Genomic DNA, 288,358 nt, shown 5'->3' with positions numbered 1-288,358 from the left:
GCAGGTTTACATCAATATTACAGAAATTGCAGGTTTGACCGAGCTAGGTAGGGGAGGTAGAGAGTGGGGGAGGGAGGGACTGGTGAAGGAGGAAGGGGGCAGCGGTGGGGTAAGTGTCATGTGCGGTGAATGGGTTATTAAGGGTCGTGTTTGCTGAAAAGGTATGTTTTTAGTAGTTTTCTGAATGCTAGGTAAGTGGGGGCCTCGAGTATCATCTGAGCTAGCCATGGGTTCGACTTGGCTGCTTGGAAGGCAAAAGTTCTATCCAGGAAGCTTTTTAGAGGGCAGTGTTTAGGCGAAGGGAAGGCGAACAATTGAGTTCTCCGTGATGTCCTGTTGCTGCAGTAGAGGTTAAAGTGTGTGTTTATGTAACTTGGGGAGGAGCCGTTAACCGATTTGTAGCAGAAGCATGCAAATTTAAAAAGAATTCTAGATTCAAATGGTAGCCAGTGTAGTTGGTGATAGAAAGGGGTGACATGTTCCCATTTCTTTAGGCCAAAGATGAGGCGCACCGCGGTATTTTGGACTGTTTTTAGTCTCCTGGTAGTTTTCTTAGTGGCGTTAAGGTAGATGATATTGCAATAGTCAAGGATGCTGAGGATGGAGGATTGTACAAGTAGGCGGAATGCATTGTCATAGAAGTGTTTTTTTTATGGTGCGAAGTTTCCAAAGTACCGAGAAGCTTTTCCTAATTATGAGGTCGGTATGGTTATCTAGAGATAAGTTTTTGTCCAGCGTGACTCCCAGAATTTTTATGGTCGGATCAAGGGGGAAGGTCTTTCCTTTTAGTTGAATTGTGGTTTCCTTAATTTTATCTTTGGGGGAGGCTAGAAAAAATTTTGTTTTGTCTGGGTTTAATTTCAGTCTGAATGCAAGCATCCAGAGTTCTATCTGGTTGAGAGTGTTTGAGATGTGGTCGAGTAGTTCTTGTGAAAAGTTGGTTAATGGAATGGTTATTGTGATGTCGTCTGCATAAATGAAGAACTTGAGATTTAGGTTGTGTAGGAGTTTACCTAGTGAGGCAAGGTAAATGTTGAATAGGCGGTTTACAGTCAAGAGAGCTGGACATTCAGTGAGTTACAATATGCAGATAGTCAGAGGAAATACAGAGTACAGAAACTTTAAGAAAGCGAAAAATAAAATTAACAGTTTGTTAAGAAAATTCCCAAGAGGACCTGTTTGAGAGATATTGCGAATTACAAAGAATACAGCGAATGTTACAAAAATACAGCAAATTACAAAAAATACAGCGAATATTACAATATACAGTTTGTTAAGAAATTTCAGAGGGGACTTTTTAGTTGAAAGGTCCAGAAATTACAAAATATAGTTTGATTAGGATTTCAGAGGGAGCAAATTGGGAAGACGAGAAAGAAAAAAGAGTTCGGTGCAGCTTCTGTTTAGGTGATATATCTATTGAATAAGGCAGTTTTTATGAGTTTTCTAAAAGCGTTGTAGGTCAGTCTAGCTTTATTAATGTAGTTGTCTAGCCAATGTTGTTGTTTGTTTGCTTGGTACGCGAAGGTTCTATCCAGAAAGGTTTTGTATTTATGGTACTTCTGGGTCACATGGCCTTCACAGTACACGTGACTCCTTTTGCCAGACTTCACCTCAGAATCCCTCAGTGGACCCTGGCCTCTCAATGGACGCAGGTTTGCGATCTTCTTTCTCGTCACATTACAGTCACTCCTTCTTTGAAGCAGTCTCTCCGTTGGTGGATGCTTTCTTCCAATCTTTCCAGAGGCTTGCTTTTCAAATGCCTCCTCATCAGAAGATCCTCACGACAGACTCTTCGACCTACGCTTGGGGCACTCATCTCGATGGTCTCCGTACTCAAGGCCTCTGGACCAATGCAGATCGCCAGTGTCATATCAATCAGTTGGAAGTCAGAGCAATCCTCAGAGCTCTCCATGCTTTTCAACATCTACTTCATGACACAGTAGTCCTCGTCCGCAAGGACAACCAGGTCGCCATGTATTATGTCAACAAGCAGGGAGGGACAGGGTCACCTCCCTTTGTCAAGAAGTTCTGGAAATTTGGCACTGGGCAATCCGCCACAACACCTTTCTCAAAGCAGTCTACATTCAAGGGGCGAAGAATTGCTTGGCGGACAACTTGAGTCGTCTCCTGCAACCTCACAAATGGATTCTCCATTCCTCGCCTCTTCACCACATTTTTTCACAGTGGGGCACTCCACAGATAGACTTCTTTGCAGCTCCCCACAACCACAAACTGCCTCAATTCTGCTCTAGGATTTACTCTCCTCACCGCCTCGAAGCAGATGCTTTTCTTCTGGAATGGACGAATCTTTTCCTCTATGCATTTCCTCCATTGACTCTGGTCAAGTTGAAGAACTATCATGCCACCATGATTCTAATCGCTCCTTGGTGGCCGAGACAACCATGGTACTACCTTCTACCAGTTTTTCTTTCTCTGCTTACACAGAGTCAAGAATCTCTGCTTCATCCCAACATGCAGTCTCTACACCTGACAGCCTGGTACCTCTCAACATAACCCCTCTTCAGTTTTCTCAATCTGTACGGGATGTTTTAGAAGCTTCTAGAAAGCTTACAACTAGACAATGCTATCACCAGAAATGGACTAGATTTTCTACATGGTGTTTTTCTCATCATAAGGAGCCTCAACATTCCTCCTTATCTTCTGTTTTGGACTACCTGTTGCACTTATCCAATTCTGGCCTTAAGTCTACATCTATCTGAGTCCATCTCAGTGCAATTGCGGCTTTCCATCAGCCTATTGAAGGGAAACCCCTCTCTGCTCATCCGGTGGTTTCCAGATTCATGAAAGGACTTTTCAATGTCAAACCTCCTCCTGTGGTTTGGGACCTCAATGTTGTCCTTACTCAACTCATGAAGCCTCCATTTGAACCAATGGATAAGGCTCATCTGAAGTATCTCACTTGGAAAGTGGTATTTCTCATTGCTCTCACTTCTGCTCGACGAGTCAGTGAGCTGCAAGCTTTAGTTACTGACTCACCATTCACTGTGTTCCATCATGACAAGGTGGTTCTTCGTACTCATCTGAAATTTCTACCTAAAGTGGTCTCAGAATTTCATCTCAACCAACCAATCTATCGTACTTCTAGTGTTTTTTCCAAAGCCACATTCTCACCCTGGAGAATCATCTCTTCATACTCTGGACTGTAAACGTGCTTTGGCCTTCTACTTGGAACGCACCAAACCACACAGAACTGTTCCTCAACTTTTTGTTTCTTTCAACCCCAATAAGTTGGGACATCCAATTTCTAAGCGCACAATCTCCAACTGGATGACGGCTTGTATCTCATTCTGCTATGCCCAGGCTGGATTACCCCTTCACAGTAAAGTCACAGCCCATAAAGTCAGAGCAATGGCAGCTTCAGTAGCTTTCCTCAGATCTACACCTATTGAGGAAATTTGCAAGGCTGCTACTTGGTCCTCGGTTCATACCTTCACTTCTCACTATTGTCTGGCTACTTTCTCCAGACGGGATGGACAGTTTGGCCAAACAGTATTACAAAATTTATTTTCCTAAATTGCCAACACTCCCACCATCCCATTCTGGTTAGCTTGGAGGTCACCCATATGTGAGAATATCTGCCTGCTTGTCCTGGGATAAAGCAGTTACTTACCGTAACAGGTGTTATCCAGGGACAGCAGGCAGCTATTCTCAAAACCCACCCACCTTCTTTGCTAGCTATCTGAACTGATGAGACGCACCCTGTGCTGTGCGGGAAGGCACTAGCGCATACGTGGTGCGGGCGACTTAAAACTTCTAGTTTCTTCAAGCAAGTCTGCTTGTGAGGCGTCCGCATTGGGGCTCTGTCGGATGACATCATCCATATGTGAGAATAGCTGCCTGCTGTCCCTGGATAACACCTGTTACGGTAAATAACTGTGCTTTTTGTGCATTCTCCTCTAAAATTTCACACTCAGATTTGGACATCATGGTCCTGATTTTGTAAAGTGCATCTATATTTAGGTGTGGTTTGGGTGTTCTCGTAGAACTTTTCGGTTCTAGCGTCTTTGATTGTAGTACGCTTTGGAACCGCGGGATTTTTCCTACCGACAGACTCAGCAGTCTATGTCGGTTTTTCACCCACTTTACATATATTTTTTCCAAACTAATCTCTGCTCCTGACAAAGTGGCGAAACGGAGCTCTGTCGAGTGGTGATTCATAGAGTGGTGATATTCATTAGTGACTCTTAAAGTTATGATATGTTAGGATATTCTTGATTGGGCTCTATCTGAGCCGTTGTGTGTCTGTATATGTGTGAGTGTTTAGCATTTGAAGTTACGTATTTATTACTTATCACTTTTGCCTGGTGTGTGTGTGTGTGTGTTTGTGGTGCTTTTTAGCTCATGAACTCCAATTGCTATCATTTACATTACGTATGGTTAGTGAGGAATTGCACTTGCACTTTATATGACAAGATCCCAATAATGGATTGGTAGTGAGGACCTGTATTTGCACTTTATATTTATATTTATACTATCTTTTATGGTGCTACAGGTTGCACTCCCACTTTGAGTATGATATGGTATGGTACCTTAATTAGGTATTTGTAGTGAGATTTTTTGCATTTGCACTTTATGTCCCATTCTTGCCATATATTTTGTATTTCATGAAGCACCTTGTACTTTGTATTTCTTTTAGAATTATTTATCAGGTATTTATTTATTTTTCTTTTGTGCACTTTACACACAGACACTGTTATATCTTATATGTTTACCATAGGGTCTAGCATATTTATAGTATTTATTATATTTATTGTTGTATGCATTAGGAAAGTTTTTATTTACAAGGTGTGTTTTCAGGGAGAGTATGTATGTGTTATGCCCATTTAACCCCTTTTCCTTGGTGTAAAAAAGTCTATTTGGTTCTGGGAGTGTGTTGAATTTTGTATGTATATTTTTTTTGGCACTTATGGACTATATGATGTATGAGGTATTCTCATTTAGACTGCGGTCTGGTGCTGGTCACCTTTTGAGACATTGCCTGAGCCAGAGGTCCACGTTTATTCACTTATGAAGGGCTCATACTGATGTCCATTATTTACTAAATTACAGATTTGCCCCATCTCCTTAGACTTTTTCTCCTCAAGGACCAGATGTGTTAGCCAATTTTGTATTGTTCTTATTACTTTTAGGATATTATTGGCTATTATCCATTTAGGGTTCTTACTTATGCTGTATTGTTCTGTAAAACTTAGACATCCTTTAGAGAATTGCGCTCAATCATTTTTTAGGCTGGAGTTAGATGTCCAACCAATGTCCTTAGTGTTATAATGTTTGAGCTGCCTTCTGTGATACTGATTGATGCACACATATGCCAAAGGAAAGTTGAGGTATATGAATTGAAATGTGGTTTAATGCCTGAGGTGGGGGAATGAGTGCAGGCAGCCAAGCACATTTCAATTTTTCTTTCCTTTGGCTAAGTTCATTTCAATATGTTGCCATTACAAATGAAATGTTGAGAGATAATGAAACATATTGGTGGCACTAAACTTGCTTGAAGGACAGAGAGCGAAGTAAAAGTAAAAAAGTTGTGTGCTGAAGACGCCTGAGTTTGTAAGTTCAAATCGGAGGTTGGCTATGAATAGTTACAGCTCGAGGGAAAGAGGCCTGGCGATTAAATCTTCTGGCCAGTCTCTGCCAGGAGTCCCTATGTTGGAGATAACTCCTGGCATCACAAAATAGTGATGTTCATTTGGGAGGAAGAGCAGGGAAACAACCTGGAGTCAGCAGTTGTACAATTTGGCTGCCTCCTAGCTACCATTTTGCTAGAATGCTCTCCATGGAAAAATTGCCAATCTCATGACGTCACAATGCTAAAACGCGATAATATCATTGCACGCCTTGCGAGCGGAAGCCTAAAGCAAAGTGTTTAAAAATTATTTTGGCTCATTGTGTAGCACAGTGGTTAGAACTTTAACTTTAGCACATAAACCTTGTTGGTTCTAATCCCCCACTGCTCCATCTCACAGAATAGACATTAAAAAAAAATTACAAGCTAGATATCTATAAAATATAATACTGGTGCTAGCATAGTGCATATAATTTTATTGTCAAACAAAATAACATTGCCATACTACCAAAAAATAAGAATAAGTGAGGTTAGCAATTGATAGAAAGAGCACTACTTGATTCTGTGTCAATTAGACCATACTTGGGATTCAAACCCATGACCTTTCAACAATGAAAGCAGTGCTTTAAACCACTGAGCCACAGGTGCTTCCTTTGAGGAAGGTGTTCCTACCATGAGAGCTTAGGAGATCCTAGCCATGTGAAGGTCTCTAAATAAGTTTGCCTGTAAAGGGCAGAGTGCTGATGAAAATGGCAGTCTACCATCCATACTCTTTTATGAGAGCAAATAGGAAGCTGTAAAGGCATTGGAGAGGAAGTGGGAGGAAGGATTTGAACCCATGACTTTTAGACAATGAAAGCTAGAGCTGCTTTCTTGCAGGCAGTTGTGATATGATACCTGAGCAGATCATACCTTAGCGGGTCCCTAAGGTATCATATCACATGTGAGGAAGAAAGACCTGACTGGACGCTGCAGCGGCTCAATGGGTAAAAGCCCTATTCCCATCTTACAAAGGTCATAGGTTTGAATCCCAACTAGTTCCCCCAGCAGATATTCCTATTTTAATTGTGGCATTCTACCTTCCAGGTGCACCTTGATGATCTCACAATGTGGTCAGCATTGTGCAGTGGAGACGTCCATTTGCAATGAACTAGAAGCCATGCTGAGGAGGTCTGTATCTGTTTTGAACCTTTTCCAAATGAGATTATCTATGCAATATATATCTTCTTTTCAAGTGCTTTGCTTGCTTAATGCACCTGTTTGAAGAATGAGCTCATTGCAGCACTCTGTACTGAGAAAAAAGGGTTGTTTTTTTAGCAAGAAATATAAAGCTATGTTTTTAATGTGCTGTGCTTCAGTTAATGGATCTTTTCCTATAATGAGCAAATAACATTGCTGTTTGCCCACAAAAATAGAAGGTTTTGCATGCAATATCTTTTTATTCATGTGCCCTGTTTATGTGCTGCATTATTAAATGTATTTTGAGCTTAATAAAGCAAAAATAACAAGCAAGAAACTTATTTAGCAGATCGCATTGGGAACATCCAAAGTCCGCCTATGTCCCATTCACAGAACTCACATCTATCTGCTGCCCAAACTACGCTCAAAAGTAGACCTCCTTACAATGCTATGCAGTTTGATAACTTACTCTGTAGCACACTGGTTAGACCTACAGCCTTCTACCCTGACATTGCTGGTTCTCACAGAAGAAAAAGAAATAACAAGATTAAACATATTAAAAGAAAATATTGTGTTGCCAGCATTTTAGAGTTATAATGAAAAACAGCATAAAATCACCATTCTGATAACATCATAATTATAAAATATTATGTTAAGGACATTGGTTGAACGTCTAACTCCTGCCTAAAAAAGCGATTCTCTAAAGCAGTGGTTCCCAAACCTGTCTTGGGGGACCTCCAGCCAGTCAGGTTTTCAAGATATCCCTAAAGAATATGCATGAGAGAGATTTGCATACCTGTCACTTCCATTATATGCAAATCTCTCTCATGCATATTCATTAGGGATATCTTGAAAACCTGATTGGCTAGGGGTCCCCCAGGACAGGTTTGGGAACCACTGCTCTAAAGGATGCCTAATAATATGAACGTCTACCCGACGCTGAGGGCGATTCTTTAAAGGACGTTTAAATTTTGCTGGATTGCGCATACAAGAATGTTCAAACTACACCTAAATTTGGATGCACTTTACAAAATCAGGGCCCTAATGTACAGTGCTGTGTACATCTTGCAGCGCTATAGAAATGATGAGATCTGTGATCTGAGTTTCTTATGTTCAGGGCTGTAAAAAAAGAGTTCTCTTCTGTGTGTAATATAAGTGATTGCACTTTGAGTAAAACAGTTCTTTGCTTGGAAACTAAAACAATAAAAGGCCATGATCCAGCCAATATTCAAAGCAATTTAAGAGGCTTCTACCTGCTTAAATTGCCTTTTGCCACCTAACGGGCAGTGCTGCTGTGTATTGCCTCTGACTGCCACAAAAAAAGGGACGAGCCAGGGTGGTACAGAAGATGTCTTAAAGCCTGGCATCGAATAGCCGAGGGTACTCTAGCCGGTCACAGTCAGAGTTTAAAAAAACACTGACCATTGCCGGCTGAATATCAGCTGGGATGATTTTTACAATTTTAAATTTAATTCTAGGCATATACTGTACATTTCCATTGGAAAAATCAGATTTAAATAAACTATAATGGCAAAGGACATTATTATTTTGTTGGATAAATTACCACTTCATGAGTGGATTAAGTCAATGGAATTCAGTTTCTGACAAAGGATATGTCTAGAAATGGTTTTTCTAATGGCATTTTTCATTTCTTTGTTCCTCAAACTGTAGATAAGGGGGTTTAACACCGGAATCATCATAGTATAAAAAACAGAAACAACCCTGTCATGCTCAAGGGAGTAGCTTGAACTGGGTCTCATATACATAAAAATAATTGTTCCATAGAACAAAGTAACGCTGACAAAATGTGAGGCACAGGTGGAGAAGGCTTTGTGTCTTCCCTCTGCACTACGGATTCTCAGGATGCTGAAGAGGATGAAAGTGTAGGATGTCAGAATCACCAGAATTGAGAATACAGTTACAGAGGCAACGAAGATAGCAATCACGATCTCATGGACGTATGTGTCTGAGCAGGAGATCTTCATCAGTGGGGGGATGTCGCAGAAGAAATGGTTAATTTCATTGTACCTACAGAAGGATAATTGGAAGGTAGTGCCTGTCTGAATCAGGGAGTGCAAAGCGCTTGAAAAGTAGCAGAGGACCACTAGCTGACTGCACAGTCTTTTCGTCACAATAATGTGATACATGAATGGGTTACATATTGCCACATAACGATCATACGCCATTGCTGCCAGCAGAAAATTGTCTGTACAGGCAAATGCAATAAAAAAGTACAGCTGTGCTGCACACCCCAAGTATGAAATAACTTTATTGTCATAGAGAAGGCCGACCATGATTTTGGGGGCAACATCAGAGGAGCAGCAGAGATCCACAAACGCCAAATGACTGAGGAAGAAGTACATGGGTTTGTGAAGGTTGTTATCCAGGTGAATTAATACAATGATGCCAGCATTTAACAGAACTGTCATTAAATATATTACAAAAAAAAAGAGAAATAGCACAGTCTTCAGGTGTGAAACATTGGCAAATCCAAGGAGAACAAATTCTGTCACTGAAGTTTGATTTCCTTCTGCCATTTGCTCAGTCTGATATAAAAAGGAAGAAAACCCCATTAGTTTACCATAAATCATTACCAAAATGTAATCTCCTTTTCAGGGTTTGTTTGTTTTTTGTGATGGTCAGAACAATAAATGACCACTGACTAACTCTGTCATTTCACGATAGGCTGATCCAGGCCCTACAATTACCAGTTACAAGTGGGCATACAATTCTGACTTTCTTAGAGGGACAAAATGGAGGGATTTCTCGAATGGGATAAAACAGGACAAGAATAACCTAGCCTGAAAACCAATCAAAACTATTAGCCCCAAGGCTAATATTTAGTTGCAGTATATCCAGTCAAAATTAATTGGCTAATTTATCAGTTAAGTTTCAGACAAGTATTTTGGTAGCCCAGAACAATCAATTAAAATTTTGGCAAGGCTTTTTCTCTCCTATTGTTTTAGGGCTATATTTACTGACCTGCTGGGCTCCTTATACGAAGCTGCAGTAAAATGTGGCCTTATAATGCCTTTGTGCAGATTTTTCCTGTGTGCTAAGCTCACTTTAACTGGTCTATTTCTATTTCTTGTATTAACAGCCATACAGTAAAGTTGCCATTAGCATGCACAAAAGACAAAAAGGAGAACTGCATCTCATGGAAACCACAATCAAAGGAAGCAGAAAGTGGGAAGTGGTTTTTATATTGATTATGCTGCTGTGACCTGTGATTTTCTGAAGCCTACCTTATCGGTCACATTGCATTCAGTTTCTAGAGCCGCATATTAAACTAAAGGTTCAGTTCACTTCTGATGAAGGCAGATCAGCTGAAACACAGCTGAGTCGAGTCATATATGAACATCAAGTCTTGCAATGTATGTTTTCAGTGTTCAACTGTGAATAAGGTTTGTACTGTCTATTAGTCTCTTGAGCTGAGCATAGGTTGGGGTCAGATGAATGTTCGGTAGGCCAGAGGATCTGAAACCCAGTATGTCAATCTCCATACTTGGCCTTCACACTGTTTTCTGAGAAGAGAGGAGATGAGCAGAGGACATATTTCTCTCTGAGAGGAAAGGATAGGACATATCTTTCAGAGAGGAGAGGAGACAGGATATTTCTATGGGTAAGTATACATTATTTTGCTCTGAGCTTTGCTAATTTGGGGGATAAAAGCTAAACTGTAGGTTCCTTTATGAAGATAATTTTTGATCTTAAAAGAGTAAGCTTTACTTAGCTAGTTTCCATAGAGTAAAAGCCTCCTATAGTTGTTAAACTTGAACTTTCTGCTAGAGAAAGTCTCTGGCAGCCAAGGTCTGGCTTAATCTGCATTCCCTCCCACCCACCCTGTGCCCACTCAAACATCGCCCATTTCCTTTATGTATAGTCTTAATTTAAATAGTCAATTATCCTATGTAGGACAACAGATGAACTGTTTATTACATATTCGTATTACATTTCATTTCTTGCTAAGATTCAAACGCTAAATAAAGCATACCAATTATCTTAAGGCTCTCTATACCAGTCTAACATACCCAGTACTTTAATAGGATTTAATTAAGCAGCTCAATAATAAGATGCAGACAGTAGTCTAGCAGCAAGAGGGGAGCTATTCATTCTTTTGCACTGAGTGTCACATGTATGATTATTTCCTAGTTAGTGACAAATTATATATGTATGCTGCAAAGAGCTCCTGGTTCTCAAAGAATAAGTCCATTCCCTTGATGCTAGAGTTGCAGACTTGGAGAAGCTGAGGGAGATAGAGAGGATACCTACAGGGACATTGAAGCCCACCTCCAGTCTGGCAGCCCCTGTGTTGTCTTGGAGAAGGGAGGTCTCCTAAAAAGAGAACATCATCTGGTGATACAGGAAATGATCCTGTAGACAGGACCTGCCCACCAGGAGATGTGATATCCTCTTGTACCGAGGATCTATCTCCAGGAGCTTCATCCCAGAAGGGAGGAGTAAGGATGGCCATTGTAGTGGGAGATTCAATCATTAGGCATGTAGATAGCTGGGTGGCTGGTGTGTGTGATGATAACCTGGTCACTTGCCTGCCTGGTGAAAAGGTGGCGGACTTCACACATTACTTATATATTAGATAGTGCTGGGGAGGAGCCAGCTATCTTGGTACATCCAAGTTTCCAAGTTTATTAAATAGTTTGATTACCGGTAATCGCCTATTCAAAATTCTAGGCGATGTACAAATAGTTCAAAAATTTAGGTAACATATCATTCAGACATACAATAATTTGGGTAAAAAGAAAACTTATTTAAACAGATATCAATACATTTAGGTGACATATTTCTACGTATAATAATAAAACAAAAGGGAAGTTATTTAATGGTTACATTCATTATTAAATTCAATAATTCAAGGGAAGTACATTAGGAAGGGAGACAATGACGATTAACGAAGAAAATTAGATTGGCAATGCGGAAGATTTTAATCATTAAAAGCATCTGTAAATAGAAAACTTTTAAGTTTGGTCTTAAATTTGTCTAAGTTTTTTTCTTGTCTTAAATAGAGTGGGAGATCATTCCAGGACTGAGGGGCTGTTATTGAAAAGATTGTATTGCGCCTTGTGTTAATAACTTTTAATGAGGGGATAGCTAATAGATGTTGATCTTGTGATCTAAGAGATCTAGAGGTAGTATAAGGTATTAAGACTCTAAAAATAAAGGCAGGAGTTTTGAATTCTAAAGCTTTAAAGGTAAGTAAGCATTGTTTATATATAATGCGGTGTGCTACTGGAAGCCAGTGTGCATTCTTGAGTAATGGTACTAATGACATAGGAAAATATGGGAGGGAGATTCTGGACGCCAAATTTGGGCTCTTAGGTAAAAAGCTGAAATCAAGATCCTCCAGGGCAGTATTTTCAGAAATGCTCCCCATTCTATGTGCACGAACTCTGAAGTCTCAATGTGTGGTTGAGATGATGGTACAGGGTTGAAGGATTTAGATTTGTTAGGAACTGGGCTCCCTTCTTGGAAAGGGGGAGCCAATTATCGAAAGGGTAGACTCCACTTTAACCAGGATGGAACCAGGCTGCTGGTGCTAACGTTTAAAAAGGAAATAGAGCAGCTTTTAAACTAAGATTGGGGGGGTGGGGGGGCTACAGTTGCCCAGGAGCAGATGGTTCGCTGTGGGGTATCCTTGAAGGATACCGTTGAATCAGAATATTTAGGGAGTCCCAGTAAAGAGGTTTCAAAAATGGTGAAAGAAAGCCAAGTGTGCTTAAGAGGGAAGCAGAGTAAAGATGTGACGTTATCCCTGTCATCTTCTCAGCAGCCTGTAAATACATGGAAAAATAAAATTTGAAGTGTCTATATATAAATGCTAGAAGTCTAAAAAATAAAGTAAGAGAGTTAGAGTATAAAGCATTGAATGATGAGGTAGATATAATAGGCATCTCGAAGACCTGGTGGAAGGAGGACAATCAATGGGACAGTAATAGAGTAGATCAAATTGGAGGGGGGAGGTTGCGCTTTATGTTAAAGAGGGAATTGCCCATTATACAGATAGCATTGTGGAATCCATATGGAATTTCATGTGTGAAGGGAAGGAATATAAAGGTAGGGTTATACTGTACTACCATCCCCTGGGACAGAATGAGCAGACAGATGAAGAAATGTTTTCAAAGATTAGGAAAGCTGGAGAATTGGACAAATGTATAATAATGGGTGTGTTACATCCAGCGAAGTGAGAAGCACTTTTTGAAATTTCCCTTGACGCAGTGGTGGAAATCGCAATCTGACTGTTCAGCCATCAGTGGAAGAACTGAAGTTTATTGAGATAAGTGTGTTTTTTGAACTTGTTGAATTTTGTGTGGCTCTGTTTGATTGATGAAGAACCCTCTTCACCAGTTCACTGTTTACTCTGAAAGTGTTATGCATCCTGGGTGTTTAAAGTGGGTAATTGGTTAAATTTATATAATATATACTGATAAATGCAATAGTAGATTTATTGTAAATGTTGGATGCATGCAGTGGAGTTTTTTTAGTCAATGAATGAAGGTGAGGCCTGCTGTTTTATGTTCCTCAAAGGAGTTCTACAGTGCTGTGCTCTTTACATGTGAGGCTTTTTCTCCACTTTTTGATAGCCCGTGCTGGATGATTGGGTTCTAAATTTGATTGTGTGGATTATAGTGAGTTTGAAATTCAATCCTTGATAAATGTTACATCAGAGAGTGCTAGGGAGATAAAATTCCTAGCAGTCACAAATACTGCTTCTTGGAGCAACTGGTCCAGAAACCAAGATGGGGAGCTATTTTAGATTTGGTCCTTAGCGGAATGTAGGACATAGTACAGGAGGTAACTGTGTTGGGTCTGCTGGGAAACAATGATCATAATGAGAATAATGTACACCAGGGAGGGGCCTAAGACCCAGTGTCGTCGGTGAGAGAGGAGGAGCAAGAGGTGTTTTCAGTACCTCCTGCTCCCAACTTTTAAGGTACGGGGCATGGGGGCCTGGAGGGGGAGGTGGGCCTCCGGTGGCAGGAGGGAGTGGGCATCCCTCCTGCCATTTGTTTTAGTTTCGGGTGGGTCGCTGCGTTTGTCAGGGGGGTGGATTTTGTTTTCATTTTTCTATGGGACAGATATTTTGTGTATGTAATACACACAAAATATCTGTGCCATTGAAAAAAAAAAACCCCCAGGCAGACCAGTCGGTAAATAGACAAGCGATGTAAATGAATCAATCGCATGGCTATTTTGCATGGGGCTTTACTCATTTGCATGGATTGGATCGGATTGGAAAATGGGTGATCAAGGGGAAAAACACGCAGTGGGCCATCGTCAGGTTTAGTGACGATCGCTGACTTTAGTGAGTCTAGCCCTAATTTGACTTCTTTGAAGGTGTAAATACTTGAAGCCATAGGGATCGCAGGCAGGGTATACAACTGGTTCCAAGGATTCCTCAAATCTAGAACTTACAGAGTAAAGTCCAACAACCTCAACTCTGATCCATGGTCCAACCCCTGCGGAGTTCCACAAGGATCTCCACTATCACCTAGGCTCTTCAACCTCTTTATCTCCTCCCTCGGAACCACTTTAGACAACGTAAATGTTACATCCTTCAGCTACGCGGACGACATCACTATACTCCTCCCCTTCGACTCAGCAGACCCCACCTCAACAATAAAACTGGAAAAAACATTAGATGCAGTGGAAAAATGGATGGCAGACCACAAACTAAATCTAAACTCAGATAAAACAAAATTCCTTCTGCTCAAAAAGGCCAAAACCCCCACCATCACAGAATTGGAAATCAAGGCCACCAAATACCAATACAGCCCGAACTTAAACTCCTAGGAATAACGATAGACAGATGTTGCACAATGCAGGCCCAAATCAATAAGACAACCCAGAAAGCTTTCTTAATTATGAGAAATTTACATAAAATAAGAAAATTCTTTGACATAGAGCAATACAGGCTCATAGTCCAATTCCTAGTACTAGGTCTACTGGACTACTTCAACTCCCTCTATCTGCCATGCCCTGCCAACATGCTAAAACAGCTTCAGACTATACAAAACACCACTCTCAGACTGATCTACTCCCTGAGAAAATATGACCACATCACCTCTGCCTACCTAGACTCTCACTGGTTACCAATTCAAGCCCGAATTCAATTCAAACTTTACTGTCTACTATTCAAAACATTAAACGGCTCTGCCCCCTCCTACCTAAACAACCGCCTACATCAAATCCTCACCACTAGACAAAGAAGAACCCTGACCCCTTTTGCCTATCCTCCACTCAAAGGTACTCAGCGCAAGAAAATGTTTGACAACCTCCTTGCAACGCAAGCAGCGAAAATCGACCACTCCATCTCCAACCTGTTGACAACTACGAGCGACCTCAAAACATTTCGAAAAGAAATCAAAACACTGTTATTCAAAAAATTTATCCAGATACCTTAACTCTCCCCCCTCTTTCCTCTCCTCAATGGTAAAATTCCCCTCCCAAAGCCTCCACTCCTTTGGTAATCTTTTCATCCTCAAAATATCTACCAAGAATACAGTTCCCTAAAATGTAATGCTCCAAGAAATATACAGCTATCTTAACTGTTTGTAATTGCCTAGAAATGTCCAAAAATCTTACGATCTAATTCACAATTGCTACGGAAATAATCCAGCTACCCTATCTCATTTGTAACCAAAAATAATTGTAACTTCCCTGGAATTATCCAGCTTTTTTTACCCAATGTGTAACCAACAAAATTGTAACGTTCCTGGAAATGTCCAGTCAGCTCTTTTGTAATCCGCCTAGAACTGCAAGGTACAGGCGGAATAGAAGTCACTAATGTAATGTAAATAAACATGTGGATAAAGGTGCGCCAATTGATGTAGTTTAGACTTCCAGAAAGCTTTTGACAAAGTTTCTTATGAGAGACTTCTGAGAAAATCAGAGTCATGGGATATGAAACAATGTTCAATTGTGGATTAAGAATTGGTTATCGGACAGAAAACAAAGTTTAAGGTTAAATGACCATTTTTCTCAATGGAAGAGGGTAAATAGTGGTGTGCCGCAGGGATCTGTATTTAACTTATTTATAAATGGTATGGAAATTGGAACTATGAGTGAGGTGATTAACCCCCCTGTTACAAAACTGTGCTAACGTTTTTAGTGCTGGCCGTGGTGGTAACAGCTCCGATGCTCATAGAATTCCTATGAGCATCAGAGCTGTTACCGCCATGGCCAGCGCTATAAATGCTAGCGCAGTTTTGTAAAAGGGAGAGTAAATTTGCAGATGACACCAAACTGTTCAAAGTTGTTAAAACGCATGCGGACTGTGAAATTGCAGGAAGATTTTAGGAAATTGGAAGACTAGGGGGCTCATAATCAAAACTTCAAAACATCCCAAAACCAGCATGTCGGCACTTGGACATCCTAATAGCAGGGATGTCCAAATGCCGATAATTAAAACTAATTTTCTGGATGTTCATCAGCACTTCTAAGCTGCTGTGCATCAAGAGAGCAAAGGGGCATGTTTGGAGGTGTATTATGAGTGGGAATTGGGCACGCTTCAACCTGGACATACCCCAGCCAGATTCAAAGCTTTTCTAGAAGGAACTTAGATGCCGGCAGTTAGACCTATTTGAGTTGTGTCTAAGTTCTACAAAGGTGTCCAAACTGACAAGAAGACCACTGGAGGTTTTAAGGCATGACCCCCCCCCCTTACTTCTCCATTGGTCATGACTGGGGGAGAGGTCTGGGATATCAAGGAGATATTGGGAGAGGTCCAGGATGTCACGGGGATATTAGGGGATTTTGAGAGAGGTCTAAGATGTCATGGGGATTTCAGGGGGAGTGGTGTAGGGCTCTGTGGCTCAGCTGATCCTGGCAGGGGGAATCCCTATCAGCTGAGCCTCTAGGAATCCCCACTGATGGGGATTCCTCTGCAGCGATCATATAAGGTAGTTGGTGGGTACGTCTAGAAAACTTGCTTTTGTATGTTTTTTGTGTGGACATTTTTATTTTTCAAAATGGGCAAAAAAGGTAGACATCCTAAGAACCAAAACTTATACCTAGCTCATGTTCAGAAATAAAAGATAGAGGCAGCTTTGAAAATGGACATTTTTCCTGCTGGGATTGTGGAAGTCTTACACAAAACGTCCAACCTCAGAATTAGTCACATTTTTGATTATGCCCTTCCACACGTCCAAATAGCAGATGAAATTTAATGTGAACAAATGTAAAGTGATGCACATTGGGAAGAATAATCAAAATCATAGTTGCTAGATACATTGGGGGGCAGCACTCAAGAAAAAGATCTGGGTGTCATCATGGACAATACGCTGAAACCTTCCACCCAATGTGTGGCGACGGCCAAAAAAGCAAACAAGATGCTAGGAATTATTATAAAAGGAATGGTAAATAAGACTAAGAATGTTATAATGCCTCTGTATCACTCAATGGTGTGACCTCACCTGGCCTCCTTATCTCAAAAAAGTTATAGCGGCACTAGAAAAAGTTCAAAGAAGAGCGACCTAGATGATAAAGGGGATGGAACTCCTCTCGTATGAGGAAAGACTGAAGAGGTTAAGGCGAAGAGACGGCTGAAGGGATTGAAGTCTACAGAATCCTGAGTGGCGTAGAATGGGTTCAAGTGGATCAATTTTTCATTGCATCAGGACTTACAAAGAGTAGGGGACATTCGATGAAATTACAGAGTAACTTAGTAGATGACGGTCCATCCAGTCTGCTCAACCTGATTCACTTTAAATTTTTTAGTACTTTCAAAACCAATAGGAGGAAATAATTCTTCACTCGGAAAATAGTTAAGTTCTGGAACGCATTGCCAGAGGGTGTGGTAAGAGCAGTTAGTATAGCTGGTTTTAAAAAAGGTTTGTACAAGTTCCTGGAGGAAAAGTCCATTGTCTGCTATTGAGACAGACATGGGGAAAGCCACAGTTTGCCTTGGATCAGTGGCATGGAATGCTGCTACAGTTTGGGGTTTTGCCAGGTACTTTTGACTTGGGAGTGGCCTCCGTGAAGATGGACCCTTGGTTTGACCCAGTAAGGCTAGTCTTATGTTCTTAGCCAAGGAAGATGCAATTGATAACTGGAACTTTTACCTGAACTTGATATCAAAGGTGTGCATATTGAAACTGATCTTCACAACGTTTTAAGAAAAAGTCACTTCAGACCCACTTTTTTTATGTTTCCCAATCTCTGCAAACAATTCATTTATACTCATAGTTAGCTACTCTTGGGTCCCACCAAGCTGAAACAGACTCTGCCAGAAGTAGATCTGTTCATTCACAGTTTCCTGTTTTGAGATAGGTCTCCACACACTCTTTGTTCTGTGCTCTCCTTGGAAAAGTAAAACCCTGCATGTTCTCTTATAGTGGAACTCTCCTGAGAGATCAGGATAACCAAAAGCCTAGAACTTACTCCTCACTTCCCTTTTATACATTTCCCCCTCCCACTTGGACCTCTGACTCCTCCTACTGATCTCTGCTATTTAGAAGCACACGTACTCAGTGACCCTCCCCTGACAAATCCAGTGTCTCCTGCTCTGTAGCAGAGGCCTTTTTAAATTTTTTTAGGGGGGGTTATATTTGGGGTTTTGTTTGGTTTTTCATACAATATTTGCAATGTTTTCTCTTTCCCTTTCTTGACAAAGACTCAACACCTCATCTTGCAACTGCCTAGCCCTGCAGTACCTCCATACACTAACATTTTCTAATCACTATATGAAGAGGACCGAGCTCGGCTGTATTGAATGTGTCAGTGTGGGAGGTGGATAATTGATATTCTCGCAGCTGTTAGTGAAATATTTCCAAAAGACACCAAAGCTAGGAAATGGAATAGAAGCTGGAAATAACAAGTGTGTTAAGATCTATTTCTCTGATAATATAGAGAACTAAAGTAAGTTTCAAAGACATGAGTAAAACAGGGAACTGACTTCTACTGTAGACATCATATACAAAGTAAAGAAGTAAGAGCTCGCCAGGATTCATCAGACAAAATCCCAGGAGAAATAAAGGCCAAATGGTAATTCAGTACATGAATAAGAAGCCAGGCTTTCGATAGACAACAGAAAAAAATCATCCTTACCAAAGCATTATATGCGTCAGAACCATCTCACCAGCCCAAACCACCACCAGAAGTTCTCCAGACCAGATAACAAACTCCTGTTGGTGAATGTGAGGAATGGTTTTTTTGCTATGCTCTATTATTGAATGATTTAGGAGTGTTTATATTATACTGAACGCCCATTAGGTATAATAATGTCCCTGAAAACCTTTATGAAGTCTCCAGAGCATTTATGTTTACAGATCTCACAAATCACATTAAGCTGACTAATATAATTCCTCAGATAATATTTCCCTTTATGGAAAGATCTGATGCAAACATAAGAACATAGCACAACTTAAGAGTTGCTCTACTGGGTCAGACCAAGGGTTTATCTAGCTCGGGGCTAAATTTTTTTTTAAAAAACGACTGGCTGCTAATCGTACTCATTATAGTAGTGACTGTAAAAAAGTGAGTCATTTTCCAAAAAACGCTCATGCAAATGAGGTTGGCAGAGAATAGCGAAGACTCGCTAAATTTGCATGTGCCCATTGCCGGCTACAGGGATGAGCACATGCGCAGAATAAACAGAACCCCCCCACACACAATAGCGGGATGCTCAATGTCTCCTGCTGGCAAGCAACAGCCCCCCCCCCTGAATTCCTCTGTTCAGAGTTGTTAAAACGCATGTGGATTGTGAAAAATTGCAGGCGGACCTTAGGTAATTGGAAGACTGGGCATCCAAATGGCAGATGAAATTTAATATGGACAAATGCAAAGTAATGCATATTGGGAAGAATAACCTGAATCACAGTTACTGGATGCTAGGGTCCACCTTGGGGATTAGCGCCCAAGAAAAGGATCTGGGTATCATTATAGACAATACGACGAAACCTTCCGTCCAATGTGTGGCAGCGGCCAATAAATCAAACAGGATGCTAGGAATTATTAAAAAAGGGATGGTTAACAAGACTAAGAATGTTATTATGCCCCTGTATCGCTCCATGGTGCGACCTCATCTGGAGTATTGCATTCAATTCTAGTCTCCTTATCTCAAGAAAGATATAGTAGTGCTAGAAAAGGTTCAAAGAAGAGCGATAAAGATGGTAAAGGGGAAGGAACTCCTCTCGTATGAGGAAAGACAAATGGTTAGGGCTCTTCAGCTTGGAAAAGAGACAGCTGAGGGGAGATATGATTGAAGTCTACAAAATCCTGAGTGTACAAGTGGATCAATTTTTCACTCCATCCAAAATTACAAAGACTAGGGGACACTCGATTAAGTTACAGGGAAATACTTTTAAAACCAATTGGAGGAAATTTTTTTTCATTCAGAGAATAGTTAAGCTCTGGAACCCGTTGCCAGAGGTTGTGGTAAGAGCAGATAGCATAGATGGTTTTAAGAAAGGTTTGGACAAGTTCCTGGAGGAAAAGTCCATAGTCTGTTATTGAGAAAGACATGGGGGAAGCCACTGCTTGCCCTGGATCGGTAGCTTGGAATATTGCTACTCCTTGGGTGTTGGCCAGGTACTAGTGACCTGGATTGGCCACCATGAGAACAGGCTACTTGGCTTGATGAACCATTGGTCTAATCCAGTAAGGCTATTCTTATGTTCTTATGCATCCTGGAGATCAATGCATGGCTACGTGGATGGTGTTGTCTAGAGCATTGTGTCTACCTGGACCATGGGATTATTTTCCAAGGGCTGCTGAGCAGGGATGGTGCGCATCTGTCAAAGAAGGGAAAAAGCGTCTTCAGCAGCAGGCTTTAACTAGAGGGCTTTAAACTAGAAGACTTTAAACTAGAAGTGGTGGGGCAAGGTGATCAAAGCCCCCAGGTAAGTAAATCACTGAATACCTCTACACGGATGGGAAAAGGGGGCAATGTCTGGAAAGCAGTATATACTGATGCTCAAAGTATGGGAGACAAGATTCTGGATCTAGAAGCTGTGATTGAAGAAAATGAGTTGGATATAGTGGCAATCACGGAGAACCATGACTAAGAAGTAGTTATACTGGCCTATAATCTATTCAGGAAAGACAGGATAGGAAGAAAAAGAGGGGGAGTAGCGTTATATGTTAAAGATCATATTAAAGCCACACAATGGCAGGATCTGCAGGGCAAGGAAGTGGCATTGTGGACCAATTTGGAAAGAGGGAATGGTAATATATTTACATTTACAGATGAAAGAAGTGGACAGAGATTTAATAGTAGACATTCACAATATATCTAAAAAGGGGGAAGTTTTACTAATAGATGATTTTAACATGCCAGATATTGATTGGGGTATCCCTATTGCGGGGTCTTCTACAAGGAGAACTGTTCCAGCAGTTGGTAATGGAACCCACGTGGGATGGGGTCATACTGGACTTAGTGCTTACAAACGGGGACAGTGTTTCTGATGTTACAGTGGGTGATCATCTGGCATCCAGTGATCACTGCATGGTACGGTTTAATGCTAAGATGGGTATAGAGAGGGCTCATTCAAAAGCAAAGGTTCTAGACTTTAAAAAAACTAACTTTATTCAGAAGGGGGAGTACGTCAAGGAATTGTCTGGATGGGTACGTCTGGAAAAAGTGGAAATGTAGTGGGCAAAACTACTACTACTAATTATTATTTCTATAGCGCTACCAGATGCACGCAGCACTGCACAGAGTCACAAAGAAGAAGAAAACAGTCCCTGCTCGAAAGAGCTCACAATCTAAACAGACAAGACAGTGAAGGAACATAGGGAAGTTCTGTTGGCTCGCTGACTGACTTTTTAAATGAGTCTCTAGAGTCGGGAGTGGTACCGGAGGACTGGAGAAAGGTAGATATAGTCCCTCTCCACAAAAATGGAAGTAAGGAAGAAGTAGGGAATTACAGGCTGATATGTCTGAGTTCTATGGTAAGCAAATTAATGGAAACACTTTTAAAATGGAGAATGATGAAATTTCTGGAATCCTGTGGATTACAGGACCAGAGGCAACATGGATTCACGAGGTAGGTCTTGTCGGACAAATCTAATCAATTTCTTTGTCTGGGTGACCAAAGAATTGGATAGAGGGAGTGTGCTAGATATGGTGTATGTAGATTTTAGCAAAGCCTTTGACAGTGTTCCGCACAAACAGCTTATAAATAAACTGAGTGCCCTCGGGATGGGTCCCAAAGTAATGGGCTGGGTCAAGAACTAGTTGAGTGAAAGGCAACAGAGGGTAATAATCAATGGAGATCGCTCTGAGGAAAGGAATGTTACAAGTGATGTGCCTCAACGTTCTGTTCTTTTTAACATCTATCCAATACCGGCCTTAGTTCTTTAATTTACATCCTTCGTTTTCTAATTAGAGATCCTCTATTTTAATCCACATTTTTTAAAATTCCATCATCAGTTTCCTCTCCACCACTTTCCTAGGGAGGACATTCCAGGCATCTACCACCCTCTCCTATAAAAAGAATTTCTTAACATTGCTCCTAAGTCTTCCTTCTTGTAACCTCAAATTATGCCCTCTAGTTTTACCATTTTTTTCTTCTCTGGAAAAGATTTGGTTCTATATTAATACCTTTCAAGTATTTAAACGTCTATATCATATCTCCCCTGTCCCTCCTCTCCTCCGTATATATTTAGGTCTTCCAGTCTCTTCTCATACTTCTTTTGGTTCAGATCTCTTACCATTTTCATCGCCTTTCTCTGGACTGCTTCATCTTTTTATATCCTTCACCAGATGCGGCCTCCAAAACTGAACACAATACTCCAGGTACTCCAATACTCATTAATGATCCAACACCTCTTCTGCTGATGGGCCTTCCCCCTCCCAATGCATCTTGGGATGCAGTGGGAGGGGCCTAAGATGCATTGGGAGGGGGAAGGCCTGTCATTCTCGGCACACAGCCCTATAGGCATTCTCAGCACGCAGCATGTGGGCTTCCATCCTGCTGATTTTCCAGTGAAAGGTACAGTGGTATCAGTGATGTGAGGGGGTGTTCCATGAGGTCGGGTGGTGTTGGGTATTCCATGATGTTAGGTGATGTAGGAGGGTCCAGAAATGTTGGGGGATGTCAGAAGGATATTGAGGGGTATAGGGCTCTGCAGCTCAGGCTGATCCTGGCAGGGGGAATTCCCATCAGCTGAGCTGGCAGGAATCTCCAAAACCGGCTCAGCTGATGGGGATAAGAACATAAGAATTGCCGCTGCTGGGTCAGACCAGTGGTCCATCTTGCACAGGAGTCCGCTCATGCGGCGGCCCTTAGGTCAAAGACCAGTTCCCCAACTGAGACTAGCCTTACCTGCGTACGTTCCAGTTTAGCAGGAACTTGTCCAACTTTGTCTTGAATCCCTGGAGGGTGTTTTCCCCTATAACAGCCTCCGGAAGAGCTTTCCAGTTTTCTACCACTCTCTGGGTGAAGAAGAACTTCCTTACTTAAGAACATAAGAAATGCCTTCACCGGATCAGACCGAGGTCCATCTTGTCCGGCGATCCGCACACACGGTGGCCCATTTAAGTACACCTTTTAGGAGACCCGGATTTCTCGTATCCTTCAATATGATTTTCAAGAAGATGTGCGTCCAACTTGCGCTTGAAACTCGGAACAGTAGTCTCCGCCACAACCTCCTCCAGGAGAGCATTCCAAGCGCCAACCACTCTCTGTGTGAAACAGAACTTCCTAACATTTGTCCTAAACCTGCTGCCACTCAGTTTTAGGCTATGACCCCGTGTCCGTGTCACCTCTGAAAATGTTAGTAATGCTGTTTCCTGGTCTATTTTGTCAAATCCTTTTAATATTTTAAAAGTCTCTATCAAATCCCCTCGCAATCTTCTCTTCTCGAGGGTGAATAGTCCCAGTTTTCTTAGGCGTTCTTTGTAGCTCAATTTTTCCATACCTTTGACTAGTTTCGTGGCTCGCCTCTGCACCTTCTCCAGCAGAGCTATATCCTTCTTAAGGTATGGAGACCAGTGCTGGAAACAGTATTCCAAGTGAGGTCTGACCATTGCTCTGTAAAGTGGCATTATGACCTCTTCCGATCTACTCGTGATCCCCTTCTTAATCATGCCCAACATCCTGTTTGCTTTCTTAGCCGCCGCCGCGCATTGAGCCGAAGGCTTTAGGGTTCTGTCTATCAGTACCCCCAAATCCCTTTCTTGTTCGCATTTGGCTAATGTCACCCCCAACATCTTATACTCATGTTCTTTGTTGTTCTTTCCTAGATGCATCACCTTACATTTGTCCGTGTTAAAATTCATCTGCCACTTTCTCGCCCAAGCTTCCAGCTGGTTTAGATACTTCTGGAGATCCTCGCAGTCCCGTAAAGAGCCAACCACCCGACATAGTTTTGTATCATCCGCAAACTTTGTTATATTGCTTTCAACTTTAGTGGGTGCCCTCTCGTTCTCCCTACCTTGGAGAAGGTGAACAATCTGTCTATCTGCTAAGTCTATTCCCTTTATTATCTTGAATGTTTCGATCATGTCCCTTCTCAGTCTCCTCTTTTCAAGGGAGAAGAGGGCCAGTTTCTCTAATTTCTGACTGTACAGCAAGTCCTCCAGTCCCTTAACCATTTTTGTCGTCGCAATCAGACAAGATAGTTGGATATATCTACAAAACTTGCTTTTGTGTATTTTTCATGGGGACATTTTTATTTTTGAAAATGGCCAAAAAAGATAGATGTCCTAAAGACCAAAACTTAAACCTAGGTCATTTTCAAAAATAAAAGAGAGATATCTGGCAGCTTTGAAAATGGACATTTTTTTCTCCTGGATTTGTGAACGTCCTGCCCAAAACATCCAACCTATTCAAATCCAAGCTAAAAGCTGACCTTTCTGAGGCTGCTTTTAATTCATAACCCCTTATCTGCCTGTTATTTTAATCATTCCCCAAATAAATGTACTTCCTAATCCCTTATTTCTCCTATTTTTATGTCCTGAATAGATTGTAGCACTATAGAAATTATTAGAAATAACAATAGTAACTTAGATGCAAATGTAGGGTGATTCTGTTGAGGTTTTTGTGATCAAATTTCTTGTTGTAGTAATAACTATGGGCTCCTTTTACTAGCTGTGCTAGCGGTTTTAGCACATGCTAGACGCTAACGCCACCATTGAGCTTGCGTTAGTTATTTTTTCTTTTTAAATTCTTTATTCATTTTTAAGCTTTCATCAAGTGTACAAAATTCATATTAACAATATTAAATAGACCACTTGAACATCTTATCAGTATACTTTATAAACATAAAAGCAACCCTCCCCCCACCCTCCCTCTAAGCCCATTATTAATTGTAAGATCATAAACCCTCTAATAGAAACACTCCCCCCTCCCAACCCTTGCGTTAGTTCTTGGCGTGTGCTAAAAATGCTAGCGTACCTTAGTAAATGGAGCCCTATGTCTGCATTTGCGGAGGTCAAACATCGGACTGATACTGAAAAGGTCCACTCTTTCTTTTCCTTTTCTCCAAGTGATTAAATGGGCTTCAGTGCATTTGCTGTGGGGGAATCACTGCTGCGGCTTTGTAAAAAGAGCCCTAGGCATGAACATGCTAGCAACTATCTTCCCCTGCCCAGTTAAACCCTATTCCATAATTGATCCAGATAAATGCTCCTACATCAGTTACCTTCAACCTCATCCTCTGAGATGTTTTCTGCACCATTTATAAAATCTGATTCTATAAGAGGTGCCTACATTCCATTCCAATAGAGATTTCTATTCCGCCATTGCCTTGCAGGTCAAGGCAGATTACAAAAGAATTGCAACAAAGGTATTACATGAAGAAGATATCTGGTGGTTTCTAGAGGAGATATGGAGTAGATGAGGTTGCTTTAGGGAATCGGGAGGTATTGGGAAGTGGGAAGGAGCTAGTGGTATTAAGTTGTTTGCAGGAATTTCTTGAAGAGTAGAGTCTTCATTTCTTTTCTGAATGTTTTGTAGTCTGGGGTCATAATTAGTAGATTGGAGATTTGGTTGTTGAGTTTCGCTGCTTGTGTGGCTAGGAGACCATCGTATAGTTTTTTTCTGTTTGACTTCTTTGATTGGATGGTACGTGAACGGAGTGTGCCTAACTTAAATCTTCATCTAAGTTGTTTTTTAATCTGATTAAATGGTTGGTAATTGACCACACAATTAAAAAATGATTAAAAAAATAGCAATTAAGGCTGCACATGGAATGCCACGCAGCACCTAGCAACGACTAAGTTAAGCTGCTCTACGATGCCTACCTGAAAAGTAAATATGGTTAGGGGAGAAAAATAGGCATGGTTGACTTAGGCGCCGGTAGGCCTCTGAGGTAAGTGCCAGGAAATTAGGCCAGATAAAACCTGGCCTAATCTGCTGGCATCTAGGACACATAGCACTTAATTGACAACCATGAGGAGTACCATGTTTATAGAATCAGGCCCTAAGTACTCTGCACAGAGCGTCTTTTGCAGAACACTGTCAGCATGGATCATCTGGTGCCTAATTTGGCTGCCATTTATTGAATTCCTCCCAAAGTTTATAAATGCAAGGGGGCTTAGACAGGGACAGAATATGTACAAGAAATGGGTGGGGCTCTCACTTAAACAAGTAATTTATAAAACACTAGGGCCTATATTCTTTAAAAAATGATAAGCTGCTATTGCAGCTGTTCTGGTAGCGAATTAAATAAAGTGAATCATTCTCCCAAAAAATGCTTATGTAAATGAGGTTGGTGGAGAGTAGTGAAGACTTGCTAAATTTGCATCTGCTCATCGCTGGCAATAACGATGGGCATATGCACAGAAAAAATGCAGAAAGAAACCCCCCCAACAAAAACATAACAGTGGGAGAGATGGTCAATCTCTCCTGCTGCCAGCCAACACCCCCTCCCACAGCAGCAGGAGAGATGCCCATTCTTTCCACTGCCACACAACACCCTCCTCTGCAGTGGGAGAGATGCCCACTCTCTCCTGCTGCCAAGTGAAACTCCCCCCTCCCCCCACAGCAGCGGGAGAGATGCCCATTCTCTCCCACTGCCACCCAACACCCTCCCTGCCGTGGGAGAGATGTCCATTATCTCCCACTGCATCACACACACACCCTCCCACCCGCCTCCAACCCCTCTCCCCCGTCCATTTAATTAGATGAATGACCATAGGGATGCCTATTCACTCTGGCCACTGGGGAGGTGCCTGGAACTCTGGCCCCTCCCATAGGGGCCTTATACAACCTGGGCCAATCAGAGCCTCAGGCTCCTTCTCGGATGTACTGGGAAGGGTCTAAGGCTCTGATTGGCTCAGGCAGTCCATAGGAGGGGCTTTCGGTGTCCGGGTCAATCAGATCCTTGGGCCCCTTCCCGGTACAGCCAGGAGCTCTGATTGACCAAGGTCGTATAAGGCTCTTTCTATGGGAGGGGCATTAAACAACATGGGCCAATCAGAGCCCCAGGATGCTCCGGAGAGAGGAAGACAGATGATGGTGGATGGAAGTGGGGAAGAGAGAGAGAGAGGGGAAGACGATGGTCAGGAGGATGTGGGGGATGTCATCAGGAGGGGTATAGGGCTCTGTGGCTCAGATGATCCTGGCAGGGGGGAATCCCTATCAGCTGAGTCGCCAGGAATCCCCGAAATTAGCTCAGCTGACGGGGATTCCTTGTGCCGCGATCAGACAAGATAGTTGGTGGGTACATCTACAAAACTTGCTTTTGTATGTTTTTCGTGTGGACGTTTTTATTTTTGAAAATGGGCAAAAAAGGTAGACATCTTAAGGTCCAAAACTTATACCTAGCTCATTTTCAATAATAAAAGACAGACCTTTGGCAGCTTTGAAAATGGTCATTTTTCCTGCTGAGTATGTGGACATCGTGCACAAAACGTCCAACCTCAGACAGGCACAGTTTTGATTATGTCCCTCCTCGCATCTAAATAGTAACAACATTCCATGCTACCGACTGACCTAGGGCAAGCAGTCTGTCTCAATAGCTGATTATGGACTTTTCCTCCAGGAAATTGTCCAAACCTCTCTTAAAACCAGTTAAGTTAACTGCTCTTATCACAGTCTCTGAGAAAAAATATTTCCTCCTATTGGTGTTATAAGTATTTCCCTGTAATTTCATAGAGTATCCCCTAGTCGTTGTCATTTCTGATGAAGTCAAAAATCGATCCACTCAGAATTTTGTAGACTTCAGTCATATCTCCCTTCAGCTGAAGAATTACACTCTGCATAATATAATTCCCTGGAGAACTAAAAACTGAAAAAGCAATACAAAATAAAAAGACAAAACCGAGAGCTTTTTCAAAAAGAGCAACTCCCCAAATAATGCTCTAAGAATATAGAGAGAGAGTGAACTGCTGTAGTGATACGAATTTACAAATTAATTAATTTACTTACCCCCTCCTTTTACAAAGCCGCACTGGCACTTTTAGTGCCGGCCGCCATGGTAACGGCTCAGATGCTCATAGGAATTCTATGAGCATTGGAGCTGTTACCGCAGCAGCCGGCGCTAAAAACGCCAGCGTGGCTTTGTAAAGGAGGGGATTATTTTGTAGAGAAAAGCAGATATTAAAAGGATAGGGATAATGACAGGTTATCCAGCATGGATAGTCTTAATGCAAAGAAGTTTTGAAAATCTACTTCTAGAAATTATTTTCCTAACAGCATCTTTGACTTCCTGGCTTCTCAGGCTGTATATCAGAGGGTTTAACATGGGAATTACCACGGTGTAAAATATAGAAACAACCATATCCTGTTCCAAGGAATAACTTGAAGTTGGTCTTAAATACATGAAGAGAACTGTCCCATAGAACAATGTGACACTAGTCAAATGGGAGCCACAGGTTGCGAAGGCTTTGCGTCTTCCCTCTTTAGAGCGCATTCTCAGAATGGTGAAGAAGATGGAAGTATAGGATACAAGTATTATAAAAATTGAGGAAAATGTTACAGAGGCAACAAAGAAAGAAAGCACAATCTCATTTATGTGTGTATCGGTGCAAGAGAGTTTCATCAGTGGGGGAAAGACACAGAAAAAATGGTTAAGCTGATTGGAACTGCAGAAGAATAATTGGAAGGTTGTACCTGTCTGTATGAGGGAATACACAAAACTTGTAAAGTAACAAAAGACCACCAGCTGAATGCAGAGTCTTCTAGTCATAATGACTGAATAGAGCAACATATTGATCGTACGCCATCACTGCCAGGACGAAATTGTCTGCGCAGGCAAATGCAACAAAAAAATACAACTGTGCTGCACAACCCTGAAGTGATAATGCCACTGTACAGATCCATGGTGAGACCTCATTTGGAGTATTGTGTTCAATTCTGAAGACCACACTACTGGAAAGATGTGCGGCGAATTGAGTCGGTTCAGCGAATGGCCACCAGGATGGTCTCGGGGCTCAGGGATCTCACGTATGAAGAAAGGCTAAATAAATTGCAGCTGTACTCACTAGAGGAACGAAGAGAGAGGGGGGACATGATTGAGACGTTCAAATATGTTACGGGCCGTATCGAGGTGGAAGATGATATCTTCTGTCCTATAGGTCCTTCGACCACCAGAGGGCATCCGCTGAAAATCAGGGGAGGGAAATTTCGTGGTGATTCCAGGAAATACTTCTTCACAGAGAGGGTGGTCGATCATTGGAACAGTCTACCTCTGCAGGTGATTGAGGCCAGCAGCGTGTCAGATTTTAAGAGAAAATGGGACATTCACGTGGGATCTCTAAGGGAGTAAAGTCATGGGGGGTGGGTCATTAGAGTGGGCAGACTTGATGGGCTATAGCCCTTTTCTGCCGTCATATTCTATGTTTCTAACCCAAGTATGAAATGGTATTTTTCTCAGACAGAAAGTTGACGATTGTTTTTGGAATAATGGTAGAGGAGCAACCAAGGCCAACAAAGGCCAGGTGAGTGAGAAAAAAGTACACAGGGGTGTGAAAGTGAGGGTTCAGCTGGATCAGTAGGATGATGCCAAGGTTTTCAAAAAGGGTCACAAAATATGTCCACAAAAACAGCACAAACAGCACAGTCTTTAGGTATGAAACATTAGTGAATCCCAGGAGAAGAAATACAGTTATTGAGGTTTGATTTGGCTCCGCCATCTGCTTATCTCAATGTGAACTAAAAAGAAAGAAAGAATTGATAAAGAATCAGTTTAGGTATATGTTTACATTAGGGCTAGATATTATATACTCAAACGCAGTACCACATCAAAACATGCAGTCTCTAAGCCATTGAAGCTGTGCGAATTAAGTATTTTCCACAGGTTCCATATGCAACGGGGCCTAGTTACGCTGTTGTTTAGCTAGCCCTTAGTGATTACTTATATAGCAAATTAATTACATTTCTCTTCAAATATGTTCAGACCTTGAATATGTCTTCTCTGCTGTCCACTTCAGATGTCCCCAATTTGAAGGTCTTTTACAGAAAGACTAGTTTCTCTAGGAGCTCAGAAGATCCTCATTTCTGTCCTTCTTACTTTTCTCCATCAAAAGTGCCTAGGGCAGTAGAAACCTGTTCTATAAAGGAAGGAAGGTAGGTGTCTGTTTCTTTCATCGAATCCTAGCATAATTTGTGTGATTAGAAACATAGAATATATGGCAGAAAAGGGCCATCGGCCCAACAAGTCTGCCCACTCTAAGAACCCTCCCCCCTAAGCACTTCCTTGAAGTGAACCCACATGCTGATCCCATTTTTTTTCTTAAAATCGAGCACGTTGCTGGCCTCAATTACCTGAAGTGGAAGATTATTCCAATGATCAACCACCCTTTCGTTGAAGAAGTACTTCCTAGTGTCACCGTGAAATCTCCCACCCTTGATTTTTAACGGATGCCCCCTTGAGGTGCGAGTACTTATAGTAGCCATACAGTTGGAGTATTCCCACGCTCCTCCCCTTGTATACTCCCTTTGCAGCACATACGGGAGCTGAAAAAGATCAGCACTAAGGCCCTGATTCAAGTACTTAGATCAATCTAGGCACCTAATCTGAATTAGTGATGCTGATAATTGAAAAGCACCACTAAAAATTCATTGAAAAACAATTAATTAGCTGGTAGGTACCTATCACTTCAAGGTAGGCATCTACCCTGAGATGTAGACCAGAAAGTAAGCATAAGAATAGCTGGTTGAAAAAAAGGTTTAGACAAGTTCCTGGAGGAAAAGTCTGCTGTTGAGACAGACATAGGGGAAACCACTGCTTCTTCTGGACAGCTAGTATGGAATATTGCTACTCTTTGGTACTTGTGATTTGGATTGTCCACTATGGAAACAAAATACTAGGCTACATGGGCCACTGGTCTGACCCGGTAGGGCTGTTCCTCGCCTGTGGAATTTGTTCAGGACTGTCTTAAGTCAAATTGAGATCATTGGTTAAGGCGCATCTTTTGGGTTTAGCATTTCTATGAACATTATCCTATTTTCTGCAGAGAGCAGAGGAGGACAGGACGGGAGGAGAGACAGGAAGCTCAGAACGGGACTGAGCTTACCCCAGACTAGGCAGTGCAGCTTCCCAGCACTGATTGGGAAATGAGAGAGGAAGAGGCTGAAGAAAAGCCTACCTTCAGAATTCTTTCCCTCAGAGGCTCTGATAGTGGAAGACGAGAGTGCTGCAACTGAAGTTTGGCCAGAGCAAATGGAAGTGGCTTGAAACAAATGTGAGTCTATTGGATGTTTTCCATGGCTGTTTTCTCTCTGGTGAGCAGACTGTGTGGGCTACCAGAGAGGGTAATTTTGGACTGTAAAGTTTTCTGCATTTTTCTTCTGTGCTTTATCCTTCACTGTGCAAAACAGTGACTAAATTAAGCCAAACGCTGAGCATGAAACTCAGCCTGTTTGTTTCCCTGATTCACTGTGAACAGAACTCGGTGTGGGGAACACCAGCTGTTACTATAGCAGCCTGTTAATTGCATTTTAGCCTGCCTGCTTTTCAGAAACAGATTGAGAATCTCTGAGTGTAAAACTGCTATGTTTTCTCTAAATGATATAAAGCTGTCTGTGTGCCTGCTTCCCAGAAGTATAAATGATTCTGTCTCTTTTTCATGGCTGGCCTATTAATCACTGCCATAGTCTCCCATCCTGCAGCTGCTTATTCTAACTGTTGTAAAATAATGAAGCATTTAAGCAAAATAATTGTATTCTTTTTCCTGCATAAAGTATGCCTAGCCGTAAGACTCTGGTGAAGAGGACTGTGTATATTCTTCTTGCTAAAGTCCAGAGCTGGCAACAGAGTTAAGTTTGTTTTGTGGAACCTTTTCTTTTGGTTATATTTTCATGCTCACATTGAAACCTGTGATGGACTATGATTTTGAGGCCAGTGGCCAAATAAAGTTTATATTTCTTCATTAAGGCCATTCTGACTAAATGATATCCTTGAAAAGACCTTTGAATGAGCAATGCTAGGCTGTTGCCTGGTAATAACCAACCTGAAAGGCTCCCCTAGTTCCAGGGGGACCACACCAGAATCAAGCAACGTGTCACTACCTGACTGCTCAGTGCATTCTTTTGGGGCACAGGTGTGACAATGGGGGACTCCTCAGGTGCATCTCTTCATCTCCCCAATCAATGCACAGTGCACCCTCTTCTGCTCTCTGTGTCCAGCTCCACGAGCTTTAGCAAGGGATGCTTTTTCAATAACATGTAAACACACTCTGTGCTATGCATTTCCACCATTCCCTTTCATCTCCATCTTTCATCTTGGAAAATCATGTAGTGCTATCTTATGATACTGTGATATTTGGAATGTCCATGAGAAAAAAGAGTCAGATATCATCGTGTAACAATAAACTTTTATTGATCATGACAGGAGTTGCCATCCAACATATTACTAAAAACTGGAAAGACCACAGTAGACTTAGTTTCAATTTCTGGTGGAATTCGTTGTGTCACCTATATAGAATGGAAAGATCATTGGCAGTACAGAATGGAAAGTATAAAAATTTTATTAAAATATGGGAGCCATTAACATCTTTTTGTCATGATTAAATACCATTTTTCTATTAATTATACACCACTTAATGTTGGGTGGTGGGAGGGTTTCAAGTGTAGGATTTATGATCTTATAATGAATAATGGGCTTTGAGGGAGGGTGGGGGGAGGGTTACATTTATATTTATAGGATATAATGATAAGATGTTCAAGTGGTCTAATTAATAGTGTTTATTATGAATTTTGTACACTTGAAAGTTTAAAAATGAATAAAGAATTTAAAATAACGAAACAAAACAAAACAGGGTGCTTCAGAAAGTTTTGATAGAGAAAGCACATCTCATTCTCATTGCACCCAGATGGCTCAGGCAAATCCATTACTTCTGGATCTTCTAGATGTGCCCCCAATTCCCTTGGGCGACCATCCATCCCTTCTGTCTCAACACAACAGCCAGTTACTGCATCCCCATCTACGCAGTCTGAGTCTCATGGCATGGAAATTGAGAGCTCACTCCTAACTGATCTTCCGCTCTCACAATCTATCAAAAATGTTCTCCTAGCAGCAAAGCGTCCTGCTGCACAGAAGTCCTATCAAGCAAAATGGAAATGTTTTTCAGTATGGGCTCAGGTTCACGGTTTGCAACCCCTCCATTGCCCACTGGACCATATCTTCACATATCTCCTGCATTTGTCTGACGCAGGGCTTAAGACGAACTCTGTCAGATATCATATTTCTGCAATTTCAGCATACCACTCGGTCAACAATAAACCAATCTCCCAGCATCCTCTTATGGTACGTTTCCTGAGGGGTCTCAACAATCTTAGACCTCCATTGAAAACCCCTACGCCAGCTTGGGACCTCATTGTAGTACTGGATCAATTGATGAAAGAGCCTTTTGAACCACTGGGTTCTGCCTCTCTCACTTTCCTTTCCTGGAAGACTGTTTTTCTTGTAGTGCTCATATCAGTTAGAAGAGTAAGTGAGCTCCAAGGCTTGGTCACATATTATCCTTATTTATAATTTTTTCCAATCAAGGTACAGCTACGGACTCATCCTAAGTTCTTGCCTATGTGGTTTCAGATTTCCATCTTAATCAAACCATGACTTTGACTTCCTTTTTTCCACCGCCACATGACTCTGAGGCAGAGGAAAGATTTCATTCCTTGGATTGTAGAAGAGCACTGCTGTTTTACCTCAAAGCAATTTCCCATCTTTGGAAATCTTCTCAATTATTCATTTCCTACAATCCACCTACCTGTGGTCAACCAGCAACTAAAAGAGCCATTTCATCTTGGATTTTACGTTGCATACATTTTTGCTACACAAGAGCTCAGTTACAGCCCCCTGCTTCAATTGGGGCCCATAGGCTATGAGCTGCAGCAAGCTCAATTGCAAACTTGAGGTCCATTCCAATCCAGGACATTTGCAAAGCAGCTACCTGGTTGTCTGTACATACTTTTACCAAACACTACTGCTTAGACCAAAGTTTAGCTGAAGATGTTTGCTTTGCTCAGTTAGTTTTAAGTAACCTATTAGCATTATAGACTGTTTTCCAACTCCCATTGAGTTCTTCAGCTTGGGACTCACCATCAAGTGGGACTGCATATCCCCTGCCTGTCTCTGGAGAAAACAAGATTGCTTACCTGTAACAGGTGCTCTCCGTAGACAGCAGGGGAATGCAGTCACACATGCCCGCCCACCATCCCCTCGTCTCCTCTTTTATAGCTAGGAACGAAACTGACAGGAGGAGGGGAGGGGGCTCATGGAGTAGGGCAATCCTGCACATGCTCAGTAAGCTCAAAAGCTTACTATAGCTAGGGGAGAGTCCGACCTGATTGGCTCAGTCAGAGACTTCACCATCCAGTGAAACTGCATTACCCTGCTGTCTACAGGGAACACCTGTTACAGGTACGCAACCTTGCTTTTCTTTCACTGAAGGAAATTAAAGTTTGCATTTCTGAGAATTTCTTGAAACAGCAGACTGAAAATAATTCCATATTAAAGGGATTATGGGCAAAATTAAACCATGGATAATTTTAAATATAATACATGCATATTTAAATCAAATTCTGAGATAAATAGGGAGCCAGTGAAGATTTTGCAATAGTGGAAATACATGATAAAATTTCATTTTTCCAAAAATCAATTTGGCTGTCATATTCTGAATTAGTTGTAACCGAATAATAATTCCTTTACTCAAGCAAATGTAAATAGAATTGCAATAATCTAACTCAGCCAAAATAATGGCTTAGAAAATAACTGATCAAGTCTCCGTAGCATTCGAAGACTAAAGAAGCATTTTTTTGAACAATGATTCACCTGACCTTGGAAGGAAAGGGAAGAATCCAACAGGATACCCAATACCCTAGATGAAAAGTCTATCTTCAAAAGATCTCCAGAGCTCAATGTTATCAAAGAAGGTAAAAGGTCAGTTTTTGGGTCAAACCACAATAATTTTGTTTTTGCCATACTGAGCTTCATTTGAACAAATGTAGCCCAAAGCTTGTAATTTAGAAATGCAAGAGTTGATATTTGATTCAAATGTAGTCAGCATTGGGTCTACTTTTAACAGGATAAAGATGTCGTCAACATATGTGAATATTGTCTCAAAAGCAGTTGACTTATATTTCTTTAAGGTGGTCATATAGATGTTGAAAAGTAGAGGGGACAATGGAGAGCCCTGTGGAACTCCACAAACAGGCTTCCATTTTGCTGAGGTTTTACCTTCAGTATGAACACAAAGTCAGAAATCCCACAAACCAGCTCAATACTGTTTGATCTAAACCTATATCTGAAAGAAGCTGAATTAATGTTTCATGATGATCAACATCAAAAGCTGCAGAAAGATCAAATTGTAACAGAATAGCAAATCGGTTATAAGATAGTATGTTTTATTCAAATTTGATATGCTGCTGAATCTTACAGAGTTCTCAGTGGTTTACATATATTTTACAGGTTCTTCAAGCATTTTCCCTATCTGTCCCGGTGGGCTCACAATCTATCTAATGTACCTGGGGCAGTCACAGGGAGCCGTGCAGGGTTTTCAACCCACAATCTCAGGGTGCTGAGGCTTGTAGTTCTAACCACTGCACCACACTCTCCTCCGTAAGCTTTGAATCTTGGAAATTAGAGATAGTAACAAAGTTTCTGTACTAAAATCTGAAGCCATGTTGAAATGGCATAAGTATTGAGAATTTATCTAGATAACTAGAAAGTTGTCTAGAAATAATGGTCTCTATCATCTTTGTTAACGGAGGGATGTTAGCAATAGGCCTTTAATGAGATGGAGTAGCTGGATCCGAGTCTGTACTTTTCAACAATGGCGTTAGAGCAATATGTCCAACCAAAAAATTCAAAAAATGTCACTCACCAGCAGTGGGCTACCTCTCTAAGATCCAACATTAAAACATTAGAACAATATGTCCCATAGTACCTGAAAAATAACCATTTTCCAAGAAGTAATTTATCAAAGATGTTAACCAAACTATTGCTTGAGTGGGAATATTACAAAAAAATATAAGATGGAAATGGATCTAGCATACCTCTTTTTTTTTTTGTCCAAGCTTATCACATACAGTAGCTTCTTAACCTGATCATCATTTATGGTTTCAAAATTGCACCAGGTCTTATCAACTGGGATATCATTAAATTTTTAATTATCCAAGTCAAAATAGAGATCATTGTGTTGTACATTTCCAAAAGTAGCTCTTATAGTCAGAATTTTTTCATTTTTGATGGGTGAAGTAAGATGTATGATGCCAAAAAGGTGTGAAGTAAAAAAAGAAAAAAAGAGATTGTGGCAACCTAGAACGAGAGGGGAAAATGAAAAGAACTGATATGAATGAGAAAATTTTGACATGGGGTAAAGGAGGTATGGAGAGAATGTGATAAAAAATAAGAAATAATAATCAAGAGAAGATAGATATCACAATAGAATCAAACCATAGGGACAGAATGAGATTAAAAAAAAATACCATTAGACTACCATGAGGAAAATAGTTTTAAAATGTTAAATTATTTTGTTAAAAACGTAATACTTTAGAAATGAGCTTCAATAATTTCAGTCATTGCTCTCTTGACAGCCTTTTAAGCATTGCTAGAGATCCGACCTTCTTCTAGTTCTCTTGCAATTAACAGTCCAGTCTTTTTTCTCTTGTCATTCTGTCTATGTACCTGGATCAGGGGGGTCTCTCATTCTCTGTGTCCTCCTTCTAAAGCAGTGGTCTCAAACTCAAAGCCTTTGCAGGGCCATATTTTGGATTTGAAGGTACTTGGAGGGCCGCAGAAAAAATAGTTCATGTCGTATTAAAGAAATACTTTTGCATGAGGTAAAACTCTTTATAGTTTATAAATCTTCCCCCCCCCCCCGAAAGCCTGAATGTTCCCCCCTTCTTTGCAGCATCCTCCAGCTTCCCCCCTGGCCTCCCGGTCTTAGTTTCAGCTAATTACCGCAGCTTGCAGAGAGGATCGCTGGTGCTGTAGTGTTCCTTGCAGGCTGCCATTGGCCTCCGCAGCACATTCCCTCTGCCACGGTCCTGCCCCTCCTCTGACATCAGGGGCAGGATCACGGCAGAGGGAACATGCTGCTGAGGATGAATGCAGCCTACAAGGATCGCTACAGCACTGGCAATCCTCTGCAGGCTGCGGTAATTATTTGAAGGTAAGAATGGGAGGCCAGGGGGGAAGCCGGAGGATGTTGCAAAGAGTGGGCAGCACTAGTACAAACAGTACTAGTACAGGCTGCGGGCCACAAAATAGTACCTGGAGGGCCGCGAGTTTGAGACCACTGTTCTAAAGTTTGTGTGGGGTACACACTGGTCTCGCTCTTTCTCTCCAGCCTTTTTATTACAGCTAAACTGGGAAGGAGCCTTACTTCTCTGGGTAGGGAGGGAAACAAAATCATGCATATTCATGAGGGTTTGTTGCAGAGCAGGAGAGCAAAGACCATCAGAGGCATCTTCAAGCCTGATAAGTATGAATCAGTCCAGTCCACTTCCATCCTAGATACAGTCTTCCCACAACCAGCTAGTCAGGCTTTACAGGAGCTCCAGGAAGCAGCATTTAGCCGCTCCCGCAATCGGCACTAGTAGACTTTTTCCTTGGCTCTTTCACCCGCATTAAGCTCCTCCACTGTGGCTGTCGTCAGGTTCTCAGAAAGAGACTACCAGGGGAAAAATACACTCCGAGAAAAGAGAGAGGTTAAAAACCTAAAAGACTGTTTTACTAGGGTCATGTTGGGAGACATGAATGACCAAGATTGTTAATGTTTAACAGATTAATGATTCAGTTTAGGTTGCTTTAGAGCAAGGATGTTTAAAGTTACAGAACAGAATCAAAAATACTTGGCAGACTAGAAGAGAGAGTTATAAGGATTTTCACCTCTAGGCCAGGGATTCTCTACTCAGTGCTTGGGACACACAAGCCTGTCTGGTTTTCAAGGTAAGCAGACCAGCAAAAAAATATATAAATACACTGACAATTCTCAATTGCCCGACATGGCTGCGTCAGGGGCTGAGACAAAAAACAGGTCAGTGACAGTCTAATTGTAAACAGAGCTCACTGTTCAGATTGATAACAGCCCTAGTTGTGGACACAGCACTGTTTTTTGGACTCTGAATCCATAAACGGCCATTTGGCACAGTTTTCAATCAACTTCTAGGTGCTTTTTATCGGTGCCTAAGTGTCAGTAGGCATTAAAATCTTTAAGTGCACTTCATTTGGGCCATGTTTTTTGGGGGGGCTAAATGAGTGTGCCTAACTCAATCCATACCCTGTAGGCAGTGTAGATGCCTGCTTCGAAGTGGTAGGCACCTACCAGCAAACACATTTTTTAATGGCCTTTTCAATTATCAGCACCGATTAAGCCAGTTAATCAAAACTAAGGTGCCTAGATCAGTTGGGTGTGCCAATCCGCACTTTGCTCTTATGGGCTTTAAGGCTGCTTTGTCGGTGTCTTTTGTCACATGTGCCTGTCTGTCTCGCCTGTGAAACCTGAAAAGTAAAGCTATTGATTCTTCTCACCTTTTGGCTGAATCTGTTTATGTGACTGAAGTTTTATAGGACTTATTTAGGAGTGGGAATTCAATGAGGTGGTGGTCTGACCATGTGACAGGTGTGGTGGTGTAGATTGTTTGTTGGTGCTCTGCAGTTGGGCCTCTGAGGGTGAAGATTAAGTCTAAGATGTTGCCTGCTGAGTGTGTAGGGGTGGTTATAGCTTGATGAAATCCCAGGTCGGTGAGGGAGATAAACATGTAGATAAAGGTGAGCCAGTTGATGTAGTATATCTGGATTTTCAGAAAGCTTTTGATAAAGTTCCTCATGAAAGGCTCCTGAGAAAATTAAAGAGTCATGGAATCATAGACAAAGATTTAACTTTTCATGATCAGATTAGTTCTGTGGTAAAAATTTGCTTCTATAAACTCCGGCTTATTCGCTCTCTAACTTCTATCCTCGAAACCAAAGCTTGTTCATTCATTAGTTATCTCTCATCTTGATTACTGCAATTCTCTTTATAACAGAATTCCCCAAAAAGAATTACGACGTCTACAGCTCATCCAAAATATGGCAATAAAACTTATACATAAGATAGGGAAATGTGATCATGTTACTCCCCTTCTGAAAGAAGCCCACTGGCTACCTATCACACACCGCATTACCTATAAAACACTTATGTTAGTCTTCAAAATCAAACTCTCGTGTCTTCCACCCTTTCTGGAAAAACTCATCATCCCTCTCTGTCCCTCTCGGACTCTCAGATCAGCAGATCAGAACCTACTATCTGTCCCCTCCATCAAAGAATTCTATTACACCAGGAAAACCAACTTCTCCGTAGTCGCCCCAACTTTATGGAATGCCTTGCCATCCCAACTTCGCCATGAAAATCTTCTTGATAAATTCAAGACTAAACTAAAAACGTTCTTATTTCAAGATGCATTCCACAGCTTCTAAATTTCTCATTCCCAAAAGTCTGCCAACTGCTTTTAAGAAGCGACCCAATTCCTAATGTTACATCCCTTCTCCCTTCCTCTTCTTTTTAACTTATTTATATATATATATATATATATATTTATTTATTTTTTTTCTCTTTATTATTTTTAACAATGTAATTATTTACCCCCCTTTCTCCTTCTACCCCCACTTTCATGTTTGTTTTTGTAAAACGTCTTTAATGTTCACTCTTCCCCCTTCTATAAGTATTACTTTAATTCTTCATTTTATCTTAGCACTGTAAACCGGCTAGATACTTGTCGATATTAAAAATAATAAAACTTGAAACTTGCATAGGTGGCAAAGTTCAGTTGTGGATTAGGAATTGGTTATCGAATAGAAAACAGAGGGTAGGGTGAAATGGTCATTTTTCTCAACGGAGTGTACTGATTTTTCGTTGATTTTTTTCCTTTCCTCTTGTTTTTCCCTTGAATGTCTTAACTACTATCAAATAATTTGTATTTCCTTTCCCTACTTTTCCTTGTGTTGAATGGGTCTGTCATGTTAGTCCTTAGTCTTGCAAGACTTAGTTTTTGTCATTTGCTGTATTGTTCCGTAAATTTTGTAATTTTAGTGATATGTACATGGCTTAGAATTCTGATTAAGCGATTAATCAAATCTTTATTAAACTGAAACTAGTAAACAGTGGAGTGCTGCAGGGGTCTGTATTGGGACCGGTGCTGTTTAACTTATTTATAAATGATCTGGAAATTGGAGGTGATTAAATTTGCAGATGACACTAAACTGTTCAAAGTTGTTAAACGCATGCGGATTGTGAAAAATTGCAGGCAAACCTTAGGAAATTGGAAGACTGGGCGTCCAAGTGGCAGATGAAATTTAATGTGGACAAATGCAAAGTGATACACATTGGAAAGAATAACCTGAATCATAGTACCGGATGCTAGGGTCCACCTTGGGGGTTAGCGCCCAAGAAAAGGATCTGGGTGTCATCGTAGTCTGTTATTGAGAAAGACATGGGGTAAGCCACTGCTTGCCCTGGATCGGTAGCATGGAATGTTGCTACTCCTTGGGTTTTGGCCAGGTACTAGGGATCTGGATTGGCCACTGTGAGAACGGGCTACTGGACTTCAGGGATCATTTGTCTGACCCAGTAAGGCTATTTTTATGGTCAGAGATGGTAAGATTCAAGGTGCAGAATTCAGTGATAGAGCAGTTGGAGGAGAGAATGAGGTTGAGGTAGTGACCTTTCTGATGCATAGGGGTGGAGGAGCACTGCTGGAGATTGTATGAGGATGTCAAAGCAAGAAACCTGGACATATAGGAGTCAGAGGGGTCATCAGCATGGATGTTGAAGACACTGAGGATAAGGGAAGGATATGAGGGTTCAAGAAAGAAGGAGAGTCAGGAGTCAAAGTCAATGAAGAAGGAGGAGAAGTTCTTATCAGGGGGTTAGTAAATGACTGCTACTCTGAGAGATAGAGGAACGAATAGACGGATGGAGTGAATTTCAAAGGAAGGAGAACAGTGAGATTGATGCAAAAGAAAGGGTTAATATTTACAAGATGGTGAGAGTAAGAATCCAACTCCACCTCTATGACCATCTAAGTGAGGCATGTATGAGAAAAGGTACCCTTCATGACAGAGCGGCAGCTGAAGCAGAGTTTTCAGGGCAGATCCAAGTTTCAGTTAGTGCTAGCAGGTGGAGCTTTCTAGAGATAATGAGGTCATGGATGAAGGTAAGTTTGTTGAAGACGGAGCAGGCATTCCACACGGCGCATGAGAAGGGCAGGCAGGAATGGGGGAGGAGAGGAAAAGAAATAACTTTGGTTACATTGCAGTGTGATCCCCATGAGTAGGCTGAGGGATGTTTGGAAGGACTGGGATTAGGATTGATGTCCCCAGCAGAGAGTAAGAGAAGGAGTCAAAGTGTTGGAGAGGCTTGGGGGCTACCTTCTCCCTCCCCCCTCCTCATGTTTCATCCCTCTATATGTTTGCTTTTCCTGTAAATATTGTATTTCACTAAAACTTACCTGTTGTTTTTATTTTAAGTCCCTAATTTGTCCTGTCCATATGTCCTTGTAAGTCTCCCCTTTGTTTTTAATATTATAAAACTCTTAGAATTCATGATAGGCATTTCAACCAATTTTAATAAAACTTGGAATGAGAGGGAGAAAGTGTGGTAGCTGTAGGGCTGAGAAAAAAGTGGGGGACAAGAGGGAGGGTGAGGTGGTGAAGTTGAAAAGTGAGTGGTGTGGTGGTGGGTTGGTTAAGTGGCTTGAGACGGGGAGAGGAATTGGTAAATAGGGGTCATTGGGGAAGAGAGGGGGTGAGAAGTATCTGCCTCCTAATTGGACAGTGAGAATTGTCCTGGATATGATGGAGCAAGACAGATGAGTTGGGTATGTGAATAGTGGTGGTAAGTCTCATAAGATGAAAGGAGAGTCAATTTTTAAAGTAAACTCACCAGGGAGAGTCCATGCGCAAAGGCCATAGCCATACAAGTGCCACAGAAAAAGAAGGATAAGGAAGGGTAAAAAATTTGATATCCTCGTTGTCCTCAGAGATCATCTGTTACAGGTGATCAATACTGATTTCTCTGATAGGAAATCCTCACAGTTGTCTGACATGTCCTCCTACTTTGTGTTACTGCATGGGACCTGATTTTTAATTTCAGGTACTTTTTTTGAATGTGTTGTCTTCATGTCCTAAGTTTAGGTTTTTCAGATGTTTTAAAGTTTTGTTATTTGCACTTGTCTCTTACTTAAGTTTTGGAACCAACTGAGATACTGAGGAGATCTGTGGACCTTAAAACTTTACACTTTGAGCTCTGGGGAACCAATCCTGCTTGTCAGTGGAAAAACATGCATACAGGTAGCGTGGGGATATCTGAATGAGAGGGAGAAAGTATAGTAGCTGTAGGGCTGAGAAAAGAGTGGGGGACAATTGTAGTTAATTGAAAGTTACGGGCAAAACTTGGTAGGTCCAAAGTGGATGTGGTTAGAGGGGTGTTTTGTGTTATGCGGAAGTTTTTGACTTAAGCGGTAATGTGCACACAACTGAAGCACAGGAAAATCTTGGCATAAATGGGTGGGCATAAAAGTTATGATACATAGTGGCACTAAACATGATTCTATAAGTTGCACATAACTTTAATAGAATCACGCTTAGCATTGCTCTAGTCAGCGCCAATTTTTTTAGGTCCAAGCTGCCTAAAAAGTAAGATCTCAAAGCAATCATGAGTTGACTCATACTTTTTAAGAATGTATGGGCTTGTTGTGCAACTGGGGTTTGACACATTGGTCATTTCACTACTAGCAAGGCCTCCCAAGGCAGACAGGTTTCAGCGGAGATGCCAGACTAACAATGTACCACCCATCTAGGCAGCAGCAGATGGAGGTGGAGTGGTTTATATGGCCCGGCAATCTACTTCTGTATCTGCCACAAATACTTGTTGATGGTCATCAAGTCGCTAGGACTTGAACATGTCGATGGCACCTATCATGGGAGGGTATGGGAGCTGGCATGTCAAAATTATTGGGAGTGCTCAAACACCCACAGAGCTGACTTCTGTAGCAGGAGTTACACAATTGCTAATTACCTTACTGGTCAGACTGGATGAGCCATCTTGTTTGTGATCTGCCACCGTCTACTTTATTGAGAAGCTCTATACACTGTGTCCCCAGAGCCTCCTCCTTGCCTCTCTCTCTCTCGTCACTGAGCAACCTTATGTGTCAACACAGAGCCGAGTGGAGCCCTGGAGGAAGAAACTCAGCTCTGAGGGTCAGAGGAGAGGTAGGCAGCACCAGGAACGCATCACAGGTAACAAAAACACTTTCAAATTAACCCCCTTAACTGCAGTACCCAGAGGCATTCCTCAATTGGGCCAGAGGAGCTTAATTAGTTTAATTTATTTTCTTTTTTTTTTTAATAACATATCATGCCTCTTAAGGTTGTGGGAATGAGCTCAGAAAGCAGCAATGACAAGGCAGCTACCAAATGCACTTGTAGAAGTTGAGGGTTTACTAATGCAAAACAATGGCTCTGCCAACTACTTTGTGCTATGGGTAAAGGTTTCAATCTAGTAATCAAAAGATTTGCTACGCTCACCGCTCCTCCATCCCAAGCTACATTGGTAATCAGCCAGGAAAGGCAATATTAACCACAGGCAAGCCTCAGGCATAAGATACCATTTTTAAGCTTCCTGTTCTTCCCCGCCCCCATCAATGAGAACAATCATTGACAGCATTTTCCAATGTGCTCTAATACACGTATGTAATGCATTAGTGAACATACATGAAGCAGCTCATGCCACACCCAATCCCCTCTTTTCACACATTCAGTGTCAGTCATATTTCCGTTTGGGTTTAGTACAATGATGAGCTGCCTTTAGGCTTTCAGGGTAGGCTTAGAGAAAATTAAAACTCCAACACCATAATTATCCTATCAGGAAAATATGGATCGAGGGCATCAGCTCATTTCACGAAAGCCACTCGGGCATCTCTAATGACGGCTAGATCCAAACTAGGCCAGCTTACAACTAGTAACCTACAGGGGACACATTCATCACTGTGCCTGTCACCCGACTCCCATTACTGAAAAGTTATTAGCGCTTTTCTGAGCAGTGTTTAATGTATGATGTGAATATTACATGGCTAAAACGAGCAATGCGCCAGGGAAGGGCTTTCAGTTAGCTTTATTACCAGCATCTTGGGACTTAGTTAAAAAGTTCCTGGCAGCAGCAATTAGGTAACTTGCTAACGAGTTCAGAGCACTTGCAAATTAACTCCTCTGGGACGTCGTTAAAGTACAGTAAGATTTGCAGACATGGAAGGTTCTGTTTAATTACCTCTGTGCCATCAGAAATAGTTGTTCATAGTGCCATTCACTAAGTCCAGAGAGTTACAATGATATCACACACATGTGAAGAAACAGTTTTGGAAATGGAATAACCCACCCAGCGGGAGTGTCTTGTCCCTCACACACTCTCAGCATATACAGGAAACAGGAACGACATTTTGCTTGAAAAGAGGTACAGGTGTGTCCTGTGCCAGTTTCTGCAACTCCTGCCCATCCTGGGGATGATATTGGAAAGGTCTTGCTATCTTGCCAGGTCCCCTTTCCCTGCTCGTGACACAAGCGCTAGGCCTGTGCACCCATATTTCATCTTCTTACACTTTTTGTTCCATCTGTTTCATTTCTTTAAAAAACAAAAGAAAAAATGGCTGACCACTTTTCCCCCCCCCCAAGCTCCTGTAAAGTAATTTTAACAGGCCCCATCCTTACCCTCAGCCTACCTGTTACTACCATTTCTCTTATTATCTATTTAAAAAATTTCTATACCATTTTATATCAAAATGGTTACATACATAAAATGTTAAAACAAATCAAGTAGAAACAGAATTAATTCTTACAGCAATAAAAATCAATATTCAAAGAAACGCATCAACAAGTACCGGTAGTTGTGTTTTTAACAGTTTTCTGAATGAACTTATCACTGCATTCCCAAATTTGACCAACAATTTTACTCCTGCACATGAAAAGGTCATTGCATTGGTTTCAGCATATTTGCACTGGCCCTTGGGTCATCTGCTGCCAGCCTGACACCACAGCATGGCATGAATGATAGGGGATATTTCTACCCATAGAGGGCATCAGCTAGGACAAGAGGGAGGGTACAGGGCAGGACTGTTCTGAGCCAGAAACACATCTCATGCAACACAGCCCAACAGGAAAGGCAATAGACAGGACACTATTTTGGAGCCCACACTGCCCACACATAACTCACTATGGCCCTGGGACAGGGGGCTTAGGCGAGGCAGCCTATATTACAAATAAATATGGGTATTTGGAATGGGAATATGAACTCTTTGTGAACCCTGGGCCAGCAGGAGGGCTAACTAGGTCTTAGTACTTCTAGGTGCCGTATTAGTGCAAGATAGAAAGTGAAAATTGCAGGATGTAGGATAAAGAATTAGCGGTGTGCACCAGGCAATAATCTGGTCCCCAATGCCAGTCAATTCTTTTTCAACCCCATACCATCCCCAACCTCTATTTAAAAGATCTTGTAGACTCAAAACATAAAATTCACCCTATAACTTGTTCAAATTTAACACAAAACAGACATTACTTTGTTAGATATGATAGAAAAACATAATCTTATGGACTTCTGTTTTGATTGATGGTTTTGCTAATTGTTCTGTACACTGTTCTCCTTTTTAATAGTTGATTATGTAAACCAGGGCTGCCCAAGTCCAGTCCTCGAGATCTACTGGCAGGCTAGGTTTTCAGGATATCCACAATGAATATGCATGAGAGAGAGATTTGCATACTAAGAAGGCAGTGGAGGCCAATCTCTCTCATACATATTCATTGTGGATATCCTGAAAACCTGGCCTGCCAGTAGATCTCGAGGACTGGACTTGGGCAGCCCTGATGTAAACTGTTGTGATGCCACTGTGGCCATTCAGCGGTATATCTGGCTACCAATTTCACATAGAATTATCTATAAAATTGCACGACTAACCTTCAAAATTCAACAAACCAACACAGCAATATTTTGACATCGTTATTTGATACCATATTCCCCAGCCAGATCAGCATTTGCAGACCATCCCGTCTCTGAAAATAATAGGCACCAGAAGAGCAACAACTTTTTCCATCATAGCTCCCCAGCTATGGAACAAGTTACCAATTTATTTGCATGGTGAAACTTCTTTAGAAAAATTTAAAAGCACATTAAAAAGCCACCTATACAAAGATGCATTTGAGTCATAAACAGGATAACTCTTTGATCAACAATTTCAGGTTCAAATATTTATATCTAACCAGATCTATACATAGTTCACAACTTCTCCCTTTCATTTTTAGACCTTGTTTTATTTGTAAAACATTTTTAATTACCCTCCTGATGTTGTTTTTCCTTAAATGTTCTATTACTTTCATTAATAATTGTAGTTCAATCCTTTTTCCTTATGTATCACTTATTAATTGTGTACATTGATGGTATGTTTGCCTGTTTAAATTGTTTTACGTTGTCCTTCCCCCCCATTTTTTTAAATTGTTATACGCAATGAAAATATTTGATATTGCGTTTATGTCAAATTTTAATAAACTTGAAACTTGAAACTAATAACCAATGCAAATCTTTCAAAACTGGCGTAATGTGCTCAAACCGAGAAACATGTGCCACCACACATGCAGTGGCGTTGTGAGCTAGTAGTAGTTGAATGAGAGACATCTTGTGATATCAGGCCTTAATACCCTTCTGGATTCCATACGCTAGGGTCCCTCCCGTGGAGGTTGCTGGCTGGTGACCCCACAGTCACAGGTTTCTAGCGCAGGCTGCCTTTCCCGCTCCCAACTGCTTGAAAGAGGATCCGTGGGGGCGGAGGTTGGGGTCTGTCTCTGGCCGGCTGGCAGTCTGAAGATCTCCATTCCTGGGCATTTGGAGCTGTTCTGGGACAGAAAAGTCCTTGTTTCTCCTTTCAGCTGCTGAAAAATGCTGACAGGCAGAAGGCACCACAGAGTCTGTGAGTAACTCCATTGTTTCCTATAAGACCTTCAGGAGTGCTGTTTTCAGTTTCTGTGGGTAGGGTTCATGTCTCCCACTATCCCAGACCCCAAATCACTATTTTTTATTTTCAGATGTTTGTTATTTTTGCTGCTTTTGGCACAAATTTGTGACGGAGGCCATCTTGGATTATAAAATCAATCTTTTTTTTCTAACTTTAAATTCTGCCTCAAAAGCCCCTCGGTTTGACTCAAAATCAATTGGGATGAACTCCCCAGCCCCTAATCTATTGATTGCGTGGGATGGGTGCCAAATCAGTGAATTTGGATTTGGAGGTTCTGATCCTTCTTTGCATTTTCAGCGGGCTTCTGTCTGCCATTTTACAGCTAGTTTTCTGTAAGAGCTTCATTTGGGGTTTTCACTTTCCAGGCTTCAGTTCTGGTCCATTCTCCTGTGCCTTTTCCATTCTGTCCACGGATCCTGGGATAGGTTTCAGAACAATGTGATCCCGGACAGTGTTTGCTGATCTGCTACAGCTATGTCTCCACTTTATCGCCTGAATCCTGCTCTTTGGCAGGTCTGAACACCCTGAAGTAGATTCTTCCGTGGGACAGGTTTCTAGCACACAGCCCTCTCTAGGGCTGGGGAGTAAATATTTAGGTCTCTCAGGATGCAGGAGGCCTGTTCTGATACAAAATATTATTTTCTAGCATCCTCAGGTAGCCGAGTGGTGTTGCCACTTCATTTTTGCCACGTGCCTGTCATTCTGGCCTGTGCAATGCGTCATCTGTGATAGTGCATGCATGTTCTCCGCTGGTGCAGGTTGGTGTAGCTTTAGTTCCGGGCGTTCTTTATATCTCTTTCAAGTCTTAGTACACGTTCTGCTGGTGCAGAGTCTGAGCACCAGTCTCTTAGGCCCTGTCTTTGAATGCAGACGCAGCTTCGAGGTTCTCCTTCAGTGGCCGCAACATTGGTGGACCTTTTGTCTGGAGCTTCGGAAATTCATCTGGCACCACTTGTTCTCCAGTACCTTCAGAAAGACTGGATCTAGTGCCCTTTCTCTCTCTCTCTTTTTATCTCTAGGAGAAGATAGAGCGGCAGCATTCCACTAGTCGGAAGTGCTTCTTCAGCCTTTCTCGGCAGCCCATGGGACCGGAGTTGTCACTGTTTTGGCAGTCTTCCTTGGCCAACATTTCCTGGTTTTGGGAGCCTGGAATGCAGTTCTCATAAGTCTTTAGCGGGATGAGAGCCTCCAGTTCCCTTTTTATTAATATCTTCTCAGTCAGGGACTGGTGTCCTTGTAAACCCATGGCGTTTTTGTCTTATGGCATAGCTCTTAAGCGCTCAGCCTTTGGTGAGCGGTTATATGGAGGTAGTTATCTCGACTCTTGTACGCTCAAAGTATCCTCTACTTTGGCTTCTTCTGCCAAAGCCTGGTAGGCTTTTCTCACAGGAGGGTGCTAGGAGTTAGGTGGAATTCAAAAAGGAGGGCCCAAATTCTAGGTAGTCCTGGTTCTCCTTCAGGAGGATTTAGCCAGAAGTCTGGCAGTGGCCTCCCTGACAGTTCAGTTTGCAGGCTTTGCATAATTTTGGGAGTGCAGAGGAGCTAGTTCGCATACTACTCTTTCAGATCTGACCAGGTGTATGAGCGGGACACTTCATCCGCGTCCTCCCTTACATCATCTTTTCCCTTCGTGGACTCTTAATATCATTTTACAAGGCCTTGATGAGGCTTCCTTTGAACCACTCTAGGATGTAGTTCTTCTGGACCTGACGTTCGTGATGGTTTTTCTGGTCATGATGGTTCATGATGGTTTTTCTTAGCACGGTGTATTTTGGAGTTTCTGCTCTTTCATGCAGAGAACCTTTTTTCCATGTGATAGACAAGGGTGTTTTCCTCTGTACTGTACGTTCCTTCTTGTTGGCGGTGGTCTCAGCTTTCTGAGTCCATCAGGAGGTTAGATTGCCTGCGTTTCATATGACAGGTTCGGAGTGCAAAGATCGGATCTTCTGTAAATTAAATGTCCGGAGGATCTTGCTCCTTTATTTGGAAAGGATAGCTGAGTTCTGGGCTGTCTGATCACTTTTTTGTTCGCACTGCTGCGCCTCCCCATGGTAAACCTGCATCCAAGTGCTCAATTGCTTGATGGATCGCTGTGGCACGCAGTTCCCGATTTCACTTACAGCACACTTGATGGGAAGGGTGGCGGCATGGCAGGCAGTATCTTGCATGATTCATCCTGATGAAATTTGCAGGGTGGCTCTTGGTCCTCTCTTCATACTTTTACATGGTTTTACTGAATAGATGTGGCAGCGTGTTCTTCTGCTGTTTTTCGGGACCTCAGGTTTGTGGGCAGGCTCTTTTGTCCCTCCCTAGCTTCCATGGCTTTGGTATGTCACTTAGCGTATAGAATCCAGAAGGGACGTAACAGAATGAAAGATTAGGTTTCTACCTACGATAATCTTCTTTCTGTTCCTGGAGGATTCCATATGACTCGCCCTCTCTGTATACACTCAGTAGTTTTGAATAGCCTGCTTCTTTCTGCCTCGGTTATTCTCGTTGCAGGCTTGAAGATTTTCCATCCAGTTGTCGGATCCTGTGGGGAGTTTTCTGTGAGTATGCACAGTGCTGAAGGCTATTTCATGGGGTGCTCGTTGCACACAGCAGGTTAGTTCTGCATTGTTCGTCAATGGTTTTTTTTTTCTGAGTTGCCTTTGTGCCTGTTTATTACTTGTTGATATTTTGCAGAGCATACCAGTTGATGACTTACTTGTGTTGATGTGGATTCTCCCTTGTACCCACTTTGTCCTGGATTTATAGGTATGTGCTTGGCTTTGGGGCTGAACTGATTTTACCACTAGGGGGAGTGCACCATGTGTTCTGAAAAGATGTGAATTCCTGCAATACCCAGACTGCAGGTTGGGATTGAACACCTAGCGTATGGAATCCTCCAGGGGCTAAGAGAAAGAAGATTATCGTAGGTAGAAACCTAATCTTCCATTATGCCGATACATCAGCTTGTGCTTTTTCTGTAGCAGGGCCATTGCTATGGAATAAGCTTCCTGGGTACTTCAGATCTTGTTCAACATTGCAACAGTTCAAGAAGTTTTTTAAAACTTATTTGCTTCTGCAAGCTATCCCTTCTATGTAAATGATTTTTTGAAAAAGACAGGTGACATCTGTAATTTGTTGAGATTGGGAAAAGCGGACAGCATTAGCATCAAACTTTAAGGTATTTATTATGTTTAAAACATTTATAACCTGCATATCCAGCATCTATGTGGGTAACAACAATACATGCATAATTAAAACCAAACTACATTACATTAGTGACTTCTATTCTGCCCGTACCTTGCAGTTCTAGGCGGATTACAAAAGAAGCTAACTGGAACATATCCAGGAAAGTTACAATTATGGATTTAGGATTACAAAAAGATAAATGGACATTTCCAGGAGAATTACAATTTAGGGAGCTGTTTACATGGTTGAGAATTTGAAGAGAAAAATTGCAAGAGTAGAAGAGACTTTGAGGGGGAATTTACAAGGGGGGGAAGGACAAGGGGAAGCGTAAAGATATCTGGATAAATTTTTTGAATAGCAGGGTTTTGATTTCTTTTCGAAAAGATTTGAAGTCGCTCGTTGATGTCAGCAAGTTGGAGATGGAGTGGTCTAGTTTCGCTGCTTGCGTCGCTAGTAAGTGGTCAAACATCTTCTTGTGCTGAGTGCCTTTGAATGGGGGGTAGGTAAATGGGGTCTGAGTTCTCCTTTGTCTAGTTATATGGTTCCGATTTAGGCGGTTGTTTAGGTAAGTGGGGGCAGAGCCATTTATTGCTTTGAATAAAAGACAGTATAATTTGAATTGAATTCATGCTTGTATAGGTAACCAGTGTGAGTCTAGGTAGGCAGTGGTGATGTGGTCAAATTTACCCAGCGAGTAGATCAATCTGAGAGCTGTGTTTTGTACAGTCTGTAATTGTTTTATCATGTTTGCAGGGCATGGTAGGTAGAGGATGTCGCAATAGTCCACTAGACCCAAGACAAGAGATTGGACTATGAGCCTATATTGCTCTTTGTCGAAGAATTTTCTTATTTTTCGTAAGTTGCGCATGATTAAAAATGCTTTCTGGGTAGTCTTGTTGATTTGGATTTGCATTGTGCAGCATCTATCTATCATCACTCCTAGGAGTTTAAGAGCTGACTGTATAGGGTAATTGGTGGCATTTATTTCTAATTCTGTAATGGATGGGGTTTTTTCCTTTTCAAGTAATAGAAATTACTCAACAAAACACGCTAAAATGTAGCATACAACTTACAACCTGAAACCTGTGCCTTAAAAATAAGGCCAAATGACTGCCAAATTACTCATTACCCAGTCTTGAAAAGGCCAATCGGAAAAAATAAGCTTTCAAACTTTTCTGGAATACCAAGAAATCAAAAATTAGATGAATGCCTGGTTTGACAAGTTCCTGCTGAACAAGGATGTAGGGCGCTGGTCTTTGACCAAAGGGCCGCCACGTGAGCGGACTGCTGGGCATGATGGACTACTGGTCTGACCCAGTAGCGTCATTTCTTATGTATGTTTCTGACCTTGCAAGCAGGGTAAGTTTTAAAAATAAATAAATAAAATCAATTTATGTGGTGTCCCAGAAATTCAAGTCAATCTCTGTCCCTGGCAGTCTTCAAATCCAGACTCAAAGCCCACGTCTTTGAAGCTGCTTTCAATTCCAAATTCCAACCCACTTGCTAAGCACTTGACTTATCATTCCCTCTGTAATTCTCCCACCCGAGCACTGTGTATAGATGCACCAGTTTGTCTGCCTCAACTAGATTGTAAGCTCATTCAAGTAGGAACCGTCTCTTCCATGTTTTGATGTACAACGCTGTAGAAATGATAAGTAGTAGCTCAGTCAATTCAATGCTGGAGCCTAGATGTGGCCTGGCATTGAATTTCCAGGCACAATGTTGAGCACCGCTGACAGAATATTGACCCAGAATGTACAAAAATATGCAAGCTGGCAGAGCACTTTCACCCACTGTGTATGTATTCAGGTATACTGCGGGCTGTGAAGTTTGTCTCTGTTAGCTCAGGACTTGCAGCATATGCACCAATGCCTTGACATTTCTCATTTCATGTCAAATAGCAGCACATACCTAATAACCACAATAGATCAGTTAGTTAATCATAGCAAGAGTCAGCAGATAACCTCAGGACCACAATCCATTACTGTTATACAACAACTATGAGGACAAAAATGTGGCTTTACGGAGAAGACAGGAGGCAGAAGTTACAGAGCAGCCACACACAGAGCTCTCTTGCTCTTAGCATGACCTGTTATTAAGACATGGGCGAAGCCACGGCTTGCCCTATATTGGTCGCATGGAATGTTGCTACTCTTTGGGTTTTGGCCAGATACTAGGGGCCTGGATCGGTCACCGTGAGAACGGGCTACTGGGCTTGATGGACCATTGGTCTGACCCAGTAAGGCTATTCTTATGTTCTAACAGAATACTAGGAATCATAAAGAAAGGGGATCACGAAGAAATCGGAGAAGGATTTCATGCCTCTGTACCGGACCATGGTACGCCCCCACCTGGAATACTGCATCCAGCACTGGTCGTCGTACATGAAGAAGGACACGGTACTACTTGAAAGGGTCCAGAGAAGAGCGACTAAAATGATTAAAAGGCTGGAGGAGTTGCCGTACGGTGAGAGACTGAAGAAACTGGGCCTCTTCTTCCTTGAAAAGAGGAGACTGAGAGGGGACATGATCGAAACATTCAAGATACTGAAGGGAATAGACTTAGTAGATAAAGACAGATTGTTCACCTTCTCCAAGATAGGGAGAACGAGAGGGCACTCTCTAAAGTTGAAAGGGGATAGATTCTGTACAAATGTAAGGAAGTTCTTCTTCACCCAGAGAGTGGTACAAAACTGGAACGCTCTTCCAGAGTCTGTTATAGGGGAAAACACCCTCCAGGGATTCAATACAAAGTTGGACAAAACTGGAACGTATGCAGGTGAGGCTGGACTCATTTAGAGCACTGGTCTTTGACCTAAGGGCTGCCGAGTGAGTGGACTGCTGGGCAAGATGGACTACTGGTCTGACCCAGCAGCGGCAATTCTTATGTTCAATTTAGGCCTGGATTTACCTTGTGGGTAATCGTAGGCACAAGGGCAGGTTCCCTTATGAGGGGGAGATTCTTCCTTAGAAGATGTACTGTGATAAGAAGGTCACATCATCCCACATCCAGGTGGTCCTATGTGTAACTCTATCCTGTTGCATCTATCCTCTTAAAGACAGAGAGGCAGGCCACCAAAAGGTCAGTTTTATATGGGTTCAAATGCTGCCAGTACACTCCTGTGACGTAGGCCAAGCAGGCTGAGGAACAAAGGCCCCCATTCACCACAGCACCCTTAGGCAGCTGCCTGCTGTGACCTTAGGAAAACCCAGGCCTGAATCTATGTAAACCTGAAAACCGGCCTCTTTCTGATCGTCTATGATATGGACACATCTACATCTTTAGTTCTATGCACTCCTGTTTATGCTGTATTCAAATACATGGCCTTGAATACAGCATAAACAAGAGCAAGAAATAAGGCATCGTGAGGTGGCTGTGTACTGAAATTCCAACCGAGTCAGTTGAACAGACAATAAAATTGTTTTATTAGTAGTCTTAAACTTTCAGTCTCAGTCCATGTGTGCTAAAGTGCAATGGTGCTCCTCCCCTCTGGTGAGAGAATCTGACCTTAGACCAGATACCTCATCAAAGCAGTTCTATTCCGTTTTACTAAGGTTAGCTCTAGGCAGATTACAATTAGAAAAATTCTGAATAAGACAGTACTGTTCATTAACAAACTCTGAGCATCAGGTTTAGCCTGCTTGTTTAGTTAAAGAAAGTGCAAAAAGGTAGCCTTTAACTGCCTTCCTAAAAGCATGGTAACAATTGATATCCCTGATCTTCTTCCATAAATTGGAACCACTTCCTATTAATGACCTCTGACTAGTGGCAGTTTTATGGCAGGTTGTTACAGAAGGAATATTTAGTCTAATTTCTTGTAAAGACCTCAATTCACTAGGAGCTAGATATAAAATAATCATATTTTGACAATAGTCAGGTGCCTGATCTTAAACAATCTTAAAGACAAAAATTAGCTGAATTCTTGCCCTCACTGACAATCAGTAGAGAACTACCACCTAATAGAAGCTTTGCTGCTGTATTCTGAATTTGCTGGATTTGTAAATCCAACACCATAATATTTCTTAGAGATCAGACTCCACAGATGACCCTTAGGTTAATTCCCACCCACCTACCCCAAAGCGGAGGGTTTTTTTTTTGGCTTTTTCAGCCAACCAGGAACAGGGCATCGCTTTGATAGGATTTTTCTGTGCTTTCTTTTTTCTTCCAGATGTAAATACATCTACAACCACATTATGGCTGAGGTTACGGCTTCTGTCTCTGTGCAGACAAAAAATGTTACCCAGGCAGAGGGAGTGGTTCCATGTGCAAGCTGTCTTCAGCTTGAATCCTTCATTAAGGAAGTAAAGGAACTGAGAGAGGAGTGACAAGACTGAGAGGCATCCGTGAGAATGAGAGGTACATTGATGAAATGGTTCATGAGATGTCAAAGAGTTCTAGCAGTGGGGAAGAAGAGGCTGTGCTGAGGCAAGACAGCTGGACTCAGATTACGGAACACTGCAAGATTGGTACTGTGACTCCACTCGCCCTTGAACTGAAGAACCGGGATGCTGTCCTGAAAGGGGAGGAGATGAGTGCATCCCAAGGACAGGAAGGACCAAAGCTTGAAATCCCTAAAGTTACTGGATCCATGATCACTAGAAGGTGTAAAGTAGAGGTGGTTGGTGATTCCCTTCTGAGGAGTACAGAAGCGTCCATCTCCAGATGAGACATGATGTCCCGGGAGGTGTGCTGTCTACCTGGCTCTAAAATCCAAGATGTTACAGAGAAATTTCCAAGACTCATCAAGCCTGATGACTATTATCTGATGCTGCTTATCCACATTGGCACTAATGATACTGCCAGATACCCCTGCGAATGTATCCAAAGTGCAGTCAGGTACGCAGGTGGTATTCTCGTCCATCCTCCAGTCGAGGGTAAGGGCCAGGTCAGAGAAGCACACATCCTGGAGATGAATGTGTGGCTATGTGGATGGTGTCGTCAAGAGTATTTTGGCTTCCTGGACCTTGGGATGATTTTCCAAAGGGTGCTGAGCAGGGATGGTATGTATCTATCAAAGAAGGGAAGAAGTGTCTTCGGTGGAAGGCTGGCTAATCTACTGAAGAGGGCTTTAAACTAGAAGTGATGGGGAAGGATAATCAAAGCCACTGGGTGAGTATAAACTGTCAGGTAAGTAAATCACTGAATACCACATGGATGGAAAAAGGGGTTAGGGTTAGGGTTAGCAGCAGGGACAGCAGTATATACTGATGCTCAAAGTATGGGAAACAAGATTCTAGATCTAGAAGCTGTAATGGAAGAAGAGGAGTTGGATTTAATGGTGATCACAGAGATATCGTTCACAGAAAACCATGACTGGGATGTAGTTATACTGGGCTATAATCTGTTCAGGAAAGACAGGGTAGGAAGAATAGGAGGAGGAGAAGTGTTATATGTTAAAGATCATATTAAGGCCATACAATTGCAGAATCTGCAGGGCAAGGAAGAGGCACTGTTGATCAATTTGGACAGAGGGAATGGTGAATATATTTACATTGGTGTGATATACAAGTCTCCTTCACAGACGGAAGAAGTAGACAGAAATTTAATAGTAGACATTCAGAATATATCTTTAAAAAGGGGAAGTTTTACTAATAGGTGATTTTAGCATGCCAGATGTTGATTAGGGTATCTATTGCAGGTAGGGAGATCCTGGATTCTCTATAAGGAAAACTGTTCCAGCAGTTGGTAATGGAACCCACACGGGATGAGGTCATACTTGACTTAATGCTTACAAATGGGGGAAGTTTTCTGATGTTACAGTGGGTGATCATCTGGCATCCAGTGATCATTGCATGGTACGGTTTAATGTTATGACAGGTAGAGAGAGAGGGCACTTTCAAATTAAAGGTTCTAGACCAGGGGTGTCCACACGTTTTGGACTTAAGAACATAAGAAGCTGCCTCCGCTGAGGCAGACCAGAGGTCCATCTCGCCCAGCGGTCTGCTCCCGCGGCGGCCCATCAGGCCCATTGCCTGAGCAGTGGTCCCTGACTAGCTCTATAACCTATCTCAACTCCTATCCCTATATGTACCTCTTCTCCTATCCCTTTAGCCTACCTCTACACCTATCTATACCCCTCAATCCCTTTGTCTTCTAGGAACCCATCCAAACCTTCTTTGAAGCCCTGTAACGTGCTCCTGTCTACCACAGCCTCTGGAAGCGTGTTCCATGTATCCACCACCCTCTGGGTGAAAAAGAATTTCCTAGTGTTTGTTCTAAACCTGTCCCCTTTCAATTTCTCCGAGTGCCCCCTTGTACTTGTGGTTCCCCATAATTTGAAAAATCTGTCCCTGTCTACTTTTTCTATGCCCTTCAGGATCTTGAAGGTTTCTATCATGTCTCCTCTAAGTCTCCGCTTCTCCAGGGAGAAAAACCCTAGCTGTTTCAATCTGTCAGTATATGAGAGATTTTCCATACCCTTTATCAGCTTAGTTGCTCTTCTCTGGACTCCCTCAAGTACTGCGACCAGTACTGGACACAGTACTCCAGATGCAGCCGCACCATTGCATGATACAGTGGCAGGATGACTTCCTTCGTCCTGGTCGTGATACCCTTCTTAATGATACCCAACATTTTGTTTGCTTTCCTTGAGGCGGCGGCGCACTGCGCCGACGCCTTCAGTGTTGCGTCTACCATCACTCCCAGGTCTCTTTCAAGGTTACTGACCCCTAGTAGTGATCCCCCCATTTTATATTTTTTTTTAACTTTATTTTTATTGAATTTAACATACTTTACAAGTATAACTACTTGGTTTAGAAATACAGAATCATGTTCCAAAAGAAAAGCATCATTAAACATTACAATATTTAAAATAAATATATATATGAAACTTAACTCTTCCTTAGACCTCAAATCAGGAGGAGGAAAAGAAAACAAAGATATTATAGGGAGTAATATTACAATAATATAACAAAAAGTAAAGGCTTAAACGCTACAACCCAGCAATTCCTTTAAGCTACACTCCCTCCACTAGATAAACCTTTGAGATCTAAAAAGGAACGTAGATGATCTGGTGTAAAATACACATATTTCAGACCTTTAAACTTAATAACACATTTGCATGGATAAGCTAGCAAAAAAGTAGCACCTAGCTTCCTTGTTTCTTCTCTCATGCCCAAAAATATTTTCCGTCTTTCCTGGGATATTCTAGTTACATCATGATATAACCATAAACGTTGACCACAAAAAAGTGATCCAGACTTTTTAAAGAACAACCTCATGACTCCATTAAGATCTTGTTCAAAGATAAAGTTAACAATTAAAGTTCCTCTCTCTTTAACTTCCGTAGATGATTCCTCTAATATTGCCGTAAGGTTTTGCAAGTCTTTATCAGTGACCAAATTCTCACCTTTAGGTATATCTAAATTTCTTTTTGAAGTAGGTAAAAAGTATACTTTATTTAGAGGCGGAATCTGATCTTGCGGATAATTCAAACATTCTACCAGAAATTTTTTAAAGATCTCAATAGGTGATATTGCCAAAATCCTTGGGCAATTTAAAATTCTCAGGTTCAATCTTCTGTTAAAGTTCTCGATCATTTCTATTTTACGGGCAGTGGAATTTTGTTCTTTAACAATAGTGGTAATTGAATTTTTCAATGAAGCTGACTCAGTTTGTATTTTGTCCATGCACTCTTGCTTGACTTTCAGCAAACTTTCAGAAAAATTATCCATTTTCTTAACCATTACCTCAACATCTGAGGCAGTCTTCTCCACCTTCACATCCAGTCTCTTGATAGCCTCCAAAAGTATTTCCAGTGTCACTGCTGGGGTGCTTGTTGGTACTCCTTCTCCTTCAGCAGCCCTTCCTCCCAGCGTTCCAGCTAGGGCAGTAGCTCCTCCCATTGCCTGCTCCGGGGTCTCCAACTCCTCTCCCTCGGGGTCAAGCTCGACACTCTGCGCCTCTGCTGGACATGGGGGCGCAGAGAGATGCGGTGGAGACAACGATGTCATCAGATCCAGAGACCCGAGTGCTCCCTCACTCAGGTCCGACGCGGAACTCTCCCGCCGCGGGGATATCTGGGCGTCGGCTGGTCTCAGCGGCTGCAAAAATCGCTGAAATGTCTGCTGGGAAGGAGACGATGTGAGCAGCGGCAAGTGCCCCGCTCTCACACTCCCCTTCCTCTTCGTATGAGGCATTCCGTCAAAGTAAGTATCTATTTCCAGTTATTAAGATAAAGAAAAAACGCTAAGCCTGCCGAGCACAGCTACACAGCGTCCGCCATCTTGTATTCCTCCACCCCTTAAGCCTCCCCCCATTTTATAAGTGAACATCGTGTTCTTTTTCCCCACATGCAAGACCTTGCATTTCCCTATGTTGAAGCTCATTTGCCATTTTTTAGCCCACTCTTCCAGTGTCCTTAGATCCTTTTGGAGATCCTTGCAATCTTCCGTGGTTTTAACCCTGCTGTACAGTTTGGTGTCATCTGCAAATTTAATGACCTCACATTTTGTTCCCGCCTCTAGGTCGTTTATGTAGATATTGAACAGGAGTGGTCCCAGCACCGACCCCTGCGGAACTCCGCTTGTGACCCATTTCCAGTCTGAGTACACCAACCCTCTGCTTCCTGTTTGCCAGCCAGTTTTTGATCCATCGGTGGACCTCTCCTTGCACCCCGTGGTTCCATATCTTCTTAAGCAGTCTTTCGTGTGGTACTTTGTCGAAGGCTTTTTGGAAGTCAAGGTAAATGATGTCTATAGATTCTCCTTTATCCACCTGGCTGTTTACCCCCTCAAAGAAGTACAATAAGTTTGTGAGGCATGACCTACCCTTGCAGAAGCCATGTTGACTCGACTTTAGCTGTCCATTGTTTTCGATGTGTTCACAGATGCTGTCCTTGATTAGCGCTTCCATCATCTTTCCCGGGACTGAGGTCAAGCTCACCGGCCTGTAGTTTCCTGGGTCACCCCTTGAACCCTTCTTGAAGATGGGCATGACATTTGCTATTTTCCAGTCCTCCGGGATCTCTCCGGTTTTTAAGGATAGGTTGCATATTTGTCGAAGTGGTTCTGCTAATTCGTTCCTTAGTTCCTTGAGTACCCTTGGGTGAATGCCGTCCAGACCTGGTGGTTTGTCGCTCTTTAGTCTGTCTATCTGCCTGAGGACATCCTCTTGGCTTACCTCTAATTTGACCAGCTTTTCATCTTGGTCCCCAGTTACGATCTCCTTGGGTTCCGGAATGTTGGTTGTATCTTTCCTTGTGAAGACTGACGTGAAGAACTCATTTAACTTGTCAGCTATCTCTTTTTCTTCTTTTACCACTCCCTTTTTGTCTCCCTCATCCAAGGGTCCCACTTCCTCCCTTGCCAGTTGCTTCCCCTTAATGTACCTGAAGAACGATTTGAAGTTTGTTGCTTCCCCCGCCAGTCTCTCTTTGTATTCTCTTTTTGCTTCTCTAACCACTCGGTGACACTCCCTTTGGTGTTCTTTGTGCTCCTTTTGGTTTTCCTTTGTTTGGTCTTTTTTTCATTTTTTGAACAATGCTTTCTTGTCACTTATCGCCTTCTTCACTTGCGAGCTGCTTTTAAAATGAACAAGTCAAAATGATCTACTAACAATAAAATTTTTAAAAAACACAAAGCACACTGTATGCAGAGAAAATGTGAATTATCATTTATATTCCAGGGTTTTTTCAAAGAGGTCAAGGCAGATGACTCTAAGCAATGTCACCTCAGTAACAACTATACAAAAATGTTCTGGACTTTAAAAAAACTAATTCTGTTTGGATGGGGGATTACATCAAGGAATTGTCTGGATGGGAATGTCTGTAAGGAGAAGAAATGCAGTAGGCAAAACTGAAATGAGTTATTGTAAGAGCAACAAATCATTTTGTGAGGCAAATAAGTAAAAGTAAGAGGAAAAGAAGGCCACTTTGGTTCTCAAAAGTAGTAACTGAGAAGGTAAGGAATAAGAGGTTAGTTTTCATAAACTACAAAAGTTCACAGAAAGAGGAAGACATGCAAAAATATCTGGAAAAATTAAGAGAGGCTGATCGAGAAGTCAGGAAAGCAAAGATATAAATCAGGGGTGTCCAATCTTTTGTCTTCCCTGGGCCGCATTGGCCAAAAAAAATGTTTCTGGGACCACACAAACGTGCAAACGCTGCAGCAAGAAAGAGGAGGGAGCCGGCAAGACGGTAAATACCCAGGGGCAACAGAGGAAAACACTGCATCGCCCTCGACCGGTGCCATACAAAATACTTCACTGGGCCGCAGGTTGGACACCCCTGATATAAATAGAAGAAAAAATAGCTGACACATAAAAACAAAACATCCAACCATAATCTGCTAGCAATTCCATCATTAAGTTTTATCAATATTATGTGAAATATTTTCTCTGTCACCGCCCCCATGCTCTGGAATTCAGCGCCGGCTTATTTACGAGATTAATATGTTAGATAATTTTAAGTCTAGCTTAAAAACTATGCTTTTTAAAGATGCTTTTGCAGTATGACTGTCCTTTTAGGGACATTTTAATTGACTACTAGTCCAGTCCCCCTGGTTAGTCTATTCAGGATAAATACCTTGTCTTCCTTTCCTTTCATTTTTTCCCTTGATTGTTCTTTCCTTTCAAATTATTGTATTCCTTCCCCTTCCTCTCGTGCCAGTCTATTAGGTCTGTTATGTTAGTTCCAGTATTTTTGTCATTTGATGTCTCTTTATTATTAAGTTCTATGTGATTTGTATTTCCCTATTTATGCTTATTATTTATGTAAAGCCGCTTTGAAATTTGAAAAGGCAGGTTAACAAAATTTTAATAAACTTTGAAACTTGGATGGGAAGAAGTACAAAAGTGTGATTGTAAGACTCAAAAGTGAAGGGGAGGAATATGTAGAAGCTGATAAAGAAAAGGCTGAATTGCTTAACAAATATTTATTTTCTGTGTTCACAGCTGAAGATCTGGGAATGGGACCACAGAAGACAAATGCAAATAGGGATGGTAGAGTGGTAGACCCAATTGACTTTCAGATATATTAGTGAAAGGAAGAAGAAGAAAAAATGGAATTGCGAGACTAAAAAATGATATGTATCGATATGTGGAGAGTGATGAGGAAAAAGCAAACATGTTAAACAAATACTTCTGTGTTCACAGAGGAAGATCCTGGAGAAGGACCGAGATTATCTGGCAAAGTTACACATGAGAATGGAGTAGATACTGTGCCATTCACGAAGGAAGTGTTTATGAACAACTTGAAAAATTGAAGGTGGACAAAGTGATGGGACCAGACGGGATTCATCCCAGGATATTGAGGGAGCTCAGAGAGGTTCTGGTGGGTCCTATTAAAGATTTGTTTAAGAAATCCTTGTAGGTGAGAGTGATTCCTGGGGATTGGAGAAGAGCGGATGTGGTCTCTATTCACAAAAGTGGTCGCAGAAATGAAGCGGGAAACTACAGGCCGGTAAGCCTCACTTCAGATATTGGAAAAATAAGGGAAGCGTTGTTGAAAGAAAAGATAGTGAAATTCCTAGAATCAAATCGGTTACAGGATCCGAGGCAACATGATTTTACAAAAGGTAAATTGTGCCAGACCGATCTGATTTAATTCTTTGATTGGGTGATTGGAAAATTGAATCAAGGGCATATGCTAGACATAATTTACTTAGATTTCAGCAAAGCCTTTGACACGGTTCTTCATAGGAGGCTCTTGAACAAACTTGATGGGCTGAAGTTAGGACCCAAGTGGTGAACTGGATTAGAAACTAGTTGATGGACAGACACCAGAGGGTGGTGGTTAAAGGAATTCGCTCAAAGGAGGGAAAGGTGAGTAGTGGAGTCCCTCAGGGATTGGTGCTGGGGCTGATCCTGTTCCATATGTTTGTGAGCAACATTGCCGAAGGGTTAGAAGAAAAAGTTTGCCTTTTTGCGGATGATATCAAGATTTGCAACAGAGTAGACACCGAGGAAGGAGTTAAAACATGAAAAAGGATCTGCAAAAGTTAGAAGAACGGTGTAATATCTGGCAACTAAAATTCAATGCAAAGAAGTGCAAAGTAATGCATTTGGGGATTAGAAATCAGAATGAGCTGTATGTGTTGGGAGGTGAGAAGCTGATATGCACGAATGGGGAGAGGAACCTTGGGGGTGATAGTGTCTGTAGATCTAAAGGTGAAGAAACAGTGTGACAAGGCGGTGGCTGCTACCAGAAGGATGTTCGGCTGTATAAAGAAGGGCAAAACCAGTAGAAGAATGAAGGTGTTGATGCCCCTATACAGGTCGTTGGTGAGGCCCCACTTGGAGTATTGTGTTCAGTTTTGGAGACCGTATCTGGCGAAGGACACAAAAAGGCTTGAAGCGGTCCAGAGGAGGGTGACGAAAATGATAGAAGGTTTGCACCAAAAGACGTATGAGGAGAGACTGGAAGCCCTGAATATGTATACCCTAGAGCAGGGGTAGGGAACTCCAGTCCTCGAGAGCCGTATTCCAGTTGGGTTTTCAGGATTTCCCCAATGAATATGCATGGGTTTTCAGGATTTCCCATGAATATGCATGGGATCTATTTGCATGCACTGCTTTCAATGCATATTCATTGGGGAAATCCTGAAAACCCGACTGGAATACGGCTCTTGAGGAACGGAGTTCCCTACCCCTGCCCTAGAGGAAAGAAGGAACAGGGGAGATATGATTCAGATGTTCAGATACTTGAAACGTATTAACGTACAATAAAATCTTTTCCAGAGAAAGGAAAATGGTAAAACCAGAGGACATAATTTGAGGTTGAGGGGGGTGGTAGACTCAAGAGCAATGTTAGGAAATTCTACTTTACAGAGAGTGTGGTGGATGCCTGGAATGTGCTCCTGAAAGAGGTGGTGGAGAGGAAAACGGTGACAGAAAGAAGCGTGGGATGAACATAGAGGATCTAGAATCAGAAAATAATAATAAATATTGAAGCACTAAGGCCAGTACCGGGCAGATTTGCACGGTCTGTGTCTGTATATGGCTGTTTGGTTGAGGATGGGCTGGGGAGGGCTTCAATGGCTGGGAGGGTGTAGATGGGCTGGAGTGAGCTTTGATGGAAAATTCAGCAGTTGAAACCCAAGCACAGTACCGGATAGAGCTTTGGATTCTTGCCAAGAAGAAATCAAATTTTAAAAAATTTAAAGTGAATCAGGTTGGGCAGACTGGATGGACCATTCAGGTCTTTATCTGCCGTCATCTACTAAGTTACTATGTTACACTGATGTCATAGGAACAGGCAAATATATATTTTCAGTGGACTGGATCATAGAGATTACTAGCATTTATGGGTTAGCCTCAGCCCCACCACTCCACCGCTGTGCTATCTCGTGACCGCGGTGAGATTTATGTGGCGCTTCATCACTGGCTGTCCATGTTATAGTTTAATGTGCTATATTCCTTATTTTTTAATATTTTGGAAAATATATTCTGTAATTCTAATTTAACGCAAGTAATAGTATGTGGAACAGGCAGCACACCAGCTCCCCCCCCCCCCTGAACTCTTTGGGCCCAATGCACATGCCTTCTTGGCTACCCTTTAATCCAGCTCTGCTTGTAATGTTTAGAAGCAAATCTCCAGGCCTGCTGGTACATCACGGAAATTAATACCCTCAAGGAAGGAAGGGATTTATGGCTGGCACCTAACCAGAAACACTTTCCCACTAGAAATGTAAAACTGGTTAGAGAAATCCGCATTTTTACTAAGTGGTTTTAGAATAGTCCTGACATTACAGGTAACATGAAGTGACATCAAGGACAGATATTTTTTTTTTTAGCTTTATTTAAATTTTTATTACATTTTGCCTTTCTTCCCATTTCATTTTTCTTTCCTTTCACTGTTATTCTTCTTTCATTATATACAGTACATATAGTTATTTATTTATTTAAAAATGTATATACAGCATATAACTATGGGGTTTCCATATCACATACATAAAATCTTGTTTCTCTACGATTATCACATATAACATAGACATGTCTAAACAACATCATTAATCGTCCCTGTTATAAACAGGGATAGAGCGCAAATTCAATCAATTCATAAATACAGGCAAGCTTTAAATCATACATTGCTGTAAAAAAATTCTGAAAGGCAATTAACTGAAATATACCTTAGCATAAGAAGGCATTGGCCAATAATTGAGTTTTCTGCATCTTCTTAAAATTCATCCTCCTCATACAAAACCGCAGGATGCCAGGCAGTTGTACGCCAGCCACAGATATCATTGATGCTCCGATTCTAGTATACATAGTCGACATTCTCCCCTCCAAACTTAATTTCATCCCATTTACATCTCTAAGCTCTCTTCTCGGTTTATAGATCTCAAAGAATTCTTGTAAGATCTTTGGGGAAGCAGGATATAATGTCTGATGTATAATCACAACCATTTGCTCTTTAAGCTACTAAGCACAGATTGTGATCCTGTCTGGTACAGACAGGGACTATATATATGCCGAGGCAGATCAGCATTCTCAGGCTGCCATAAAGAAAACACAGTGCAATCAAGAATTTATTCTCTTGTGAAATAAGTAGACACATTCAAATAGCAGCTTCACCCCAGGAACACAAAACAACTGGGAATGAGGATCTTAATAACAGAGCAGCACTAGGGTCCAAAGCATTAGCCAGCTCATTCGATAATCTTTCTTTTCTCAGTTACACATCTGGAAGAGAAGATGGAAGGGAAAAGCAGGAAGCAGGTCAAGATCCAGCCCTTTGCTAAAGTCCCCCGTATCCAAGTCCCCCCATGCTTTCGGAACATGAGTTTATTAAAGGTGAGATGGGACAGAGCAGCTTGGAAGGAAGAGACAGAAGAGAGGAGAAAACAAAAAAAGTCAAAGAAGTGAAAAATTCAACAAACAGTCCACAATTTGAAAATAGAGTTTGAAAAACAAACTCAAGAGGACAAAGCAGTATGGTAAAAAGTCAGTTACTGGTACAGGCGTCATCTATCCAGTGCAGCCATGTTTCTGCTTGTGCCAGCTTCAGGGCATAGGATGTTACTTTAATGAGGAATTTCAAATATCCAGCAATGAGATCTAGTCATGGCTACCTACAACAAAAACCTTAGCCCAATCAATAGGATTTACTACCTTTCGACCCTTTAGACACAAGTGACATCCAAGAAATAAATACCAAACTTGACAAAACCAGTCACTGACTTCAGTCTAGCCGCTTATCTCTCAATATATACAATCCTGTAGTATTCTCTTTCCGGCTAAAAAGAATGAATCTTTAATAGGACCAATCTGCATAGATGCCAAACAAATCCAAATTGAACTCATTCTAGATAAAGATCTCACCCAAAATTGCTTCTATAAACTCCAATTAATTCACTCTATAAACTCTATTCTCGAACTGGCCTCCATCCAAACCCTAATTCACTCCTTGATTATTTCCCACATAGATTACTGCAATTATTTATACCATGGAATCACATAAAAAGAAACTGCCGATTGCAATTGATTCAAAATACTGCCATTAAACTTATCCACAATGCAAAAAAATTACGATCACATCACTCCGCTGCTACGTGAAGCACTTTGGCTTCCTGTTTTGCATCAAATTACTTATAAAATTCTCCTCTTGGTATTTAAGATTAAACTCGCCCACTCCCCATCATTTCTTGATAAATATCTCATTCCTTATGCCTCTCCTTGGGCCCTGAGATCCGCTGATCAAAATCTACTGACTGTTCCGTCTCTCAAAGATCTTTTCCATACTCGAAACACTTCTCCATCACAGCTCCTCTAATATATCTACACTTCTCCATCACAGCTCCTTCCCTCTGGAATGCAATGCCATCTCGCCTTCGATCGGAAAACTTGCTCGACAAATTCAAAACCAAACTAAAAACCTTTTTATTTCAAGATGCATAGCAAAATTCTGGATAAGATCCTTTATCTTCCAATTTTTAATTGTTAAAAACAACCGCTTTTAATAATAATAATAATTTTATTCTTACATACCACCAAAGCCATAATAGTTCAAGGCAGTTTACAATAAGAGCTGGACAATCAGTGATGATAGGCACAATGAAAAGTCATAGGATACATGTAAGCAGGATACAGAGATAAGAGGAGCTGGAACAATCAGCGCACGATCAGCGAAAATAGGGCACACTGTAAAGTTGTCAAATACATGTAAGCAGAGTACTGAGAAAGCTTGAGAGTTCTTGGTTACAAATCGGTTAGAGTATAAGGAGAAACGGCTTTATGAGATCTTAAGTTACAAGTTTGTTGTAGAAGTTTGTTTTTACTAGTTTTCTAAAACTTAGATAGGATGAGGAGTGCGTAATAATGTTACCCAGCCAATTGTTCAGATGACCTGCTTGGAAAGCGAGGGTTCTGTCCAAGTATCTTTTATATCGGCAGGCCTTTATTGATGCGACCACTTCCCTATTCGTTCTCTCCCTTCCCCTTCCTACTTTCCTTTTATTTTGACTTCAATGTAATTTTGAATCTTCCCCTCCCCCAGTGCCAATTGTATCAACTTTGTTCGTATCTTTGTCTGGTATTTGTTACCCTATTTTACTTTTATTTTTATTATTACTTTTTTTTTTTTTTTAACTCTAATTTTAACAATTGTAAACCATCCAGATATTTGTTTGATGGTCGGTATATCAAACTGTAAAGAAACTTGGAAACTCGGATGCCCATTTGCTCAACAGAACTTTTGAACTTCAGAAAGGAACTGACTATATTACTTTGCTGGATGTTTGAAATTTTCACTTTTTAAATCAGAGATTCCCCATTAAGATAACAAACTGCGTCCTTGAAGCTGGTACAAGCAGAAATATGGCTGCTTCAGACAGGTGACATTTCTACCAGTAAATGAACTATACATTATTAAAGACTTTTTACCATATAGCTTTGTCCTCTTGATTTTTTTGTCATCTCTATTGTCTGAGAGAGCAGGGGAGTAGTCAGAAATAAATGGGGGTGCAAGAGTTAAGATTGATTCAAGGTTTCAAGGTTTATTAAATATTTGATGGATCGCTATATCGTTATACAAAGCGATGTACATTAAAATACAATCAGATAAGATAATAAAAACATACAATTCATTAAAATAATGATAACATACAATAAAAAAACGATAGATTTTAGACAGGACCAACAACAATTGGGAGGAAAGGGAGGTTAAAGTTACATATCGTAAAAAAAGAAATACATTTAAGGAAAGAACATCAGGGAGGTATTAAAATACTTGAAACGAAAAATTAAAAAATGGGAGAATTTGTTTTTTATTATTTATGTATTAAAAAAAATTTTTTTAAAAAGATAAGTTTTAAGAGATTTCTTAAAAGAAGGAACATCTTTTTCGTTTTTTATATATTGGGGCAAAGAGTTCCACCATTGGGGGCCGACGACCGAAAACATTTCCAATCTACGGGTGCCTATAATTTTCAAAGATGGAATTACTAATAGGTTTTGGGAAGATGATCTGAGAGAGCGTGCAGAACAGTAGGGGATTAGCATCTTAGAAATGCATTGTGGTTCTTTGAAGGTCAAGTTTTTATAGATAAGTAGTAAAACTTTAAACTGTATGCGTTGGCAAATAGGAAGCCAATGTGCATCTTTAAAGAGTGGAGTGACGTGATCGAATTTCTTGGCATCATAAATTAGTTTTATGGCCGAGTTTTGAACTATTTGCATTTGTCGTTTTTGCTTTTGGGTAACATTGAGCAACAAAGAGTTGCAATAATCCAGTTTTGATATAACCAAAGAATGAATTAAGATATTGCGAGATTTGAGTTCGAGAAATTTAGAAAGAGATCGAATTAAGCGCAATTTGTAGAAGCAGGTTTTAACTAGATTATTAATGTGATCTTTAAATTCCAGACTATCGTCAATTATTACGCCTAATATTTTTGTTTTGGGGACGATTTCAATGGGTTTATTGTTAAGTAGGAAAGAAGAATTTAGTCCTATATCTCTTTTCCAGTTAAAAATCATTGCTTTTGTTTTATTTATATTTAATGATAATTTATTATTGTTAAGCCAATTATGAACTTGTTTGAGTTTTACATTTAAAGATTTGATGTCTTCGTAATTTTCAGGATTAAATGGGTGAATTAACTGTATATCATCTGCGTATGAAAAAGCAGTGAATCCTATAGACTGGCATAGATTCAGTAGTGGTGCAAGATAAATATTGAATAACAGGGGAGATAGGATTGAACCTTGAGGGATGCCAAAGGTTGTTGTATATTCTTCTGATTCTTCGTTGTTGAATTTGACATGAGATAAAGTTAGACAAGTTCCTGTTGAACCAGAACGTACGCAAGTAAAGCTGGTCTCAGTTAGGGCACTGGTCTTTGACCTAAGGGCTGCCGCGTGAGTGGACTGCTGGGCATGATGGACCACTGGTCTGACCCAGAAGCGGCAGTTCTTATGTTCTTATAATGACAAATGCTTGAGGGTGAAATATTTTTGCTACACTGTTCTCCCCAAATGTATGTATCTGAGAGAAAAGACGTTTTCCATTTGAAACAATTACTGTTGCTTTTTCTCCCTTTCCCTTCATGTGACAGGACCTGCAGCCTGGCCAGAGACGCTACCTGTACAGCATCATGTGCGTGTATGATAGAGCAGCTGGCAGGGATCTGCTGTACCAACAGTACCAATTCAAGCTGCAGTGGGAAGGCATGCTGGGTAAGAGGACCCAGCTCAAAGGGGACATCAGAACAATGATCTGGCTACACGTAACGGTTACTGCAGATGGGCAATTTGGCCTTTATCTGCCATCATGTTTCTATGCAAACAACTCTAGAAGTAAAAAAAAAAAAGTGTTATGATTTCTACATTCACATTTCACAGAGATAGCGCATAATCTTCTTTCCCTCTGTCTTGCTCTTTCTTTCACACACACACTGCACCATGCTGGATTAGGCACAGAACGAAGAGCACTGCACCTTCTCAAACACAATGCCACCCCAGATCAGGCACAATACAAGCAGCAGCAGTGCATACTTCTCTCTCAGACCCACTTCTTTCACCATCCACCAGAGTTCCCAACACGTGGTATGCAGCGCCGGCACTCCATGTCTCCCATCCAGGGCTGGTGTTAGGGGAGGGAAACAGGGCAGCTCCAGGGGACTCCGTGGTGCGGGCATCTCTTCCCCTTGTTGGTCCATCTCCCTCTCTTCCCCTTCACCTTAGTGGGTGCTTTTCAAAATCAGGGGCCAAGACGCAGCAGCCGTTCTCATGAGTGGCACGCGGCTGCCCCAAAGCATCTCCTTTGCCACAACTTCCTGTTTCCACCTGGGTGGATCACATCAGAGGAGAAGCTTCAGGGCAGCTGCATGCAACTTGTGAGAACAGCTGCTACGTCATGGCCCCTCTGAGAGAGAAAACTAATTTTGAAAAGCACCTGCTAAGGTGAGGGGAAGAGAGGGAGATGACCTGACAAGGGAAAGAGGTTGAGTAGCGCATCGGGTTTGTGTGCCGCTTCAGATTTATTGTGTGGAGAAAGAGGGGAGAAGACGCTGGAAGGAAGTTGGGAGAACAGATGCTGAATAGAAGTGGAGAGGGAGAGGGGATCAAATACTGGATGGAAGTGGGAAGGAGAATGTTGGACTCATGGAGAGAGGTGGAGATGTTGGATGGGGAGGGCAGAAAGGAGGGAAGGAGAAATGTCGCAGGGGAAGGGGGATAGGGCAGAGTGAAAAGCTGGACTCATGGAGAGAGAGAGAGATGTTAGTTGTGGGAGGGAATGAGGACCTGAGTGGAAGCATGCAGGAGATAGAGAAATAAATTGTTGGACTAGTGGAGGGAAAGGAGGGAGAAATGTTGGACTGGGAGTGGGCCAGAAAGGAGGAAGGGAGGGCAGATGTTGGACTGCAGGGGGCATAAAGGAGGAAGAGAGAGAGAGACATGTTATGCTGGGGGGGGGGGTGTGGAGAGATATCTCAAGGAAGGGAGAGATGCCAGACCAGGGAATGGAAAGGAAGGAGGGGTGAGAGATGGCAGACTGCAGGAAGGAAGAGAGAGATGCCAGCACACTGAAGAGGATGTCGGTACACTGAAAGGAAGGAGAGGAGAGAGGTGTCGGATCACTGGGGGGGAGAGAAGGAAAGTGAGGAGGATGTTGGCACACTGGGAGGAAGGAGAGGAGAGAAGTGTTAGATCACTGGGGGGGAGTGGGGGAGGGAAGGAGAGAGAAATGCCAGACCATGGGAGAGGAGAGAGGAAGGGAAGGGAAGAAATGGAAAAGTAGATTTTGAGAAAAAAGCAGAAATTGATAAAGTTGATTGTTAAAAGTTAATGCCAAAGATGGATGCAGATTTCAGTCAAAAAACAAAATTTAGGATGAAGAATAAAGATACCTCAAGAAGAAGACAGGCATTGAAAATCTTTGTATATAGTAATATCGGAACACTGCCCCAAAAATTACCTAAATAAAGCTTTACGTATGTTAAGATCAGCTCAGAGACATGGAGGGGCTTTTTCAGAAGGTAAAATCCCCCTATTTTGCCACCTCATCACCCAATCATTGCGGAATCTTTCATACTTAAAGCAATAAATAGTGCCAAATTTGTGCCAAATTCTTACCAAATAAATATTAGAAAACAAAAATTTTGCTTAACTTAAAGCTTGGTTTCTTGGTTTCAATGTGCACACGTTTCGTGCTCCTGCTTCAGGAAACCAAACAGCATTAGAATACAGCCACACTCAACTGAATGTACTGGGCGGCAGGGAATACTCTAAAACTAAATAAGAAATGAAAAACGTGTTACTACTGAAAAATATAAATGCAACTCTTACTTAATAAAACTTATATTGTAAATTATTTGAGTAAAAACGGCATTTCAACACGCTGGTTACCTTTAAAGCAGCTCCAATCTTCAATCAGACGCTCTTACAAGTCTCTTAACAGGAGAAACGCCGACAAACAGCTGATTTTAAAGAACTGAGCGTCAACACGTCAACCCTTCCTATTAACTCAAAGAACACACTTATTCAAAAACAGAAAGACTAAGGTAAGCTAAAAAATAAATAAATGAGAAAAAAACTGATATTAGAGTTCATAAAGAATTCATTACTTGGAAAAATAATCTCAAAAGATACAAAAGTTAGACGTCAATACTCTATTTTCTGCACATTACTGCCCTCTAGTGGCCAATAGCTGGAACACCGGCAACTAGAGCACATAGTAAAAAAACAAGAAACCAAGCTTTAAGTTAAGCAAACCGGTAGATAGTGCATTCCCTCCCTTAACTGCGGAGACAAGCCCATCCACTGCTCCACGGGGCGGTGGATGGCCTTGTCCCTGTCTCTGCAGTGAGCACTTTCTCCCCCCCATTGTTTCGACAGGTTACCTGCGGGTAACAGCCACTGTGTCATTCTCTAATTGGAACAATTAGTAAGGTGATTAAATTTGAAGATGACACTAAACTGTTCAAAGTTGTTAAAACTCATGCGGATAGTGAAAAATTACAGGCAGACCTTAAGAAATTGGAAGACTGGGCATCCAAGTGGCTGACGAAATTTAATGTGGACAAATGCAAAGTGATGCACACTGGGAAGAATAACCTGAATCACAGTTACCGGATGCTAGGGTCCACCTTGGGGTTTAGCGCCCAAGAAAAGGATCTGGGTGTCATCGAAGATAATACGATGAAACCTTCCATCTAAGGTGTGGCGGCGGCTAGAAAAGCAAACAGGACGCTATGAATTATTTTTAAAAAGGGATGGTTAACAAGACTAAGATTGTTATAATGCCCCTGTATCGCTCCATGGTGCAACCTCATCCGGAGTATTGTGTTCCTGTGAACGGAGTAAAGTTTAGACAGACTTAGTGCAGAAGAGCTGACCAGGTCAGTGCCCTAGAACAGATAGGCGATGACTATCTCTGGAAGAGCCAGTATGAGACAGGGATAGTTTTGCAGGAAAGCTTGCACTCTTGTATAAAGCCTTGAAATTCTGGCAGGAGACTTTTACTTGAAATGCTTACTGTTCCTTTAAGAAAAGAGCAGGGAAATCTGACCTTTAGAGATCTGATTGATACCTTTTTCCCCAGCCAGGCAGATGGGGTGTGGTGTTGAGCTCCCTAAATGGAAGCTGGTGAGGGAGTCAAGGGAGGAGGAGCTGGAAGGAGCCCAGCAGAAGGATCAGGAGATGGCTGGAGGAATGGAACATGTGAATAACATGGAAGTTATGGATTTGTAAGCAGCAGGGAATGAACCAGAACCGAGTGTGGAACTGAGGGAAAGCGAGTGTGTTGAACTGTGCCATTGCTATGAACTGTGTGTTGTTTTTGAGTATTTTTGACTGGAAGAAAGTAGTTTGTGCTGGCAGGAGCCTTCCTGCCTAGGAACTGTAACATTTCTGAGCTATTAGGGGTTTTGTCTTTTAAAAACTAGCTCAGAGAAACGTTTGGGTTTTTTTTCTGTTTTGTTCTGCTGAGGTTTTGGCACTGAGGTGTGTTTGAACATAAGCACATAAGCATGGCCTCTGCCGAGTCAGACCATAGGTCCATCATGCCCAGCAGTCCGCTCCCGCGGCGGCCCCCCAGGTCAATGACCTGTAGTGATCTATTACTCAAGAGCATTTTGTCTTGTATAGTAACCCTCTAATTGTTCCCCTGGATTCCCTTACTCCTCAGGAATTCGTCCAATCCCTTTTTGAAACCCAAAACCGTACTCTGCTCAACCACCCCCTCTGGAAGCGCATTCCAGGTGTCCACCACTCTCTGGGTAAAGAAGAACTTCCTAGCATTTGTTCTAAAACTATCTCCCTTCAATTTTTTTGAGTGTCCTCTAGTTCTTGTTGCCCCCGCCAGTCTGAAAAATCTGTCTCTCTCTACCTTCACTATACCCTTCATGATCTTATAAGTTTCTATCATATCCCCTCTAAGTCTCCTCTTTTCTAGGGAAAAGAGCCCCAACTTCTCCAGCCTCTCAGCATACGAGAGGTTTTCCATGCCCTTTATCATTTTTGTCGCTCTTCTCTGGACCCTCTCGAGTATCGCCATATCTTTCTTTAGGTACGGCGACCAGTACTGGACGCAGTACTCCAGATGCGGTCGCACCATTGCCCTGTACAGCGGGAGGATAACTTCCTTGGTTCTGGTAGTGATACCTTTTTTGATAATGCCCATCATTCTGTTCGCCTTTTTTGAGGCCGCTGCGCATTGTGCTGCCGGTTTCATTGTTTTATCCACCAAAACCCCCAAGTCCTTTTCTAGGTTGCCTTTTCCCAATGTCATCCCCCCCATCATGTAGTTGTACATCAGGTTCCCTTTCCCTATGTGCATAACTTTACATTTCTCCACATTAAAACTCATCTGCCATTTATCTGCCCACTCACTCAGTTTGTCCAGATCCCTTTGGAGTTTTTTACATTCCTCTACAGATCTAACCTTACCGGAGAGTTTTGTGTCATCCGCAAATTTTATAACTTCACACTTTGTCCCTGTTTCCAAGTCATTAATAAATATATTGAATAGCAGCGGTCCCAGCACTGACCCTTGTGGGACGCCACTTGTGACCCCTTTCCAGTCAGAATAGTGTCCCTTTACTCCTACCCTCTGTTTCCTGTTTGCCAACCATTTTTTGATCCATCTGTGTATGTCCCCTTCCACCCCGTGGTTCCACAGTTTCCTTAGAAGGCGCTCATGAGGTACCTTGTCGAAGGCTTTCTGGAAGTCTAGGTATACTATATCTATGGGGTCACCTTTGTCCAAATGTCCGCTTATCCCCTCGAAGAAGTGCAGTAGGTTTGTTTGGCAGGATCTTCCAGTACAGAAACCATGCTGGCTTGTTCTCATCAGCTTATTTTTTTCTATGTGCTCAGAGGCAGCTAATTAGGAGCTGTGTCTGGAAGCCGTTCTAAATGTTGAGCCAGCCTGTGTTTAAGAACTGTCCTTTTCAAGACTGCTAGTTTGTGGACTGTAAAGCTGATATTTGTACCTTTTTCTTCACTTATAACCAGAGAGTGTTATTTAAGAACTCTTTGGGCAAAAAGCTGCCTGAATGCAAAGAACCTGCTCAGCCTGTATAAAGAGGCAAAATACCTTCCTAAAATTAAGCATGGTCATTAGCTACTTTAAGAACCTGCCTGAAAGTATTGCTATACTACTGTACCTCCCTGGATCCGGGGTCTATACCTGGCATAAGATTGTTGGAAGTTTACCTAATTGCAACAGCTGAGGTGGCTGTTGGCCAGTTGCTGGAGGAAAAGCTGTATTTTTTGTTTACTGCTGAAATTCTGTGCTACTTTTGAAACAGTGGAATGGTTGTGTGAAACAGGGTGTTTTGAACCTAAACACAAAGTTTGGCCAGTGGCCAAGCATAATAAATCTTTCTAAGAACTTGAACCTTTGGTGGAAGTTTCCTTCTTTTTGCTGGAAAGGGAAATCCTTACCCAAAATACCGAGGTTTAACCACAGTATAACCATTGCCAGGCCTGAAGGGTACCCCAAGCTAAAGGGGACACGCCGGGCCAGTATTTTGTCGCAGTTCAGGTGGTCTGCTGCGCTCATCAGAGACTCGGGTTGTGACACAATTCTGGTCTCCTTATCTCAAGAAAGATATAGCAGCACTAGAAAAGGTTAAAAGAAGAGCGACTAAGATGATAAAGGGGATGGAACTCCTCTCGTATGAGGAAAGACTAAAACGGTTAGGGCTCTTCAGCTTAGAAAACAGACAACTGAGGGGAGATATGATTGAAGTCTACAAAATCCTGAGTGGAGTAGAATGGGTACAAGTGGATCGATTTTTCGCTCCATCTAAAATTACGAACACTAGGGGACACTCGATGAAGTTACAGGGAAATACTTTTAAAACCAAGAGGAGGAAATTTTTTTCACTCAGAGAATAGTTAAGCTCTGGAACACATTGCCAGAGGTTGTGGTAAGAGCGGATAGCATAGCTGGAGGAAAAGTCCATAGTCTGTTATTGAGAAAGATGTGGGTGAAGCCACTGCTTGCCCTGGATTGGTAGCATGGAATGTTGCTACTCTTTGTCCAGGTACTAGTGACCTGAATTGGCTACCATGTGAACGGGCCACTGGACTTGATGGACCATTGGTCTGACCCAGTAAGGCTATTCTTATGTTCTTAAGATGATTATAAAAATAAAATCACCAGACAACAAAGGTAGCGAAAATGATTTTATTTTTAATTTAGTGATTGAAATGTGTCAGTTTTAAGAATTTATATCTGCTGTGTATATTGTGTGTATATGAAAAATGAAAGGAAGAAATTGCATTACAATTAGTAATGGGGTGGGGTCTGGGGCGGAGCTTTGGCAATTAGTGTTCAGGGGAACTTGGCTGATATTTGTTACACTTAGGGGGTTCTTGGCTTGAAGAAGTTGAGAAACACTGACTTACACCAGAGGCGGCAGCAGCGCTGGGTTTACTCGCACACAGACACACTACCCCACCCCCGATCACATGCAGCAGCATTGCGGCTTCATTTTCAATTATGGTGGTTTATTTTTCACAGAAATCTCTTTTTAGAACAAAAAAACAAACCCCTGAAAAAAATGAGCTCACATTTTCAGGTAAATAGTTGGTGATGAAATGGCCAGCTATTTTTAATGGTATAGCTAAAGGGTCTATGTACTAAGCACTTTAACCAACTGCAGCCTAGAGGAACAGGCTTCAGCGGTAAATGAATGAGAAAACTGCAAACGTACCCAAATAGAGGACCAATGTTCTTTGTCGCATCCAGTAGATGACAGGACCCGAGGAAGCTAGGTTTACTAGAAGCAAGTCAAATCAGATACATTTCTTGACAGTTACTAAAAGTTGGATGGAGAGACATTAGCAAGGCTTGAGACAGTTTTGCATAACCAACTTGATATGAAACTGTCTAACCTGATCAAGAGGTGACAAGCTACCTCATCCCCCACTTTAAATTAGATCACAACAATAAGAACTCTCACAGAATTCATTTATTCGCCTTCCCCTCCCTAAAACTATGTCAACTCAAACGATTCGTCGACAAAACCTTCTCCTTCCAGGCGGCCAAACTAAACTCATGGCTTGCCCAAATTATACTTGATGCCCCCACTTACCTGGACTTCAGAAAAAAACTCAAAACTCACTTATTCCATGGACAGAATCCCTAACACTCCCACTCGCTCCTTCTACTCCCTTCAATACACATGAACCTCGACCTTCCCCCCCTAATGTACCCTCCAAACCAACCAACTTCACTGACCGGTATTTTTCCCTCCTATTGTACACGCTTGTATATTCCTATTGTACTCCATTGTATATTCTGTCAACTTCATTGACCTGTACACCCCAAAAAATGTTAATTCTTGTCAACTTAAATGACATGTTCATTCCAAAAAATGTTAATTCCCAATGTTATTTTCTTTTGTAATATTATTAATTGCTGTGAACCGCCTAGAACTCTCTGGGTATGGCGGTATACAAAATAAAGTTATTATTATTATTATTAAAGGGAGTTCACTCAGAGGATGGGGCTTTGGCAAATTTAGGGATTGAGAGCTAGAGGTAAGTCAAACCTTATTTGAATTGTGTGAGGCAACCAACGCTGGCTAAAGATTTTCCTTTCTCTAGGGGAGTGTGTGACGCATTAGTTAGAACTACAGCCTCAGCAGCCTGAGGTTATGGCTTCAACTCCCATGCTGCTCCTTGTGAGTGCTAGTCACTTACTCCCCCAATGCCCCATGTAGCCCACCAGGACAGATAGGGAAAAAACACTTAGACTTCAAGTGGTTATGCAATTGGGTGTTAGCTCTCTTGGTTACTGGTCTCTCCTGGAAAGCCACACCAGATTGTCTGTTACAGGGGCATTACTGGACTCTTCATACAATCTCCAGCTTCAGATCTTTTAAAAGGCAGCTTAAACCATTCTATTCTTCCATGCCTATGGGGGTCTCCCCAAGGGTATCCTCCTGCTAACCATCTTGGACTGATTCCTGCACTGTAAATTTCACTGACTGTCCATTGGCTCCGATTAATGCTGTGCTTGTCTATTGTAATCTGCCTATAACTTTGGATAGTGCAGAATAGAAATGTTAAAAAAAAAAAAAAATATATATATATATATATATATATTCTGCCAGAGGTGATCACTTTTTTTAAAATGCTGACTACTATGGGCAGAATTAGGTGTAAAGTTTGCTGCCAGGCCATGTTGAAACACCGACACTGAATATGAAGATCTGAGCGGACTGAAGATAGCTGCTGGAAATTATGCAGGTCCTGCCTGATATGCAGAATCTGTGCTAGGGCCAATATTTTTAAAAGGCAGCTACTGTAAGCAAGCAATAGAATTAAAGTAAAAATCAGTTCAAATCAAAACTCCCTATGGAGCAGACTGCCATTGTCCCCACTCTCACCCTGATATTGATGTTACTCTCTTTCTCCAGGCTACTTGACTACTGAGGAAGTCGCCCATTCCATGCTGCAGCTGAACCATTCCAGGAAGGACCCAAAGAGCAAGCGAGCAATGGACCTACATGCCAATGCCCCAGTGTCAGAGAAGTCAAGGAAGGCTGCCTCGCAACACCAGAAAAACACAAAGGTTCATCCCAAATAACTCTCAAAACTTGAATATTGATAAGACAGATTGATCAAAATTTCTGTTTGTAGAGAGGCACTTTAATTCATATTCTGCCCTTTTTACTATGGCTTGTACTTTTATACTTTACAAAATAAGATGATTGATCAGAGGATTGGCAACAGCACTTCATTAAGAAAATAAAAATATGCATGTAAGGTGCAGAAATGCAAAAGTCAAATACCTTTTTGGGAGGAGAAAACTAGCAGTCACCAAACAGGAAACAGATCTAGGAATTATTTATTACCTCTTAGGCCTTCAAGTTAGCCAGTCAGTGTGACAAACAGTTGGGTAAGGGACGCTTGGGTACATACTTGGTGTAGAAAACGGAGTGCCGTATGGGATATGGTTTTTCCTAGGTTTGATTCTTAATTTACTGCCCAATCAGTATGCTTTCTGAGCAGTTCACAATATGAATTAGAACAGAGGTTTTCAACCCAGTGCTTGGGTTTTAAGGATGTCCCTATCCTGAAGGAGCACTTTATCCATGGAAGTTCAGGTGAATCAGGTTATCAAATCCTTTTGGGTTCATTGAGCTTCTGGCTCAATCATTGTTACTGTCACAACTAGATTACTGTCTTATACTATAGGTGACTTGTTTTAAGAAGTTACTTAAAAATTGTAAACAATACAAAACACAATTTGGCTCAGGACATAATCCAGGGGAGTGGCCAAGATGGTGGCACTCACCAGGCGCTTGTGAGATCGCTTTCGTGGAATTGCTGGCGTTCTTTTTTTCTCTATGGAAATTCCGCACCATTAGAGCTTATTTTGATGCTACTGCCTTTACACTTATAGTTCAGATGCTGTTACCTAGTATTCTGGACTATTGTAATATTATATATCTGACAAGTACAAAGAAAAACTTGGTTCAAAATTTGGCAGTTAGAATGATTTATGGACGCCCCCTAGGGTTGCGGGGATCCTGCGGGGTTCGTTGCATCTCGTGCCGCGAGGCTCGTCTTCTTTTCTTACCTGCCCTGCCCCAGCACACATAGCCCACCGGAAGTAAACAAAAATGAACACTAATAGTTACCACAGAGGTGGGGAGACATTAGTCATTAAATTGTTGGGTACAATGTATTTGAGCACTTTTATATACATATGGAAAGGGTTCAGTTAAAGTCCTGGGCAATAGATGAGATGGGAAGGGACGGAAGGGGGAATTTGTTCAGAGATGTTTGGGGCTTGTATAGAACTAAAACTGTACACTGGAACTGTTATGGTAAACTTTGTTGTTTTGAATTTTATAATAAAAGAAAAAAAAGAAATACAAGTGGAAATAAAGTAGTAAATAAGAAAACAGGTAAATAAATGGGGGTGGGGGTGGGCGGAGCAGGGCTAGGGGACTCGGTATACTTGTGTGCCTAGGGGCTCTCAAAGAATTAATCCTGCCCTGGCTACAACCTCAGCACCCTGAGGTTGGGGGTTCAAACCCACGCTACTCCTTGTGACCCTGAGCAGGTCATTTAATCCCCCCATTGCCCCAGGTACAATAAACAGATTGTGAGCCCACCAGGACAGACAGGGAAAAATGCTTGAGTACCTGAATAAATTAATGTAAACTGTACCGAGTTCCCTTGGGAGAATGGTATCGAAAATTGAACAAATAAATATTGGTTGACACCCATCAAAACAAGAATAATGCACAGCCTATCATTAAAACAGTTGAAATGTCACCCATAGAATGACATGGTGCTGTGTTAAAAAGCCGAGCCAGGGAGAAGCTATTGGATATCTACCCTGCCCTCAGCAATCTGAGCCCTTCGATCAGGTCACACCTTAGGTGAACTTATGGTCCCTCACTGCTAATTGTGCTTTGGAAAAAAAGACAAAATGGAGCCTTATATCATTAGGAGATTGCTCATAAACACAAATATAATTACAGTGTTCCTCCCAAAAGACTAAGGGGATGTCCCTGCATACTCTGCATTGCTGTCTTTGCTGGATAGGACACTTCAGGGATTAAATCCAACCGGTGACAGAATGCAGAATATATAGTCAATGCTAGTAGCTATAGTCACTTTGCCATTGGAGTCAAAAGGAATTGCTTCTATGTGGCACAGGTGAGCATTAATAGCTGGCTTTAAAAGAGATGAAGTAAACTGTAAATGTAGCCTAGAAAGAACAGAACATTGTTGCCCTCTGTGATGTGTCTGTTCCATGGGGAGGGGGGAAGTATCTTTCAATACCCCAAAAGAGTAAACAGATTTCATGTTGTATATCCCAGAAATAACTAGTACATTTTCCCTAAGTATTACTAATAGTTTCTAGACTTCTCTTCCAGGAATTTTTAAAATTCTTACACGAAGCACTTTCTCTGGCACTGAATTCCAGAGCTTAATTATTCTCCCCCTTTTACAAAACCACGGAAGCATTTTTTAGCATCAGCCAGCCAGAGGCAGAGGGTGACAGTTTATTTCAGGCATACGGTGCAGCAAAGTAGAAGGGACGAAATAAGAGAGACTTGTCCGATGAGCAGAGTGCCCGGGATAAGCGTGGAGAGAGAGGAGAGATACTGAGGAGCTGCAGAGTGAATTGACTAGTATGGGAGCTAATGAAGTGACTTGAGGAGAGCGACACTGGTGGATTATGAGACATGCAGCAGAGTTCTGAACAGATTGAAGGTCAGTGAGAAGCAGGTTGCAGTAGTCTAGGAAAGAGATGAAGAGGGTGTGGATGAGGTTCTTAGCACTGCGCTCCAAATTTTTAGCAGTGTTGTAGTAGTTTTGGTGGTCTGTTGGATTTGTGAAGAGGAGAGAGATGAGTCAAAGATTACCCCAAGGTTGGGAGCCGACGAGACAGGGGGGATGAGGGTGTTCACAGAAATAGAGAATGGGGAGAAATAGAGGAGAGGTGGAAAGATAAGGAGCTCAGTCTTGGCCATTTTCATTTTAGATGGTGGCGAGATATCCACTGAGCAGAGGGTTTCAGTGAGACTTAGATCCTTTTCCTGGGAGGTGATTCCAAACATTGAACCCTCAAGCAGATCTACAGTATGTTGCTAGAGGTCTACGACTTTGTAAATCGTATCACTAAGAATCTTGATAGTCAAACTGTACATCCTGACCATTTATTTTATTATTTATATACCACTTATATCCTACATGGTTTACATTCAGGTACTTTATCATATTTCCCTATCTGTCCCGGTGGGCTCAAACTCTACCTACCTGGAGCAATGAGGGGATTAACTGATTTGCCCAGGGTAACAAGGAGTAGTGAGGGATTTGAACCCACAGCCTCAGGGTGCTGAGGGTGTAGCTCTAACCACAAACTCCCCACTCCCCACCATGAGAATTAATGTAGACTCAGAAGTTGGTAGCTCTTTGTGACTTATCTTTCGATAATATTATGCCATCTTAACCACCTCATATGAACATAAGAGCTGCCACACTGGGACAGACCAACATTCTATCAAGCCCAGTATCCTGTTTCCAACAGTGTCCAACCCAGGTCACAAGTACCTGGATAAATCACAAGGAATAAAACAGATTTTATGCTGCTTATCTTAGGAATAAGCACTGGATTTCCCCGAGTCATCTCAATAATGGCTTATGGACTTTTATTTTAGGAAATTAACCAAACCTTTTTAAAATCCTGCTATGCTAACAGATTTTACCACATTATCTGACAATGAATTCCAGAGTTTAATTATATGTTGAGTGAAGCAATATTTTCTCTGGCTTGCTTTAAATCTACTGCTTAGTAGCTTAATCGCATGTCCTTAGTCCTAGTATTTTGGAAAGAGTAAACAAGTGATTTACATCTACCATTTTCACTCCACTCAATATATAATAGACCTCTCTTGTCCAAGCTGAAGAGCCCTAGCTGCTTTTGTCTTCCGTCTCAAGGAAGTTGTCCTATTCCCTTTATCATTTTTGTCACCCTTCTCTGTACCTTTTCAAATTCAGCTGTATCTTTTTTGAGATGTGGTGACTCAAATTGCAACCAATATATGAGGTACGGTTACTGCTTGGACCACTATAGGAGCATTATGATATTCGTCATCAGTGATGAGACCGAGAGACTTTTCTGGGGTTATGACTCCTAACTTGGAACCATGAAATATGTACTTTGTAAATTGTGCCAGTAAGAATCTTGCTATTCAAGCTGTACATCCTGACCTTGACAATTATGAATGGAGACCCAGACGTTGGGTAGCTCCTAGGAGTACCCATATAACTCCGGTGATGAAGAAACGACACTGGCTATCTATGCCACAAAGAGTGTGGTTTAAGATTGTTGCGATTATACATCAGACATTGTATCCTGTTTCCCCAAAGATCTTACAAGAACTCCTCCAGATCTATAAACCGAGAAGAGAGCTTAGAGACGTAAATGAGATGAAATTAAGTTTGGAGGGGAGAATGTCAACTATGCATGCTAGAATCGGAGCATCAATGATATCTGTGGCTGGCATACAACTATGGAATGACTTACCTGGTATCCTGGGGTTTTGTATGCGGAGGGTGAATTTTAAGAAAATGCTGAAAACCCAATTATTTGCCAATGCCTTCTTATGCTAAGATGTATTTCAGTTGATAATCACCTTCTAGAATTTTTCTGACATCAATGGATGATTTAAAGCTTGTTTGTATTTCTGAATTGATTGAATTTGTGCTCTATCCCTATTATAATAGGGACAATTAATGATGTTGTCTTGACATGTTTATGTTATATGTGATAATCGGAGGGAAACAAGATTTTATGTATGTGATATGGAAACCGCATAATTGTATGTGGTATATAAATTTTTTAATAAAGAAATATTTACTTCCTTTTGTTATTTATGGCATAATCACCTCCTGTGACTTTTGCTGGGTTAGAATTTCCAGTTTCTTTTCAGTCTGCCATATCATTCCTGCTAAAATGTAGCCTCTTTCTTACACTTCTCTCTGTCCTTGACCTCTTGACCATCTGGGAACTTTAAACTAATCTTTGCTTTTTTCTTCTTATCTATCCTATTTATGACTCATCTTCTACCAACCTTGCTACGCTCATGTCACCCCTCTTCTTAAGTCACTTTACTGGCTCCCTATCTGCTATCAAATACAGTTCAAGATCTTATTGCTGACCATTCTGCTGCCCCTCAATATCTCTCCTTGCTTCTCTCTCCTTATATACTTCCCAGAGAACTCTGTTCCTCAGATACGTCACTCTTTTTTTTTTTCCAATTCTTTATTCATTTTTTCATCTTACATCAAGTGTACAAAATTACATCAATTAATTCATATGCATCACTTGAAAATTATTTCCTATTATTATTTCAATACATATTTTAATCCCCCCACACCCTCCCTTTGCACAAATATTGTGAATCAAACATATCATACATGTAATGTGTTCAAAATAATTATTAAACCAATAATGTATCAATATATCCCCCCTTCCCCATTATTATAAGTATACTTTTAGTGTAAAAAGGTGTCAACTCATTACAATATGTTATCAATGGTCCTCAAATTTTTTTGAAATGATTATAATTTCCTTTTTGTATGGCAATTGTCCTTTCCATTTTGTATATATGGCATAACAAATTCCACCAGAAGGTGTAATTAAGTCTGGTATAGTCTTTCCAATTTCTGGTAATATGCTGAATGGTAACTCCTGTCATTATTAATAAAAGTTTATTATTATTAGATGAAATTTGACTTTTTTTTCTCATGGACGTTCCAAATAAAATTGTATCGTATGGTAGAGTTACATGGTTTTCTAATAAGCAATTAATTTGGGACTTAATGTTACTATGCCTTACTGGATCTATAGAGAAAGGAACTTTTGAGAACCCAATAATAGATCAGGTAGACTCTTGTGCTTGAAAATCCATGCTCAATAAATTGGTTAGTCTATGCTGACCCCAGCCCCGCTGAAAGTTTTTCCATGATCATTTTACTCCAAGATTAGATCTGTTAGCACTTCAATTGATGGCTAATTTTGGTCTTACACCTTTTTATTTATTTATTTATTTTTTTACAGTGGGCGTTCAGCTGCTTTCAAGAGAAATGAAACTAAGTAACCAAACAGTGCATGAGTTCATCTTGGTCGGATTTACTGACCTCCATAATATGCAGAGTTTTCTCTTGACAGTTTTTTTGTCTGTGTATGTTCTTACCCTATTGGGAAATATCAGCATTGTCACAATAATTAAGCTTGCTCCCAAACTTCACACCCCTATGTATTTTTTGATTGGCAATTTATCACTAATAGATGTATGCTATTCCTCTACTATCACTCCAAAAACATTGGTCAACTTAGCACTGGAGAAAAAAGACATCTCTCTTATTGGATGCGTTACACAAATGTACGTTTTTGTGGCTTTGTTAATTGCGGAGTGCTTTCTTCTTGCGGTGATGGCGTATGATCGCTATGTGGCTATATGTAACCCATTACTTTATCTTGTTGTTATGAACAAGAGGGTTTGCATTCTACTGCTGACTATTGTATATACAATAAGCTTGGTACTTTCTGCAGTACATACAAGTAATGTCTTCTCTGTGTCATTTTGTGGTCCCAATAAGATTAGTAATTTCTATTGTGACCCCTCTCCACTTTTAAAGCTCTCCTGTTCTGATACATCCAACAAGGAGCTGGTGCTTTCTGCTATTTGTGCCACTGTTATCGCAATCAGTGTTACAGCGGTGTTGCTTTCATATATTTCTATTATCTCCACTATCCTGAGAATTCGCTCATCGGAAGGAAGACGCAAAGCTTTTTCCACCTGTGCCTCCCATTTCATCACAGTGACTTTATATTTTGGGAGTCTTATCTTTATGCATGTATTTCCTAGTTCTCATTTCTCACTAAACAAAAATAGAATTGTTTCTGTGATTTATACAATGATAATCCCCATGTTAAACCCTATGATCTACAGTCTGAGGAACAATGATGTCAAACAAGCAGTGAAAAAAGTCTTGAAGATAAAACAGTCTTCTTGATCAATCTAATTATATTAAAACAAAATTAATGCTGGCTTTAAAAAGCCACGGTAGAGGTTTCTCCTGTGGGCCGGTGAGGTAAATGCTTTGATGCTCATAGGAATTCTTTCAGCATCATAGCATTTACCTCACTGGCACGCTTTTCAAGCGGCCAAACTAAATTCATGGCTCGCCCAAATCATACTTGACTGCTCTTCATACCCCCCCTTCAGAAAAAAGCTCAAAACTCTACTTTTTAACGGACCAAATCCCTAACGCTCCCCTCTTCCGCCATAACGTTTCCCCTTCTCCACCTTAGAAAACAGATCAAACCCTTCTTTGCAACAGACCTATCCCTTAACGCCCCCTTCCCCCATCTCACCCCCCCTCTCCTCGTCCTCTTTTTTCCGCCCCCCCCTTTTTTCCCAGCTAATATGCTTGGTTCCCCCCCTCTCTTAAACTTAATTGTATCCTACTACAGCACACTCTGTATGTACCCCGCATTTGGCCCTTCCCTCACCTAAATTGTTATTGTAAACGAGTTTGACCCTACGATTGCTTTGTTATGTTTCCTCTTTTTCTAATCGCACTGTATGTAATTCATCTATCTGTTGTGAACCGCCTTGAACTCCCTGGGTATGGCGGTATACAAAATAAAATATTATTATTATTATTATTATTAGAAACCTTTACCGTGGCTTTGTTAAAGGAGCCCTAAGTATATTATAATGAGTAAGTATTTTGGGCCCCTTTTACAAAGCCATGGTAGTGATGCTGCCACAGTAAATGCACCGAAACCCATAGGAATAGAATGGGCTTCAGTGCATTTACTCCACAGCTTTATAAAATGGGCCCTTTATGCCCACAATTAGATAATTGATGCAGATCCTTTTTGTATAGATCTCAAACTTTTATAGCTATGGCACACTAAACAGAGCAAATGTTTTTTGTGGCACATTATAATTGAAATTATAAAATTGAACAACCAAAAATTGCCATATTCTTCGGACCATAAGATTCACTTTTCCACCGAATACACTGTGTACCACCCTTCCCCGGTACCTTGTTTAGTGGCGGTGGTCCGGTGTGGCTTCCTGGACAGCTGCCTGTGTCTTAGAAGAGCGATGCAGAAAGTAGGAGCGTGACCTTTGTGCATCCTGCCTGGTTGCGCAGTTCTGTGATTGGCTGCAGTCAGTTACTGACTGCAGCCAATCACAGAGTGGCACGGGACCAGGCAGGAAGGGCAAAGGCCGCATTCCTATGTTGTATGTCGCCGGGGGGGGGGGGGGGGAGGGAGGGTGCAGTGGAAAAACCAAGAAGAAAAAAAATTCTGAACCAAAATGTTTTTTTTCTTGGTTTTTTCTCCTCTACAGGTGGTTGCGTCTTATGGTCTAAAAAATACAGTAAATTTAAGAGTTATTTATTTAAAGTTCTTTAAGTTATGTATGGGTAATTGTAACAACAGTGAAACTAAAGTAGATAGAATAGAATTGCTAATCAATGTGATGGATGTGCTTGTTTTTGAGTGTAAATTTACTCAAAATGTGGCTCGATAGTTGACAAGCAAACATGGATTTCATCACCCATCATATGCAGTTGTTCTCTTTTTTTAATTTAATTTCTGTCAGAGCTGAAAATCCAAGTTTGCAAAGATAAGAAGATCCAAATAGTAACAAAGTCTTGATTGATTTGTTGCTCAAGTTAGGATAATGCATATTTAGTAAAATAAAACTAATACACAGATTCAATAGCACCAGAATCTTCATCAGTCTATTTTTATTTTATTTTTGTTATTTATTTTAGATTTTCATTTATCAATATTAATATTCAGATACTCATCTCTTTAAGAAGCATAGCAGGGTGCTTTTGAATCTGTGTATGAAAACTGACACACAGTTGCACCGCTGAGGTCTTTAAATGGGTTATAACCTTACTATCTAAGGTGGCTGCTTTTCGATACTGTCTGATAATAAAACCTTAGAAAAATATACTTTATTGTGTGCCTAATACACTTGTCCAGAAAAAGGGGACAGATTGAGACATCTGGGATTTTGACTTCCATTACTTTAAATGGAAGTAAAACTTGGATGTCTCAATCCATCCTCCTTTTTCTGGAGCCATAGGGTAACCCTAGACAGAAGACATATGTTATGAATGATTAATAGAGTAAACATGAGTAGGTCAATGTTGTGAAAACCAGGTTGTCAAACAGACCTGAGATGATCATTGTTCAGAGATATACAACTCTTTCCAAGATTACAGACAGCTGTGACTATCGTGACATCACATCATATGTGAAAGGTAATATGAGCAGACACCACTTTCTGTGACACAATACACACATGACATGAAGAATACCAGATTACAGGGTATGCAAGCAGATAGATCCCAGCTGAAGGGGGAGGGGATAGAGACATATGGGGGAGAGAACATAATGGAGGGTCAGGGAACACTTTAGACATGTATTTGGCCACCACAGCAATCTGTCAGGCACAGACCAAGAGGCAGGCCAGTGTCAGCTGGGAGTGTAGCAGCCCCCCTCCAGTTTGGTGTTGACAACCCCAGAATCTGGTGAGGGGACCCCTGCACTGGCACTGGAGAGCCAAGGACAACCCAACAGAGAGAAAACGTGAACAGGACCAAGGAGGCGTAAGGAAAGGAGTGCTGAAGGGTTCCAGGACATAGAAATGGGGAGCAAAGGACAAGTCAGGGTAGAGAGAGTAGGACCTGGACAGCAGCAGGGGGGAGTGTTGTTAGAAGGGAGTGGGAGACTCATAGGGGGAAGAATGTGCTGGTGGATGAGCTCAGGACAGAAAAAAGTGTAGGAAAGGGGGCAGGAGGGGCCAGGAGAGAGAGGAGGAGAAAGTGAGGCAAGCATGAAATGGCCAGGACATATAAAAACTAATGGAGGGAGGACAAATGCTCTGGAAAGGACCTGGATACGCAAATAGGGAGGGCCCACAAAACAGACTAGGATGGAGGAAGAGGACAGGCAAAATGTGTTTCACAGGAATCAGGTCTGCTCCTCTTTTCTGTAGTCAGTGGCTGTAGCATTTGCCATCCATTGGAGCACCTACAATACAAGGTTATAGGGGGAGCTGTCTGAGAAGGCATGATAGCTTACTTGAACACAGCAAGAGCAGAAGGGTCTGGTAGGCTCAAAGTCCCCTCAGCATTAGGTGGGTACCAAGTGAAGAACAGCTGTGCAGATGTGAAGGCATCCTAGCATGACTAACAAATGAAAATTAGAGCTTTTGAAGATGTACGCCGGCCACATGACTTTTAAACATAACACTAAACCTGTGATCAACAAACTCATTAGTCAAAAGAGCCAAAGATCAGCAGTACAATGATTAAGTATTCTTTTGAGAGCCATATTTCTTTTCAAGAACCATGGTTTAAGGAGTCAATTTAAACTAGCTACTAACATGAAATAAAACAATATATCATAGTAATAATAATTTTATTTGACAAAAAAATCTTTTTTCCACCTTTTGTCATTTCTGCTTTAATCATCTTGTCTTCACTTCACTCACTTCTCTCTGTCTTCCATGCAGCATCAGCCCCTTCCATGTCTGCCCTCTGTCTCTGCCCATGCCATCTCCCCGTTCCATATGGCATCTTCCTTCTTTCTATGCTCCTTCCATAAACTGTCTCTCTTGAGCCCCTTCTCTCTTTTGTACATGATTCATTTCAACTCTGCCACCTCTCCATTTTTCTCTGTCACCACCCCCTCCCCTACTCTCTACATAGTAACATAGTAGATGACGGCAGATAAAGACCCGAATGTAATGTAATGTAATGTAATTTATTTCTTATATACCGCTACATCCGTTAGGTTCTAAGCGGTTTGAAGAAAGTATACATTAAGATTATAAATGAGAAGTAAGAAGGTACTTAAAAAATTCCCTTACTGTCCCGAAGGCTCACAATCTAACTAAAGTACCTGGAAATTAATAAAGAAGAGAAAATAAAGATGGTTGAAAAAAAAAAATTCTATATGAACTTATAGGATGGAAATTAAACTGACAGTGAAGAACTGTATAAAAAATACATATGGAATGCAGTTAGAGAGGGTAGGTTACAATCTATTTATGGTATTTGTTTAATTGGAAGGTGTTAAGGTGGGTAATTTGGGGGAAGTTTATCTGAAGGTAGGTGAATCTTCTGGAGGTAAAAGAGGAGGGGTTAATAATAATAATAATAACTTTATTCTTATATACCGCCAACAATCTTGCGACTTCTAGGCGGTTTACAATAAAGAGAAACTGTACATACAGCGAATTACAGAGTATAGCAGTGTACATCTGATAATAGGAACATTAATGATAATAACAACAGTTCGTATGCTGCAGGGCCTTGATGTGCAATGCGTCTTACAAAGAATTAGAAAAATTCCATAAATTGAATGGGATATTCATAGTTTGTGATTGGGGGTTAGCAGTTTACAAATTCGGTTTTGGGAATGATATTACGAAGGGGGCTATTGCGAAGGGGGATGAATTTTTTGAAAAGCAGGGTTTTGATTTCTTTTCTGAATGTTTTGAAGTTGTCTGATATTGTCATAAGATTCGAGATGGAATGGTTGATTTTTGCTGCTTGTGTTGCCAGAAGGTTGTCAAACATTTTCTTGCGTTGTGTGCCTTTGAGTGGGGGGAAGGCGAAAGGGTTTGAGGTTCTTCTGTGTCTTGAGGTGGAGATTTGGTTTAAGCGGTTGTTTAGATAGGAGGGGGAAGAGCTGTGTAATGCTTTGAATATCAGGCAGTGGAATTTGAATTGGATTCGTGCTTGTATGGGTAGCCAGTGAGAGTCTAAGAAGGCAGTTGTTATGTGATCATATTTTTTGAGTGAGTAGATCAATCTGAGGGCGGTGTTTTGTATGGTCTGGAGTTGTTTTATCATAGTGGCTGAACAAGGAAGATATAGGGAGTTGCAATAATCCAGCAGACCTAAGACTAGGGATTGGACGATTAGTCTAAATTGTGCTTGGTCAAAGAATTTTCTGATTTTACGGAGATTTCTCATGGTTAGAAAAGCTTTCTGGGTTGTTTTGTTGATCTGGGGCTGTATTGTGCAACATTTGTCTATCGTAACTCCTAGGAGTTTTAGAATGGTCCATCCAGTCTGCTCAACCTGATTCAATTTAAATTATTTTTTTTTTTCTTCTTAGCTATTTCTGGGCAAGAATCCAAAGCTTTACCCGGTACTGTGCTTGGGTTCCAACTGCCGAAATCTCTGTTAAGACTTACTCCAGCCCATCTAAACCCTCCCAGCCATTGAAGCCCTCCCCAGCCCATCCTCCACCAAACGGCCATACACAGACACAGACCATGCAAGTCTGCCCAGTACTGGCCTAGTTCAATATTTAATATTATTTTCTGATTTTAAATCTTCTGTGTTCATCCCACGCTTCTTTGAACTCAGTCACAGTTTTACTCTCCATCACCTCTCTCGGGAGCGCATTCCAGGCATCCACTACCCTCTCCGTAAAGTAGAATTTCCTAACATTGCCCCTGAATCTACCACCCCTCAACCTCAAATTATGTCCTCTGGTTTTACCATTTTCCTTTCTCTGGAAAAGATTTTGTTCTACGTTAATACCCTTCAAGTATTTGAACGTCTGAATCATATCTCCCCTGTCTCTCCTTTCCTCTAGGGTATACATATTCAGGGCTTCCAGTCTCTCCTCATACGTCTTCTGGCGCAAGCCTCCTATCATTTTCGTCGCCCTCCTCTGGACCGCCTCAAGTCTTCTTACGTCTTTCGCCAGATACGGTCTCCAAAACTGAACACAATACTCCAAGTGGGGCTTCACCAATGACCTGTACAGGGGCATCAACACCTTCTTCCTTCTACTGACTACACCTCTCTTTATACAGCCCAGAATCCTTCTGGCAGCAGCCACTGCCTTGTCACACTGTTTTTTCGCCTTTAGATCTTCGGACACTATCACCCCAAGGTCCCTCTCCCCGTCCGTGCATATCAGCTTCTCTCCTCCCAGCATATACGGTTCCTTCCTATTATTAATCCCCAAATGCATTACTCTGCATTGAATTTTAGTTGCCAGGCATTAGACCATTTCTCTAACTTTTGCAGATCCTTTTTCATATTTTCTTCTCCCTCTTCGGTGTCTACTCTGTTACAAATCTTGGTATTATCTGCAAAAAGGCACACTTTTCCTTCTAACCCTTCAGCAACATATAGAACAGGATGGCCCCCTTCCTGCTTTCCGCGTCTGCCAATGACACAACTTCCTATTTCCGCCTGGGTGGATTGCAGCAGAGGCAGACACGGAAAGCGCGGAAGGGTTGCGGCGGGGGACGTAGCTGAATCACTGCCGAGGCCGGGAGTTTTTTCAGGCTTCGTCGAAGGTAAAGGGCCATCGGATAGGAGCGAAGGCTGGGAACATGCTGGGCCACGGGCACTGCCCAGAGCCTTGGCACCTGGCTGTGAGAAGGGAAGTTCCCAGACCATGACTCCCAGGCCAAGAACACCCCCCCCCCTCATGGCTTGCACCTGGGGGAGCATTACTAAAAGTATTTTTTTACATGGGGGGGGGGGTGGGTGTAGGTGTAAAAAAAACCTGTGCCCCGGATGTCACATATTAAAAAAGAATGTACTGTATATTCAAAGTGGTCAAAATGGCAAATCCCCCCTCCCCCCGCATTTGCAGTGTGAACACAGCAAGTGCTGGAAGACGCAGCGCACGTGCGTAGCCTCGGCTGACGCAGGCTCGCGAGTCACGCGCAAGGACTACTCGGCGGCTCCCGCCTCCTGACGTTCACCGTCATACGCACAGGTGGCGCATGACGGTAAACAGGAAGTGGCGCCAGAGGGGGCGGGACGCGGCCCAGGGAACGACGGTGGAAGCGCTAGTTGGAAGGTAAGACTCGGGGCCCGGGTTTGGGGGCGCAAAAGGAGCTTCTGGTAGCAGCCCCCGAAAATGCGAAGCCAGTTGATTAGAAGGAGAACATTTCCCGTCAGCTCTGGAACTGCTGCGCCTCTCCCTTTGCCTTCCCGCAGCCCCAGCCAGTGCCTGAAGCCTTCCCTCTGACACATCAGAAGGAAGGCCTCCAGGTCAGCTACTAGCAGCATGCATAACAGGACCATTGATTTTTTTTCCCTCAAAACGGACATCTATTCATTTTCAGTCCTGCCCCCAACCTCCAATCTGGTGTAGCCCCTGTGCTGCCTTGGAGGAGAGAGATCTAGAAGGAAAGCATCACCCTGGTGAAGTAGGAAATAATAATGTAAATGTTATAAGTTTATTTATGGCTTGATATAGTGACCATCACATGTATCTGGACCTTCCCACCAGGGGATGCAATATCCTCTCACACTGAGGGTGTGTGTCCAGGGGCTTCTGACCAGGAGGGAAAGGTTGGGACAGCTGTTGTAGTTGGTGATTCAATCATTAGGTATGTAGATAGCTGGGTGGTTGGTGGGCGTGACGATCGCCTGGTCATTTGCCTGCCTGGTGCGAAGGTGGCGGACATCACCAGCCACCACTACCGAGAGCCCTTTGCCCTGATCCAGCCAGACAAGTAAGCTCTTCCCCCAGCATTCCGTTGGAAAAATCAATATGCTTGCTTTTAAATATCATCAAAAGTAGGAGATCAACTGCTTTTACACCTAAGCAGCACCAAGACCAGCCGCCACTATCGAGAGCCTTTGTCCCAATCCAGCCAGATGTGTGTGCTCTTCACCATACAATTTGTTGGAGAGATCAATCTGCCTGCTTTTAAATATCAGCAGCATTGGGAAAACAACTGCTTTTACACCTAAGCAGCAGCGGGTACATCCGCAACCACCAAGAACCCACAGACCCAAACCTGCCAGGAATGTGAGATCCACCCCCCCTACAATCCGATAAGAAGATCTACTGTTTTTACACCTAAGCATCAATAGGACCAGCCACCACTACCGGGAACTCTTTGCCACGATCCAACCAGACATATAAGATCTTCCCCCAGCATTCCATTGGATAGATCAATCTACCTGCTTTTAAATATCAGCAGCAGTGGGAGAACAACTGCTTTTACACCTAAGCAGCATTGGGACCAACCGCAACTACCAAGAGCCCATAGACCAGATCATGACAGGAGTGTGAGCTCCACACCTCCTGCAGTCCGCTAGGAAGATCAACTGCTTTAACACCTAAGTAGCAGCATGACCAGCTGCCTATAATAGGAGCCCTTGCCCCGATCCAACCAGGCATGTGAGCTCCTCCCCCTATATCCCGTTTAAGAGATCAATCTACCTGCTTTAAATAGCAGCAGTAGAAAAACAACTGCTTTCACATACAAGCAGCAGCGACCACCAAGAGCCCACAGACCCGATCCTGCCAGGAGCGTGAACTCCTCCCCCTGCAGTCCATTGGAGAGATCAATCTGCCTGCTTTTAAATATCAGCAGCAGTGGAGATCAACTGCTTTTACACCTAAGCAGCAATGAGACCAGCCACAACCACCGAGAGCACTCAGACCCGATCCTACCAAGAGTGTGAACTCTTCCCCCTCTGCAATCCGCTATGAAGATCGACTGTCGGCTCCGGGCGGCTTTCCCGCAGAGGAGAGAATCCTGCATTCACCGTGGACCTCATCTGGGGCAGCCTCCTTGGAGCGGCTGGGGCACGGGCAGTGTGTCTGGGAGGGAATGCATGGATGGGAGAACATCGCAGGGGGGAGACATAGGCATCCTGGGACTGTCGGCCAAGTCTCTTCCCTGAAGAAGCCCTTTCTGGATACGTCAATCGCTCCTCCTAAACTTACTTGCTCCACTTCATCACTGACGCTGACCCATTCTGCTTCTATTCCTTTCTCTCCTCTCCTCTACCTTCCAAAGTATTTAGATCAATGCTGTCTTTTTAAAATGTTTATTTTATTTTTATTTTTCCTCTAACTCTACTTTTCACTTCTCTATTACCCTCCAGGTACTTTAGTTAGATTGTGAGCCTTCGGGACAGTAAGGGAATTTTCCAAGTACCTTTCTTATTTCTAATCTTAATGTATATTTTCTGTAAACCGCTTAGAACCTAACGGATGTAGCGGTATATAAGAAATGAATTACATTACATCATGCGTCCTTTAGAGGAGCCAGCTGTCTTGGTACCACTGCCATAGGAAAATATGGGAAGGAGGTTCTGGAAGCCAAGTTTAGGCTTTTAGGTAGAAAGATGAACTCCAGATCCTCCAGGATAGCATTTTCAGAAATGCTCCCCATTCCATGTGCAGGACCCAAGAGGCAGGCAGAATTTTGAAGTCTCAATGTGTGGTTGAGATGATGGTGCAGGGATGAGGGATTTACCGTATTTTTCAGTCCATAAAACACACTTTTTCTACCCCCAAAAAGGGGGTGGAAAAGTGGGTACGTCTTATGGAACGAAGATGATCCCCCCCCTCCCGGTACCCTTTAATAACACGGCCCACCAGCCGGCCCTTCCTTTTAAAACACCCCCGCCCCGCAGTACCTTTTTAAATACCTCCTGGTCCAGTGGTGTATGGACTGGCAGGAGCGCTCTGCTTCTTGGGCCCGCCCAGCTTTCTGAATGGCTGCGTCAGTTCTCACGGGACTTGCAAGAACTGACTGCAGTCATTCAGAAAGCTGGGCGGGCCCAGGCAGCAGCGCAGACAGCGTGCTCCTGCCGACCTATATACTGTGTATACCGGGAAATTAAAGGGCTTGTTTTATTGTGAATGTGTGATACCCAACCTTTCTGGAAGAGCGTGGCTGTTGGAAACAGAGCCCGGATGAGCATGTGGCATGGAGCGCACTGTGTGTTAAGTTGGCTGTGTGTGGGTGCTCGTGGTTGCTCCACTGTGCTGGAGGGGGCGGGTTCAGCATGAAGATGAAAGGTGAGGGCACAAAAACGGGGCTAGGCCAGTTCAGTGATGGGGCGAAGATGGTATAGTAAGGAGATAGGATGCATCTGTTGTGCAGAGGACGTAACAAGGAATAGGGTAGCACAAAGAGAGGGATTCAGGAAGGCAGTGGGGTGATGGAGTTGAAAGTACAGGTTGAAGATGGGATGAAAGAGAGGATTAGTGCAACTGCAAGGAGGAGATGGGGAGAGGGTACAGCGCAGGGCGCTGGGACAGGGTGCAAAGCCTGGCAGGGAGTGAGAGAGGCTGGGTGCACAATTTGGTTCAGAATGTTTTTTTTTCTTGTTTTGCTACTCTAAATCTAGGGTGCGTCTTATGGTTCGGTGTGTCTTATGGAGCGGAAAAATATGATAGATTTGTTAGTAACTGGGCAACCTTCTGGGAAAGGGGGAACTTGTTCTGAAAAGATGAACTCCACCTTAACCAGGATGGAACCAGGCTGCTGGCACCAATGTTTAAAAAGGAGATAGAGCAACTTTTAAACTGAGATGCAGGGGAAAGCTGACAGTCGCCCAGCAGCAGATGGTTTGGTGTGAGGTATCCTTGAAGGATACTATTGAAACAGGAAATTTAGGGAGTCCCAGAAGAGAGGTTTCAATAATGGTGAAAGAAAGCCAGAAGGGTTTAAGAGGAAGGCAGAGTAAATGACTCAGGTTTTCCCTGTCTTCTCAGCAGCCTGTAGTTGCAAGGAAAAACACAATTTGAAGTGTCTGTATACAAATGCTAGAAAGCCTAAAAATGAAATAGGAGAGTTAGAGTATATAGCACTGAATGATGAGGTAGATATAATAGGCATCTCGGAGACCTGGTGGAAGGAGGACAATCAATGGGACACTGTATTACCTGGGTACAAATTATATTGCAAGGATAAAATAGATCAAATTGGAGGGGGGGTTTGCGCTATATGTTAAAGAGGGAATTGAATCAAATAAATAAACATTCTGCATGACATGGATAGCAGTGTGAACATAAGAACATAAGAAGTTGCCTCCACTGGGTCAGACCAGAGGTCCATCGTGCCCAGTGGTCCGCTCCCGCGGCGGCCCATCAGGTCCATGACCTGCGACGTGGTTTCTGACTATTCCTATAAGCTACCTCTACTTCTATCTGTAGCCCTCAATCCCCTTATCTTTCAGGAACCTATCTAGACCCTCCTTGAACCCCTGTAGCGTGCTCTGGCCTATCACAGCCTCCGGGAGCGCGTTCCATGTGTCCACCACCCTCTAAGTGAAAAAGAACTTCCTAGCATTTGTTCTAAACCTATCCTTTTTCAATTTCTCCGAGTACCCCCTTGTACTTGTGGCTCCCCACAGCTTGAAGAATTTGTCCCTGTCTACCTTCTCTATGCCCTTCATGATTTTGAAGGTTTCTATCATGTCTCCTCTAAGTCTCCGCTTTTCCAGGGAGAATAGCCCCAGCATTTCCAATCTGTCAGCGTATGAGAAGTTTTCCATACCTTTTATCAGTTTTGTTGCTCTTCTCTGGACTCCCTCAAGTACCGCCATGTCCTTCTTGAGGTACGGTGACCAGTACTGGACACAGTACTCCAGATGCGGGCGCACCATTGCCCGATACAGCGGCAAAATGACTTCCTTCGTCCTGGTTGTGATACCTTTTTTGATGATACCCAACATTCTGTTCGCTTTCTTTGAGGCTGTTGCACACTGTGCTGATGCTTTCAATGTTGTGTCAACCATCACCCCCAGGTCTCTTTCAAGGTTGCTCACCCCCAGCAATGATCCCCCCATTTTATAGTCGAACATTGGGTTCTTTTTCCCTACATGCATGACTTTGCATTTCTCAGTGTTAAACTCATTTGCCATTTTCTTGCCCAGTCTTCCAACCTCGTTAAGTCCCTTTGCAGGCCTTCACAGTCTTCTTTGGTTCTAACCCTGCTATAGAGTTTGGTGTCGTCCGCAAATTTAATAACCTCACAGTTTGTCCCTGTCTCCAAGTCATTAATAAATATATTGAACAGGAGCGGTCCCAGCACCGACCCCTGTGGGACTCCACTCGTGACCCATTGCCATTCTGAGTAATGGCCCTTTACTCCAACCCTTTGTTTCCTGCCTGCCAGCCAGTGTTTGATCCATCGGTGGATATCCCCTTGCACCCCGTGGTTCCACAGCTTCTTAAGCAGCCGTTCATGGGGTACCTTGTCGAAGGCTTTTTGGAAGTCAAGGTAAATGATGTCTATGGATTCCCCTTTATCCATCTGGCTGTTTATTCCCTCAAAGAAGTACAGCAAGTTTGTGAGGCATTCATGTGTGGAATCCATATGAATAGAAAGTTCATATGTGAAGGGAAGGAATATAAAGGTAGGGTTATACATTACATTAGTGATTTCTATTCCGCCATTACCTTGCGGTTCAAGGCGGATTACATTATTACAGTTTACAGGTATTGGGTTGATTGGAGATACATAAGAAGTAGTCTGGAATTTTATTAAGATGGTAAGGATCAGGGAGTGTTACAGGTGGTGCTTGGGTCAAGTCTGGTTGTGTTAGTTTAGTTTAATATCAGGGCTGTGGAATCAGTAGATAAATCCTTCAACTCTGACTCCTCAGTTTTTGGTACCCACAACTCCGACTCCAGGTACTCAAAATTGTCTCCAACTCCACAGCCCTGGGTTATACGACTGTCTCCTGGGACAAAATGAGCAGACAGATGAAGAAATGCTTTCAAAGATTAGGAAAGCTGGAGAATTGGGCAACAATATTATAATGGGTGATTTCAATTACCCCCAACATTGACTGGTTTAATGTTGCATCAGGGAGTGCTAGGGAGGTAAAATTCCTAGACGTCATAAATGACTGCTTATTGGAGCAACTGGTCTGGGAACCGACGAGGGGGAGCTGTTTTAGATTTGGTCCTTAATGGAATGCAAGGATAGTACAGGAGTTAACTCTGTTGGGTCCATTGGGAAACAGTGAGCATAACGTGATCAAATTTGAGCTGATACCAGGATTGACGTCCCAAAAGAAATCTTCTGTGGAGGCATTTAATTTTTGAAACTGAGAATCTCAGAGATAGTGGGAGCCAGAAGACCTTGAGCATGCGCAGATGTTCAAGGCCCCTCAGCTGCCCAGCAGAGATCGGTTGCAGGCTCTTTCAGCACCGGCACGTCCTGGGGGTTGATGCTGCGTGCCGGTGTCCTGTCCGCTCGAGATAAGGCTTTGGGCCGCGGGCTGGAGGGCGAAGCCGGTTCTCGGGGGTGGGGTGGGGGGCTTGCATATCGAGTCAACACTCGGTTTGCGAGTAAAAGCTTGCAGGTGTGTTTTGCTCGTCTTGCAAAACACTCGCAAATCGCGTTACTCGCAAACCGAGGTTTGACTGTATTGCAGTTTTGAATGACATTAACATCACTCTGTGTATAAACTATGCGGAGATCTGACCATTCTTCTGCCAGACAATGATGAAAGCTTTGAAAATATCTCCCAGGAGTGTCTTTCAACTCCATGATGGGCGAGCAAAATTGGCTCAATTTCAGTAAGATTGATATCTTGCCTTTGCCAAGCCTTAGATAAGTTAGATATGTCTGAAAGCATCATCAGAGAGGAAACAAAATTGTACGTTTTAATACATTTGCTTAATGCTTCAGTGGCCTCTCTTTCCAGCGCAGCTATGACACTCTTCATACACTCAATTAGTATGAATTGGTTTTGTTGAAAAGAATATATTAAACTGGGAAAACAGGCAACAACAAGACCTTGAAAGGTTGGTCAGTGTAAAGACCCCCTCGTGATATTCCCAATTAGTTTATCTTGTTATATAAAGCTGTGCATAGCCGACCCTCAGAAATGCCACCAGCCACTCAAATACATTTCATAGTGGTTGGATTTAAACATTACATCCTCACCGGGTCAATTTAATTATGCTTTTCAGTGTTGTGAATGTAAAACTTTTTATAACTTAGCTTAGCTTAGGTGGTCCATTCTAAGGGATCCTGTCACCGACATGTTTCACCCACCACGGGTTTCATCAGGGTTGTAATCCCTCAGCTGGAATTGGTTTCTGGTGTGGTTGCGTCGTGGGAAACCAATTCCAACTGAGGGATTACAACCCTGATGAAACCCGTGGTGGATGAAACATGTCGGTGACAGGATCCCTTAGAATGGACCACCTAAGCTAAGCTAAGTATTAGCTTCATATTTATAAAAAGTTTTACATTCACAACACTGAAAAGCATAATTAAATTGACCCGGTGAGGATGTAATGTTTAAATCCAATCACTATGAAATGTATTTGAGTGGCTGATGGCATTTCTGAGGGTCGGCTATGCACAGCTTTATATAACAAGATAAACTAATTGGGAATATCACGAGGGGGTCTTTACACTGACCAACCTTTCAAGGTCTTGTTACTCTTCATACACTGTCATAGTGACTGTACTGCAGAGTCATGAGCCAGCCATCTAGTGTCACTGGCCATTTTCAGCTTAATCTTTTGGATTTCCGTTAAATCAGCCATCCTAACAAGAATTTTGGAAGAAATAGAACAGCTGCCTTAAGGTGTCATTCAGTTTTGTTAAATAAGGTACAGCAGCTGCTGCTTGGGCACTTGCAAGGGCCAATCGGTGGTTTACACAGTGGCACTTGACCAAGAGTCCAGATGTTTTGCCATACTTCTCTGTTTCCCAATCATAACAGCCTCTCCATCTGACCCTAATCCAACCAGATTAGTAGTTTTCAAGCCTAGTATGTCCATAGTCTCACTCAGTGTGCTGGTTCTAGTCTCACTATTAATTCTGACTTTTTTAGTGACCTGGCAAACATATTTAATGTAAATAATTAATTGTTTTACAACTGAGATGTCTGTGGTTTCATCAGAAAGAAGACTGAAAAATTTTTCAGCGTGCATATTTTTCAGTATGTTAGCGAAGACATCCAGACTTCAGCTGTAACTGCAGTGTTTTTCCCATCTGGCATGTTGCTGGGCCTGCATACAAGGGCTGCTGCACCTACTCCTCTGCTCTTGTGCGTAGTTGCCAGGCAGAGTTCCTTCCCCTTTCATAGTGGTACTCGTCACAACTACCGTGCATATAATTTGTACAATATTTGTGTTGACCATTACTCAGCAAGTGGAAATTGCTCCCAATCAGTCTTTTCCTCCAGGTTGCCAGAGCTCTGTGCGTCCTACCCTTGGTATTTCTAATTCACATGTAAGCTCTGTCTGTCAGCTTCGCTTCTTGACACATTCCTCTGCTTTCCTTTAGGGCTTTGAAGCCTCAGGATGTCTGGTATTGGAAGTAAACGGTCAGGGGGGGACCCTGGTACCTCTGCACCCCCAGAGAAGAAAGCTGCTGTGGAGGACTCGGGCACCAAGGTGGAAACTATCAAGCTTGGCAGCGTCTTGTCAATGGTAAGTACAACGTTTTGGTGCACTTCATTAGAAAACAAAGAATACTGCATTGTGTTTCTATTCTGTGAAATATCTTTGTTATAAAGAAAAGAAAACCAAAGGGATGACGGGAATGGTTTATTGTATTTTGGGAAATGTCTTAGAAATATGACGGCGGATGAAGGCCAAATGGCTCACCCAGTCTATTCATCTGCAGCATCCACTATCTCCTCCTCTCCCAAAGAGATCCCATGTGCCCGTCTCATGCTTTCTTGAATTAAGACACAATATATGTCTCTACCACCTTTACCGGGAGACTATTCCACACATCTACCACCCTTTCTGTAAAAATGTATTTCCTTAGATTACTCCTGAGTCTATCGCCTCTTAACTTCAACCCCTGCCCTCTCATTCCAGAGCTTCCTTTCAAATTAAATGCGCATTTATGCCACGTACTCGTAGATATTTAAACGTCTCTATCATATCCCCCTCTCCTGCCTTGAAATCTTTACATCTGTTCCCCTACGTTTTATGTTGTCAACCACCGACCATTTTAGTAGCCTTCCTCTGGACCGACTCCATCCTTTTTATATCTTTTTGAAGATGCGGCCTCCAGAATTGTACACAGTATTCTAAATGAGGTCTCACCAGAGTCTTATACAGAGGCATCAATACCTCCTTTTTCCTACTGGCCAAACCTCTCCCTATATAACCTAGCATCCTTCTAGCTTTCGCCATCACCTTTTCAACCTGTTTGGCCACCTTAAGATCATCACATACAATCACATCCAAGTCCTGCTCTTCCATCATGCGCATAAGTTCTTCACCCCCTAAACTGTACCGTTTCCTCTGGTTTTTGCAGCCCAAATGCATGACCTTGCATTTATTAGCATTAAATTTTAGCTGCCAAATTTCAGACCATTCTTCAAGCTTCGCCAGGTCTTTCTTCATGTTATTCACACCATCCAGCGTGTCTATTCTATTGCAGATTTTGTATCATCCGCAAAGAGGCAAATTTTACCTGACAGCCCTTTAGCAATATCGTTTATAAAAAGAACAGGCTCAAGAACAGAACCTTGAGGCACACCACTGGTAACATCCCTTTCCTTAGAGCAATCTCCATTGATCACTACCCTCTGTCGCCTTCCACTCAACCAATTCCTGACATAGCCTGTCACTTTGGGACCCATCCCAAGGGCACTCAGTTTTTTTTATTAGATGTCTGTGTGGAACACTTTTCAAAGGCTTTGCTAAAATCTAAATACACCACATCTAGCGCACATCCTCTATCCAATTCTCTGGTCACCCAGTCAAAGAAATTGATCAGATTTCTCTAACCAGACCTACCTCTAGTGAATCCATGTTGCCTCTGGTCCTGTGATCCACAGGATTCCAGAAACTTGACCATTCTCTGTTTTAAAAGCATTTCCATTAATTTTCTTACCACAGAAGTCAGACTTACCGGCCTGTAACTCCCTACTTCTTCCTTATTTCCACTTTTGTGAAGAGGGACCACATCTGCCCTTCTCCAGTCCTCTGGTACCACTCTAGAGACTCATTGAAAAGTTCATCCAACAGAGCCACCGGATCTTCGCTAAATTCCCTCAGTACTCTTGTATTTACACCATCCGGCCCCATCACTTTGTCCACCTCTAGTTTAGCTAACTTCTCACGAACACAGTCCTCTGAAAATTGATCAAGGTCTTCCACACCTTTAACTCTATTTGCATTTGTTTTCTGTGAACACAGAACAGAAATATTTGTTAACATAGTAACATCATAAATGATGGCATTTAAAGACTATATGGTCTATCCAGTCTGCACTGTAACTACATGCATTACAATTTCCTGATTAAATTGTCTTTTTTTCTTTGTTTCTTCTGGGCCACAAACCTTAGAACACCCGGTACTGTCCTTAGGTTCCAACTACTGGAGTTGCTGTTGAAGCTTACTCCAGCCTATCCAAACCATCTCCTTTGCGAGATTCAGACTGTGGAAGTTTGCCAATTCATATTCTAGTTAGAGATCCTCTGTGTTCATCCCAAGCTTTTTTGAATTGCGTCACTGTTTTCCTCTCGTCCACCTCTCTTGGGAAGGCATTCCAGACAAGAATTTCCTAACCTTATTCCTAAATTATGTCCTCTAGTGTTAGCAATTTCCTTTCACTGGCAAAGATTTGGTCTTATATTAATACCCTTGTCCTTCCTCTCCTCCAGAGTATACGTGTTGAGGTCCTCCAATCTCTTCTCATACTTCTTTTGCCACTGACCCCCTATCATTTTTGTTGCTTTCCTCTGAGCCGCTTCAAGTCTTCTTATATCCTTGCTCAGATATTTTTTTTAAATTTATAATTTTCATTCATTTATTAAATCTTGCAAGTTATACACTTGTTTAAGTAAAACAGAGTATATTCCAAACTGAAATGTTCCAAAATGAAAAGAAAATTAAACCGCAAGAAAGAAAAAACTTTGGAATATTTCTTATCCTTAGACCTCCATAAATAGGAGAGAAAACCAACAATTTAAGGAATTACAAATTTAAATCATAGGAGAAGCTTAGATGGACTATCTCAGCTAATTTAAAGTTTTTTCATCCAGTAGCACCAGTCAACTTCTTAAGGTCTATAAAAGACCTGAAATGTTCAGGAAGGAAAACCACATCTTTTAAAGTCAAATATCTGACTATGCATTTGCAGGGATACGCTAACAGGAAAGAGGGACGGAGGGGATTCCTCGCGGGGACGGTTGGGGATGGAGGGATTCCTCACGGGGACGGGTGGGATTCCTCACGGGGACGGGTGGGATTTCTGTCCCCGTGCAACTCTCTAAATTGGACTCTAGTGTATGTTTCCCATCGAGGCGATTGCCGGCTTCTAAAGGGCCTGCTTCGAAGCCAGTTGGGGATTTTTCCTATACCCCGTCTTCTCTGAGGCTTCCCCAGTGATTTCCTTGGACCCCGGGGTCTTCCCCGGTCCATCTGGCACAGGGCCGTTCCTCGATGCCCCCTACACGCCTTAGTCGAACCTCTTTGGTCTCCCGTTCATGGGACTCTGAGGCTCCGGCTTACTACTCCAGAGAAGTTTCTCCCTCTTTCTCAGCCGCACCCTGATCTCGATTGGAATCTCCCCCGGAGGATGATTCTTCTTCTTGGATCTCCTCCTTTTCTCGTTTCATCTCTGACATGGGCAGAGCTCTGCACTTGGATCTTCAGTCTGACTCCCGCTTTACCCAGGAATACCTGGCGGAAATGGGAGTTGACAAGGCGCCTCGTGAGGCGCTTCGCCTTCCGTTGCATCAGGTTTTCCGGCAGACATTTCTCTGGAACCTGGAGACACCTTATGTGGTCACGACTATTCCCTCCAAGTTGGAGTCCCGATACCGGACTATCCCGGTGAAAGGGTTTGAGAGTGCTCAGCTTTCCCACCAATCCTTGGTGGTTGAGTCTTCCTTGAAGAAGTCTAACTCCTCGAAGGTTTACATTGCTGACCCCCGGGCAGGGAGGGACGTACGATGGACAAATTTGGTGAACCGTGTCCTTGACTACAATTTCATCTTCACGTCCTACCTCCGGTTCTGTATAGATGCCCTCCGCTCGTTCCAGGAGGTCGTACCTGAGACTCGGCGTCAGGAGTTTCGTCTCCTCGAGGAGACCCTCTCCCAACTCCACCTGTATATGTTTCAGGCCTCTTACGACGCCTTTGAATTGTCCTCGAGAGTTACAGCCTTTGTGATCACTATGCGTTGCCTCGCTTGGCTCCGGATTGTGAATATGAATCCGAATCTACAGGATCGACTTGCCAATCTCCCGTGTATGGGTCAATGAGCTCTTTGATGATTCCATCGAGGCGGCCATGAAGCACCTCTTGGACCACGAGCGGTCCTTTGTGTCTCTTGTGAAACTTAAACCTAAGGCCCCTCCGGCTTGACTATATAAAATACCTCTCCGGAAGTATCCACAAAAATCCACTCCTGCTTTCTCTAGGCCTCCTTCGAAACGGCCACTGCAGTAGCAGCAACATCAACCTAAGACCCAGCCGCCGGCCCCGGCAAAGCCCGGGCCATCCTTTTGACAATTCCAGTCCGAGCCTTCGGGCTCCCTTCCCCCTTCCCTATCGGGGGTCGTCTCCATCATTGCTATACCCAGTGGGAAAGTCTTACCACTGACAGTTGGGTACTGTCTATCATCCAGGAGGGGTACTTCCTCCACTTCAGTCGCGTACCCCCGGACCTGCCTCCAAGAGAGTTTCCTTCTGCTCAGTCTCAGCTTCCTCTCCTTCTGCAGGAAGCTCGGGCCCTTCTTCGCCTTCGGGCGGTCGAGGAGGTTCCCACGGAACAGTGGAACTCCGGATTTTATTCCCAGTACTTTCTGGTACCCAAGAAGACGGGGGATCTGCGTCCAATCCTGGACCTCCGTGCTCTGAACAAGTTTCTGGTGCGGAAACAATTCAGAATGCTCACTCTTCCCACATTGTATCCCCTCTTGGACAAGGGGGACTGGCTGTGCTCACTGGACCTCAAGGAGGCGTACACGCACATTCCGATACACCTGGCCTCTTGCCGGTATTTGAGATTCCGGGTGGGGGATCTCCATCTCCAGTATCGTGTTCTTCCCTTCGGCAGCCTCTCCGAGGGTTTTCATGAAATTTCTGGTTGTGGTAGCTGTGGCCTTGCGCCTCTGCGCCCTGCAGGTGTTTCCCTACTTCGACGACTGGTTAATCAAAGCGTCCTCTCGCACCGAAGTCCTGCGAGCGACGAGACAGACCATCTTGCTCCTTCAGAATCTTGGCTTCGAGGTGAACTTTCCAAAGTCTCACCTCTGCCCGTCCCAGTCTCTCGAGTTCATCGGAGCGGTCCTGGACACGGTTCGTCTCCGCTCCTTCTTGCCTCGGCCTCGTCAGGAGGCCCTTATCCATTTGTGCCGAATGGTGACCCATCTGCACTTGGCGCCGGCTCGACTCATGAAGGTCCTCCTAGGTCACATAGCCTCTACTGTTCACGTGACTCCTTCTGCCAGACTTCACCTCTGTATTCCTCATTAATTAAATATTTTATTGAAATTTTAAACATAATAAAGAGTTACAACATATAAAAATCCACTTTTACAATGAATAATCATCTCCAATAGGAATAACAATAAATACTTATAGCCATAAATCAATTTCACTTCCGGCCCTCCCCCCCACCCCTAGTATGGATCTTGGTCTCTTCATTATTCTGGTTCTAAATCTTCAATAAGTTTAATTTCTTAATAATAACAGTCCAGGTTTGTAACAATTGTTGGTAATGTCCTTGTCGCTTAGCTACACAAGTTTCCATTTTTCCTATCATTTAAAATTTCACTCTCCATTCCTATTCATTTGGTATCAGGGGCTGTTTCCAATAAGCAGCTATGAGACATCTAATTGCTGCTAGCCCCATGCGTAATATACATGTTTGCCATTTATTCTCATATATAGTATACAGCCCTAATAAACAACATTGGGGAGTATTGGGGACCGCAGTTCCTAACAATTGGGACAAAAAATTCACTACCATATTCCAACAAGGTGATAATATAGGACATTCCCACCATATATGGAGAAAATTACCCTCAGCATTCTGACAATGCCAGCAACGATCTTTGAGGATACATCTTATGGAGTCATTCTGGGGTATAATACCAACGACTCAATATTTTATAAGCGTTTTCTTGAATTAATGCACATACAGATATTTTACCTACCTCAGTACAAATAGTATCCCATTCTTTAACAGTAAATACACATTGTAAATCCCTTTCCCAGCATTGTCGAAAATTCAATTTAGGAATTTCTCTTCCCTATAGATATTTATATATAACTGAAATAGTCCTCGGAACCTTTTGTAATGTTAACCATAAATTTTCTAAATACTCATTTTCAGAGGGCAATATTTTATTCCAACCCTGAGCCACCACATAATGTTTCACTTGTAAATATGTCAAATAATCCCCTGTTTTTATTCCTGGAGTACGTAATAGAGCTTCAAATGAGATCAAGGTCCCTGTACAAAAAAGATCTTGAAAGGTAATCAGGCCATGATGTTCCCATCTTTCAAATACTGGGTTAGTTTTACCCACTTCAAATTGGGGTTAGTCTCTCATCAAGGCCAGGGTAGAAGATATTACCCCTTGATTACATTCTTTTCTCTAATCTCTCCCATAATGTAAGTAGATGTATTAAATAGGGATTATCAGTTTCTGATTTCCATTGTCGAATTATCTGTAAGGACCAGAGTCCAACTGACAACTTATGCTGCGGAATTAAGGACTGTTCTATCAGAACTCCCCATTTATGTGTATTCAGTTCCCAATCTAATATCATCCATATTTGTGCTGCTTGGTAATACCATCTAAGGTTGGGGACCCCTTTTGCCCCTCGGGCTCTATCTACCCACATCACTCTCTGAGAGATTCTAGGTGTTTTATTTACCCAAATAAATTTTCTAAATTCTGCTTGTAAAACCTTAAACAACCGAGTAGGTAGGGGGATTGGGAGAGTCTGAAACAAAAATAGTAACCGAGGTAATACGTTCATCTGGAGCACGGCAATGCGTCCCCCCAGGAAAGCCATAACCCTTTCCAACGTTGTATATCTGCTCGGATTTTCCGGAGAATCGGTTCGTAGTTAGCTTCATATAAGATATTCAAGTCCATTGATAAATGAATACCTAGGTACTTTATACCACTAGTTGTCCATTTGAACGTAAATAGACGTTGAAGATCCAGTACTTCTATTGGTTCTAAAGTAAGATTCATAATTTCAGTTTTATCTAGATTGATCTTAAATCCAGACACTTTCCCAAATTCCTCGAAAATTTGCAGTAGGGGTCCCACTGTATGTTCTGGCTCTCCTATATATAAAAGAATGTCGTCAGCAAATAACGCTATTCGATGTTCATTACCGCCAATCTGTATCCCTTTTAGTTGGGGATGATTCCAGATTAGTATTGCTAATGGTTCTATGGACAGAGCAAAAAGCAGTGGAGAAAGTGGGCAACCCTGACATGTACCCCTTGTAATGGAAAAAAATTCAGTATAATTCTGGTTGATCCTGAGACACGCTCGGGGCTTCTGGTATAACGCTTGAACCCATGCACTAAAGGATCCTTGCATATTCATTTTTCCCATTACCGCCCATAAAAAGTCCAAAGATACCCGGTCGAAAGCTTTCTCGGCATCAATTGCCATCAACATTGCTCGTTCCTGATTTTCCTTAACATGCCACATCAGGTGTAGGGTGCGTCGAATATTATCACCCATTTGTCTTTGTTGTATAAAACCAGACTGATCTATATGAATCAAATTAGGGAGTAATTTACCTAATCATGAAGCCAAAACTTTTGCTATGATCTTAACATCTACATTCAACAAAGAGATAGACCTATATTACATTACATTACATTACATTGGTGTCTTCTATCCCGCCAATACCTTTCAGTTCTAGGCGGTCTACAACAAGAAATTATGAGCTACAATTTAATGGATCTCTCCCCGGTTTCAACAGGATCGCAATACTTGCTTCCCTCATGGATTCGGGTAATTGACCCCCTTCAGGGATCCCATTAACTATACGCAATAATAATGGTGCCACTTGTAATCCAAATTTCTTATAAAAGCAGCCCGTATAGCCATCTAATCCTGGAGATTTACCCACTTTTATCTTCCGAATAACCTCCATTATTTCCCCCAAAGTAACTGGTTCATTAAGTAGCTTTTGTTCATCCAACGATAGTGCTGGCAGATTCACCTTAGCTAAAAAAATCATGTATTTAAACTTTTCCTTCATTCTCATCGGGGTTATATAACTGTCTATAGTATTCCAGAAAATAATTACCCATATCTTTATCTGTGACCTGTATTTGTCCCCTAGTATCTATGTTTCTATCTTTATCTGTGACCTGTATTTGTCCCCTAGTATCTCGAACCGCTGAAATAGATGTCTTTGCTTGTTTAATTTTAATATAACGAGCTAGTTGGGCACTACATTTATTACTGTGTTCGTATCGATAAGATCGAAAACGCTCTCGCATATAATTAAACTCTTCCATTTGAAGTTGCAACAGTTCCCCCTTTACTTGTTGTATTTGTATCAGCATTTGTGGATCTAATGTTCTTTTATGTGACATGTCCAAGAAAAATAAACATTCCCTTAGTTGTAATTGGGCTTGAGTTCTTTGATGTTTCACTTGGTATCCCCATTTAATAAAAATACCCCTTAAAACTGATTTTAAAGCATCCCATAGAGTCTGATCTGTAACTTCCCCGTTATCATTAAATTCCAGATATTCATCTATATTACGGAGAATTTCCTTTTCCACTTCTGGAATATTAAGCAGAGAGTCATTAAGTCTCCAATTATAGTGCTTCTCCCAGATGTCAACCCAGTACATTCCAACCATACCGGAGCATGGTCGGAGATCTGAATACTCCCTATCTCAGCATTCTTGATCTTCCCCCATTGATTCCTATGTACCCATATTCCATCAATCCTAGTATAGGTTTGATAGACGTGAGAATAATGGATGTAATCTCGCTGTGTTCCATGTAAAAGGCGCCAACAATCTATCAAACCTAGAGAATACATAAAGGTTCGAAAAGCCTGGTTGTGTCCCCTAATTGAATCTCTACCTCCTTTAGAGTGATCTAATCGACCATTTGGAAACATGTTAAAATCTCCCCTTAAGATTGTCGCCCCCTGTAGAAATAATAATAAAGACCGATAAAACTCAATTTGAGATATATTGGGGCCATAAACATTCACTATTGTTACTTTTTGACCCTGTAAGTTTCCTTTCAAAGCTAGACATTTTCCCAGTGGGTCTCGATATACCTGTTCTACAACTAGGCCCACACCCTTCTTTACTAGTATTGCTATTCCTCCCTTTTTTTTTTTTTAACCCTTTCTTGCTCTTGATGTGTCCACATTTGTTCGAATAATGGATTCTCCAAAAGCCTCACATCTCTAGGTCTTAAATGAGTCTCTTGTAATAAACAAATATCCCACCTCATTCTCCTCAGTTCTCGAAAGACAATACTCCTTTTCCCAGGACTATTCATCCCATTTATATTCCAAGATCCAATCTTAAGCATTCCCATCTGCAATCCCTTCTTTTTATTCCCCTCCCCTCCAACCTTCCCCCCAATCCCCCCTCCCTTCCCACTCCCCATATATGCCGATCCGGACCCGGCCAGACCGGCTATCGAGGAATAATGAGGTCTCTCCCAAAAGACTACTATTCCCAACTACTTCCCATTCACAACTACAACCACCCTTTAAAACATGATAACAAATAACTTCTTGCTCCATTCTTAAATGAACAAATTAATTTCTCTCATATCTATAACTATTAATTACATCCACTCATATATTCCACTCTTTTCTTTCACACCCTCTCACAAATATCACTCATTTATCATTCTTCCAGTTGGTCACAAGTATTTCCCCCAAAGATATTCTTATTGTTCATTTCTCCAAGTTTAGCAATTTCTTAGTCGATCGTGTAACCTTGTTTGATGTCTCTAGTGGTCTCCCTGTTTTCTTGAGTGGCACTACTGTGGAAACATTAGGCAAGTCATCACAACCCAGTTCTTTCAAAGCAGACCAAGCGTCTTCCATTGTATCCACTCTATGTGATTTTCCATTGATAGTTAACCACATTCCAAAAGGGAACAGCCATCGATATCGGTGGCCTTTTGATCGCAATACTTGTGTCACCTCACGAATAGCTTTTCTCTTCTGTAAAGTTGTAGTGGCCAAATCTTGAAAGACTCCTACTTCAATTCCATTCCATATGAAATGTGGGGACTTTCGAGCAGAATGAAGTATTTTTTCTTTAAATAAGTAGTCTCCGAAGCATACAATAATATCTTTTGGGATGCCTGGTCTACTCATCCCTATGCTTCGGTGTGCTCTTAATATGATGATATTAGTTCTGTCTAAAGTCTCTTCAGGTCCCAGTAGCTGACTGCAGAAATCTTTCACCACTTCCATACAGTTTATATATTGGTCAGATTCAGGTATTCCTTTAAAACGCAGGTTATTTCTCCTGGATCTATTATCTAGATCTTCAGTATGTGTTTGTAAATCTATGATCTCTTTTGATTGTTGAGACATTATTTTTTTAATCTCCATTATTTCTCCTTCTAGCTGTAGAACCTGATTTTCGGAAGCCTCCACTCTATTCTTCAATTCACTCATCTCTGCTCTAATTTCAGTAAGAGCTATTTTAAGATCTTCTCTCACTCCTTTTATTTCCAACTTTAAGTCCTGAAATCCAGCTTCCAAAATCTTTTTCAAAGCTATAGCGTTATTTTCTGATTCAGTTATTACTGGTGATAGCTGAAGCTGACTTGGAGACATCATCTTAGAATCTACTACTGGAGACACCGATATTTTCGTCGTTTATTTACTACTTGTTGTATCATTAAATCGAAACTTGTCCAACTTATAACGGTTCGCCATATATTCCAATTATTCTTACTCTTTCATTCAGGAGTTCTAGTCCGCTTATATAGTATCTCACAATTTACTGGGGAGGTCTATTAATAGAGAGCCAATGTTCCAGAGACAATGAAATCTCTAAATATCATCTCTTTCTCCTCCAATTCCATTCCACCAGTTGCCACCGGTCACCTGGCAGTCATAAGCATTTATGAATACATTCACTGCCATAATTCATCTATTAAAGCAGGTTTAGATCTCTCTTCTAATGCTTTATTTCCAAAGCATTCCTCTGCTGGGCTGCTGGTGGTATGTATATTTTACATTGCTCCCCCCTATCTCAAAGCAGCTAGTTATTAACTAATAAATAGCGCCGGTACCTCATCTATTGTCTTCACTCTCTGCTCGATTACTGATACGGTCAACCGACTTTCATTCTGGCGCGCGGCCTCGGGTAATGCCGGTAGGGCTATATTTCATCTGTTGTCTCCGCCTCTGGTTGCGTAGTCATGCTCAACTCTCCGGGGGAAAACAACTCCAGAGCACAGCAAACCGCAGCTGCTTACAACCCACGGAAGCTCCCTACATCGGCTCCCCGAATGGGTACAGTTCCAAAACGCCGCAGCCAGTCTCAATCTGCAGATGTTCCCAGCCACAACTCTCTGAGGGGAGACAGCCCGATAGTGCGGCAGCACACAATCGATCTTCGCCCAAGGATGCCCCGATCCACTCACCGGTCTCCAGCCTCCTCCCAAATCACTGCGGCCAGTTTTTCAGTAGACGAAGTTTTCTCTTGTCAATGTTGGTATTGAGGGAGCAGTGTCAATATTTTGAGAAGCCGTTTAAGCTTAATTATTACAAGCCCCCATCGGAGCTTGAGGATCAAGCTGCCATTCGGGCGGGTGACATCACTTCCTCCACCTCCGTTTTCCTCAATGGACTCTGGCGTCCCAATGGACCCAGGATCGGGATTCTCTCTCTCGCCGCATTGTCGTGACTCCTTCGTTGAGGAGGTCTCTCCGTTGGTGGATGCTCTCTTCCAATCTCTCCAGAGGTTTTCTGTTCCATGCTCCTTCTCCTCAAAAGGTCATCATGACGGAGTCGTCGACCTATGCTTGGGGGGCTCATATGGATGGTCTGTGCACCCAGGGTCTTTGGTCCCGTGTCGACCTCCTTTGTCACATCAATCTTCTGGAGCTTCGAGCAATTTTCCTTGCTCTGAAAACCTTTTGTCACCTGCTTCGCGATCGGGTGGTGCTAGTTTGCACGGACAACCAGGTCGCCATGTATTATATCAACAAACAGTGGGGCACGGGGTCTATGTCCCTGTGCCAGGAGGCAATGCGGCTTTTGGATTGGGCCATCTGCCGCAACATATTCATTCGAGCTGCGAAACCAGCTGGCAAACAAGTTGAGTCATCTTTTGCAGTCTCACGAGTGGTCCCTCCTCTCCGTGACCCTGTGTCAGGTTTTTGCTCGTTGGAGGACTCCGGATGTTGATCTGTTCGCGTCCCCCCCTCAATCACAAGTTGCCCCGCTTCTGCTCCAGGGTTTACACCCCTCTCAGGATCAAGGCGGATGCCTTCCTTCTGGATTGGACGAACGAGTTCCTGTATGCGTTCCCTCCATTCCCTCTTGATTCTGAAGACTCTCGTCAAGCTCAGGTCTTCGCATGCCACCATGATTCTGATAGCTCCTCGGTGGCCCCGACAGCTGTGGTTCTCCCTTCTGCTGCAACTCAGTTACAGGGAGCCTCTTCCTCTGCCTGTCTTTCCTTCTCTGCTTACGCAGAGTCAGGGTTCTCTGCTCCAACCCAACCTCCAGTCTCTGCATTTAATGGCTTGATTCCTCAAGACTTAATGCCCTCGTTCCAGTTCTCCCAGCCTGTCCTGGAAGCATCTCTGAAGGAGTCCACTTGCCAATGTTACCATCAGAAGTGGACCCGCTTTTCTTCCTGGTGTGCTACTCGGCAGCAGGAGCCGCTGTCTGCTTCCTTATCGGCTGTCCAGGATTATCTGTTGCACTTGTCTGGCGCTGGGCTCAAGTCCTCTTCGGTTCAAGTCCACCTTAGTGCCATTGCTGCTTTTCATCAGCAAATAGACAGAAAGCCTATCTCTGTTCATCCTGTGGTTTCCCGCTTCATGAAAAGCCTTTTCCACGTTCATAATAATAACAATAATAATAACAACAACAGCTTATATACCGTAGGACTGTGAAGTTCTATGCAGTTTACAAAGATTAAAAGAAAGGTACAAATAGATTGAACTTAACAGGGTGGAAGTTAACGATTAACAGTTTAAGGGATCAGTTATTGAGGAGAAAGAGTTGTACGGGTCAACTGCCTAGATATTTCATCCGCCCCTTAAACCTCCTCTGGTGGTTTGGGATCTTAACGTGGTCCTTGCTCAATTGATGAAACCCCCGTTCGAGCTGCTAGCGCGGGCTCACTTGAAAGGTTGTGTTTCTTATTGCTCTCACTTCTGCCCGTCGGGTCAGTGAGCTTCAAGCCTTGGTGGCGGACCCACCTTTCACTGTCTTCCATCGTGATAAGCTGGTCCTCCGTACCCATCTTAAGTTCTTGCCTAAGATTGTTTCTGATTTTCACATCAACCAATCCATTGTTCTTCCTGTGTTTTTTTCCGAAGCCCCATTCTCACCCTGGAGAAGTGGCTCTACATTCTCTTGATTGTAAACGTGCGCTGGCCTTCTACTTGAAGTGCATCACTCCTCATCGTTCTGCTCCCCAGCTGTTTCTCTCTTTCGTTCCCAATGACTTGGGTCGCTCGGTTTCTAAGCGGACCATTTCTAACTGGTTGGCTGCTTGTATCTCTTTCTGTTACGCTCCGGCTGGTCTCTCCCAGCCGGGTCGAGTCATGGGCCACAAGGTCAGAGCGATGGCGGCGTCTGTTGCTTTTCTCTGCTCGACTCCCATCGAGGAAATCTAAAGCTGCCATATGGTTCATACATTCACCTCGCATTACTGTCTGGATGCTTTCTCCAGGTGTGATGGCCATTTTGGCCAGTCGGTGTTGCGAAATCTGTTCTCCTGAATTGCCAACTCTCCCTCCATCCCATTCTGTTTAGCTTGGAGGTCTCCCACATGTAGAGAATATGCTGCCTGCTTGTCCTGGGATAAAGCACAGTTACTTACCGTAACAGGTGTTATCCAGGGACAGCAGGCAGATATTCTTGCAACCTACCTGCCTCCCCATAGTTGGCTTCTTTGCTAGTTATCTGAACTGAGGACATGCTGAGGAGACGCATGCCCTAGGCAGGACAGAAGGGAACGTGCGCATGCGCGGGCCAATCACAAGCCTGAAGGTCTTCGAGCAAGTCTGTTGCGAAAACGTCCGCTAGGGGGCTCCATCGGTGACGTCACCCACATGTAGAGAATATCTGCCTGCTGTCCCTGGATAACACCTGTTACGGTAAGTAACTGTGCTTTTCGGGTGGGGAATCTGCATTATCAATACAGAGTGCTGCCCTTTGGCCTGGCTTCCTCTCTCAAAGTGTTCACCAAGTGCTTGGTTGTGGTAGCAGCAGCTCTAAGGCAGTGTTTTTCAACTAGTGTGCCGCGAGATGTTGCCTGGTGTGCCGTACGGTGCAGACACTGATTAGGCCTCAGGCCAGGTCCCGCACGCGCTCCCATGAGACTCCCCCGGTCCCCGCTGCTGTTCAGTTTCGATCTTCTGCTCTGACGCAACCGGAAACAGGAAGTTGCAGCAGAGCAGAAGATTGAACACTGAGCAGCCGCGCGTGCGCGGCTCTTTGGGAAAGCGTGCATGTCGCTGAAAAACAAAACCTACAAACTAAGGTGAGGCGAAGGGAGAGAGCTGGCTAAACAGTAGGATCGATTGGGCAGGCGAGTGGTGGCTGCGGGGACCGTGCGATCGCTCGTGTTCCCGGCTCAAATTGGAAGGAGGGAGTGAAAGGGAAAAGGATTCTGGGCCAATGGGATGAAGACGGAAAGAAAAACCCACAGCAGGAAAGAAAGGGAAGGACAGGCAGGTGAGCCAGATGCTAGAAGCAGGGGGGGGAAGAAAGAGGGAAAAAAGTTAGATGGGGTTGAAAAGAAGAGACACACTGGTATGGAAGAGGAAGATAGGGGAAATCTGGACACAGGAAGGTAACAGAAAGAGGGGAAATTATGTGCATGGGGCATAGGGACAGAGACATAAAGGGGATATGCCATGGGGATGGTATATGGACACGGGGGGGGGGGGCAATGACAGATACATAGGGGAGATATTAGAAATGGAGAAAATAGGAGCACAGAAGCGAGATGGTTTGTGGGGATGGGACAGGGACCGAGCTCGCAGGCTCCAGTGGCTTGCACAAATTACATTGTAACGTGCCATGAAAATAAGAGGGAGGAAGGTAGATAGATAAGCCACGTGAGAGAAGCTGAAGGGTAGTAGAAAGGAACAGATGGTAAAGGAGGGAGGGAAGGGTGGTGGTGGAAAGGAATAGGACAGACATTGAAGGAGGGTGGAGAGGAACAGACCCCGAAGGGAAATGTGGAAGACAGAGTGGGAAGAAGACAGATGCCAGACTATGGGGGAGCGGAGGGAAGAAGATGGGTGCTAGACCAATTGGGGGGGGGTGAAGGGAGAGGCACAGTAACAGCAAATGGAAGACGTAGAGAGAAGACACACAGTGGATGGAAGGAATTGAATGAGAAGATGTGGAAAGCAGAAACCAGACAACAAAGGTAGAAAAAAAAAATTATATTTATTTATTTATTTTTTGCTTTAGGATAAAATAGTATATTAGTTGTGTTGATAAAAATTTATAAACAAAGCCCTGCCAGCTGAACATCTCTTTCTCTAGTTCAGCAGCAGGAACTTTGATTGATAAGAAAGGAATAAGCTAAATATTACAGTACTAAGGCTTATATGGATGCAGCGGGGGCGGTGGATGGGATGGCAGTGGCGGTGAAAGGGATGGCGGTGACGGTGACGGGGCGGTGAAGGGAACGGCTGTTGACGAAGAGCTACGTGTGTGTCTTTCTTCGATTCCAGCCAGAATATCAGCTTTGTGTTCAGCTAAACAGGCCCAGGTTTCGCACTGAATAAAGTATTTTATAATTTTTCACTATTCTGTTTACTTAATATTTCATAATAAAGTAATTATAAAATACTTTCTTTGTGTTTATTTGATTCCTATTCAAGAGAATTACTTTATATATAGTCAATATAGGCACAGAGTTAAATTTTTTTACATTTTCTAATGGTGGTGTGCCTCGTGATTTTTTTCATGAAACAAGTGTGCCTTTGCCCAAAAAAGGTTGAAAAACACTGCTCTAAGGAACCATGGTCATCAGGTATTTCCTTACCTTGATGACTGGCTCATCAAAGATTCAACATCTCAGGGGGTTATTGTAGAGACCCAACGGACTACCTGGTTCCTACAAAGTTTGGGATTCGAAATCAACTTTCTCAAATCCCATCTCCAGCCCTCACAGAATCTACAATTCATCGGAGCTGTTCTGGATACTATAAAACTCAGAGCATTCCTTCCGCAACAACGTCTGGAAGCTCTTCTTCAACTCTGTCATATAGTGTCTTCCCGCTCTTCCATCTCAGCGAGACACATTTTAGTACTTCTGGGTCACATTGCCTCCACAGTACATGTGACTCCTTTTGCCAGACTTCACCTCAGAATTCCTCAGTGGACCCTGGCATCTCAATGGATGCAAGTTTGCGACCCTCTTTCTTGACACAACAGTCACTCCTTCATTGAAGCAGTTTCTCCGTTGGTGGATGTTCTCTTCTAATCTCTTCAGAGGCTTGCTTTTTCAAACGCTTCACCATCAGAAGGTCCTCACAACAGATTCTTCGACCTATGCTTGGGGCGCTCATCTCAATGGTCTCCGTACCCAAGGCCACTGGACCAGTACGGATCGTCAGTGTCATATCAATCTATTGGAACTCAGAGTGATCCTCAAGGCTCTCAACACTTTCCAACATCTTCTTCACGATCAGGTAGTCCTCATTCGGACTGACAACCAAGTCGCCATGTATTATATCAACAAACACGGAGGGACGGGATCTGCCTCCCTTTGTCAAGAAGCTCTGAAGGTTTGGGACTGGGCAATCCGCCACAACACCTTCCTCAAAGCTGTCTATATCCAGCGAAGAATTGCTTGGCGGACAACTTGAGTCGTCTTCTGCAACCTCACGAATGGACACTCCATTCCTCGCCTCTTCACATTTTTTCACAGTGGGGAACACCTCAGATAGACCTCTTTGCAGCTCCCCACAACTACAAACTGCCTCAGTTCTGCTCCAGGATATACTTTCCTCATCGTCTCGAGGCAGATGCTTTTCTTCTGGAATGGACGAATCTCTTCCTATATGCATTCTCTCCATTTCCTCTCATTCTCAAGACTCTTGTCAAGTTAAAGAACGACGATGCCACCATGATTCTGATTGCTCCTCGGTGGCCAAGGCAACCTTGGTACTCCTTTCTACTTCAACTCAGCAACAGGAAGCCCTACCTTCTACCAGTCTTTCCATCTCTGCTTACACAGAGTCAAGGATCTCTGCTTCATCCCAACCTGCAGTCTCAATACCTGACAGCTTGGTACCTCTCAACATGACTCCTCTGCAGTTTTCTCAACCTGTCAGAGACATTTTAGAGGCTTCTAGGAAACCTACCACTAGACAATGCTATCACCAAAAATGGACTAGATTTTCTACGTGGTGTTTTTCTCATAAGGAGCCCCAACATTCCTTCTTATCTTCTGTTTTGGATTACCTTTTGCACTTATCGACTTCTGGCCTCAAGTCTACATCGATCCGAGTCCATCTTAGTGCAATTGCTGCATTCCATCAGCCTATCGAAGGGAAACCTCTCTCTGCTCATCCGGTGGTTTCTAGATTCATGAAAGGACTTTTCAATGTCATACCTCCTCTCAAACCGCCTCCTGTGGTTTGGGACCTCAATATTGTCCTTGCTCAACTGATGAAGCCTCCATTTGAACCAATTGACAAGGCTCATTTGAAATATCTCACTTGGAAAGTGGTATTCCTCATTGCCCTCACTTGTGCTCGATGAATCAGTGAGCTTTAGTCGCTGATCCACCTTTCACGGTATTTTATCATGATAAGGTGGTCCTCCGTACTCATCCAAAATTCCTTCCTAAAGTGGTATCGGAATTTCATCTCAATCAATCTATTGTTCTTCCAGTGTTCGTTCCGAAACCTCATTCTCATCCTGGAGAAGTAGCTCTTCATACTCTGGACTGTAAACTTGCTTTGGCCTTCTATTTGGAATGCACCAAACCACCCAGAACTGCTCCTCAACTTTTTGTCTCCTTTGATCCAGACAAGTTGGGGCATCCTATCTTTAAGCATACCATCTCCAATTGGATGGCTGCTTGTATCTCATTCTGTTATGCCCAGGCTGGATTGCCCCTCCACAGTAGAGTCACAGCCCATAAAGTCAGAGCAATGGCAGCTTCCGTAGCTTTCCTCAGATCTACTCCCATTGAGAAAATTTGCAAAGCTGCTACTTGGTCCTCGGTTCATACTTTCACTTCTCACTATTGTCTGGATACTTTCTCCAAACAGGATGGACAGATTGGCCAAACAGTATTACAAAATTTATTCTCTTAAATAGCCAACACTCCCATCATCCCATTTTGGTTAGCTTGGAGGCCACCCATATGTGAGAAGAGGCTGCCTGCTTGTCCTGGGATAAAGCACAGTTACTTACCGTAACAGGTGTTATCCAGGGACAGCAGGGAGTTATTCTCACAACCCACCCACCTCCCCTGGTTGGCTTCTCTGCTAGCTATCTGAACTGAGGAGACTCACCCTGTGCTGTTCGGGAAGGCACTCATGCATGCGCTGTGCGGTCGACTCGAAACTTCTAGTTTCTACAAGCAAGTCTGCTTGCGAGGCTTCCGCATCCGGGCTCCGTCGATGACATCACCCATATGTGAGAATAGCTGCCTGCTGTCCCTGGATAACACCTATTACGGTAAGTAACTATGCTTTACATGCACCCCTGTTTTTATTGCACAAAGCCTAGAAATTACGATAGGCAATTAATCAAAATTTTAATAAACTTGAACATTCTGCCTGCTTGTTCTAGGATAAAGCACAGTTACTTACCGTAACAGGTGTTATCCGGAGACAGCAGGCAGATATTTTCACAACCCACTCACCTCCCCTGGTTGGCTTCTTAGCTTGTTTATGGAACTGAGGTACCATGAGCGAGCATCAGGTAGGAAGGCACTCTGCGTGTGTGTGGTGCGGGCAGTCACGAAGTTTCTTAAAACTTAGTGACAGTACATTTTTCATGCTGTCTGTACCAGGCTGTGTGGATGATGTTGCCCATATGTGAGAATATCTGCCAGCTGTCTCTGGATAACACCTATTACGGTAAGTAACTGTGTTTTTTCAGCTCTGATAAATTAAATTGAAAAAAGAGAACTTAGCAAGTAGAATGGTCCAATTTTGCCTTAATTATGAATGTGACTGTTGGGCAGAATGAATGGACCTCTCTGTCATTTGCTATGTTTATCTATCTATCTATCTATCCATCCACCTTTAATGGAGAGATTCCCCCAAGGCATTGTACATTAATACCTTGCTTACCTATTCCCTTGACAGGAGGAACTAGATATCAAAACTCTGCAGGCAAGAAACCGGAAGCTGGCAGAGATGCTGGATCAGCGGCAGGCCATTGAGGATGAGCTGCGGGAACATATTGAAAAGCTAGAGCGCCGGCAGGCCACAGATGATGCCTCATTACTCATCATCAACCGCTACTGGAGCCAGGTCTGACCAGTCTGTTTAACCCACCTTAATGCTTGTTACAGTGCAATAGGTGAGTTATTCTAGATATGCGGGTTCTCTCCCAATGGCCGCGAGCCATCTGCAGAAGGAATCCGTTCTGGATTTTTTCTCTGACTCTCCTCTACTTCACAGGGAGCTCTGCTGCCATCTGCAGTTTTTCCATTCAGCATGCAAACTGGAACATTTGTTTTTGTTCTGCTCTTTGTTTTCTTATTTTCTTCGGTGTTTTTCAGTTTCTCAGTACTTCAGTGCTCAGAGCTTTCCCATTTAGCTCTGTCTGCGGAGAGAAGTAGCAGACTATGGTCTGCAGCTGACAGGCCAGTCCCTGGTGGTACCTGTTAGCCAGCCTGCATAAGTAACTTTGGAGCTTGGGGCCCTTCCCACTTTTCCTTATCCACTGCCAAGCAGATGTTTGAGCGGAGAGTCAGCAGTGTCTCACAGGTGTTTGAGCGGAGGCTCAGCGGTGTCTCGCAGGATGCCAGCTACATTTTTTTGCCTTCCCCACCCCACTTCTGAGTGCACATCCATCGGTGGGGTGGGGGTATCTGACCAGTAGCCCGAAGATCGACATCGAAGAGGCTTTCCCAATTTGAGGCAGTAATTCTTCTCTATCCTACTACTGTTAAGAGCTGAGGCAGGCTGCATCATGTTTCCTGCACAGGTCACAGTGAGTAAGGCTGTTACAGCCTGTGAGGTGAATCGGGGGGGGGGGGGGGGGTGTTATGAAATTTGCAGATTTGAAGGTTCCTGCATGTTCCCCCACTTAAAAAATTCTAAAATTAAGTGGGTTTAAATCGTGATTTTTGGTCGAAAATCTTAGCAGGGACCATCTTGGATTTTAGCAATCTTTTTTCAAAAGTTCCCTGCTCTTCCTAAACTGCAATTTTTGCCTCAAATCTTGTTGGGATGGAGTCCTTGAGCTCTGATGCAACAAATTCATGTCAGGATTGTGCAAAATTTGCAACTCAAGAGTGTCCTTGCGCCACATGCTGCATGGCACAGTCAGGTGAGGCGGGAGCACTGAGCTTAGCCTCTCTCAAGAAAAGGTTGGATAAGTTCCTACTAGAACAGAACATACGCAGGCAGGTAAGGCTAGACTCAAATAGGACACTGGTCTTTAACCCAGCAGCGGCAAATCTTATGTTCTTATGTTCTCTCCTGACTAAGCAGGTGACAGAAAGGACAGCCTTTTCTATTTCCAGGGCCCGGTTGAAAAGGATTAAGTCCCAATTACTGCCCCATATTCTCTCTCTGTCATTTGCAAGACAGATGCATCTGGGGACATATCTTAGAATTTCTCCCAAACATGTCCAGTTTATTGTCAGCTTTACCACTCTTTTATATCATTTTATATGAGTCAATGTCGTCAGCATGTGACGTAAATACAAACCATATATGGACACAGGTCACATGAAACTTTAAAGAAATAACAAGCATCTTTCTATCTAAAGGCTGAAGTCCACAGGGAGATCTGCATCGCAGACACTTTTTGTTATCTAAAGCTGCTTGCAAATACAGCTTATGAAAACAATTGAAGTCACTTCACAACAAGATAAGAACACATCTTCTCAAACATAAAATGGCCTTGCACTATTTCAGAGAAGGAAAACCAAACAGGGTCTGGCTTGGATTTCAGCAAAGCCTTTGATACAGCCTCCTATGAGGAACTGTATCAAAGGCTTTGCTGAAATCCAAGTAAATTACATCTAGCATATGTCCTTGATCCAGCTCTTTTGATTGGGTGACCAGAGAGCTGGATCAAGGACATATGCTAGATGTAATTTACTTGGATTTCAGCAAAGCCTTTGATACAGTTCCTCATAGGAGGCTGTTGAACAAACTTGAAGGGCTGAAGTTAGGACCCAAAGTGGTGAACTGGGTCAGAAACTGGCTATCGGACAGACGCCAGAGGGTGGTGGTTAATGGAAGTCGCTCGAAGGAAGGAAAGGTGACTAGTGGAGTCCCTCAGGGTTCGGTGCTGGGGCCAATCCTGTTCAATATGTATGTAAGTGACATTGCTGAAGGGCTAGAAGGAAAAGTGTGCCTTTTTGCAGATGATACCAAGATTTGTAACAGAGTAGACACCGAAGAGGGAGTGGATAATATGAAAAAGGATCTGCAAAAGTTAGAGGAATGGTCTAATGCCTGGCAACTAAAATTCAATGCAAAGAAATGCAGAGTAATGCATTTGGGGATTAATAATAGGAAGGAACCGTATATGCTGGGAGGAGAGAAGCTGATATGCACGGACGGAGAGAGGGACCTTGGGGTGATAGTGTCCGAAGATCTAAAGGCGAAAAAACAGTGTGATAAGGCAGTGGCTGCTGCCAGAAGGATTCTGGGCTGTATAAAGAGAGGCGTAGTCAGTAGAAGGAAGAAGGTGTTGATGCCCCTGTACAGGTCATTGGTGAGGCCCCACTTGGAGTATTGTGTTCAGTTTTGGAGACCGTATCTGGCGAAAGACATAAGAAGACTTGAGGCGGTCCAGAGGAGGGCGACGAAAATGATAGGAGGCTTGCGCCAGAAGACGTATGAGGAGAGACTGGAAGACCTGAATATGTATACCCTAGAGGAAAGGAGAGACAGGGGAGATATGATTCAGACGTTCAAATACTTAAAGGGTATTAACGTAGAACAAAATCTTTTCCAGAGAAAGGAAAATGGTAAAACCAGAGGACATAATTTGAGGTTGAGGGGTGGTAGATTCAGGGGCAATGTTAGGAAATTCTACTTTACGGAGAGGGTGGTGGATGCCTGGAATGCGCTCCCGAGAGAGGTGGTGGAGAGTAAAACTGTGACTGAGTTCAAAGAAGCGTGGGATGAACACAGAAGATTTAGAATCAGAAAATAATATTAAATATTGAACTAGGCCAGTTACTGGGCAGACTTGCACGGTCTGTGTCTGTATATGGCCGTTTGGTGGAGGATGGGCTGGGGAGGGCTTCAATGGCTGGGAGGGTGTAGATGGGCTGGAGTAAGTCTTAACAGAGATTTTGGCAGTTGGAACTCAAGCACAGTACCGGGTAAAGCTTTGGATTCTCGCCCAGAAATAGCTAAGAAGAAAAAAAAAAAAAAATAAAAAAAAAATAAAAATTTAAATTGAATCAGGTTGGGCAGACTGGATGGACCATTCGGGTCTTTATCTGCCGTCATCTACTATGTTACTATGTTACTATGTATGTAGCTTCAAACATAGCCTAAGGAAAACTACCAAGGTAAAGTGATGCACCTAGGTAAAAAAAAATCCACACAGAACTTACACACTAAATGGTGAAACCTTGACCAGGACCATGGTGGAACGTGATCTAGGAGTGATCATCAGTGATGATATGAAGGCTGCCAATCAAGTGGAGAAGGCTTCGTCCAAGGCAAGACAAATGATGGACTGCATCCTTAGGGGTTTTGTCAGCAGAAAACCTGAAGTCATAATGCCGCTGTACAGATCCATGGTAAGACCTCATCTGGAGTATTGTGTTCAATTCTGGAGACCACACTACCGGAAAGATGTGCTGAGAATTGAGTCGGTTCAGCAAATGGCTACCAGGATGGTCTTGGGGCTCAGGGATCTCACATATGAAGAAAGGCTAAAAAAACTGCGGATGTACTCACTGGAGGAACGAAGAGAGAGGGGAGACATGATTGAGACCTTTAAGTATATTACGGGACGTATAGAGGTGAAAGATGATATCTTCTGTCTTACAGGGCCCTCGGTCACCAGAGGGCACTCGCTGAAAGTCAAGGGAGGGAAATTTCATGGTGATGCCAGGAAGTACTTCTTCACCGAAAGGGTGGTCGATCATTGGAACGAGCTACCTCAGCAAGTGATTGAGGCCAACAGCATGTCAGATTTTAAGAGAAAATGGGATATTCACGTGGGATCTCTAGGGGAGTAAAAGTCATGGAGTGGGTCATTGGTATGGGCAGACTTGATGGGCCATGGCCCTTTTCTGCCATCAATTTCTATGTTTCTATGTTTCTAACCTGCGCAACAGGATGTGGATGCCCCGCAGCCCAAGAAACACAAGGTTAAGTCATCTGGGGGTGAGACTATGCTCCATGGTCCGGAGGCTTTGTCAGACTTAATGAAATTTTTGTAGAATGCTTATTATTCAAGTTTCCAAGTTTATTATTTCTTTGATATACTGGCTTTCAAAAAAGTATCTAGATGGTTTACAATTAATAAAAAGCATTCGAACAAAAATACAGTATAAGCAATTAAAATTTACAAAAAAAGAGATGATTACAAGGGGGAAGAAGGAAGGAACAAGAGGTAGTAAAAAAATACATCGAGATAGAAAATAAAATAATGGAGAGGGCAAGGAGGAGACATTATAAGAGTTATGCTTTGCCTGTGCAGTCTAGCTGCGCTTCGGGCTCGTCTCCCAGTGGCTCTGTCTCACAGGGCATGTCGTCTTCACAGTCTGTCATTGTTCCTGATTTGGGAGACCCTGCTTATGCAGATACTGATGATGATAACCATTTTGCAGATCCCTTATATTTGGGGGATGTTCTTTCATGGCTGGGGACCTGGGTACATATGCTGAACCGAGGGATGATCCTTTGGTTCTTCGCTTCTTTAATTCTGCAGCCTCGCCAGATCTTGTTTCATAATCCCTGCATGAGTTGCATTTGGGCACGCAGCCAGCCCCTTCTACCTCCTCTTGTTTCATGTGTGGAGTGAGAGCTCAGTCTGTAGGGTTTCCCTGGCATCTGGATGTTAACATCCTCTTCTGAGAGCAGTGAGATGCTCCGGAGAGGGCTCTCAAAGTAGTGAGAGCCATGTCCCATTTGTATCCTATGGCACAAGAGTGTCAGCAACTTTTCAGTCAGCCTAGAGTGGATTCCCTGATGGCTCAAGTTACCAAGCGCACATCCCTTCCGAGTGAAGGCAGGACCTCCGACCAGATGTCATTCTCAAGAGGCTTTTTGAGGCAGCGGCTCTGGGAGTCAAGGCAGCCTCAGTGGCGCTCTTTGTCACTTGCTCTTGTTTATCTAGACTGTGCACTTTAAGGGGCAGTTGTTGTTTGGCAATGGCCTGGATGATCTTATGAATTCTGTGGTGGACAGGTACCCAAAGACCTTGCCTGACAGCAGATCCAGACCCTCTAGGGGCTTCAAAAGGTCTAATTTTCATGGCTCCAGGCATTATTGACAGTATTCCAGTTCCATGTTGCAGAGAACTGCCCAGGGCTACATGCAGAGATTCTCGGGACCCAGATGTAACCAGTTCTCCATTTCCTGAGCGGCTCCCCCAGCCAAAAAGTCAGAATGACAGCAGGTCGGGGGATGCCCCGCTGTATATAGGAGGAAGACTTGTCAGTGTTCCTGCAGGCTTAGATCCGAATGTCATCCAACTGGTGGGTCTTGGACATAATCCAGTTCGGCTACTGGCTGCATTTTTGCCCAACTTCTGATAAATCGGTTTGTGGACTCTCTGGCGGGATGCCCAGAAAAGGCTGTCGAGGTGCAAGCTGAGGTCCAGCGACTGTTAGAAATTCAGGCTATAGAGCCAGTCCTACTGGAAGACTCCATATACTTCATCATACCAAAGAGAGGCTCGGACGATTGGACCTTACATACATAAAGCGCTACATTCTGAGTGCCGTGCTTCCACATGGAGACGTTTCGGTCAGTCATAGCAGCAGTTGCCCCAGGGGAGTTCCTATCCTCTCTATATCTGACTTAGGTCTGACTTGCATGTTCCCATCTTCCCGGACCACAGAAAGTTGCTCAGATTTCATATGTTGGAAAATCATTATCAATTTTCAGTTCTTCTTTTTGACCTGGTGATTGCTCCTCGCACTTTCACCAAGATGATGGTGGTAGTGGCAGCTTACCTGTGCAAGATGGGTTTAAAGGTCCATCCCTACTTGGACGACTGCCTGATCAGAACTCCTTCATTTCCCGAGGGTCAGAAGACTGTGAATTAGGTTCTCCAAGTTCTGGAAGACCTGGGCTAGATTGTGAATTACCGGAAGAGCCATTTGATGCCGACCCAGTTCTTGGAGTATCTGGGTGTCTTTTTCTTTTTTTCCCCCCCATAAATGTTTGTTAAAGTTTTAAGCATAAAAGACAATGTAGAACACAAAGAAAACAGCAACAGTCAAATACGATCATTAGTCATGACACCTCTCATAGACACAGACCATCTAGCTATAAACATGAATCATCACGCAAATGAAGGAATCATGAACACTACTAATACCCTTCCCAGATTAAAACAACCCACCCCCCAAACTCCCTCCCCACTCAAAGCCCCAACCCCACCTCAAACCCTCTCCCCCTAACCCAAATCTAGCCTCATGTGGAGTGAGGAAGTCCGCCAAGTGACATAACCAGACCAGACTTTTCGATAGGGTTCCATGCGCATCCGGCGCATTGCAGTCAATTTACACATCAATTTAATAGTATCCAAACGATTAAGTAACTGACCCCACTCCGGTATTTTAGCAGAGCGCCAACAACCAGCTAAAGCTACCCTCGCTAGGGTCACCACAAAGATAGCCAAACGATGCTCCTGGGGGATAAACCCCGGGAAAGATAAACAAATCGCAGACAAACTAAATTCCTTCTTTGCGTCCGTCTTTACGAAGGAGGACACCTCAACAATACCTGAAGCGGAGAAAGTGTTTGCAGGAGAAATAGAAGACAGCCTCACCACATTTGAAGTGGACTTAGACCAGATATATTATCAGATCGACAAACTTAAAAGTGACAAATCCCCTGGACCAGATGGAATTCACCCGAGAGTCTTAAAGGAATTGAAGGTTGAAATCGGAGAGTTATTGCAAAAACTTGCAAACCTGACAATCAGAACTGGACAGATACCGGACGACTGGAGGATAGCGAACGTCACGCCAATTTTCAAAAAAGGATCGAGAGGGGAACCGGGCAACTATAGGCCTGTGAGTCTTACGTCTGTCCCCGGCAAGATGGTTGAAGCACTGATCAAGGATAGCATAGTCCGGCACTTGGACGCACATGACTTGATGAAACCCAGTCAACATGGATTCAGGAAAGGGAAATCATGTTTGACGAATTTACTCCAATTTTTTGAGACCGTGAACGAGCAAATTGATAGTGGGAAGCCGGTGGACATAATATACTTGGACTTCCAGAAAGCGTTCGACAAAGTTCCACACGAAAGACTTCTCAGGAAACTACAAAGCCATGGCATAGAGGGAGATATACAAAGATGGATAGGCAAATGGCTGGAAAACCGAAAGCAGAGAGTGGGCATAAATGGGAAGTTCTCCGACTGGGAGAAAGTGACTAGTGGTGTACCCCAGGGCTCGGTACTTGGGCCGATCCTTTTTAATATTTATATCAATGACCTGGAGGAAGGAACATCCAGTGAGATCATCAAGTTTGCAGACGATACAAAACTATGCCGGGCAATCAGATCGCAGGAGGATAGAGAGGAACTCCAGAGCGACTTGTGTCGGTTAGAAACATGGGCGGAGAAATGGCAGATGAAGTTCAATGTGGAGAAATGCAAGGTAATGCATTTAGGCAATAAGAATAAGGAATACGAGTATACAATGTCAGGTGCAACTCTGGGGAAGAGTGAACAAGAAAAGGACCTGGGTGTACTGATAGATAGGACCCTGAAGCCGTCGGCACAATGCGCGGCAGCGGCAAAGAAGGCAAATAGAATGTTGGGCATGATAAAGAAAGGAATCTCGAGTAGATCGGAGAAAGTTATAATGCCGCTTTATAGGGCAATGGTCAGACCACACTTGGAATACTGTGTCCAACATTGGTCTCCCTACCTAAAGAAGGATATAAAACTGCTGGAGAGGGTGCAGAGATGAGCAACAAAACTGGTGAAGGGTATGGAGAAACTGGAATACGAGGATAGACTTATAACACTAGGATTGTTCTCCTTTGAGAAAAGGAGACTGCGTGGGGATATGATCGAGACCTTCAAAATACTGAAAGGAATCGACAAAATAGAGCAGAGAAGATTATTTACATTGTCCAATTTGACACGGACTAGAGGACATGTAATGAAGCTAAGGGGGGACAGGTTCAGGACTAATGTCAGGAAGTTCTGCTTCACTCAGAGAGTGGTTGACACCTGGAATGCCCTCCCAGAGGAGATTATTGCGGAATTGACCATTCTAGGCTTCAAGAGCAAACTAGATGCATATCTCCTTAAGAGAGGCATATAAAGATATGGTGGACTATAAATTACGCCAGGTGTACACCTGGCAGGGCCTCCACGTGTGCGGATCGCCGGACTTGATGGACCGAAGGTCTGATCCGAAGATGGCAGTTCTTATGTTCTTATTATGTTCTTATGAAAGGCATACTAAGCAAACAGCATTCCATCAAGACTGGGACATGCTTCCCCACAATTTGGACCAGCAACTGCCCCACCATATTCCAATATTCCTTAACCTTGGGGCAGGTCCACTAAATATGTCGGAAGGAGCCCACCTGTCCACACCCCCTCCAACATTGATCAGAAAGAGCAACCCCAAAGGAAATCTGGGTGTCTTTTTCGACATGGCAGTTGGCCGTGTTTATCAACCAGAGGCACACAGATAGAAGTTAGAAACATAGAAATAGACGGCAGATAAGGGCCAAGGCACATCTAGTCTGCCCACCTTAATGTCCCTCCCCTACCTTCGCCCTATGAATAGATCCCATGTGACGATCCCATTTGGCCTTAAAATCAGGCACGCTGCTGGCCTCGATCACATGCATTGGAAGACTATTCCAGCGATCAACCACCCTTTCTGTGAAAAAGAATTTCCTGGTGTCAGCTCGTAGTTTCCCTCCCCTAATTTTCCACGGATGCCCTCTTGTTGTCGTGGGACCCTTGAAAAGGAAGATATCTTCCTCCGTCTCTATGCGGCCCGAGAGGTACTTGAACGTCTCGATCATTTCCCCCCTCTCTCTGCGCTCCTCGAGTGAGTATAGCTGCAATTTGTTTAGCCGTTCCTCGTATGGGAGATCCTTGAGTCCCGAGACCATCCGGGTGGCCATTCTCTGAACCGACTCCAGTCTCAGTACATCCTTGCGATAATGCGGCCTCCAGAATTGCACACAGTATTCCAGATGGGGCCTCACCATGGATCTATACAACGGCATAATGACTTCCGGCTTTCGGCTGACGAAACCCCTGCGTATGCAACCTATGACTTGTCTTGCTTTGGATGAAGCTTGCTCCACTTGATTGGCAGTCTTCATGTCCTCACTGACGATCACCCCTAGGTCACGTTCTGCTTCAGTTCTTGTTAGGATCTCTCCATTTAGGGTGTAAGTCTTGCATGGATTTTGGTTGCCCAGGTGCATAACTTTGCATTTTTTGGCATTGAAGTTGAGTTGCCAGGACCTAGACCAGCGCTCCAGTAGGAGTAGGTCGTGCATCATATTGTCGGGCATTGAAACATCATCTATTGTGCATTTGCCCACTACATTACTTAGTTTGGCGTCATCGGTGAATAATGTTATTTTACCCCGAAGCCCTTCTGCCAAGTCCCTTATAAAGATGTTGAATAGGATTGGGCCCAAGACCGAGCCCTGTGGCACTCCACTGATCACCTCCGTCATTTCAGAGGGTGTGCCGTTCACCACCACCCTTTGAAGCCTACCTCCAAGCCAGTTCCCAACCCATTTCGTCAATGTGTCACCTAATCCTATAGAACTCATCTTGCTCAGCAACCTGCGGTGTGGTACGCTATCGAATGCTTTGCTAAAGTCCAGGTACACGATGTCCAGGGACTCCGCAATATCTAGCTTCCCCGTCACCCAGTCAAAGAAGCTGATCAGGTTGGATTGGCACGATCTCCCTTTTGTAAATCCATGTTGACGGGGATCCCGTAGATTCTCCTCATCCAGGATCTTATCCAATTGGTGTTTTATTAGAGTTTCCATTAGTTTGCTCACTATCGATGTTAGACTCACCGGTCTGTAGTTTGCTGTCTCCATCTTGGAGCCTTTCTTGTGGAGTGGAATGACGTTAGCCGTCCTCCAGTCTGACGGGACGCTGCCTTTCCTAAGGGAGAGGTTGAAGAGCTTGGACAGTGGCTCCGCCAGGACATCACACAGCTCCCTTAGCACCCTGGGGTGTAGGTTGTCAGGCCCCATTGCCTTGTTAACCTTGAGCCTTGATAGCTCACTGTAGACACTGCTGGGCGTAAACTTGAAGTTACTAAACGGGTCAATTGAGTCAACTCTTGTCTGTAGCTGAGGGCCAAGTCCCGGCGCTTCTCGGGTGAAGACTGAGCTGAAGTATTCATTTAATAGTTGGGCTTTTTCCGAATTCTTTTCCACATAGTCTCCATCTGGTTTCCTAAGACGTACAATCCCGCCTGAGTTTTTACTTCTGTCACTGATATACCTAAAGAAGGATTTATCTCCCTTCTTGATGTTTTTTGCCAGAGACTCCTCCATGTGAAACTTAGCCTCCCTGACTGCCGTTTTGACGGCTTTTGATTTGGTCAAGTAGTCTGCTCTAGAGACCTGTTTCCCTGATTGTTTGTAAGAGATGAATGCTTTTTTCTTCTCCTTGATAAGGGCTGAGATCTCCGCAGTGAACCACTTCGGCTTATTGTTCCTTCGCTGTTTACTTACTAATTTAACATAGCGGTTTGTCGCTTCCTGTATGGTGGTTTTCAAAGTCGACCACATTTCTTCCACACTATCGGTTTCTGCTTGTCCTTGTAGCGCCTGGTGAACGAAGTCTCCCATTTCTTTGAAGTTTGTATCCTTGAATTGGAGGACCTTGGTCAGTGTGGTAGATTTAGTGAAACCTTTCCTAAGATTGAACCATACCATGTTGTGGTCACTGGAGGCCAATGTGTCGCCCACCGAGACCTCTGTGACACTTTCTCCATTGGTAAGTAGTAGGTCCAGTATTGCCTGATCCCTTGTTGGGTCCAACACCAGTTGCTTGAGACCAGCTCCTTTCATAGAGTTTAATAGCCTCCTGCTGCTGCCGGAAGCAGAGGTAAGTGTATCCCAATCCACATCAGGCATGTTGAAGTCACCTAACACTACTGTGTCCCCACGCAAGGTGATATTTTCTATATCACTAATTATTTCCATATCCAGGTCATCATGTTGTCTTGGGGGTCTGTAAATTACACCAAGATACAAGCATTTGTCCTTCCCTCTGGCCAAATTAACCCAAAGGGATTCCCCAGTGTACTGGACATCTGAGATTCTTGTGACCATAATGTCATCTTTAGTATATAATGCTACACCTCCCCCTATTCTGCCCTCCCTGTCCCGGCGAAGCAAGTTGTAACCCGGTAAGACCATGTCCCACCCGTGGGAGTCTGTGAGCCAGGTCTCAGATATTGCCACCACATCCAGGTCGGCATTCCTTATTTCCGTTTCTAATTCCAGGATCTTGTTTCCCAAACTGTGTGCGTTGACGTACATAGCCCTCCATGTTGTATTTTTGTTACGTCTCGGTGGGGATGTTCCTGCTTGAGCTACTTGAACATCTTTAGCATTGTTTGTATTCTCCCTAGACTCATAACTACAATGTGTACTTGTATTCTCCCTAGACTCATAACTACAATGTGTACTCCCCTTGGACCCAGAATTACAATGTGTGCTCCCTCTAGACTCAAAATTACAATGTGACCCATAATTGTCATATGAACATACCCCCGATTCGAAAGTTTTCGTACTCGCCCCTGACCCAGAATTACGGTGGCTACTTTCCTCAGCCCCAAAAAAGTATTGGCATTTTAGTTCGCAGGTATGTTGTATGTGCCTGTACCCTCCCCCGACTTACCTAGTTTAAAGCCCTGTGAAGAAGGCGGGCTAGACGGTGTCCAAGGACATTCTTTCCTCTTCTGGTCAGGTGTAGCCCGTCGTGTCCCTGTAGTCCTTGCAAAGCTTCTCCATGGTGCAGGAACCCGAAGTTCATCTCCTTGCACCATCCTCGCAGCCAGTCGTTCGCCTTCTCTATTTGATCCTCTCTGGCTCTGCCCTTGCCCCTCACTGGGAGAATCGAGGAGAAGACCACCTGCGCATCCATCCTCCTCAGCTTTTCCCCCAGGGCTTTGAAGTCTTCAGATATGCTGTCCGGGGTGCTCCTGGCGGTGTCGTTGGTCCCAACGTGGATTAGAATCATGGGGAAGTGGTCTCGGGGCTTGATGAGTCTGTCAAGGCAAGTGGTTACATCCCGGATCCTGGCCCCTGGCAAACAGCAGACCTCTCTTGATTGTAGGTCTGATCTGCAAATTGGTCCCTCGGTGCCCCTCAGCAGCGAATCTCCGATGACCACTACTCTGTGCTTCTTAGGGGTGTGCTCTCAGATTTTCCTGTTTCCTGGACAAGGCTGCTCCGTTGGCATGGGACTATCTCCAGGTCTTGAAGTCCATAACGGTTGCAATCAATGTAGTGCCTTGGGCAAGAGCTCACATGTGTCCCCTCCAACATGCGTTGCTCTTCTGCTGGTCTTGTGCTCCTGAAGTGCCTACCTTGGACTCTGGAGGTTCGAGCCAGTATGAGTTGGTGGCTGCAACCTCAGACCCTTTCCATGGGCATGCCTCTGTAGATTGCTTCCTGGGTGGTAGTCACATTCGATGTCATTCTATGAGGCTGGGGAGCCCATTGCAATTTGCGCCCAATTTGGGGGCGTTGGACACCCTCATAGAAGAAGTGGTCAATCAGCAGACTGGAGCTGCATTAGTTTGACTCTAGTGAAACTACATAAGAACATAAGAATTGCCACTGCTGGGTCAGACCAGTGGTTCATCTTGCCCAGTTCATCCGCTCATGCAGCGGCCCTTAGGTCAAAGACCAGTTCTCTAAATGAGCCTAGCCTCACCTGCATACGTTCAAGTTTAGTAGGAACTTGTCCAACTTTGTCTTGAATCCCTGGAGGGTGTTTTCCCCTATAACAGGCTCTGGAAGAGCGTTCCAGTTGTCTACCACTCTCTGGATGAAGAACTTTATTACGTGTGTATGGAATCTATCCCCTTTCAGCTTTAGGGAGTGCCCTCTCGTTCTCCCTACCTGGAAGGCCAGGCAGTCAGTCTTCTCCAACCAAGCAACAGCAGTGTCATATGTCAGTTGCCAGGGAGGTACCAAGAGTGCATCTCTGGCTCTGGAAGCTCGTATGCTCTTCCATTGGGTGGAGTATCATCTCCTGGCGCTCTTGGCAGTGCATCTAGTGTGAGTCGACAGTGATCAAGAAGACTTCCTTAGTAGACAGTCCTTGGATCTGGGCGAGTGGATACTGTCCTTGGAGGCATTTCAAGCCATAGTTAAGCATTGGAGTCATCTTTACTTTAACCTCATGGCAATGGCGAAGAACAAGAAAACCGACAGATTCTTCGTTCGAAGAGTAGAGCCCGGAAGCAAGGGTCTCGCTCTAGTCCAGCCATAGCCTCAGGGAGTTTTGTTGTACAGGGCAGGATTATTCTGGTGGCTCCAGACTGGCCTTGCAGGCCATGGTATGCAGATTTGATACTGGCAGAACCAGTCTAAGGGTTCTAAGAGTGATGACTGTAAGCAAAGGGCATGGCCTCCAGTTTCGGGCCTGCCTGGACTGTCTGTCCCAGGGATCAATCTGTCTAGAGGATCTTGATCACTATAGTCTTATGGCATGGCTATTGAGTGCGAAGCGCTAGAACGAAAAGGCTATTTGGATGTCATTGCTACTCTTCTCAAGTCTAAGAAATCATCTAAGGTCTCAGCTTAAGCTAAAGCATGGAGAACTTTCCAACATTGGTGTGACCATAAAAGTGTGGAGCCATATTCAGCTCTGGTGTCTGGTGCTAGCCTTCCTCCAGGAGAGTCTGGAAAAGGGCCTCACTATGGCTTCCTTTCAGGTTCAGGTACCTGGGCTCTTCTGTTTCAGAGCTTGGGATAATACACCTATATTAGCGTCTTATCCAAACATCACCAGATTTCTGAAGTGAGCTGTTGAGATTCGGCCACAGATTAAGCCACCTTTCCCTTTGTGGGACATGGTTCTGTTGGCTTTTCTAAAATTCCATTTGAGCCTCTCAAAGGCACTTCCCTCTTGGACTTGGTGCTTAAGGCGGTCTTCCTGGTCGCAATCACTTCAGCGAGACATGTCTCAGAACTTCAGGCCTTCTCTTGTAGATCTCGTCATCTGAAGATCTCGGAGTCTTGGATCTCCCTACACACTGTTCCTTCTTTTCTGCCAAAGTTGGTTTTGGCTTTTCATATTAATCAGGAAGTGCATTTGCCTGTATTTCAACCTGAGTCACATGACCACATTTTGAAGAAGTTGGACTTGCGCAAGGTGCTTCTTCGCTATTGGAGGTTACCAACAACTTTAGACTCTGACCATTTGTTTGTGATGACTCATTCCTCCAAGCGGTGCACTCCCGCTTCCAAGGCCACGATTTCTAGATAGATCCATAAAGCCATTTCATCAGCCTATATTAGTTTTGGGAAACAGTGTCCTGTTTCTGTCAAGGTGTATTCTACCAGGAGTGTGGCCTCTTCTTGGGCTGAAGCTAGGACAGTCTCCTCAGAGGAGATTTGTAGAGCGGTTACCTGGTCCAGTCTGCATACCTTTGCCAAATTTTACAGTGTGGATGTGGCAGCATGACAGGACTCTCTGCCTTTGGGTCCTCGGCTTTGAGGGCCAGCTCAGTCAGCCCGCCCTAGATTTCTGGGACTGCTTTAGTACGTCCCACGTGTCTAGAATGACTCGCCTACTGCACTGGAAAAAGAGATTATGTCCTTACCTTGATAATATCTTTTCCAGTAGATAGTAGAATCATTCTAGATGTCAACCTACGGTCTCATTCTGTTTATGTCTCTCTAAGTTGATTCTTGGATGCCAGTTAGCCCTTTGGGGTTTGAAGATACAGTGGAACCTTGGTTTACGAGCATAATTAGTTCCAGAAGCATGCTCGTAAACCAAATTGCTCGTATATCAAAGCAAGTTTCCCCATAGGAAGTAAGGGAAATTGCTTTGATTGGTTCCACCTCCTCCCCCCCCGAGGCTACCGGCGTTGCTCCATTCTCCCCCCCCTTGAGGAACCCGACGCTGTTCCAACCCCCCCCCCCCCGGCGATCCTACTTCCCCCCTCCCCAAGCAGTCAATGACATCCTTTACCCGACTTGGCACCAGTGCTGGTGCCCGAAGATCCTCCCTCTTCTGGCGCGGCTGGGCGGTGCGTCTGAGATCCTCCTTCTGGTCTGGGCTGGGCTGTACTGGCTTTGAGCATTTGCGCATGCTCAAAGCCTTCTGATCTCGCTCTCAATCTCGGAGAGAGTGAGACCAGAAGACTTTGAGCATGCGCAAATGCTCAAAGCCAGTCCAGCCCAGCCCAGACCAGAAGAAGGAGGATCTCCGACGCACCGCCCAGCCGCGCCAGAAGAGGGAGGATCTTCGGACACCGGCACTGGTGCCAAGTCGGGTAAAGGGTGTCATTGACTGCTCGGGGGTGGGGGGGAAGTAGGATTGCGGTGGAGGGGGGCAATGCGAGCGGGGAGGGGGGATGCCGGATCGCTGGGGGGAGGGCGCTCGTACAGCGAGGCAAGCTCGGTTTACGAGGCACCAAGTTTGCGAATGTTTTGCTCGTCTTGCAAAACACTCGCAAACTGGTGCACTCGTAAACCGAGGTACCACTGTTATCTGTATATGTGTGGGTGTTCTACTGCACCTGCTGTCGATGGAGCTCTTTATACTTAGGTACTAACTGCAGATGGCAGCAGAGCTCCCTGTGAAGTAGAAGAAAGTCAGAGAAAAAATCCAAAGTGGATTCCTTCTGCAGATGGCTCACGGGCATTGGAAAGAACCACTTACCTAGAATGACTCGCTTATCTACTGGAAAAGATATTATCAATGTAAGGACATAGAGGAAGATTCTCTAATGTTCACGGTAAAGTCTGACGTGCTGCTATTGTAATGATTTCAAAAAGGCAAATCATTCTTAAAAAACTGTGCATGCAAATGAGGGTCGCGGAGGGTCATTAAATTTGCATGCACCATTGCTGGTGATAGCAATCGGCACATGCACAGGATACATCCATAAATTAAAAAAGAAAAAAAAAGACCCCAAACTGAAAATCAGCAGGCGGGATGCCCACTCCCACCATTGTCGTCAAGCAACCCACCCGACACACATACTCTTGATAGCGGGAAGGATGCCTACTCCCTCCCACCGCCACAGTTATGCCCCCAACGATCCCCTTCCACGAACCACTGATGGCCCCTGCCCCTACTCTTTATTCATGAAGGCCAGCCGGAGGGATGCCTACTTCCTCCTGCCAACAGGCCCACCCCTTCAAAATGGCGGGCCTTCCCTTCCCTGGTGCATCCTGAGATAAGCTGGCGAGGGGCCCAAGGCTCTGATTGGCGCAGACACCTAAGGCCCCTTCCATAGGTTGTCGGGGGGGGGGGGAGGGGGTCAATGGGAGCACAACAGCGGTGACAGGATACCTTCCGCTGCTGGGTGGTGTGTGTTGGGTGGGTTGCTTGATGGTGGCAGTAGAAGGGAGTGGGCATGCCTCCCACTGCCAGGGGGCTGTGTATGTGTTGGGGGGGGGGGGGTTGCTTGACGGCGGAGGGAGGGAGTGGGCTTCCCTCATGCCGGGGGTAAGGGGCAAAATTTTCTGACAGGTCTGAGCTGTCAAACATTAGTTTCCTGTCAATGCCTGAGTCAATCAGTGCTCAGGCACTGAGCAGAAAGTAAGACTACGACAGCTCAGATCTGCCGGAAAATTTTGCCCGCAAATGTAGGAGAGCGAGGTTAGCGAATCGCTTGGAGTGCTTGTTTAAATATTAATGACCTTGTTGTAATATATTTGCATGACAGAGTTAGAGTCTGCCAGGAAGCTCGGAAAGGACCACGGTGAGCCCTTTTGAGAATTGGCCAGTAGAATATTTACATTACATTACATTACATAACATAAGTGATTTCTATTCCGCCTGTACCTTGCGGTTCTAAGCGAATTACATTAGAAGATAGCTGGACATTTCCAGGAGATTACATTACATTGAAGAAAGCTGGTTTCAGGTTACATATTGAGGTTTCAGACGTTTTGAGACATTGAGGAGACCTATTTAGTAGGTTACAATACTTTAAAAGAAAGCTGGATTCCGGTTATATATTGAGGATTCAGTTTAGAGACATTGAATAGATGTTACCAGAAGAGTGGTTTCCACACTAAACCGGCTTGAACCAGTTTAGCGATCATTGTTAAAGGCACAGTGGATTTTGAGAATCTTCCCCCAGAATCTCTCTCCATTATCTGTTCCCATCATAGTTGTACATTATTCTTTTTTGTCTTTTTCGTGATGACTTTAATACTTTGTAACTCCATTGGAGGAAGGTCAGTATATCTGATTCCTGTATCCCTAGTGCTGTTTGTTTGTTGCTTCCTGTTACATTGTTATGAAATCAGGTATGTTACTTCTGTCTCTCTTTCAGATGATTCCTGTCTCTTACTTTTTTTGAACCAGAATAAGTTATCCCTCAGTCTTTTCTATTAGGAATTTTTTAGCCTTTTAATTTCCTTTTTCAGTTTGATGAAAATGTCCGGATCATCCTGAAACGCTATGACCTGGAGCAAGGGCTGGGAGATCTGTTATCAGATCGCAAAGCTTTGCTAGTACCGGAACCAGAGCCAGACTCTGACAGCAATCAGGAGCGGAAAGATGAGAGGGAGCGAGGTAGGAAAGTCTGCTGGAAAGAGAGGCCTACTAGAGATTACCAGCCCTGGTGGTCACTTACCACCTGGAAATAGGATTGCAGTCTACAGTATTTATTTATTTATGTTAATTTTTCCCTTCTCTCTTTTTTTTTCTCTCTCTTGTATAACTTCTTTTCTAGTCATGGTACATGGGCTTGATGTGCCACTGGGACTTGTACACATCTAAGAAGCTGAAAGCTATGCCATTGGTAGTTTCACTTCCAGCAGGGCCTCCCAAGGTATCAGACTAACGATGTACCACCCATCTGGACACCAGCAGATGGACAGTGTTGGAAGCGGAGGATTGCATTTGATTTGACAACAGCAACAACATCAAATTTATACTGCGCAGAAGAACAGTCCTGCAATCTGCTTCTATATTCTGTCAAGAAAACTTGATAATGATGAGGCATAAAGAATCGACATATAGTACTGGTCAGAAAGCACTCATCATACTACTAGAGAAGAGCTGACCGTCTCCCAGAGCATGCCCAGTATTTATGAAGCTGACTGATCAAAGCCACCAGGACATCCTAATGCTAATGTTGCTGGACAGAAAACGGAGATCAGAAGCTGTAAAGATATTCGCAACATGGGGAAATTGTTATAGATCAAATGGAAAAACCCAAAATCGATTTGATAGGGATCAGTGAGCTCAAATGGACAGGACAAGGCCATTTTCAATCAAATGAGCATTGGATCTGCTACTCTAGTCATGAAACATACAGGAAAAATAACATGGTATTCATACTTAATAATAAGCTTTCAAAGATGGTACTAAAGTATAATGTTATCAGAGATACAGGTAGATTCATGTCAATCTGTCTGCAGGGAAAGGTGATCAATGTCACCTTGATCCAAGTATATACTCCAATGACAGATGCAGAAAATAAGGGTGTAGCATTGTTCTAAGAACAACTTCAAAATGCCGAAACAAGATGTACTGATCATTATGGGGGATTTCAATGCAGAAGTAGGAAGTACATCGGAAGATGCAGTGGGTGGAAAGCACAGCATAGGAGAAAGAAATGAAGCTGGTGATAACTTAGTACAGTTTTGCATATCAAACCAACTGTCAATCATGAATACGCATTTCCAAACTACAAACGTCGCCAGTACACGTAGACCTCTCCAAATGGCAAGTATCGAAATCAAATTGACTACATCAGAGTAGGACAATTAGTCCAGAATATTGCAGTGAGATTACTCCATCACTGTTCTAAGATCAGAACACATGCTTCCAGTGTCGTATCGCATCCCACCAGATTCTCTCGAGTGGTCTTCCCTCGTTTTTATATAGTCTTTTGGTCCCATATTTGCCTCAAAGAACCTTACGCTCCTCAAAACAGCAGTTATTAGTCATTCCCTCATTTAGACAACTTTTCCTGGATTTCCATAAGAATTCTTCATTTTGTGTTATGGCTCCTACTCTCTGGAATTCTTTGCCTTTTTACCTTCATTCAGAGAAATCATTTGTAACCTTCAACTTCCTCCTGATGGCTACTTTTTTTTTTTTTTTTTTCCTGTGTGGGCAGATTTAAATTCTTTGTTCCCTTCCTTATCACATTGTTCATCCCTTTCCCCAACCTTTTTATTTTTATTGTAATCCCTGATTCCCTCTTTCCCCATGTTCTCAATTGTTTTCCTTTACGTTTTGGCTCTTTCTCTTCTTACCCTATTTTATTTAATTTGGTTTTTTATATTTTTTAAAAAATTGTGAACTATTTAGATTTGCCTTCTGTATTTGCAGTATATTAAATAAATTGAACATGAACTAGAAAAGCAAATTTGGAAGAAGAGTGTCTGTTTCAAAGTTGGTGGCCAAAATATAAACAACCTGCATGTTTTGCTTTGTGGTGTTCTTTAGGGTATCTTGTCTGCCAGATAATACAACACACAATATAATACAGAAAACAAGCTTTAATTCCAGAACAGTTCATGCGCATATACTCAAATTAAACATAAAGTAAATATACTTCACCTTTGAAGCAGAATTACACATCATCTATGCCAGTGACTGAGTTGCAGCTTCGACGGGCCCTGGAGATCACTGGAGAAGGACATCATGTTTGGGAAGATCGAAGGAACCAGGTGAAGAGGGCGACCTGCAATAAGATGGCTGGACACATTGAAAACGCTGGGGGACCTTTCCAGACAAGCACAAAACATATTCTTTTTAGATCTGCAATTCATCAAGTCGCTAGGACTCGAGCATGAGTCGATGGCACCTAACAACAACAGAACTTCTTCCAGCCTCAGTTTTCACACATTGCCCCTACCCCTCCGTTTTGGGCACTCTGACTCTTTTTCTTACATTTTTGTTTTCTTTCCTCAGGGGATGGGTTGTTGGAGCCAGCCTTCTCTTTCTTGGCAACACTGGCAAGTAGTAGCAGTGAGGAGATTGAGTCACAGTTGCAAGAGCGAGTGGAATCCTCTCGCCGGACAGTGGGCCAGGTTGTGGCAGTATATGAACGACTTCAGCAGAAAGTGAAGCTGCTGGAACAGAAATTGAACTCTCCAGGTAAGAAATGAGACGTAATGGATCCAAAAATCTATTTTATTGAGTTTGGTTTCTTTTGTATTGTTTAAAGGTAAAAAGAGACTCTTAGGAACGGGGTTGGTTGCAGCAAGGTGTGTGAGAACACAAAAATGGAAATGTTTAGAAGAACCATCTCTTTGACACCATTTGAAGCAGAATTTGCTTAGTCTCCCAGGCTATTAATGCAGTTCTGCTGTGCAGGGGCTGTAGGCCGAGTCTGCAAAGTGGTATCTTCACCCTCACCTTTTTCACTCTATCCTATTGACTATTATAGTTCTTTTCAAAGATGTTTTATATTATATCTTAGTTTATTGTAAATTGCTCAGAAAGCATGTTTTGATGGAACTTAATGAATTGGGAAGTAAAATTAAGAAAATTTATTAATATGGAAAAGTTGACGGATATGAGAGGAATGTTTTGATAAAACAGTGGAATGGCAATATAAATTTATTTATGCACTTACCACAGCTCAAGGTAGGGAACAAATTAACATACACAATTGTTAAAATAAAGAAAAAAGCAGTATACCATTATCGCTGTCATTGTGATACATGGCATAGTAACATAGTAAATGATGGCAGATAAAGACCCGAGTCTGTCCAAACATACATGCTCCATAAATTATTTTAGTTTTTCTTAGATATTTCTGCTTCAGAAACCCAGAGCCCTGCCCAGAAGTGTGCTTAGGTTCCGTCTACTGGAGTCTCAATCAAAGCTCACTCCAGCTCATCTTAACCATCCCAGCCATCAAAACCCTCCCCAGCCTATCCTCAACTAAATGCCAAATATACGGGACACAGACTGTGCAAGCCTACCCAGTACTGGCCTTAGTTCCTTCAAGTTATACCCATTATTTTCTGATTAGAGATTCTCTGTTTTCATCCCACGCTTGTTTGAACTCTGTCACCGTTTTCTTCTCCACCACCTCCCCCGGGAGCGCATTCCAGGCATCAACCACCCTCTCTGTAAAGAAGGATTTCCTAACATTACTCTTGAATCTACCACCCCTCAACCTCAAATTATGCCTTCTGGTTTTACCATTTTCCTTTCTCTGGAATAGATTTTGTTCTATGTTAATACCTTTGAAGTATTTTTCCAATTCTTTATTCATTTTTCATCTTACTTCAAGTACACAATATTTGAAGTATTTTAACATCTAAATCATATCTTCCCTGTCCCTTCTTTCCTCTAGGGCAGTGGTCCCCAACCCTGTCCTGGAGGACCACTAGGCCAATCGAGTTTTTAGGATAGCCCTAATGAATATGCATGGAACAGATTTGCATATCTGTCACTTCCATTATATGCAAATCTCTCATGCATATTCATTAGGGCTAGCCTGAAAGCCTTGTGGTCCTCCAGGACAAGGTTGAGAACCACTGCTCTAGGGTATACATATTCAGAGCTTCCATTCTCTCCTTATACGTCTTCTGGCACAAACCTCCTACCATTTTTGTTGCCTTCCTCTGGACCGCTTCAAGTCTTTTTATGTCCTTTGCCAGATACGGTCTCCAAAATTGAACACAATATTCCAAGTAGGGCCTCACCATCGATCTGTACAGGGGCATCAACACCTTTCTTCTACTGGTCCCTCCTCTCTCTATACAGCCTAGCATCCTTCTGTCACACTGTTTCTTCACCTTTAGATCTTCAGACACTATCACCCCAAGGTCCCTCTCCCCGTCCGTGCATATCAGCTTCTCACCTCCCAGCACATACGGCTCATTCAGATTTCTAATCCCCAAATGCATTACTCTGCACTTCTTTGCATTGAATTTTAGTTGCCAGATATTAGACCATTCTTCTAACTTTTGCAGATCCTTTTTCATGTTTTCACTCCCTCCTCGGTGTCTACTCTGTTACAAATCTTGGTATCATCCTCAAAAAGGCAAACTTTTCCTTCTAACCCTTCAGCAATGTTTCTCATTGGTGTAGAGGAAGCAGTGGACTTTTGTGTTCGCCTTGAAGATTTTTTGTATTGTTTTGAGGATTTTAACTTTTACATTATTTTTGGAGCACATGGACTGAGAGCACATGGATATTAACTAACAGCAGAGTCTTTACAAAATAAAATTCTCTCACCCCATACTGGAATTTAATCACGGAACAAAATTCTCTCACCCCCACTGGAATTTAATCACGGAACATCTCTACCAAAGCTAAGTGTAACTTCTATTTAATATTTGGCCTCATGAGCTTGTTTAATAGGTTCACAAATATCTCAATGTTTAAGGCAGGCAGGTGTAGATGCTGGCATTGCCATCTGGAAGTTGGGACGTATATTTTGCTCTTTGGGAAAAAGCGAATATAAATGATAATTAACATTTTCTCTGCATACGGTGTGCTTTGTGTTTTTTAAAATTTTGTGGTTACCATTATGTATTAATAAGATTATAATTTTGTTTATCCCAGGACAAGCAGGCAGCCTATTCTCACATATGGGTGACATCATCGACGAAGCCTGGATGCGAAGCCTCGCAAGCAGACCTGCTTGTAGAAACTAGAAGTTTTGAGCCAACCACGCATGCGCGAGTACCTTCCCGCCCAGCGCAGAGCGCGTCTCCTCAGTTCTCAGTTTTCCACGGAGCCGAGAAGTCCGTCTTTGACTCTCTGCGTTTAACTTTGTTTCTTCGTGCCTTATCTCACCGCGGTTTGTATTTATTTTCTTCACGAATCGTTGTGTTCTTTTATTTCTTTTATTTTATTGTTTAAAAAAAAATAATAAATTTATTTCTTCCGTTCGACTGCCGGGGCAGGCCACTCAGCCGCAGCCCGTGGGCTTCGACTTTGCGGCGGCTATATTTCCTCCTATGTCCCGGCCAGCAAAGGGCTTCAAGAAGTGTAGCCAGTGCCACCGTGCGATTTCTCTCATGGACCCACACCGTTGGTGCCTCAAGTGCCTTGGGCCAGACCATCAACCGAAGTTGTGCGAGCGCTGTGCTACCTTTCATCCTTGAGCCCTTAAACGTCGTCGGATTTTAGTGGAGAAGCTTTTCGGGATGGATTCTTCAACCACTCCCTCTACTTCGAAAGCGACCTCGGGCTCACCTTCGATCGAAGATCCTCCTGTTTCCACAACTCTGACCTCGAGCCTCATCAGACCTTTCTCGTTTGCAATGTCTCTTGCTTTGAATACACCTGCTGTATCTTCCCCTGCATCCTCAGTTCAGATAGCTCAGCAGAAGGTCCCAGCGGTGGTAATCAAGGTTGGTAAGACTTCCAAGTCGAAGCACCTTTCCACAGCCACTTTGGAACCTCCAGCCAAAGCAGGTGGTCTGGTTTCAGACGCGGATCCATCCTTGCCGGCTTCTTTCCAGACCATGTTAGAAAAGCAGTTTATACAGTTCCTTACTAATATGAGACCAAAGCTTGCTACTCTAATCCAGCCTGGGCATTCTACAGACTCCCGCGAGGTTGAGCCTCTTCCTATACCTCCGGCTGAAGCTACACACTCGATGCAGGGAGCAGAGTCTCTGCGAGTGTCTGGCCTGGCATCTTATGCACTCGAAGCAAGGAGCAGATTCTTTGCAAGTGCCTCGACAGGAATCCTCACACTCCATACAAGGAGCAGAGTTTTTGGGAGTGCCTCGAGATTCCTCCATCAAGCCTCCTGAGCTTCGATCCACAGCTTCTAGCCCTATCCATTCCCTGGTAGCGATGTCTGCTTCCATCTCCGGGGCGAAGTCTCCTCGATCCTCGAGATCTGATTCCAGGCACCACTCTCACTGACGATCTAGGCCTTCCTCGAGGCATACCTCGAGGCATAGCTCCTCTTCCAAAGAGCGTCCTTCTTCCACTAAGCCTTGATCTACACCTTCCAGCTCTACGAGACCGCCGACTCCTCGATCGAGGTCCCCGTTTCCAGACCTCGAGGACTCAGCGGTTTCTGTTGCTTCGTCCAAGTCTCCTTATTTTTTGATGCCTATTTTCCTGCCGAAGCTTCATCTTCGACCCAGGCTGCCTCGACGTCCTCGAGTCCTTCTCGAGGCAAAGCATTAGCGGATCAGCTATCTTTGTCTTTTTTTCTTCGTCAGATGACTGCTGACCTGGACTTTCAATTGGATGCTGGTTCCAAATACTCTAAGGAGTATCTCGAAGTCATGCATCTTCCTCAACCTCCAGCAGAGTCACTTAAGCTTCCTCTTCACAAGCTTTTGTCTCAGACTTTTGCACGATGCCTGGAGACTCCTTATGCAATTCCTGCTGTTCCAGACAAGTTGAACTCTAGGTATAAAACTCTACATTGCAAAGGATTTGAGAATTTGCAGTTGTCTCATCAGTCCCTGCTTGTGGAGTCCTCCTTGAAAAGATCCCATCCTTCCAAGGTTTATGCTACTGTTCCTGCTTGAAGAGAAGGGAAAACCATGGACAAGTTTGGATGTCGCATCTACCAAAATGCCATGATGTCCTCCAAAGTCCTCAATTACAATTTTCATTTTGTCACTTATTTCAAGTTCCTCATTGATCTCTTTCCAAAATTTTTCAGCTATTTAGACACTCAAAAGCACTTCAAGTTTCAAGAAGTCATAGCTACTCTATCACAACTCAGATTATATCTACTTAAGTCTTCGTATGATGCCTTTGAGTTGTCTGCTAGAGCAACTGCTTGTTCTGTAGTGATGTGCCGCCTTGCATGGCTTCGCACTATTGACATGGACCCTTGGCTAATATTTCTTGTGCAGGAAATGACCTCTTCGATGAATTTTTCAAGGTAGCCACCAAGAAATTGTCTGAACATGAGAAATCTTTTGCTTCTATTGTCAGACCAAAACCTAAGCCAGCTCCTGCCAAGCCTGCACGCCCTCCTCCAATTTTCCAGAGGCGGTTTGCTCCGAGAGCGGCTCCTTACACTCGTCCTCCTCTTAACAGAAGTAACAGAAATCTCAACCTTCTGCTGCATCTAAGGCTACCCAGCCTTTTTGACTGTTTAAAACAGAGCATAACCTCCACCGTTCTGTCTCTGACCTCTCTTCCCCCATTGGAGGTTGTCTCATTTTTACCACCGATGGGAGATGATCACATCTGACCTCTGGGTGCTGTCAATCATCAGGGAAGGATACTCTCTTCATTTTACTCAGGTTCCACCAGAGCTTCCTCCAAGAGAGTATCCTTCCAGTCCATCCCAGACCGCCCTTCTTCTTCAGGAAGCTCAAGCTCTGCTTTGTCTCCATGCCATTGAACTATGCCGTTGGAAAAGCAGAACAGGGGGGGTTTACTCCCATTACTTCCTTGTTCCGAAGAAGATGGGTGATCTGCGACCCATTCTGGATCTTGGGGCTCTCAACAAATTTTTAGTCAAAGAAAAATTTCAAATGTTGTCCCTGGCATCCCTTTATTCTCTTCTCAATCAGAACAACTGGTTATGCTCTCTGGATTTCAAGGAGGCCTATTCTCATATCCCCATTCATCCGGCCTCCCATCAGTATCTCAGATTTTGGGTGGGGAATCTGCATTATCAATACAGAGTGCTACCCTTTGGCCTGGCTTCATCTCCCTGGACAACTGGCTCATCCAAGATTCAACATCTCAGGGGGTTTCTCGTACCAAGCTGGCAGATGGACAAACTGCCTGACCACCCTCATCTCATCTGCTTCATCTTACTCATCCTTCAGGAAATCTCTCAAATCTTTTCTCTATGATAAATTTCTCGAACCCCCCATCACCAAATAACCAAATTCTACCCCTCAATCAAATACTTCCATCTTGAACTTGATACTGGTTGCTTTTCTTGACATTCACCACCCTGCATCCTCGCCATATATGTATCTATCATTGCATAATAAACCGCTTCACCGCATTATTTTGTCCCTTGCATTGCATTTTAGCTCTATAAGTCTCTCGCATTGCTTTTTTTTTCCCCCCACTATATAAATATCTCTGCTGTATATGTACAGTCTCCTGCATGGCAAATCTGCATTGTTCTTCGTTGTATAAACACCTTTACTGAATATGTACAGTCCTCATAGTATCTTCGCTGTAAATGTACAGTCTCTTACACTGTAAACCCTGTATAAACACCTTTACTGAATATGTACAGTCCTCATTGTATCTTCGCTGTAAATGTACAGTCTCTTACACTGTAAACCGCTCTGAACTGTTTGTGGTACTGCGGTATACAAAATAAAGTTACTATTATTATTATTGTAGTGACCCAACGGACTACGTGGTTCCTACAAAGTTTGGGATTCAAAATCAACTTTCCAAAATCCCAACTTCAGCCCTTTCAGAATCTACAATTCATCGGAGCTGTTTTGGACACTATCCATCTCAGAGCATTCCTTCTGCAACAACGTCTGGAAGCACTCCTATAACTCTGTCATGCAGTGTCTTCCTGCTCTTCTATCTCAGCGAGACACATGTTGGTACTACTAGGTCACATGGCCTCCACAGTACACATGATTCCTTTTGCCAGACTTCACCTCAGAATTCCTCAGTGGACCCTGGCATCTCAGTGGATGTAGGCTTGCGACCCACTTTCTCGACACATTGCAGTCACTCCTTCTTTGAGACAGTCTCTCCACTGGTGGATACTCTCTTCCAATATCTCCAGAGGCTTATTGTTTCAAACGCCCCCTCGTCAGAAGGTCCTCACAACAGATTCCTCGACCTATGCTTGGGGCACATCTCGATGGTCTCCATACTCAAGGCTACTGGACCACTACGGATCGTCAGTGCCACATCAATCTGTTGGAACTCAGAGTGATCTTCAATGTTCTCAAAGCTTTTCAACATCTTCTTCACGACCGGGTAGTCCTCATTCAGACGGACAACCAAGTCGCCATGTACTATGTCAACAAACAGGGAGGGACGGGATCTTCCTCCCTTTGTCTAGAAACTCTGAAGGTTTGGAACTGGGCAATCCGTCACAACACCTTCCTCAAAGTTGCCTACATTCAAGGGGCGAACAATTGTTTGATGGACAACTTGAGTTGTCGTCTACAACCTCACGAATGGCCACTCCTTTCCTCATCCCTTCATCACATTTTTACGCAGTGAGGAACGCCTCAGATCTATTTGCAGCTCACTACAACCACAAACTGCCTCAGTTGTGCTCCAGAATATATTCTCCTCATCGCCTCGAGGCAGATGCTTTTCTACTGGAATGGTCGAATCTCTTCCTGTATGCATTTCCTACGTTCCCTCTTATTCTCAAGACTCTTGTCAAGTTGAAGAACACTCATGCCACCATGATCCTGATTGCTCCTCGGTGGCTGAGACAACCTTGGTGCTCCCTTCTACTTCAACTCAGCAGCAGGGAGCCATATTTTCTACCAGTTTTTCCATCTCTGCTTACACAGAGTCGGGGATCTCTGCTTCATCCCAACCTGAAGTCTCTACACCTGACAGCTTGGTACCTCTCAACGTAACTCATCTTCAGTTTTCTCAACCTGTAAGAGACATTTTAGAGGCTTCTAGGAAGCCTTCCACTAGACAATGCTACAACCAAAAATGGACTAGATTTTCTACGTGGTACATCTCTCATTATAAGGAGCCTCAAGATTCCTCCTTATCTGCTGTTCTAGATTATCTTTTGCACAGAGGGTTGGAGTAAAGGGACATTACTCAGACTGGCAATGGGTCACGAGCGGAGTTCCACAGGGGTCGGTGCTGGGACCGCTCCTATTCAATATATTCATTAACGACCTGGAGGCAGGAACAGAATGTGAGGTTATTAAATTTGTGGATGACACCAAACTATATCGCAAGGCCAATAACATGGAGGATTGTGAAGATCTCCAAAAAGATCTGACAACACTGGAAAAATGGGCCAAAAAGTGGCAAATGAGTTTCAACATAGGGAAATGCAACGTCATGCATATAGGGAAAAACCCCCCGATGTTCACTTACAAAATGGGGGGATCAGCGCTAGGGGTGAGTGACCTTGAAAGAGACCTGGGAGTGATGGTAGACACAACATTGAAGGCGTCGGCGCAGTGTGCCACGGCCTCAAGGAAAGCAAACAGAATGTTGGGTATCATTAAGAAGGGTATCATGACCAGGACAAAGGAAGTCATCCTGCCACTGTATCGTGCTATGGTGCGCCCGCACCTGGAATACTGTGTTCAGTTCTGGTCGCCGTACCTCAAGAAGGACATGGAGGTACTTGAGAGGGTCCAGAGAAGAGCAACTAAGCTAATAAAAGGCATGGAGGACCTCTCATATACTGACAGACTGAAAAAGCTAGGGCTTTTCTCCCTGGAAAAGCGGAGACTTAGAGGAGACATGATAGAAACCTTCAAGATCATGAAGGGCATAGAAAAAATAGACAGGGACAGATTTTTCAAATTAAGGGGATCAATAAGTACAAGGGGGCACTGAGAGAAATTGAAAGGGGATAGGTTTAGAACAAACGCCAGGAAGTTCTTTTTCACACAGAGGGTGGTGGATACATGGAACGCGCTACCAGAGGATGTGATAAACAGGAGCACGCTACAGGGGTTCAAAGAAGCTTTGGATAGGTACTTGGAAGACAAAGGGATTGAGGGGTACAGATAAGAGTAGAGGTAGATTATAGGGATGGGATTAGAGGTAAGTTACAAAATTAATCAGGGACCACTGTTCAGGCACTAGGGGCAACTTCTTATGTTCTTATGTTCTTATCTGGCCTCAAGTCTATATCGATCCAAGTCCATCTCAGTGCAATTGCTGCTTTCCATCAGCCTATTGAACGGAAACCCCTCTCTTCTCATCCGGTGATTTCCAGATTCATGAAAGGGCTTTTCAATGTCAAACCTCCTCTCAAACCGCCTCCAGTGGTTTGGGACCTCAATGTTGTTCTTACTCAATTGATGAAGCCTCCATTTGAACCAATGTCTATGGCTCATTTGAAGTATCACTTGGAAAGTAGTGTTTTTCATTGCCCTCACTTCTGCTTGACGAGTCAGTGAGCTACAAGCTTTAGTTGCTGATCCACCTTTCACTGTCTTCCATCATGGCAAGGTGGTCCTCCATACTCTTCCTAAATTCCTCCCGAAAGTGGTGTCAGAATTTCATCTCAACCAATCCATTGTTCTTCCTGTGTTCTTTCCAAAGCCTCATTCTCATCCTGGAGAATCAGCCCTTCATACTCTGGACTAAAAGTGCTTTGGCCTTCTACTTGGAACGCACCAAACCACACAGAACTGCTCCTCAACTTTTTGTCTCCTTTGATCCAAACAAGTTGGGACATCCTATCTCTAAGCGCACCATCTCCAACTGGATGGCTGCTTGTATCTCTTTCTGCTATGCCCAGGCTGGATTACAACTACAGAGTCGAGTCACAGCCCATAAAGTCAGAGCAATGGCAGCTTCAGTAGCTTTTCTCAGATCTACACCTATTGAAGATATTTGCAAAGCTGCTACCTGGTCCTCGGTTCATACTTTCACTTATTATTATTGTCTGGATCTTTTTTCCAGACGGGATGGCCATTACAAAATTTATTCTCCTAAATTGCCAACGCTCCCACCATCCCATTCTGGTTAGCTTGGAGGTCGCCCATATATGAGAATAAGCTGCCTGTTTGTCCTGAGATAAAGCACAGTTACTTACCTTAACAGGTGTTATCCAGGGACAGCAGGCAGCTATTCTCACAACCCATCCACCTCCCCTGGTTGGCTTCTCTGCTAGCTTTCTGAACTGAGGAGACGCGCCCTGCGCTGGGCATATGCGGTGCGGCTGACTCAAAACTTCTAGTTTCTACAATCAAGTCTGCTTACGAGGCTTCTGCATCGGGGCTCCGTTGATGATGTCACCCTTATGTGAGAATAGCTGCCTGCTGTCCCTGGATAACACCTCTTACGGTAAGTAACTGTGCTATATGAAAAATGAATGGAAGACATTGCATTACAATTAGTACTATTATTAAGGGGGTAAGGTCAAGGGCAGAGCTTGGGTGGGGGTACTCAGTTGATATTTGTTAGACTTAGGGAATAGTTGGCTTGAAGAAGTTGAAAAACACTGGAGTAGAGTACCACTGTTTAATGTTTAAACACTATATAGGAGTGAGCTGATCTAAAGCTCAGGTAATGGAATAATTCCAGCATGTGGGGGTTGTAAAATTAACTGTGCAGAAAAATAGACAGACCTAAAATCCTCTACAGCAGTGTATCTCAAACTGTGTTCCTCCTGAGATTCCAAGTGTGCCGTGACACACTGAGGAGGAAGAGAGGCGCTTGCCAGCTAACTTCCCTACGCAGTATAGCGCCAGCGCTGCCCGATTCGCCAAAGGCCTGCATGTTTCCCCCCTTCTCTCTAGCATCCTCTGGCTTCCCCCCTGGCCTCCCAGTCTTGACTTTAAAGCTAATGACAGCAGCCTGCAGAGGATCGCCAGTAGGTAAAATGATTTTATTTTCAATATAGTGATTGAAATGTGTCAGTTTTGAGAATTTATATCTGCTGTCTATATTGTGTGTATATGAAAAATAAATGGAAAAAATTGCATTACAATTAGTAAAGGGGATGGGATCTTGGACAGAGCTTGGATGGGCCTAGGGAAGTCTATGGTTGGGGTACTCAGTTGATATTTGTTAAACTTGTTAGCTTATAGTTGAGAAAAACACTGCTGTAGGCAATCAGCTGGCGCCAGTGCCTCTCCTCTCTGGCCCTCTTCCCTGCTGGCACCCCCTACTGGCGTCTCAGGGCCCATTTGGAGGGCCTCTGCACATGTGCGGATGTTGACGTGATGATGTCACGTATATGCGCGATGTCATCATCATGACGATATACGCGCAGTTCTGAGTGCCTCAAGCCGTGGCCACCACATTTAATGTGCCCCAGTTTGAGAAAGTTTGGGAGACACTGCTCTATATGAACATTTCCTCTAATATGGCAAAGGACAACTGAAGTCACATTGCGGGATAGCTGGAAGTGCTTGTTTGGCAGCACAGCAATTGTGATATGATGTGCGCGAAGGATGTTGGTGTTGCCCTGCAGGCAGCCTGTTCAATGGCAGCTTCATGGAAAAGGACAAAGTACTATCATTTCTAGTGCAAAGGGCATAGTAGTTTGGACAGTAAAGTTCCCATACTTGCAAGTAATTGGAGAAGGTATCTAAAGCTTTCTTCACTCTGCCTCCTTGTTCCTGAGCATAGCCCCTCCTCCTCAGTTTATCCTTCTCCAAGAAAGTTGAGGAGCTGTCTTTGTTCTGCTCTGCTTGTTTATTTTTTTATTTTTTTTTGGGGGGGGGGATATTTTTGTTCTAATTTTCAAGGCTTGCCCATGTAACAGAGGTTCACAATATTTTGGAGCAGCTCTGCCTGGGAGAAGTTGCAGATTCTGGTTTCAGAGGTCTGCAGCTGGGGGGCAACCCTTCATCTAAGGAATCTACCTAGTCCTCCTACACTAACATCATGGACAGCTGTGGGTCTGGTCCCCTGGGAGCTTAGTTTGCCCCTGATCGTTAGGCACTTGAGCGCAGACTGACTGGCTCCCGCATCTGTCCCTAGGGATTTGCAGGTGCCAGCTGCATCCCCCTTCCTGCCCCCCTCCTAAGACATGTGAGGAGCTAGTGGGGTCGAGGGTTTCAGTCTCTGTGAGCCTGACTAAAAGGCAGCCCGAAGAGACAAGTCCCTGACGCGGCAGGCTTGTAGAAGGCAGAGAAGCTTCTCCAAAACCTACTGCTATGTGTGTGAGCTGATGCAGACAGGCACCTTTCCAGTCTGTGAGTACACGCGATTCATTCCTTTGGGGAAAATCAGGGGGGTCTGAATGTGGAGGTTTCTTTAATTTTAGGGGTTTCCCTGAGGGCTTCCCACCTTCAAAAACCCCTTCTGGCAATTTTATGAATTTTATTTTTGCTCTCTCGGGCCGTTTTTGACTCCAGAATCGCTGCTGCGATGGCCATTTTGATTTCCTGCTTTTACTTTAAAAGCCTCTAACTCAAAATGCATCAATTTTACTTAAAATTGGTCAGGATGGACTCTTCAGCCTGTTTAATGACTGTATCATATCAAATTTGCTCTGGATGGACAACTGAAGAGTGCCCATGTGCCACTGGGCAGGAGGAATGGGCTTAGCCCTCTCAGGTCCCTCTAAGAGTTTAGAGTCACAGGAAGCTCAGCTGTTGGGGGTCCAAGTCCCTCCTACAACCTGCAAAAGCTGACATGGCGGCGTTGGTAAACGCAGACACTGCAGAACCATTGAGAGACCAGGACATGGACCTGCAGAGATCTTCTGAAGATCCAGTGCAGGGTTTTGATTCTGATTTTGTGAATTTACTGTTTGAAGCTTATGTGAAGCGTAAACAGACTGGCATGGCGCCAGGCCTTGCACAGGGGGGTTGTAAGCCTCAGGAGCTGGTTTCCCCACAGAAAGTGTCTTCTCCAGAGCCAGACATCCAGTCAGAGAAGGACAAGGAGAATTTAGGCTGTTTCTCCATGCCTTTGAGTCCTTCGGTTTGGAGGATTCAGGGTTCTTGACGTGTGCCACCAGTCAAGAGTCTGTGGTACCCCTAGACCAGGGAGAGGACTCGACGATGTGTAGGATTTTTAAGCCAACAGATTTTCTAGAGGTCATTATATGAGGGGGTGCGGAAAAGTTATCAGCCCAACCAAGAAGGGAATGACGTGTAGCCATGAAACTTACAAGTTATTCTACATTTTCATCCCTAAGTTCAATACACTTGCCACATCGTGTCTGAAGTTTCTGTAAACCTTCCAGAAAATATTCTGATGTCTGGTGAGGGACTGTTTCATGGAGCAGCTGGTCATGGAACCAACACGGGGAGATGCCACTCTTGACCTAATACTCAACGGGCTAGGGGGACCCACAAAGGACGTGGTAGTACTAGAGCCATTAGGAAACAGCGATCACAACATGATCCAGTGCAAGCTAGAAATGGGAGCATCAAAGGTGAAAAGAACTACAACAACAGCATTTAACTTTAGAAAAGGAAATTACGAGGCCATGAGGAAAATGGTGGGAAAGAAACTCAGCAACAGCTCAAGGAAGATGGAGACCATAGAGGATACCTGGGCCCTACTCAAGGACACGGTGCACGAAGCACAAAACCTGTATGTCCCCAGGTTCAGGAAAGGGTGCAAAAAAAATCGAACCAAAAACACGGCGTGGATAACAAATGCGGTGAGAAAGGCGATAAGAGACAAGAAAACATCATTTAGAAAATGGAAAAAGGACCAAACAAAGGACAACCAGAAGGAACACAAAAGGCACCAAAAGGACTGTCACCGAGAGGTTAGGAAAGCAAAAAGAGAATATGAGGAGAGGCTGGCGGGGGAAGCAAGAAACTTCAAACCATTCTTCAGGTATGTGAAGGGGAAACAACCAGCCAGGGAGGAAGTGGGACCGTTAGACGATGGAGACAGGAAGGGAGTGGTAAAGGAGGAAAAAGAGATAGCTGACAGGTTAAACAAGTTCTTCTCGTCAGTCTTCACGAGAGAGGACACATCTAAGATCCCAGAACCCGAGGAGCACATAAACGGAGACCCTGATGAGAAGCTAGTCCAACTAGAGGTAAACAAAGAGGATGTTCTCAGAATGATAGACAGACTGAAGAGCGACAAATCACCAGGTCCGGACGGCATCCACCCAAGGGTATTAAAAGAACTGAGAAACGAAATAGCGGATACACTAAGCCAAATATGCAACCTATCCTTAAAAACTGGGGAGATCCCAGAAGACTGGAAAATAGCCAATGTCACGCCCATCTTTAAGAAGGGATCAAGGGGTGACCCGGGAAACTACAGGCCGGTGAGCTTGACCTCGGTTCCGGAAAAGATGATGGAAGCACTAGTCAAAGACACAATCTGCGAATACATAGAAGGCAATGGACAACTGAAGGCAAGCCAGCACGGCTTCTGCAAGGGAAGGTCGTGCCTCACGAACTTACTGTATTTCTTTGAAGGAATAAAAAACCAGGTGGATAAAGGGGAATCCATAGACATCATTTACCTTGACTTCCAAAAAGCCTTCGATAAGGTACCTCACGAAAGACTACTTAAGAAGCTGTGGAGCCATGGGGTGCAGGGGGATATCCACCGATGGATCAAACACTGGCTGGCAGGCAGGAAGCAGAGGGTTGGAGTAAAGGGCCATTACTCAGACTGGCAATGGGTCACGAGTGGAGTTCCGCAGGGGTCGGTGCTGGGACCAATCCTGTTCAATATATTCATCAACGACCTGGAGACGGGGACGACATGTGAGGTTATCAAATTTGCTGATGACACCAAGCTTTGCAGTAGGGTTAGAAACGCGGAAGACTGTGAGGTCCTGCAAAGAGACCTAACAAGACTGGAAGAGTGGGCAAAAAAATGGCAAATGAGTTTTAATATAGAGAAGTGTAAGGTCATGCATGTAGGGAAAAAGAACCCGATGTTCAGCTACAAAATGGGGGGATCACTGCTAGGGGTAAGCAACCTTGAAAGAGACCTGGGGGTGATGGTGGACACAACATTGAAAGCATCAACTCAGTGCGCAACGGCCTCAAAGAAAGCGAACAGAATGTTGGGTATCATTAAAAAGGGTATCACGACCAGGACGAAGGAAGTCATCATGCCGCTGTATCGTGCAATGGTGCGCCCACATCTGGAGCACTGTGTCCAGTACTGGTCGCCGTACCTCAAGAAGGACATGGCAGTACTTGAGGGGGTCCAGAGGAGAGCAACTAAAATGATAAAAGGTATGGAAAACTTTTCGTATGCTGACAGGTTGAAGATGCTGGGGCTCTTCTCCCTGGAAAAGCGGAGACTTAGAGGAGACATGATAGAAACCTTCAAAATCCTGAGGGGCATAGAGAAAGTGGACAGGGACAGATTTTTCAGACTGTGGGGAACGACTAACACAAGGGGTCACTCGGAGAAATTGAGAGGGGACAGGTTTAGAACAAATGCTAGGAGGTTCTTTTTTACCCAGAGGGTGGTGGACACATGGAACGCGCTTCCGGAGGTTATGATAGCCCAGAGCACATTGCAGGGTTTCAAGGAAGGTTTAGACAATTTCCTAAAAGAAAAGGGGATTGAGGGTTACAGATAAAAAGAAGAGGTAGAAACATAGAAAGATGACGGCAGAAAAGGGCTATAGCCCATCAAGTCTGCCCACTCTACTGACCCACCCCATTAAGTCTGAGTACTAATGACCTAGTTCCTTAACTCGACCCTCGTAAGGATCCTACTAGGGCATCCCATTTATTCTTAAAGTCAATAACGCTGGTGGCCTTGATCACCTGCTCTGGAAGCTTGTTCCAGTGATCTACAACCCTTTCTGTGAAGAAATACTTCCTTATGTCACTATCGAATTTCCCTCCTCTGAGTTTGAATGGATGTCCCCTCGTGACCGAGGGTCCCCTGAGAAAGAAGATGTCTTCTTCCACCTCGACACGTCCCGTGATGTATTTAAATGTCTCAATCATGTCCCCCCTCTCCCTGCGCTCCTCTAGAGTGTAGAGCTGCAATTTGTTTAATCTTTCTTCGTACGAGAGACCCTTGAGCCCCGAGATCATCCTAGTGGCCATCCGCTGAACCGACTCAACTCTAAGCACGTCTTTACGGTAATGTGGCCTCCAGAATTGCACACAGTATTCCAGATGAGGTCTCACCATGGTTCTGTACAGTGGCATTATGACTTCAGATTTGCGGCTAACGAAGCTTCTATTGATACATCCCATAAGTTGCCTTGCTTTGGATGAGGCCTTCTCTACTTGTTTGGCGGCCTTCATGTCTGCACTGATGATTATTCCCAAGTCTCTTTCTTCTGAAGTCCTAGCTAGTGTTTCTCCATTTAAGGTGTAAGGTTTGCATGGATTTCTGCTACCGAGATGCATAACCTTACATTTCTTAGCGTTGAAGCCCAGCTGCCATGTCGAGGACCAGTTTTCCAACGTAAGGAGATCCTGCGTCATACTATCCTGCAGATTGCTTTCACTTACTATATTACATAGTTTGGCGTCATCAGCGAATAGAGTTACTTTACCCTGAAGCCCTTGGGTCAAGTCTCTTATGAATATGTTAAAAAGGAGTGGACCCAGGACTGAGCCCTGTGGCACTCCGCTGGTCACCTCCGATGTCTCAGAGAGGGTGCCGTTGACCATCACCCTCTGACGTCTTCCACTCAGCCAATCTTTGACCCATGCAATTAGTGTCTCGCCTAACCCCATTGATTTCATCTTGTTTAATAGTCTACGGTGTGGGACGCTGTCGAAAGCTTTACTGAAGTCTAAGTACACTATGTCCAGAGACTCTCCCGAGTCCAGCTTTCCTGTTACCCAATCAAAGAAGCTGATAAGATTGGATTGGCATGACCTACCCTTAGTGAATCCATGTTGACTAGGATCCCTTAGATTCCCCTCATCCAAAATCGTGTCTAATTTACATTTAAGTAGTGTTTCCATGAGTTTACACACTATTGATGTGAGACTCACTGGTCTGTAATTTGCAGCCTCCGCTCTGCAACCCTTTTTGTGCAGAGGAACGACGTTAGCTGTTTTCCAGTCCAGGGGGACTCTCCCTGTACTTAGGGAGAGATTGAAGAGCATGGTTAATGGTTCTGCCAGGACATCGCACAGCTCCCTGAGAACTCGTGGGTGCAATTTGTCTGGTCCCATGGCTTTGCTTACCTTGAGTCTTGACAGTTCGCTGTAAACGTCAGCTGGTGAGAACCCAAGATTCTGATATGGGTCTTCCTTGCTTGGTAGATTACAGAAATGGGCAGGAACCACATTACAGGTCATAGACCTGACGGGCCGCCGCGAGAGCGGACCGCTGGGCGCGATGGACCAGTGGTCTGACCCAGTGGTGGCAACTTCTTATGTTCTTATGGTCACTGAAATTCTGCTCCACTGCTGCAATCACCTCTGAATCACTCAAAAATTGTCACCCTTTCAAATTGTTTTTAAAGTTTGGAAACAGATAATAGAAGGTGCAAAATCTGGTGAGTAGGGTGAATGGTCTAAGCATTGAAACCCCAGCTGCGTCAAAACATCCATCATTTTACCAGCCTTGTGAGTAGATGCATTGTCTTTTAAAAAAAGAACTCTCCACAGCTTTCCTCTCCTTTTTTCTTTCAGTGCCTCCTTTAATCAACACAGCAAGTAGTATTCTGCATTTCAGCTCTCCCTCCAGATTTGCAATTTCCATATTTGCGAATTCGATTATTTGCAATTTTTTTTCGTTTAATTTTTCTTCTATTTTTAGACTGTCCGGACCTCCTCAGACCTTATCTTTGGTCTTGCGGTGATGCAGGGCAGGGGGCGATCTTCCTATGCTCCTGCCCCATGCAGAGTCATCGTCAAAATGGCTGCCGTGAGTTCCCGTTGTAGTCTTCCCGTTGTAGCTTATACCCCCCCCTCCCTCTCACACTCTACCACTGAGCATGCTCCTTTTATACCTTAAGTCTTAAATTCCTACAGGCCAGGCTATATAGGAGCTTATCTTTTTTGCTTCAGTAATTTCGGTAATTTTCGGTTGCAATTTCGCTCTCATGCTGTGGAGATTCCTTGTAGTGGAAGATTGCAAACTGTTGGAGAATGTCTACTTCTGGGGGGTTCCCTGCTCTGTAGTAATTTCCCTGGACAGCCTACACATCAGGTCGGGGCTCTGGAATCTTTCCCTTGAGAGCTAGCTCACCCCAGATCTGTCCGCTAGTGGGTGTAGCGCAGGCTGAGCGGTTCCGTAGAGGTGCAACCAGGATCGAAGCCAGACTGCATCCCTCTGCCAGGTATCTGTAAGGCGTGTCCAAGGGTGAATGAAGTCTCCGGCCGTGGTGATCAGGCCGGTGGGACAGTCAGAAGACTTGAAATCCAGATTTCCAGTTCCCTGAGGCTCAGGATCTCCCTGTATGCTGTGTTCAGCTTTGCCTGCAGTTTCTATCAGACAGCACATGAAACAGTGAGCAAGAGGCTGGCAGCCTGCATCAGCGATTTTGGGGAATCTTCAAAAGGGTTTTTTGGGTGGTTTTCCTGTATGCCCTCCCCTTCCCACCTCTAAAATCCTCAAATCGCCATTTTCTGAAGGTTCCTGTACTTTTCCTGGGGGATTTTTCTTCAAAATAAGCACCCACAATTTGAATTTAAGTATATTTTTAAGTATAAACTTCACAGATGGCCTCCCCAGGACAGGATGGGATGGATTCATGCCTTGTTTGCGGTGGATGGCTGTGTTCCACGAGCAATGCAGCCCGCATTGGGGGGGGGGGGGGCAGCGAGGTTTGCCCAAATGCAGTGCCTTCTACCTCCAGGGTGGTTCATCAAGTGCCTTCTGCCCCGACTCCCATGAAATTGGCATCTTGGGGTCCTGGGGAGTGCGATAGTGGTGTTTCGGTGAAATGCAAGCTCGGATCTGGCGAAAAAATTCACAAGTCTTCTAAGCATTCCAAATCTGAGCTGCAGAAGTCGGCTCCTGCCGCGGGGGACCTTTTTCCTCCGGATTTTGTTGTGATGAGCCGAGTGGTCATTTTCCCATCACATTGCCAGGACCTGCTCCGGGTCAGGTTTTCTAACAACCCTCTCTGTATTCACACACAAACAAGTGGATCAGGGTTTTTCTTCTGGACCAGGCAGGGTCTTTCCGCTGGACCAGGGTCTTTCCTCTTGTCTCCCTTCTGGGGCTCTGGAGAGTAATATGGCAGTGCCCACTGTTGCGGCGGACACTCTTTCGATTCCTCTGCTTTCGCCGGGCGGTACTGCGGCGTCTGTGGATGTTGCGAATATTGCGGATCTCCATGATTCAGGTCAGTGTGGGACCCATGATTTGGTGGACGACCCCCACAGTGCGCAGATTTTTCAAGCATGCACACCTTATGGCTTTAATTTCTGAATCTGCAGGAATTGAAGCTGCAGTCGGATCAGGCGGTCACTGTTGAATGTTTTCTAATGAGTGACCAGAAGCCACAATCTGCCTCTTTTCCTGATAACCCTGATGTGGTTCGTATCCTTTCAGATATCTGGGACAAATCACAAGGTCAACTGAAATGTGCTCAGACCATGGCGAGGTTTTATCCCATGACGGATGGTTTTAACAAGCGCTTTGTTTCTCTGAAGCGCACATCTCTTCCCACAGATGTAGGGGTAGCCCTGAAGGATGTTCAGGACAACACATGGATTTCATCCTTAAATGACAGTTTGATTCAGCAGCGGTGTCAAAGTGGCGATGGCCTAATCCTTCACTGCTCGGGCACGTCATTCCAAGCTGCGCCATGATCCTAACACTGTGGTGCTGCGTGATTTGGATTTTCTCATCTCTGGAGTAGATTACATGGCCGATGCATTGTATGATATTTTGAAAGTATTTGCCAAGCTGGGCGTCTATTCGGTTTTGGCTCGAAGGATGCTTTGGATCCATCAGTGGTCTGGGCTGGGTAATTTTTTGTTTTGATTATTTGCTTGTATGAATTTGATTTTTCACTGCACTAATTCTCACTGTTTTGGTTGGGCACACGTGAGATATCCAGTGATGGTGTGCAGGTAGGGGCTTGCTGTCTCTGCCTTGATGTGTTTAGTGCTGGAGGTTCTCCTCCCTTTGCTAATTCCTCACACTGAGGATATCCCATTTCAATATTATAATATATTTACTTACAGGATTATTATCCGGGCTCATTCTTTAGAGCCAGAATACCACTCTCAGAACTCGTTGACTACACTGCCTATCAGTTGGTCTCTTTTGTGGGGCTGGGTAAACAACTTCATGAAGAGTCACATCGAGACATGCTTATGTATCTTCAGATACTTGTCTTTGGGCTGCCAAATAAGAAATTGACTAGTAGATAGTTATGGTATGGCTGCGTGAAAATATAATGTTGCTCTTCAGTTGCGAGGACGCATATGAGAGTTGTACAGATATTAGTGCCAGTTCAGTTGCACTTAGGTAGGTGGATTATTACTTTCCATCTGGTTATTTATTTTGCCGTGTTCTCATTGTTAATTGTTCCACTTGCAGAGCAGAATGACTTTGATTTGGTCAGGGAGTTCCTCATACCCTCCTTGTTATTTCTTCTATTTAGGATTATCAACTGCTTTGGTACAAACTGAGGAGGAGGGGCTATGCCTAGGAACAAGGAGACAAAATGAAGAAAGCTTTGGATGGATACTCGTGAATGTGGTATATAAACTCTACTGTTCAGACTACTATGATTCAGGTAGTGGTTTAGTCTGCATAAGAATCACTCTCTTGTTTGCTTCTTTAAATGCCTTGATTTTTCATATTCAAATATATCCTGTATTTGTATATTAGATGGGTGGTAGAATACAGTTGCTCTTCGAATAAGCCTGAGCCAGCTGGCTCATTTTGTTTTGTTTTAATGGGAATGACAGGGTGAGCAGAGTACATCTTGTCTCTGAATGTTTCAATGGATTGTTCTCCCTCTGTTAATGGGGTCTTGGGTGGGTTGTTGTTAAAATCTCATCCTTGCATTTGTCCTGCAGACCCTGCTGTCATAGAGGAGGCAGTGAAAGAGCTGAATGCCCTGCTAGCTCATGAGGACAGTCGCCTGCAGGAGCTAACAGATCTGCTACAAGAGAAGCATGAGAGCATGTCACAGGAGGTACTGCGATCCAGTCAATCCCTTTCCACCATCATGCTATGTTCATTTATTTATTTATTTTGTTTTCTATATTCTAATTTAACTAGGATCTAATATTCATATACATAATATACAGTTTACTGTTACAATTTGCCATAGTTATCCTTATAGTGCAGGTTTTCTTGTACAAGTTTTATCCTAACTGACACACAGTTTACAGGTTGGATTTGCCATAGTTACAGTGCAAGATTTTACAATATAAGTTTCCTTTTGTGACGCATACCGGGTTCTGGTACCAATATTCATGTATGGAGGAAGCTTAGCCATCACATTGCCTGGCACCATGTCATGCAAGGATTTGAACGCTAGCATAAGGCCCTTGAAGACACAGCATTTGGCTACAGGAAGCCAGTAAGCCGATGCTAGAGACGTATGTTCTTTGCTGTGAATAGAGCATTGCAGTAATCTATATGGGAGAGTAGTTGGGTGAAGTCAGACTCTGAAAAGTAGTTCCTTTATTTTTCAGAGGTAATATCATGAGGAATATACCACCTGAGAGATATGGTTGGAAAGTGATAGGTTGCCTTCAAGGAGTATTCCTAAGCTGCGCGCTTGGTCTTTTGCAGTTATAGTACTCGGGAGAATCCCTCTGGGTGAACCTCGCCAGGGGCAATAACAAGTGCCTGTATCTTGGTGTTGTATACAGACCTCCAAGACAAAAAGAGGAGGCAGACGACGAACTAATAGAAAACATTGAGACCATCACGTTACGTGGAGACACAGTGCTGGTGGGAGACTTTAATATGCCCGATGGGACTGGAAGAAACCCTCCGCTACAACCAGCGGCAGCAAGAGACTACTAGCCTCCATGTATGGAGCATGCCTCAAGCAGATGGTACTGGAACCCACCAGGCAATCCTGGACCTGTTGCTCACCAACGGAGACAGTGTCACAGAAGTATCGGTGGGAGGCACCTTGGCATCCAGCGACCAGAACATGGTTTGGTTCCACCTCAAGAAAGGAACCACTAGGTCTAATACATTGACCAAGGTCCTAAATTTTAAAGGCACTAACTTTCAAGGCATGGGGGACCACGTCTACAAAATGCTGCAAAACCAAAGCATGACGGACAATGTAGAAGAACTATGGACGACTCTAAAGTCCACCCTCAATGAAGCGACCAACATATACATAAAAACAGTGAGCAAAAGATGCAGAAACTATAGGCCACAGTGGTTCTCCGCGGAGATCTCAGAACTAGTAAAAAAAAAAAAAAAAAAGGCCTTCGTTACCTACAAACAATCACAACGACCGGAAGCTAAAGAAACCTATATGGATAAATCCAGAAAAGTTAAAACGATAGTCAGAGAGGCCAAACTTCGGATGGAAGAAAACATAGCCAGGCAGGTAAAGAAAGGGGAGAAATCCTTTTTTAAATACATTAGCGACAGGAAGAAGAACACAAGCGGTATTGGGCACCTAAAGAAACCTGACGGCAACTTTACGGACTCGGACACTGACAAAGCAGAAATACTCAATAACTACTTCTGCTCAGTCTTCACCTGTGAAGCACAAGGATCCGGTCCTCAGATACAGACAAAGGGTAGTTCGGAGGACTCTTTCCGGGACATGGAATTTACTGCAAGCGAAGTCTACCAGGAGCTATCAAAATTAAAAGTAAACAAAGCTATGGGCCCGGACAATCTACACCCTAGAGTAAGAACATAAGAACATAAGAAGTTGCCTCCACTGGGTCAGATCAGAGGTCCATCGCGTCCAGCGGTCTGCTCCCGTGGCGGCCCATCAGGTCTATGACCTGTGAAGTGGTTCCTGACCATTTCTATAACCTACCTCTGCTTCTATCTGTACCCCTCAATCCCCTTATCCTTTAGGAACCTATCTAAACCTTCCTTGAACCCTTGTACTGTGCTCTGGCCTATCACAACCTCTGGAAGCGCATTCCATATGTCCACCACCCTCTGGGTAAAAAAGAACTTCCTAGTATTTGTTCTAAACCTATCCCCTTTCAATTTCTCCGAGTGACCCCTAGTACTTGTGGTTCCCTACAGTCTGAAGAATCTGTCCCTGTCCACCTTCTCTATGCCCTTCAGGATTTTGAAGGTTTCTATCAGGTCTCCTCTAAGTCTCCTCTTCTCTAGGGAGAACAGCCCCAGCTTTTTCAACCTGTTAGCGTATGAAAAGTTTTCCATACCTTTTATCAATTTAGTCGCTCTTCTCTGGACCCCCTCCAGTAGTGCCATGTCCTTCTTGAGGTATGGCGACCAGTACTGGACAAAGTACTCCAGGTGTGGGCGCACCATTGCACGATACAGCGGCATGATGACTTCCTTCGTCCTGGTTGTGATACCCTTTTTAATGATACCCAACATTCTGTTCGCTTTCTTTGAGGCTATCGCACACTGTGCCGATGCTTTCAATGTTGTGTCCACCATCACCCCCAGGTCTCTAACCCCTAGCAATGATCCCCCCATTTTGTAGCTGAACATTGGGTTCTTTTTCCCTACATGCATGACCTTGCATTTCTCTATGTTAAAACTCATTTGCCTCTTTTTTACCCACTCTTCCAGTCTCGTTAGGTCCCTTTGTAGGTCTTCGCAGTCTTCCATGGTTCTAACCCTGCCGCAGAGTTTGGTGTCATCAGCAAATTTAATAACCTCACATTTCGTCCCCGTTTCCAGGTTGTTAATAAATATATTGAACAGGAGCAGTCCCAGCACCTATCCTTGTGGAACTCTGCTCGTGACCCATTGCCAGTCTGCGTAATGGCCCTTTACTCCAACCCTCTGTTTCCTGTCTGCCAGCCAGTGTTTGATCCATCGGTGGACATCCCCTTGCACCCCGTGGTTCCACAGCTTCTTGAGTAGTTGTTCGTGAGGTACCTTGTCAAAGGCTTTTTGGAAGTCAAGGTAAATGATGTCTATAGATTCCCCTTTATCCATCTGGCTGTTTATTCCCTCAAATAAGTACAGTAGGTTCGTGAGGCACGACCTTCCCTTGCAGAAGCCGTGCTGGCTCGCCTTCAGTTGTCCATTGTTTTCTATGTGTTCGCAGATTGCGTCCTTAACCAGTGCTTCCATCATCTTTCCCGGTACTTTGTGAATTGAGTGACGTCTTAGCAGAACCATTAGCTGGGCTCTTCAATCTTTCCTTAAGCAAGGGAAGAGTTCCCTTTGACTGGAAAACTGCCAACGTTATCCAGCTCCACAAAAAGGGATGCAGGTCAGAGGCTGAAAACTATACACCGGTGAGTCTCACATCACTAGTGAGTAAAGTCATGGAAAAGTTGATTAAGAACAAATTGGACACGTTTCTGGATGATGAAAGATTAAGGGACCCCCACCAGCATGGCTTTACAAAGGGAAGGTCCTGTCAATCCAATCTGATAAGCTTCTTTGACTGGATAACAAAAAAACTGGATGGGGGTGAGTCCCTGGACATAGTATATTTAGACTTCAGTAAGGCTTTCGACAGCGTTCCACACCGCATGTTATTGAACAAGATGAACTCGCTAGGACTAGGAGACACACTAACAGCTTGGGTACAAGACTGGCTTAGCGACAGACTTCAAAGAGTAATGGTAAACGGTATTCCCTCAAAAACGTCGAAAGTAGCCAGTGGAGTGCCACAGGGCTTGGTCTTGGGTCCGATGCTATTTAATATCTTTATAGGGGACCTGACTCAGGGACTTCAAGGCAAAATCACATTATTTGCTGATGACGCTAAACTATGCAACATCATGGGCAGGGCAAAAGAATCCGACAGCTCAACCAGGCCAAGCGCTATGGAGCAGGACCTACTTCTATTGGAACAATGGTCCAGCACTTGGCAACTAAACTTTAATGCCAAAAAATGCAAAGTAATGCACCTCGGGAGCGGAAATCCATGCAGAACATACACCCTGAACGGTGAAAACTTAACAAGAACTACTGCAGAAAGGGACTTGGGAGTTCTCATCCGAGAAGACATGAAAGCTGCCAATCAGGTGGAGAGAGCTTCAGCATAGGCTAGACAAATGCTGGGTTGCATCAGAAGGAGCTTTATCAGCCGATTGCCTGAAGTCATACTATCATTATACAGATCCCTGGTGAGACCTCACCTGAAGTACTGTGTCCAGTTTGGAGGCCTCATTACCAAAAGGATGTGAAGAGAATGGAGTCGATCCAAAGAATGGCCACTAGGATGGTTTCAGGATTTAAAGACATCCCATACGAAGAACACCTAACCAAACTGCGCTTATATTCTCTCGAGGAGCGCAGAGAAAGGGGGGACATGATAGAAACATTCAAATACATCACGGGTTGCATTGAAGTGGAGGAAGAAATCTTTTTTCTAAAGGGTCCAACATCGACACGAGGACATCCGTTAAAACTTAAGGGGGGAAGATTCCATGGCGACACCAGGAAATACTTCTTCACCGAACGGGTGATTGATCGATGGAATAGTCTTCCTCGCCAGGTGATTGAGGCCAGTAGCGTGCTTGACTTCAAGCGTTGATGGGACTAACAGGTGGGGGTACCACAGAGTTTTGCTTAAAAGATGGATACTTCAGGTGGGGGGGTTTGTCTTGAGTAGACTTGTGGGAGGGTGAGTTATTGTGTGGGCAGACTTGTTGGGCTGCCGGCCCTTTTCTGCCATCAAACTCTATGTTTCTATAGTAATCGAGTCCCATCACAGGACGGGCGCGGTTGCAGCATTCTTTGTAGATCCAAAGGAGTTCGGTCTTGGAGGAGTTTAGTTGTAATTTGTTGACAGACATCCAGTTATTGATTTCCGAGAGGCAGTTTTGGAGTTGTTGTTCTTCACCCAGAGAGTGGTAGAAAACTGGAACGTTCTTCCGGAGGCTGTTATAGGGGAAAACACCCTTCAGGGATTCAAGACAAAGTTATACAAGTTCCTGCTGAACCAGAACGTATGCAGGTAAGGCTAGACTCAGTTATGGCATTGGTCTTTGACCTAAGGGCCACTGTGTGAGCGGACTGCTGGGCACGATGGACCACTGGTCTGACCCAACAGCGGCAATTCTTATGTTCTTATGAAACAGTGATCATAACATGATCAAATTTGAGCTAATATCTGGAGTGAAGTCAAAAAGGAAATATGCTGTAGCAGCATTTAATTTTTGAAAAGGCAACTATGATAAAATGAGGAAAATAGCTAAAAAGAAGCTAAGAGGATCAGCCAAAAAGGTTAGGACTTTAAACCAAGCATGGATGTTTAAAAATACCATCTTGGAAAACTAGATCAGATGTATTCCACGTATTAACAAAAGTGGAAAGAAGAGCAAACGACAGCCAATATATTTAAAAGGTGACGTGAAAGAGGCTATTAGATCTGCCGTCAAATTTCTATGTTTCTATAAGCACTGGTTCGTTAGATTCAAGTTTCAAGTTTATTAAAATGTGGATAAAAAAGCAAATCAAGACTTCTAAGCGTTTTACAATTTGTATTAAAAAGGGGGAAACAATGAACAAATAAGTACTGACTAGAAAATACTTCACAAGCATAAAACAATAGGAAAGTGGGGAGAACTACAATTTATTTATTTATTTTTCCCCAAATTCTTTATTCATTTTTCCATCTCACATCAAGAACACAATATTACATCATTTAAACCTTGTAAACATCACTTGTATTTCTTCTAACATCATCTTAAAAACATAAATTTATATCCTCCGCACCCACCCTTCCCACAAATATTTTAATCAAAAATATATAAATATTATATTCTTATCTATTGATCAAACCTTTAATATAACTTCATACCCTCCCCCTATGTATGAGAGTACTTTCAGTGGATAATGGTGTCTAATCATTGCAATAATTTGTCAATGGCCCCCAAATCTTTTTAAAATTGTTATAATTCCCTCTTTGTATGGCAATTGTTCTTTCCATTTTGTAAAAAATGAAGAGTAAACAACAGTAGGGAAGTTTCAAGTTTATTTTTAACTTAATGAATCGCTTATTAAATTTTACTAAGCGATGTACAAATTAAACAACCCTGGCTGTTTCCAAGTCTATTCAGCAGTCATATGCATCTCGGAAGAGGGAACACTTTAGATTTCTCTTAAATTTATCTAAATTTTTTCCGCCCTGATATGAGGTGGCAAGGAATTCCATACTGTAGGGGCCGTAAAGAAGGCTAAAATAGAAAATGAAGAGAAACTTGCCACAGAGACAAAAGCTCACAGTAACAACTTTTTCAGGTACATCAGAAGCAGAAAGGTTGTGAGGGGAATCCACGGGACCGTTGGATTGAGGAGAAAGGCCATGGTGGAGAGACTGAATGGATTCTTTGCGTTGGTTTCTACAGAAGAAGATGTAAGAGATTTACCTGAACTGGAAATGGTTTTCAAGGGGAATGATGCAGAGGAACTCAAAGACATTCTGGTGAACCTGGAAGACATATTAAACCAAATTGAAAAATTAAAGCATAGTAAGTCAGCTGGCATGCACCTTTGGGTACTGAAAGAAACACGAAATTGCTGTTAGTGATCGGATGTCAAAATTGTCCATATAGTACCTGAAGATTGGAGGGTAGCATGTGTAACCGATCTTGATTGAACTTAAAAAAAAAAAGGGGGTTTCAGGAAATTACAGACCAATAAGCCTGACTTTAGTAGAAACTATTAGAAGGAATAAAATTACGGAGCACATAGACAAACATGGTTTTATAGGACAGAGCATGGATTTAGCCAAAGGAGGTTTTACCTCACTAATTTGCTTCGAAAACAATAAACAAGTGAATAAAGGTAATGCAATGTATCTAGATTTTAAACATATAGAGAAACATAGAAATATAGAGTATGACGGCAGAAAAGTGCCATTGGCCCAACAAGTCTGCCCACTCGAATAACCCACCCCCCTAAGCACTTCCTCGAAGTGAACCCACATGTTTATCCCATTTATTCTTGTTGTTGGCCTCTACAACCTGAAGTGGAAAATCATTCCAAAGATCAAACACCCTTTCGGTGAAGAAATACTTCCTAATGTCACCATGAAATCTCCCATCCATGATTTATATATTTATTTATTTGATTTTTAGCCCGTCCTCCCAAAGGAGCTCAGAACGGGTTACAAAGTACATCCATAATAATCCAGACAGAGCAGAGATGACAGTTTACATAAATTACAATATAGACATGACAATAAAACATATGTACTAAGTAGCATCTGGTGAAATTAAGTGACATAGGTGCGTTGACTGGGTGGCATTTCAGGATGAATGACTTTAAGGCGCTGGGTTAGTAAAGAGGAAGGTTTTCACGGCCTTCCTGAAGTTCCAGAGTCCATCTAGTGGAGGGATTATGTGCCAAAGTTTGGGTATGAAATGTGAGTAGGAGCGTTTGCGGGCGGTTTCAGTTTTGAGGGAGCGTCCAGAAGGTATGGTCAGTCGTTTTTCTCCTTGGGACCTCAGTGGTCGTTTTGGGAAGTAGATTTGTAGTTTAGTTTTCATGTAGTACGGAATCGTTTCATGGAAGGTTTTGAAAGCGAGGACCAGGGCCTTGAAGGTGCAGCGTTTTTGAATGGGCAGCCAGTGCATGGAAGCTAATGCAGGGGTAACATGGTCGCTGATGCCTAGGCTTTTCAGAAGGCAGATTGCAGCGTTTTGCACCCTTTGGAGGCGGGAGAGAGTTTTGGTAGGCAGGCCCACTAGTAGAATGTTACAATAGTCTACGCGGGATAGAACAAAAGCGTAGAGTAGTTGGGCAAATTCAGATTCTGATATTTTTAGTGGATGCCCTCTTATCACCGTAGGTCCTGTAAGGAAAAAGATGTCTTCTTCCACCTCCATTCGGCCAGTAACATATTTGAACGTCTCTATCATGTCTCCCCTCTCTCTGCGTTCCTCGAGAGTATAGCTGCAACTTACCTAGACGTTCTTCATATGGGAGATCCTTGAGTCCTGAGACCATCCTAGTGGCCAATCTCTGAACCGACTCTATTCTCAGCACATCCTTTTGATAATGTGGCCTCCAAAATTGAACACGGTATTCCAGATGTGGTCTCACCATGGACTTGTAAAGCGGCATTACCACTTTGAGCTTTCGGCTGACGAAACTTCTCCGGATGCAACCCAGCATTTGTCTAGCCTTGGATGAAGCTTTATCCCAGGACAAGCAGGCAGCATATTCTCGACATGTGGGTGACGTCATCCATGGAACCCCGTCGTGGACAGCTTTTCAAGCAAACTTGATTGAAGATCTCAAGTTTGCTAGTGCTGCACCGCGCATGCGTGTGCCTTTCCGCTCAGCTAGAGGGCATGTCTCCTCAACGTGGTCCTCAGTTCTTAGTTTTCTGCGGAGCCAGAAAGCCCTGTCTCTCTTCTCTGCGATCCTACATGCCTTTCTTGCACCGGGGCTTCTTTCTTGTTTTCGAGTCGGAAGTCGCTGTGTTTTGCGTCTTTTTGTTTTATTGCCTTAAAAAAAAAAAATAATAATTTTTTGTTTGTTTTTCCCTTCTTCTGCGACCGGGGGATTCCAGTTCTTCTGTGGCCGCTCGGCCTCGAATGTGCCGCGGCCCTCATTCCATACCTTATGTCCCGGCCTCTCACCGGGTTTAAGAAGTGCACGCAGTGCGGTCGGGTTATTTCTGTCACAGACCTGCACCGTTGGTGTATCCTTTGCCTCGGGGTCGATCACCCTACGGACTCCTGTCCTCGTGCCACCCTTCAGCCTTGGGCTCTTCGGTGGCATCGGGCGAAGATCCTTGACCTCTTCGCCATGGAAGCTGGTACCTCCTCGACCCCAGTCTCGGCCTTGACCTTGATCCCGGCCTCGATCTCAGCGTCGGCCTCGAAGTCCTCGGGGGCTCCGGCTTCAAAGACCTTGGCTTCGGGTAAGTTTCCTCTTCCTCCTTCAGGTTCAGCTCAGCTACCGAAGAAGCCTTCCTTGGAGTCTCTGGCCGCCCAGGCAGTGAGTGTAGTCCTGCCGGCCTCGACGAGACCTCCTTCCAAGCATGCCTCCACTTTAAGGGAATACTCTACATCGAGGTCGCCCCTGTTGGAGTGCATTGGGGCACCAGTATGTCCGAATCCTTTGGTCTCGGTGCCGATGTTCGAGGATATGCTTAAGGCTATCTTAACTTCGCAGATCTCCTCGGCTATAGCCCAGCTTGCCTCGACCTCGCTTGTTGCGGACCAGCCTGAGTGTCGCGCCGAGGGCTCTTGAGGCAAGGCGCGTCGGTCTCTACGCTTGTCCTCGAGTGATTCCTCGCCTGTTCCCTCGAGGCAGACTTCTCCTGCCGCCCGGCTTCATGCGAAGCACCGGTCGAGACATGCCTCATCCTCGAGGCAGAGGTCTGCGAAGCGGCCAAGGGATTCTTCCCTGAAGCGGGGTAGGTCTCCGGGCCCTCGCACTACGGGGTCCATCAAGCCATCGGACCTGGTGCTGTCTAACCCTAGTCTTCTCCGTTCTCCTGTGCCGTTCTCCTGTGCGGACCGTGGGGCTCTGAGGTCGAAGACTCCTGCCTCCTTCCGGGATCGAAAGGTCTCTTCCCCCCGGGGCTCGCTGGAGAGGGCTTCTTGGATCTCCGTCCCTCGGACTCCAGGGTCCTCACCTTCCCTGGTTTCTAAACGCAAGCCGTCATTGACTCCCCCCTCGTTCTTTTAGTGGGGCCTCCTCAACGTCCATGCTAGTTGACACTTCGTAGGGCTTTAAACTAGGTAAGTTGGGGGAGGGTAACCACTCACATACTGGAGCAAGTAACCAACCTGGCGGGGTAAGTTGCCAATCCATTACTGAGTCTGAGGTGAGTACACACTGCATTTCCGAGGCAGAGGTAAGTACACAAATAGCAAACAGTACTATAGGAGTCCAATTAGCTCAAGCAGGAACATCAACACAAAAACACAGCAAACATAAGGTATGGAGGGCCATGTACGTTAATGCCCACAGTTTGGACAATAAGATTCTTCAAGAAATCCCTTAATAAAGCTTAACCCCCCTCTTACCATCCCCTCCCTAACCCCAGATCCTACTTTTCCCTCTCTTGGAAACCTTCTCTGATCTAACATTGTAACCCTTCTTCCATAACTCTTTTTGTAATCCGCTTTGAACCAAAAGGTAATGGCGGAATAGAAATCTGTAATGTAATGTAATTAGAGATGGAAATGAGGAATGCCGACTTAGATGTGGTGGCGATATCCGAGACTTGGTTCACGGACTCCCATGGGTGGGATATGGCTATATCAGGATACAACTTACTTCGTCGGGACAGAGTGGGCAAATTGGGAGGAGGGGTGGCACTATATACTAAAGAGAACATCAAAGTTACCAAAATCACTGATGTCAAGTTCACCGGGGAATCCCTCTGGGTAAATTTGGCTAGGGGGAAGGACAAATGCCTGTATCTTGGTGTACTATACAGACCTCCAAGACAACAGGAGGATATGGATATAGAACTGATCGGTTGGGCAGACTGGATGGACCATTCGGGTCTTTATCTGCCGTCATCTACTATGTTACTAGAAAATTTCATAACACTGAATATTCACTAATAGGTCTAACTACCAATATTCAATACCATTTAGATCACCACACATCTGTCATTTTGTTCTCTTTAGATATTTCAGCAGCGTTTGACACCATAGATCATGAGTTACTGTTACAAAGACTTGAATCAATAGGCATAACAGATAATGTCCTTACTTGGTTAACCTCATATCTTGCAGATCGCACTTCCTCTGTTAAATTCAAAAATGAAACATCAAAAGCTTATACTTCTACATTTGGTATCCCTCAAGGTTCTATCTTATCCCCCCTTTTGTTTAACATTTTTCTTTCTCCTTTGTTAAGCATTTGTCAATCCATAGGCTTTACCCCGTTTGCATACGCAGACGATGTTCAACTCATACACCCTTTAGATCCCAAATGCGACAACGAAATCAAATCCATCAATCAAAAATTAGAAATAATTCATTCTTGGTTAAATAAAAACAAATTATCCCTTAACATAAAGAAAACTAAAGCTGTATTATTTACTTGGAAAAATGACATAACATTGTCAAATCAATTTATTCTTAATAATTCCACACTCAATCTAGTTCCCTCAGTTAAAATTCTTGGTGTTCTAATTGACGATAAATTCACTTATCATGAACATATTTCTCTAACAGTTAGAAACTGCTTTTTTAAATTACGTCGTATTAGATCAATATCCAAATTTCTGACTCCAAAATCTGTTACAATACTGATCCATTCTTTAGTAATATCCAAACTTGATTATTGCAACGCTCTATTCCTTAATATTTCATCAAAAGAAAAAAGAAGATTACAACTGATTCAAAACACCGCAATAAAGTTAATATATAATGCAAAAAAGTACGATCATGTTTCTCCATTGTTGATAGATTCTCACTGGCTACCTATTAGCCATAGAATCACATTTAAAATAATGTTACTCATCTTCAAAACTTTAGCTTGCGAAGAACCCCAATTTATATCCAGGCTCTTGATACCCTATAATACTCAACGTTCACTTCGTTCCTCTAACCAAAACCTTCTCTCAGTTCCTTCCTTGAAGATTATTGGTACTAGAAGGGCAGATATTTTTTCAGTGACAGGTCCCCTATGGTGGAATGCCCTTCCCCAATATATTCGTGATGAAAAAGATATCTTAATATTTAAAAAATCCTTAAAATCTTATCTATTTAGAGATGCCTTCAATGTTTAAAGCAGATTATGTTTTTAATATTTTAATAGCTGAGATTTTTATGTACCCTTACCTATCGTTTTTTCCCCAATTTTCTATTTTTAACGAAATATGTAACTTTTAATCTTTCCATCCCAATTACCTGTTTGTTTTAGTCAAATGTTTATTGTTAAGTTGTGAAACTCTTTTACCTTGCTATATATTGTAATGTACATCGCTTAGTGATTTCAATAAGCGATAAATCAAATTCTGTTAATAAACTTGATAAACTTGATAAACTTGATCCCTTTATCCCTCAGGAATCCGTCCAATCCCTGTTTGAATCCCTGTACCGTACTCTGCCTGATCACTTCCTCCGGTAGCGCATTCCAAGTGTCCACGTCCCTTTGGGTGAAAAAAAACTTCCTTGCATTTGTTTTGAACTTATCTCCCTTCAGTTTCTCCGAATGCCCCCTCGTACTTGTTGTCCCCTTCAGTCTGAAGAATCTGTCCCTATCCACCCTCTCTATGCCCCTCATGATCTTGAAGGTCTCTATCATATCTCCCCTGAGCCTCCATTTTCTTAACTTGCCAACTCTCCCTCCATCCCATTATGTTTAGCTTGGAGGTCACCCACCTGTTGAGAATATGCTGCCTGCTTGTCCTGGGATAAAGCACAGTTACTTACCGTAACAGTTGTTATCCAGAGAAAGCAGTCAGATATTCTCACAACCCTTCCTCCTCCCCTGGTTGGCTTCTTAGCTAGCCATCTGAACTGAGGTACCTCACAGGAGACGTGCACCCTGACTCGGGCGGGAAGGCACTCGCACATGTGCAGTTTAGCACTCGTAAGCTCTTACAAAGATCTTCAAGCAAGTCTGCTTGAGAGGCTGTCCGCTGCATGGCTCCATTGGTGACGTCACCCACCTGGTGAGAATATCTGCCTGCTGTCCCTGGATAACAACTGTTACGGTAAGTAACTGTGCTTTATGAGCATGCTTCTGGAACAAATTATGCTCGTAAACCAAGGTTCCACTGTATTTCAAAGTGCTCTCTGTGAATGTTTCTTTTTAATGGCAAGGAGACAGATTTCCTCCCTTCCTCAGAGGGGTAGATTTTGGTACATAGTTAGAGAAATGGTTGTTTACTGATCCTTATGTTGACTGCAGTATTTTCTGTACAGTTTTCAAAACTCCAGGAGAAGGTGGAAATGGCAGAGTCCTGTGTATCTGTGCTGGAGACCAGGATGGAAGATCTACAGTGGGACATTGACAAAATTCGTAAGAGGGAACAGAGACTGAACAGACACCTCACCGAAGTGCTGGAGAGGGTAATATCACGCAATCCAGGGTAGGGTGAGGGGCAAAGCAATACAGCACTGGAACCCCCCCCTTTCTTTCTGGCACTTTCTTTAGTAATCTCATGAAGAAGGAAAAAGGCTAGAAGATAAAAGGGCCCTTTTACAAAGCTGCGCTACGATAAAAAGTGCAAAGCCCTTTCTAGTCGATATGCCCTCATAGCCAAAAAATAAAATTTATTCTTTTGTAGTGCCTGGATAGCACCTTAGCATAGGAGGCCTCAGCGTGGCCTGCAGTACACCATTTTAAGCTGCAGTAAGCACATGTTAGTGTTTATTGCAGCTTAGTAAAAGGGCCTCAAAGCAAGGAAAATCTCCAGGGAATATCACTTGGAACTGGGACAGAGCAGGAGAGTGCCTTGGCAACATATGTACAGGAACAAGAGAGTGAGAGATGCAGGCCTTTGGGTGGGGGGGCATGGTGTAGAAGTACACGGAGGGAGGGAAGGAGGGGTCCAAAGAGATGTGCATATGCTGGACTGAGGGTACAAGGAGGGGAAGAAATAATGGATCTAAAAACAGAGGAGAGGGAGAGAGATGGTGGACAATGGGATGGAGGGGGGGAAGGAACAGAAAGGGATCGAAGTTGGACACAAGGGAGGGGGGGATAGAGATACTGGATAGGAGGGTAGTTGGGAGGAGAAAAGGAGGTGGTGGGGAAGGAGGGAGAGATAATGGATGAAAGGGTAGTTGAGAAAAGGAGAGATGGTGGATCTGGAGATGGTGAGGTCCATTGATGCAGCTGCAGAGATGGAGACAAAAAAAGGAAAGATGTCAGATCTCCGGGGGAGTGAAGGGAAACAGAAAGGGAGGACAGAGAATGAAGATGGATGGTTAGCATGGAGAATGAAGAAAACAACAAATGGGCAGGAGACCCTGGCAAGCGAGTTATCAGAAGACAACCAGAGCCTGGGACCAATATGATATGAATAATGACCAGACAACAAAAGATAGAAAAAGTAATTTTATTTTCTGTTTTGTGATTACAATATAATAATAATAATAATTTATTTCTTATATACCGCTATACCGTGAAGTTTGAAGCGGTTTACAATAAAGATACGTTTAGTCAGTACATGGGATGCAAGTGGTTTACATTAAAGATTCATTTTGTCAGTACATGGGATACAAGTGGGTTACAGTAAAGGTATATTTTGTTAGTACATAGGATGCAAGTGGGTTACAATGCAAGTGGTTTACTATCAAGGTGCATTTTGTCAGTGTAAGGGATACAGGTGGGTTACCATAAAGATACATTTAGTCAGTACATGGGTTACAATAAAGATACGTTTTGTCAGTACATGAGATTCAAGGTGGAAAGTATAATTAGTTTCGTGCCTTGGAATTAGGGGGCGAGGTGGAAGGGTCATGGCGAGGAAGAGTTGGGTATGGGAATTTAGAATTTGTTAATTTGAAATGTGTATCCTGCCAGTGCTGGTGTAGGACCTAAAAGAGAGAGGAAAAGTATTTTTATTTATTATGTTTACATCACAGAGCCAGCGTGGTGTTGGGAGAGGTTGTAACCCTTTACTTCAACTAACACTAAGGGGTCCTTTTATTAAGGTGTGCATTTAGCGTACTGTGCTAATCTTTAGTGCGTGCTAAATGAGTACCTTAAATAAGGGAAGTACTTTAATAAAAGGATCGCTAACTATCTTAATAAAAAATTTGGCCTGTGACTTAACCTGTGTTTTAGATTTTGGATGCTTATCTGATTGAGTTTGACACCCTGACCTATATCCTTTTCCTTGGCAGTGACTCCTATCATGGAACCCTGCATCACATAACTATAGTTTGGGTTCCTCTTTCCCACATGCATCACTTTGCACTTGCTCACATTAAACGTCATCTGCAATTTTGATGCCCAGTGCCACAAGGTCCTCTTACAATTTTTCACAATCCTTTTGCAATTTGACAACTTTATTCAGTGTGACATATATACAATAATAGGAGAAATCAGGACAGAGTAAAATAATTTATCCTAGGACAAGCAGGCAGCATATTCTCACATGCGGGTGATGTCATCCACAGAGCCCGGTACAGACAGTTTTAAAAGTGAACTGTCACTTTAAGTTTTAAGAAACTTTGCAACTGTTCGCACTGCGCATGCGTGAGTGCCTTCCCGCCCGACGTAGGCGCACAGTACCTCAGTTCTTTGTTCTCTGCAGAGCGTAAAAGTTGATTTGGACTTCGTCTAGTTTGTGTGTCTCACCTTTCGGCCGTTCTTTTACACTTTATTTTGGTCTAATTGTCTTTTTGTTCTTTAAAAATTTTTTTTTCGTTCTCTCATGGAGGGTTTTTGTCCTTTTAGGGGGTTGTTTCTGCCATTGCGTGAAATATTTCTCAAGGCATCGATCCCATGCTAGTTTTAAGTGCACTTGATATACTGTCTACCAGAATTATGTAAACAGTTTACAGTAGGACTATTGATAAAAACATATAACCAAAAAGTTCTGTTAAAATATACAAGGGGCTCACTTACTAAGACAGACAAATGTGAAAACAAGTGGTGAGAGGGAATACATTATTACATCGAGATAAAATAAAAATAGAGATGAGGATGGAGAACACACTTAGAACTAAGAGACCTTCTCATCGTTCTTCTTCTTCCTTCTCATCAGAGAGGAACCGAAGGCATCGAGGAGCATCATCTCACTAATCTCACCATTCTCCTCCTCATACATCATTATTCAGAGAATTTTCTGAGGTTCGGGTGGTTGATTCTGACCTATCTCAGCACCCTACTGATTCTGAGTGTGAAGCCACCTTGTCTGCTCCAGAGTCCTATGGAATTCCATCAGATCCTTCTCCTCCAAGAAGAAGGTCTCCTCTAGAAGGTCTCTCTTTTACTAAGTTTGTGAGACAGTTGGGACAGGCTTTACCAGTCAAGCTAGAAGCAGACACTGCGCCCAGGGCAGAGTTATTAGATGTCTTAGACTATGATGAGCCACCTAAAGAACTTCTCAAGCCGCCTTTACATAGTCTCCTAAAAGAAGCTTTGTTTTGTAACTGGGAAACTTCTCTCAGGGTTATTGAAGCTCCAAGGAAAATTGACTCTATCTATAGAATAATCAAGTTTCAAGTTTATTTTTGATATACCGTCTATCAAAACAAGTGTCTAAATGGTGTGCAATATAAAAAGATTGTAGAAAACAATTAAAATCCTATATAATAAAAGCATACCGGCACATGCGCTGTTAAAACAGCGTGATCCCTGCCGCTGTGGTGTGTGATCTGTGGCCGTGTTTCATTTTAGAACCCGGTGGCAGGGAACATTCTGGCCACTCCCCTCCTCCCGCCCTCACTCACCAACTGGAAGCGCAGGCAAGCTCTCTCCCTGCCCGTGTCCTCGGCAGGGAACACACCTCCCGCCCTTGCTCACCGCAGCCGCCGTTAATCCGCCTCTTCAGAGCAGTCTGCGATCGTGGCCGGCTTTAAAGAACCTCACAGGCCATTCTCCAACCTTAGTAGCACGTTCCCTCTGACGCACAGGATCGCGTCAGAGGGAACGTGCTACCGAGTTGGAGAGCGGCCTGCGAGGTTCGCTAAAGCCGGCCACCATGATCGCAGGCTGCTTTGAAGAGGAGCAGGCCACAAGACGCCGGGATGGAGGGAGGGTAAGAATTGATCCCCTTGGTAGAGGGAAAGGGGGCTGCTTTGGGGGGAGGGTTGTGCTGGGAGTTGACAGAAGGGGCCATGAAGAAAGAGGGAAAGGGGGCTGCTTTGGGGGGATGGGTGTGCTTGGGGCAAACAGCTTTGCTCTGGGGGAAGACAGAAGGGGCCATGGAGAGACAGGGAGAGGGAAAGGGGCTGCTTTGGGGGGAGGGGTGTGCTGGGAGGAGACAGAAGGGGCCATGGAGAGATAGGGAGAGGGAAAGGGGGTTGCTTTGGGGGGGAGGTGTGCTGGGGACAGACAGCTTTGCTCTTGGGGTAAGACAGAAGGGGCCATGGAGAGACAGGGAGAGGGAAAGGGGGCTGCTTTGGGGGGAGGTGTGTGCTGGGGGCAGACAGCTTTGCTCGGGGGGGGGGGGGTGAAGACAGAAGGACACAGACAGCGGCCAAGGAGAGAGAGATAAAGAAACACAGACAGACATCTATTCTAGCACCCGTTAATGTAATGGGCTTAAAGACTAGTAGGGTAAATAAAAGCAACATTTTATCAAATATTAAAAATACTAGACAAATTCACATTGACGTACATGGAACAAAAGGGAAGTTGGGGAGGGAAAGGTTGTTTAAAATATGATGAGTATGGGATCAAAAGTTTATTTATGAATGCTGGTTGGTTAGAGTTTTTTGTTTTAAAGGTGAAGAGAAGTATTTTTATAGGTGAGGCGATGAGTGAGTAGCCAATGTGCTTTGCGGAAGAGAGGAGTGACATGGTCAAATTTTTTTGCATGATAGATTAATTTGACAGCAGTGTTTTGCAATAGTTGTAAACGGCGGATTTCTATCTGAGTTATACCTTGATAAAGGGCATTACAGTAGTCTATGGTTGAAATTACAAGAGAGTGAATCAGGATATTGATAGAGGGGGGATCAAGAAAAGAAGAGATAGAATAGATGAACCTAAGCTTATGAAAACATTTCTGCATAACTGCACTAATTTGTTGATGAAAGGTGAGGTCCTTGTCTAGAATGACTCTGAGAAGTTTGACTTTACTGTCCATTTGAATTGGGGAAGAATCGATACAAATGGGTAGACACAGATGTTCATCTGGAGAGAGCGAGAAAAGGACACTAGTAGTTTTAAGGATGTTCAGTGAAAATTTTTTATGCTGAAGCCAGAAGCTGATTTTATTGAGTTTTTGATTGATTTCTGTTATTTCATCAGGTGATGTAGGATTTAGGGGGTGGAGTAATTGGATATCATCTGCATATGTAAATACAGTGAACCCTATAGATTGGGCCAAAGTAAGTAATGGTGTCAAGAATATATTACAAAAGAAGGGGAGAAAGAATTGAGCCTTGGGGGACTCCATAGCTTTGGTAAATAGTGGAGGAAATAGAGTCATTGAAACTAATTTTATAGGTTCGATCCTGAAAGTAGGAAGAGAACCATTGCAGAACTGTACCAGAGATACTGATATATTCTAGTTGTGTAAGGAGTAGGGAATGATCAATTGTGTCAAAGGCAGATGTAAGGTCTAAGGAAATCAGAATGGAGGATTTACGATGGTCTTTAAAATAGTGAATTAAGGTTGTTAGACTGATGAGAGTTCAGTAGAATGATTTTTTTGAAAATCTGTTTGGTAGGGGTGCAGAGCGTTAGTTTTTTCAGCAAGATTGGACAGTTGATTGAAGACCAGTTTTTTGATTATTTTAACTAAAAAAGGTGAGTTAGCAATAGGACGGTAATTTGTGATTTGGTTTTCGGATATGTTTATTTGTTTGAGCTTTAGAAATACAAGATCAGATTTCCAAGAAGATGGTATGTAGCCAGTAGAGAGGGTTTGACAAGCCGCAGCATCAATTTACAAGACCGACTAGCCAATATTCCATGTTTGGAAGAGGAGCTTTTTGGTGAGAGGGTAGAGGCGGCTACCCAAAAGCTCACTCAACATGTGCAAAACTGGAATTCATTGAATAAATCCAAAACTAAATCCCAATCATCTAAATAAGCTCCAAAACCAGCTGCTTATGCTTATAAGAGGGGGGTTTCCTGCTGCATCCTCTTCCCCAAACCACCACCACCACAAAAGAGGCAAAAACAACAATGTCCTCAAAAATCAACACAGTTTTTTTTTAAGCGCTTTTAGAGAGTATAACCAACTTACCTCCTCCCCAGCCTATTGGAGATCGACTGCAAATTTACCATCCTCGTTGGGCTCTCATTACAACAGACGCTTGGGTCCTAAAAGTCATCACGGAGAGTTATTCTCTTCGAAACACTCCCTCCAAATCACCCTCCAAGTGAGTCCTCTTTCACATCAGAACAGACGTCCCTTCTTCAGGAAGTCAAAGCTTTGCTTCAACTAATGCCATAGAAGTAGTTCCTCCTTCACAGAAAAATCAGAGGTTCTACTCCAGGTATTTCCTTATTCCAAAGAAAATGGGAGGTCTTCGTCCAATTTTTGATCTCCGAAACTTAAACAAATATCTGGTTATGGAAAAGTTTTGCATGTTATCCCTTGGGACCCTTCACCCCCTTCTGGATCGAAATGAATGCTATCTGAAGTTCAGATATGCATACACACACATACCCATACACCCTGCTCACAGAAAATTCCTACGATTTCGTTTGGTCCATCGTCACTTTCAGTACAAGGTTCTTCCATTTGGCCTGGCATCCTCTCCAAGAGTGCCTTGTAGTAGTAGCAGCAGCTCTACGAGATCACGGGCTCCAAGTTTTCCCATATCTGGATGATTGGTTAATAAAAGCGGCATCACATGAAGCAGTGCTGTCTGCAACAAACCTGATAATAGCATTTTTTCAACATTTAGAGTTCAAAGTCAACTTCCCAAAATCTCAACTTCAACCCTCCCAGCAGCTTCAGTTCATAGGAGCACGTCTTGACACAGTGCATCAAAGGGCTTTCCTTCCGCAGCTCAGACAAGACACGCTAATTCATCTTTGTGAACAAGTCTCTTTTCTAGAAACTATTTCAGCCAAGCAAATGATACATCTCTTGGGTCACATGACTTCCACAGTTCATGTGACATCTTTTGCAAGACTTCATCTTTGCACGGCTCAGTGGACCCTCTTGACTCCTTCTCTCAAAAGATTACAGTCACCTCATCTCTTCAACAATCGCTTCAGTGGTGGATGGATCCAACCACTCTATCCAAAGGTCTACTATTCTACATTCCTCCACATCAGAAGGTGCTCACCAAAGACGTGTCCACATATGCTTGGGAACCCACTTGGACAGTCTTCGTACACAAGGCAGTTGGTCAGTTCAAGAAAAAACATTTCCCATCAACCTGTTGAGACTCAGAGCAATTCGATATGCTCTTCAAACCTTTTTAGAGCAGCCTTTCCAATCAAGTCTTTATTTGCACAGACAACCAAGTAGCAACATATTACATCAACAAACAAGGAGGAATGGATTCTCTCCTTCTATGTCAAGAAGTTCAGTACATTTGGAATCGGGTGATTGCTTGTAGCATATTCCTCAAAGCTATGTATGTACAAGGTTCTCAGAACATTCTAGCCAACAAACTCAGCAGATGTCTTTGATCACACAAGTGTACTCGCAATGGCAAGTACTTGCGCCACATTTTTTCACTATGGGGAACTCCTCAGATAGATCTGTTTGCTTCTCCCCACAATCACAAATTGTCTCAGTAATGTTCCAGGCAGTATTCTCAATGTCTGGAGGCAGATGCTTTTCTTCTGGATTGGTTAGACAAGTTCCTATATGCCTTTCCTCCAGTCCCTCTCATTCTCAAGATATTGGTCAAACTCAAGACAGAATCAGCCATCATGATACTCATAGCTCCTCGGTGGCCCAGGCAACCTTGGTACTCCCTTGTACTTCAGCTGAATGCCAAGGATCCAATCACATTGAAAATCTTTCCATCTCTGTTCACTCAGAATCAAGGGTCTCGTTTACATCCCAATCTGAAATCACTAAACCTCACAGCTTGGTACCTCTCGGCCTGACTTAAGCAGATCATAATCTCTCTAACGCAGTACAAGCCATTATTGCTGCTTCTAGAAAAATTTCTATTCAGCAATGCTATCAACAGAAGTGGACACGTTTCAACATGTGCTGTACTCTCCATTATCAAGATGCTCCATCTTCATCTCTTGTCATCAGTGCTGTATTATCTTCTTCATCTTTTCAATTCTGGACTAAAAACTACTTTGGCCAGAATTCACCTCAGTGCTATTAGTGCTTTCCACCTGCCTGTCAACAATAAATCTTTGGCCTCTCCCTTGTTTCCAGATGTATGAAAGGACTTTACAATTCCAAGCCTACACTCAATCCACCTCCAGTAGTCTAGAATCTTAATGCAGTGCTTACAGCTTTGATGAAACCACCATTTGAACTAATGACTTCTCAAGTTTCTCACTTGGAAAGTAGTCTTCTTAATCTCAATTACGTCTGCCCAGAGAGTGAGTGAACTTCAAGCCTTGATGGCAGATCCACCGTTTACAGGATTTCATCATAATAAGGTGGTCCTCTGTACTCATCCTAAATTCCTTCCAAAAGTGGTCACGGAACTTCATCTCATTCAATCTATTGTGCTGCCAGTATTCTTTCCAAAGCCTCATTCTCATCCTGGAGAAACAGCTCTTCACACATTGGACTGTAAATGTGCCTTGACTTACTCAGGACTGTGGAGTCTGAGTCGAGGAGTTGGAGACAATTTTGGGTACCTGGAGTCGGAGTCGTGGGTACCAGAAACTGAGGAGTCAATCAAAGGATTTATCTACCAACTCCACAGCCCTGGGCTTTCTACATTCAAAGGACTAAGCCACACAGGATATCACCTAAAAACTGTTCATCTTCTTTGATCCTAACAGATTGGGAAAGCCTGTAACCAAAAGGACTATTTCTACATGGCTGGTGGCCTGTATTTCTTTTTGCTGCGCTCAGGCTGGACTGCAGCTCGAGGGATGTGTAACAGCACACAAAGTCCGAGCTATGGCAGCATCAGTAGCTTTCTTACATTCCACTCCCATTGATGAAATTTGCAAAGCAGCTACTTGGTCTTCAATTCATACTTTCACATCTCACTACTGTCTAGAATCCTATTCCAAATGAAATGGCCATAACGGCCAAACAGTATTACAAAATTTATTTTCTTCTAAATACTCCATTCCATTTCAATAAGCTAGGGAGTCCCACATGTGAGAATATGCTGGCTGCTTGTCCTAGGATAAAGCACAGTTACTTACCGTAACAGGTATTATCCGGAGACAGCAGGCAAGTATTCTCACATCCCTCCCACCACCCTAGATTGGCTTCTTAGCTTGCTTACTGAACTGCTTACTGAACCGCCTACATCGGGCAGGAATGCATTTGTGCATGCACAGTGTGGGCAATCGTGGAGTCTCGTAAAAATTAAAGTGACAGTTCACTTTTAAAACTGTCCGTTCCGGGCTCCGTGGATGACATCACCCATATGTGAGAATATCTGCCTGCTGTCCCTGTTAACGCTAAGTAACTACTTTTCCACATCACTGTAAGTGTTGGATTACTCAGCAGAGCCTTTGTCCCTTTTTGCTCATTTTCTTAATTTTCTCTGCTCAGGTGAATTCAAAAGGTTACAAAGTGTACGGTGCTGGAAGCAGTCTGTATGGGGGCACTATTACTATCAATGCCCGTAAGGTAATACATTTGGAAGGCAGAATGTATCTAACATATCTTGTCACCATTCTGTGAGACTGGAAAGTTGTTTTACCTGCTGTTTAGTCAACAGTCATCTAATTGTATGTGAATTATGTAACCTCTCAATAACACTGGAGATGACAAAGGCATTTTACCCCCAAAGCCCGCATTTTCTCCAATAACCCCAAATCTATGGAGTCCGATACCAAGCAAAAATCCTGATTGTCATCCATTCCTCTTTTAATCTGCTCAACTGTTGATATCAATAATGTTTCCACTCCATGTGCAGACCTAAAGCCGTATTGAAAGTGATCTAACTCAGTCAACCAATCCACATACTCTTCCAGCTGAACCAATACTGCCCTCTCAGACACTTTACCAATAACTGGTAGTATCGAAATTGGCCAATAATTGCTCCTTATGACTGGATCAAGATGCCCACCTTTCAAAAGTGGCTTCACTTTTGCACATTTTGCTGAACTCGGAAAAATCCCCTTTGTCAAGGAGTTATTCACAATAAATGTTCTAGTGGTCCTGAATGCTAGGGTCTTGTATCTGAACTAGCAAGTTGCTTGCAGAAAACTGTCAATCATGTTTTCAACTCCACCTCCTTCCTAGGGAGCTGCTCTTGCACCCTCACTTTGTTTTTTGCAAGCTAGTTGCTCAGAAGTGTTTTTGATCTGATCTGCAGTTTTATTATTTTTGGGTATTTTGCTTAGTGTTCTTTGGGGTCTTGGTGCCCAAAAGTTCCCATTTGGTGGGACCTCTCCCTGGGAGAAGACACAGACTCACATGTGGAAAGTCTGCTGCTAGCAGGATTGGTCCCTCGGGGGACACCTAGCTAGCCAACCTCAGGGGCCATCCCCTGCATAGCTGCTCGCATCCCTAATTCAATCAGGAGCTTGCGTACAGGGTGTTGGGCTCCTTGCTGGTTCAGCTGGGATTAACAGTGGGAAGGCTGCATGGCCCTCCTCCCCCTTTTGCGGTGTGGTTTTCTGGGAGGTCCAACCTCTGTCTTACTAGAAGCCAGAAGACCAGGTTCGTCCAGCGAATCTATGAGGCAGATTTCTTCTTCCTTGATTTCAGCTGAAGTCCTATGCTGAAGAAGGAAGGCATCACATGGCACAGTGAAGCCTATTAGGGGGGTAGCTAATTAGGGGGGTAGCTAAAAGTTGAATTTGAAGGTTTCTGACCCCAGAGCCTAGGTCGTCCTCCTCTAAAATCCTTTTCCTGTGATTTTTTTTCCCTTTAGGGAGGTTTCCATGAGTTATTTTTGGTGTGATTTTAAGCTATCTTTTTTTCTTTTGCCTCCATCTGCCTCAGAACTCCTCAGTTTTGCTCAGAATTGACTGGGATGGACTCCTCAGTCCTTTTTACCCTATATCATGTGAGGTTTGTGCTGATGGCCGGCCAAGGAACATCCATATCCCTTGTGGTATGGATCATGCAGGAAGGGGTGGAAACCTCAGCCTCAGTCTCAGCCTCCTTTGAGTCCTCCAGGGCTGGGGATCCATAGGAGGCACTTTTTCAAGGGAAGATTCTCAGGACTCTCTGAATCTGTATTGGCCAAGCACAATTGCATGGGAGCCGCGGAGCCCAGGAGGGACCAGCAGGGGGAGAGACCCCCAATACTAGGCTTCAACCCAGATTTTGTAAGCCTTATGTGGAATGTTTATGTGTATTAAAAACTTTACCGCAAAACAGCCTAAAAAGGATCCAAGTGGTTTAAAATGTATAGTTCATATTCATTAAGAAAAGAACTCCATTTAAAAATAGGAAAGGAAAGAATAAAAGCAAAAGTTAATTTTTGTTTTTTTCATAAAATACTCTTAACAATCAACATCTCAATAATAACAATCTAATAATAAAACAATCAAATCTCAAACCATAACTAATACATACAACTAAAAATTTCCTTAACATAATGCTTGTTTGAACTGCCAAGGGTCCTCAGTATCTGTTAGCAGCACACCAATGGTGATGGTGCAGGGGTTCTTCCCTCAACAGGTGCCTCAACCAGATGAGGATTCAGACTTGGACCAGGAGGTTCAGTCTGTCACAGACTGGGAGGATAGCAAGTCCGATTATCCCAGGATGAAGTGTCCCTGGTAGAAAGAAACATGATGGTAGATAAAGGCCAAATGGCACATCTAGTCTGCCCATTTGCAGTAACCATTATCTCTTCCTCTCTCTTAAGAGATCCCATGTGCCTATTCCACTCCTTCTTGAATTCAAACTAAATCTCTGTCTCCACTACTTCCTCTAGGAAACTGTTCCATACATCTACCACCCTTTCTGTAAAAAAGCATTTCCTCAGATTACTCCTGAGCCTTAACTTCATCCTATGCCCTCTCATTCAAGAGCTTCCTTTCAATTGAAAGAGACTTGACTTGTGCACATTTATGCCACATAGGTATTTAAATGTCTCTATCATATTTCCCCTCTCCCGCCTTTCCTCCAAAGTATACATATTGAAATATTTAAGTCTGTCCCCATACACCTTATGACAAAGACTACATACCATTTTAGTAGCTGTTGGACCGACTCTATCCTTTTTATATCTTTTTGAAGATGCAGTCTCCAGAATTGTACACAATATTCTAATTGAGGTCTTGCCAAAATCTTATACAGGGCATCAATACCTCCTTTTTCCTACTGGCCATAACTCTCCCTATGCAATCTAGCATCCTTCTAGCTTTTTCCATCACCTTTTCAACTTGTTTAGCCACCTTAAGATCAGGGGAGTGTGTGGCGCAGTGGTTAAAGCTACAGCCTCAGTACCCTGGGGTTGTGGGTTCAAACCCACGCTGCTCCTTGTGACCCTGGGCAAGTCACTTAATCCCCCCATTGCCCCAGGTACATTAGGTAGATTGTGAGCCCGCAGGGACAGACAGGGAAAAATGCTCGAGTACCTGAATAAATTCATGTAAACCGTTCTGAACTCCCATGGGAGAACGGTATAGAAAAATTGAATAAATAAAAATTTAAAAAAATTAAAAAAAATCACATACAATCACACCCAAGTTCCGCTCTTCTGTTGTGTTCATAAGTTCTTCATCCCCTAAACTGTAACGTTCCTTCGACATGCATGACCTTGCATTTCTTAGCATTAAATTTTAGCTGCCAAATTTTATTCACCCTATCTGAGGTGTCTGCTCTATTGCAGATTTTGGTATCATCTGCAAAGAGGCTAATCTTACCTGACAGCCCAAGAACAGAACCTTGAGGCAAAGCACTGGTAACATCTATTTTCTCAGAGTGATCTCCATTAACTACTACCCTTTGTCATCTTCCACTCAACCAGTTCTTGACCCAGCCCAACCCAAAGGAACTCAGTTTATTTATTAGACATCTGCTGTCAAAGGCTTTGCTAAAATCTAAATACACCACATCTAGCGCACTCCCTCTATCCAATTTTCTGGTCACCCAGTCAAATAAATTGATCAGATTTGTTTGACCAGACCTACCTCTTGCCTCTAGACCTATAATCCATCAGATTCCAGAAACTTCACCATGCTCTGTTTTAAAAGCGTTTCTATTAATTTGCTTATCACAGAAGTCAGACTTACTGGCCTGTAATTCCCTACTTCTTCCTTACTTCCACCTTTGTGTAGAGGGACCACATCCACCCTTCTCCAGTCTTCCGGTACCACTCCTGACTCTAGAGACTCATTGACAAGGTATCAGTGGAACCACCAGAACTTCCCTAAGTTCCTTCACCACCCTCAGATGTACATCATCTGGCCCCATTGCTCTTCCTACCTTTAATTTAGCTAGCTCCTCATGAACACAACCCTCTGAAAATTGATCAGGATCTACCATTCCTCTATCCCTAGTCATGTTTGTCTTCTGCAGTCCCGCTTCTGGTGCTTCAGCCATGAACACAGAGCAGAAATATTTGTTAAACAATTCAGCCTTTTCCAATTCAGCCTGCATCTTCCTCCCCTTTACTTTTGAGTCTCACAATGCCACTTGTGCACTTCTTCCTATCACTGATATGTCTAAAAAATGTCTTCTCGTTTTACCATGTCTGCTATTTTTTTTTTCTTCCATTTGTATCTTTGCTTTCCTGACTACCGTATTTTCACGCATATAACGCGCACCCGTGTAAAACGCGCACACGGGTATAGCGCGCGGGGAACACAAATTTATGTTTAAAAAATTTAATATAGCGCGCACACGCGTATACCGCGCATGCTAAAACCTCCTCCCGCTTACTCCGAACCGGCATCCTCCCCCCCCCCGCTCGCTTACCCGCGTTTTACAACTTTTTTTTTCAATCCGATCCGGCATCCCCCCTGCGAACCGGCATCCTCCCCCCTCGCTCGCATCACCCCCCCCTCCCCCGCGATCCTACATCCCCCCAGCACCAAACATCTCTTACCCGATTGGGCACCGGCACCAGCACCAATGCACAGGACGTGCCAGTGCCCGAAGATCCTCCCTCGTTGGTTTGGGCTGGGCTGGGCGGTGCGATGCAGGAGAGATAATCCTTCTTCCTGCGCCGGGCTGGACTAGGCTTTGAGCATTTGCGCATGCTCAAAGCCTTCTGGTCTCGCTCTCTCCGAGATTCTCTCCGAGATTCTCGGAGAGAGCGAGACCAGAAGGCTTTGAGCATGCGCAAATGCTCAAAGCCTAGTCCAGCCCGGCGCAGGAAGAAGGATTATCTCTCCTGCATCGCACCGCCCAGCCCAGCCCAGCCCAGCCCAAACCAACGAGGGAGGATCTTCGGGCACTGGCACGTCCTGTGCATTGGTGCTGGTGCCGGTGCCCAATCGGGTAAGAGATGTTTGGTGCTGGGGGGATGTAGGATCGCGGGGGAGGGGGGGGTGACGCGAGCGGGGGGGGGGAGGATGCCGGTTCGCAGGGGGGATGCCGATCGGATTGAAAAAAAAAAGTTGTATAACGCGCAAGGTTATGCACAGTTTGTAAAATCGTGTATAACGCGCGCGTTATATGCGTGAAAATACGGTATTCGACCAGCCTCCCAAGTTTTCCAGATATTTTTGCCTGTCTTCCTCTTTCTGCGATCTTTTGTATTTTATGAAAGGTGTCCTCTTATTTCCATGCAGGAGGACAGCGGTTAAGAGGTGGTGGCAATCCTGGATCAGGGAGAAGACTCCACGGTACACCGGCTGTTCAGGGCCTCTGTGCTTTCAAGCGTTATTCAACAGTTAAAGCTGGAAGTCCCGCTAGCTTTTTCAGTTATGAGCAGTTCTGTGGCTCCGACCACATTTTTCCCATCACATCCAGACATCACCAAGCTAGTCACTAACCACTAGGAGTCACCAGAGGAATCTCTTTGAGTGGCTAAAACCATGGCCAAGCTATATCCAATGGCGCCAGATTTCCAGCAGCTGTTAGTCAACGTGTGGATGCAAGCAGTCAACGTGTGGATGCAGCGCTGGTGTGAGAAAGAAGGATTCCACTTCCTGCGCAACTGGACGACGTTCTGGGGGAAGAGCAAGCTATACAGGAAGGACGGACTCCACCTCAGCAGAGACAGAACGAGGCTACTTGCAAGCAACATCAAGAGAGAAGTTGAGAAGTTTTTAAACTAGGAAGAAGGGGAAAGCTGACAGTCGACCAAGAGAGAGAATCGATGGTTTGGGAACCAGTATACCCGAGGATACTGTGCAAGAAGATAGAGGGAAAGACTCACCTGATCACAGGCAAGACAGATCGAAAAGGACAAAAGAGGGAAGGAAATGCAAGAAAGGAACAGGCCGCAAACTCAAGTATATGTACACGAACGCAAGGAGCCTTAGAAATAAGATGGATGAATTAGAAGCTATGGTACAAAGAGATAACGTTGACATCATAAGCATCACAGTAACATGGAGGACTGAGGAAAACGTCTGGGACACTGTGCTACCGGGATACAAACTATACCGCAGAGAAAGAGTGGCTCAAAAAGGTGGGGGCATTGCCATATTCGTCAAAGAGGGAATTGAATCTACTGGAGATAACATGCCACAACTGATGGATAAGTTAGAGTCTCTATGGGTCAAAATTTCGGGAACAAATGGCCTGGAAACGAAGATCGGCATCTACTACCGACCCCAGGGCAGTCCGAAGAAATTGACAGAGAAATGACGGACGAGATTAAACGCAACTGCAAGGGAGGCAATGCAGTTATCCGGTGACTTCAACTATCCGGGAATAGACTGGAACCTAGGCACCTCCGGCTGCATTAGAGAGACCAAGTTCTTGGATGCTGTAGGTGATTGCTTCCTGGAACAACTTGTCAAGAAAAACACTAGAGGAAATGCAATTCTGGACTTAATTCTAAATGGTCTATGAGGACCGGCACAAGATGTAGAAGTAGAAGAGACGCTGGGAAGCAGTGATCACAATATGATCCGCTTTGATCTGGACGCAGGGGAGAAACATCAGTCCAAAACAACAGCCACGGCACTGAACTTCCGAAAAGGGAATTACGAAGGGATGAGACTCATGGTAGGGAAGAAGATTAAAAAGAGGTTAAGCACTGTAAAAACGCTAGAGCAAGCTTGGTCCCGTTTTAAGGACACAGTCACCGAGGCGCAAAATCTATATATACCACGTATCAACAATGTAATGTAATGTAATTTATTTCTTATATACCGCTACATCCGTTAGGTTCTAAGCGGTTTACAGAAAATATACATTAAGATTAGAAATAAGAAAGGTACTTGAAAAATTCCAACAAGGGATCAAAGAGGAAAAAGAACAAAGAATCAGCATGGCTCACTGTAAAGGTGAAGGAAGCAATAAGAGACAAGAAAACCTCATTTAAGGAATGGAAAAGGTCAAAAACGGACGAAAACTGGAACAAGCACAAACAGCATCAATGCATAGTAACATAGTAACATAGTAGATGACGGCAGATAAAGACCCGAATGGTCCATCCAGTCTGCCCAACCTGATTCAATTTAAACTTTTTTTTTTTTTAATTTTTTTTCTTCTTAGCTATTTCTGGGTAAGAATCCAAAGCTTTACCCGGTACTGTGCTTGGGTTCCAACTGCCGAAATCTCTGTTAAGACTTACTCCAGCCCATCTATACCCTCCCAGCCATTGAAGCCCTCCCCAGCCCATCCTCCACCAAACGGCCATACACAGACACAGACCGTGCAAGTCTGCCCAGTACTGGCCTAGTTCAATATTTAATATTATTTTCTGATTCTAAATCTTCTGTGTTCATCCCACGCTTCTTTGAACTCAGTCACAGTTTTACTCTCCACCACCTCTCTCGGGAGCGCATTCCAGGCATCCACCACCCTCTCCGTAAAGTAGAATTTCTTAACATTGCCCCTGAATCTACCACCCCTCAACCTCAAATTATGTCCTCTGGTTTTACCATTTTCCTTTCTCTGGAAAAGATTTTGTTCTACGTTAATACCCTTTAAGTATTTGAACGTCTGAATCATATCTCCCCTGTCTCTCCTTTCCTCTAGGGTATACATATTCATGGCTTCCAGTCTCTCCTCATATGTCTTCTGGCGCAAGCCTCCTAACATTTTCGTCGCCCTCCTCTGGACCGCCTCAAGTCTTCTTACGTCTTTCGCCAGATACGGAACGTCTGAATCATATCTCCCCTGTCTCTCCTTTCCTCTAGGGTATACATATTCATGGCTTCCAGTCTCTCCTCATATGTCTTCTGGCGCAAGCCTCCTAACATTTTCGTCGCCCTCCTCTGGACCGCCTCAAGTCTTCTTACGTCTTTCGCCAGATACGGTCTCCAAAACTGAACACAATACTCCAAGTGGGGCCTTACCAATGACCTGTACAGGGGCATCAACACCTTCTTCCTTCTACTGACTACACCTCTCATTATACAGTCCAGCATCCTTCTGGCAGCAGGCACTGCCTTGTCACACTGTTTTTTTGCCTTTGGATCTTCGGACACTATAACCCCAAGGTCCCTCTCCCCGTCCATGCATATCAGCTTCTCTCCTCCTAGCATATACGGTTCCTTCCTATTATTAATCCCCAAATGCATTACTCTGCATTTCTTTGCATTGAATTTTAGTTGCCAGGCATTAGACCATTCCTCTAACTTTTGCAGATCCTTTTTCATATTTTCTACTCCCTCTTCGGTGTCTACTCTGTTACAAATCTTGGTATCATCTGCAAAAAGGCACACTTTTCCTTCTAAGCCTTTAGCAATGTCACTCACAAACATATTGAACAGGATTGGCCCCAGCACCGAACCCTGAGGGACTCCACTAGTCACCTTCCTTCTTTCGAGCGACTTCCATTAACCACCATCCTCTGGCGTCTGTCCGACAGCCAGTTTCTGACCCAGTTCACCACTTTGGGTCCTAACTTCAGCCCTTCAAGTTTGTTCAACAGCCTCCTATGAGGAGCTGTATCAAAGGCTTTGCTGAAATCCAAGTAAATTACATCTAGCATATGTCCTCGATCCAGCTCTCTGGTCACCCAATCAAAAAATTCAATCAGGTTTGTTTGGCACGATTTACCTTTTGTAAAGCCATGTTGCCTCGGATCCTGTAACCCATTAGATTCAAGGAAGTACACTATCCTTTCTTTCAGCAACACTTCCATTATTTTTCCAACAACTGAAGTGAGGCTCACCAGCCTGTAGTTTCCTGCTTCATCCCTGTGACCACTTTTATGAATAGGGACCACATCCGCTCTCCTCCAATCCCCAGGAATCACTCCCGTCTCCAGAGATTTGTTGAACAAGTCTTTAATAGGACTCGCCAGAACCTCTTTGAGCTCCTTTAGTATCCTGGGATGGATCCCGTCTGGTCCCATCGCTTTGTCCACCTTCAGTTTTTCAAGTTGCTTATAAACACCCTCCTCTGTGAACGGCGCAGAATCTACTCCATTTTCTTGTGTAACTTTGCCAGACAATCTCGGTCCTTCTCCAGGATTTTCTTCTGTGAACACAGAACAGAAGTATTTGTTTAGCACATTTGCTTTCTCCTCATCACTCTCCACATATTGGTTCCCAGCATCTTTTAGCCTAGCAATTCCATTTTTTATCTTCCTCCTTTCACTAATATATCTGAAAAAATTTTTATCTCCCTTTTTTACATTTTTAGCCATTTGTTCTTCAGCCTGTGCCTTCGTCAAACGTATCTCTCTCTTGGCTTCTTTCGTTTCACCCTGTAGTCCTTTCTGCTCTCCTCTTCTTGGGTTTTTTTTATATTTCATGAACGCCAACTCTTTCGCCTTTATTTTCTCAGCCACTAGGTTGGAGAACCATATCGGCTTCCTTTTTCTCTTGTTTTTATTGATTTTCTTCACATAAAGGTCCGTAGCCATTTTTATCGCTCCTTTCAGCTTAGACCACTGTCTTTCCACTTCTCTTATGTCCTCCATTCTAACAACTCTTTCTTCAGGTACTTTCCCATTGCATTAAAGTCCGTACGTTTGAAATCTAGGACTTTAAGTATCGTGCGGCCGCTCTCCACTTTAGCCGTTATATCAAACCAAACTGTTTGATGATCGCTACTTCCCAGGTGAGCACCCACTCGAACATTAGAGATACTCTCTCCATTTGTGAGGACCAGATCCAATATCGCTTTTTCCCTTGTGGGTTCCGTCACCATTTGTCTGAGCAGAGCCTCTTGAAAGGCATCCACTATCTCCCTACTTCTTTCCGATTCCGCAGATGGAACATTCCAGTCCGCATCCAGCAGGTTGAAATCTCCCAACAGCAGAACCTCCTCTTGCCTTCCAAACTTTTGGATATCCACAATCAGATCCTTATCAATTTGCTGCGATTGAGTCGGAGGTCTGTAGACTACACCCACATAGATAGAAGTTCCATCTTCTCTTTTCAGAGCAATCCATATCGCTTCTTCCTCTCCCCAGATCCCTTGCATAAGGCGGTAAAAGGGGCCAAAAGAGACTACGAGTAAAAAATAGCCATGGAGGCGAAGAACTTCAAGCAGTTCTTTCGATATATTAAGGGGAAACGACCCGCGATAGAAGCGGTGGGACCGTTGGATGACCATGGAATAAAGGAAGCGCTAAAGGAGGACAAAGCAATCGCCGACAAACTGAACACATTTTTTGCGTCTGTATTTACCGAAAAAGATGTACACAGCATACCGGAACCCATCAAGCTATATGCTGGAAATGAAGACGAAAAGCTGACAGGATTGATGGTCAGTCTAGAGGAGGTGTGTAGGCAGATTGATAGGCTTAAGAGCGATAAGTCCCCGGGACCGCATGGCATCCATCTGAAGGTCATCAAGGAACTGAAAGGGACCATAGCTGAACTGCTTCAACTAATAACCAATCTGTCAATCAAATCGGGAAAGATTCCAGAAGACTGGAAGGTGGCGAATGTTACGCCGATCTTCAAGTAGGTTCGAGGGGAGATCCGGGAAACTACAGACCGGTGAGTCTGACCTTGGTACTGGGAGAGATGGTAGAGTCGCTGATAAAGGATCGCATCATCGATCACCTTGATGGACACGGGCTGATGAGGACCAGTCAGCACGGTTTTAGCAAAGGCAGATCATGTTTGGCGAACTTGCACTTCTTTGAGGGAGTAAACAGACAGATAGACAAGGGCAACCCGGTCGACATTGTAAATCTGGATTTTCAGAAGGCATTTGACAAGGTTCTGCATGAACGACTATTTCGGAAAATTGTTCACCCTCTCCAAGGTAGGGAGAACGAGAGGGCACTCTCTAAAATTGAAAGGGGATAGATTCCGTACGAATGTAAGAAAGTTCTTCTTCACTCAGAGAGTGGTAGAGAACTGGAACACTCTTCCGGAGTCTGTCGTAGGGGAAAACACTCTCCAGGGATTCAAGACAAAGTTAGACAAGTTCCTGCTGAACCAGAACGTAGGCAGGTAGGGCTAGTCTCAGTTAGGGCGCTGGTCTTTGACCAAGGGCCGCCGCGTGAGTGAACTGCTGAGCACGATGGACCACTGGTCTGATCCAATAGCGGCAATTCTTATGTTCTTATCTGAAAGTGGATTTGTTGGTGGTTCAAAGTGGACTTGCTCCTCAAGCAACAATTTGAAGCTTTGACCCTAGGGATTAAGGCGGCAGCCGTGTCTTCCTTTGTGGCATGTGCTTGTCACTTTCACCTGTCTTGGGCCTTAGACTCAATAGATGGGGAAGATCCTTAAAAGCTCCTCTCTGGGGTGAATTATATTGTGGATGCTCTGTATGATTTTATCAGAGTTATGAGCAAAGTCTCAGCCTACGCTGTCTCTGCCTGATGGATGCTCTGGATCAGACAGCGGGCAGGAGATGCTACCTCCAAAGCAGTGTCTCACAAACTTTTTTAGCTCCGGCACACTAAATAGAAGAATTGAAATTATCTCTCTCTAAATGTTCACTGGCACGTCTTCCACCTACTGCTCATGCCACCTTCGGCTCCCTTCTGTCACATCCTGATCCTGTGACAGGAAGTGACATCACAAGGCTGGCATGAGCAGCTGATGGAAGATGCTGCTTGTGCTGGTGAATATTAAGAACATAAGAAGTTGCCTCCGCTGAGGCAGACCAGAGGTCCATCTCGCCCAGCGGTCCGCTCCCGCGGCGGCCCATCAGGCCCATTGCCTGAGCAATGGTCCCAGACTATCCCTATAACCTACCGCTACTCCTATCTGTACCCCTCAATTCCTTTATCCTCTAGGAACCTATCCAAACATTCTTTGAAGCCTTGTAACGTGCTCCGGCCTATCACAGCCTCCGGAAGCGCGTTCCATGTATCAACCACCCTCTGGGTGAAAAAGAACTTTCTGGCATTTGTTCTAAACCTGTCCCCTTTTAATTTCTCCGAGTGCCCCCTTGTACTTGTGGTTCCCCATAATCTGAAAAATCTGTCCCTGTCTACCTTTTCTATACCCTTCAGGATCTTGAAGGTTTCTATCATGTCTCCTCTAAGTCTCCGCTTTTCCAGGGAGAACAGCCCCAGCTTTTTCAGTCTGTCAGTATATGAGAGGTTTTCCATACCCCTTATCAGTTTAGTTGCTCTTCTCTGGACTCCCTCAAGTACCGCCATGTCCTTCTTGAGGTACGGCGACCAGTACTGGACACAGTACTCCAGATGCGGTCGCACCATTGCACGATACAGTGGCAGGATGACCTCCTTTGTCCTGGTCGTGATACCCTTCTTAATGATACCCAACATTTTGTTTGCTTTTCTTGAGGCTTGGCCGCACTGTGCCGACGCCTTCAAAGATGTGTCTACCATCACTCCTAGGTTTCTTTCAAGGTTACTTACCCCTAGCAGTGATCCTCCCATTTTGTAGCTGAACATCGGGTTCTTTTTCCCTACATGCATGACCTTGCATTTCCCTACGTTAAAGTTCATTTGCCATTTTTTGGCCCATTCTTCTAGTGTCGTTAGGTCCCTTTGCAGATCTTCGCAGTCTTCCATGGTTTCAACCCTGCGGTAGAGTTTGGTGTCATCCGCAAATTTAATAACTTCGCAATTTGTTCCCGCCTCCAGGTCATTAATAAATATATTGAACAGGAGCGGTCCCAGCACCGACCCCTGCGGAACTCCGCTTGTGACCCAATGCCAGTCTGAGTAATGGCCCTTTACTCCAATCCTCTGTTTCCTGTCTGCCAGCCAGTTTTTGATCCATCGGTGGACCTCCCCTTGCACCCCGTGTTTCCACAGCTTTTTTAGGATGGAGACTGTGGGAAGCGCCTGGACCCTATTCAGGGACACCCTGCAGGAAGCACAGAGAATGTACATCCCCAGTTTCAGGAAAGGCTGCAAGAACAAGCGATCAAAGGACCCGGTTTGGATGTCAACAGAAGTAAAGAGGGCGATAAAGGACAAAAAGGTATCCTTCCGGAGATGGAAAAAGGACCCAACGGAGGAAAATCACCAGGCGCACAGGAAATGCCAAAAGGAATGCCACCGGGAGGTTAGAAAAACAAAAGGGGAATACGAAGAGGGGCTGGCCAGAGAGGCGAAAAACTTCAAGGCATTCTTCAGTTACGTTAAGGGGAAGCGACCAGCGAGAGAGGAGGTGGGGCCGTTGGACGATGGGGATAGGAAGGGAGTGATTAAGGAGGATAAAGAGGTAGCTGAGAGGTTGAACACGTTCTTCTCGTCGGTTTTCACGAGCGAAGACACATCTAATATACCGGACTCAGAGGAGCTCATGAGTGGGGAACAGGCTGAAAAATTGGATCACATAGAGGTAAGTAAGGAGGATGTCCTCAAACAGATAGACAGGCTAAAATGCGGCAAATCACCAGGCCCGGACGGGATCCACCCAAGGGTTCTGAAGGAACTAAGACAAGAAATATCGGGCACAATCCAGCATGTTTGCAACCTATCCTTGAAAACTGGTGAGGTACCAGAGGACTGGAAATTGGCGAATGTCACACCTATCTTCAAGAAGGGATCGAGGGGTGACCCCGGGAACTACAGGCTGGTGAGCCTGACTTCAATTATAGGGAAGATGGTGGAAGCTATGATCAAGGACGGCATTTGCGAGCACATCGAGAAGAATGACCTATTGAGAACAAGCCAGCACAGATTCTGTAAGGGAAGGTCGTGCCTAACGAACCTTCTGTACTTCTTTGAGGGAATAAGCAGTCGGGTGGACAATGGGGAACCCATAGACATCATTTACCTCGATTTTCAAAAGGCTTTCGACAAGGTGCCACATGAAAGGCTGCTTAAGAAGCTGTGGAACCACGGGGTGGGAGGGGATGTGCACAGATGGATCAAGCACTGGTTGTCGGGCAGACTGCAGAGGGTCGGAGTAAAGGGCCAATATTCTGACTGGCGGGGAGTCACAAGCGGTGTGCCACAGGGGTCGGTGCTGGGGCCGTTACTCTTTAACATATTTATCAATGACCTGGAAAAGGAGGCAAAGTGCGAGGTTATAAAATTTGCAGACGATACCAAACTGTGCGGCAGAGTTAGGACCAGGGAGGAGTGTGAGGACCTACAAAGAGACCTGGACAAGCTGGAAGACTGGGCAAACAAATGGCAAATGCGCTTTAACGTGGACAAATGCAAGGTCATGCATATAGGGAAAAAGAACCCGTTGTTCAACTACAAATTGGGGGGGTATTGTTGGGAGACAGCAGACTTGAGAGAGACTTGGGTGTGCTGGTGGATGCATCACTGAAGCCATCTGCACAGTGCGCAGCAGCCTCGAAAAAAGCCAACAGGATGCTTGGCATCATAAAGAAGGGCATAACAACCAGAACACGGGAAGTCATCATGCCATTGTATCGAGCGATGGTGCGTCCACATCTGGAATACTGCGTTCAGTATTGGTCGCCGCACCTCAAGAAGGACATGGCGGTACTTGAGAGAGTCCAAAGGAGAGCAACGAAAATGGTAAAAGGGCTGGAACACTGCCCATACGACGAGAGGTTGGATAGGCTGGGGCTCTTCTCTCTGGAGAAAAGGAGGCTCAGGGGAGATATGATAGAGACCTTCAAGATCATGAGGGGCATAGAGAGGGTGGATAGGGACAGATTCTTCAGACTGAAGGGGACAGCAAATACGAGGGGGCATTCGGAGAAACTGAAGGGGGATAGGTTCAAAACAAACGCAAGGAAGTTTTTTTTCACCCAAAGGGTCGTGGACACTTGGAATGCGCTTTCGGAGGAAGTGATCAGGCAGAGTACGGTACAGGGATTCAAACAGGGATTGGACGGATTCCTGAAGGATAAAGGGATCATGGGATACTGAGGGAGGAGCTGGGATGTAACACAAGTATAGAAAGCTATCCAGGTAATGAGTATAGAAACCAAACCAGGTCGTGCATGTGCAAGACAGGAGGGTTAGGACTTCGATAGGAAGACAGGACTTAAATGAGAAACCAAGGTGGCAAGGGAGCCCCTTCTGGTGATACAGACAGGTCGTGACCTGTTTGGGCCGCCGCGGGAGCGGACTGCTGGGCAGGATGGACCTATGGTCTGACCCGGCGGAGGCACTGCTTATGTTCTTATGTTCTTAAGCAGTCTTTCGTGCGGTACCTTGTCGAAGGCTTTTTGAAAGTCAAGGTAAATGATGTCAATGGATTCCCCTTTATCCACCTGGCTGTTTACCCCCTCAAAGAAGTACAATAAATTTGTGAGGCATGACCTACCCTTGCAGAAGCCGTGCTGGCTCAACTTTAGCTGCCATTGTTTTCTATGTGTTCACAGATACTGTCCTTAATCAGTGCTTCCATCATCTTTCCCGGGACCGAGGTCAAGCTCACCGGCCTGTAGTTTCCCGGGTCCCCCCTTGAACCCTTCTTGAAGATGGGCGTGACATTTGCTATTTTCTAATCCTCCGGGATCTCTCCAGTTTTTAAGGATAGGTTACATATTTGGTGAAGTGGCTCTGCTATTTCGTTCCTTAGTTCCTTGAGTACCCTTGGGTGAATGCCGTCCGGACCTGGCGATTTGTCGCTCTTTAGTCTGTCTATCTGCCTGAGGACATCCTCTTGGCTTACCTCTAGTTGGACCAGCTTTTCATCCCGATCCCCATTTACGATGTCCTCCGGTTCCGGAATATTGACAAAGATACACCGGGGGGACAGAGAGGAGGAAAGGCACCGGCACCAGCAGTGACAGACTCTTGCCTACATGACATAAGAATTGCCGCTACTGGGTCAGACCAGTGGTCCATCGTGTCCAGCAGTCCGCTCACACGTCATCTAGTGTATATTTATTTCATGAATTATTTCTTATGAAGGGAATTTAAAAAAATAATTCTGGAATCTTTGTGACACATTGCGAGACACTGCTCTAAAGTATTAGTAATCTTTTTAATTACTGAATTTATTTGGTCATCTTTTTAATTCCTTAGTATGTAAGCAATTGTTATTCAGGTGCTTTAGTTAGATTGTGAGCCTATTGGATAGCTAGGGATGTTTTTACCAAGCATTTTATATTAGTTTGTCATTGTTTCTGAACTGCTGTGAACTTTGAATGAGGTATTGGTGGTATATAAATAAAAATTGTATTGTATTGTACTGTATGCGTCTCTTTGAGGGGCAGATGCTCTTTGGTGAGGGACTAGATGATCTGATGGCCAGTGTGACGGACCATCACCTCAAGTCCTTATCAGACAGCAGACCCTGGAGTTCGGGTTAGGGCAATTTTTGAGGCTCCCGAAGATTTTTGTATGTATTCAGGAGGCCAAACAATGCAAAGACCCTTTCAGGGATTGCACCAGTTATTGGGATTCAGCAGGGGCAGGAGACAGCAAGCCTCGGGCTCTCGCCCCTCACCAGCCACTAAGCACAATGACACCAGGCCAGGGGCCGAGCTTCCCCAGATAGGGGGCAGACTTGGCGCAGACTGTTTGGTTCTAGAAGTAATCAGGGAGGGGTACAAAATCTAGTTCTGTGCCCCCCCCCCCTGCCAGACCACTTTGTAACATCTCTGGCCAGCCAGCCGGAAAGAGCCCTCAAAGTTCAGGGTACGGTGAAAAGGCTACTGGCTCTTCAGGCCATAGAGCTGGTACTGGTACAGAATTGGGCTTGGGCAGATACTCCATGTACTTTATCGTGTCAAAAAAGGCTCAAACAACTGCAGACTGATTCTAGACCTCAAGTCGGTCAGTGTGACTCTGAAGATACCACACTTCCACATGGAGATCATTTGATTAATCTTAGAGGCAGTAGCACGGTGGGAATTTTTTGCCTTCCTCGATCTGATGGAGGCTTATCTTCACATTCCCATTTTCCCAGCCCAGAAGGAAGTACTTGAGATTTCATGTGCTGAAGCAGCATTTTCAGTTCTCTGTTCTCCCCTTCGGCCTGGCCACAGTAGGATTAGTCTGGATTTGAAGAATTTTCTGTTTCTCAGGAGCTGAGAGGAAAAGAAAGAAAGGTAAATCTTCATGACCATTCAGTTTGTTTTAATTCTCTACTTAATAGCAGGTCATGTGAGTAGCTACAAGCTCTGGTGACAAACCTAGGGCCAAGTCAAGGTTTGCCCCGAGGAAAGACAGGGTTTTGCCTAAGCCCCGTTGTAAGAGGGCAGATCAAGTGAGTGCTGGGTCTCCAGGTAATACTGACTGGCCCTGGGAGAGCATGGACCTGGCTTAGATGAGCCAGAGTCTGCCTGGTAGGAGTCCTGTCCCTTTAAGGCAAAGGGCTGTTAGAAGCAAGGGAAAAAACCTACCAGGGAAATGCTTGAGTCTGGGCGTGGCTTAGAGCTCCTGAAAAGCCAGCTCAGAGGACGGAGAGAGGAGAGACAGGATCAGGGGAAGCAGAGTTACCAGAGCCTCACAGACCAGGAAGAAAGCTGGAGTCAGGGCAAGGAGAACTGGTCAGGAGCCCAGCTAAGGTCCAACATGAGTGCCCTACCAGTGATTTTCCTGCTGACTGGGATATGCAAGAGGCAAGTGCATTTCCTCTCTGTCCTGAGACAGAGTCTCTCCTATAGCCTGAAGCTATGGAGATTAGTTCAGGCATATCAGAGTGGCAGGAACCAGATGGAGCTATGCAAGTTTGTTTCAACCTTCCTGCTATATGACTGTGAGTCTGCTGTGTGTGTTTCTGAACTGTGGCAACATTTTGAATCTTGTGTCAGTCTCCTGTTGCTCTGATTGGTGTGCTGCGTGCAGCTGAGCCTAGCTCAGTGCAGTTCACAGGACTGAGTTCCCAGTCTGCGTTATGGGTGGAAAAACCTGTCCACTATTTCCTGAGGAACTGCTTAACTCTGTTTGTCTCCAATATAAATCTGCAAAGTTAAGAGAAACAAAATTAACTTGTCAGTATAGGAAGCAGAACCAACTGTGTTAGTGAAATCTTGATTTTGAGTTCTTTTTTGTTTCTGCAGAAATCCCTGAGCCAAGGATTGCATGTATTTTCAGTTTCCCTGCTTATGAAATATATAAGACTTATAATCAAAGGGTTGAAACTTATGTGGCCGGTGACCTGAATAAAACCTTAATTTTTGTTTCAAGCCATTCTGACTGAATGTTTGTTTTGAAGAGACTGTACCTGCACTACTAGGCAGTTGCCTAGTGTGGCTGAAAGTCCTGAAGGAAACCCTCAAGCTACAGAGGGCATGCTGGGGAGTATATTGTCACAGGCCAAACCGGTTAGGTGCCTAGGGATGACACAAGTTTGGATGTTGTTTGCTATGTTTGTTACAGTTTGGGGGATTTTTCCCATTTTCCTCCTTCCTGTTATGTTATTTATTATACTGCTTCTTGATTGCTTTTGTACAAACTGAGGGGGCAGGAGCAGCTTCCTGGGAAGAAGATGGAGTTGGAAAGCGTGATTGACAGTTTTCAACAAGCTACTTGCTAGTTCAGATAGAAGACCCCAGCATTCAGGACCACTAGACACATTTACAAGAAAGATTACCAAGGTAAGAACCTAATCTCTCTTTAAGATGTTTACTTATAATCTAAGTACCACTGATAAACATGGATCAAATAGAGAGATCTCATGGGTGTCAACCCCCTTAGAATCTTATCCAGTCTTGGTATTTTCTAGTTGCTAATTTGGTAATTTTTAAAACGGAGGAAAAATTCCGTGGTTCTGTCCATACTGCGGAAGAAAATAAACTGGGGAAGCATGTACAGTGATGGGAAATTCTGCACATGCTCGAAAGTCTATTCTAGATACTTCTCTGCTTTGGAATCTCTCCCATAGGTTCTGTCACACAGTGATGAACCCACTCATGTGGCTGAAATGTCCCCTATCCATGGAGAATATTAACATACCAGTATCATTTCACATTTTTAGTGAATTTAAGAGAGAAATGCTATTAACAGAGGCCAGAAAAGCTTAAATATGACATCTAGTGGTCAGATGATTGTAGGATGTCAGAAAGCTTCTGTCCAGGGTGGTGAGGTGATATAAAATAGGGGGTGGGGGTAATCTCCAGAGGCTAATGATGCCAGATTCTAGCCCTGTTTCTGATTTAAGCTGGAAGTGCAAAGAAGCAGGAGATTCTGAGTTTAAAAAAAAAATGTACTGGTGCTGCAGTTTGCTTTCCTTCTTTCAGTTTGAAGAGATGAACTCTGAGCTGGAGGAGAACAAAGAGCTGGCAGAGAACCGGCATGCGGAGCTGGAGAAGCTGCGGCAGGACCTGCAAGAGGTGACATCACTGAATGAGGAGCTGAAGGTGAGGAATCCAGCAGATGTGTGAGAGGCAGGGCAATGTTACAGCTGAAAGCTATCATAAGACCCACAGGCATTGTTCTGTGATGAAAATGTTGGCTGTTCGAATGAGAGGATAAATTTTGTTTTCTATCGCTTGATAGACCGGTATAGTTCCTTTACGGATGGGTATTATACTTCACTGCTACCAGCAGGTGGAGACTGAGATCAAACTTGTACAGTATGTCAGTATAGCTTCCCCTCTACTAATCCAGTCTTCCTCAGTCTCCGGTAGCAGGTGGAAGGCTAATTTCGGCTCCCCTTTTAGCACTGTTGGAACTTTGTTTTTGGACTCCTGGTTCCCCTTTTGTGCCGGATAGAGCTTGGGCGGGTCCTGTTTGAGGATCCATCCGACCTCAGGGGTGTTAAACCTGGCGGGTCTCGTGCTGGATCCCTCCACTTCCCTATATTTTTGTAGAGGTGCCTCGGCGGGCAATTTGGCCCCCTGGTTGGTCAGCCCTCCAGCTTTGAGAGCTGTGGAGTCTGTTCTGTAAGTTAAAAATAAATCCTGAGGTGTGCCGGTCTAAAGTGCTAACTTCCCTTTAAAACTGCCTTTTTACTGTATTTTCTCATCTAACTGGCACTTTCCTTGCAGCTAGGGTGCTTTCAGCACAATGAGCACTTTTAAAGGGAAAAAGTGCTCATTGTGCTCCAGACGCGAGGTACTCGCGGCCAGCCTGTGCAAGCGTTGTGCAGGATGGAACAGTGGGGAAGCCTCGTCGGCAGCGGATGCCAGCGGCCAGGGCACCCCGCCGCATGACCCTCGCAGGTCGGATTCGGATTGTGGGAAAGCCTGAGCTTCCCCCGATGCCCACATGGAGGGATCTCCAGCTGCTGAAGGTCAGGGAGAAAAGGATTCCCTTTTCACTTTGGTCAGTTCCTTAGCCTCAGCGTCAGGAAAGTCCCAGGCTTTTCAGACGCGGCAAGCCGCATGAGCTCCGATTTTGGCAGTTTCAGGTCCAATTTCGGCGGGAACCTCCTCTGTTATCTCAGTTACCTCAGGTGACTTTCCCCCTGTTCTGGAAATACAGGGGCAAGGTGTGGCAAGAAGTCCCTTGGGGCCGTCCGGGGTCTTTCCCCCTGAATTTTTGATAGCACTTTGTAAAGCTTATGTGCTGGTGGCAGGAGGTTCCGTATCCACTCCGGGGGTCTCGGGGGGGGGGGTGTTTCTCCACCCCCTTGATGTCTTCCCTGGTGCGGCTCCACACTGCGGTGGTTTCCCCCCCTCTACTCCTCATTTAATCAAACGCCCAAGGGTCTCTTGGGATGAGAGGAGCAGGATGTAATTGATGAGGACCTGGACCTTTGGGGAGAATTTCAGGATCCTCTTGGGAGGTTGGATTCCGCCAGCGAGGGGTTTGAGCACTCCCCAGCTGGCTAAGATGCGTCTGTGGTGCGCATTTTTCAGCAGGAAGAGCTTCCTGAGTTAATTGTGCAGGTCTCCTCGGTTTTGCACTTTGAGGACCCTGTGTTGGAGCCCCCGTGTACGGTGGACCCCTTGCTTAAGGGGATCCGCTCTGCTTCCCGCTCTTTTCCTGTACATCAGGATATTCGGGATGTTATGCTCGCACAGTGGCAGGTGCCAGAAGCCCCTTTTCGTTTTGCGCGCTCCATGGCATGCCTGAATCCCATTCCTGAAGTGGATAAGGACACTTTGAAGTCACCCGTTGTGGACGTGGTGGTCTCAGCCATTTCTAAGAGGCATACCATGCCTGTTGAGGGTGGTGTGGCCTTCAAGGACCCAGAGGAACGCAAGTTGGAGTCCCTCCTTAAACAGAGTTTCTTTAGCACTCTCCACACCGGTAAAGGTTAATCTTTACAAGTGGGTTATATATCTCATCTTGACCAGCAGGTGGAGACTGAAAACAAAACTGTGGCATAGTACATAAGAGATACCTTCCCTTATTCCTATCAGTCTTCTTTCAGTCTCTAGCAGGTGTTGAGTGAGCTGTACCCATCTCCCTTGGTAGGGCTGTTGGAATTTGTTTAGTGGTTTCTAGTCCCTCTTTTTGGTCAGATTGAGCTTGGGTGGGCCCTGTTTAAGGGTCCGTCTGACCTCGGGGGTGTCAAACCCGGCGGGTGTCGTGCTGGGTCCCCTTCCCCCCATTTCCTCCACCTCCCCACATTTTTTTAGAGGAGCCTAAGCAGTAAGCCTTGCTCCCTAAATCAAGCAAGGTATACTGCTTTGAGAGCCTGTGGAGTCTGTTCTGTTAAAAAAAAATCCTGAGGTAGTGCTGGTCTGAAGGGTAGCTTCCCTTTAAATTTATTGTATTTTACTGTATTTTTTTAATAACCGGCGCTTTGATTTTAGCATACGCGAGTATGGAGCAATGAGCACTTTGAAGGGGAAAAAGTGTTCATTGTGCTCCAGACGCGAGGCACTCACGGCTGGCCTGTGAAAGTGGTGTATAGGCTGGTGCAGTGGTGGAGCTCTGTCAACTGTGGCTGCAGGCACCCAGAGCTCCCCGCCAATAGTGCGAGTCGGCAGGGAGCAGTGGGGAGGCCTGGTCTTCTTTCACCGCCCACGGAGGGATTCCCTTGACTGCCGATGGTAAGGGTACAAAGGATTCCCTCTCAGCTGATTTTTTTTAACAGCTGATGCTGGCTTGCCTGTTTAGCAGCTGGGACTGTTCTGGCTTCCCAGCCGCTACAGGCCCAGGAGGGGTTGTTTTTGGTGGGAACTTCGCCATTTTTTCAGTCTGGCCCCTCCATTTTGTCTGCAACCTCAGGTGACCATCCCCCCTGTATTGGAAAAATGGGCAAGTTTCTGCTGCCGTTGCTGTGGGACAGCAGAGCAGATGTCACTTATGGCTGCAGCATTTCATCTTTGGTTTCTGTCTGGGTGTAGGTGGAGCTGCGCAGCACAGTGGAAGAAGTTGTAAAGGAGTCTCCTGAATATCGTTGTATGCAGTCCCAGTTCTCGGTACTGTATAATGAGAGCCTGCAGCTGAAGGCACAGCTGGATGAGGCTCGCACACTGCTGCATGGGACCCGTGGTATCCACCAACGACAGGTTGATCTCATTGAGGTAACGTTCTACACCCCACATTTATGTCTCGGACTGCTTCTTGACCCATCTCTTTTGTAGGGATTTGAATTCATTTGCAGGCCAAATAAAACTTTCTAAAAAGAAAAAAGGTTGTTCATTTTAGTTTGTTTTTAAATGTAAATTAAAGTGGTAATGAAAGGTATTTGATTAATTTTTGTCATTAACATCTGTGGGCAAAAAACACTTTTTTTTTTAGCCCAAACAAACTGGAACCAGTGGGGGTTGAGGAAAGTAGAGAGTTGCGCGGGGATAGAAATTAAGCCTTTCTTCACTGGAATCGAATCTATCCTTGCACATCCCCGTTTGAATCGAATCCGCCCCCCGCAAGTAATCTCTTCCATCCCCACAAACTTTAGAAGTAGTTATTTAATTATGCTACTGAATTAAAGGCTCTGGTAAAGACCCATTTACAAATAAGCAAAGACACTTTATTAATTTGGAAATATTAATTAAGTCTCTGTCATTGCCTCCAATATAAATACTCCAGCTGATGAGGACCCCAAGCTATGTCAGCTGAGAACGTACTCTGAAGGTGACCTGCTTAGCAGACAGCAGCAGCATCCCTGAGTCACAGATGTTGGCATCTCAGTGGCTCAGGGATGCTGCCAGCAACTGCTATGCTTGGTGGAGGGAAATTCTGTCTGTCTTGGGAATCCCCATCAGCCACAACAAGGGTCAGCAAGTACTTCAGCACTGGAGAAATAAAACCAGTAATGCATTTCCTTTTCTGCTGAACACAATACAAAGATATCTGCAATATACATTTCCCAAAACTATCATATTTCATTCAGTAAATTTCTTTTTTTTAACCTTTGTTGTCTGGAGATTTATTTTTTCATCAGGTTGGTTCTAGTTTCTCTTTTTTTGTGCTGTCCTGTCTTCTGGAAATACTTCTTCAAGCAGTTGCTGTCTTCTTTTTCCTCCTACCATTGACCAGCATTTCTCTCTTCCCTCACTCCCTTCTATCCTGGATCATTCTCCCTCTTTTTCCTCTCCCCACTCCTGCACAGCATTTCTTCCTCTTTTCTCCACCCCCATGTGCAACCAGGGCTGGATTAAAGGGAAGGCCCAGTAGGCACATGCCTAGGGCCTGAAAATGTCAGGGGCCCCACCGGTGCGGTGCTTTAAGATTTGATCAAAATTTGTGTTATAAACAGAAAAATAGAATATGTTAGCCCTTAATATTGATAAGACCCAGACTATTCTTTTCCCCTGGAAAGAAGATCAGATACTACAGGTCACAAGCATTAAAATTCTTGAGGTCATCTTAGATTATAAACTAACATATCAAGATCACATAAGTCAAATAGTAAAAAACTGCTTCTACAAATTGTGCATGATCAGGTCATTAGCAAAAGTACTAGATATGCCGGCACTCAACATACTTATTCACTCTCTTATTATTTCAAGACTTTATTATTGTAATTCTCTGTTAAAAGGCATTACTCAAAGCCAAATAAGGAGACTTCAACTTATCCAAAATACTGCAATAAAAATCATAACAAAATCAAAAAAGTATGACCATGTAACACAGAGGTGTCAAAGTCCCTCCTCGAGGGCTGCAATCCAGTCGGGTTTTCAGGATTTCCCCAATGAATATTGTGACAAACCCAGCACCAGCACTAGTCCGGTCCCTGATAGGATCGGATGCAGAAGAGCGGACCAGATTGATTCTGGCACTCATCTTGAGGCTGACCTCCCTTGTCCCCATAACCAAAGAGATAGTGAACTGGAACAGAGACAGGCAGATTGGCAACAGCAGCCTCCTGGCTTTAGAGCAGCTAGAGAAGCCACGAGGAAGGTAGCTGCAGTAGAAAAACCTAGGCAGAGAAAAACTGCTGTAGAGCCAAAATCCATCCCCCGCTACAGGCTGAAGGGGATTGGCTCTGATCTGTTTAAAAGCAGGCTGAGTCAAGCAGGAGGAGGAGGAGGAGCGAGTGACCAGGGCGAGTCACTCCCACAGCTCAAGGCAGGTGAAGAGCTGTGGAACAGAGCAGGAGAGGAAAACGTGCTGGATTATCCCATGCAGGAGTTAGAGGAAATCCTGCCTACTTCAAACTACCAGGTTCTAGATCGTGTGGAAGGCATGGAGATAGAACTGGCTGGCCCTATGTTAGAAAGCCAGACGGAAGGTATGGAATTAAAATGAAAGAATGCAGCAACTGAGAAACCATTAGTGGTTTGTGTTTTTCTTTCTTTTGCTGATGTTTTGTTTGTTTCTGCTGTGCAAACTATGCCTGAAGAAGTTGAGTTATGTTTGAACTTTATAAGTATTTTGAGTGTAAGAATAATACTTGCCTGAAGCCCAAACTAAGGAATGGATTTAAAGCAAGTTTGTGAACCAGAAGCTCGAGCTGAAATATTTAAGTTGGGGGCTTTTTGGAACCTTAGAAATCCTGCTGTGACTCCCGTTCTTGAAGCTAATTAGATTATCTGCCTCAGCTGTGTGATTTTGCCTGCATGTGGGAGCTGAGAGAAAAGCTGAACTGTTACCAGAGTTTGCTGTGGCTATTTTTGCCTAAGGAGTTTTGATTTAGTTTGAATTTGCAGTAAAGCTTTATTTTTGCAAATTTACTATTTTTGTTGAATGACCTGCAAAAGTGATGTTTGTTTTCTGTGGCATACTTTTGGCCTGTGGGTCAGAATAAACAACTTATTCTTTCCTAAAGAACTTGTTTTGGCTGGTGATATGGTGAAACCTTTTACTTACCTTGCATCTCTTAGGCCCAGGCAGTTGCCTAGGGCCACCTGAAAAAGTCCTGAAGGTACCCCTGGTTGGAGGGGACACGCCAGAATCCCTGTGTTTGTCACCTGGCAGCCCTACACTACGGAGGGTTGGTGACAATATGTATGAGATCTATTTGCATGCACTGTTTTCATTGTATGCTAATAGATCTCATGCATATTCATTGGGATAATCCTGAAAACCCGATTGGATTGTGGCCCTCAAGGAAGGACTTTGACACCCCTGATGTAACTCAACTTCTAAAAATGCACACTAGTTGCCAATACCCCATCGTATCTCCTATAAAATTGCACTACTGTCATTTAAGATCCGTCAAGCCAATCTTCCTACTTTCCTAGATAGGTTATTGATTCCATACACTCCGTCCAGAACTCTGAGGTCATCTGACCAAAATCTTTTTTCTGTACCATCTTTGAAAGTTATTGGCATGAGATGAACAGAAATTTTTTCAGTAGCTGTGCCACAGTTATGGAATTAATTGCCCGGATATATCAGAGGAGAAGCTGTACTTGACAAGTTTAAAAGTTTTTCGAAAATGTTTCTTTTTAAAGATGCTTTCGAAAATTAGAGTTCCTTAGCCGATAGCATTTCTGAAGCCTTTCTGTTTTAAAACTTTTGCTCCTGCTTTCCATCCCCTTCCTATTATGTGAACCCTTAATGTTGCGTTTTTCTAAAATCTTTTGTAGTTCCAACCTCTTTCCTACTGTAGTCTGTAAGTCTGTCCATTTTTCTCCAATATGTACAACTAAATGATTTGTCACCCCATTTTTTACATTTGTAATTCGCGTTCTAACTATGTTATAAGCATTTGCATCAAATTTTAATAAATATGAGAGATAGTTTGATCCTGGGAAGTGGGAGTTGAATCTTTAACCTGTCTGTGTGGATGCCTCTTTTTTTCTCAGTCTGTGACTCCGCTTCTGATTTCTATCAGGCAGAGATGGAAGGCAAATAATTGTAGGTGCTGCTTGAGATGTGAGCAGGAGTTTAACTGTTTACTCCCCCCCAACCCCCTCAATTTGCAGCGGGATGAGGTGAGCCTGCAGAAGAAGCTGCGGACAGAGGTGATCCAGCTGGAAGATACACTGGCGCAGGTGCGCAAGGAGTATGAGATGTTACGCATAGAGTTTGAACAGACTCTGGCTGCTAATGAACAAGCAGGTAGAGAAACATATCTCCTTTCATATTTATCATCCCTGTGTTCATCTATTCTCTTGCATGCTCTTTCACCCCTCTAGCTCACTGCTTCTTGTTTTTCGGGTGTTTGTTTGTTTTTTTTGTATCTCTGGAGCTTTGGTCACTACACTGATTTAGGATTTGGTCCCACTGTAATATAGCATTCTTTGTCAACCTCTCCAGACCGGTACAGACTTCACTGATGGGTAATAGCTCATCATGACCAGCAGGTGGAGACTGAGATCAAACTTTTGGTTATAGTACTTAATAGCTGTTCCTCCCTCTATCTAACAGTCTTCTCTCAGTCTCCAAGCAGGTGGTTTCAGTGAGCTGTGCCCATCTCCCATTAGTACATAAGAGTTGCCATCCCCGGATCAGACCCTGGGTCCATCAAGTCCGGTGATCCGCACACGCGGAGGCCCCGCCAGGTGTGTCCTGGCATAGATTAAGTCCCCATGTCACTGCTTCCCAAGGGAGATGTGCACCTAATATACCCTTACCCGTGTCACTCTATGCCACTCCTAAGGAGATGTGCATCTAGTTTACCCTTAAATCCTAGATCGGTGGATTCTGCAATTACTTCCTCTGGGAGAGCATTCCAGGCGTCCACCACTCGCTGTGTGAAACAGAACTTCCTGATATTCGTCCTGGACCTGTCCCCCCTCAGCTTCAGTCTATGTCCTCTTGTCTGTGTCACATTGGACATTGTAAATAACTGCTTTCCCTGCTCCATTTTGTCGAATCCTTTCAGTATTTTGAAAGTCTCGATCAGATCTCCTCGCCGTCTCCTCTTCTCGAGGGAGAACAATCCCAGTCTCCTAAGTTGTTCCTCGTAGTCCAGGTTCTCCATACCTTTCACTAGCTTCGTTGCTCATCTTTGCACCCTCTCTAGCAGTTTTATATCCTTCTTTAGGTATGGGGACCAATGCTGGACGCAGTATTCCAGGTGTGGACTGACCATGGCTCTGTAGAGCGGTACTATAACTTTCTCTGATCTACTCATGATACCCTTCTTTATCACGCCTAGCATTCTATTTTCTTTCTTCACTGCCGCTGCACATTGCGCCAACAGCTTCAGGGTCCTATCTATCAATACGCCCAGGTCCATTTCCTGTTCGGTCTTTTCCAGGGTTACACCTAACATACTATACTTGTGATCTTTATTTTTTCTGCCCAGATGCATCACTTTGCATTTTTCTTTTTTTTTAATTTCTTTATTCATTTTTTCATATTACAACAAGTGTATCAGAAAAATACATATAATCTTATAAACACACACTTGATTTTCCTTCATGAATACTTTAAGTACAATATATCATATCATATTCATATTTTTATAATGTTTTAGATAATATGTAAATCATTTAATATGTATGACAAATATAAATAAAATAACCCCCCCCAAGCCCTCCCTTCCTATTTCAGAAAATCTAACCTAATACTTCAAAATGCATTAATTAATTCATACATATTATGAGGTAAATGCAATAATACCCACCTATGAAGCTGCAGGAGTACACTTTGCATTTTTCCACATTAAACTTCATCTGTCATTTGTCTGCCCACTTCTCCAATTGATTTAAGTCGCTCTGGAGTTCTTTGCTGTCTTTCTGTGATTTGATTGCCCAGCATAGCTTTGTGTCGTGTGCGAACTTGATGATTTCACTGGATATTCCTTCTAGGTCATTTATGAAAATATTAAATAAGATGGGTCCAAGCACCGAGCCCTGGGGTACACCGCTAGTCATTTTTTCCCATTCTGAGAACTTCCCATTTATGCCCACTCTCTGTTTTCTGTTCTCCAGCCATTTGCCTATCCATCTTAGTGCATCTCCCCCTATTCCATGGCCTTGTAGTTTCCTGAGAAGTCTTACATGTGGAACCATGTTGAACGCTTTCTGAAGGTCCAAGTATACAATATCCACCGGTTCTCCACTATCAATTTGTCTGTTCACTGTCTCAAAAAATTGGAGTAGGTTCATCAAACATGATTTCCCTTTCCTGAATCTATGTTGACTGGCTCCCATCAGATAGCGTGTGTCTATCTTTGATCAACGCCTCAACCATCTTTCCAGGGACAGACGTGAGGCTCACAGGTCTATAGTTGCCTGGCACTCCTCTCGACCCTTTCTTAAATATCGGCATAACGTTCGCTATCTTCCAGTCGTCAGGTATTTGTCCTGTTTTGATTGATAGGTTGGCAAGTTTTTGCAATAGTTCTCTGATTTCAAATTTCAGTTCTTTTAGGACTCTTAGATGAATTCCGTCCGGTCCAGGAGATTTATCACTTTTAAGTTTATTGATCTGGTGGTAAATCTGGTCCAAGTCCACTTCTACTGTGGTGAGGCTGTCCTGTACGACTCCCTTGAACACTTTCACTGTGTCAGGTATTGTTGCAGTGTCTTCCTTTGTAAAGGAATTCAGTCTGTCCGCAATTTGTTTGTCATCCTTGAAACACCCTTTTCCTCCCAGGTCAACCAGCGGTCCCACCGCCTCCTGTGCGGGTTGTTTCCCTTTTATGTATCTAAAAAAGGGCTTAAAATTGTTGGCCTCTTGCGCTATTTTTTCCTCGTAGACCTTTTTGGCAACTCTCACCACCTTGTGACATTTTTTCTGATCATCTCTATGTTTGATCCAAGCTTCAGATGTTCTCGTGCATTTCTACGTCTTAAACGAGTCCTTCTTTTCATTTATGGCTTCCTTCACCTCTTTGGTAAGCCACTTTTGCCTTTGGTTTTCTTGAATGTAGGCTTGCCTGACCTTCTGACTCAGGGTCCCATTCCAATGTTCGATCCGGGTCCCGTTTGTCTTATGGCTTGGCTCTTGAGCGGGAATGTGTAGGTAAAAAAGGTTATTTAGATAAAGTGATCTCAACTCTGTTGGGATCCTGGAGACTTTCTACTTCTTGGGCTTTTGTGCTTGTGTGGCGTTTATTTGAGGAGTGGTGTGCTGGGCGTAGAGTGTTTTTTCTTTTTGCGCCTCTTTGCCTAACATCTTGGAGTTCTTGATGGATGGCCTGGACAGAGGCCTGGCCTCGTTTTCTCTCCTGGTTCAGCTTGCGGCCTTATCCGCTTTTTGTGGATTGCTGCAGGGTTGGTGCTTGACCTCTCTGCCAGTCATGGTTCACTTTTTGAGGGCGACCTCCAGTGCTGGCTTCGGTTCCATCTTGGGATCTCAATATGGTCCTGTCCATGCCTGTGCACCGTCTTTGTGAGCCCTTAGGTTCCTGCTCCTTGAAAGACCTTACTCTTAAATTGATCTTTTTGGTGGCTATTACTTCTGCGAGACGCATTTCTGAGCTGCAGGCTTTCTCTTGTAGGCCTCCCTTCCTGTAGTTTTCTAGGGAACCTGTTCCTTCTTTTCTGCCAAATGTGGTTTTGCCTTTTCATGTCAATTGGTCCATAGTCCTCCTGGTGTTGGGAAGTCGGGAGGGCTCTTTGGAGCAGAAGCAGTTGCGCAAGTTGGATGTCTGTCGGGTCCTTCGCTTTTATGTTCAGCGGACCCAGGAGTTCCAGAGATCAGATCATCTTTTTGTCCTCTACGCAGGTCCTCTTAAGGGGGATGGCGCTTCCAAGGCTACCATTGCATGCTGGTTTAAGGAGACTATCGCTTCCACGTATCTCCTTCAGAAAAAGTCTGTTCCGGATTTTCTAAAGGCTCATTCCACTCGGGGTCAGGCAGCTTCTTGGGCTGAGTCTTCTCTTGTGACTTCAGTGGATATCTGTAAAGCTGCGGTTTGGTCGTCTCTGCATTCCTTTGTTCGCCATTACCATGTGGATGTTCAGGCGCTTCGGGATGCTGTGGTCGGTGAGCGTGTTCTGATGTCGGCCCTTCGGGGGTCTCACCCGTGATGGGTACTACTTTGGTATGTCCCATCAGTGAAGCCTGTATCAGTCTAGAGAGGTTGAGAAGGAAGAAGAAATTAGGTTCTTACCTGCTAGTTTTCTTTCTTTTAGACTCTCCAGACCGGTACAGGACTCCACCCTGTCTGTTGTCGTTTGTTCTTGCAGGTTTTTCGCATGAAGATTTTGCTTTTTCTGCAGGTTCTAGTATTTTTCTAGGACCGGGGAGATCAAAGAACAGAGGCTGTGGCTCGGCTGGTGTAGCTGGCGAGCTGTGGAGACATTTTGCTGCAGGGACCTGTTCTATGCATTTTCCATTAGCATTCCTGTATATTAGTTGCTACTCCTGTTTGGAGTGTTACTGTTTATGTTTAGCTTTTATTAGTTCTGCTTGGCTATTCAGCAGATTGTTAGATAGAGGGAGGGACAGCTATTAAGTACTATAACCAAAAGCTTGGTCTCAGTCTCCACCTGCTGGTCATGATGAGCTATTACCCATCAGTGAAGTCTGTACTGGTCTGGAAAGTCTAAAAGAAAGAAAATTAGCAGGTAAGAACCTAATTAGGTAAGAACCTAATTTCTCCTTTCTGTCCAGGGCTGCTAGGTTTAGACACACTGGGGTCCAGCACAGTAGACCCAACTGTCACCAGCCACCTCAAAGCTATGCCTCAAAAATAAGCTTTGCCAAGATACGCTTTGTGGTGCCTTACCTTTCTCTCTCTGCCCAAAACTGGTCTTTTTTCTATCTCTGTGATTACTGTGTCCAGCTGTGTCTTCTGTGATCAGGGAGATGCAGGCAATGCATTAACATAGCAAGTAGGGTATTCTTTTACTCCTCCTTATGGAGCTTTAGAAGCATGTTGCGATTTGGGACATGCTGCCTCTGCTCATTATGTATGTATATGTGTGTTTATTTATTAACCACCATTATAAAGAGATTTTCCCAAGGTGGTGGACAGCATTATGCCAGTGCTGTATGGTATAAAAAGCTCATATTATATTTATTTTGCAGGTCCTATCAATCGAGAGATGCGTCACCTTATCAGCAGCCTCCAAAATCACAACCATCAGCTAAAGGGAGAAGTTCTGAGATACAAGCGGAAGCTGAGGGAAGCACAGGGAGACCTCTGCAAGGTGCCGTGGGCAGGTGGGGTATGGGAGGACCTTTGGGAGGCCCTGTTGGAATGGAGGGAAGGTATTTATAGGCAGTGCCACAGCAAGGAGTGGAAAAACTTTAATAATGTGGCAACCAAGACAAGGCAGGAAGGTAGTGTAGAGGATAGGGTGCCAGAGAGAAGTGCAGGGCGGAGGGGGGAGCAGATGATTAGGACTTAGATGTAAACTAAAGTTTGTTCTTTCCTTCCTTCTATCTTTTTTGCCTTTCTTACCTTACTTTGTTCTCCTCTCACTCACAGTATGGGATAGTTGTTAATAACTGCCTCAAATCCCTCTCAGGTCCGATCTCGAAGTGGCAGCTTACTCTTGCAGACTCAGTCAAGCACTGAAGATGTAAAAGAGGAGCTGTCAGAGGTCAAGCAAGAGGCTGAAGAACCGCCCTCTGCACCAACACCAGGATCAGCACCAAAATCTGGAGCAGAGGAGCCTGTTGAAACCAAGGTGAAGCGAGAGGAAGAGGACCGAGAGCGTGAGAAGAGGGAGAAAGAGAGGGAGAGGGAAAAGGAGAAAGAGCGGGAGAAACAGAAGGAGAAGCAGAGAGAGTTTGAGAAGGAGAGAGAGTCCTCATCATCTTCATCCAAAGAGAAAGGGAAGCATGAGGACGGGAAGAAAAAAGAAAGCGAGCTCATCAAACAGCTAAAGGCTGATCTCAAGTAAGGAGTGTTGTCAGGCCAAAAGGACCTCTTCCTATCACTGTCTGCTTCCTTGCTTTTGTCTTCTGCTTTTGATATGTTTTCTCTCTCTCTCTCTCTCTCTCTTTTTTGCTTTAGCTTGTCCTCTCTTACTTATGTCTCTCCATCTGTGGCTTCATTTTTAGCATGTTCCAAGCAATCTAAAGTGTTTATGGTTTTGCTCTGTCCATCTGTTTATGGACAAAATAATATATACAGTCATGAGAAAAAATTGGGACACCCCATGAAATATTCAGTTCTTTCTTAAGAAATGTGCACATGTCGATGTCAAATCTTTTTTTTATTTATCTCTGTGGAGAAGAAAGTGATCTAATTGCAGGTACACAATAAAATTTTTCCTTGATTTACTCATGAAACATAAGATATCCACAAAATGTATATTCTAACTGAGGAATAAATTAGGACACCCCCACATATCCTCCCATTTAAAGTGGCTCAAATCACACATAGGTGTATCACATCAGGTGCTCATTGTTACTCAGCATTTTGATGGAGATTTGCCCTACTTAAACCTCAGACATTTAGTTTGGTGTGCTCATGACTGCTGCGGTGAAAGTGAACACCATGGTGAGACCAAAAGAGCTGTCTGAGGCCTTCAGAGAGAAGATTATAACAACTTATAAGTCTGGTAAGGGATTTAAAAAGATCTCGAAAGAATTTGACATTAGTCATTCCATGGTCCCGAAAATAGTGTACAAGTGGAGGATTTCCCAAACAACTGCCAACATGCCCAGGTCTGGCCATCCAAGCAAATTGACCCTCAGAGCAGTCTGCAAGATGCTAAAAGAAGTCTCCAAAAACCCTAAAATGTCATCAAGGGACCTACAGCAGGCCCCTGCTACTGTTGATGTGAAAGTGCAAGCCTCTACAATCAGAAAGAGACTGCACAAATTTAACTTGCATGGGAGGTGTGCAAGGAGGAAACCTTTGCTCTCTAAGAGAAACATCAAGGCCAGACTGAAGTTTGCCTGAGAGAACATAGACAAACACCAGGACTTCTGGAATAGTGTTCTATGGACAGATGAGTCTAAAATTGAATTATTTGGACACCAGAAAGAGGACATGTTTGGCTTACACCAAATACAGCATTCCATGAACCTCATACCAACTGTGAAGCATGGCGGTGTCAGTGTCATAGTTTGGGGATGCTTTGCTGCAGCAGGACCTGGCCAGCTCACCATCATAGAATCCACCATGAATTCTACCGTGTATCAGAGGGTGCTTGAGGAACATGCGAAAGAAAATTAAAGCTGAACTGGACTCTGCAACAGGACAATGACCCCAAAATACCAGTAAATCCACCATTGACTGGCTGAGAACTAATGGAGAGTACTGAAGTGGCCAAATCAAAGCCCTGATCTTAATCCCATTGAGATGCAGTGGGGTGATTTGAAATGGGCTATACATGCAAAAAAAACCCTCAAACATCTCACAGCTGAAAGAATTCTGCATTGAGGAATGGGCCAAACTTTCCTCAGACCGATGGCAGAGACTGGTAGATGGCTACAAGAAGCTTCTCACTGCAGTTATTTAGGGTGAAGGGTGTCCTAATTTATTCCTCAGTTAGAATACACATTTTTGTGGATATCTTTTGTTTCATGAATACATCAAGGAAAATTTTTGTTGTTTACCTGCAATTACATCACTTTCTTTTCCAGAAATAAAACAAAAAAGATTTGACATCAATATGTGAACATATCTTAAGAAAAAAACTGCTTCTGCCCTTAGGGTCTCAGGGATTTTTTTTCCCTCTGCATCCACTCTGTTTCAGCCCCCCTCTTAGCAAGTTTCGTCCCCATCTCCTCTCAACCAAGCGGCCGAGGGTCTCTTGGGACGACAATTTTTTTCTATGGGGAGCAGTTTTCTCTTCATGAGGACCTGGACTCTTTGGGAGACCTCCAGGATCCTATTGGGGGATGGATTCTGCTAACTGTGGTTTTTCAATTCTGTCAGCTAGTGAGGATGCATTGGTAGTGCGCATCTTTCAGTGGGAAAAGCTCCAGGAGCTTTTTCTTCAGGTCTTCTTGGTGTTGTGTTTCGAGGAAGACACGAAGGAATCCCCTGCTTGTGGTGGACCCTCTGCTTCGGGGGATCTGCTCAGCATCCCGCTCTTTTCCTATGCATCAGGATATTGTGCTTACACAAAGGAAAGCACCAGAGGCGCCCTTTCATTTTGCATGCTTTATGGCTTGTCTGTATCCCATCCTAGAAGGGGATAAGGGATACTTTAAAGTTGGCGGTGGTCTCAGCCATCGCGAAGCAGCATATGGTGCCCATTCAGGGCAGCTCAGCCTTGAAGGACTCTGAGGAGCATAGGTTAGAGTCCCCTCCTTAATCAGAATTTTGATGTCACTCCCCTTGTGTTCCAGGCGGCGATGTGTGGAGGTCTGGTAGCTCAGGCTTGTTTTCGGTGTCCTTGACCGTGAGTCTGATGACTGGTCCTTGGAACAATAAGTAGCCAAAATTGAGATGGGTGCTTCTTATCCCTCTGATGACATTTATGGCATGTTGCGGGCATTGGCCAACTCCATGGCTCTCAGGGTGGCCACTCGTTGTACCTTGTGGCTCCAGGATTGGTCGGTGGATGTTTTTTGTTTGATTAAGATTTTTTGTTTGATGAGGATTTGGGCAAGTTGATTCAGAACTTAACAAACTCTAAGGTGCCCTATACGCAGGAAATGATGACAGGATTGACGGTCAGCCTAGAAGAGGTATGCAGGCAGATTGATGGGCTTAAAAACAATAAATTCTCGGGACTGGGTGGCATCTATCCAAGGGTAATCAAGGAACTGAAAGGGGCTATAGCTGAACTGCTTCAACTAATAGCCAATCTGTCGATCAAATCGGGAAGGATTCCGGAAGACTGGAAAGTGGCGAATGTCACGCCGATCTTCAAGAAAGGTTCAAGGGGAGATCCTGGAAGCTACAGACCGGTGAGTCAGACCTTGGTACCGGGAAAGATGGTAGAGGCGCTGATAAAGGACCACATCATTGATCACCTTGATGGACACAATATGATGAGTACCAGCCAGCACGTTATCAGCAAGGGAAGATCTTGCTTGACAAACTTGCTGCACTTCTTCGAGGGAGTAAACAGGCAGATAGACAAGGGCGAGCAGGTCGACATTGTATATCTAGATTTTCAGAAGGCGTTTGACAAGGTCTCGCATGAACGACTACTTTGAAAAATTGCGAGCCTTGGAATCAAGGGTGAAATACTCATGTGGATTAAAAACTGGTTGGCGGATAGGAAACAGAGAGTGGGGGTAAATGGACAATACTCGGACTGGAAAAGTGTCATGAGTGGAGTGCCATAGGGTTCGGTGCTTGGACCCGTGCTCTTCAACATATTTATAAATGACCTGGAAATTGGTACGATGAGCGAAGTGATTAAATTTGCGAACGATACAAAGTTATTCAGAGTGATGAAGACTCAGAAGGCTTGGGAAGACCTGCATCGTGACATAAACATGCTTGAGAAATGGGCCACAACATGGCAAATGAGGTTTAACGTGGATAAGTGTAAGGTGATGCATGTCGGTAAGAAAAATCTTATACACGAAGACAAGATATCTGGTGCGGTACTTGGAGAGACCCCCCAGGAAAGAAACCTGGGAGTACTGGTTGACAAGTCGATGAAGCTGTCCACGCAATGCGCGGTGGCTGCGAAAAGGGCAAACACAATGTTAGGAATGATTAAGAAGGGGATCACAAGCAGATCGGAGAAGGTTATCATGCCGCTGTACTGGGCCATGGTATGCCCCCACCTGGAATACTGTGTCCAGCACTGGTCACGGTGCATGAAGAAGGACACGGTACTACTCGAAAGGGTCCAGAGAAGAGCGACTAAAATGGTTAAGGGGCTGGAGGAGTTGCCGTACAGTGAGAGATTAGAGAAACTTGAGTCCCTTGAAAAGAGGAGGCTGAGAGGGGATATGATCAAAACATTCAAGATAATGAAGGGAATAGACTTAGTAGATAGAGACAGGTTGTTCACCCTCTCCAAGGAAAAGAGAACGAGAGGGCACTCTCTAAATTTAAAAGGGGATAGATTCCGTACAAACGTAATGAAGTTCTTCTTCACCCAGAGAGTGATGAAAAACTGGAACGCTTTTCCGGATGCTGCTATAGGGGAAAACACCCTCCAGGGATTCAAGATAAAGTTAGACAAGTTCCTGTTGAACCAGAACGTACGCAAGTAAAGCTGGTCTCAGTTAGGGCACTGGTCTTTGACCTAAGGGCTGCCGCGTGAGTGGACTGCTGGGCATGATGGACCACTGGTTTCAAGTTTAATAAAATCTTTGATTAACATTTTAAAAAAATTACAGTCTTTGGGGAACAATACAGTATGTTAACAATTTTACATCCAAACGGACTAAAAGACATACTTAACAAACAGTAAACACAAGGAAAGCGGAGAATGAAATACAAATTCCTTAAAGAAAAGTAAGACAATCAGGGTAAAAAACGAAAGGCAGGGAGAACAAAAAACACAATAAAATAAAAATTTTTAACCACCTAGCAGCGTCAATTCTTATGTTCTTATATTGTGTCTTAATGAAGACCGTGCCCGCCCGCCCGCCTGTATTGAGTGGCATTGCTCAAGGGCGTTTGCGTGATTTCCTAGTCGACAGGCTGCTTCTTTTCCTGCCTTTGGGTCTCCCCGGGGCCATTTCTTTCAGCGCATGCAGTCCTTTCAGTGGGGGGGACGTGATTCCTCCGCCGCTTCCCCCGCCATACATCCTACCCAATGACTTCTTGGTTCCGGTGGGCGCTCAGTTGCAAGACTTTTACCAGGGGTGGGCCGAGATCACAATGGATCAGTGGGTCCTAGAGGTGATTTGGGACAGTTATGCTGTCAAGTTTTCATGCACCTTTGAGGAGTGTGTGGCGCAGTGGTTTGATCTACATTCTCAGCACCCTGGGGTTGTGGGTTCAAACCCTGCGCTGCTCCTTGTGACTGGGCAAGTCACTCAGTTCTCCATAGCCCCAGGTATGTTAGATTGTGAGCCCACCGGGACAGATAGGGAAAATGCATGAGTACCTGATTGTAAAAAAAATGCTTAGATAACCTTGAAAAGCAGTATTTAAAATTCTAATAAACTTGAAACTTGAATCAGTTTCTCGCTTCTCCTTGTCAGGCTGCATAGAAGAAGAGGACCTTTTGCCAGATGCTTCAAAGATTGCTAGATCTCAAAGCAGTAGTGCCCGTGTCTCTGCAGGAGTGTGGCACCTGCCGATATTCGATTTACTTCGTAGTGCCCAAGAAAGAGGGGACTTTTCGGCCCATCTTGGATCTGAAGGGGGTCAACAGGGCTTTGCGAGTTCTGTCTTTTCGCATGAAGACCCTGAGATCTGTCATTCTGGCGGTTCAGCCAGGGTAATTTCTGACCTCGTGCGATCTGACGAAGGCCTACTTGCATGTTCCGATTCCTTCACTTTGCGATCGCGGGACGGCACTGTCAGTTTTGTATGCTTTTGGTCTGGACACGGCTCCTCGGACATTCACCAAGATTATTGTGGTCATGGCGGCGGCCTTGTGCAAGGAGGGCATTCTGGTTCACAACTGGTTAATCCAAGCAGAGTCTTTTCAGGAGAGTTCCCGAGTTACAGCTCGGGTTGTGGAGTTTCTGCAGTCACTGGGATGGGTAGTAAAAGGCATCTTGGTCGATCAGTGTTCTGGAGACCAGAGCCATTCGGCTGGCATTGGTAGCGTTCCAGACGTTGTTGACGGGCAATTCTGTTCAGGTTCTCTCAGACAATGCCACGGTGGTGGCTTATGTCAATCATTAGGGGGGAACCAGGAGCCGTTTGGTGGCGCAGGAGGCTCATCTTCAGGATATTTCAGCTTCCCACATAGCAGGAGTGGAGAATGTCCAGGCGGACTTCCTCACTCGTCATGTGCTAGATCCTGGAGAGTTGTGTCTCAGTCCCACTACCTTTGAGTTTATTGTGCAGTCTTGGGGGCCACCAGTCATGGACCTAATGGCCACGAATGTCAACACCAAAGTGCCATGATTCTTCAGTAGGCGCAGGGGTGTTCAGGCCAAGGGGCTGGATGCTCTGGTACAGCCTTGGCAGATGGCAGACCTCCTGTATGTGTGTCTTCCGTAGCTGATGGTGGGCAGTCCTACTTCGCATTGCTCGGCACCCCGACCGAGTGATCTTGGTGACCCCGGACTGGCCCAGGCGCCCATGGTACCCGGATCTGATTCGTCTTCTCATGGCAGATCCTGGCACTCCAGCCGAGTGATCCTGGTGACTCTGGACTGGTCCAGGCGCCCGTGGTACCCGGATCTGGTTCGTCTTCTCATGGAAGATCCTGTTACGCTGCCCCTCTTGCCTGTCCTTCTGACTCGGGGCCCCATTCCAATGTTCGATCCGGGTCCCTTTTATATTAAGGCTTGGCTCTTGAGAGGGAAAGCCTAGGTAAGAAAGGTTATTCAGATAAAGTGATCTCCACTCTCTTGGGGTCCCGGAGGCTTTCCACTTTTCAGGCTTATGGAAAAATTATGTTCTTACCTGTTAATTTTCTTTCCTTTAGATGCAGCAGATGAATCCAGAGACCAGTGGGATAGCACACGTCTACCAGCAGGTGGAGATAGAGAAACTGATTAACAGGTGGTCTTATTGGCTGGCACACTATCTGTGTCTTCAGTATGCTCTATCTCCCAGCAGGTGATGGTCGCTATTCAACTAGCTCCTGGATTCTGGCTGTGACTAGACAATTAATTTTCTTCTGTTGAGAATTTTTCTCTTCAGTAAGACAGGGGTATCCGGCTGAACGGTGCCGGTTTTGGGAGTTACACCTGGGCCCTCCCAAGTCCCTGCTCCACCCTCCCCTCTGGTGGATTGAGGGGTATTGATGATTCTCTCACTTTTTTTCTTCTTTCCCATTTAAAAAAAAAAAGAGAGAACAAGTTGCTGTAGCTGGACTGTACAGTTTACAGTTTACAATTACCAGTGTTAACAACTTTCCTGTCACCTTTGATGAGAGGAATTTTACTTTTACCTTATTTGTTATTTCTCCTGGTTTAGGCAGTTTTACTGTCACTGGGGGTGAGAGTACCACCTTGTCACACTGTTTCTTCACCTTTATATCTTCAGACACTATCACCCCAAGGTTCCTCTCCCCATCCATGCATATCAGCTTCTCACCTCCCAGCACATGCGGCTCCTTCCGATTTCTAATCCCCAAATACATTACTCTGCACTTCTTGCATTGAATTTTAGTTGCCAGATATTTGTCTCCCTTTTTTACATTCCTAGCCATTTGCTGTTCTGCTTGCGCTTTCGCCAGACGTATCTCTCTCTTGGCTTCTTTCAGTTTCACCCGGTAGTCCTTTCTGTATTCTTCAGTATTTTTATATTTAACAAACGCCAGCTCTTTTGCCTTTATTTTCTCCACAACAAGTTTAGAGAACCATTCCGGTTTCCTTTTTCTCTTGTTTTTATTTATTTTCCTCACATAAAGGTCAGTAGCCATTTTTATTGCTCCTTTCAGCTTAGACCACTGTTTTTCCACTTCCCTTATGTCCTCCCATCCTAACAGCTCTTTCTTCAGGTACACTACCATTTTACTAAAGTTCGTTCATTTGAAATCTAGGACTTTGAGTTTTGTGTGGCCACCCTCCACTTTAGCTGTTATATCAAATCAAACCAAACCGTGGGCACCACCCACTCGAACATTAGAGATACTCTCCCCACTTGTGAGGATCAGATCTAGTATTGCTTTTTTCCTCGTGGGTTCCGTCACCATTTTTCTGAGGAGAGCCTCTTGAAAGGCATCCATTATCTCCCTACTTCTTTCCGATTCCGCAGACGGAACATTCCAGTCCGCATCCGGCAGATTGAAGTCACCCAACAGCAGCACCTCTTTCTTTCCAAACTTTTGGATATCCCCAATCAGTAACATGGCAGAGAAAATTCCCCGGTGTAGAAAGCTGCCAGGCCTGTTTAAAGTGCTGCCAGCCCGACGCTACTCTGGAGGGGGAGGTATGTAGGGCTCACGGTTGGCGGGGTTCAGATAGGAGGGAAGGATGGAGGGTCAGCGGAGGTTCAGCTGAGTGGTGGGGGCGGCGGAAGGGGGTGCTCAAGGGTTCTGCTGCACAGGGAGGGAGGGAGGGATAGAAAGATGCTGCAGAGGGAAGGCACAGGGGGATGGGTGAGAGGGGAGGAAAGATGCTGCACATGTGGGGGAGAGAAGAATTGGGGTGAAGGAAAGGAAGGGAGAGATAATCATATACATGAAAAAAATAAGCCCTACCCTGAAAATAAGACCTAGTATGTTTTTTGGGCCCAAAATTAATATAAGATGCTGTCTTATTTTCGTGGAAACAGAGTATATATATATTTTTTTAATTAAAACTGGTGATGTAGTTCTTTTTTGCTTTTTTTCCTTCAGTCTCTTTCTGATAATTACTAGTTAGGTTTGGCAGAGTGCGTTTTTAAAGGATCTGTGTTTATCCTTGTTTGCAGGAAGGCACAGGAGAGCCAGAAGGAGATGAAGCTTCTTTTAGACATGTACCGTTCGGCTCCTAAGGAGCAGAGAGACAAAGTGCAGCTCATGGCTGCAGAGAAGAAAGCCAAAGCTGAAGTAAGCAAAGAACCTCTTTTTCTCTCTCTCCTTTCTGCTGTATTCTGAGTACATATGAACTAATGAATGCTCCTGTTCTGAGAGAATTAAGCCCTTTCCAAACATTTTGGCCAGGTACTAGTGACCTGGATTGGCCACTGTGAGAACAGGCTACTGGGCTTAACCCAGTAAGGCTATTATGTTCTTATTTTTTCTATCATTGCTTTATCTTTCTCTTTTGACATTATATATCACTGGTCGCGTGCTTTGTTGTAGGAAACAGTTTTTCATAAGTCTACCTTCTTTCTCATGTTCACTTCAGCATTGACTCCATGGTGTTTGGTAGGAACAGAGGGATCGATGTAGAAATGCTCACAGTAGAGCTGCATGCAGATTTCTTTTTTTAAAAAAATCTTTATTGCATCAAAGATATATGAAGGAGGGGAAGGAAAGATGGGAGAGAAAAGAGAAAAAGGAATAATAGAATCATGAAAAGAAAAGGGGATAGGAGAGAGTGAGACAAGGAAGCAAAGACCCCTGGAGACCAAAGAGAGGAAAAGAGGAGAAGAGAAGTAATGAAGGAAAGAGGGAGTAGGTACGATATATTAAGAATGCTAGTAATAAGGCTTTAAAGAGAGTCCAGATAATCAGTAAAACTGGTCCATTTAGAATGGACTTTTGCGGTTAGAGGCATAGTAGCAGAGATCAATATCTCTCGTTTGTGCTGTAACAGGATGGATTTATACAAAAATGGACATTCAGGGAATCAAACGATTTCCAATTAGATAATATAAGTCGTAGAGCGACAATAATAAGTGTATTAAATAAAGCATGCTGAGAAGTTGGTAAATTGATCAAAGGTACCTCAGATTTAAAGATAATTATTGCGGGGGAGAAATGTATATTGATGAAGATTTTCTGAATAATAGATCAAATATCTGTCTAGAAGTTTTGCAGACAAGGACATTCTATAAGCATATGCAATAAGGTGCCTGGAAGTGACTTACAATTCCAACAGTTGTTGGAAGGTAGAAGGCCTGAAATATGTAGTTTTTGGGGCGTTCAATTAGCTTTGTGATGAAGGAAGAACATAGATTGCATTGAATTGGCTGAGGAGATGGTTCGGATGGTTTTAGACCAAAAATTTCCCATTTTCGATCAGAAAGTCTGCAGTTTAGGTCTAGTTCCCATGATTTTTGTAGGGGGGTGTGAATCTCAGATCGGGAAGTAAGAAGAAGTTTGTATATGTAAAACGCGACATGACCTGCACTTAAGAGTATCAGATTCCAGGTCATTAATGAATATATTGAACAGCAGCGGTCCCAGCACTGACCCCTGTGGGACACCACTCGTGACCCCTTTCCAGTTAGAGTAGTGTCCCTTTACTCCTACCCTCTGCTTCCTGTCCACCAGCCAATTTTTGATCCTTCTGTGCATGTCCCTTCCACCCTGTGGCTCCACAGCTTCTTTAGTAGGCGCTCGTGAGGTATCTTGTCGAAGGCTTTTTGGAAATCCAGATATACGATGTCTATGGGGTCACCTTTGTCCAGTTGTTCGCTTATCCCCTCAAAGAAATGCAGTAGGTTCATTTGGCATGATCTTTCTTTACAGAAACCATGCTGGCTTGTTCTCATCAGATTATTTTTTTCTATATGCTCATTGATACTTTCCTTGATCAATGATTCGGCCATCTTCCCCGGAACTGAGGTTAAGCTCACCGGTCTGTAGTTTCCTGGGTCGCCTCTCGATCCTTTTTTGAAGATAGGTGTAACATTTACTATCCTCTAGTCCTCTGGGATTACCCCTGTTCTCAAGGATAGATTACAAATCTGCCGCAGTAACTCCGCTGTTTCGTCTCTGAGCTCTTTCAGTATTCTCGGGTGGATTCCGTCTGGGCCTGGAGATTTGTCAGTTTTTCATCTATCTATGTATTTGAGTACGTCTTCGAGGCTTACTTCCATGCATGATAATTTTCCCTCTTGATCTCCCTTGAAGATTTTTTCCGGTTACGGCACATTATTTATTTAAAGACGCTTTTACTTCTGATTGACCTAAAAACACTTTTTAATATTGGCCTAAACCTTATTGTTTTATTTTTTTTTTAAACTACTTACTTAAAGATTCTCTTTAATTTTAAAGTGTCTATTTGCTTTAGAGACAGCCTTAGCTTGTGTTTTGATAAAGTTAAACCTAGCCTTTTGTTTTCCCTTTTTTTCTATCCCAACATTGTAACTTTATGCTATTCCCTACCCCTCATGTATGTTTTAGATGAAATGTAAGGTGTAATTTGTCAATATTTGTTATATTTTAGCCTCTTGAATACTTGTATGTTGAAAATGTACATCGCCTAGAAATTTTGTAATAGGCGATTCATCAAATATCTAATAAAACTTAAACTTAAAACTTAAATTGGATGTGTCTTCTCTTGTAAAGACCGACGAGAAGAACATGTTTAGTCTGTCAGCCACCTCTTTTTCCTTCTTCACCACTCCCTTCTTGTCTCCCTCATCCAGAGGTCCCACTTCCTCCCTCGCCGGCTGCTTTCCTTTCACATATCGGAAGAATGGTTTAGAATTTCTTGCTTCCTTGGCTAGTCTCTCTTTGTATTCTTTCTTTGCTTTTCTGACCACTCGGTGACATTCTTTTTGTTGCTTCTTGTGCTCTTTCCAATTTTCATCAGTTTTGTCCTTCTTCCACTTCCGAAATGATTTTTTCATGTCTCCTGTCACTTTCTTTACTTCATTGGTTATCCATGCCAGGTTTTTTATATGATTCTTTTTGCATCCTTTCCTAAATCTGGGTATATACAGGTTTTGCACTTCGTTTACCATGTCTTTGAATAAGGACCAGGCTTGCTCCACAGTCTGTGCTTTCTTAGTGCTGTTTCTGAGTTTCTTCCTCACCATTTGTCTCATGGCATCATAGTTCTTTTTCTTGAAGTTAAACGTTGTTGCATTGGTTCTCTTCCCCTTTGGTAATCCTATTTCCACTTTGAACCGGATCACGTTGTGGTCACTGGCTCCTAATGGTCCCACTAATTCCACTCCCTTTGCGGGTCCTTTCAGCCCGTTGAGGATTAGATCCAGAATCGCTGACCCTCTCGTTGGTTCCTTGACAAGTTGTTCCATGAAGCAGTCCCGTACAGCCTCCAGGAACTCCGTTTCATTTGTACATTTTGAATTTCCAAGACTCCAGTCTATCCTGGGATAGTTGAAATCTCCCATAACTGTGGTGTTAGCGTTCTTGCATTCCCGCCTCAACTCGGCTTCCATTTCTGTATCATTTGCTTCAGTTTGCCCAGGTGGACAGTAGTACAGCCCCATCTTTATCTCGGATCCATTTCTATCTGGTATTTTAACCCATAGTGATTCCATTTGGTCATTTGTCGCTGCTGTGTCCACTCTGGTCAAGTGAATGGTGTCCTTTATGATATGTCCTGTCTCATCGGTAGAGCTTGTACCCTGGCAGAACTATGTCCCATTTATTTTCCTTGTTCCACCATGTTTCCGTGATCCCTATGATGTCTAGGCTCTCATTTTTGGCCATGACTTCTAATTTCCCCATTTTGTTCTTTAGGCACCTTGCATTAGTGTCCATGCAGTTCAAGTCCTGGTATTTTCTCTTCCTTGCTATTTTTCCTTGCATTTCATTGTTCTTTCTGTCCCCTTCCTGACCTGCCGACTCCTGATTTTTGTCTCTTTTGTCTTCCCCTTGTGGTATGTTCCTATTGTCCTCCTCTTGTTCCTTCCCTTCATCCAGTTCCATTTTGACTTCCCTTATAGTCTGTTCCTCCTGACCTCCTCTCGCATCAACTGTCTTCCTTGTTTTTTCAGCTCCTGTTATTTGCCATTTGTGTCTTCCCTTCGTTTTTCCCACTCAGTATCTTCTCGGGATACTGTCTTCTGAATCGCCGATACCAGGTCAACTGTCGGCTTTCCCCTTCTACTTAGTTTAAGGCTTGCTCTATTACTCTTCTGACGTTACTTGCTAGTTGTCTAGTTCCCACCGTGCTCAGGTGTAGTCCATCTTTCTTGAAGAGCTTGTTGTTGCCACAGAATGTTTTCCAGTTCCTCACAAAGAGAAATCCCTCTTTCTCAAACCATCTCCTCATCCATGCATTTATTGATTGTAGTTCCGTCTGCCTCTTTGGTTCTGCCCTCGGTACTGGCAGGATCTCTGAGAAGGCTATCCTCTCTCATCTTCAGTTTCCTTCCTAAGATCTTGAACTGTTCAGTCAGTGCATTCTTGCTGTAGCCTTTCCTGGTGACATCGTTCGTCCCGACATGGACTATCACTGCTGTCTCTTCCGTCTCTACTCCCTCCAGGATTATTTCAATTTTGTTGACGATGTCCTTTGTTCTTGCTCCTGGGAGACAGGTCCCTAGCCGATCCTCTCTCCCTCCTGCTATGTGACTGTGTACTTGCCTTAGGATTGAGTCTCCCACCAGGATTGCGGATTTCCCCCTTTTCAGCCTCCGCTGCGGTCGCAGGTCCGTGTCCTTGGTGCGCTTCGTTTCTTCTCCCTCTAGGCACTGATAGAATCTTGCCTCTTCTTTCTACGAGATTCCTCCATAGGTACCTTCTACCTTGGTGTCAGATGGTTCTTGTCCTCTATTCTGTGTGTCTTCCTTGTTCCTGCGCAGCTCGTGTTCTTGTTCTTCCACTCTCCTGTAGGCATCCTCGATGAACTTCTTGAGCTCCCTGACTTGCTCCTCGATGTGCCTCTCTCGCATATGGTCTTCAGCTGTCTGGAAGGGGTCTTCTAAGACGTAGAGTCCCTCCAGCTCCTGGATCCTGTGTTTCAGACGATTGACTTCACTGTTCAAGCTCTCCAGTTCCTGACATCGTCTGCACACATACGACTGCCTCCCCGAGGGGAGGTAGTCATACATGTAGCAGTCCGTGCAGTACACTGGGAAACTCATCCTCTGGGTTCCTTCAGCTTCCATTCTTGTCTGCCTTCTAGGAGTCCTGGTACTCTTTGCTTGTGTGCTCACTCCTGTGCTTGGCTCTTCCTTACTTTCTTTGTCTTTCGCTTCCCTTTGTTTGTGCGTGTGTGTTGTCTGCCTCTTGCTTTCCTTCTATGCCTGCCTTTTCTGTTTGCTAGTGTATTTGTGTGTGTTCTCTCTTGAGTCTCCCTTTTCTTGTCCTGCTGTGCCTGTTGCTGCCTTTTTATTTGTGTGCGCGTATGCTACCTCCTGAGACTGCCCCTTCCTTATCTTCTGTCCCTGTTGTTTTTCTTCTGCGCCTTTCTTACCTGTCGCTTCCCTTTGTTCGTGTGTGGGTGTGGACCCCCCTGGGCCTACTTGTTCCTTATCTTCTGTGTCTGCTGCCCCTTTGCTTGTATCTGTATGCTAGGTCCTTAAAGTTTTTATGCTGACTTTTTAATACACTATTTTTAATAAAGTCCATTTCAGTAACATCGTCTCTCCACAGTGTTTATTTGGTTTACCTTGAATTGTATGTCACCTTGAACCTATTTAGGCATAGAGTAGATTAGATTAGATTTTGAAGAGCAGACCATAACATAAATTGTTTAAGTTCCCGGGGAGGTTCTTTTGTTGATGGATTTGTTCCGGTATGGTTGCTTGGTTTTGTGACTGACCTGCAAGGGTCCCGGACTTTCGCTCTAAGGTAACATAGTAACATAACATAGTAGATGACGGCAGATAAAGACCCGAATGGTCCATCCAGTCTGCCCAACCTGATTCAATTTAAATTTTTTCTTCTTAGCTATTTCTGGGCAAGAATCCAAAGCTCTACCCGGTACTGTGCTTGGGTTCCAACTGCCAAAATCTCCGTTAAAACCTCTAAACCCTCCCAGCCAATGAAGCCCTCTCCAGCCCATCCTCCCTCAAACGACCATATACAGACACAGACCGTGCAAGTCTGCCCAGTACTGGCCTTAGTTCAATATTTAATATTATGTTCAATATTTAATATTATTTTCAGATTCTAGATCCTCTGTGTTTATCGCACGCTTCCTTGAACTCAGTCAACATTTTCCTCTCCACCACATTTCTCAGGAGCGCATTCCAGGCATCCACCACCCTCTCCGTAAAGTAGAACTTCCTAACATTGCTCTTGAATCTACCACCCCTCAACCTCAAATTATGTCCTCTGGTTTTACCCTTCTCCTTTCTCTGGAAAAGATTTTGTTCTACGTTAATACCCTTCAAGTATTTGAACGTCTGAATCATATCTCCCCTGTCCCTCCTTTCCTCTAGGGTATACATATTCAGGGCTTCCAGTCTCTCCTCATACATCTTCTGGCGCAAGCCTCCTATCATTTTTGTTGCCCTTCTCTGGACCGCTTCAAGTCTTCTTACGTCCTTTGCCAGATGCGGTCTCCAAAACTGAACACAATACTCCAAGTGGGGCCTCACCAATGACCTGTACAGGGGCATCAACACCTTCTTTCTTCTACTGAGCACATGCTCAGAAAAGTGTTTGGATTTCTGCAACTCTACGATTGCAGGAAGGGATTGAACACCTAGAGTATGGAATTCTACTGGGACTAACAGAAAACAGATTATTGAAGGTAAAAACCTATAGCCTTCCAATAGCCTCATTAGTATTCATTTTAATGCATTGTGCAGCCATATGTTTTGTGCAAATTAATAGATGTATCTGATGAAGTGGCATAAAATGTTAGTAGTGATGGTGTGTGGCGTTGACGTGCTTCTTATTGCATTGCCTATGATCTGTCTTTTATTGATTGATTGATTTACTTTTGTAGCCCGTCCTCCCCAGGAGCCCAGAACGGGTTACAATGAGACATTCACAAAGTTTTGAGGGATACGAATAAGGAACATTCACATTACTTTTCCCTAGGGTAAGAACATAACATAAGAACATAAGTAGTGCCTCTGCTGGGTCAGACCAGAGGTCCATCGTGCCCAGCAGTCCGCTCACGCGTTGGCCCATCAAGTTTTCAAGTTTCAAGTTTTATTAGGATTTTATATACCGCCTATCAAGGTTATCTAAGCGGTTTTTACAATCAGGCCTCAAGCATTTTCCCTCTCTGTCCCTATAAAGGACCTGTATAGTAATCCTCTATCTATACCCTTCTATCCCCTTTTCCTTCAGGAAATTATCTAATCCTTTCACATTACACTGGCCTAGGACTAAGGGTACATTCATACTTTACTAGAGACAAAGGTGAGGGATAAATATATTGGTGGCACAACGTGTTGTACTCAGATGCCATCCTATTAAATTAGAGGTTTTGGGGTTAGAGTAAGTCTCCCCCTATTTGAGACGGAGATTGAGTTGACAGCAGTATGCTTTCCCCTGAGCTGGAGATGTGGGGCTAGTGAGACCTTGAGCTGTTGGGAAGGTACCCATAGCCTGCTCAGTAGAGTTCAGTTCGGAAGCAGTATGGTTTTTTGTGCTGCTTTCCAGTTTTGCTTGCTTACTGTTAAAGCCTGGTTGCTAGGGTCTGAAGGTGGTTATGCATTTCTTTTACTTCACTTCCTCTTGTCTCTTTTCATCCTTTCAGCTGGAAGAACTGCGACAGCGACTAAAGGAATTAGAGGAAAAAGAGAAGAAGGAAAGCAAGAAAATGGCAGATGAAGATGCGCTGCGCAAGATCCGTGTGGTGGAAGAGCAGATTGAATACTTGCAGAAGAAACTGGCCATGGCTAAGCAGGTGAAAGAGCTAGCTCTCTTGGGGGGAACTTGTTCAGTTAATAGCTTGGGTCAGGCAGGCTAACCTCTTCACCTCAGATTTTCGTGTTGGGGCTGTGGGGGAAGAAAAAAGAGACTCGAATGAGCAAAGTAGCTGCATTGAAAGCGTAGGGATGCATCTGTTGCCTGTAGAGGATGCCTGTAGGGATCTGTTGCCTGTAGGGATGCATCTGTTGACTGTAGAGAAATGGGGCAAAGAAATTGAAACGTGAAGGAAGAATCGGGATGATTGTGTTAAATGGGTTATAGATCTCTGAGATTAAGCCCTTAGCCCTGGATTCTGTATAATTGGAGTAATGAGCCAATTAACGCCAGTTTGTGGCAACAGTTTGGATTTGCACCCTCATGTATTTTAGAAGGATGCACTTTTAGCATGCAACTGAAAAAGGGCCATGGGTAGTTCAGGGGCGTTCACTGTTATAGAATTCAGGGGATCTGTGCCTAGAATTTAAAAATGAGGATTTACACTACACTAGGTTTCAGTTGTATAAATCCTTGGGTCCTGGCGCTATGGGCTTTTCTATAAATGGCGTCCAACTCAGAGTCTAAACACCAATTGTAAAGAAAGTTTGGTCAAATTCTTTACTTTTAGACAAAAAAGTCACTACTCTATGAACTGTCACTGTACACAACAACTTAATCAAAACGAGCCTCAGACACACTGAATATAGAATTACAAGTCAGGTCCTTTTAGCCATATAAAACCAAAAAAGCCAAGTACGTAGTAGTGAGTCGGTTCAGGAACTGTCTCAGCTCCAGTTGCACACACTCCGGTCTCTCAACAGCAAGTCCAGAAAAAGCTATAGCTCTTACAGGAGCAAACTTCAGTTGTAGCCCAAAGGAAACCCAGCACAATGTTTGTAGATTTCCCAGAGAGTACTTACAGCCAATGGAAAAGAAAGAAAACAAAGCCGAGACCTGGAGGACCCACTTCCCTTTTTTTGGTTTTAGACCCTTTTTTGTTTAACTTTGTGGCACACTGCTGTGTGACTGTACAGTCGGGTGGGGTTCAGGTTTTTCTCGGACTATGTCTGAGTTTTTCACTGAATTTCCCACCTAAGAGGAGCCGATGATTAAGGACATGTTGCCTTATTGGCTAAAAGGACCTGACTTGTAATTCTATATTCAGTCAGTGTGTCTGAGGCTCGTTCACCGAGTAGTGCTCGGTGTGGTTTTTTTTTTTGTTCATCATCTGAATTTGGGCACCATTTACCAAATCTAGTCCTTAGTGTCCAGGAAATCTTTCAGAAAAGAATTGTCATGAGTAATTCTCTTATTTAATTGCTTTAGACTTTAGGAAGCAAACTAAGGGCTAGATTTTATAAATGGGCCGTCATCTGCCTAATGGTGCTGTTTCTAGCATTGCGTCTACCTTTCATGTGAATCGCATCTACGGAGGAGTTTTATGACACCTAACACCACTTCCATCGTTAACCACGCTAAAGTAGCTTTAGATGTCATCAAGTGTCTCCATAGATGTGATGAAAGTGCCTACATTTTTTAAAATGATATTTTAATTGTTTTTTAATGTCTTTTAAAATGCAATAGGTGAGTCATTCTAGACATGTGGGTTATCTCCTAATGGCCATGTGTAATGTGCAAAAGGAATCCACTCCAAATTTTGTCTGTCACTCTCTTCTACTGCACTGGGAGCTCTAGCACCACCTGCAGTTTTTAAGTACATAAGAATAGCCCCGCTGGGTCAGACCTATGATCCATCAATCCCAGTAGCCCATTCACACAGTGTCCAATCCAGGTCACTGTACCGGGCCAAAACCCAAGGTGTAGCAATATTCCATGCTACCGATACAGGGCAAGCAGTGGCTTCCCCCCATGTCTTCCTCAATAACAGACTATGGACTTTTCCTCCAGGAACTTGTCCAAACCTTTCTTAAAAACAGCTACACTATCCGCTCTTACCACAACCTCTGGTAACTATTTCCTCCTCTTGGTTTTAAAAGTATTTCCCTGTAACTTCATCGGATGCCCCCTAGTCTTTGTAATTTTTGACGGAGCGGAAAATCGATCCACTTGTACCCATTCTACTCCACACAGGATTTTGTAGACTTCAATCATATCTCCCCTCAGCCGTCTCTTTTCCAAGCTGAAGAGCCCTAACCATTTGTCTTTCCTCATACGAGAGGAGTTCCATCCCCTTTACCATCTTGGTCGCTCTTCCTTGAACCTTTTCTAGCACCACTATATCTTTCTTGAGATAAGGAGACCAGAATTGAATGCAATAACCCAGATGAGGTCGCACCATGGACTGATACAGGGGCAGTATAACATTCTTAGTCTTGTTAACCATCCCTTTTTTTAATAATTCCTAGCATCCTATTTGCTTTTTTGGCTGCCGCCGCATATTGGTAGTTGTCAATAGTCCTCTTCTCAGAGGCATGATCCTGGCAGCTAGGGAGTTCCTTATGTGAGAATATTCAGCCTGCTTGTATTTATTATTTATTTAAAAATTTATACCCCTGGAACATCGATGAGATCAAAGAGCCAAATTTCAGCAAATAATAATAAACTTTTATTAATAATGACAGGAGTTGCCATTTAGCATATTACCAGAAATTGGAAAGATTATACAAGACTCAATTACACATTTTGGTGGAATTCCGTATGTCATATATATAAAATGGAAAGAATTATTGCTTTACAGAAAGGAAATTATATTAATTTTAAAAAGATTTGGGGGCCATTGATTGCATATTCGCATGATTAGACACCTTTCTACATAAAGAATATTATTAATGTGGGATGGGGGGGTATAATATGTGTGAGTTTATTGAATTCATTACTATTGCTGGGTGGGATGGGAGGGGGGAGGGGGTATTTCTGTACTTAAGGCAATATTAGATAAGATTTTCAAGTGATTTGTATGAATATTTGATATACTATTGTATACTTGTTGAATGAATTGAAAACGAATAAAGAATTGGAAAACAAAATTTATACCCCTCCTAAAGATCTAGGCATAGATCAGATAAAAGCATAGTTACTTATCTGTAGCAGGTGTTATCTGAGGACAGCAGGCAGATTTTCTCACAACCCTCCCACCTCCCCTGATTGACTTCTTAGCTAGCTTTCTTACTGAACTGAGCTGACATCGGATGGAATGGCACCAGCATGTCCGCAATACTGGCAGTCTTGAAGATTTAAAGTGACAGTACACTTTTTGAATGTCAATGCTATGTTCCATGGATGATGTCTCCCACATGTGAGAGTATCTGCCTGCTGCCATCGGACAACACCTGTTGCAGGTAAATAACTATGTTTTATAGGCGTGAGAGAAGGAAGGCCAAGGGCTACACAGTTTGTTCTGGGGAAAAGATGCTTCCACAGGAGTTATTTTGGTGTGGCATTGCTCCTGATATAAAGTATATCTATTTGAAAAAAGCAAAGTGTATTTAGAAAAGTATTTAAACTGTGCATTGCTACTGCAAAAATCTGTCTCTATTTGGACAAGACAATGCAGGTTTGGAAGCAGTAGAATTGAAGTTAAGGTTGATATGAGTGGGCCAGTTAAAATGGATGGAGAAAAGGAAGCTAAACGGTTTAAGGCTTAAGAGGCGAATTGCTGGTTGTAAGAATTTTGTTTTCACATAAAACTATGTTGTCTTAGTGTTGGCTACAGTTTGCGAGGCCCAGCAAATAAGCCCAAGCAGTCCTGTCTCCATGACCACTGGGTGGCACCAGGGCTGGGGTGGCATCACACAAGCCTCCCTGCTTCAGCCAAAGGTCTGAGCAAATACATCACATCTGCTCATTTTTTCATGCTCTTTGATCTCCCAGGAGGAGGAGGCACTGCTTTCTGAGATGGATGTCACAGGCCAGGCCTTTGAGGACATGCAGGAACAGAACATTCGACTCATGCAACAGCTGCGGGAGAAGGATGATGCCAACTTCAAACTGATGTCTGAGCGTATCAAATCCAACCAGATCCACAAACTACTGAAAGAAGAGAAGGAAGAGTTGGCCGAGCAGGTCCTGACCCTCAAAACCCAGGTAAACATAGGCTCAAGATAATTGGGCAACAACATGGCAGTAGTAGTAGTAACCATTTGGAAAAGATTTTTTTAAAACCCATATTTTATACCTTTTTCATGTTTTGTTCTCTGCTCTTTTCCTGATTCTGTAGGTGGACGCACAGCTGCAGGTGGTGAGAAAATTGGAGGAGAAGGAGCATCTGCTGCAGAATAATATCAGCACTGGCGAGAAGGAGCTGGCCCTACGCACACAGGCCCTGGAAATGAACAAGCGTAAGGTGAGTGCTCAGTACCACTGATCCCTTCTCCCTTGAACGGGATCACCATCATCACACTGTGCCCACGTCAACTTTCATAGAAGCTCTTATTATCTCTGCACTGATTTACCAGGGACTCTGGGAATTCTGTAGATCATAAAACTCCATGGGTAGAAATCGAGAAAACGAGTTAAATCCAAGAAGGGAGGCGTAACATAATGGTTAGAGCAGCGGGCTGAGAAGGTTCGTATCCCATTGACTCTTGTAATCTTGGGCATTTAACTTAACTCTCCATTGCTTCAGGTACAGATTTAGATAGTAAGCCTTCTAAGGATAAGAAAATAAGTGGAGGGCCATTTTCAATAAGACATCGAAGTCTGAGTTTGGATGTTTTGAGAAAGACATTCAGAAATCCAGTAAAGAAACTAAATGAAACCTTAGGCTTATATACCGCATCTAAGGATAGGGATAATATAGAGGGAGGCGAAGATCACAGTTTTGAAAAAACCCAAGTTTTCAGAATAATTGGAGAGAGCAACTGGACAGAAAAATTATTCCAGAACTCAGTAATTTTGAAAGGAAGAGACTTCCCTAATTTTCCAGTATAGATGACGCCTTTCAGCGTAGGAAAAGATAATTGAAGTTTTTCAGTAGATCTGCTAATCTCAGATCTTGTAGAATTTCAAAATAGAGATGGGTTGTGTCCTCTTGGCCATTTGCCATCTGCAGAAGGAATCTGTTTTGGACTTTTTTCTCTGTGCTTCTGCTATACTTCACTGGGCTCCTTAGGTCCACCTACAGTTTTTCCCTTTTGCATGCGTGCCAGCAGGAGTGTGTTTGTTCTGCTCTCTCCCTTTTATTATTTTATTTGGTGGTTTTATTGGTCCCTTTTTTCAGGGTTTCTTGTGCTTGAACCGATTATTCAGCTCTGCCTGCATTGAGATCACACAGACTTCGGTCTGCAGCTGACAGGTCTTTAGTATCTCTCCAGACCGGTTCAGTTCACTGATGGGTAATAGCTCACCATGACTAGCAGGTGGAGACTGAGACAAAACTATAGCTGTAATAATAATGGCTGTGTTTCCCTCTAGTCTAACCAGTCTGTTCTCAGTTTCAGCAGGTGTGGTAAGCTGTGCCAGCCTTCCCTGAAAATGGTTAGTGTAGGCTTGTTGGAAGTTGTTTAGTGACCTTCTTGTCCCTGTTTGAGATTAAGGGGACCCTTTTGGGGATCCATCTGACCTCGGGGGTGAAACACTCAACGGGTCATGAATTTTCCCTTCCCCCATTTCCTCCACCTCCCCAAAATTTTTCTCGAAGTGCCTCAGTTGTAAGCCTTGCCACCGATACTGGCAAGGCATATAGCTTAGAGAGCCAGTGGAGTCTGTTCTGACAGGAAAAAAAAAAATCCTGAGGCAGTGCCGGTCTTAAAGGAGCTTTTAGTTCATTGTTATTGCTTTTTATTGCTAACTGGCACTTTTCCCTTAGCTAGGTCACATATTGCACAATGAGCACGTTTAGAGTGAAAAAGTGCTAATTGTGCTCCAGACGCGAGGTCAATGCGGCCGACCTGTGCTTGCAGTGTACTGGTCGCCGCAAAGGGGAATCCTCATCAGCTTCAGGTGCCGGTGTCCAGGGATTCCCTTCTCGAATGCCACAAAAAGATTCCCCCAGCCGCTGATGGTCAGGAAAATAAGGTTTCCCTTGCTGCCGTTTTCATTCCGGACTCTACTCTTCGGCTAGCATTTGAGACCACAATTGGATTATATATCTAGTTCCTGAGGAAGAGGGGTGGTTCCCCCTCGAAACGGAGCCCCGTTGGACGGGTTTACTTGTTGCTGGTCTTTTTGCCCTCCGGACCATCGGAGAAGTTAAGTTTGTGTCTGAGCCAGCCCGGATGAGTCTGGACGCTCCTCGACCCCGGAAGGGGGATAGAGATAGCTGAACCAATTCACTGCTTAGTGATTTTTTCATTTATTATTTCACTTCACTTTTAGCACGTTTGTGCATTAGTAAATTTAGGTGGGAAACCCAGGGATGTTTCACAAGTAATACCCTCTTTGGGTTTTGATTGTGGCAGCTGGTGCTCTAGGGACTTGTTCCCATAGCAAGCTGTGAGACTGAGGGTTTTCCACTCACACCTATAATTATTAATTTGAGGCTAGTCTTTTGGTTCAGCTGCCTCTACCCTTCTTCCCGTTCCTGGGTCAGGGGAGACTTTTTGTTTCCGGGTCCTCTGCTTTGGCAGTGAGTCCCTTTGGACTGCCAGGGTATTTTTCCTCTGATTTTGTTTTTGCCTTGTGCAAGGCTTATCTTCAAGCGTCCGGGGGTCCTGCTCTGCCCCGGAGATCTCGGGAGTGGGGGAGTTCCCTCTGCATCCACTCCAGTTCAACCCCCCTCAGCACTGGTTTCGTCCCTGTCTCCTCCTCTCGTCTAAGCATCCGAGGGTCTCTTGGGACGATGATTTTTTTCTATGGGGAGCAGTTTTCTCATGATGAGGACCTGGACCCTTTGGGAGACCTCCAGGATCCTCTCTGGGGAACGGATGTCGCTGGCGACGGTTTTTCAGTTCCGTCAGCTGGGGAGGATGCATCAGTGAAGAGCTCCAGGAGCATATTGTTCAGGTCTCTTTGTTTTTGCATTTCGAGGAAGACACGAAGGAGTCCCCGCATGTGATGGACCCTTTGCTTTGGGGGATCTGCTCAGCATCCCGTTCTTTTCCTATGCATCAGGATATTGTGCTTGTGCAGTGGAAAGCGCCAGAGGTGCCTTTTCATTTTGCGCACTCTATGGATCGCCTGTATCCCATCCCAGAGGGAGATAGGGATACCTTGAAGTCGCTGGTGGTGGATGTGGTGGTTTCGGCCATCGCGAAGTGGCATACGTTGCCCATTGAGGGTGGCTGAGCCTTGAGCATAAGAGAGTCCCTCCTTAAGCAGAATTTTGATGTCACTGCCCTTGCGGTCCAGGTGGCGATGTGTGGTGGTCTGGTTGCTTGGGCTTGTTTTCGGTGTGCCGATTGTGTCCTTGACCGTGAGTCTGATGACTGGTCCTTGGTGGAACATGAAGTAGCCAAAATTGAAATGGGTGCTTTATATCTTTCTGATGCCTTGTATGACCTGTGTGGGTTTCGGCAAGTCCATGGCTCTTGGGGGTGGCCGCTCATCGAACCTTGTGGCTCTGGATGCGGCATCTAAGGCTAAGCTGACAAAATTTCCTTTTTGGGTGTCTTTTTTGTTTGGTGAGGATTTGGACAAGTTGGTTCAGACCTTAACAGACTCTTAAGGTCCCCCGTCCTCCTGAAGACCGTGTCCGCCAGCCTGTGCGGAATGGCATTGCTTGGGGGCGTTTGCATGATTTCTGCAGATATCGCCCTGGTCGAGAGGCTGCTTCTTTTCCTGCCTCTGGGTCTCCCTAGGGCCGTTTCTTTCAGCACATGCAATCTTTTCAGGGGACCCATCGGGGGGATGTGATTCCTCTGTTTGTTCCCCCGCCGCCCTTCCCGCACCATGACTCCTTGCCGGTGCCTCCCTTGGTCGCCGTGGGCGCTCGGTTAACTTAAGAACATAAGAATTGCCGCTGCTGGGTCAGACCAGTGGTCCATTGTGCCCAGCAGTCTGCTCACATGGCGGCCCTCTGGTCAAAGACCAGCGCCCTAACTGAGACTAGCCCTACCTGAGTATGTTCTGGTTCAGCAGGAACTTGTCTAACTTTGTCTTGAATCCCTGAAGGGTGTTTTCCACTATGACAGACTCCGGTTGCGAGACTTTTACCAGGGGTGGGCCAAGATCACAGTGGATCAGTGGATCCTGGAGGTGATTCAGGACAGTTATACTCTGGAGTTTTCTCGCTCTTTGCCAGATCACTTTTTCGCTTCTCCTTGTCAGGTGGCATGGAAGAAGTAGGCCTTTTGCCAGACGTTTCAAAGATTGCTAGATCTCAAAGCAGTATTCGATTTACTTGGTGATGCCCAAGAAAGAGGGGACTTTTCAGCCCATCTTGTATCTGACAGGGCTCTGCAAGTTCCGTCTTTTCGTTTGGAGACCCTGAGATCTGTCATTCTGGCGGTTCAGCCCGGGGAATTTCTGACCTCTCACAATCTGACGAAGGCCTACTTGCATGTTCTGCTTCAGACCTTCTATCAGCGGTTCCTTCACTTTGCGATCTTGGGACGGCACTATCATTTTGTGCGCTTCTTTTTGGTCTGGCCACAGCTCCACGGACGTTCACCAAGATTATTGTGGTCGTGGCGGCAGCCTTGCACAAGGAGAGCATTCTGGTTCACCCTTATCTGGACAACTGGTTGATCTGAGCAGAGTCTTTTCAGGAGAGTTCCTGAGTTACGGCTCGGGTTGTGGAGTTTCTGCAGTCACTGGGATGGGTAGTCAACCTGTTCAAGAGCTGGTTGGCTCCGTCTCAGTGCTTGGAGTACCTTGGGGTTCTTTTCAACACTGACTTGGGGAAGGTCTTCCTGCCGGAGGCCCATGTGGTCAAATTGCAGTTGCAGATTCACCTGCCGATGGCTTCCCAATGTCCTTGGGCAAAGGTTATTCTCCAGGTCTTGGGGGTCGATGGCAGCTTCCTTGGGCCTGCTTCAGTATGCTCTACTTCAGCAGTGGTCACCCCAGGTGCACGGGGTTTAGTTCATCGCAATCTCCGTTGGTGGCTACAGTCTTCCAATCTGGTGCAGGAAGTGAGTCTGGATCAGCCTCAGAAGACAGTGCTTCTCTCAGATGCCAGTCTCCTCGTTTGGGGAGCTCAGTGTTTCGGTCGCTTGGCTCAGGGCAGCTGGTCTCCGGAGGAGGCATGTGATAGAGTGGGGTAACTTGTTCAGAACGGTTGCATAGCCGGACAGACAGACCACTCTCTGGACATTCAAGGAAAAACTTTTTTATTCAACAGTAGTGCAAAGCCTGTTCCTTCACAGGTTCCTATAAGTTTGTGTTCTTCAAAGAAAACAGGCTTTTCTCCAATCTTTTCACAAACACAAGTCCCATTCTCCATAGGGTGTGCCATGCCCCAAATAGTCTTTATTCCATGTGCAGGGAACAGTTAGACAGCATTATGTCCTAGGTCTTAGTAGGTACCAGAACAAAGGCAGGTTTTTTTAAAAACAGTAGAGTCTTACCTCCTACAAACTCTGTCAGTGCCAGGCCCTTCGACCAGCTTCTCCAGCTCCTAGGTTCCCTCTAGTACACACCCCTCTCCTCCTGGGTCTGGCTCGGCCTTTTAAGTACCCCTGAGTCACTTCCTGGTTTCCTACTTTTCACCCCTCCCCCCCTCCCTGGGAGAAATTCGTTCTCAGTGCTGCTGTGGTTGTGAGACAAATTAGCCAGGAGGGGGAGTGCTGGATTTTCCTGAGGTTTATTCTGAATCTGAACAGCAGTGTCACGCAGGGGAAGTGGCAGGGTTGATCAAGCAATGTTCTGGAGACCAGAGCCATCCGACTGGCATTACTAGCGTTCTAAACGTTGATGGGCAAGTCTGTTTGGGTTCTCTCAGACAATGCCATGGCAGTGGCCTATGTCAATCATCAGGGGGAACCAGGAGTCATCTGGTAGTGCAGGAGTCTGCTTTGCTGTGGGCAGAGAGACATCTTCTGGACATCTGTTTCCCACATAGCAGGAGTAGAGAATGTCCAGGCGGACTTCTTCAGTGGTCACGTGCTAGATCCTGGAGAGTGGTGTCTCGGCCCCGCAGCCATTGAGTTGATTGTCACGAATGTCAATTCCAAAGTGCTCCGTTCTTCAGTCGGTGCAGGGATGTTCAGGCTGAGGGGCTGGATGCTCTGGTAGAGCCTTGGCTGGTGGCAGGCCTCCTGTATGTGTTTCTTCTGTGGCCAGTGATGGACAGAGTTCTTCTTCACATTGCTCAGCACCTCGGCTGTGTGATCATGGGGTTCCGGACTGACCCAGGCGCCCATGGTACACGGATCTGGTTCGTCATCTCGTGGGAGATCCTCTTTTGCTGCCCCTCTCGCCCATCCTTCTGACTCAGTGCCCCATTCCAATGTTTGATCCAGGTCCCTTTTGTCTTAAGGCTTGACTCTTGAGAGCGAACGCCTAGGGTAAGAAAGGTTATTCAGATAAAGTGATCTCCACTCTCTTGGGGTCCCGGAGGCTTTCTACTTCTCAGACTTATTTTTGAAGAGTAGTGTGCTGCGCATGGAGTGGTTTCCTCTTTGCCTCACATCTTGGAGTTCTTGCAGGATGGCCTGGATAGGGGCCTGGTCTGGTCTTCTCTCTGGGTTCAGCTTGCAGATTTATCTGATTTTTGCGGTTAGCTGCAGTGTAAGTGTTTTAACATTTTTTCCGGAAGTGGTTCGCTTTTTGAGGGCGGCTAAATTGCTTCGGCATCCAGTGCGGCCTTCGGTTCCGGCCTGGAATCTCAATCTGGTCCTGTCCATGCTAGTGCGCCCTCACTTTGAGGCCTGGGTTCCTGCTCATTGAAGGACCTTACTCTCAAGGTGGTTTTCCTGGTGGCTATTACTTCTGCGAGACGCATTTCTGAGCTGCAAGTTTTCCTGGAGTTGTCTAGGGAGCGGGTGATGCTATGGCCTTTTCCTTCCTTTTTGCTGAAGGTGGTCTCGTCTTTTCATTGCAACCAGTCCGTGGTTTTCCCGGTCTTTGGTAGCCGGGAGGTCTCTTCGGAACAGAGGCAGTTGTGCAAGTTGGATGTCTGTTGGGTCCTTCGCTCCGGAAGTCAGATAATCTTTTTGTTCTCTTAGCGGGTCCTCAAAAGGGAGACGGCGCTTCCATGGCTACCACTGAAACACATATCGTTCGTTATGAGAGTCCTTCGTGGATAAAAAGATTGAAGACAACTCTGATGTGAAGAGGAAGAGGCTGTAAAAGCAGGGATGTTCAGGAGTTGTGATCTATGCTCTCTAGAAGCAGGTAAAAAAAAAACTGAGCTGGTTTTTGAGTCGTGGATGGTTGTTGCTTCTGGAATTTTTGCTGCCTCTGTCTCTTCTGAGGTGGTGGTTTGGCCGAAGCTGACGGAGGAGGGCTGCAGTCCGGCCATCGGACCAACGGTTGGCTCGGGGGCCCGTTCAAGCTGGACTTCAGTTTTGACTGTTTTGATTTTATTTTCACTTCTTTTTAGTTTATGATATATTTTTTAATCTCACTTATTGTTTTACCACTTATTTTGTTTTATTTTATCATTCAAATTTCATTTAAATTTCCCCAGAATTCTATTGCTTTAACGGTTCTCCCTCTGCATCTATTCTTATCTCCCCTTTTTTTAACCTTTCAAATTCCTTTAGATCATTGTAATCTTATTAGTATGTTTATTTTCTTATTTTTCTCCTCTATCTCTATTTTCTTTCTTTATTACTCTTCTAATTGTCATTTTTCCTGGTACTTTAGTTAGATTGTGAGCCTTCGGGACAGTAAGGGAATTTCTAAGTACCTATCTTACTTATAATTTTAATGCACCAATATATTCATTGTAACCCATTCTGGGCTCTTTTGGGAGGACGGGCTAAAAAATTGAATAAATAAATAAATAAATAAATAAATGATTTCTGAGCAGGCTTAGTAGATTGAGACTTCCTGGTTTTGTTAAGAGCATTCTGACTCTGCTCATGCTGAGTAAGCTTTTGTGTGGCAGACTCTACCTTCTCTCCAAAAAGCTCTTCTCCTGTACATGGAATGTTGGCCAAGCGGTCTTGAAGATTGATGTCCATATAGGAGACTCTTAACCAAGTCAGCCGCCTTATAACTATGGCCATAGCAGAAGCTCTGGATGTCAGTTCAAATGTATCAAAAGCAATGTGAGCCATGTACTTCCTGGTTTGCAACAGGGCATGAGTAATGTGTTTGAATTCAGAAAGATAAGCTGGTGGAATGTACTGCTCAAACCCACGCTGCTCCTTGTGAACCTGGGCAAGTCACTTAATCCCCCCATTGCTCCAGATACATTAGATAGATTGTGAGCCTGCTGAGATAGACAGGGAAGAATGCTTGAGTACCTGAATAAATTCATGTAAACAATTCTGAGCTCCCCTGGAAGAACAGTATAGAAAATTGAAAAAATAAAAGGACATGAAAAAATTGTAATTCAATATTCTGTTGGATAGCATTGAATTTTGATATAACCAATGACCAAACTTGTCCATAGTTCTGCCTTCACAACCTGGAGGAGCTGTGGCAAAGACTCTGGAGCTAGACGACTTCTTAAAGATGTTATTCTACCTGCAATGACTGATATTGAAATTGTGATTTATCAAACCCTGGACATGAAATAATCCTATATAGGAAGTCTAGCTTCCTAGGAGCAACAGTCACTGACAGTGGAGTCTCCCAATTTTTTAGAAGAGACTCCTTCAAAAGATTGTGAATTGGCAATTTCTGAAACTCCTTGGGAAGCTCTAATGCCTCCAGTAATTCAGCTCTGGGTTCAATGTCTGCTTCTAATTTTACAGAAAGCTCTTTACCAATAGACTGATGTATTTGGGGAAAGCGAGTCCTTCAGGAGGTGATCTTCTCCTAGGTGGTGGTGGAGATGGTTCTGAAGGTATTCCATAAGACTCAGACGCTGATATATTGGCCTCCCACTCTGAGCCACTGTTATCTGGAAGGTTTGGAGAGTCTCTACAATGACGGTACTGACCTGATGAAGATGGAGATTGTCAGTACGTTGATGAACTAACCAACCTATGCTTCGAGGTGAAACGCTTAGACTGAGAGCGTCGATATTTAGATAAAGATCATCGATACTTCGACAAGAAGGCTTGGGTGAATAGCCACGTCTTGAGAGAAACTTTGAATTCCTTGAGAGGGAATACTGTGGATAGAGAGAGGAAGAGAATTCCAAGAGGATGGGTCTGTAAAGTAGAATGATTGGCAATGTGGACTCAATTTCTACCTGATGGGTCTATGTAGTACTAGATAGGGTAGATTTTATTTAAATCAAATTGATTTAAATCGCTGGTCAGAAAGACTTGATTTTAAATCTTGGTCTTGACATTATGAATGAATTAATGGAATTCATTTACCAAAAATAATTAACCGTTGCATAAATATAAAGCATAAAACATAATTAAAAACAAATCCTTATTTCGTGATGAATAACTTTTGGACTATACGTAGTTTTCTATTTAAGATACATTATCTTTATTTCGAGAACCTTCACTAGATCAAGGTGAGTTACATTAATTCTGGTACAGAAGGTATTTTCATGTGCCCAAAACGCTTGCAGTCTAAGTTTGTGCCTGAGACAATGGAGAGGTGAGTGGCTTGCCCAAGATCATAAGAAATGGTGGGATTTGAATCCTGGCTTCCCTGTCTTGCAGCACACTGCTCTTAATCATTAAGGGATTATAAAGGAGAATATGCCAAATCATACAAATCGGTGTTTTGTATTTGTGATAAACTGATTCAGCTGTTACTTTTACTTTTCTCTTCATTGATCGTAGGCATTAGAAGCAGCGCAGCAGGCGGATGAGCTGAAAGTGCAGCTGGAACTGGCACAGAAGAAGTTGCATGACATTCGAGAAGAGATTGTTGAGAACAGCGTATCAAAGGAGAAGGACACTTTCAACTACAAGCGTGCACAGGTATAAGGTTTATTCCACCTAACCTCTTCTTTGCTTCAGCCTTCTCATTCCCTGTCACCTTTGTCTTTTCTCCTTCCTCTCACTTTTATTTTGTGACTTGCCTTTGTAAGAAATACATCATTACATACTGTTTTCTCTAGATGAAACTAGACAAGAAATGAATCGGCTGTTGATCATGGGAAGTATCATATTTTTCGCTCCATAAGATGCACTTTTTTCCCCCAAAAAAGTGGGTGGAAATGTAAGTGCATCTTATGGAGTGAATATATACCCCCCCGCCCCCCCTCCCCCCCCCCCGGTACTTTTTTTTAAAGTCTGGCGGTCCAGTGCTGTATCGACACCTCCCTCACTACACGGCTGCTTCCATCTGTTGCGGCAGACAAGGCAGGTGCGAGCTTTTCGCTCTCCTGCCTGCTCCCACGCCACTCCCTGAATGCCTGTCATCAGTTCTCGCGAGTCGCATTCCCAGTCTTTCCACCCTTAGTTTTCTACTCCCTGTGCCAGAAAGCACAATGATGCCAGACCGATGGATGCCCCTTTTCAGATAGGGGGCCGGCTCTCAGTGTTTCTTCCTATCTGGATGCACACTACATCCAACCAGTGGGTCTTAGACATTATTCAGTTGGGGTATAAGCTGGAATTTGCCCAGCCTCTGACAGATTGGTTCTTGGACTCTCCTACAGGTCGCTCCGGACAAAGCGCTCAAGGTTTAAGCCATCATTCAGCACTTGCTGGATATTCAAGCTATAGAGCCAGTGCCACCCAAACACTTGGGCTCTATATACTTTATTGTGCCAAAGAAAGGCTCAGAAGATTGGAGGCCCATTCTGGATCTTTGGCAGGTTGCTCCCGTTTCCAAGTCCACAATTTCCAGATGAATCCCATAAGGCCTTTTTGTCAGCCTATACTCTTTCTGGGAAACAGTCTCCTCATCTTTCAGCACCAAATTAATCTGCATCTTGTTTTTAACCAAGCTGCTTCTTAAATTTTATGCCATTACGAACTTTCCACCTATCTAACCATCCATTTGTCGCTTTGAAGTCTTCTATGCCCAGCTCTTCAGATAACTGTGCTGCTTTCTCCATCAGTAGAGGTTCACTGATTGGTAGTTGTTGACTTCTAGCTTCCACAAACCATCACAGCAATGCCTGTTCAACATCTCCAGCCTTCCCAATTCTTTTCCATTTTCTAGTAGGATTGCTGTTGTTTTGCCAGTCTTTCAATATTGCTTGCTTTTTTTTTTTTGTAAATCCGAGAAATTTGGCTAGGATGAACACTGTAATGTTTTGCAATAGAGACCTGACTCTCTAGTCAAGTCTCTTTAACACACCGACACGTTCAGCCAAAGACAATGATCTTTATCCATGCGACACCATGGTGCAGTATTGGTGTTCCAAAAGTTCGAACACCTGGCTAGGCCTAGGCTGGCTCATCCATGTCAGAACATGTGATTGCATTTAACCAGAGTGAACATGACGTGAACAAATGGCAGTTGGACCTATAATATCTGTGCGCATAAGCGGATTGTGTGCTTATCAGAAGTGCAATTATCCGGAGTTTATGTCCATTGACTTTAATGATAAAAAAAAGGGACCATGGTGGTCATGTGCGGATAATCAAAGCATTCACTTAGGTGAAGTTGATTGTACCTAATTATGTCAGTTGACTCTTATCAACAACTTCGACGTGCTTTAAAAATGTATCTTTTCATAGAATCTTTTGGAAATTAGGCATGTTTCATTTCCCATTTTCATCGTTTGTATTTACAATCTTTTGTGAACCGCATAGAACTTAGTTTTTATGCTATGTTATGCTACCTAGTTATTTGAATACTTCGACAATTCTGTACACCCCTCTCGTACTCTCAGATCGCTACAAGATAATAGATTAGTTATACCACCAGTCAAGAGAGCAAAATGGGAGACTACAAGAGCTAAAGCCTTTTTCTTTCTAGCCCCTTCATCGTGGAACCAGCTTCCCAGTTACTTGCTATTGGAGTCGAGCTTTAAAGTATTCAGAATGCTTTTTAAATCTTTTTTTTTCAAGAAGCTTTTTGTGAGGAAATTCCTCAAAAAGATCATATTATTCTTCGGTTGCACAAGTTAGGTCGCCCCAAAACAAAATGAATATACTTTCTCTTTTAATTTGAATGTTGTCGCATATATGTGGAGTTCTTTTCTTTTAAACTATTTTTATGCTTGTACACATATACACTTTTTTTTCCCCCCAATATCCAGTTTGACCTTTGTGTTGGGGTAGGGTGCTTAATACCCTTCACTCTCCCATTCTACAGTTCTCCTACCTTCAGGTTGAAACACCCAGAGATCATATGTTGAGCAGGAAATTAGTGAATCCAAAGGCTTGTCATGCCATGCATTCATATTAGCCTACTGTGTGCCAGCCAGTTCATCTGCTAAAGAGTAAGCGGTTGGCTTAGGAAGCTGAGTTAGCACTGAATCTAGGCTAACTAGTGCCTTCTGTAAAAAATAGAAATTGGCACCTTGTTTGGTGATAGCAACTTTGACACAATGCTCCTTTTTTATTACTTTTTCCTTTTACCAAATATCCCCTTCTTTTTCTTTCTCTAACTGATAGAAACACAAAACATTGAGGCACGCAACACGTACTAAATGAAAAATGTTTTACTAAATAACTTGGAGCCAGGCCATAACAAAAGTAACCACATTTTAAAAAGATTCTTGCCTTCAATGGAAGCCAATGCAATTGGTAAAGATATGGCCTAATGTGGGCCAATTTACTCAACCTGTATATCAGACATACTGCGGTATTCTGAATTAAACCAAGTCTGCAAAAGTGTTTGTGGAATCCTGAAAAAAAAAAATATTGCAGTAGTCCAATATACGAGGGTCATTTCATAAATAGTGCACACTATTTTTTTTTTTTAATTTACATGTTTGTTTTTTTTTTTTTCCAAGTATTTCTTTACAATCCTTCAATATAGTCTCCCTGCTTTGCAACGATCGAGTCCCAATGTCCAGGAAGCTTCATTATTCCATCCAAGACACGTTTTTGTTCAGTTGCTGAATGGCTTGCGTAACGGCAGAAGAAAGCTTTTCCAGAAATGCAAAACGATGTTCACATATAGGTTGTTTCAACTTTGGAAAAAGGTCGAAGTCTGGTGGACTCATTAATGGACTGTAGGGAGCATGAGGTAACACTTCCCAGCCGTATTTGCGTAGTTTTCAATGACAACATTCCCTATGTGCGGGCGAGCGTTGTGAAGAATGAGTGGCATTTTTCTGCGCATTTTTTGCAAAAAATCATGATAATATACTGCTCTGACACTTCTTCCACATGTCTGTGATGATGATGATTCCTTCATGATCATAAGCAAAAATCATAATTTGTTTGACCTTTGATTGAGTTTGTCAAAAAAAAATTTTTGTTGTGGGGAAGATGGAGCTCTCCACTCGTTGGACTGTGATTTCAGCTCCAGCTCAAAGTCTCTGACCCGTGATTCAAGAATGCCTGGCCTTTAACATCGAATCTTTGTTTCAGCACGGTTGCATTGTCCAGGCGTCTCTGATCGTCAACAGACACAGTACCTGAGACACCTGCAGCCTCCATTTCCCACACTTGTCACAGCCACACTATATACACTACAGAGCTCCTAAGCACAAGTCCTGCTGCTTCAAGCTCTGAAGTTAATGGGAAAAAAGGTTTACTGCAATTGCATCATCCATTCCCCAATGTTGTCAACCTGTGCATTATTTATGAAATGACCCTTGTAGATAACACTAATGATTGAACCAATAGTTGAAAAGAAAAGTTGTCAAAATATGATCTAATAGAATGCAACTTCCAAAGTATAAAAAAAACATTTTCAGGCCACAGCATCTAACAGTTGACTTTGTGTCTGTAGTTTAATTTTAATCAAAGTGCAGCCCTAAATATAGTGTGTTCTTGGGTGGGTCCACAAATGTGAACAGAAAAGTATACCTCAGAAGGTACTCTACATATTGCTATTTATGTATTGTGAGCACTTCTGATCAGAGAGAGGTTCATCATCTTCCTTTTGTCTCCACAGGAAGACATTTCACGCCTACGCAGGAAGCTGGAGACAACTAAGAAGCCAGATATGGTCCCTAACTGTGATGAGATCCTGATGGAGGAGATCAAAGAATATAAGGTGAGGAGGGTGATCCCCATCCACACTCACCAACTGCTCTTCATTTTGTGTTTCATGCTTTATTTTCCCTGGCTATTCTGTAATTTCTCTGCCTCATAACAAGAGGAGCTTGCCCACCCTTCATCTCACATTTTCAAACAAATGTTTGAGCTTTTTATTGCTAGTGGTGCCCAATGGCATACCAAGGGGGGGGGGGGGGGCGGTCCACCCCGGGTGCACGCTCCAAGGGGATGCACAGCAGGCCGGGTCCGGAACCTCCCGCGCTGCTCTAAATGGCACCTCAGCGTGGCTGCCGTACTTATTCTGGAGCAGAGGCGGGAGCCACGCTGAAGTGCAGGAAGGTCCCGTGATGACTGCGTCTGCCGCCTCTACTCCAGAAGAGATAAGTGACGTTTGGGAGGAAGGTGGACCGGCAGCCGCAGTCATTGCGGGACCTTGCCACAATTCCCTGCGTCTGCCGGCCCAACCCCCTCCGATGTCACTTACCTCTTCCGGAGCAGAGGCAGCAGAAGCAGTCATCGCAGGGCCTTGCTGATTTGGATGGAGAGAGAAAGGAGCATAGCAGGGTGGTGAAAGGAGAAAAAGAGGGTCAGGAAGGGTGATGAAGAGAGAGAAAGGGGGTCAGGATGGTATGGAAGGGTGGTGAAAGGTGAGAAAGGGGGTCAGGGTGGTATTGAAAGATAGTGAAGGGTGAGAAGGGATCAGGATGGTATGGAAGGGTGGTGGAGGGTAAGAAGGGGTCAGGGTGGTGGAGGGAGAGAAAAGGCATCAGGGTGATATGGAAGGGTGGTGAAGGGTGAAAAAGGGGGTCAGGGTGGTATGGAAGGGTGGTGAAGGGAGAGAAAGGGGGCAGATGCTGATGGAATTGGTGTGCAGGGAAAGGGGAAAGAGACTTAAGGGGAAGGATACTGCATGGAATTGGGTTGAAGAGAAAGAAAGGGGGGCAGATTCTGATGGAAGTGGGGGGGAAGGGAGAGGAGAGAGTAAAATGCCAGACCATGGGGTATAGGAGAGGGAAGAAGAGGACAGGAGAGAGATGCCAGACCATTGGAGGAGGGAAGGGAAGAAGATGGATGCCAGACCAATGGGAGTGAAGGGAGAGTTGGAAGGAGGAGGCATAAAGTTTCTGGAAGGGGAATAGAAGGAGAGAACATGCCATATAGAAGGGGCAGAGGGAGGATAGACAGTGGATGAAAGGAAGAGCGTGACAAGAAGATGAGGAAAGCAGAAACCAGAGAAGACAAGGTAGAAAAAAATTATATTTATTTATTTATTTGGCTTTAGGGGAGATGCATCGCTGTTTCTGTGGTGTTGCATTGTATGCAGAGTCCAGCTTCTTGGTGCTTCAGTTTAATCTTTGTCTACGTATTTCTATTTTATCTCCCCTTTTACAAAACTGTAGAGCGTTTTTTAGCATTGGCCATGGTGGTAACAGCTCTGATGCTCAGAATTCTATTAGAGTCTGAGCTGTTATCACCATTGCTTAAAACCACACTACAGTTTTGTAAAAGGGGGAGGGGTTAGTTTGTGATTACATACTAGGCGAAGGTGTTTTCTGTGTTGTGTGTGTTCGAAAAGACATGGTTTTCGGTTAGGATTGACTGTGTAGGATTGATCTGTACTAGTCTGGCTTGTTTAGTTTTACAATGGGTGTATTGATGTACTGCTCACTGCAGTATGTAAGATGCTGCTTTTTCCTAGGTACACTCTTGTGTGACATGTGGATTGTTACTAAAAATCATGTTTTTCATACAGATGAGGGGGTGTCAAAAAATTATGGGCCTCGGGTGTCACACATGCTAAGTACGCCACTGGTGGTGCCAAAGGTGGTACATTAAGCAAGAAAAAGGGAGAGAGGGATGGTAACGGGGGAGGGGGTGCTTCAGAGCTGATAAGGGAAGGCTGCTCCTCTGAGCCGCTGGGGAAAGGGGTGATAGAGCTGAAGGTGACATTGCATCTCTAAGGTGGTAGGGGAGGGTACAGTAGTATTTTGAAACATGACACTGATACTATAAGACAATACTGTAGAAAATTGTAGCAATATGGAGCATAACATTACTTATCCCGGGACAAACAGGCAGCCTATTCTCACATATGGGTGACGTCATCCACGGAGCCTGGATGCGGACAGCCTCGCAAGCAGACTTGCTTGTAGAAATGTAGACGTTTTAAGTCAGTCACACCGCGCATGCGCGAGTGCCTTCCCGCCCAGCACAGGGCAAGTCTCCTCAGTTCTCAGTTTTCCGCAGAGCCGAGAAGTCTGTACTTTGACACTCTGCGTCGAACTTCGTTCATTCCGTGCCTTCTCTCACCGCAGTTTGTGTTCTTTTTAGTCACGAATCGCTGTATTACTTTCTTTATTTTCCTTTAAAAAAAAAAAAAGACTTATTTTATTTTTCTTTGTTGACTGACTGGTGGGCCAGGCCGCGCGGCCGCAGCCTGTGGGCTTCGACTTCGCAGCGGCTGTCTTCCCTCCTTTGTCCTGGCCAGTCACGGGCTTCAAGAAATGTAGCCAGTGCCAACGTGCGATTTCTCTCACGGACCCACACCGCTGGTGCCTCAAGTGCCTTGGGTCTGACCATAATCCTAAGTCGTGTTAGCACTGTGCTACTCTTCAACCTCGAGCCCTTAAACGTCGTCGGGTTTTAGTGGAGAAACTCTTCAGGATGGACTCTTCAGTAAAACCCTCAACCTCGAGTGCTGCCTCGGTCCCACCTTCCTGCTTCCACAACTCAGACCTCGAGTCTCATCAGACCATCTTCATTTGGATTGTTTTAGCCTTGAGAACAACTGCTTTATCTTCTCCTGAGCTTCCCTCAGGTCAGACACCTAAGTAGAAGGTTCCTGTGGTGGTCCTCAAGCTTTCCAAGACCTCCAAGTCCAAGCACATCTCCACTGCCACCTTGAAGCCTTTAGCCTCAGCAAGTGGTCCGGTTTCAGACGCGGATCCACCTTTGCAGACTTCTCTCCAGACTATGTTGGAGCAGCAATTTGTTCAGTTACTGAGCAAATATGGTTCTGCCTCGATGCTGCCTCCTGTAATCCAGCCTGGGCAATCAGCAGTCTCCCATGAGATCGAGTCCCTGCCTGTGCATCGAGCTCAAGCTTCACACTCTATGCAAGGAGCAGAGTCTTTGCGAGTGTCTCGACAGGAATTCTCACACTCCATACAAGGAGCAGATTCTTTGGGAGTGCTTCGAGATTCCTTGATCCAATCCACTGTGTTTCGATCTACAGCTTCTAGCTGTATCCATTCACCAGTAGCATTGCCTATTTCCATACATAGGGTGAAGTCTCCTCGATCCTTGAGACCTGTTTCCAGACACCACTCTCGTTGTCGATTGAGGCCTTCATCTAGACATCATCGAGGCGCAGATCTTCCTCTAAAGATCATCGAGGCTTCTTCATCTAGGCCTCATTCCAGACCTTCCAGCTCTTCGAGGCCTCCAATTCCTCACTCGAGGTCACCAGTTCCAGACCCTGAGGAATCAGCTGCTTCCATTGCCTCCTCCAAGTCTCCATATTCTTTGGATTGCCACTTCTCCAGAGAGGCTTCACCTTCGTTCTCGAGGTCATAGAGTCCCTCTCGAGGCAGGGCCTTAGCGGATCAGCTGTCTTTCTCGTCCTTCCTTCGTCAGATGGCTGATGACCTGGAAATTCAGTTAGATGCTGGTTCTAAATACTCTAAGGAGTATCTCGAGGTCATGCATCTACCTCAGCCTCCTGCAGAGTTAATTCAGCTTCCTCTTAACAAGCTTTTGTCTCAAACTTTCAAACGTTGTCTGGAGACTCCTTATACCTGCTGTTCCAGGCAAATTGGACTCGAGGTATAGAACACTGCATTGCAAAGGGTTTGAGAATTTGCAATTATCTCACCAATCCCTTCTTGTGGAATCCTCTTTTAAAAGAACCCATCCTTCCAAGGTCTATGCTACAGTTCCTCCTGGAAGGGAGGGTAAGACCATGGACAGGTTTGGACGTCGTCTATATCAAAATGCTATGATGTCCTTCAAAGTCCTCAATAACAACTTTGTCTTCGTTACTTATCTCAAGTTCTTCATTGATATTCTCCCAGGTTTTCTGAAGAACCTGGATCAACATAGACATTTCGAGTTCCAAGAAGTCACTGCTACTCTGTCGCAACTCAGATTGCATCTTCTCCAATCATCTTATGATGCCTTTGAGCTGTCAGCCAGGGCCACTGCTTTCTCTGTAGCAATACACCGCTTGGCCTGGCTTCAAACCATTGACATGGATCCTAATCTTCAGGACTGTCTGGCTAACATTCCTTGTCAGGGCAATGACAAGATGACTCCATAGAGGCTGCCACTAAGAAGTTGTATGAATATGAAAAATCTTTTGCTTGCATTGTCAGACCAAAGTCAATGCCAGCTCCTGCAAAACCTACACGCCCTACTCCGGTTTTCCAGAGGCGTTATACTCCAAGGGCGGCTCCTTACACTCGAGCACCTCCAAAGAAACCGCAGAAGCAACAGAAACCTCAGCCTTCTGCTGCACCTAAGGCTGTGCAGCCTTTTTGACTGTCTAAAACAGAGCATAACCCATTGTTCTGCTTCTGTCCTCCTTCCCCCATAGGAGGTCATCTCCATCTTTTTTACCACCGATGGGAGACCATTACATCCGACCTCTGGGTGCTGTCGATCATCAGAGAAGGATACTCTCTTCATTTCACTCAGGTTCCACCAGAGCTTCCTCCAAGAGAGTATCCTTCCAATCCATCCCAGACCGCCCTTCTTCTTCAGGAAGCTCAAGCTCTGCTTCGTCTCCGTGCCATCGAAGAAGTTCCTTTGGAACAGCAGAGCAGGGGGGTTTTAACTCCCATTACTTCTTAGTTCTGAAGAAGATGGGCGATCTGAGACTCATTTTGGATCTCAGGGCTCTCAACAAATTTTTAGTCAAAGAAAAATTTTGCATTTTGTCCCTGGCGTCCCTTTACCCTCTTCTAGATCAGAATGATTGGTTATGTTCTCTGGATCTCAAGGAGGCCTATACTCGCATCCCCATTCATCGGACCTCCCGTCAGTACCTCAGATTTTGGGTGGGGAATCTGCATTATCAATACAGAGTGCTACCCTTTGGCCTGGCTTCATCTCCCAGAGTGTTTACCAAGTGCCTGATGGTGGTAGCAGCAGCTCTAAGGAACCATGGTCTTCATGTATTTCCCTACCTAGACGACTGGCTCATCAAAGATTCAACATCTCAGGGGGTTATTGTAGCGACCTAACGGACTACATGGTTCCTACAAAGCTTGGGATTTGAAATCAACTTTCCTAAATCTCAACTTCAGCCCTCTCAGAATCTACAATTCTGTTCTGGATATTGTTCTGGATACTGTCCATCTTAGAGCATTCCTTCCTACAATTCTGTTCTGGAGCTGTTCTGGATACTGCCCATCTCAGAGCATTTATTCCGCAACAGCGTCTGGAAGCTCTCCTTCAACTCTGTCATGCAGTGTCTTCCCGCTCTTCAATCTCAGCAAGACACATGATGGTACTACTACCGTGTTTCCCCGATGGTAAGACACTGTCTTATTTTTTTTGGAAGGCCAAAATATGCTCTAGGGCTTATTTTCGGGGGGATGCCTTATTTACCCTTTCATGTCCCCTCTGTATCTCTATCCTTATTCAGTAGGTCCTGCTTACCCTTTCTCTTCTTTGTGTCACTATCTCCATTTTCAGCTTTCCCCCCCTTTTCCTTTGTTACTGCACCCTGTAGCTAGAATCTTTCCACCCTCCCTCCACTCCGGCCCAGCCCAGTATAAAATATTTCCTTTTGTTTCCCTCCCCTCTCTCTTCTGCTCCCTCACCCACGAGTCCTGCATCTGGCCCTCTCCCTTCTACCTGCACCTGGCAACACCCCCCTGCTCCGCGACTCTCTTCAGCAACTTGTCAGCAGCGGTGATCAAGACAAGCTACCGACATCGAGGCCTTCCCTCTACGAGTCCCGCCTTTGTGGAAATAGGAAGTTGAAACAAGCGGGACTCGCAGAGGGTAGGCCCCGACGTCAGAAGCTTGTGTCGATCGCTGCTGCTGAGTTGCCGAAGAGAGCCGTGGAGCAGGGGATGTGGCCGGAAGCAGGTAGAAGGGAGAGGGAGATAGGAAGGCTGTAGATCTCCGGAGCATGACACCGACCCCGGCCAGGATGATTTCTTTTTCAGGCGTGCATCTTACAAGTCCGGCGTCGCGGCGGGAAATAGCCATGCTGAGCAGTGAGCTCAGCATGGCTATTTCCCGCCGCGACGCCGGACTTGTAAGATGCACGCCTGCGTGACACACTACCGGAGCCACGGCAAAGGTGGAAAAGAGCCGCGGGTTGCCGACCCCCGCGGTAGACGGAGGGACCACACGGAGTCACCCACCGTACCACCCGATTCGGGTAAGCGCAGGTATCGGTGGGTGGCTTATTTGCGGGGGGGTGGAGGGGGTGCCTTATTTTACAATTTTTTCTAAAAAGGGGGGGCTGTCTTATTTGATGGCCCTGCCTTATCATCGGGGAAACACGGTAGGTCACATGGCCTCCACAGTACACGTGACTCCTTTTACCAGACTTCACCTCAGAATTCCTCAGTGGACCTTGGCATCTCAATGGACGCAGGCTTGCGAACCACTCTCTCGACACATTACAGTCACTCCTTCGTTGAGACAGTCTCTCCGCTGGTGGATGCTCTCTTCCAACCTCTCAAGAGGCTTGATGTTTCAAACGCCCCCTCAACAGAAGGTCCTCACGACAGATTCCTCAACTTACGCTTGAGGGGCTCATCTCGATGGTCTCTGTACTCAAGGCCACTGGACCAGTATGGATCGTCAGTGTCACATCAATCTTTTGGAACTCAGAGCGATCTTGCATTCCCTCTCATTCTCAAGACTCTTCTCAAGTTGAAGAACGATCATGCCACCATGATTATGATAGGTCCTCGGTGGCTGAGACAACCTTGATACTCCTTTCTACTTCAACTCAGCAGCAGGGAGCCATACCTTCTACCAGTTTTTCCTTCTCTGTTTACACAGAGTCAAGGATCTCTGCTTCATCCCAACCTGCAGTCTCTACACCTGACAGCTTGGTACCTCTCAACATAACTCCTCTTCAGTTTCCTCAACCTGTAAGAGACATTTTAGAGGCTTCTAGAAAGCCTGCCACTAGACAATGCTACCACCAAAAATGGACTAGATTTTCTACGTGGTGCATCTCTCATGATAAGGAGCCTCAAGATTCTTCCTTATCTTCTGTGTTAGATTATCCTTTGCACTTATCCTCCTCTGGCCTCAAGTCTACATCGATCCGATCCATCTCAGTGCAATTGCTATTTTCCATCAGCCTCTCTGCTCATCCGGTGGTTTCCACATTTATGAAAGGTCTTTTCAATGTCAAACCTCCTCTCAGACCGCCTCCAGTGGTTTGGGATCTCAGTGTTGTTCTTGCTCAATTGATGAAGCCTCCATTTGAACCAATGTCTCCGGCTCATCTGAAGTATCTTACTTGGAAAGTGGTCTTTCTCATTGCCCTCACATCTGCTCAACGAGTCAGTGAGCTGCAAGTTTTAGTTGCTGAACCACCTTTCTCAATTCTCCAAAATGACAAGGTGGTCCTCCGTACTCATCCTAAATTATTATCTAAAGTGGTTTCAGAATTTCATCTCAACCAATCTATTGTACTTCCAGTGTTTTTTCCAAGACCTCATTCTCATCCTGGAGAATCAGCTCTTCATACTCTGGACTGTAAACGTGCTTTAGCCTTCTACTTAGAACGCACCAAACCACACAGAACTGCTCCTCAATTTTCTGTCTCCTTCGATCCAAACAAGTTGGGACATCCAATCTCTAAGCGTACCATCTCCAACTGGATGGCTGCTTGTATCTCTTTCTGCTATGCCAGGCTGGACTACAACTACAGAGTTGAGTCACAGCCCACAAAGTCAGAGCCATGGCGGCTTCAGTAGCTTTCCTCAGATCTACTCCTAGTGAGGAAATTTGCAAAGCTGCTACCTGGTCCTCGGTTCATACTTTCATCTCTCACTATTGTCGGGATGTTTTCTCCAGACGGGATGGCCATTTTGGCTAGAGAGTATTACAAAATTTATTCTCCCAAGTTGCCAACACTCACACCATCCCATTCTGGCTAATTTGGAAGTCACCCATATGTGGGATAAAACACAGTTACTTACTGTAACAGGTGTTAATCCAGGGACAGCAGGCAGCTATTCTCACAACCCACCCACCTCCCCTGGTTGGCTTCTCTGCTAGCTATCTGAACTGAGGAGACTCGCCCTGTGGTGGGCTGGAAGGCACTTGCGCATGCGCGGTGCTGTTGACTCAAAACTTCTACATTTCTACAAGCAAATCTGCTTGCGAGACTGTCCGCATCCGGGCTCCGTGGATGATGTCACCCATATGTGAGAATAGTTGCCTACTGTCTCTGGATAACAACTGTTATGGTAAGTAACTGTGTTTTCTCTGAGGCAACCAGGAAGAGGACAGTAGTATTATGGAAATGATTGCTATGTGGAACGTGATAGTGCACCTCTGAGGTGGTGGGGGAGAGGATAATAGCCATGCAGAGCATAATACTGCCCTTATGACACAGTAGGGCTCAATGGGCCAGATTCTATAAGTGGACTTAAGCGTCGTAGAGGTAAGTGCCAATATAGTAGACACCATAATCAGTCACCACCATATTTGGACAAATACCTAACACCTTACTCAACAACACGTCCATTACATTCCTCATAACAAAATCTCTTAGGCTCAGATTCTCAAAACTTTAACACCGTTGCTAAATCGTTTACCAATGGTTTAGCCTGTATGCATTTTAGTGGTAGATTATCAAAACGGATTATCTCTGTCAATAGCGAGCTTTCTAGCAGTTTTCGACAGTGACATGCAAATGGGCTCTTCAACATTGAAATGAGCTCTCCAGTGGATTCTTAAAACATGCCAAGACATTTTCTAAAAGTGGTGTCGGCTTTTGGCAACAAAAATAAGCGACTGGTCCATGGGTGCCGGTCAGTGTCAGAGACTGCTAAAAGTGTTGTGATGCAGCAGGAGAAATGCCCATTCTCTCGCTGCCCTGAAATCCCGGCCACACGTAACCCACCCCCCCACCCCCTCCAGAAGTGGGAGAGATACCCATGCTCCCCCGCTGGTAAGTGACCCCCCTGCCAAAGAATGGCCCTCCCCCGTCTCCAAAGCCCCATTTCCCCCATCTCCGATGCCCCTTCTCCCTTACCTCAAAATAGATGCTCGGTGGGACGTGGTCTCCCTCCTCCAAGCTGGCCTGTGTCAGGCCAAGATGCACCGGGGAGGAGAAGGCCCATTTTAGACTATGCAGGCCAGTTGGGAGTAGGGAGCTGTGTCCCTCTGAGATAAGGGGGAAGGGGCGTCGGAGATGGGGAGGGGGTCTTCTTTGGCAGGGGCGTTACTTGCTAGCGGGGGAGAGTGGGCATCTCTTCCGCTGCGGGGGTGGATGTTTGGCACGCGTCCGGGATTTCATGGCAGTGGGAGTGTAGGCATCTCTCCTGCTGTGGGGATTGTGACACGCGGCCGAACTTTCAGGGCAGCAGGAGAGTATGGGCATCTCTCCTGCTGCAGGGGGGATGGTTTATTGGTTGACAGTGGGAGAGACTGAACATCTGTCCCGCTGTTGTTGGGGGGGGGGGGGGTTCTTGATGCATTTTTTTCTGCACATGTGCCCATCGCTATCACCATCGATGGTCACATGCAAATTTAGCGAATCTTTGCTGCTGTCCGCTGACCTCATTTGCATGCGCGATGTTTTAAGACTATCTCACTTTTTTCAGTTCACTATCAAAACAGCTGCATTAGCAGACCGTTGCTTTTTAACGCAGGTTTTTGAGAATCCTGGCCTTAGTAATTTCATCAATTAGACAAATAATTTATTCATCTACAAGAAACCAGTCTTTAGCAGTTATCAGTCCTCAACTTTGGAACACTCTTCCAAATCACATTTGAATAGTACAAAATCTTGAATGCTTTAAAACATCATTAAAAACTTTTCTGTTCACAAATGCATATTACATTACATTACATTAGGGATTTCTATTCTGCCATTACCTTGAGGTTCAAGGCGAATTACAAGTGGTTTGTCAGGACATTAGAAGTATTTAGGGAGTAGTTTGTACATTTCTTTGAGTTGCTAAGGATTACATTTGAATTGTCATGGTATTAGAAGTACATATGGAGTAGTTGCAGGTGATGCTTGGGACATTTCTGATTGAGTTATTTCGGTTTTATGTGTTTTTTGAATAGAAGGGTTTTTTATTTCTTTTTTGAAGGTTTTGTAGTCTACGGTCGAGGTCAATAAGTTGTAGAGTTGGATGTCAAGTGGTGCAGCTCAAGTGGCTAGGAGGTTGTCGTACAGTTTTTTTCTTTTGACGTTTTTGGTTGGAGGGTGTATGAATAGTGCATGGGTTCTCCTATGTCTGGTTGAGGTGGATTGAATTAGTCAATTGTTCCAATAAGCTGGGCTGTCTCCATTTATTGCTTTAAATAGTAGGCAGTAAAATTTGAAGTGTACTCTCACTTATATTGGGAGCCAATGTGAGTCGTGGTATGCCTCTGTGACGTGGTCAAATTTCTTCAGTGAGAAGACCAGTCTTAGGTCCGTGTTTTGTATTGTTTGTAGTTGTTTTATCATGGTTGCTGTGCAGGGGATATATAGTATGTTACAGTAGTCTATGAGACCTAGGATTAGGGATTGCACCAAGAGTTGGAATTGTTTTCTGTCAAATAATTTTCTGACTTGCCTCAGGTTTCTCATGACTACGAATGATTTTTTATTGTTTTGATTTGTGGCTGCATTGTACATACAGCCTCTGTCTATTAGCACTCCCAAGAGTTTTAAAGTTGGATGGATGTGGTATGTTGTAGAGTTTATGACAAGGTTTGTTACGGTTGGGATTTTGTTATTTTCGAGTAGGATGAAGTTTGTTTTGTCCTGATTCAGTTTCAGTTTGTGGACTTTCATCCATGCTGCCACTGTTTCAAGTATTCTGTGTATTGTGTCTGCCATGGATGGTGCTGGTTGATCGAAAGGAAGGAGAATGGTGATGTCGTCTGTATAACTGTAGGAGGTTAGACCTTGTTTGTCTAGATAGGAGCCGAGAGCGGCAATGTATAGGTTGAAGAGTGTGGGAGAAAGAGGTGATCCTTGTGGTACTCCACAGGGGTTAGACCAGTGGTCTTAAACTCGAACCCTTAGCGGGGCCACATTTTGGATTTGTAGTACTTGGAGGGCGGCAGAAAACAATAGTTAATGTCTTATTAAAGAAATGACAACTTTGCATGAGGTAAAACTCTTTATAGTTTATAAATCTTGTCATTAACTATTTTTTTCTGCGGCCCTCCAAGTACCCTATTTTTTTCTGCAGCCCTCACATTTAAAGTTTAATATCTTTCCTTTCTCAAAACTGACACATTTCAATCACTATATTGAAAATAAAATCATTTTCCCTACCTTTGTTGTCTGGTGACTTTATTTTTCTGTGCATTTAACTATGTTTCCAGGGTCTTCTTGTCCTTTGAATGGTTTTCTCTCCATCTTCACTTTCTGCCTTGTATCCATCTTTATAATAAATAGGAGACTGACTATGTAGATACTATGTACCAGTGGGAAGAGAGCAAATGACTCCTAAAAACGCTCAGAGAAGTGAAACTCTGAAGGGGAGGTGGATACCTTCCCTTGGGGCAAGAGTTTACCGTCCAGTCATTGCATTTTACTTTACAGAACTTCACTTTCTAGCCACTGGTAAAATTGTGAACAGTTTAAATAATTTATAAATTGACAAAAAATTGTTCAAAAAATTATACAAAAAGACTCTTGCTCATTGGAAACTATACACTTATCTGTGCAAGCTTTTTAAAGTTTGTGGTTGTACAGGCTCTTAGGGGTCTCAACGCGGCCCCGTTTCGAATATTCTGCTTCAGGAGACCCGATGCTACACACTGTGACACCTCTGTTGTAACTGCTTCTCTAACATGGTCTGGAAAGAAGCCAGCAAGGATGGATCCGCATCTGAAACCGGACCACCTGCTTTGGCTGGAGGTTCCAAAGTAGCTGTGGAAAGGTGCAACCTTGATTACCACCGCTGGGACCTTCTGCTGAGCTATCTGACCTGAGGATGCAGGGGAAGATACAGCAGGTGTATTCGAAGCAAGAGCTGATGTAAATGAAGAAGGTCTGATGAGGCTCGAGTTCGGAGTCATGGAAGCAGGAGGGCACGAGTCCGCTTTTGAAGTCGAGGGAGTGGTTGAAGAATCCATCCCGAAAAGCTTCTTCACTAAAATCCGATGACGTTTAAAATCTCGAGGTTGAAGAGTAGCACAGCGCTTACACGACTTCAGTTGATGGTCTGGCCCAAGGCACATGAGGCACCAACGGTGTGGGTCCGTAAGAGAAATCACACGCTGGCACTGGCTACACTTCTTGAAACCCATTGCTGGAGTGGTAGGTGTAGGTCTGGTAGTTTGTGTTTCTGTCTGTTGTGATTTGTGTGGATGGGTGGAGAATTCCATTAGTATTTGATATAGTTGGTATTGGGAAGATGTTGTTTGCTGTTGCCTTCCAGTTAGCTAGAATCAGGGCAATCAGTAAGATAGCTTGTGTGTGTTTTTGTGGTGTAGTTAACATTTTGAGAGTAAGCGTGTCTGGTAGTGTGATTGTATGAGACCAAACTGTAGGTTGTAGGTTGGTTAGGTGGGGTTGAAATTGTGGTAGTTCGGTCACTTTTCAGTCGCTTCGCAAAGGTGCTCACTGAGGTGCCTTTGACGTACGCCTTAGACGGTGCGCCGAATGTCTGTGCGCCATTAGGGTTGTGCCTTCCAACTGGCTCAGCGGGATGTAGCGTTGGGGAGGGGTGGAGTGTGCTCCCAACTGCTACTGGAGAAAGGCTCAGTGGGTTGTAGCGTCGAGGAGGGACGGAGTGTGTTTCCATATGACTAATAAAAGCAGGATGCAGGAGATAGAACAGATTCTGATACTGATTATAAGAAAAATAACAAGCTTTAATAAATAATTTAATTGAGCTTCTTCATTCTTTTACTATTGACATTGTAGTTCTATCTTAATTATTTTTACATATAGCAATTTTATGTAAACCACATAGATGTTTTCCCACTGCAGTATATCAAATGTATAATAAACTTGGAAACTTGGTTTTATCTGGTCCTATCTTGCACACCTAGCGATGCCCAAGTTCACTACGTCTCTTCTCCACCCCCACATTTCATTTAGGCATCGGAGAACACCTCAACTTAGGCGTTGCTAGGCGCTGTGTGGATATCTGTGCATAAGTTCAAGTACAAATTAAAATAAGATTTTTAAAATTGTTTTTTATGGCATGGTCAATTACCACACCATTTAACCAATTTAAAAAAAAATGTAACATTCGTGCAGATTTATGGCATTTTAGATGTCTGTGATTAGGGGGCCTAATTTAGGCACCATTTATAGAATCTGGCCCAATGTGTTTTGCTCATGTAGCTGTTCTGTCGTCAGTAGGGAAGAGATTTCTCCTGCTGTTGCTCATATCTCCAGTTTCCTCTCTCCCCTTCCACAGGCTCGCCTGACATGCCCTTGCTGTAACATGCGGAAGATGGATGCTGTCCTCACAAAGTGTTTCCATGTGTTCTGCTTTGAGTGTGTGAAAACACGCTATGACACCCGACAGCGCAAGTGTCCCAAGTGCAATGCTGCCTTTGGTGCCAACGATTTCCACCGCATCTACATAGGATGATGCTTGTACTGTTCCCATCAGAAACGGATCGACTGGCATCCTTCTGCCTCCAGAGACTCTTGTTTATAAGTTGCATCATTTCTCTAAGTATTCCATGTTCTTGTGCTGTTATTTTGACCCCCACCTGTAAGCTGCTTTTTCACCTTTTAGGGAGCCATCGTACATGTCCTTTCCCACTGTCATTCTATGGCTTCTTATGTAGGTTGCTGAAGCACCTCCCTTTAGGGTGACTTTGGTCTCTTGGTGTCACTATCCCTGGGACCGTACCTGCTGCCATCTGATGTTTGAATCGGAGGATCTCTACTGTCTAAGCCTTTCTGGAGTTCATTTCTGTTCACCTTAATTTTATTCACCATTACCAAGCTACTGTCCTTATTGGTCACGGAACATGTAACTGGTGTTGGCAAAAACTGTTTCACTTTGTCCAAGCAGGTCTGCACTTGATGTCTGCTTGAGTCCAGAGGGATCGTGCCTGGACTCGAGTAACCAAACTGCCTCTGAAACTGGGGGTCACCTCTGCAGGAACAGCAATACCTAGTGGACATTATACATTCCAGCTGTATGTTAAAAAGTGCATTTTTTTTCTCTAAGATACAGAAAAAATAAATTCTTGTTTTACTTGCCTTTCTTCTTTAAATAGTTGTATATTTACCGGGATGTCTCCTTTGAGAGTCACAAGAAGCTGAAAATGCAGAATGAAGCATAAATGAGCCTCTGAGCCAACTTGAAAGTGTTGAATGGACTGAATGACACTGAAATCCATGTGTGAGCCCTCGGTTTCTGTTGTGCAGGTGGCTTTCTGGTGGTTCCATTGTATTCATCCCTGCATCGATACTCTTGATTCACATTTGTGCATTTGCATTAACTTTTACACTTGTCTGGAAGGTGTGCCATCCTGACATGAAAAAATCCTGCATTTCACAGCGTGGTTTTATGAATCCATAGGGAGTAGGTCTGTAGTGCTGAAAATTAACACACACAATGAGGATAGAGTAGTGACATCTAGGAGGAGGGGTATTTGATTTCTTCATTACTGTTGTCCAGGACTAACAGAAAACTCCCAGGCAGCCTTATTAATACACCATGCAGAGTGTAGGGGAATTGGCAGTCTTGTTCACCCACAGTATGTGAGGTTCACTCTCTTCCTGTCTAATCAGGAAGAAAACTCCAACTTGTTCTGGGTGTTGGATTTTAGTTCCACTTTGCAGCAAATGTGTTTAAACTAAGCAGCAATTTTTTGGGGGGGGTCCAGGGGATTGTGTTTAATTTTGGAATGTTTTTTAACTGCTGGACACTTGCAGTCAAGTGGTGAGTGATGGTGTGTTGGGTGTGTAAGACATAGCAAGGTTTGAGTGTACTGATTTCTGTTCTCTGATCAGACTCTGGCTTGTAAGTACAGCTGGAATCCCTCCAGTAGGTCTCATGAGATCCTATCAAAGCTTGCAATCTCACGCAGGAAGGAGAGACAGTTTCATAGCTTCTTATGCTTATTCAGGCCATTGTGCACTAAGTTGCACGATCCTTCAACACAATGGTTTGCACAAGAGTTATAACTGAAATAGAAAATTGGGGAGGAAGGCAACAAGAGGGAGACGGATGAGTTTGCACTCCTCTGCCAGCAGGTGGAGAGACTTTTGGCAGGAGTTCTGCAAGTGAGCTGTGCAGTGCCATCTACAATCGGTCTGTTCTCAGTCTCCAGCAGTTGAAGCTGCTAAACCTGTGCAGTCTTTGCTGATGGATTGGATTAGTGGTCTTTTTGTTGTCCTATTTTGGGGGTCTGTCCAATCTCGAGAGTGCTACATTTGGACGGCCAAGTCCCTCCCCCCATTTTCCCACCTCTTTTTTCCTAGTGGTGCCTCAGCTGAACACTTTGTCTAGGGGCAAAAGACTACAGCTTTGAGAGCCAGTGAGGTCTGCTCCTTTGTCAGGTAAAGTTTGGGGGTTTTTTCTGTACAAAAAATAATAAATAAAGAGTCCTGAGGCAGTGCCGGTCTGAAGAGAAGCCTTTAATTGCCCTTAATTGATTTTGATTGCAGTTTTCTTTCTTTCTCCCTAGCTGTTCACAATGAGCATGCCGGCAAACAGAGTTCCCCTTCTTGTGCAAGGCTCGTCAGCAGTGAAGAGGCCCAGGTTTCCCCTATTGCCCACACTGGGGTTTCCCCAGCTGTCGCATCTACCGGCAGTGTGGGAAATCAAGTCTCCTGTGCAATCGATGGTACATTCTAGACAGATGGGTAATATCCCCAAAGCCAGATTTTCCCTTGTGCCTCTGCTGTACTTCACTGGGCTCCACCTACAGTTCTCTTCTTCCGCATGCGTGCCTGCAAAAGTGTTCATTCTGCTCTCCCCATTTTATTCAGTGTATATTTTTTTACCCTTTTCGGGGATTCTGGTGCTAGGAGCAGTTTTTCTGCTCTGTTTGCTTTGAGAACACACAGACTTTGGTCTGTAGCTGATAAACCGATCCCAGTGGATACCTGTTAGCCAGCCTGCATAGTTTTCTTTGAAGCTAAAGGCTGTTCCTGAAGTGATCTCAAGTGCAGGGTGCCTTTTGGAGACTTGGCGGTGTCTCGCAGGGTGCCGGCTTCATCTTCCCACCTCCACCCATCCCGTTGTGCATCCGTTTGTCTGCAGGGGTGGAGGTGCAGTCAGGCATATGGTCTGACTGTGTGACAAATCCACTGCTAATAAACATCTTGCCCTTATGCAGAAGAGCTGACCAGATCAGCAAGCTAGAACCTGATATCGCTGACTACATTACATTACATTAGGGACTTCTATTCCGCCTATACCTTGCAGTTCAAGGCGGATTACAAAAGAGCTAACTGGACATTGGTTACAAGGGAGGAGAGGTAGCTGGATTAATTCCGGAAGAACTTGCAGCTAGAGTGAGTCAGTAAATGACATGCAGGAGGACTCTATTCAGCCTAGAGCTTTTGCCTCCACTGGGTCAGACCAGAGGTCCATCTCGCCCAGCGGTCCGCTCCCGCAGCGGCCCATCAGGTCCGCGACCTGTGAAGTGGTTTCTGACCACTTCTATAACCTACCTCAAGTTCTATCTGTACCCCTCTATCCCCTTTTCCTCCAGGAACCTATCCAAACCCTTCTTGAACCTCTGTACAGATTTCTGGCCTATCACATCCTCCGGAAGCGCGTTCCATGTGTCCACCACCCTCTGGGTAAAAAAGAACTTCCTAGCATTTGTTCTAAACCTGTCCCCCTTCAATTTCTCCGAGTGACCCCTAGTGTTTGTGGCTCCGCTCAGTTTGAAGAATCTGTCCCTATTCACTTTCTCTATGCCCTTTAGGATTTTGAAGGTTTCTATCATGTCCCCTCTAAGTCTCCTTTTCTCCAGGGAGAACAGCCCCAGCATTTTTAACCTGTCAGCGTATGAAAAATTTTCCATACCTTTTATCAGTTTAGTCGCCCTCCTCTGCACTCCCTCTAGTACCGCCATGTCCTTCTTGTGGTACGGCGACCAGTATTGAACACAGTACTCCAGGTGCGGGCGCACCATTGCGCGATACAGCGGCATGATGACTTCTTTCGTCCTGGTTGTGATACCTTTTTTGATGATGCCCAGCATTTTCTTTAGGTTGGGAGACCAATGTTGGACACAGTATTCCAAGTGTGGTCTGACCATTGCCCTATAAAGCGGCATTATAACTTTCTCCGATCTACTCGTGATTCCTTTCTTTATCATGCCTAACATTCTATTTGCTTTCTTTGCCGCTGCCGCACATTGTGCCGACGGCTTCAAGGTTCTATTTATCAGTACACCCAGGTGCTTTTCTTGTTCGCTCTTACCCAGAGTTGCACCTGACATCCTTGTTCTTTCTGCCTAAATGCATTACTTTGCACTTTTCCACATTAAACTTCATCTGCCATTTCTCCGCTCATTTCTCTAACTGACACAATTCACTCTGGAGTTCCTTGCTATCCTTCTGCGATCTGATTGCCTGGCATAGCTTTGTGTCGTTGGCAAACTTGATGATCTCACTGGGAGAGAGAACAGCAAGACCACAAGGGGAAGGGTACAAGAAGGACAGATACTGCTACAAAGTAGGTGGGCAGGGTGCAGGATAGATAGTAGGAGAAAGCCTGTACCTTGGGAAGGGGATACAGGAGGTAAGGAAGAGAGAAAGAAGAAGCTGGATATGGGGAGAGATAAGATGCTGGGCATGGAGGGAGCATAGGAAACAGGGGCCCAAGGGGGACAGTACTGGAGAGGAGAATAGGGATAGGGACACAGAAGAGAGATGCTGGATGAAAGGGTTGTTGAGAAAAGGAGAGATGGTGGATTTTACTATTAGGGGACATATGTCACTATTTCTGTGGTGTTGCATTGTGTGCAAAGTCTGTCTTTATGGCGGTTCAGTTTAACTTTTGTCTATATATTTCTAATTTGTAGTTTGTGATGTGATATATTCCATACTGGTCAAGGGTATATCTGTGTTCTATGTGTATGAAAAAGACATGGTTTCCTATTAGCATTGACTGTTCAGGATCGATCTGTACTAAAGCAGTTTGTTTAGTTTTACAATGGGTGTATTGATGTTCTAGTTCTCACTGCAGTGTTTAAGATGTTGCCTTTTCCTAAGTGTACCCTTGTGGTTTGACTCATATAGAGGAGGGGCTGTTAAAAAATGATCAGCCCCGGATGTCAAATATGCTAGGTATGCCACTGACGGCGCCTAGGGTCCTTAGTCTGTGATTGACACATGGAAGGTGCCACTAAAAGAATCATCTCCCAAATATTTACTTATTTTAATATGATAAACTTTGTTTTAATATAATTAGAGCAAAGTTTTGATTAGGAAGATTGTTTTATTTTCATGACTTTTTTCACTGCTTGTTTCACATCATTGTTCCTGAGACTATAGATCATAGGATTCACCATAGGGATTATCATTGTATAAACAACAGACGCAATTCTATTTTTGTTTAGTGAGTAATGAGAACCAGGAAATACATGCATAAAGATAAGACTCCCAAAATATAAAGTCACTGTAATGAAATGGGAGGCACAGGTGGAAAAGGCTTTGCGTCTTCCCTCTGAAGAGCGGATTTTCAGGATAGTGGAGATTATGTAAATATAAGAAACAAATACTGCTGTAATACTGATTAAGAGAACAATGAAACAAATGGCAGTAAGCACCATCTCATTGATGAAGATATCGGAGCAGGAGAGCTTTAAAACTGGAAGAGGATCGCAAAAGAAATTACTAATCTTATTGGGTCCACAGAATGACACAGAAAAGGAGTTACTTGTATGTAATGTAGAAAGTGCCACACTTATTATATATGAAATGGTCACCAGTAGGATGCAAACCCTCTTGTTCATAACAACGAGATAAAGTAATGGGTTACATATAGCCACGTAACGATCATACGCCATCACCGCAAGAAGGAAGCACTCCGCAATTGTCAAAGTTACACAAAAGTACATCTGTATAACACACCCAAGAAAAGAGATGCCTTTTATCTCCAGCATTAAGTTGACCAAAGTCTTTGGAGCAATGATAAAAGAATAACATAAATCTATTAATGATAAGTTGCTGATAAAAAAATACATGGGTGTGTGAAGTTGAGGAGTAATCTTAATTATTGTGACAATGCTGATATTTCCCAGTAGAGTAAGAAGAAACACAAACAAAAAAACTATGAAGAGAAAACTCTTTAGATTATGAAGGTCAGCAAATCCTATCAAGATGAACTCATGCACTGAGGTTTGGTTTCTTAGTGTCATTTCTCCAGAAAGCAGCTGAATATCCACTGTAGAAATAAAAAAAGACATAAAACCAATATTAGTCACCCAGCAAGCAAAGAAAATGAAGGCATATGGCCTACCCATTCTTCCCATCAATACTATCTACTATCACTTCCTGATCCTTAAAGATATTATGCATTTATTCCCAGTTTTCTTGAATTCAGATACAGGGCTGAATTCTCAAAACTTACTATGCCTTTAACGATGGTTGCTAAACCGGTTCTAGCTGGTTTAGTGTGCCAATACTTTATCTGTCAGAACGGCTCACCTTGGTCTTTTCTGAGCTTCCTAGCAGACTCCAACTCTGTCATGTAAATGGAGCACAACCAGGTCATTAATATTAAAATTGTGGTAAAATGGGCAACAATGTGCTACATTTGTAGGCAAACTTTTCCGGCATGTTCTGAGCCTTACTTTTTCCGTAGCCTGTTTCCGATCAATGCCTGAACGCCGATTGGAAAGGCTTGGCAGCTCAGACCCCCCATCCCTAAAAAAAATAAAAACAAAAAAAAACCCTGATTCCTCCTTCCCTCCCGCTGATCCCCCTTTCCCAGGGCTGTTCGAAGAAACTGACAATCACCACTTTACAAATTAACAAATAGAAATAAAACAAAAATTGGAAATAAGAATATACCGTTTTATTGGACTAATCCGCTATTTCATGGAACTACTCAAAAGAAACCTGTCGATTTACAATTAATCCAAAATACTGCCATCAAGCTCATTCACAATGCAAAAAAAAAATTCAATCACTTAACTCCGTTACTCTGTAAGGCCCACTGGCTCCCTATCTTGCATCGAATAATTTATAAAATTCTTCTACTCATATTCAAGATTAAACTCACACACTCCCCATCATTCCTAGGCAAGCATCTCATCCCATATGCTTCTCCTTGGGCTCTGAGGTCTACTGATCAAAATCTGCTGATTATTCGCTCACTTAAATAACTTTTCTACACTCAAAACCCTATTTTCTCAGTCATAGCCCCCTCCCTCTGGAATGCAACGCCACCACACCTCCGTTTGGAAAACTCTCTCGACAAATTTAAAATCAAACTCAAAACCTTTTTATTCCATGCCTATCAAAACTAAAGACAAGATCATTTCTTCACACTTCTTCAACTGTTAAAGAAAACTGCTTTTAAGAAACGACCCCCTACCCTATTCATTCTCTCCTCTCCCTCCTAACCTCCCTTTCATTGTCTTTATTTGGACTTCAATGTAATTTTGAGCCTTACCCTCCCCCACTACCCTTTGTATCAGTTTTGTCCATATTTTTGTTCTCATCCTGTTATCATATTGCCCCATTTTACCTTTTTTTTTTTTTCTCTTTTTAAAAATCTTCAATCTGTCTTCTTTTTGTCTTCCATGTAGCATCTGGCCCTTTAATCCAGCCTCTGCCCTCTCTCTCTCTCTCTGCCCCTTCCATCCACTGTCCGCCCTCTCCCCATTCCATATGGCATCTTTCCATGCTCCTTCCATAAACTGTCTATCCTGTGCCCCTTCTCTCCTTTGTATATGATTGATTTCAGCTCTGCCACCTCTCCATTTTTTTCTCTGTCACCACCCCCTCCCCTATGCTCTGGCATCTCTCTTCTCCTTTCTTTCCTTCCCACTCCACGGTCTGGCATCTCTCTCCTTTCCTTTTCTTCAATCTCTCCCTCCCCCTCCTTGCTCTGACATCTCCTCCTTCCTTTTCCCTTGGTCTGGCATACCTTCCTCCTTCCCTTCATGCCCTAGCATCTCTTCCCTCCATGCCCTGGCATCTCTTCTTCCCACCCTTCCCTCCATACCCTGGCACCTCCTTTCATTCCTTCTTCTCTCTTCCTCCCTTCCTCATCCTCCTCCCTCTCTCTTTCCCTTCAGTTGAGTGCAGCAATTCTGTCCCCCTCTGCTCCTTCTGTCACCCCATCCCTGGTCGGCGGTGCAGCCCTTACGCGGGTGCTCCAAGGCCTCTTCTTCGGGCAGCAGCAGCAGCTTTCACAATTTGCTGCTGTTGCCGCTTCAGGCCTTCTTCTCTGTTGGGTCTTGCCTTCGCAGAAGTAGGCAGGACCCGGTAGAGAGGAAGGGAAGGGCTAAAGCCGGCAACAGCGGCGAATTGTAAATGCTGCTGCTGCCCAAAGAAGTTTATGATGCCAGGCCTTGGAGCACCCGAAGCAGACTGCTTCTCCCATGCGCCCCCAGTAGCCAAAATGTTCCTTTTCAAAGGGGCCCCAACATGACAGCCATTCTCACAAGCTGCCTTCCGCTGCCCTGATATTTTCCCTCTACCGCAAATCATCACCTCTGCCGCGACTTCCCATTTCTGACAGGGCAGATCGCCGCAGAAGGAAAGCTTCGGGGCAACCGCTGGCAGTTTGTGAGAATGGCTGCTATGTCGGAGCCCCTCTGAAAAGGAATATTAGCTGTTTAATGAAGATTGGGAAGATGAGGGGAAACGAGGGAGATAAAGAGAAGTTTGGGCTGCGGGGCCCCCTGGATCTGTGGGCCCCAGTGCAGCTGCCCTGTTTACTCCCCCCTAACGCCGGCTCTGGGGCCCTCCTGACAATTTTGGGCCCTAGGCATGTGCCTACCTGTTAATCCGGCCCTGCTTGTGACACAGTTGCATGTTCACAGGTTGACCCAGGAGAAGGATCTTTAGTTACTAGTTTGGCGAAGCTTGGGTTTTACATTGTCTGGTTTCATTGCCCTGAAGCAGCCTGTGTACCGCAAAACATGGCCTTGTCTGGCATCAGTTTTTAATCCCTGGGTCTTTCTATGTAACAATAAAGACCATGTTTTGTTTTTTTCTCAATCAAGGTCTACTTCTGTTTTACTTTCCTCTTTTAGGATCTTGCCAGGTACTTGACACCCAAATTGGCCACTGTTGGAAACAGAATGCTGGATTTGATGGACTTTTGACTGTCCCAGTATGGCAACTCTTATACAACTACTACTATTATTAATGATTTATATAGCGCTAACAGACACAGCGCAGCACTGCAGAGTCACAAAGAAGAAGAAACAGTCTCTGCTTGAAAGCGCTTACAATCTAAACAGGCAAGACAGACAAACAGGATGTAATGGATACAGTTAAGGAGAACGGTTAATCAGCTGGCTGGGTTGGAGGGCAGAGGAGTAGAGTTAAGTATTGAAAGCTATATCAAAAAGGTGGGGTTTCAGTCTGCTTTTAAATAAGGGAAGGGGTGTGACGGACAAACGGATAATTTATTCCAGGCATAGGGACCAGCTAAATGAAAAGAGCGAAGTCTGGAATTGGCAGTGGATGAGAAGGGTAATGTTAAGAGTGACTTATCTGAGGAACGGAGTTCTTTGGGAAGTGTATAAGGAGAAAGATTGAGGGGCAGCAGAATGAACACACTTTGTAGGTCAGCAATAGGAGCTTGAAATGCATGCAAAGGTGGATAGGGAGCCAGTGAAATGGTTTACGGAGAGGGGTGACATGAGCCTACGCTGGTAGAGCCTAGGTTGGTAGAAGATGAGTCGTATAGCATAGTTTTGCACAGATTGCAAGGGGGAGAGGCGACACTGAGGGATACCAGTTAGGACTAGATTGCAGTAATCTAAGTGTGAGGTTATGTTCTTAACTTGGGTAGCAAAAGGTAATAGAGCCTAGTAAAGCACAATCGTTGCAATTTCTGGTAATATTTTGCAATAGAATCTGATGATGTAGAGCCAGTTTTAAAAGAAAATGCAGAAATGCATGTGTAAGTGTGAGGACATGAAATAGGAACATCCATTTCATAAAAAGAAACTGAAAAAAAAATCAATAGGGACACACAGCTACTTACATAAGAACATAAGAATAGCCTTACTGGGTCAGACCAATGGTCCATCCCACGGTGGCCAATTCAGGTCACCAATACCTGGCCAAAACCCAAGGAGTAACAATATTCCATGCTACCGACCTAGGGCAAGCAGTGGCTTCCACCATGTCTTTCTCAATAACAGACTATGGACTTTTCCTCCAAGAACTTGTCCAAACCTTTCTTAAAACCAGCTACGCTATCCGCTCTTACCACATCCTCTGGCAGCACGTTCCAGAGCTTAACTATTCTCTGAGTGAAAGTATTTTTCCTCCAATTGGTTTTAAAAGTATTTCCCTGTAACTTCGAGTGTCCCCTAGTCTTTGTAATTTTTGATGGCGTGAAAAATCGATCCACTTGTACCCTCAGGATTTTGTCATCATATCTCCCCTCAGCTGTCTCTTTTCCAAGCTGAAGAGCCCTAACCATTTGTCTTTCCTCATATGAGAGGAGTTCCATCCCCTTTACCATCTTGATTGCTCTTCTTTGAACCTTTTCTTACGCAGCTATATCTTTCTTGAGATAAGGAGACCAGAATTGAACACAATACTCCAGATGAGGTCGCACCATGGAGCGATACAGGAACATTATAACATTCTTGGACATATACAGTAAGGGTCAGCAAATATACTTTATATGAGCCATTTGTGTAAATGCTGCTAATGAGGTTACAATCGGTATTTAATTCTGAATTGGAGGGAGTGCAGTTAAGTGCTGTCTACTGTGACTGCTTGGTATTATGGCATGGAAAAGACCTAAAAAAATGTGTTTTGTTTTGTACACATATATCTTTCCTTAAATGATCAATGATGAAGTTGTTGTTTTCTCATGCATAATATCCAGTTATGTAAATGTTATTGTGACAATATATAAGGTGTCACCTACTGGTGTCATTGGTCATATAAAATCTTCATTTTTGTAACTTTCAGTTTGAATGGTAGTTTTTGTATTTATTTTTACTTTCTCCACTATATGTACTTTTATTTAATATTATTCTGTTTGATTCTCAATGAACAATATCAGCAAAATTTGTTGAAGCAATTAAGACACCTTTAATACGCAGTAATACAATAAGGAACCAAGTGTCTCATTAATTAGTGTCAGGAGAAACCCGCCTCTGTAGCGGTCTTTTGATCAGAGGCAGGTTTCTCCTGATGCTGCAGACTGAGGAAAACAAGGATACAGTGGTGATGACTACTGGGCAGGATGGACCACTGGTCTGACCCAGCAGCGGCAATTCTTATGTTCTTGTAACCTTACTAGGGATGAGATGAAAGCAATGGATTATTTAAAGAATTACATTAAGGGCCCTTTTTACAAAGCTGCGGCAGTGATTGAATGGACTTTGGCGCACTTACCATGTCTTTGTAAGAGGGCCTTATCATTGTGATGAAATAAGCTGATAAAAGGGGGAACCACAGTAGTAATGAATGAGGCAGAGATCAAAAGACAAACTGGAGACACTAATTTCTCTTTCTTTGCAATATGATCCAAAGAATAATAAAAAAAAAGAATCGATTTTAAACTTGTCCTGGAAAAGCAAGCAGGCTATTTGACCACTAAGGCATTCTATTTCTTAGGATTCCCATTATGAACATAGTTCCAGGGAGACCGATGGAAGATTTATTGTTTTACTGCCTATAATGTGTCAAAAGTGCTGAGAATGTGTCTTTATTGCACGACTCCGATATATTTTTTCTTCTTCTGAATGCTTGTGTTCTTAAATTTGAGCTGCTTGTATGCATATTCTTCCAATTACTTACAGGATCATTTTCAAACCCAGCCCTCTGGACTCCCTTCTCTTCTGGCTCCCAGTGCTTCCCAAAGGTCTCTTTGCTACTCAAATCGCAAGCTTCTGAGTATCTCTTCTTTCAGGCACCTTCTTTTTGGATATTCATAAGAGTTCAAGTTTTTCTTTTATAGCCCCGTTATGGAACTCTCTACCTTTGTATCTTAGGACAGAACTATTTTTAAACAACATTATTGTAGACTAGCTTTCAATTCAGCCACACCATATGATCACGTGAGTCCTTTTTATTTGCAGCGCCACTGGCTTCCTTTTGAAGCTAAAGTCATCTTTACATTTGGTTGCATTTGTTTTAAAGCACTCTTCGGTTTAATACCAACATACCTATCCTCTCAACTGAAATTATATAGGTCAAGTAAGAATACAAGAAATTCCGGTATGTTTATGTATCCCACTTGTTTTTCAAGCTAAAAAACAAATTCTTGGATGAGTTCTTTGCTCAAACACAATCTTATTATGCATTTAGAAAGTTGATGAAAACTTAACTGTTTGAAAGATTTGTATGCTAATTTTGCTGTTATATTCTCTGACTTTATATGTTCATTGAAATGTAACAGTTCTCTTGATGTGAACCACCCAGAACTATTGGTTGGGTGGTATATAAAAAATAAAATTATTATTATTATATGTTCTATTGTTCCCTTTCAATTCCATGAAAAGTCTGTAATTCTTCCTTTTTTTCCTTGTCTTGTATTTTTGTTTTTGTCAGATATAGTTCCCTTTCCCACATTACTTTTTATTATTGCTAACTGCAAAGATTTTACTTTTGTTTAAATTTGCGGTCTATCAACCCACATCTCTACAATCTTTGTATTGATTGGTGCCCTAATATAACTGTCCTACAATTTGATTGCTTTCAACTGTTTCTCATATGGATGAATACCTTTTTCTTCATCTCTTCTCAATTAGTGTAAGTCTGCATCTCTTCTATGGAAGCATTCTTTGTGTTTCAGGTATGTGTCTGTATTGCATGAGTCCTATTTTTGTTTTTTATTGTTATTCTTATTACTTTAATATTTGTTTTGGGGTTTTTAATGAGTTTCTAGGATTTTCATTAATTATAGCTTCATTGTCGTTGCAATTTTTTTTTTTTTACTAAATCAAGTTTCAAGTTTATTATGGGACTTGATAAATCGCTTAATCGGATATTCTAAGCGATTTACATTTAAAATTTACAATGTAAAATCAAAGAACAATAACAATGCAATACATAATAATACATACAATTTAAATAATGGCTAAAATATTCTAAATTTAAACAATGTTAAACACTAGGAAAAGAGGGATGAAATATAATTTTAAAGTAAAGAAGAAACATTAAGGGCAAGTACAAAAAGGATATAGTTAAAACATGTTCAACACAATAAAAAATTCATGAAATATAAAATTATGTAGAAAAGGCATCTTTAAAAAGGAAAGTTTTTAACTCAGTTTTAAATTTTCCAAGGTCTTTCTCCTCCCGTAAAGTAATAGGGAGGGCGTTCCATGTTTGAGGTGCCGTACAAGAAAAAATGAGTTGTCTTCTTGTATTAATAATTTTTAAGGATGGGATCGTTAGCAGATTTTGTTCGCTAGAACGTAAAATTCTCTTTGCAGAATATGGAATCAGTAATCTATATAAAAAAGCAGGGGTCTTATTAATCAAAGTTTTAAAGATAATTACACATAACTTATAAGTGATTCTGTAATTAACAGGAAGCCAATGAGCCTCTTTGAGAAGTGGTGTTACATGATCAAATTTTTTGGAATTATTTATTAATTTTATTGCTGTGTTCTGTATAATTTGTAATCGTTTTATTTCATATTGTGCAATTCCTTTGAATAAAGAGTTGCAGTAATCAAGTTTAGAAATCACCAAAGAGTGAATCAATATAGTGAGTGATTTAGCACAGAGGAATTTCGAGATGGAACGAATTTTACGTAATCTATAAAAGGTGATTTTCACAATGTTGCTGATATGATCATGGAAATTTAGTTTATCATCAAAAATTACACCTAAAATTTTTATATTTTTAACTAATTGAAGGGGAACATTATGAATTGAAATCGGATGAACAAGAGAAAAGTTCTCTTTCCAAGGAAATAACATAACATTGGTTTTTTTAATATTGAGAGCCAATCTGTTTTTGTCTAGCCAATGATATACATGATCAAGTAAATGTGATCACGGTACTAATAAACCACACTTCTCATTGATCTGCTTGTTGTATTATTGTCTTCTCAAATATTGTTTGCAATTCTGATCGCTACATCTCAGGAAAGATATCGCTGAATTAGAAAATCTACAGAGAAGAGCAAGAGAATAGAACGACTTCCCTATGAGGAAGCGTTAAAGAGACTAGGGCTCTTTAGCTTAGAGAAGTTATGGCTGAGGGGAGGGAGATATGATAGAGGGATTATTTAAAAAATGAGGGGAATGGAATGGGTAAATTTGAATCACTTGTTTTACTCTTTCCAACACTACAAGGTCTAGGGGGCATGCAATAAAGATACTAAGCAGTGCATTTTAAAAAAAAATGAAAGAAAATATTGTGTGCAATGTGTAATTAAACTCTGCAATTCACTACCAGAGAATGTGGTATAAGCCATTAGCAAAGCAGGGTTTAACAAATGGAAGTGGGGAAATCCACAAGTTATTTCTGGGATAAACAGCATGAAATCTTTTGGGATCCTGCCAGATACCTGTTACTGGGCTTGATGGACATTTGTTCTGTCCCAGTATGGCAATGCTTATCTATTTAATGAAAATATTGCAGACAGAATGGTTGTGCTTCCGTAAAATAGATGGAAATAATACTCCATTCTTTCTAGACATCTTGTTACTAATACAGTTTGCATCTTTAAAAACCAGAAGTTAATGCTCACCTGTGCCACGAAGAAACAATTCTTTGTGACTCCAAAGGAAATGTGACACTTGCTAGCATTAAGAATATATATTGTGCATTCAGTCACCAGCTGGATTTAATCCCTGAGGTGCCCTATCCAGCAAGGACAGCAATGCAGAGTATGTAGGGACATCCCCTTAGTCTTTTGGGAGGAACACTGTAATGATATTTGTGTGTTTACAAACACAATCCTAATGGAATAATAGTACATTTTCTGTTTTTCAAAGCCTAATTAGCAATGAGAGACCTTTATTCACCTAAGGTGTGTGATCTGATCTTGAGTATCAAAAGGCAGTTCTTCAGCTTTGCCCTGGCTCAGCATCATGGCATTGTATGGATGACATTTGAACTGCATTAGTCATAGGCTATGCATGACGGGCAGTCAAGCGAATCAAATGCCTCAATACATAAATAAAATAACTGAGAAGAGATTACAGCCAAAGAATTCTACTTTTATAGAAATCTCGGTCTAGCAGTCCCACCATAGTCATAAGAACTGCCGCTGCTGGGTCAGACCAGTGGTCCATCGTGCCCAGCAGTCCACTCACACGTCGGCCCTCACGTCAAAGACCAGCGCCCTAACTGAGACCAGCCCTACCTGAGTACGTTCCAGTTCAGCAGGAACTTGTCTAACTTTGTCTTGAATCCCTGGAGGGTGTTTTCCCCAATGACAGACTCCGGAAGAGTGTTCCAGGTTTCTACCACTCTCTGGGTGAAGAAGAACTTCCTTACGTTCGTACGTAATCTATCCCCTTTCAATTTTAGAGAGTGCCCTCTCGTTCTCCTTACCTTGGAGAGGGTGAATAACCTGTCCCTATCCACTAAGTCTATTCCCTTCAGTATCTTGAATGTTTCGATCATGTCCCCTCTCAATCTCCTCCGTTTGAGGGAGAAAAGGCCCAGTTTCTCTAATCTTTCACTACACGGCAACTCCTCCAGCCCCTTAACCATCTTAGTCGCCCTTCTCTGGACCCTTTCATGTAGCATCATGTCCTTTTTCATGTACAGCGACCAGTGCTGGACGCAGTACTCCAGGTGAAGGCGCACCATGGCCTGGACAGCGGCATGATAACCTTCTCCAATCTCCAGATTTGTTTCCTATTTGTTATTAATCTATCGTTTGATCTCAAACAGACCATGGGATTACTCACGTTAGGTATTCATCATTCCTTTTGCAGGGATGATTTTTCTATGAATGTAGAATCCTATTTTAATGGTGTTCAATTTCTATTTTTATTGATTTATTTTATTGTAAACCGCTTTGAATTGTGCTGCAACAAAAGGGGTATATTAAATTTAATAAGTGATAAACGATCTCTTAAGTGTACCATTAATGCCAGTACTACCAGGGACATAGCCACAGGTGGGCCCAGGCCCACCAAGTAGCACTGTACCTTGACAGTGATGGCTCCCACACTGAAGGTGAACATCCTGCATCACTCTCTTCAGTGATTCCCACACACAGCCTGCTGCTGACCAAGAAGCCTGTCCTCTGCCACATCCTTTCCCCCTCTGTCACAACTTCATGTTACTCTTCAACTGCCAACTCCAGACTCCATCCCTTCTACTTTGCTGCGCTGTATGCTTAGAACAAGCTGCCCGAATCCCTTCAGGGGGTTGTCTCTGGCAGTGTTAAAGGCCCAGTTAAAATGAGAGTGCTTTTGACTCCTAACTCCTCTCACCTTGGGTTCTGAATCACCAACACTATATGTCATGTCAGTCTGTCTGTCCAAGTTAGATTGTAAGCTCTTCCTATCAGGGACCGTCTATATATACATTTTGATATCTATATCAAAATGTATAGCGCTATGTACTATGACTGGAATCCCGCTAGCCCTACCAGAAACGGGGAGGAAGATCCTGTAAGCCCCATTAAAAACCCTTCCATCAGGTCTAGGAAACATCCTGAAGTGTATAGAAATTTTGGCAATGCTTTAGAGAGGAGCCTGCCCCTTTAAGAATGCCTAGAGCTCAGGCTGACATTCATAGTGCAGAGCCCTTTAAGATCTTGTCTGTCCCTGCTAGAAGGGGGAATGGCTGGGTGCGAGAGGGGAAAACATTACATTAGTGATTTCTATTCCGCCTTTACCTTGTGGTTCAAGGCGGATTACATAAGAATTGAATAAGGTATTAAGAAGTACATATTGTTAAGGTAGTAAGAAGTATTTAGGGAATAGTTTGAGCATTTTCTGGTTTGCTGATGAGTAGTTGGTATTGCAAGGAGAAATTCAGAATATGTTTGGTTGTATTATATTGGTTTTATGTATTTTTTGATGAGTAGGGTTTTTGTATCTTTTTTGAAGGTTTTGTAGTCTGTGGTTGAAGTCAGCAAATTGGTGAGTTGTCAGTCTATTTTCGCTGCTCTGGTGGCCAGTAGGTTGTCATACATTTTTCTTCGTTTGACCTTTTTGGTAGGTGGTTGTGTGAATATTGTGTGGGTTTTCCTGCGCCTGGTTGAGGTGGATTGAGTTAGTCTATTGTTCCAGTAGGTAGGGCTGTCTCCATTTATTGCTTTGAATAATAAGCAGTGGAATTTGAAGCTGAACCGGAGCCAGCACAAGGCAGTTCCCCCGCGGACTCTGCTGACTAGGAGATGGAGAAGCCAGTGGATTATGCTAGGAAGCGTCAAGAGGATTTTGTTTTGCCTGACTTTAGTGAGCAGGCTGTTAAGCCAAGCAGTTTATTTTTCCTTTCACTGGAGTTTTCATGTTTGATGGGGTTTTTTTATTCCAAACCTGCCTGAGTGTTTGTGCTGGGAACATTGTGGGGAAATGTAAAGCAGAAACAGCCTCTTGGTTTTTGGAGCAGCTTGTGCACTGCTCTGAGTTGTGCTAAGGGGGTGAGAAGTTAAAAACTGGGCCTGTCTTTTGGAAGGATGGCAACACCTGTGGTGTATGGGCCTATCTCCTCCCAGCCTGTTGGGGAATTTGGCTCTACCCAACAGAGCTTCAGCCAGAAGCCAGAGTGTGTGCCTTAAAAAAAGGAAACATTTGTTTAAATGAACTGTTCTTGATGGGCCATAAGAACATAAAAATTGCTGCTGCTGGGTCAGACCAGTGGTCCATCGTGCCCCGCAGTCCGCTCACGCGGCGGCCCTTAGGTCAAAGACCAGTGCCCTATTTGATCTAGCCTTACCTGCCTACGTTCTGGTTCAACAGAAACATGGTGGAATGAGGAAAACAAATGGGACATAGTATTGCCAGGGTACAAACTCTATAGAAGAGACAAGACTCACAAGAAGGGTGGAGAAATAGCACTATATATAAAGGACACCATTCACTCAACCAAAGTGGATACGGCAGCAAAGGCGGAAGGATTGGAATCATTATGGGTTAAATTACCAGGAAGAAATGGATTTGACATAAAAATGGGACTGTACTATCGTCCACCTGGATGAATAGAAGCAAATGATAAAGAACTGGAAGCAGAATTGAGGCGGGAATGCAAAAATGGAAGTGTGATGGTAATGGGGGATTTTAACTACCCGGGATAGACTTGAGTATTGGAAACTCCAACTGCGCGAGGGAAACAGAATTCCTAGAGGCTGTGAGGGACTGCTTCATGGAACAGCTCGTCAAGGAACCAACGCGAGGGGATGCCACTCTCGACCTAATCTTCAACGGGATAGGGGGACCTGCAAAGGAAGTGGAAGTAGTAGGACTACTAGGAAACAGCGATCACAACATGATCCAGTACAGATTAGAAGTAGGAACATCAAAAGTGAAGAGAACCACAGCGACAATGCTCAACTTCAAGAAAGGGGACTACGATGCTATGAGAGCAATGATGAGAAAGAAACTCAGAAACAGCTCAAGAAAAATGGAGACCGTAGAGAAAGCCTGGTCCCTATTCAGGGACATGGTGCAAGAAGCACAAAATCTGTACATCCCCAGGTTTAGGAAAGGGTGCAAAAAAAATTGAACAAAAGACCCAGTATGGATAACAAATGAAGTGAAGAGGGCAATAGGAGACAAGAAAAAATCATTTCAAAAATGGAAAAAGGACCAAACCGGGGAAAACTGGAAGGAACACAAGAAACACCAAAAAGAATGTTACCGAGTGGTTAGAAGAGCAAAAAGAGAATACGAAGAGGGGTGGGGAAGCAAAGAATTTCAAAACGTTCTTCAGATATGTTAAAGGGAAGCAACCAGTGAGGGAGGAAGTAGGACCGTTGGATGATGGAGACAGAAAGGGAATGGTAAAGGAGGAAAAAGAGGTAGCTGACAGGTTTAACATGTTTTTCTCGTCAGTCTTCACAAGCGAGGACACATCAAATGTACCTGAACCCGAAGAGAGACCAAGAGGAAAACTGTCGCAAATAGAGGTAAGCCATGAGGATGTGCTCCAACAGATAGACAGATTGAAAAGCGACAAATCACCAGGCCCGGACGGATTCACCCAAGAGTATTACAAGAACTAAGAAACGAAATAACGGCTGTAAGAAGGAAATTTAGATTTGCGGTTAAGGGCAGGGAGGTTTGTCAGACCTGGGCTGTTGTCGGTCGGTCGGTCGGGGAAGCGCCACAAAAGTAAGGGGACCTGGCCGGCTGTGCTGCACCCGGGGCGGGAGAGAAGGAGGGGGGAGAAGGACACTGAAAGCACTGGGGAAGACAAAGGGGTGGAGGACGCTGAAAGGCCATGGGGAAGACGGGGTGGGGAAGGACACTGAAAGCATTTGTGGAAGACAGAAGGGGGAGAAGGACGCTGACAGGACATGGGAAAGATGGGGGGGGAGAAGGACGCTGAAAGCACATGGGGAAGACAAAGGGATGGAGAAGGACGCTGAAAAGACATGGGGAAGACGGGGGGTGGAGAAGGACACTGAAAGGCCATGGGGAAGACAGAAAGGGAGAAGGACGCTGAAAGGACATGGGGAAGACAGAGGGGGAGGACACTGAAAGGACATGGGGAAGACAGAGGGGGGAGAAGGACGCTGAAAGGACATGGGGAAGACAGAGGGGGGAGGACACTGAAAGGACATGGGGAAGACAGAGGGGGGAGAAGGACGCTGACAGGACATGGGGAAGATGGGGGGGGGAGGAGAAGGACGCTGAAAGGAAATGGGGAAGAGAGAGTGGGGAGAAGACACTGGCAGGGAAGAAGACAGAGATGCCAGACTATGGGGGGAGTGGAGGGAAGAAGATGGGTGCCAGACCAATTTGGAAGGGGGGAGAAAGGGAGAGGCACAGTAACAGAGCAAATGGAAGACGCAGAAGGAAGAGAGACAGTGGATGGAAGGAACTGAATGAGAACATGAGGAAAGCAGAAACCAGGCAACAAAGGTAGGAAAAGAATTCTATTTCTTTTTTTTTTTTTGCTTCAGGATAAAGTAGTATATTAGTTGTGTTGATAAAAATTTATAAACAAAAGAGGCTCTGGTAGAAACCCATTTACAAAGTATGTATTCTTCCCAATTAATATTTCCAAATTAATAAAGTCTTTTTGCTTATTTGTAAATGGGTTTCTACCAGAGCCTTTAATTCAGTAGCATAATTAAATGAAATAACTATTTCTGAAGTTTATAGGGACGGACGGGGACGGAGGGAATTCCTCACGGGGACGGGTGGGATTCCTCACGGGGACGGGTGGGATTCCTCACGGGGACGGGTGAGACTTTGGCGGGGACGGGTGGGATTTCTGTCCCCGTGCAACTCTCTAATGGTGACTTCAGTAGCCCATTTTCACTCTGCTATTGAGGATATTTGCAAAGTGGCCTCTTGGTCACTTCACACTACTGTTGCAGAACTCCAAAAGAGACAGTCAGTTTGGGCATGCAATTCTGCATAATTGACTTTCTTCCTAAGCGTCAACTTTCCCTCCAACCCTTTTCAGTTTCGCCAGGCTCATGTTTGCTCATTGTAATCCTTTTTCTAAAGCCATGATCCCATCTATGAGAATATTATGCCTGCTTGTTCTTGGAGAAAGCACAGTTACTTACCTGTAGCAAGTGTTCTCCTAGGACAGCAGGTATATATTCTCACAACCCACTTACCTCCCCTAGTTGGTTTCTTAGCTTTGTTGCCTTAAAATGTATTTGTTTGTACCGAGTTCCGTAGATGATGCTACCTGTCTGTGAGAATATATAATATACCTGTTGTTCTCAGAGCACCCTGCTACAGGTAAATAACTTTGCTTTTCTGTTGCTGCTCTTGTTTTTGAACCTGCAGCTTAAGTATGAAGGGGTTTGGGCAGAACCATGAGGTCCACACACAGGTTATAAAATAAAAGTAGATATATATTTCTGCTGATATTTCATGGTTTGGGTTGGGAGGGATAGGGATAAGGATATACGTTTGGGTATCTGCTTAGGATACCGATGGTCATAAGAAACCAGACCACTGGATTAGTGATTAATCATATTGGGGAGGGGTGAAGAAGAAAGACTTCAAGTTATTGATCATTTGATTAGAATGCTTGGTCAATGTCGGGTGCTAAAATTAAGTTTAGTGTTGATTAATGGAGGTATAATATGATTGGGAGGGAATTTGAACTGTCAGAAATCCTTTAGTCCACTTGTTCAATAAACTATTTAAATAGGTAGGATTTTAAAAAAAACCCAAAATGGATGTATGCCAGATGTTGGAGACCTATTTGGTTGAATCTGACCATCCTGTCTGTTATGTCTATTATTTTCAACAGGCATATGTAATTTCTGGTGACATACAATAAAATTATTTCAATGTAAAATATCACCTATATACATACTTCAGCCCCCACGTTTTAGCAACCATTCCGCTTGCTTTTGTGCAGGTACCTATAGATTTCAAATAAGTGCCCGCTTGCTCTCCTGACCTAGACAGTCCTTTGTGATGAGAAAATTGGCCTCTGATATGTTGTGCTTGTGCCTCTGCAGGTGTTTGATAGCAGGCCAGTGCTGAATATCTGTTTGAAGGTAAGTTAATATATACTGGGTCAGCTCTTCCAATATAGCTTTACATGATTTAGTTGAATTATTTCCATTAAGAATGGCTACTAAGCTCTGTAGCATCTGAATATGATATGGGACTGGGTCTCATAGGCCCTTATTTTCTGGGTACCTCCCTGCCATACTATGCCAGACTTGGCATCACACAAGGATTATCACCACTTTCTCACACACGTACACATGTGGCTAAACGGTGTACATTGTCAGTGATACAAGGAAGAAGATGGCAATCCACTGTATGCCCAAAATCTATGTTTGACCTTGTGGTCACATGCTAACCACCATCCCTCTACTCTTTCCCCCTCCCCCATACGAACTGGCTCTTCTGTAGTTAACGACCCTATACACATAAGAGTACCTCACCATTTAAAGTGACTCTTGCTAGTGCTCAGAACCTTGAATAAGGTGGAAGAGCCACAAACCTGGGGTAAGCCCCTAAATGTGACCTCCTTAGTCTTTCATAGCACTGCTGCAAGTCTTGAAATAGGATTCCGTACAATAGCTGTTGCTTCCGTTAGTCGTGAATCTGCAGAAGTGTGTCACTCTAAAACTCTCAACTCCTCCCCTCTTCAGTTTTTCCTTCTGCAAACAAACTCAGAAGGTGTGTGTTCTGGTCTGCTCTGCTTCTTTATATTATTTTCAGATATTTTTGCCATCTGTCTTCAAATTTTCCTCATGGCTTCGGTGTTCGGAGGTCCCCTTCTTGGGCTTACTCCGCTGAGGAAAGGACACAGTCCTACGTAGTTGGGAAACAGTTTGCTCGGTGTCCCTTCAGGAGCTCAGGATCCGTACCCCTGGAAGCTGGCTTGCCTGCTGATTGATCAGAGGCTTGAGCCCTCAGGGTATCAGGGAGCCGACTGCAAAGTTTCTTCCCCTGGTGCAAAGGTTAGAGCAATGGTCTAATATCTGGTAACTAAAATTCAATGCAAAGAAATGCAGAGTAATGCATTTGAGGTTTAGAAATCGGAAGGAGCCATATGTGCTGGGAGGTGAGAGGCTAATATGCACGGATGGGGAGAGGGACCTTGGAGCGACAAGGCGGTGGCTGTTGCCAGAAGGATGCTAAGCTGTGTGTATATGTATGTGTGTGTGTGTGTGTATATATATATATATATATATATATATATATATATATATATTTAGAGAGAGCGAGAGAGAGAAGCGATCCAGAGAAACGCGACAAAAATGTTAGGAAGTTTGCACCAAAAGACTATGAGGAGAGACTTGAAGCCCTGAATATGTGTACCCTAGAGGAAAAGAGGGATAGAGGAGATATGATTCAGATGTTCAAAATACTTGAAAGGTATTAACATAGAGCAGGGATGTCCAACTTGTGGCCCCGTGAAATATTTTGTGCGGCTCTGGTCGAGGGCGATGCAGTGTTTTCCTCTGCTGCCCCCGGGTGTTTACCGTCTTGCCCGCACGTAGAGCTAAATATTTTCCAGAAAATGGTAAAACTAGAGGATATAATTTGAAGTTGAGGGGTGGTAGACTCAAGAGTAATGTTAGGAAAATTTTCTTTACAGGAAGTGTGGTTGATGCCTGGAATGCGCTCCCGGGGGAGACGGTGGAGAGGGAAATGGTGACAGTTCAAACAAGCATGGGATGAACACAGAGGATCTCTAATCAGAAAATAATGGATATATATTGCAGGAAGGCCAGTACCGGGCAGACAGTTGAGGACAGGCTGCGGAGGGCTTCGAAGGCTGGGATGGTTTAGTGAGCTTTGACAGAGACTCTAGAAGATAGAACCTAAACACACGGGGCGCTGTTGAGCCAGGAAGCAAGATGGCCGCATAATCTCCTTTCTCCTCGATAGTGTGCTAGATTATCGAATCGGAGCAAACTTTTCTCGATATTTTTCTTGATAAAATTAACTTTTATCGATATATAAGATGTCCGCCGCGAAATCTGCAAAACCTGAGACTTCTCCGAGTCAATCTTCGGGATCTAAACGATCTAAACATGATCCTCCCTCACCGGAAAAACCGTCAACTAGTAAGTCCATGCAAGCTTCATCTGATGCAATTCTAGATGAGCTCCGGGCTTTGAAGGATCTTATTACTAAACAATATGATATCACCTGTGAAATGAAATCTGAAATAAACTCGCTCACTGCTTCTTTTGCTGCCTGCGCGGCAAGTGTCGATTCTCTTGAGAACAGAGCTGACATGGCGGCACTCTCCTTCGCACAATTTGAAACGCAAGTACAACAGCGTTTTAAACAATTAGATCAAGATATGGAAGACCTTTGTAATCGCAACCGCCGTAATAACATAAGAATAATCGGATTACAGGAGAATTCTGAAGGGTCTGATCTAATCAAGTTCCTTACCGACACTCTGCCGAAACTGCTTAACATCACCGCAGACCTCCCGTTGCAGTTTGAGCGGGCTCACAGAACGCCATCTTCTTTGAAGCCTGGATTTACAAGGCCGAGACCGATCGTGGCGAAGTTATTACGGTACCCTCAAGCTCTTCAGATTTTGAATGCCGTCAAGACACATAAAGATCTAACTTATGCTGATAAGAAATTCTTAATTGTTCCCGACCTCGCAAAGACCACGGCACGGAAGCGAAAATCTTTTCTGGAATTACGGGCAAGGCTGAAATCCATGGGGGCACGCTATGGCCTGCAATATCCGGCCCGAATGATTGTGACAATTAATAATTCAACGAGACATTTTGAGTCACCAGAGCTCCTTCAATCTTTCTTGGATAGCTTGCAATCCCAAGGAATGTCATCTACCTGAACGTCTTAACCAACTCAGCGCATTAATGCCTCCTTCTGTCTCTTTTCTGCCGGTCTGCAGTGACCGAAATAATCCTTCTCCAATTTGTGATGATACCTGTACTCTATAATTGTTTATTCGCCGGACACGAATAACTTCTATTTCATTTTATGACTTATTACTGCTCATCTTATAGCGAAGACTTTGCTTTTACTTTGACTTTATTGGTTAACTCTAAATGAGATTCTTTGGACAGCCTTCTAATTTCAAGTTTCTATTTTTGCTTTTATGAATGCTCTTCCTATTATTTTTGCTTGCTTGTCTTTGATAATTGATAATTCATTCCTTACTTTACTGTCTTTACTAACTCATTAAACCCCTCTTGCCTGGCTACTGAATCTACATCGCTGATACTAGATTCTATTTCTATTTCCTATACTGCTTTCTCTTCTCCAAATAGTGATATAGATCTAGTCCTCCTTCTACAATCATATCCAGATAACCTACCCTTTCACTATTCTCTCTTTAACTACTGTGATCTTTATCAGACATTCTGCTGTTTCCCCTACCATACACAATGACTGCTATATCTCTTTCTATGGTCATCATACTATATAGCCTTTTATTTGGATTACCTACTTTATGTCTGCATAACGGTGATTCTTTTCATCTCTAGGTTCTCACTTTTCTTTACCTTTTGTTTATTACTATTATTATTATTATTGCTATTGTTATGTTCTATGCTTCCAACGATTTATTATGCACTATGACTTACTATATCTCATTACTTGCATTTTTAAGTGTATAGTGTATAGGCATAAGTGTATAGGCATACTCAATTTGATTGATTGTCTCTTACACCCAAAGCATAGAATTATAGGAGAGACAAAGGAGAATAATTAGAGAATATGCTGAAAATTGAAGGTATAATGGAAAGAGGGGTAACAAGAAATAATAAAACAAACAAAAAAAAATTAATAAAAGTTTAAAAAAATTAAAAAAAAAAAAGGGGGAAAAAAAGGGGGGAGGAAATAATTATATTGGGGGAAAATAGATCAAAAAAAAAAAAGAGTGTATGATATTGGGGGAGAATTGGCTAACTATGATGATTTACTTTTGTACTGCTGAAAGATAACCTTTCCTTTTAGTATTACAGGGCTTTTTTTTTTATTTCCTTATTTTGTCAACCTACCATTAACTTGAAGCACAAACTGATCACCATATACTTCTGTCTAACTGTCGCCACTATAGTTATGTATAGCACTTCCAAATAGGCTGACTGATTTTTGGTATATGAAAAACTGGTCCTGCTGTTTCTGGGTTCTTTTTCTTTATTTTGGGCAATTTTAATTTTAATTATTACATACTCTGAATATACATGAATCACTCTGAATATACTATATCACCCTGTAAGAAAATGTCTCTTTGACTGATTAGCTTCCCTTGCAAATATGGGAGAGCAGGAAGAGGGTATAGGGTAGAAAAAAAAACTATGAGGGGGAAATAACAAACTTATATAATAATAAAAAATAAAAAGTATAAAAATAATAAAAATAAATAATAAAAAAAAACTAATAACAAAAATAAAAAAAAGATTACAAAAATTATAAATATTACAATTGCTCCGATAGAATTAAGTTCTCTTGTCGAGAGGCGAGCCATATGCACCTCTGCTTCTTCTGATTGATGGCTCCGTTCTTTTTTCTTGTTCTCTTTGGCTGGACTTTTTCAGTCCTTTTTGCCTACTGTTTTGATCTTCGTGGTTCGTTCTGTTTTACAGTGGTTTTTTCTTCTTTTTTTCCATACAGGGCATATTGCATTTTTTCTTTTTTCTCCAGTGCTCTTAAGGAATCATTCTCTCTCCCAACGACATTTCTCGTAGCCACATATATACTACATGTCTCTAAGTAATCATTCACCACTTACTATAGTTTCCTGGAATATAAATGGCTTAAATAATCCTATTAAAAGGAAGAAAGTTTTATTGCATCTGAAGCGAAAGCAACCAGATATAATTATGTTGCAAGAAACACACCTTTCGACTACATCCATATTAACTAAATCCTGTCCTTGGATATCTATGGCCATTGACTCCCCCTCTTCTGGAAGAAGAGGAGGGGTATCTATATTATTCTCCTCCTCACTGCAACCCAAGATTATTAGACAGAAAATTGACTCTAATGGAAGATGGGTAGTAGCTCAAGTAGAGATACGTGATATCCAGCTCTTATTAATCAATATTTATGCACCTAATAGTGACTCTCCAGATTTTTTTCTAAAATTTCTTACAGAGATTCAATCTTTTGATCCTTTACCGATAATAATGGCTGGAGATTTCAATCTTCCTTTCGATCTACATATTGATAAGCAATCTTCTTCTAAACCTATTCAACAAAAGTCGCATATATCCTTTCATTCCCTTATTACACAATTACATCTTACGGACTCTTGGCGTATCCAACATCCCTCGGCCAGAGAATATACCTATCACTCCATTCCTCATAACAGTTTCTCTCGTCTTGACTACATTTTTGTTTC

At 43.7% G+C, this 288,358-nt stretch overlaps 3 protein-coding genes and 1 pseudogene across 3 annotated transcripts; 2 read left to right on the top strand and 2 right to left on the bottom strand.

Moving 5' to 3' along the window:
• Positions 1 to 8,334: 8,334 nt before the first annotated feature.
• LOC117348504 (olfactory receptor 5AP2-like) lies at positions 8,335 to 9,303 on the bottom strand. The gene has a single exon (XM_033920718.1). It carries the CDS (start codon positions 9,301 to 9,303, stop codon positions 8,335 to 8,337), a length of 969 nt encoding a protein of 322 aa, XP_033776609.1.
• Positions 9,304 to 28,294: 18,991 nt separating this feature from the next.
• Positions 28,295 to 29,804, bottom strand: LOC117348503 (annotated as a pseudogene).
• A 13,537-nt stretch (positions 29,805 to 43,341) lies between these two features.
• FAM216B (family with sequence similarity 216 member B) lies at positions 43,342 to 79,038 on the top strand. Its single transcript, XM_033919522.1, has 5 exons — positions 43,342 to 43,393; positions 49,651 to 49,752; positions 64,937 to 65,055; positions 68,817 to 68,937; positions 77,637 to 79,038. The coding sequence occupies exons 2-5, from the start codon at positions 49,704 to 49,706 to the stop codon at positions 77,804 to 77,806; spliced, it is 459 nt and encodes a 152-aa protein (XP_033775413.1). The 5' UTR covers positions 43,342 to 43,393; positions 49,651 to 49,703; the 3' UTR covers positions 77,807 to 79,038.
• Positions 79,039 to 91,530: 12,492 nt separating this feature from the next.
• RNF20 (ring finger protein 20) lies at positions 91,531 to 262,519 on the top strand. Its single transcript, XM_033919511.1, has 20 exons — positions 91,531 to 91,627; positions 99,840 to 99,985; positions 119,045 to 119,212; positions 136,715 to 136,862; positions 139,218 to 139,403; positions 159,767 to 159,885; positions 172,697 to 172,843; positions 182,074 to 182,151; positions 201,073 to 201,192; positions 204,076 to 204,255; positions 208,048 to 208,183; positions 213,053 to 213,174; positions 213,496 to 213,869; positions 222,387 to 222,504; positions 229,985 to 230,134; positions 233,968 to 234,180; positions 234,314 to 234,439; positions 243,837 to 243,977; positions 248,026 to 248,127; positions 261,719 to 262,519. Exons 2-20 carry the CDS (start codon positions 99,857 to 99,859, stop codon positions 261,893 to 261,895), a joined length of 2,934 nt encoding a protein of 977 aa, XP_033775402.1. The 5' UTR covers positions 91,531 to 91,627; positions 99,840 to 99,856; the 3' UTR covers positions 261,896 to 262,519.
• Positions 262,520 to 288,358: the final 25,839 nt, after the last annotated feature.

This window comes from Geotrypetes seraphini, chromosome 14 (assembly GCF_902459505.1).
Source record: "Geotrypetes seraphini chromosome 14, aGeoSer1.1, whole genome shotgun sequence".
Taxonomy (NCBI): domain Eukaryota; kingdom Metazoa; phylum Chordata; class Amphibia; order Gymnophiona; family Dermophiidae; genus Geotrypetes; species Geotrypetes seraphini.
This window is presented reverse-complemented; position numbering and strand designations above follow the sequence as displayed.

Bases quoted from the DNA above. Each gene is read 5' to 3' on its own strand.
- LOC117348504 (XM_033920718.1), bottom strand. From the start codon at position 9,303: ATGGCAGAAGGAAATCAAACTTCAGTGACAGAATTTGTTCTCCTTGGA.
- FAM216B (XM_033919522.1), top strand. From the start codon at position 49,704: ATGCACAGTGCTGAAGGCTATTTCATGGGGTGCTCGTTGCACACAGCA. The intron at 49,753-64,936 runs GTTAGTTCTGCA...TTCTTTTCTCAG, and splicing joins GTGCTCGTTGCACACAGCAG to TTACACATCTGGAAGAGAAG. The intron at 65,056-68,816 runs GTGAGATGGGAC...TTCATGTGACAG, and splicing joins GGAACATGAGTTTATTAAAG to GACCTGCAGCCTGGCCAGAG.
- RNF20 (XM_033919511.1), top strand. From the start codon at position 99,857: ATGTCTGGTATTGGAAGTAAACGGTCAGGGGGGGACCCTGGTACCTCT. The intron at 136,863-139,217 runs GTAGGAAAGTCT...TTCTTTCCTCAG, and splicing joins GAAAGATGAGAGGGAGCGAG to GGGATGGGTTGTTGGAGCCA. The intron at 213,175-213,495 runs GTGCCGTGGGCA...AATCCCTCTCAG, and splicing joins CACAGGGAGACCTCTGCAAG to GTCCGATCTCGAAGTGGCAG.